Source organism: Eschrichtius robustus, chromosome 4, assembly GCF_028021215.1.
Source record: "Eschrichtius robustus isolate mEscRob2 chromosome 4, mEscRob2.pri, whole genome shotgun sequence".
NCBI classification, from domain to species: Eukaryota; Metazoa; Chordata; class Mammalia; order Artiodactyla; family Eschrichtiidae; genus Eschrichtius; species Eschrichtius robustus.
In genome coordinates this window covers 1,210,412-1,498,769 of record NC_090827.1, presented here as the reverse complement: position 1 = coordinate 1,498,769, position 288,358 = coordinate 1,210,412, and the positions used below count along the sequence as shown (strand labels likewise).

The following is a 288,358-nucleotide window of genomic DNA, read 5'->3' as shown; positions in this document are numbered from 1 at the left end:
TATATTATGTATGTGCATATATACATATAAACTGTACACCTGAAACTACATTGTAAATCAACTACACTTCAATAAAAATATAAATAAATAAATAGATATAGTCTCCCAATATTATAGTCCTTTATCCATGTCTACACTGGATAAAGTTTAAGCCTCCTCCCTCCCCTCCACTCTGTGTGGCTTGTTCTCCGTCCAGGGCATCCCAGGGGACCAGGCAGCCCAGAAGTTCCTCTCAGCAGCCTGGCCACGCCTGCGTCCGCAGGGAACGTGCTGGGCTCTGGCTCTGTCCTTCTGTCCCATTGATCCTCTGCCACATTCCTTAAAACTGAAGCCACCTGTCACAGCTGGAGCTTAATCATGTGATAAAAGAATGCGTACAGTAGAATGTCAAGGAAAACTGCCCCAGGACTTTGCAATAACAAAAAACCCTGCCGTTTGGAAATGATATAATTTGAGATAAAGTGATAAACTTCTAATGGTGAAATTTTAGTGTGTGCAGCAGGCCAGTGGGAACCAATGCAGAGAGTGGGTTCTTATGGTAAATACTCATCCTTTATAATATTCTGCCTTTCAGCGTTGAAAAGTAGTATCAAATATAGCAAGAGGGGAAAGATCTCTGTGAGAGTGACGGAGTGAGAGAAAAGATCTCTGTGAGGGTCTATGAGCTTAGAAGTTGGAAATTTTCTTTTTCACTTTGAACAGTGTTTTCGATAATTCAAACATACAAATGGTAATCTTTGAACCAAGGAAGCTGAGCCAGAGAATAACAAGTTTAATCTCACTTAAAGAAAGACGTGGACCATAGTCTTCATCATAAATTAACGTGATTATTTTTTGTTTGGCCACCACAAAGAATATTGTATTTTTCACCAGTTAAAGATGGAATTTTGGCCTGATTTTACAAAACTTGAGCCAGATTAGCTTATTTTATTTGGATCCTTGGTTTATCTCAAGAGATGGAATTCAGGGCCAGCCCAATTGTGAAACTTTCAAATTATCTTCAGAGCCTGAGCTAATCCCTATACATCTTTACAAGAACTGCTTATCTTAGAATCTTGGCATTTCGTAAAGAAATGAATATTCATCTTCAAGAACAAATATTTGGGACATAATTATATTAAAAGTATCTACCTAAGAAGACTTACAGGAATAATTCTGATATTTGACGTGTTAATAATTCTCACTGTCATTAAACAGTTCACCAGTAATGTAAAAAGTGATGAGATATACAATATATGCGAAGCAAGATTTTCTCAGTTTCAAAGGAGGCCACGGTGAGTGGCTTGGCAACTTTGAGAACTGAATTTTGTTTTACGATTTTAAATGAATATTAAATATCTTCAGGTTGCTATCTGTAATGGTGGATATAGATTAATTATTATCCTTGTCTTTAAAATTGGGTTGACCCCATTACTTTCTACAGTTACAAGTGTGGATAGTTCATTCAACTCCCAGAGAACTGCCTGTGTTAGGTGCTGTCTCCCTCATGTTGACCAAAGTATTTTCATGATTCAAAAGAAGTGTCACATCTTCATGAGCTGCCCTTTGCCTGTGATTTCCGTTTTTTCTGAAGGTCCCAATAAAATAAGCATAATTTCAGAAAGACGTGAGTGTTGGAAAAATTATAGCAAATCATTACCTTGTTTAATTAAAGAAGACATCTTGGAAAATTGTAAACACATCATAATTGTCCTTATTATTAAAATAAATGTATAGGGGCTTAATGGTTGTTCTGGCACTGCATGATAAGAAAGTCTCAGATGGAGTTCTGACCTCTACATCTCAAAAATCAGGCATATTTTAATCTGCTCTCTCTGCAAGGAAGTTCATATTTAAAGGCAGACTCCAAAATGACCTCTTGGGGGCACTGATGTGTCCTCATATGAAACCCCAGGTATCTTGTGAAAAAGTGCAAATTATGATTCAGTAGGTCCAGGGTGGAGCCCAGGAATCCACTTTCCTAATAAACTCCCATGGGAGGCTGACCCTGCTGGTCCATGAATTCACCTTGAATAGAAGATTCTAGAACAGTCATCCCAATAGAACTTTCTGCAAAGAAGAAAAGGGTCTCTATCCCTGCTTTCCAACATGATAGACAGTAGGCATAGTTAGCAAGTAAGCTTTTGAAATATGGCAAGTGGGAGTGAAAGTTTAATTTTAGTACATTTAAGTTAACTCAAGTATTAACTGTCAGGTATGTCTAGTGACTCTTGTTGGAGCTTCCCTAGACCGCCTATGAGCGAATACAGTACCCCTAGCCATTGAACTCAGTGTCTGAAAACAGAGAAGTTAATTCCACAAATACCTGTGATGTCTCAGTATAATCAACTTTTCCTAACAAGAGGTGCCTCTTCTAAACTAGAGAAACAAATTGACCTTTTGAGGTAAACTTTCAGAATGAAGTACATCTTCTAAACTAGAGAAACAAATTGACCTTTTGAGGTAAACTTTCAGAATGAAGTACATTTGCTGGGAGTCACTGTGGTGATCCAAAGGAAAAAGTCTACGAAGGTTTATCTTGATTCACATAATAAAGAGATCACTAAAAAGGAATGAGAAAAAAAAAAAAAAAAAGCAGTATAGAACAGCAAGAGAAAGGTTGAAAAGACTGGGAGTATTGGAGGGGCAGACTCCTGAGGGTCTCTGGAGAGATGGAAAGATGAAGAAGATTTGAATAAACTTGGGAAATTTCCCTAGGTCTCAGGTATTTCTCAGGAAAACTCCTTATTCTTCTGCATGTTATTTACAATTAGATATCGTTTTCTTTGCATGTGTTACCTCCCACTCATGCTTCGAAGGAAAAGCCAAGAAAGGCAGATAGCTCTGGTATGAGCATGTTACCTGTGTCCTCCCTAATTCTCCCTCATTCATATCCCTTGACTCTGGAATTGACTATTTGGATATTTGCAATCTGTGAAAATTTTGGTTTAAATAATTATCACTTAAAAGGATAAGAATGTAGAAAACAAACTGATGGTTACCAGGAGGGAAAGGAAGAGGGATAAACTGGGAGATTGGGATTGACATATACACTCTACTATATATAAAATAGAGAACCAACGAGGACCTACCGTATAGCACAGGGAACTCTACCCAATACTCTATAATGACCTATACAGGAAAAGAATCTAAAAAAGAGTGGATACGCGTATGTATATAACTGATTCACTTTGCTGTACCCCTGAAACTAACACATCATTGTAAATCAACTGTGCGCCAATAAAAATTTTTTTGAAAATAAATAAAGTAAAAGGATAAGAGCTTTATTATACCGAGTTATAAAATAAACTACCTTAAGATAGTTCTATTCTTATGAAACCTGCCTTCTTAACACTTCCTAGATCTTCAAATAGCCAGGTCTCCTGGCCTCCCTCCTTTAATTTCTTTCATAGCAGTGGATACAGAATCAGCTGGGAAGAGCAAGGCTGAGCTGCTGACTGCATCATACTTTACCACACGCGTCAGCTTTTTTACTCTGTCTTTTGACCTAGACATCTCTATATAACTTTTCTGTCCTGATAATCTATTCCAAATTTCCTGCCTACCTGTGAGAGATTTCTGCAACATATTTTACAGACTTTTCCATTCATTTGTTGAGCCCACAAAATCCCTGCTTAAAATATGACATTGGTGAAAGCTATGAAGAAAACAGCTATTGTTCAGACTGGAAATGTCTGTGGCCAAGAATAGCAGTGATTTCTCTGGTGCCATTTCTATCATCAGTATTCTTATTCCTGGCAATTCAACATCAGCATGCAGGGAATTTATTGAACAAAGAAAAATTGAATTAATGAGCCAACAAAAATGATCAACATCAAAGACCTGATGTAGATGGAAAAATTGAGCCAGAGAATTGAGTGTGTTCAAAGATGTTAGCGCATTGCGTGACTATTCTAAAGGATGTCAGCTATCAACCTTTTGAATAAACAAAACACTCGTTAACAGTTGGCACTACAATCGCCTCTTCCGAGGGCAGATTTGGATGAGATCCCAGTGACTATATCACCCAGGGAGAATGGAGGATTTTCCCTAATCTCTAACACTTTAAACCCAAAGCCATTCCATAGAATCTTCAGAGCCTTCCAATACCTATTTAACTAATCCATTTATACCAGTTGTTGAGATTCTGCGTGTAACATACGCAATAGTTCCTACGAGCCCTAGCCGAAAGGAAAAGGTTGAAAATGTGTATTATAAGTGTACATTAGTCTACCTGCTTGGGCTGTAACGCTGGTACTGACTGTGCTCTATGGTGAGGTAAGGAGCCAAAGACATGGGTACTTCTCAAGATTCTGGCAATAAGATAAAGTAGGACTCACCACCAGGGTCCTGGGGATCCTGGGCCAAAACTGTACAGCAACAGACAGACCTGTTAGAAAGTTATGAGTTTATGATACAATAGAATGCAATACAGTATAATGCAATATGATATGATATGATATGATATGATATTAGCTGAGTTGAGACACTCCAAAATGTGGTTCTGGGTGCTAATTCATATCCTGTTGAAATTTTACAGCTGGGCTAGTTGTCATGGTCAAATTAAGTAGAACATTGAAACACTTTGGGGTAATGGCCTGAGATGGTCTGATAAATACTTGCCCCAATTCTGGGCCTCATGGTGGAATAATAGTGACATAATGGGGCTACAGAAAAAAGAAGCTTAAGGAATTTACAGAGCATGGAATTAAACGGGGTAAACAACTAGAATTTTAGAAGCATCGTACTTTAATCCAAATCTTAGGGCTCCTCCTATTTGGAAGCATTTGAAACAATTTGTATTTGCCACGGTTTTCGTCTCTGTTGGATGAGGGAAATGCTGTCATCCTAAACTTAGCAAATGAAATGATGCCTTAAAAAATGTGAAAATTACAATCTGAAATTTTGAAAGTGCGACATAGGATGCAAAGCATTTGCTGGTATTTTTAATGGCTTTGCTTTCATTTTAAGAGTTAAGTTGTCCTTGAGAAGAAATTTACACATTACCCTCAAACTTTCACTAGTGTGCCTTCGAATCACCCGGAGAGTGAATATAAAAACGGGCAAGACCCTGGGCTCCACTCTCTGTAGATTCTGACCCAGCATGTGTGAGTCAGGCCCTCTGGTGGTTCAGGTGTAAACACTGCACCTGACCTGCCCCGTTGCAGAAATCGTGTCACTCGTTTTCCATGTAGCTGCCAGTGTCCCTGATGTCAGGAGTTACTCTGTAATGAGTGGCTGTGTGAATCACACTGGCTATTTAATGAATCTGGTTTAAGATTTGATAAGTATATGAAGCCTTAGGAGAAAAACTGTTGCATACTGGCCTCCCCATTGAAATCATTCTTTTATCCCAGTTACCAAATTCTGATGCTCAGTACAGGGGAACAAATGAGGTAAGTTTGATGAATGGTGAAATATTTTTCATTTATCATGTTTTCCTACCCAGTACATTTTCTCTTATATCTTTTGGAAAATGCTAGAAAAAATTTATAAAGCTAATGTGTTTTAATAAACCAACATCTGGTAATAAGGTGTTTTCCACTCATTGTCAAGTGTGTGCGTTTGAGAGAGAGAGAGAGAGAGAGGAGAAAAAGAAAAAGTATTCTTGGTTGCAGCAGGCGAATACACAGAGAATCATGCCTGAAGACAACGCAGCTGGGACAGTTTCCACATTCTACTATGGGACCGCGTCCCAAAACATTACCAGACTCAGGTCCAGCTGCTTGCTGCTCGAAAATCAGTACCCAAGGGGCAAGTGTTGGTAGAAAGGAAAGTTGCTTTTAATCCGAAAGCCATCAATCCAGGGAGAAGGTGGACTCAGTGTCCCCAAAAGCCACCTCCAAAGATTTTGCTCAGCCATGAAGGTTTTTAAAGGGAAAAAGGGAAGTAATTTCAGTGAATCATTGAGAAGGGAGGTGAGATCGGTCGTCATCCCCCGCTGCGTGCAGGCTTGTCAACTCCTCGTGATCTTTCTTCAGATGCTGTCTTGTTCACACACTTTGTTTGCCAGATTACTGAAGGGAAAGCTGGGGAAGAGATCTGGTCATCTGTTAATTACTTGTTCTTTATTTCTACTTTGATCTACGGAAAGAACCAACAGGTTAGGCAAAGTATTGTGTGCTTGGGCCAGAGGTGAATAGAGCATGGGGGCGCCTGGTTTAAGATTAGTGACAATATAGCTCTGCTAAAGTAACAAGAAAAGGGGCTTCCTGCTGAGGGTGGTTTCCTGCAAAGAGCTGCTTACAAAAATAGAGGAAAATCCGCAGCAGATGCTGGAGGCCATGAGTGCTTACCACACCACACATCTCTACAGGTCAGTAACAGTGGTCAGTCCACCACTGAAAGTCCTCTCATGAGGGACGTTATAATACCCTGATATTATAATACAAAACTGCAAGACCCTGTGCCTGATGATGGTGCCACGGATGTGGAAGAGCGAGATCACGTAGCGGGAGAAGAGCCTGTAATTATGAAACATCCTTGGTCTTCGTATGAGCTTAAACTACTGGCTGGGTGGGACCATTCTATGTTACTTATTATTCAATGTTAGCTACCTGTATGGAGACTCCAGACATTTTTCTGGAAATAAAAAAAAAATAGAAACTGACATTAGACAATGTCCTTGTCAGTGGTCAATCCCTCGATCTTACCTTTAAGAGCAAATATGAATTTTATAAACCTCCTAAGAGGATGTAGCTAAAGAAGGTACAACATTTCCAACATTGAATAATTTGGATATGATACGATTGTCTGAATTAGTTTATGTTGAATTTATGCTGCTTTCCTTTTAGAATCTTAGAAACCAAGGGACATTATGATAGTTTCTTCTAAATCATTGAGTTTACTGCTCTACCAAGTTTGTATCAGGTAGATACAAGAATGCTGACTGCAACGATCACTTAAAAATGCAAATGCGGGGCTTCCCTGGTGGCGCAGTGGTTGAGAATCTGCCTGCCAATGCAGGGGACACGGGTTCGAGCCCTGGTCTGGGAAGATCCCACATGCCGCGGAGCAACTGGGCCCGTGAGCCACAATTACTGAGCCTGCGCGTCTGGAGCCTGTGCTCCGCAACGAGAGAGGCCGCGATAATGAGAGGCCCGCGCACCGTGATGAAGAGTGGCCCCAGGTCACCGCAACTGGAGAAAGCCCTTGCACAGAAACGAAGACCCAACACAACCATAAATAAATAAATAAATAAATAAAAGAACGTGAATTTCTTAAAAAAAAAAAAAAATGCAAATGCGTGGGACACCAGAAGACTGTGCCTCAGGCCTTGCGGAAAACAGCAGAGAATATTCCCGTGTGCTTCTCACCCACCACTGTTCCTCTTCCACTCGCACGTGCACAGAAAACATCTCCTGCAATCTTACGTATAGCCCCCTTCTTTGTGCTTTCTGTCGCCCTTTCTAGTCCTGGTGAGAAAAATCAGTCCTACTATTTTCATGATAATTATAAACGTGTTCATGATAAATGTGATTTACTATTTTTTTTCAAATGAAAACATTTGAGGATTGTAAAGTTGTCAGCTTTACAATCAAATCTTTCAAGGCGCATTTAAATATGACATATTTACTGTTCTTTAGACATGGATATTTTACAAAGTTAGATGTGGTTTGATAATTTGATAGCTTCCAGAGGAAACTATTTTAATTCATTATTTAAGTTACTGGCCAAAATGTCTTATTTTCCCTGACTTACGATGGGGCTAAGTCCTGATAAATCCACTGTAAGTTGAAAATATCATAAGTCAAAAATGCATTGAATACACCTAACCTACCACACATCATAGCTTAGCCTAGCCTAGCTTAAACAGACTCAGAACACTTACATTAGCCTAGGGTTGGGCAAAATCATCTAAAAAACCTATTGTATAATAAAGTGTTGACTCTCTCATGTAATTGATTGGATACTGTACTGAAAGTGAAAAGCAGAATGGTTGTCTGCATGCAGAGGGGTTGCAAGCATATCGGTTTTTTACCCTGGTGATCACGTGGCAGCCCAGCATCACAAGACAGGACTGAACCACAAATCACTTGCCCGGGAAAAGATCAACACCCCAAATTCCAAATGTGCTTTCTACGGAATGCCTGGTGCTTTTGCACTATCCAAAAGTCAAAGAATCATAAGTCAAATCATCACAGTATGATGGTCCCTGACCATCATACTAGGAATTCTCTCTCTCTCTCTCTCTCTCTCTCTCTCTTCTTGTTAAGATAGGAATTTCAGTTAAGATTCTTCTTGGATTTTCAAAGTCTACTTTCACTGAGTGGCTCAAAAGGAATGTTGAGGTCCCTTGGATTCTAACAAATTCAAATATCTTAAATATTTTATAAACAGTTAATTTTCTTGCAAATTGGGAAGACTTTGATCTATATATTATAAATTTAATTCAACTACAAAGTAAATACACGAGTAAAATAAGAGAGAAATACTTAATTTTTCACACAGGTCCACGAAAAAAACAACAACTGGTAAAGCTAGTGTAGTGAAGCCAAGGAATTTTGTAATAAAATTCATGAATATCAGTGGAAGGGATGCTGAAGTCTGTGGTGAAAAGACACACTTTAAGCTTCTAGTCTTATAAACAGTATTTTTAAATTTTTTCCATTATTATAAATTTAAAACACATTTTTTCTATTTTTTCCTATACATGCTCATTTCTAACAGATTTTTCTCTTCTGGATAGACTTCTGAAGACTACTTTGGATTTTAGTGTCTTCAGGCTCTTGTGTGAAACTACACTTAGAACACAGCATCAAACTAAAATAGGTAATTAATACAAAGGGAAGGAATTTCTAAAATGACTCAAGGCTTTAGAAGGCTTAAGATCTTTCCCTTCGTTCTACAGCTGCTTCTGTCATGGAGACAGAGACAGCAGAGAAAAAGCAAGTGCAGTTCAACCTTAGTACTGTTACAAACTTCATGACTCAAGTTTCTTTTGGTTTACAAGAATATCTAGACATAATGCGGACAATTCTGTTTTACATCCCCTGAGTTTTAAACTGATGCAAACTCAGAAGAATAAGCCAATACACTCAAAACCAAGTAAACTTGGGGGAAAATTTTCCTAAATTCTCAATAACATTAATTGTAATGCTTTTCTCAAGAATTCTTAGGAGGGACTTCCCTGGTGGTGCAGTGGTTAAGAATCCGCCTGCCAGTGCAGGGGACACGGGCTCGAGCCCTGGTCCAGGAAATCCCACATGCCTTGGAGCAACTAAGCCCGTGCACCACAGCTACTGAGCCTGCGCTCTAGAGCCTGCAAGCCACAACTACTGAGCCCACGTGCCACAACTACTGAGCCTATGTGTCACAACTACTGAGCCCATGAGCCACAACTACTGAGCCTGCGTGTCACAACTACTGAAGCCCGTGCGCCTAGAGCCCGTGCTCTGCAACAAGAGAAGCCACCGCAATGAGAAGCCCGTGCACCGCAATGAAGAGTAGCCCCCGCTCGGCGCAACTAGAGAAAGCCCGCATGAAGCAACGAAGACCCAACGAAGCAAAAAAAAAAAAAAAAAAAAAGAAAGAATTCTTAGGAGGTCTTTTCTTCTTTACCTCTGGCTGCACTAGAAAAACAAATTAGTTGTAGACCATCTTTACTTTAGGGCATTTTTCCTTAGTACTCATATGTTTGGGTCTTCTTACCCTTTGTCAGAAACAATATTGAATCTAGTCAATATGTATCTTGGCCAAAAAATATATTAATTACTTTTTATATCAATATGAACATTAATGAAAGATAACCCCTGGGGTTTCCAAGCATCTTCTTCACTGTGTCTTAATTAAAAGTTTTTCTTTTACCCACACGCAAAAATTATTTATGTATTTACATTGTATGTTAAATTGGTAAGCCTTTATGTCTGACTTTTTATACAGGACATATGTGTCTCCTTCATTTATTGAAAACAGATTTATTAGCATCTAAAATCTAAGAGCTTGGGAAAGATCATGAATTTATTCAGCAGTTACTACTGAGCATTTACAATGGGCTAAATCCCAGACATAGGCACGAGTACAGGTGTCTGATACGATGAGTCACAGCTGCTGTTTGTATCAGCGTTAATGTATGAGTGAATTTCAGCGCAGGTGTTTTAGTCAATGTGGGTGAGTGGAAATGCGTACTGTAGTGAGGGCAGCATGGCAACTGCAAATGCAATTTCTGTTTCACGTTTCCCTCTGAGAAAATATAATATATTATACATCTGCGATGGTCGCAACCCTGATGCTGTGTCCTGAGTGCTAATCAGCATTTGTGGCTCAAGGGGTTTCTCACTTTTATCTTAGACTCATTAGAAATGAGAAACCATTTCATTTCTGAGTCCTCCAGCTTTCCTTAGACTCTCTGTGTCCCCTCGCAAAGAGTACAGATCTTTTCTGAGCTTATTCTTTCTTGTATTAGCTTTACAGATATATCAAACCACAACCAATTTCAAACCCCAAATCCATTACATTCTCAGCCCCTCAGGTATTTGCATTCAAAAGTTCAGCCAAATATTCCCTTATTACATAACACGGCTTGCCATTTTTTCCAGACTCCTAAAAGTTTTCTTACATTACATCAGCCAGCCCCAAGCCAATGCCAGAGCTTTCTATTTCTTTGTTGTTATTGTAAAAAACGCTTCAATCTTAGATGTTAATATCTCCATTCGTCAGCTTTAAATATGTTATGCTCCATAACAAGAAGAAAAAAATCTCCAAATCTTAAGGGCTCACACTGCAAATACATCTTATTCACATTGCCTGCTGTTGGCTGTGGACGGTGTGGGCTGCAGCTGTGCTTCAGGCTATGAACTGGATTAGGTGTGCATCACAAATTGATGAAAACTTGTCATCTCTTTTAAAGGCTAGAGCTATCAAAATGTCACTTTGGCCACATTCCATTAGCAAAGCAAGTTATATGACCAAACCCAAAATTGATGGGGTGGGTAAGTACGGTGCTCTCAGTGGTAAGAGAGAAGAAGATTGAATATTTATTGACAAAAAATACAATTTACCACAGTTACTATACCTTTATTGGCCTTACTATGATGTGAATCAATTAAAGGAAAGGACAATGTACAAGCATTCACACTTTGTGACTAATGATAGATGCTAAAATATCATCTATGTGTTCGGTATTTACAGAATAGTTTTAATATACTAGCAATTAGTTTGAAATCAAACTGAAACATATTTACCCCTTGCTCTCTCTGTAAGTGGCTTTATTATAGTGTACTAACTTTCCTACTGTACGTACCCTGAAGTCAATGAGCTTGCAGTAATGACATTTAGATCTGGTACTGCACAGCTGTCAGTAACTCATAATTAAAAATCCGTGACAAATGACAGTAATTTCTTTATCTGTAGTGTCAAAACACATAAAAGTGAATTTATCACCCCTTTGGACAACTTTCAATATCATTCACTCACCAGAGCGCTCACTGAAGGACATTTGGCAAATAAATTGGCTTTTAGTGCCATCATGATATGGTCAGTTTGCCTGTCAGCCAGGTTTACCCAGGTTTCCAGTTGAAAGATAAGAAAAATAATTTTTTTCTGTAACAAGACCAGGAATAAAGTAAAATTTCTTCCATTACCCACCCTCCTTCCTCTCCCCCAAACTTCAGTAGTGTGGAGTTTGGAATTCTTTGGAATTATATGAATTGTTAGGCTCTATCCTTCACAATATTTACATACGAGGGTCAGAATTAGAGCAGTCATCCCAAAGCTTACTGCCAAAAGGGAAGTGTGAACCACAGAGAATGTGCGTCTCTGACCAGGAATTTCTCTTATCCACTCTCAGCACCTTTAAAAATCTCACTCAGCACCTGACAGTCACTTCAGAATAACAGATATCTGCAAAAAGCAACTGTATCAGTGTCCTAAGCTTCGTACCTGTGCCCTAATCCGCAGCCATCCTGTGACCATTTGGTTGTCCTTCTGTCACATCTCATAAATGCAGAGATAAAAGAGTCAGTACGTCGAAAGGAATTTTATACCAGCTGCTCTTGTCCATTTCCGACCTGTTTATTTTATAGCAAGCTCAACTTTATAAGGAAGGTGTGCAACTTTATAAAGAAGGTGTGCAACTACATAGTTGCAACTATGCAACTACATTCAGGGCAAAGCATGGGGCCATTAGTTCCAGAGCTGGGACTGGCTCCTCCGATCTTTGGGGATACTGGGTCAATTCATCCATCATCACAGTGATCTGACCTGCTCTCGGACGTGAGCCAGAAAGTACTGGAGTCAGTAAAGGATAAACAAAGTAAACTGCACAGAATTTTAACTCTTAGAAGCATGTTTTTCAGCTGAAGTTCCCACTTGTTCATACATGAAAGTTGAGTCTAAGACCCAAGGTGACCTACGATTTCAATAAATTAAGCCTGGATTCCCAGATGTAAACCTCAGTTCTCTACTGTTTTCTTCCACTTTTCACAGGTAATAAGGAGGACTTTGTCTGAAAACATAGGACAGAATTCAGTACCATGGAATAAAATTTAAGAAGAATCACTACACACTTACTAAAATGACTAAAATCCAAAGCACTGACAACACCAAATGTTGACAAGGATGTAAAGGAGCAGGAACGCTCGTTCATTGCAGGTTGGGATGCAAATGGTGCGGCCGCTTGGGAAGACTGTTTGGCAGTTTCTTACAAGATTAAACATACTCACAAAATCTGATCCAGCAATCTTGCTCCTTGGTATTTACCCAAATTCTCTGATAACTTCTGCTCACACAAAAATCTGCACATGAATTTTTAAAGCAGCTTTACCTATTAGGTACCTAATAGGTACCTAAAGGTACCTATTACCTCCTGCTGAGAATACTCATTCACTTATTTTTTCAACATATATTGAGTGCGTACTATGTGCAGGGCGTTGTCCCAGATGTTTCGGTAGAACAAGAGGTACAGATAAATAGAGCAAGACCTCTGAGCTCAAGGAGCACACGCAATCTAGTGAGACAAAGTGAGTTTAGTTCTGTAATAAACATGTCAAAATCTCAACAGCCTAACACAGCAAAGGTTCATTTCCGGTTTATATCACAGCCTAGTGTGGACGTGTGGCCGGGGCGTGGATGGGGAGTCGAGGGGGGAGGGGCCTCCAAGCCGTGACTCAGAAACTCAGTTTCTTTTTACCTAGCGGCTCCATCAGCTTCAACGTGTGGCCTTAAAAATTGCCGTAAACGGGGAAAAAGGCAGTTAGGACGAGGAAGACCGTGCAAGGGTCATACAGCCAAGCCTCCAAGTTCCGTCCATCACAGGGTTCCATGGAAACCGTGGGGTTTCAGGGTGGAAAATAGCTTCTTTCTATTTGGCCGGAAGAAATGGATTGATATGGAATATAATGTTTTCTCCATCACACAGACATGGAAGAAAGTATTTCTAATACGATGTGGTAGGTGATAGAACAGAGCCGTGTGTAGGCAGTCCCATTTTATTCAAAGGGGGAACTTTCCAAAGACATTAAATTAACACTCACATAATTCAACTAATTTCCCCATAAAAATAAATGTCAGTTAGAGGAGGTGTGTTCTTGGATATTAGAACTACTCTCGAACTATTTTAGCACCTTTTTTGCTTGACCGTCCCCTTTCATTTTCTCAACCTAGGTCCAATATTTTAAAGTTTCCCATTTCAAATGAATTAGCAAGATTTGTCCTGCAGTGTTTGACCTTGGCACTTCCTGTCATCTCTCGTGCATCCCAAAGTTTAGGGACGTATTTTTCAGCAAATTTAGTGCAAATGACCTCCAGATGACACTGTTAAAGGACATAAAAATATTCTACGTAATAATATCATATGATAAAATACATCTCCATATATAGACAGTCTGAGGCCCATAAACAAATCACATAATACCGACTAAATATGGATAGAAGTCATATCCGTTTACCGGTCAAATTGGTGTCACCTCACGGCAATACTGTTTACGTAGTTTACAATTTCCTCTGCCTGATAGCTTTAAAAGTATGTGATCTTTACACTTGAAACTAACACAACATGGTAAACCAACTATACTTCCATTTAAAACAATGGAAAAAAAAAAGATGTGATCTTGATGAATATTTAAAAATTTTTTCAGATTCTCAATATCTCAGAGTGTGACAATCTTAAGGTTTTAGCTGTTCAAAATCACATAATAAACTTTGCATAAAATGTGCCCAAATTTATAAACTGTGTTTTCAGTAGCCTCCTTGGCAACAGGCTGATCTGGGATAGCTTTTCTATCCTTAGAATTCCAATTCCTTCCCCACGTCATCCTCAGAGAACTGTCAACAAGGAGCACAAATCTCATTGTGTCGTTCCCTTAAGTCAAAGCCTTCAATGGTTCTTCACTCCACCGGCTCCACTAGAGGACAAAGGCCAAACTCTAAAGCTTTTAAATACAGTTCCATGCAACAAACTTTTAATGAAAATCTACTAGATGCCAAGTCTTTGGGAGAAACAAAACTTAAAAACTTTGTAATCATTGTAACACTCTTCCATCTGTATTTTCTGCCCGGTCCATCCTTGGCTCTAACCCATCTAGCAGATCCTGATTCCCTGACCACAGACTTTTTTTTTCCCCACATCTCTTGCCTTTGAACATGCCGTGTCAGCCAGAGTGGAGCGTGGTAAACAGATATTTCCAGCAGAAGAGATTTGACACAGGAAATTAAATGCTTACGAAATGATCGAAGGGCTGCAGCAGGAGGAGGGGCGTGGGCAGCTCCTGCACTGATGGTTTCAAGGACACACTGGCCGCTGACAACTAGACCCAGGTGTGTGGACTGCGGCTTCTGCAATGGCTGCCTTTAGACCCACCAGACGCCAGACTATTAAGTCTGGCCGCTACAACCGTCTTTAAACCCTAACATCTCTTTGGGATTATTGGTACTTAAAGTAGCAGTGAAAAAATGGCTCCTACGACATAGCCAGGTTCCAAATTTCACACAAATGCATCCAGTTAGCGTAAGCTAATTTGCATCCAGACCTGTGCTACCAGGAAGCCCAGGAGACATAGTTTTCAGCTCTCTGTCTACCATCATTCAGGAATGCAGATAGCAAGAAGTAGGAGAGTACGCTGAGTCACAGGCAGAACATAGAACGTACCTGATGCCTGGGTTGCATTCCTCTCCTATTCTTTGCCTGCTACCAGCCCCATGCCAGCGCCTAACGCTAGTATTTCCTTCTATGAGATGATGTCCAGGCTATCAGGACCACAACGTTGCTCAGTTCCTGAGGGCACCCTTCTCTCAGGAGGTACTGGAGCCAAAGAATCCATAGACTGTCTTGGGTTCTGAGTGAGTGGTCCCTCCTGAAATGGTTCACCTGAGCAGCCCCCACTGTAAATCTTCCACTTCCACAGTCTGATTGTGCTGTGATGCTCTGCTCTCTGTTCACCCCGGCAGACTGTGTACTTTCCGAACGCAAAACCTGTATCTTACTCTATTTAGGAAGTCATCTTTTCTTTTCCCCATGCCCAGGTGTACAAAACGTACCTTAGATGCTGCACACCTGAAACTAACACAACACTGAAAAGCAACTATACTTCAGTTAAAAAAATAGATTTAAAAACAGAATGTAGATATAAGGAAGAAGTATTTAGGTAGCAGAATCAACAAAACTTGGTGACTGCTTGAAAAAGAAGTAAATAAAAATAAAGGTATGCCACCTAAAAAATAAATAGATAAATAAAAGGCACTTAGGAAAAGTTTGTTAAAGTGAATGAATACATAAAGAAACAAATCTTTCAATCATGGACTTTTATGTCATTTTTGTTTGATGTCATCAGAGCAAGATGAAGCCTTCTGGAAACTTTTTTACGTATATGGAGAAGATGTTTGGTGAAATTTTAAGTACATAGGAGACCCTTTTTAATCACTTATCTTAAACGAGTTTAAGATGATTCTCTGGGAGGATACATGGATACATAATGACTCATTGGAGCATTACCAACTCTGGGTCATGTACATGAGGTTTTTGTGTATGGGTGGTCTTCCATGAACTTCTCAGGTTTTGTTGGTTGGTTGGTTTTGTTTTTGTTTCTTTTTCCTATTAAGGGTTCAGAATTCAGCTGGAAACAAAGGAGGGCACTTTAGTGTGGCTGGTATAACAGATGTTCTCTTTAGAGTTTTGTTGATGTCACATGGGACATGAGCTCACTGGGAATTCACACAAACGGGGCGTAAAGTGAAGCTGGAAACAGCCAAGAACCCAGGCAGCCCCGGGGAGGAGCCCTCCTCTGTCTCTGGAGCCACGTGGCTTCCCTGATCTCTGCTGCTCTGTGTGTGTTTACACTTCTCTCCTCTTCTCGGCCTTCTACTTCATAAAGGAGCTCCCTTGGCTTCCCTGATCTCTCCTGCTCTGTGTGTGTTTACACTTCTCGCCTCTTCTCGGCCTTCTACTTCATAAAGGAGCTCCCTTTCCTCACACTTTTCTTCCTGAGAAGTTTGACTCGCCTGAGATCTCGTGGCTCTGACGACATCCATCCATGGGCACCTCTCTCCGCATCCTTTCAGCTGCAGTACCTGCCGTGTCGGATTCTGTCTCCCACTCAGAATCCTGAGAGAAGACTCTCCTTGGTCCAGCTTGTCTTTTCACGCTAGACCACATCCTGGGAAGTTTTCACATCAGGCCCGTGTTTTCAGCCCTGTGAATCACAGCTGGAAACATTCTCAGTGTCCCGAGAGTACTGGCCCATCCCAAGCCAGCAGGAAGATAAGTTCTTATAATTCCATAGGCAGTCATGAGTCACCTCCCATATAACACTTCGCCCCAGTGAAATGTTCCTGGTTATCCGGGGTGTATATAGAAGTTTCACGCCATATGACAGTATCTAGGTCTGTAAACAGTCTGTAGTAGCCACCAAGAGCTCTGATGAGTTTGGGATTATGCTGTGCTTGCGAGCTGCGTTGGACGGCCACGGTTTCGGCGACGTGCGGAGGCCGCGATGCTCCCGGGGGACGTGCGGAGGCCGCGATGCTCCCGGGTCAGAGAACAGGACAGTTTCTTACCCACACCAACAGCAGTAGCCTGAGCTCCACCCTCTTCTTCTCTCAGCTCCAGGAGGGAGGGCTATGTGACGGGGCCAAGCGACGCCCCCACACACAGTGGCTTGTGTCACAGGAAAGGTCCTCCAGCTGAGGCCACCCACCCCAATCTTGTATCAGTAGAAGACCAGAGCAAACCTGCACATGACCTTTGCTTGGGAAGAAGACATCATCCTTATTATCACAGCGGACCACAGACACACCAGCCCACTGTTCCAGAGGGACACAGTAGCTCTATCTTCCGAGGCCACTTGCTACACAAGCACCTTTGAACAGATAATCCAAACAGAACTATCAATGCTTGTAAGATACTCGGAAACCGGAGAGACCAAGATAGAATTTTCTCACATCGTAGCTCACTGCTTCACTTTACGCCCCGTTGGTGTGAATTCCCAGTGAGCTCACTTTCCGTGTGACATCAACAAAACTCTAAAGAGAATGTGTTATACCAGCCACACTAAAGTGCCCTCCTTTGTTTCCAGCTGAATTCTGAACCCTTAATAGGAAAAAGAAACAAAAACAAAACCAACCAACCAACAAAACCTGAGAAGTTCATGGAAGACCACCCATACACAAAAACCTCATGTACATGACCCAGAGTTGGTAACGCTCCAATGAGTCATTATGTATCCATGTATCCTCCCAGAGAATCATCTTAAACTCATTTAAGATAAGTGATTAAAAAGGGTCTCCTATATACTTGAAAATTTCACAAAGCGTTTTCTCCATATACGTAAAAAAGTTTCCTCATCATTTTGTTCATTAATATAAAATACAAATTTGCATTGAAATCTTTATTTGGACAATGTTACCTTTTGATGAATATGTTAAGAATGTGCTATACGAATTTAAGTTTATATTTTGTTTCTATTCTGGGATTTTGCTAGACTTCTTAAAAGTTTACTAATATAAACAAGACTAATATTTAACGCTGATTTAGATGGTCCATAAAAATAAAGCTGCATTCCTAATGTGTTGGGGTTTTTTCCGCTGCAACAATGTCTATTTTGTGTAAAGTTAATAAATATTTATTGTAATTGATTCATACTAACATTTTGCTCTAAATGTAGCTGCTTAGGTAAGCTTTGCGATGTCATTCTGTTTTCTAAAAAAGGTGTTTGTAGGTGTTTGATCCCTAAAATTATAGACTTCTAACTTCTAATTATAGACTTTAACATTTTTTCATGTTAAAATGCTTATTTAGAGCAATGATACAAAATTTTATAATCTCATCCTTAGAGTGGAATGAATTAATAACAATTAGGAAAGATCTTTATCCTGGGTATTTTTGAGCTAATATTTTTCCACTGGCATGATGACCAGCAAAATGTCATATAGTTATGGTTTTGGTGGAAGAGCACATAAAAGCAGTAGGTCTTGAATTAAGGAGTAGAAAAGAACTGCAAATCAAATATAATTACACTTAAAAGATAAATAAGCTCTTCATATTTCTACAGAAATCAGTTGGCAAAACTTCTACATAAACTTACTCCCAATTCTTACACAAGCTACGTTATTACACAACACTTTCTTCATAACCTCAATATGGAAAATTACTTACCAAGAAAGTATCCAAACTATTAATATTTGGACAGGTTGAGTGTTTAAGAAAATATGAATATTGATATAAACAAACCAGCATACTTAGAGTATCTTAGCTAATTTCCTGGTAAAGAAGGAAAGAAAATGACCATATATTAAACCCTTGTGATATATACACTAGGTGTTGTTATAGACATTATCTTTTTTCTTTTTTTCTTTTTTTAAACATCTTTATTGGAGTATAATAGCTTTACAATGGTGTGTTAGTTTCTGCTGTATAACAAAGTGAACCAGCTATACATATACATATATCCCCATATCCCATCCCTCTTGCATCTCCCTCCCACCCTCCCTATCCCACCCCTCTAGGTGGTCACAAAGCACCGAGCTGATCTCCCTGTGCTGTGCGGCTGCTTCCCACTAGCTATCTATTTTACATTTGGTAGTATATACATGTCCGTGCCACTCTCTCACTTCGTCCCAGCTTACCCTTCCCCCTCCCCGTGTCCTCAAGTCCGTTCTCTACATCTGCATCTTTATTCCTGCCCTGCCCCTAGGTTCTGCAGAACCATTTTTTTTTTTTTTAGATTCCATATATATGTGCATTAGCATACAGTATTTGTTTTTCTCTTTCTGACTTACTTCACTCTGTAGGGCAGAGTCTAGGTCCATCCACCTCACTAAAAATAACTCAATTTCGTTCCTTTATATGGATGGGTAATATTCCATTGTATACATGGGCCACATCTTCTTTGCCCATTCATCTGATAGACATTATCTTATGTAACATAAACACTGCTTGTAAACTACATACTGTTATCAACTGTTTTAAAAATAAGGAAATGCGATCCTACTGTTACAGGGAAGAACCAAATCTGACTACATGTTGGATCTGTTTCCTTTACTTTAACCTTTACTTTCCGCTGCTTTTGTTCACTGAAAGGTTACTGTCTATACAGAATGGCCTGCCTCGGGGAACCCTGCCCTCTGCCTGAATGGTAAACCAAAGTGCCTTTGCTCAGGGAAACCTCCTGACCCTGTCCACCTGCGGCTGGCTGCAAGAAAGAAGACATTAACACATCCCCTCCCCGAGGCTGGCCATTCCTGGGGACATTTGCAAACCTTGTGGCCTTTTCACTTTACTTCCTCATCTCCTCCCCCTCTCTGTGCTATAAAAGAAACTGGCACCCAGACCACAATACGATGGTTTTCTGGAGATATTACTCTGCCGTCTTCTCGGTCTGCCGGCTTTCCAAATAAAGTCGTCTTCCTGGCCTCAACGCCTTTTCTCCGATTCATTGGCCTATCATGAAGCGAGCAGAGTGACCTTGGACTCAGTGACACTACCGCAATTCACATAGCTTCTAAGTAATGTAGCCAAAATTCAAACTCAGGTCTTATCTGCCTCCAAAGCTCATGGGTTCTTTGTACACAGTGCTGGGATTTATACTTAATGGAGGGGAAAACTAATTAGTATAAGGAATAACATAACCTGCCCTGCTTCAATTAACTTGAGACGAAGGTGTGATGAAGAAATGGGATTTGTCCCCTACTGGAGAAGGTTAGAAGAGTAGTGAATTAAGGACATCTGTGGAGGCGTCTATGTACCTCCTTGCCGGTATTGTATAGATAATGCAGGCTCCAGGGTCAGGCTTGATTTCAATCCTGTCCCCACCGTTTAATAATAGCCGTGTGACCCTGAAGAAGTTAGGAAGGCTTTGATCTCAATTCCTCGTCTATAAAATGGTAATGATGAGAGTACCTACCTTCAACAGTTATTGTGGGGATTAAATGAGGTCACACGGGAGAAGACCTTCTAACAGCACCTGCACAAAGTTAGCATGTGATTTTTTTTGTCATTATTTCCACTACAACCTGCACATGTGTGTAAACTGAGTATAATTTAACCAACCAGGGCCACCCCATGATATTAATAAATAAATACATATTAAATTCCGAACATTTTAATAATAATGTGGGTATTACAGAAGGGTTGGTCACACTCACATAGAACAAAACTTCCTAAGAATATTCTTTAGGCTTCTCTCTTCCCAGGTCCTAAGCAGAGGTTCTCCTAATTCTAAGTTTTTCCTCTGTCTGTCTGTCTATCTGTCTCTCTCTCTACCCCTCCACTCTCTTATTCTTTTAGCCTCAAAGCCAAGCTGCGTTTTGAATCTACCATCCCAAAATCTGAATACCCAGGAAGTAGTCAGCTTTTCTTGAAGGAGACAATGGTTTTATGGTGCATACAATCATTCATTATTTTACACGGAAAACTAATTTACATTGAAGCTAATGAAGTTTAATCTTCAAAGCCCTTGGGAAGAACCCTAGCAGGGTTTTCATATGGTCATATAGTTTTATAGAATTTGCAGACGTTAGCTATGTTTGCTGCAATCTCGTAATAACACTATCTCTTTCCATCTGATTATCCCTCCAACACATATTCCCTTTTATTGTGAGCGGTGGGTAGAAAACTGGAGCAGTCACAAACATTTTAGGGATCTAAGATGCATTTAGTTTAGGTTTGGTCTAGTAAAATTTACTGTGGGATTTGGGGTCACTACTGTATATAGATTAAAGTAGTTCTAGCAAAATCCCACAGGTTAATAAGTGGCAGAATCGAGAATCAAACCAAAGTTTGTCTAATGCTAATAATTCTTGAACCTCCCAATCAAAGACGGCCAGATACAGTGGTAGTCAGAAAGCTAGGTTGGTGTTTTGTTGTTGTTGTTGTTTTTTGGTGTTTTTTGTTTTTTATTAGGTTTTTTGTTTTTGTTTTTATTTTGTTGTTGTTCTGTTTTTTTGCTAGTTGCCGGGAATGCAACTCAAAGGAACTATGGCATGTCTCAGAAAAGAGGAATTGGAATGTACTTCTTGAATGAGTTGGGCTTAGGCTGGTTAAGAAACAGGGGCCTCATTGTAGTTTTGATGTGCCCTTCTCTAATAATTAGTGATGCTGAACATCTTTTGGTGTGTTTGCTGGCCACCTGTATGTCTTCTTTGGAGAAATGTCTATTTAGGTCTTCCGCTCATTTTTGGATTGGGTTGTTTGTTTTTTGATATGGAGCTGCATGAGCTGTTTGTATATGTTGGAGATTAATCCTTTGTCCGTTGCTTCGTTTGCAAATATTCTCTCCCATTCTGAGGGTTGTCTTTTTGTCTCGTTTATGGTTTCCTTTGCTGTGCAAAAGCTTTTATGTTTCATTAGGTCCCATTTGTTTATTTTTGTTTTTATTTTCATTACCCTAGGAGGTGGGTTATAAAAGATCTTGTTTCTAGATTGGCTACTGTCACAAAGAGGTGACAGTTGGGTGGTTGCTTATTGTGTCATTCCGGGTCCAATGAGGACGTTGATTGGGAGAAAGACTTAGGAAGGATGGAGGGAGGAGGAAGGGCCAAGAGAGCCCTTGACCCTGGATGCGGGTCTGACATCCGTGAGGAGAGAGAGAAGACAGGAGGCTTGGGGTGGAGGAGCTCAGACTAGAGAGCCACACAGACAAGGCCAGGCTGCCGTGGAGCCAACAGCAAAGGTGTCCAGTCAGGGAGGTCTGTGATGGAAAGTGGGCCCAGCTCCAGCACCACCACAGGCTTGGCTGGAGCTGCCTGGGACAGCCGGCGTGTCCTCGGCGGGAATGCTGCTCTGTGGATCCCAAGGGGGCTGCCCCAGGCCCTCAGCGACCCCCATCCCTCCCAGCAGGGGAATCTGAGAGGTGACCTTCAAGGCTCCCGCTCTCCACTTGTTACACTGCACAGATGCACAGATGCTCAGGGAGAAGCTTCTCCAGGGTCCCAGGGTTCTCACTTCCCACCCAAAGTGGAAACGTGGAGGAGGGAGCTGGTGGGACATAAACAAGCCCCAGTGACTATTCTTGGTCTCTGACTGCAAATGCCATTCATCCTTACTCTCCTCCACTATCCCTTATCCATTCCCCTCCCTCAGCAGCCAGCCCTGCAGAGCCTGGGGGCCCACCTGACAGTGGCAGCCAGCTCTTCCTCTCTGAAGCATACCTTTCTCAGGCCAGGGCTGCTGTCGGGTCTGTTCACCACACGGTTGAAAAGGGGCACCAGGAGATGCCCCGGTGGTCACCTGAGTCCCACACGTGCTCCCCCCTGCCCAGCCGTGTAAGAGCAGCCCTCTCTTCCTGATGACCGGTGACAATCACCTTCCTCTTCTGCCTGCTGGGCTCTGGTCACAAGGACCTACAGCTTGTAGTTCCAGGGATAACTTTTGTGTTTGCTACTGTGAGAGGGACTCCTTCGAGTTCCCACTGCAACCGGAGAGAGCACAGAGTTCCCGGCGGGACGTTGGCAGTGACAGTTAAGTGGGACCACTTTGGTTCTGAGAACTGTGTATTCTTCCCATTGGAGATACAGAGCCACATGGAGAGGTCACCTGACTTTTTTTTCTTTTAATTGAAGTAGAGTTGATTTACAATGTTGTGCTAGTTTCAGGTGCACAGCAAAGTGACTCAGTTATACATACATATATATCTATTCTATTACAGATTCTTTTCCATTATAGGTTATTACAAGATACTGAGTATAGTTCCCTGTGCTATACAGTAGGTCCTTGCTGGTTACTTTATATATGGTAGTGTGTTTATGTTCATCTCAAACTCCTAATTTATCCCCCTCTTTCCCCTTTAGTAACCTTCAATTTGCCTCTATGTCTGTGAGTCTGTTTCTGTTTTGTAAATAAGGTCATTTGTATCATTTTATTTCAGATTCCACATATAAGTGATATCATAGGATATTTGTTTTTCTCTTAGTTGGATAATGTCTAGGTCCATCCATGTTGCTGCAGATGGAATTATTTCATTCTCTTTTGTGGCTGAGTAATATTCCTTTATATATATATATATATATATATATATATATATATATATATATATATATATATATATATATATATACCACATCTTCTCTATCTATTCATCTGTCACTGGACATATAGGTTGCTTCCATGTCTATGCAATTGTAAATAATGTTGCTATGAACATTGGGGTGCACGTTTCTTTTCAAATTATGGTTTTCTTGGGAGGTCTCTTAATTTGCTGCATATACTGTATCCTGGGAGTGACACCGCTTCCTTGCAGACTATAACCTCCAAGATGGCGCTTCAGGGATGCCTTCAAAAAGCCATCCCAGGGCTCTAGCAGGCCGGCCGCCTCTGGTTGGTGTGGTACGTGACACAACCAGGGGATTCTAGGGAAATGAGTCTGCTACCACTTCTGCTTCGGTGTTCAGATGATGCGTCATGTGGGGTTTCCCGCCTGAGGGTCAGGCACCCTGTAAGCCCCCAAAGAGTGATGCTGGCTGAGGCTCTGAGGGCAGGAAAGGCAAACCGGTACACCAAATAGGTACCTGTTCCTGGAAGGATGAATTCTGGGCAATGGGGCCCAGTGTAGCTGAATTGCCACCAGGCTGACGGTTGGCCTCCTTGAGACACCAACATATGGGAGGCTCAGCATTGGTCTCCGTTGCTGGCAAGTGAGATCTTTCGAGGCCACAGCAGCTGTGTCAGCCTCTGCAAGTGGGAATCCGTCTGGCCGGGTGCATGCGTATTCTCCTCTCTGCCGTCTTGATCACCCCCCTGGTGGGCCCACTGTGCCTGTTCTCGGATGGCTAACGACCGGGATGGGCCAAAGCATTTCGTCACCATAGCTGTTCAGTGCCTTTCCCACGACGGACACTTTCTGGTGGGAGGACATGAACATATGATTGTAAAGCTATCTTCACACTCTGCCCACTCCTACATGCATGCCTCTACCTCCCATGTCTTTGTCTCTGATTTTTTAGTACTTTTCCTTCTAGGCCCCTGACCAACTGGCCAGGGCACTGACGACCGCCTACAGGTTTGTGTATGTCCTCTGCCTGGGCTCCATCTTCCTGCATGAACGTGAAGCTCCAGCCACGGGGAAGGTTTTCCTGCACCACTGCTCGTATATGCACGGCTCCCCTACACCTTTCCAGTGTCAGAATCGCCACACTGGCAAGAGCACTCCACTCCAGCAGGAGCCGCCGCTGGACCACCATCAGGCACCCGGGAGCGCCTGTGACCTCAGACCACCGGGCCAGCATCCCCCGGTCCTCTCTGCCACTTAGGGGCTGAGTGATGCCATCCATCGGCAGACCCGACCTTCATCCTGCCTCCGCACAACCAACCGTGTCAGATTATCCTCTGGGAAGCAGACGCCAAGTAGAAAGTACAAGGGCAAGAGATTTATCAGGGGAACATCTCTGGAGAGACAAGGGAGGGGCAGCGGGAAGAAGCAGGGGACCTACGGGCCACCATGTTTCTCTGACATTTGTGAAAGGAGGTTGGATAGGAAATCCTTCTGACTCAGAACTGTGCTGAGAAACACTTGGGGGGGGGGGGCAGTGGGGCAGCCAGCCTCTCCGTTAGAAGAGTCCGCATCAGGCAGAGACGCCCCAGCTCTGGGGTCCCTACCACGGTGTCACTGGCTTGGGAACAGCCCTGGGAGAGGTGACCTCCCGGGAAGCCAAAGAGGGGGTGGCTGGAGGCCATCTCACCCGTTCTTGCAGTGGGAGGGCTGAGCCGAGGACCCTTGTGGAGTCGGGAGGGAGGGGGCATGTTTAGTCCCTTTTATGGCTGCAGAGGGAACTCTTCCTGGCTGACAACGTTTACGTGAAGTGGGAACATTATGGACTGACTGCCAGCAGAGCTGTTTCTCACTTTCTCATCACCCTAACAGTGCAGTCTATATCTTATGCCATTTTGTGTTCTAGTATCAGGCCTTTAATTACCTAACTTTGAGGCAATACACTGTATTCATGATGACTTACCAGCATTGGATGCTTGGTCCTTGCTGAGTCATTTGCATCTGATACTATATCCCACCTTCCCACCTGACTCTGGAACACCTTTCTGACACATCACTTGGTGATTCCTGACCCTACAGGACGTCCTGTTCTAACTGGGCACCTTGCTATTGCCAGTCTATGCCTTCCTTCACTCTTCCCTTGGCCGGAAATGGGCTTGCCTGTATCTTAGCTATTCAGGACCTCACTAATTTCTTGCCAGCTTAATACGCTAACATCAATAAAAATAATATGCAATTCATATTACGCAATTACAGTGAGGGCATTGACCCTACGATGAGTGCCACTGACATTCTGGTTAAGATTAGTCACAGTATAAGGACACTTAAAATGCCCTAAAATCATACAGCTCACATTTGAAATAAACTGTCCACGGATTTTCTTAAATATGACTACACTCCTAGAGATTCACAGCGTAATCCAACAAGTCGAAAATCTGAAACAATCATTTCTAAACCATTAATAAGAAGAAGTAAATCTTGATCTACCAGACTATAGGAAAGAACAGACTATTTCCCTATTCTCGCTGCAGCAGATGATATTATCAAACTTCAATCAAATGAAGAGATGGATTAGACTCTACATCAAAATAAAACAGGAAGAATTTTATGCAGGGATAGATCAAACAGTTAGTAACCTCTAAATGCTATATCCACCAGAGGGAAACATTTTAAAATATTAATATAGAGTGTTATCTGTGTCTTACTATGTCAATATAAGAGTATAGTTCCGGTGGGAATGTAAATTGATATAAACTTACTGCAATGGAACTCAAAATTTTAAGATTATTTCTTAAATTTTTTGAAGGAGGAATTAAGCTTTCTGATACTGAATAGTATCTCTTGGCTTTGAGAACACCTAAGCAATTGTATTTTGGCAGAAATGAGGACATGTTATCTTTTTTGAAATACTAGCATCGTAGTAGAATAGAAAGACATGGGACTGAAAACCAGGATAGCTAGCTGCTAGTTTCGTTTCTACAATAAATTAAACTTTTTTCTTTGGTCAAGTCATTGAATCAGCTTTTCCATCTGAAAAATTAGAGGATTAGCCAAAGTTTCTTGCTATACTAAAATTATAGGACTATTACCATCGATTCACCAGAAAATATAAATATCATGTTTACACGTGTGTTCTGCTTTGTACAGAAACCAAATAAAATTTCAGGTATTGTAACAGCTTGGTCAATGATTAGTATTATCAGTCAGTATCAATGCTTATCACGCTCTTTTCTGGGGGTATTCTAGAAAAGTTTTCCATTACATTCAAGATGACTCCTTTTTAGAAAGTAAATGAAGGAATATTTGCAACTACCAAGACCAATTGTAGTCTATATGAGCTGTAACGTAGACTCAAAAAATAGTGACTTGAGTAAGAGGGACTTTTTATTTTTCCATGTAAAACGAATCCAGGGATAAGCAATCCAGGTTCATGAAGTATTTACAACACAGGCTCCTTCTTAGTTTCTACTCTGCCTTCTCCAGAGCAATATCCATGGTCCAAAAAGGCTGCTAGAGCACCAGCCTTCACGTCTGCATTTCACATAGCAGGATGGAGGGAAAATCCAGGAAGGGAATATCCAGTTCCTTTAAAGTAGATTTTCTAAAAGCAGCACACCAATTTTACCACAGCTCATTGGCCAAACTGTCATCACTTGACTATAACCAGCTGCAAGGAAGGATGGAGAATGTCCTTACTTCTTCCTGGACTGCAGTGTGTTCACTGACCACCAGGGTAGTTATTACTAAGGAAGTAAGGAAGACTAGGTATTGGGATGCCGCTAGCCATCTCTACAACAGCGCGCTTACCTCACCTTCTAAGAAGTTATTGCAATTATGATGCTTTACTTCCAAGAATTTGTTTAGCTCCTGGCCCTCCAGTTTTTTCCTGATTTCTGTTCCATTGCCTTGCTCTGATTTTTTCTGTTTCAGGAGCGAACTTCTGGCCATCTGCCTTCCTGCTATTTTGCCTTCTTTCTAGGTCTGCTGCTCAAAGCACAGCCCCTACCTGAGCCGGCAGTCAAGTGAAGTCCCCACCTTTAAGTCCAGCTCTGTCAGGCCCTACTCAAGCCTGAACCTAGCACTCTGGCTCCCTCCTTTTCCAGGAAGAGAGATTATCCACTAACAGTCTAAGCTTTTCCAGTGCAAACTAGAACCCTAGTTTTTCAAGCCTTTTCTAAATTTTAGAAAGGGATAGGTTTTCATCTTTTAGATCAGTTGCTCCATGACCACATTAATTTATTCACCCATTGCCTTATTACCAAACATCTACTGAGTACCCACCATACGCCAGGCACTGAATTAGCAGAGGATCTTTTCCCTCTACACTGACTCGTTTTTACAAAGCACACACTCCGAATCCAGCAGCAAAAGTGAGTTAAGGATACCCGGACACGGATTCGGTTGGAGAGCTGCCTACAGGGCCAGATGAGTTTGCTGTTCCACATCAGGATCTGAATAACAAGCAAACACAACATCAAAAGCTCCCAGAGGCAGTTACAGTGCTAGACTGGAATCAGAATCAGGCCTTCGTTCTGCCTTCTCGACACAAAAGTAAGACTAATAACATAGGTCTAGATAGATTGTGGAAGATGGCGGAAGAGTAAGACGCGGAGATCACCTTCCTTCCCACAGATACATTAGAAATACATCTACACGTGGAACTTCTCCTACAGAACACCTACTGAACGCTGGCAGAAGACCTCAGACCTCCCAAAAGGCAAGAAACTCCCCCCGTACCCGGGTAGGGCAGAAGAAAAAAGAAATAACAGAGACGAAAGAATAGGGACGGGCCCTGCACCAGTGGGAGGGAGCTGTGAAGGAGGAAAGGTGTCCACACACTAGGAGCCCCTTCGCGGGCGGAGACTGCGGGTGGCGGAGGGGGAAGCTTCGGGGCCACGGAGGAGAGCGCAGCCACAGGGGTGCGGAGGGCAAAGCGGAGAGATTCCCGCACGGAGTCTCGGGGCCGAGCAGCACTCACCAGCCCGAGAGGCTTCTCTGCTCACCCGCCGGGGCGGGCGGGGCTGGGAGCTGAGGCTCGGGCTGCGGTCGGATCGCAGGGAGAGGACTGGGGTTGGCGGCATGAACACAGCCTGAAGGGGCTAGTGCGCCACGACGAGCCGGGAGGGAGTCCGGGGAAAGTCTGCAGCTGCCGAAGAGGCAAGAGACTTTTTCTTACCTCTTTGTTTCCTGGTGCGCGAGGAGAGGGGATTCAGAGCGCCGCCTAAACGAGCTCCAGAGACGGGCGCGAGCCGCGGCCTCAGCGCGGACCCCAGAGACGGGCCTGAGACGATAAGGCTGCTGCTGCCGCCACCAAGAAGCCTGTGTGTGAGCCCAGGTCACTCTCCACACCGGCCCTCCCGGGAGCCTGTGCAGCCCGCCACCGCCAGGGTCCCGTGATCCGGGGACAACTTCCCAGGGAGAACGCACGGCACACCTCGGGCTGCTGCAACGTCACGACGCCTCTGACGCCGCAGGCTCGCCCCGCCTCCTCCGTACCGCTCCCTCCCCCCGCCTGAGTGAGCCGGAGCCCCCGAAGCAGCTGCTCCTTTAACTCCGTCCTGTCTGGGCGGGGAACAGACGCCCTCAGGCGACCTACACGCAGAGGTGGGGCCACATCCAAAGCTGAACCCCGGGAGCTGTGCGAACAAAGAAGAGAAAGGGAAGCTCTCCCTGCAGCCTCAGGAGCAGCGGATTAAAGCTCCACAAACAACTTGATGTGCCTGCATCTGTTGAATACCTGAATAGACAACGAATCATCCCAAATTCAGGAGGTGGACTTTGGGAGCAGGATATATTAATTTTTCCCCTTTTCCTTTTTTTGTGAGTGTATATGTATATGCTTCTGGGTGAGATTTTGTCTGTATAGCTTTGCTTTATAATAGCTTTATTTTACTTCACTATATTATAGCCTCTTTCTTTCTTTCTTTCTATTTTTTCTCCCTTTTACTCTGAGCCGTGTGGATGAAAGGCTCTTGGTGCTCCAGCCAGGCATCAGGGCCGTGCCTCTGAGGTGGGAGAGCCAACTTCAGGACACTGGTCCACAAGAGACCTCCCAGCTCCACATAAAACCAAATGGCGAAAATCTCTCAGAGATCTCCATCTCAACACCAAGACCCACCTTGACTCAACGACCTGCAAGCTACAGTGCTGGACACCCTATGCCAAACAACTAGCAAGACAGGAACACAGCCCCATCCATTAGCAGAGAGGCTGCCTAAAATCATAATAAGGTCATAGACACCCCAAAACACACCACCAGACGTGGACGTGCCCACCAGAAAGACAAGATCCAGCCTCATCCACCAGAACTCAGGCACTATTTCCCTCCACCAGGAAGCCTACACAACCCATTGAACCAAACTTAGCCACTGGGGACAGATACCAAAAACAACGTGAACTACGAACCTGCAGCCTGTGAAAAGGAGACCCCAAACACAGTAAGATAAGCAAAATGAGAAGACAGAAAAACACACAGCAGATGAATGAGCAGGGTCAAAACACACCAGACCTAACAAATGAAGAGGAAATAGGCAGTCTACCTGAAAAAGAATTCAGAATAATGATAGTAAAGATGATCCAAAATCGTGGAAATAGAATAGACAAAATGCAGCAAACATTTAACAGGGACGTAGAAGAACTAAACAGGAACCAAGCAACGATGAAAAACACAATAAATGAAATTAAAAATACTCTAGATGGGATCAATAGCAGAATAACTGAGGCAGAAGAACGGATAAGTGACCTGGAAGATAAAATGGTGGAAATAACTACTGCAGAGCAGAATAAAGAAAAAAGAATGAAAAGAACTGAGGACAGTCTCAGAGACCTCTGGGACAACATTAAACGCACCAACATTCGAATTATAGGGGTCCCAGAAGAAGAAGAGAAAAAGAAAGGGACTGAGAAAATATTTGAAGAGATTATAGTTGAAAACTTCCCTACTATGGGAAAGGAAATAGTTAGTCAAGTCCTGGAAGCACAGAGAGTCCCATACAGGATAAATCCAAGGAGAAACATGCCAAGACACATATTAATCAAACTATCAAAAATTAAATATAAAGAAAACATATTAAAAGCAGCAAGGGAAAAACAACAAATAACACACAAGGGGATCCCCATAAGGTTAACAGCTGATCTTTCAGCAGAAACTCTGCAAGCCAGAAGGGAGTGGCAGGACATATTTAAAGTGATGAAGGAGAAAAACCTACAACCAAGATTACTCTACCCAGCAAGGATCTCATTCAGATTTGATGGAGAAATTAAAACCTTTACAGACAAGCAAAAGCTGAGAGAGTTCAGCACCACCAAACCAGCTTTACAACAAATGCTAAAGGAACTTCTCTAGGCAAGAAACACAACAGAAGGAAAACACCTACAATAACAAACCCAAAATAATTAAGAAAATGGGAATAGGAACATACATATCGATAATTACCTTGAATGTAAATGGATTAAATGCTCCCACCAAAAGACACAGACTGGCTGAATGGATACAGAAACAAGACCCATATATATGCTGTCTACAAGAGACCCACTTCAGACCTAGAGACACAGACAGACTGAAAGTGAGGGGATGGAAAAAGATATTCCATGCAAATGGAAATCAAAAGAAAGCTGGAGTAGCAATTCTCATATCAGACAAAATAGACTTTAAAATAAAGACTATTACAAGAGACAAGGAAGGACACTATATAATGATCAAGGGATCGATCCAAGAAGAAGGTATAACAATTGTAAATATTTATGCACCCAACATAGGAGCACCTCAATACATAAGGCAAATACTAACAGCCATAAAAGGGGAAATCGACAGCAACACAATCATAGTAGGGGATTTTAACACCCCACTTTCACCAATGGACAGATCATCCAAAATGAAAATAAATGAGGAAACACAAGCTTTAAATGATACATTAAACAAGATGGACTTAATTGATATTTATAGGACATTCCACCCAAAAACAACAGAATACACATTTTTCTCAAGTGCTCATGGAACATTCTCCAGGATAGATCATATCTTGGGTCACAAATCAAGCCTTGGTAAATTTAAGAAAATTGAAATCGTATCAAGTATCTTTTCCGACCACAACGCTATGAGGCTAGATATCAATTACAGGAAAAGATCTGTAAAAAATACAAACATATGGAGGCTGCACAATACACTACTTAATAACGAAGTGATCACTGAAGAAATCAAAGGGGAAATCAAAAAATACCTAGAAACAAATGACAATGGAGACACGACAACCCAAAACCTATGGGACACAGCAAAAGCAGTGCTAAGAGGGAAGTTTATAGCAATACAAGCCTACCTCAAGAAACAGGAAACATCTCGAATAAACAACCTAACCTTGCACCTAAAGCAATTAGAGAAAGAAGAACAAAAATACCCCAAAGTTAAAAGAAGGAAAGAAATCATAAAGATCAGACCAGAAATAAATGAAAAAGAAATGAAGGAGACAATAGCGAAGATCAATAAAACTAAAAGCTGGTTCTTTGAGAAGATAAACAAAATTGATAAACCATTAGCCAGACTCATCAAGAGAAAAAGGGAGAAGACTCAAATCAATAGAAATAGAAATGAAAAAGGAGAAGTATACACTGACACTGCAGAAATACAAAAGATCATGAGAGATTACTACAAGCAACTCTATGCCAATAAAATGGACAACCTGGAAGAAATGGACAGATTCTTAGAAATGCACAACCTGCCGAGATTTAACCAGGAAGAAATAGAAAATATGAACAGAACAATCACAAGCACTGAAATTGAAACTGTGATTAAAAATCTTCCAACAAACAAAAGCCCAGGACCAGATGGCTTCACAGGCGAATTCTATCAAACATTTAGAGAAGAGCTAACACCTATCCTTCTCAAACTCTTCCAAAATATTGCAGAGGGAGGAACACTCCCAAACTCATTCTACGAGGCCACCATCACCCTGATACCAAAACCAGACAAAGATATCACAAAGAAAGAAAACTACAGGCCAATATCACTGATGAACATAGATGCAAAAATCCTCAACAAAATACTAGCAAACAGAATCCAACAGCACATTAAAAGGATCATACACCATGATCAAGTGGGGTTTATTCCAGGAACGCAAGGATTCTTCAATATACGCAAATCAATCAACGTGATACATCATATTAACAAACTGAAGGAGAAAAACCATATGATCATCTCAATAGATGCAGAGAAAGCTTTTGACAAACTTCAACACCCATTTATGATAAAAGCCCTGCAGAAAGTAGGCATAGAGGGAACTTTCCTCAACGTAATAAAGGCCATATATGACAAACCCACAGCCAACATTGTCCTCAATGGTGAAAAACTGAAACCATTTCCACTAAGATCAGGAACAAGACAAGGTTGCCCACTCTCACCACTATTATTCAACATAGTTTTGGAAGTGTTAGCCATAGCAATCAGAGAAGAAAAAGAAAGAAGAGGAATCCAAGTCGGAAAAGAAGAAGTAAAGCTGTCACTGTTTGCAGATGACATGATACTATACATAGAGAATACTAAAGATGCTACCAGAAAACTACTAGAGCTAATCAATGATTTTGGGAAAGCAGCAGGATACAAAATTAATGCACAGAAATCTCTTGCATTTCTATGCACTAATGACGAAAAATCTGAAAGTGAAATTAGGAAAACACTCCCGTTTACCATTGCAACAAAAAGAATAAAATATCTAGGAATAAACCTACCTAAGGAGACAAAAGACCTTTATGCAGAAAATTATAAGACACTGATGAAAGAAATTAAAGATGATACAAATAGATGGAGAGATATACCATGTTCTTGGATTGGAAGAATCAACATTGTGAAAATGACTCTACTACCCAAAGCAATCTACAGATTCAATGCAATCCCTATGAAACTACCACTGGCATTTTTCACAGAACTAGAACAAAAAATGTCACAATTTGTATGGAAACACAAAAGACCCCGAATAGCCAAAGCAATCTTGAGAACGAAAAATGGAGCTGGAGGAATCAGGCTCCCTGACTTCAGACTATAGTACAAAGCTACAGTAATCAAGACAGTTTGGTACTGGCACAAAAACAGAAATATAGATCATTGGAATAGGATAGAAAACCCAGAGATAAACCCACGCACATATGGTCACCTTATCTTTGATAAAGGAGGCAAGCATATACAGTGGAGAAAAGACAGCCTCTTCAATAAGTGGTGCTGGGAAAATTGGACAGATACATGTAAAAGTATGAAATTAGAACACTCCCTGACACCATACACAAAAATAAACTCAAAATGGATTAAAGACCTAAGTGTAACGCCAGACATTATCAAACTCTTAGAGGAAAACATAGGCAGAACACTCTACGACATAAATCACAGCAAGATCCTTTTTGACCCAGTTCCTAGAGAAATGGAAATAAAAACACAAATAAACAAATGGGACCTAATGAAACTTAAAAGCTTTTGCACAGCAAAGGAAACCATATACAAGACCAAAAGACAACCCTCAGAATGGGAGAAAATATTTGCAAATGAAGCAACTGACAAAGGATTAATCTCCAAGATTTACAAGCAGCTCATGCAGCTCAATAACAAAAAAACCAACAACCCAATCCAAAAATGGGCAGAAGACCTAAATAGACATTTCTCCAAAGAAGATATACAGATTGCCAACAGACACATGAAAGAATGCTCAACATCATTAATCATTAGAGAAATGCAAATCAAAACTACAATGAGATATCATCTCACACTGGTCAGAATGGCCACCATCAAAAAATCTAGAAACAATAAATGCTGGAGAGGGTGTGGAGAAAAGGGAACCCTCTTGCCCTGTTGGTGGGAATGTAAATTGATACAGCCACTATGGAGAACAGTATGGAGGTTCCTTAAAAAACTAAAAATAGAACTGCCATACGACCCAGCAATCCCACTACTCTGGGCATATACCCTGAGAAAACCATAATTCAAAAAGAGTCATGTACCAAAATGTTCATTGCAGCTCTATTTACAATAGCCAGGACGTGGAAGTAACCTAAGTGTCCATCATTGGATGAATGGATAAAGAAGATGTGGCACATATATACAATGGAATATTACTCAGCCATAAAAAGAAATGAAATGGAGGTATTTGTAGTGAGGTGGATGGAGTTAGAGTCTGTCATACAGAGTGAAGTAAGTCAGAAAGGGAAAAACAAATACAGTATGCTAACACATATATATGGAATCGAAGGGAAAATAAAGGTCATGAAGAACCTAGTGGCAAGACGGGAATAAAGACACAGACCTACTAGAGAATGGACTTGAGGATATGGGGAGGGGGAGGGGTGAGATGTGAGACGGTGAGAGAGTGGCATAGACATATATACACTACCAAATGTAAAATAGATAGCTAGTGGGAAGCAACTGCATAGCACAGGGAGATCAGCTCGGTGCTTTTTGACCACCTAGAGGGGTGGGATATGGAGGGTGGGAGGGAGGGAGATGCAAGAGGGAAGAGATATGGGAACATATGTATATGTATAACTGATTCACTTTGTTATAAAGCAGAAACTAACACACCATTGTAAAGCAATTATACTCCAATAAAGATGTTTAAAAAAAAAAAAGTGACTTAAGGATAGATCACTCTTTTTCCTACTAGAACACGTTGCCACGTAAAACAAGGGATCACTGTGTACTTTCACAGGGCCTCCCAGGCTAATATTTCAATATTTCAAGTCAGTTATAGCACATTTCCTTATTTATCTCCCTGCTCTTTCAGCTCCTAGGTTTCAGGTGTTGGCAGGTAGACTTTGGAACCTTTCCGTGGATATCCTTATACACCTTCCAGCAGGAATAGCTTCAAAGAATCAGCCTATTTACTGTTACTGATTATGCAGCACCTCATCTTGACAACCATAACATGACTTCCTGGAATTATGAGAACACGTTGTACTGAACTGACAACTGATGGAAGAAGTATAAAAATAATTGCCCAAGAAAATAGTGTATGATAAATCAAAAACAATTTAAAGTATTTCTTACATCAAATGTTATCTAAATATATCTCAATAATCCAGAGCATGTAAGTGGCAGACAATATTTTAGGAAAAAATAGAGTGATTTAATATAGGCCCTTAGCTTCAATGAGATCAAATTCCCGGCAATGAGGTCAAATTCTTGGCAAATCACCAAATGTGTGAATTCTGATGTGAGTTTCCAAGCAAACATGGGGATCAGAAGGTGAAAATTGACATTATCTGCTAAGTGAGGTTTAATTTTATGATCTAAACATCAAAAAAGTTAACCTGGGATCTCTTAATGCTGCTCTAGCTTCCAAATTTTATAAAACTCAATGAAATATCAAAAATGTGCATTTGCTTTTAAGACCTTGAAAACTCCCCTTTTTTCCTCCTTTGCCTCATCACCAGATCCTTCAAACAATAATCTCTATGTTTTTGACCCCGTTTGTCATCACTTGTTCATTTTTGTGACTCTTAGAATTCGGTATATAACGTATGATAAGGTTTGCTGCAGGAATAAATTAATTTCAAAGCTGTTATGGACACACACACACACACACACATGTTGTTTGCCTTCAGAAAGTCTGCTGCAAGTCAGTGACTCTGCAGAGCTACTGCTTTCTGATGAGTCAGGGATCTAGAATGTTCCATCTAGTGGCTCTGGAATCTCACTACACACCCACACGAGCACGGGGTGTGGAAAAGGACCAGCTGGAGCCTCATAGCACCGACTTTCACTGTCTCAGCCCAGAAGCGACACACTGACGTTCTTCTCCTCCCCTCGTAGCTCACTGCATCCGTCATAACTAAGCACGTGGCTTTGCCCGTTCGCAAGAGGGCTGGAAGGCAGGGTCACGGTTTCTGCCCAGTGCAGAAGGAGAAGACTGGGCTGTTGGGAAGCTTTAGCAGTGTCTACCATACCAATTTACTGAAGCCACCTCTTTATTTTTAAATATGACCATACTTTCCTAATGCCTTATAGTTATTAATGTCGTTATCATCGTCTTCCCACGTTTGTTATCTCTGTTCCCAAATCTGGATACACTCAGAACCCGTTTTGAACCCTTGACCAAAGCTGCAGGCATCTTTTTAAAAAACCCAAACCCAAACCAAAGCGTTGCCATCACCTTGGCCCCTGTGGTCTGCACCTCAAGAAGTTCATCTAGACTCCTCTTCTGAGCCCTCGCTCTAAGCCTGTGGGCTGTGGCATGGTCTCCCTGGTGGCTGTGAGGCCACCTGCCCTCACATTCAGAAAGGACGCTGAGAACAGGGACCCCAGCTCCCTGCCGACGGTGTCTCCCTCCTAGCCGTCTGCTGGCCGCCTGTCTTGTCTTTACTCTGCTGGAGACTCTTACAGATGTGCTTGCTCATGACGAGAACTTTCTGAAAGCCCCATCCATTTTCCAGTGGATAGCATCACTAGCGCAGGCCCTCAGATTCCCTGACTTCCTCTCCTCACGGGACACCCGCATGTGATCCTTACCCAACCCTAATCAAGTCCCTGCGTGGAAAACTCTGCCTTAAATCAAACTCCCCTGTCAATCGACGCTGCCTTCCCTCCTCCCACTTGGAGACAGTACAAAGGTCCCTGAAGGCGCTGTCTTCCTGACCCCGTAAGCAAGCGCTTGGCTTTGTGTTACCAACACAGCACGGTTTAGGAAGTCCCACAAAATGACACAAATGAACTTACTGACAAAACAGAAAGACTCACAGACACAGAGAACACACTTACGGTTACCAGAGGGGAAATGGGGGGAGGGATATATTAGGAGTTCAGGATTGACATACACACACCACTACGTATAAAGTAGATAAACAGCAAGGACCTGCTGTAGAGCACAGGGAACTCCACTCAATGTTCTGTGATAACCTATATGGGAAAAGAATCTGAAAAGGAATATACATATGCAGAAATATATGACTGAATCACTTTGCTGTGCACCTGAAACTAACACAGCATTGTAAATCCACTCTACTCCAATAAAAAAAAAGTAGTTTTTGCTGCCTAAAAAATGTCTTCTCTTTTCATAATTTTCATTTCGCTGCTGACTTCATCTATTATTATTATTATTAATTATGATAATGATTGTCATCCTTGGCTCTACACTTTGTAACCAGGAGTCAGTCTACTCCAGCTTCTGACTCAAAGGAAGTCCAAAGCTGCCGACAATTAAAACTGTACAGAAATGGTGTGGTCAGCTTTGAGATGCAGAAATGTCCTTGTCTCCAGAGGTATTCAAGCAGAGTTTGGACAAAATCTTATTAGGATTCTTTTACTATTGATTAAACTATCATTTATAGAATTGGACTAGATGCCTCATGGAAGATTTCAACCCAGAGTTACTAATTTTGAAACCGAGCCGGACCCTGTGGGGCTCCTGGGCATGGAAGCCTTTCTATGTCCCCAGTTTCTTATTTGTAGGGAATAGACACCAGCCTCCGTGACCTTCCCTGAGTTCCAAAGGGCAGATTTGAACAGTTACTCATCAGGGAAGGGAGAGGATCAGAGACAAGGGAGGGGCAGCCAAGAAAAAATGGTGCAGCCTTGGGACAGGGTCCCGGTTCCCCCTCCAGGCATGCACAGAACAACATCATTGAGCTGTTTTGCAGATACTGAAACGCCCATTAAATGGAAGACGAAGCATTCTTCATTCTGGAAGACGGGAAGCACAGAAGCTCATCAGGAGACCTTCTGAGGCCAGATGAAAGGAGCACAGGCCCTGGTACACCCTGGTCCTTATCAGCAAGCCCACCCTGAACCATTGCTATAAAACTCCTCACCAACTCCTCCCGGGTTGGGACACACCACAGTTTTTGCAGGGCACAAGCCCACTGTGTCCCCCTTTGCCTGGCAAAGCAATAAACCTATTCTTTTCTACTTCACCCTAAACTCTGTCTCTGAGATTTGATTCAGCAGCGGTGCACAGAGGCCGAGCTTTTGGCATCAATTTCATGATTCAATTCAATCCTGGTTGTGTATGTGGGTTGACTCTCCTGGAACCCTAGTGCCACCCTAAATGCCCTCTTCTAGAGTTGCGGTGAGTTATCTTTGTGTAGCAAGGTGTTAAGGTGAGGCTTTCCTCTTGGGAGCTTCAGCTCAGGCCCCAAAGCCGAGGACAAGGTACGATAAGAACCCCTGACGTGGATGATTTGAAACAGTCAGTTGCCAATGGAGAGCTAGGCAGCTTTCCAGAAACATCTGGAAATACATCTCTGTACCCAGCTGGGTGCTCACGAAGCTGCAGAAACTCAGGCCTCCCAACAGTGGCAATGTCCTTGGAAGTCTGTGATCCCTGGGGCTTGGGGGTGGGTGGTAGGCTGAGACTCCACTCCACGTGGTGACTGATTCTTCCCTGGGAGACTCAAAATCTAGGATTGGAGTTACTTGAAAATCAGAGCAAAGATTGCAGCTGCCAGCGGAGTGGCCCCTAAAGAATTTGGTGGGCAAATACATATAACATTTCCCAAAGCCAGAGGCCATAGCCTGGAAGGCAGCCAGGGTGACTCACCGGGAAAGAATGTGACATCAGCGTTTCTGTTTCTTCTCAGTGAATACCCTCGGGGCTAGGGTTGAGTGGCAAAAGTAAGGAAAATATTAGCCAGAAAATCCACTGCTTGAGTTAGGAAACCATGCAGTGTTGGAGAAGGGGATGGGAAATGGGGAGGGGAGGCCCAAAGCGAATAGGAGAGAAGTATGGCCGGGACATTGGCCACAGCAGAGGCCCACGTACATATGGCAAGAGCACCAGTCCCCGGAGAACCCCACCTTTCCTCTCTCCCTGGCACCCTTTCCTCATCCTCGGATCATTGGCAGCACGGAGAGAGGAGGGCTCTTGGAGAAGCCAGCTGGGGAAAGAGGAAAGAGCGAGGCAACCTGCCAGGGCCCGGTCCCCATGGCAGAGCTCACGGGCTGGGTAGGAGCTGGAACAAGGAAAAAGCTCTGGGGGACTGAAGTTGGGACATTAGGTTGGAGAAACACTTGAATAACTAAAAAATGACCCTGTGCTAATACTTAAAAGGCACCGCAAGGGCGGGGCCTTTGCCCAAGATACTGTTACAGAAGCAGGAGAGAGGGGCCCAGAGGCAGACTGGTAAAGTAGAGGTGGATGGCAAAAAGTCGCTTCAGCTTGCACCTCACCACCTATGCCTAATTTTATGAACCTCTTCCAGTTGTCACGGCGACCTTTCCTGCCCACATGCGAGCCTCTCTTTCCTGGGCACTCTTCACAGTTGTGCGCAGATCTGGCGAGGCAGTGGCCCATGTTACGATGCGAATTGTGTATCGGTTAACAGCTCCCAGACTTCAATTGTTGCAGAAATTCTTCTTTTCACGGACTCGTAAGACACTCAAGCTTTCCCTCTTTCCTGTCTTTGTTTTTTATTTTATTTTATTTTTGAATTTTATTGAAGTATAGTTCATGTACAGTGTTGTGTTAATTTCTGCTGTGCAGCAAAGTGACTCAGTTATAAACATATATATTCTTTTTCATATTCCTTTTTATTATGGTTTATCACAAGGTATTGAATATAGTTCCCTGTGCTCTACAGTAGGACCTTGTTGTTTATCCATCCTATATGTAATAGTTTGCGTCTGCTAAACCGAAACTCCCAATCCTTCCCTCCCTCCCCCTCCCTCCCCCTTGACAACGACAATGTGTTCTCTATGTCTCTGAGTCTGTGTCTGTTTCTATTTCATAGATAAGCTCATTTGTGCCATATTTTAGATTCCACATACAAGAGATGGCAGGGCGGTAAATGGCTGCATTTACTGCAGGACTTACACACTTCTTTATCACTTAACACATGTAAAACTGCACTGCCACTTTTACTACTTCCCTGTCTTTTAAAATTTTGTTCTATTTTTGAATTTTATTGAAGTATAGTTCATTTACAACGTTGTGTTAATTTCTGCTGTGCAGCAAAGTGACTCAGTTGATAAACATATATATGCTTTTTCATATTCTTTTCCATGATGGTTTGTCACAGGATACTGAATAGAGTTCCCTGTGCTCTACAGTAGGACCTTGTTGTTCACCCATCCTATATGTAATAGTTTGCCTCTGTTGATGACCTTGAATTAAAGATGTCATATGTTTTAGGCATTAGTCATTTGAGAACATTAGTTGAACTCTCATGTTGCTGTGTAGCTGAAGAATTTTTTCTCCCCCTCAACCGTGTCCTTCACCAATGACACCCCGCTCTCCACCCGCTGGCAGCCTGGGACAAAAACGGGGCGGGGGGAACAAAGAGTAATATCTGTCCACTTAAAGAAATATGCACAACCTAAAAGTTGAGCACGATGCTTTATTCGGGGGGCAGCCTAGGACTTCAGCCCGGGAGGCAGCATCTCAAGCAACCCTGAAAAAAGGCTCCGAGGAGGCGAGGAGGGGGCCAGGTTATAGGGGAGATTCTGCAACAAAGGGCAGGTAGTCTGAACATTAAAAGATTATTGTTAGCTAAGGAAAAACAGAGATCTCAAGGAATTTAGCACTTTTCTATGTTTGGGAAGATGCAAGAGTCTGGGCTCACTGAAATCATTCCTTTGATGTGCACCTCAGCCATCTGCGGCCAGCATCCTGTGCTTTCTCATCCTGAGTTTCCTTGGGGTGCCCCCTCGGGGTTGGCTGCAGTCTGATGGCTGCTAGATGGCAGGTATTCTTTCCTTCCTGAGTTCCCTCGGGGCTCACCAGCTCACCATTGGCTGGTAGCCGCAATCGCTGATGACTGTGGCATCCTTTGCTTACTGATGTGGCAGGAAATATTCCATTTCTCATATCTTAAAAGGCTATTTAAAGAAAGAAATTGATGGTGAAGGGAGAGACTGACACCGGTTTAACATAACGCGGGAGCCACACGCCGTAGGAGGTGTTCTAACCAGAAGTTAAATTTTACATCTAAGGTCTGATTTTCTTTTAGACGGTCCATCTGGAGTCTAGACGACGTTGAGAAGCCCAGGTCTAACTCCTTCTCCCCCTCCTGCTCCTGGCCGCCCCCCTCTCTGGTCCTCCTCCTCCACCCTGAGAGGACGGGGAGGGAGGGGGGAAGCACAAGAGGACCAGGAGGGCTGCGCAGGCTGTAATTCAGAGGACTTGAGGGATGGGGGGGGTGGGAACTGAAAGGGAGGGTCATGGCAGGACTTGCTGTAAACAGAAGCCCAGGTCTGGAAACAGCACTGGGAGTGATGGGGAAAAACTGAAGCTCTCAAAACCTCTGGCTTTCCTTGGACGGCGCACGGCCCCGAATACCTACCAGCCTTCCTTCCTGAACCACCTCTAATTCTGTCTCCACGCTGCAACAGCAGTATCTTCCTAAACGCCATGGCAATCAACGGATCTCCTTCTCCTCCTCCTTCTCACCCCAGGACGAAGTCTAGAGGAGGCCTTGGAGTTCCCTTCCCCACCCTCAGCGTTGACCCCTCCCCTTCCCTAGGCCTCAGGAGCCAATAACACCCCATGCCTTTGTCCCAGTTCCCTCAACGAGCCACGCTCCCTCTGGCTTCTAGGGCTTCGCACGTGACCCTTCTGTTCTGATGAGAACGTTCTCCCATCCCACATTCACCTGAATATCTCCTATAACAGCTCCGCTCAGAAGCACCTCCCGCTGGGACAGCCTCTCTGCCCCCCAGGCCAGGCTAAGTTTCCTGTGTGTCCTGCAGATGCCTGCTTCTTGGTACCTTGTGCTGAAGTGCCTTGTGTCTGGGCCTGCCCACCCTCGGACTCGGTGACAGCAGAGCTCTGGTCACTGGTTGGTTCTCGGAACCTTGCACATGCCTGGCACCAATGAGATGCTCAGTAAACTGTCAAGGTTTCAGGGAATGGCTGGAAAGTAAAGTTTACTGGAAGACACGACGTTTGACTGTTGAAACTAAAACCAAGAATTGAGGTCCTGGGCTTCCCTGGTGGCGCAGTGGTTAAGAATCTGCCTGCCAGTGCAGGGGACACGGGTTTGAGCCCTGGTCCGGGAAGATCCCACATGCCGCGGAGCAACTAAGCCCGTGCGCCACAACTACTGAGCCTGCGCTCTAGAGCCCGTGAGCCACAACTACTGAGCCTGCGTGCCACAACTGCTGAGGCCTGTGCGCCTAGAGCCTGTGCTCTGCAAGGAGAGAAGCCACCGCAATGAGAAGCCTGCGCACCGCAACGAAGAGTAGCCCCTGCTCGCCGCAACTAGAGAAAACCCACGTGCAATGAAGACCCAACACAGCCAAAAATAAATAAATTAAATAAATAAATTAAAAAAAAAAAAGAATTGAGGTCCTTGTCTTCTGAAACAGAACCGGTGTCGGTTTCCCAACAATTCTAGAGTTTGATCCCAGGAGTCATTTGATCAGCTCCAAGGACCTTTGTCTGTGTTCCTGAGGTTGTGTATGGTTCTCTCTTACAGAACTTCTCTTTTTTATTATAAAAATTTTGAATGAGTGTGTTCCCCCAGCAGGCTCTCCACACATGAGAAAGGACATATTTCCTCCGTTTTGGTGTTGGGTTACCGCACTGCAGGCATTCAGCAGTCTTTGCTAATGTTTGATGGACCCTCTTAGGGAAATTAATCCTCTCAGGAGTGTGATCCCTCTAGTGGCTGACCTGCGTTACTACAGATTTTTACTTGATAAAACCCTTGCTATGAACCAGCTCAGCCAAATACGTAACAACAGGATTACATTTCCGTCTCAGTTTTATTATGTGATGTTAGCAACATCTTGCTTTTATACACCTTTTGATTGAGGAGAAGGAACAGGTGGGGAAAAGAATTCATTAATCACACTTAACAAATATGAATTCACTGCATTCTTGATCTCTTAATACATGCCTAACGAGCAATAATAATTCTTTAATTAACATTTAAGAAGAAAGTGTGTTTGAGTTCTTGTGGGTATATTAGTATATATTTTTAAATAAAATCTTTTTACCATCAAAAACTTAAATAATGTTGTTGTTTTCTGTACATTGCCGTGTGTCTGGTAACAGGGACATGCAGACCAAATGATATACATTTCCTATTTGGAATCTGTTCAATTTTGGATACATTCACAGGGCTCAACCTATTAACATTTGACTTGATGCCATGGACTTCCAAAAAAAACATATTTTTAGTCTTCTCCTGTTCGTGTGAGTGGAGCCTACCAATTGCTGAAAACTTATGGTGATTTGATCAAAACCGTTCTTGGCAGTTTTTGCTTTGGCTACATGGGGATGGCTCCAATTTGCATAATTGTCACATGTGGCATCAAGAAATGCTTTGCTAGCAGCTTCACGATATCACAATAATTTACTTTTTAATTTAAACTTCTGATATAACTATATCCATAATTAATATGGCTAATTTTGTTTTTAACAAACATCTATCCCAAAGTACTTTGTTGTACTCAAAAGAATTTTTAGGGTACTAGTCATGAAAACCAATAGGGTTGGCATTGCTCAAAATACAGTTTTTAAAGCATGTTATATTTTTGTGTTATGCTCAGATGCACAGGCATTTATTTCTTTAGCAAACGTTTAATGAACATCAGCCATGGGCCTGATTTTGTGACACATCTCCTGTCTCAAGAATCTGGGGAGGGGGCCCGTGGTGAACACGTATGAATTAACACTCATAACCCAGTGCAGTCAGTGGAGTCACGGACATGCTCACCCACTCCGGGATCTCAGGGGAGAGTCACGTAACTCAGCACGGAGGTTTCCAGAAGGTTTCCAGAGGGAAATGGTGTCAGAGCTGTGCCCTCACAGGTACATAGACATTAGCCAGGGAGGAAAAAGTGAAGAAAACATTGTAAGCAAAAGTATGAAGGCGAGAAAGAGCCTGATGTGCAGGACGAAATACACCTTGTTTGGTCTTGCGGGGACCAGACGCCGAAGCAGCAGAGTCGAACTTGACGACAGGATCCTGCCGATCAGGCCACGCCATCCATCGGGATGGAGAGCAGCTGAAGACCGTTAAGAACGGGGACGACGGGGCTTCCCTGGTGGCGCAGGGGTTAAGAGTCCGCCTGCCAATGCAGGGGACACGGGTTCGGCCCTGGTCTGGGAAGATCCCACATGCCGTGGAGCAGCTAAGCTCGTGCGCCACAACTACTGAGCCTGCGCTCTAGAGCCCGTGAGCCACAACTACTGAGCCCACGTGCCACAACTACTGAAGCCCGCATGCCTAGAGCCCATGCTCCGCGACAAGAGAAACCACTGCAGTGAGAAGCCCGCACACAGCAACGAAGACCCAGAGCGGCCAAAAATAAATAAATAATAAATAAATCTTAAAAAAGAAAACAGAACAGGGATGACATGACATGGTCACATTTGGAAAGAAGAAGTGTGCATCTGAGAAAGAGGAGACCAGAAACAGCAAGGCCAGTTACAAGGCAGGTAAAATCGCTCAGGCAACAGTCATGAAGGACTTAAGTAGAACAACAGTAGTAGGCCTGGGAGGGCTGGGAGGGGGCCCAGGAATTGAAGACTATTTTAAAGATGAAGCTGGCAGTCTCTGTGCTATGAGAAGGAATCAGGGTGATTTCCTAGACTCGGGTGATAAACCAGCTTCGAGGATTTGTTTCACAAGTGACGGAAACCTCATTTCAAAGTGGCTTAAAAAGAAATGAGACTAAATGGGGAGATTGGGATTGACATATACATACTACTATATATACAGTAGATAACTAATAAGGACCTGCTGTAGAGCACAGGGAACTCTACTCAATACTCTGTAATGACCTATATGGGAAAAGAATCTAAAAAAGAGTGGATCTATGTATCTGTATAACTGAGTCCGTTTGCTGTACACATGAAACTAACACATCATTGTAAATCAACTAGACTTCAATAAAAATTAATTAAAAAAAAAAGAAATGAGACCAAGACTTTCTTGCTTCAGGCATGAAGCTCACACAGACCATCTGAGACTTAGTCCCTCTGTGCCTCCCCTCCCCCCATTTGGAGCCCACCCCTCAAATGCCCTGGGCAACCCCTCTGTTTCTCCGGGAGCCCCCCCGGGCCTCTACAAAACCCAGCAATAAGATTTACCCCTGGGCCAGCAGGAAACATCTATGAATCGGCTCCAGCACCACGGCTGATTTTTAGGGCCGGACAAATTGGTAAATCCTTTGGCCGCTTTGATACCGGACTCATGGCACAGGTTCATTTTATATTAGACACAGGTAACACAGAGTGTTTTGTTATATTAGATCATGGGCCTGATTCATCCGATTTGGTGAGCAGGAATTGGTAAGTTCTCTGGATGCCCCAATAAGACGCATGGGTGCTATCATGTAAAGCTTAAACAGATTCGGGGGCCTGGCACATTGGTGAAGCTTTAGGGGTCCAGTGATCTGAGTCAGGCTATGATGCTCTTTCCATACCGATGGATATATTCTCCGAGCTCACAGCCCCCTAGAAGCAAACCCTGAGACAAGGCTTAAAGCACAATAAGTTTCAAAAGTGATCCCAACGAGCACCGATAGGGAAATAGGAAAGTTAAACCAAATAAGAATATTTTACAAGCAGATTACCATTGTGTAAGCGGAACTTTATCCCTTGGGGATTCTAGCAGCCAACGAGGCTTGAACTCAGCGTTGATCCACTTGAGGGACAAAGGAGCTGGGATATTTATAGACCAACTTCCACTAGCGACTGGTTAAGAACTAACCATGGAGAGTTGATTCCTCAGCACTTCTGGCCTCTGTGCAGTTCTGATCACCAAGAAAACACTCAGTCAAGATTTTTAGAATCATGTATAAGAGAATCCTGCTTTTAAAAATGCTAGTTACCAGAACTTGTGAAATGATATATGGACCAATTGGTTTGCAAGTGTATATTATTTGTAGCCTACTCTATTTGTTCAGCTCCACTGTTAACTACCCACATACCTGGTACCAATGTGCAAGTATTGGACCCCAGTTCAAAAAATGACTTCCAGAAGCTACTAGCTTTTCATGAGTTCAGTTCCAAATTATATGTCTGTTCTACACACCAAATTCTATTTTGTCTCTTATTCCTCATCATAGATTGCTTTTCTTACGATGAAACTGGCTTCCCTACAAATACAAATACAAATACTGATGTTGTATGTGGCCACTGTGCTTATGTCTGCTTTGCACTGTAATGCTGGACGATCCAATAAGTAGCATGCCTATCGGCCATTGTTAGCACAATGACAACATAGCGGTGATTACGATGGGGGCAGGTGTTATGGCAGATCCATTTTTTAGGTTTATAACTTCTTAACTACTATCATTAAGCGAAAACAAAAAAGACTTTATATATAAACAGAAAATAAAAGGAAGCACTCAGTCAAAAGGTGCATGTGCCGGCGGTCAGAAGTCAGCCCTGGGAAGGCTGGGATGAGGATGGGGTACTATCCAGATCCACTTATGGCCCTTGATCAGCTCATCCGTTCCCCTCACTGCTTCTTCAAGGTGGTGTCTGATCACTACTTCCGATGGAAAGATTCTAGTAGGAAGATTTGTGGAACGAGGCATGGTCCCTGCCGCATCTTTTGGGCTCAGTGGTTCAACACATCACTCAAGATACTGCTCGCGCACGGCCATCACCTCTGGTGGTCCAGTTCGCTTTCCCAGTGGAGTAACACAAACCTCCTTGTTGCGAGGTTGGAGCCTCTGGTTATTACGCCTTGTGAAATGGGGCGATTTTCCGCTCACTGCTATGGCAGGCTGTGGAAGTGACGAAGAACACTGAAGTTATCTTCTGAGTTTCAGACTCGATCCTTCGTGCTCCATTAGGACACAGCAATCCTGTCTCCTTATGATGATTAACGCCACTTAATTCCTCCTGTGAATACAGGAAACTCCTTTCCTTTACTCTTGGAATGTGGGCATGGTGAGCCCAAAAGGACCAGGAGGGAGTGATGCTTTCGTAGCATCAATATTGCCTCTGGTAGCTGCTCTCCCCCAAAGCCCAGGATGAAGACCACGAGTTTACTAGAGACTCCCTTCCTTCTACCCTTGATTCTGAAACCATATATTTTCACTACCAGGGACACAGTTCCATAGAATGGCCATAGGTTTAAGGTATATATCACATCCTGAAGGTCAGAGCCTCAACTCTACAGGCTATCATCTTTAAGTTGGCACCTTATTTACTTTTCTCTGAGGCTATTCCAACATTCTGTCAGACCAAGAGCACCCAGGTCAGTCTACATAGGACGAGAGCAGTGGATTCTATTATCATATGCCCATTGTCTCACCTGCTTTACTTTGAAAAAGGTCCCTTGGACTGAGGTGATGTTTTGTAGGATGTTAGTAAATCAGACACAGTGAGCTTTTACTAGAAGAATTAGACAAAAATAAATAAATAAATAAAATAAAGAAAACAGTAAGGATATAGAAGATCTGAATGACACTATCAATCACCTTAACCAATAAGATCAAACATACAGTCTTCTCAAATTTGAACAATTACCCAGTGAAACCTTTTATGAGGTCAGCATTACATTAATACCAACTCTAGAAAAACGCATTCCAAACAAAGAAAACTACAGACCCTAGACACAAAAATCTTCAATAAATCCAGTATTCGTCAACTGAATATAACTAAGGAAACTAAGAAAACTACCAGTGGAAGGCAACTTTCTCAACCTGATAAAAACCCACAGCCAACATCAGCTGTGAGGTGAAAGTCCGGATCCATAATTCTCTGGGATCAGGATGGAGTCAAGGATGCACATTCTCCTCACTTGTAATCCACATCTTACTGGGTATACTAGTGACTGTAACATAGCAGGAAGAAGAAATAAATGACATAGAGGTTCGAAAGAAAGAAACAAAACTCTCTACTTGCAGTTTCCTTGGGCTGCCGTAGCAAATAGCTCAAAGAAGGTGGCTAAACGCAACTAAGTAATTTCTGGGAGCTGGAAGTCTAAAATCAAGGTTTTGGCAGGGCCACGATGCCTCTGAAACTTCTAGAGGGAAGACCTTCCCTGTCGCTTCCCATCGTCTGGTGAGGCTGTCAATCCCTAATATTCCTTGCCTTGTAGCTATTTAACTCCATAACCTGCCCTAGTCTTCACAGGGTGCTCTCTTTGTGCGTCTGTGTCTGCACGCAGCCATCTTCCTATAAAGACATCAATCCTATTGGATTAAGGTCCACCCTAATGACCTCATCTTACGATAATTAAATCTGCGAAGACCTATTTCTAAATAAGGCCACATTCACATGTACTGGGCGTTAGGACTGCAACATGTCATTTGAAGGGAGACTTTCAACCCATAATAAGATGACATGATTGTGTACGTAGAAAATCCACAAAAGATCTATTCGAATTAGTAAGTGAATTTAGGCAGATCAATGAGATCAATATATTAATACAAAAATTGATATTATTTCTATTCACTAGGAACACACAACTGGAAAAAGAAGTAAAAAGACACAATTCCACTTATAATATCGTTTAAAAACAAGAAAAATTTGTTGTGAATTTCACAAAACACGTCCAAAATCTGTCTACTGAAATCTACCAAACATTGCTGAGAGTAACTAAAGACCTAAATAAATGAGGATGTGGGACAGAATATGCTCACAGACTGAGAGACTTGATATTATTAAGAGGTCAATTCGCCCTAAATTTATCTATAGATTTAAAGTAATCTTAATAAAAATTCCAGCAGGATTTTTGGGTAGAATTTGACAAACGGACTCAAATTATCTATAGTCACAGCAATTTACAAAAGAAAAAGAACCAACCCGGAGGACTCACATTGCTTGATTTCAAGGCTTACTATAAAGCTACAATAGTTCAGATGGCACAGAATTGGCAGAAAAAGAGAAATACAGATCTAGGGAACTGAACGAAGTGTTCAGATGTGGACCCACACGTGTGATCAATTGATTATCAACCAAGGTGCCAAGTTAATTCATTGGGAAAAGTAAAATCTTGGCAACAAAGAGTCTTGGAGCAATTAGATACGCATAATGGGGAAAAATGTAATTTTTTTCACTTTCCTTCATACCCAAATGTTAACTTGAAATGGATCATAGACAAAACTGCAAAAATTCCAGAAGAAAACACAGGAGAAAATCGTATAAATTTGAGTAGGTAAAGATTTCTTAGGTAAGATATAAGAAACTTCACAAACCCTGAAATAAACACATGATAACTCAGACTCTATCTAAATTAAAACATTTTCTTTTTGAAAGATACCATTAAGCACCTAAGAAGGCTAACCACGGAGTGGGAGAAAATGTTCTCAATTAATATGAGAAAAGACAAAAGACATATCTGACAAAGACATATCTAGAATATAGAGAGAACTCTCATCGTTTAATAAGAAGACCAGTCGCCCAAGGTGGTGGGGAGCAGACACTTGTTTTTGTTTGCTAGGGCTGCCATAACCCCAGCAAAGCGCCCAAAGTACCATAGCCGGGGTGGCTTAGACAAGAGAGGTTTATGTTCTCACAGTTCTGGAGGTTAGAAGTCCGAGATCAAGGCGGGGGCATTTTTGGCTTCTTCGAGGACCCTCTCCTTGGCTTACACGTGGCCGCCTTCTTGCTGTGTCTTCACATGGTCATCCCATCAGTTCCCTATCATCAGTGTCTACGTGGGGCAAACCTTACCAAAGAGTACACTTAAAATGCACAAATTAATTGTATATAAATGATAATACAATGGATTATTTAAATTAAAAACCAATCTGCAATTAACTCTTCCACTCATCCCATTCTAGCTACTGTCATTGCCTTACCACTCAAACTGCTTTTGTCAAGGTCAGCAATGACCTCCATGGTCCCAAACCCAATGTGCTCTTTATCTAATAGTTCCCACAGACGCTACCCAGTAACCACATTCCTTACCTCTAACAACTGAACACGTACTCTTTCCCCAGCTCTCCTGACAACATGTCTTGTGTTTGTTACACCTCACAGGACTGGCTCTTCTTAGACCCCTTTTCTCAATTGTTCTTCTCGACCCGAAGTCTACATATTAGAGATTCTCAGGGCTTCGTCCTGGCTACTGTCAGTTGTCTCCCAGGACCTAGCACAGTGCCTGATACTCATAGTCAATACTTTTTTGGAAAAAGGTGGAAATAAAATACTGAAAATAAAACTTCAGAATACACCTGTATCAATTACAGTATTATGATGCATGATCTTCAAAAGAGTCTCTGTCTAAGATGCTAATCATGGCACTTTAAATCAGTAAATACTATAAGATATTGTACATTTATTTCTCTGTCCGCTCACCCTAAAAATGATTTTGGTCCGCATACTCAAATCAAATTTATCCATAATGCATTCCAATTCCTCTTTATGGTTCCTTTTATATTACAGAGGGAAATAAACATCCAGTAAGCGACAGAGCTATGATTTGAGCCAGATCACACTGTCTCTAGAGCCTACGTACAGAATAACGTGTCAGCATCTTTAGAGGAAAACAAAAGTTGTACTTTACTCTCCTTAAAAACTCAGCTATTTGTTTGTGTTGTTCTAACTAGCTATATTTTCCTTGAGAAGAAAGATAGGAAGCATACAACTTTAAACAATTTTTAAAATGCGATATCTAATTTCCAACGGCAATTCTAAAAAAGGTGGACAGTACTATTTAAATTTATGCATAATAATGGTTGCTTTTTCTTTCAAAATATGTCCAATAGTCACCATAGTAACAGATACAGAGTCTCCTGTATGTGCCTCCTGGTGTTATCGACGTGAATAACCACACAATATTAGATTCAGAGGAAGGCAAAGAACAAATCCATAGCAGAATGTCAGGAGATAAGTTTTAATAATTGTAGTGTTTTTAATTTACATTGAAGTCTAGAAGATATTAATATTCATTATTATGATATAATGATAAAGGAAATGTTTCCTTTTGTATCTAGACAATATTAATATTAATGCAAACACAATTTGCGTATGTATAGAAGACAGAGCCATCAATCAATATCCTTTCGTATTGCTCCATGGAGTTCAAACATCACAGGCTTGCCACTGCAGAACCACCAGTAGAAGCCAAAGCAGAAACTGGCCACTGTCACTTTGTAACTCATATTCATATGAAAAGATAATGACCAAAAGCAGTATAAAAATCCTAAACTGTTAAACACTTGAAGAATAATTTGGATAATAGTTTTTTCTAAACACATGGAAATTTTGATTATAGGATCCTTATCTTTCTCCCTTGGGAATTTTTTTTCCCCTTTCTTCTTTTTTTAGATTTCACATTCTTCCCCCTGCCCTCCAGTAATTTTTTGTTTGTTTGTTTTTTTGTTGTTTTAAACATTTAAATTTTTTTAGAGTGATCTATATACTGCCTCTGGCCAGAAAAGTCTTTAAGGCCAAGGCAGGCAGGTCTCTAAGAAATCATGACTGCTCTGATGTGACGTCCAGCTAAGTAGCAGCTCTCTGGACACAGGTTGTTTCCCTTTAAAGAAAAAAAAAAAAAAGAAGATCCTTTAAGATGTAATTGTCTCCACACAAGAACGACTATGAGAATAGATATTTTTTCCAGTAAAAAAGAAACAAAGTGTATATTGAATCGGAAAGTGTTGGAAACAGAATCCTGAAATCAACCAGGTAAACTTTCATTTTTGCAGTTGTAGAAACTAAGGACCAGACAAGTTAACTCTTCCCTGGGGTTAAAGTCACAAATCTAATTGTGGTGGAACACAGAACTTCCAATTGTGTGTACTTCTCATCGTAACATGCTGTCCTACAATAAATTAACATCCTGCATCAGCATTTGGTATATTGTAAAACATTTTAAAATCTTTCAAAATTAGATTACTAATGAAAGCTCAATCCTAGTTTCAGAAATATATGCTACCTTTCTCCTGTGAAGTTTTGTGTCTGATCAAGTTCACCAGGGACATTTACATGAGGCAGTGCCTGGAAACTCCATACCTCAGCAGCTGCAAATGCATCATTTCAGCATCTGCGGTGAAAGGAACAAGGAAACTATCATAGACAGCATTTTTATTTATTTTTATTGAACTATAGTTGATTTACAATGCTACATTAGTTTCAGGTGTACAACACAGTGATTCAATTTTTTTACAGACTATACTCCATTTATAAACAGTATTTTTAGGTCACAATAAATAGCATCCATTATCATGAACTTAAAGCGTCATGAGTAATTATATTTTATCTAAGCTCATTAAGGAAGTGTTTTTCATGACTGTGTTACGAATTAATTAATTTATTTCTAAGAATAAAATCTCAGCATATGCTTTTTAAAAATTGTTTTTTATTGAAATATAGTTGATTTACAATGTTGTGTTAATTTCAGGTATACAGCAAAGTGATTCAGTTATACATTCATATATATATATATATACACACACACACACATATATATTCTTTTTCAGATTCTTTTCCTTATAGGTGTTAAAAATATTGAGTATAGTTCCCTATGTGCTGTTTTTAAAGTAATGAATTGGTGTCAGATAAGACAAAAAATCATGAAGTGGCACGTTTGGTTCAGGCCATGTCAGTTTCTTTATTTTGTAAGATATTAACTCAGAGCTGAAGTCTAATACTTCACAGTAAAATTAACTGCCCAAAGCACAGGAGATGCAAAGTGAATTGTCCTTTCATTAAATTACTTTACGTATGAATCTTCATAAACAGCTACCCTTCATATCCCATTGCAGCTCGGTGGCTCTTGAAATTTCTTCTCCCCGGGCAGCAACAGTCAGCAATTATTATTTCAAAACCACATGCTTTCACACACATACATGTTTTAAAATTGTAACTCACAAATTTAAAATCTAAAATTAAAAAAACAAAGGATTTCATTTGACAGCATACTTTCAAAATAGGAAGAAGATACTTTCCTAGAAGTTGTTTTTCAAAATGATGACATCTTGGCTGTAACAGATTGGCTATTAGAGTCTTGTGAACCATCTGTTACATAAGATTTTTCTCTCATAACTCTATTTAAACCATTCAGGCAATACAAATTGGGCTGTTTGCCAGGCTTTAGAAATAACCTTGTAATATTGGAATGAGTATTACCGTAGGACTTCTGCAAAGACAGATTCTGCATTGCTTCCATTTTAGAACGTGCTCACCTGGTCTTCTTTCAGCTCATCAAATAAATAAAATTACATGAATAATTTTCACTTAGGTGTGAGCCTAGAGATTTGTACACTTTGGCTCCTGTTTTCCATAATTCAGCTCTTCCGTTTACAAGCTCCCCAACTCTGACTGACAGCCAAGCAAGAAAATGAACTCCACACGGTCCAGTCTCCGCCACTGTGTCAGGAGGAGCTGCGCCTCATTCATTTCTCTTCCATGAAGATTTATCATGGGTGTAACTGCATTTGGCTACTTCATTTGTTTATTTCACTCACCAGCTATTAAAGGATGTGTTCAACATGGAAGTGCACACATGCAGAGTTAAGCGTTGCGGTGGGCAGGCGGTCCAGGGGTGGTTAGATTTAAAACAAGAAAGAGAGAGAAGGCACGATTTCTGCCATCAAAGCGTTTACAGTCAGTTTCAGGGAGGGTTGCATCAGCAAAACTAGAGGATATTATCATTAATTTGGGGGCAGTGGGGTTAAGGGTTTGTCCTAGAAAGTTTTTGGAAGGATGAGACTTACCCTGGTGATGACTCAGTGATGGTGAGAAAAGGAGAGAAGTTAGGGAAAGACTTCTTTATGTAGCCAAAAAAATTACTTAGTGTTATCTTTATTTTAAGACACCATTAATGATAAAATCCTCCACTGAATTAATAACAGCCTTTTGGAGAGGAAAAAAAAAGATGTTAGCTTGTACCTCTGACTTCAATGCTTAGATGGTGACGGGGCATCTACACGGCCTCCCGTACTGGTTGGACACCTTCTGTTAGAGGCAGAGTGATGGTCGAAAGCAGGGACTCGAGAATTAGACTTAACCAAGTTCAAGACCTGGCTCTGCCACCTACAGCCTGAGTGGTCTTAGGTAAATCGCTTAGCCTCTCTGTTCTTACTCTGCTTCTCTGTAAATCCTATTGAGTACACCCATCTCAGACAGAGAAAGACAAATACCATGTGGTATCACTTATACGTGGAATCTAAAATATGACACAGATGAACTTATATACGAAACAGACTCACGGACATAGAGAACAGACTTGTGGTAGCCAAGGGGGAGGAGGTTGGTGGGGGATGGATTGGGAGTTTGGGGTTAGCAGATGCAAACTATTATATACAGAATGGATAAACAACCAAGTCCTACTGTATAGCACAGGGAACTATATTCAATATCCTGTGATAAACCATCATGGAAAAGAATATGAAAAAGAATGTATATATGTGTATAACTGAGTCACTTTGCTGTACAGCAGAAACTCACAGAACATTGTAAGTCAACTATACTTCAATAAAATAAATTAAACAATAATACACCCATCTTGTATGTTTGCAGTGAGAATGAAGATGTGAGTATACATGAAATCTTTAGAATGGTGCCGGGCACGTGGTAGAGTTAGCGATTATTATTTGATAAGTGCAGTATGTTAAGTACTGGGAAAAAGTAGCTGATAAGAAATGTAAAACAGAATAGAAGAAGTCCCAGATTGAGCTATCTATAACTGTGGAGTGAGCATAAGAAAAGAAGCAAAGACCAGCAAGTGTGAACACGGGAGCTGTGGTGCATCGGAAGTGTGAGACCCGGTGGGTAAGGAAGAGCAGATCACGCCCAAGGAGAATTTTTTTTTCTCCTGCAGGTAAGGGGGAGGCCCAGACTTTTAGAGCAGGGCTCAGGCTGTGATCAGCTTTGTGTTTAAACAGAGGAAGCTGGCAACCTGAGGACAGCTTTCAGGAACATTAAGAGTGGACCGGGCAGAGTGCAGTCTGCAGGGCTTTCTGCAGACTGTAGATAATGCAAGAGGACAGGTCACATCACGGGTGGAAACACACACACATGAAGATGACTGGATGCCCCAAATCAGGGGGAACTCACTGAGGGCAGCAATCATGCCTTTTATTTACCTTGTAGCTTCTTGGGTCCAGCAGCATGCATGCATCGAAGCTCCCGACAGATTGCCGTCTTGGTCAAATCCATGATGATCTCAAAGGTCTGCGGTCACAGAAACTCTGTCTCCTACTTAGAACGTTCACCTTTCCCCAGAAACAAGTTAGTCACCTCACTGCCTTTGCTTTTTCCTACTTCTGTCCTTCAGAAACTGATGTGAATACAAATCATGCTTTTCCTTCATCACAGGTCGTCAGACCCAGGAACACAGAAAAGGCGATTTTATGGCAAAGTCTTCTCGCTAAGAATCAGGGCAACAGACCCTTTTCCCTTTGGATGGTTTCAGGAGATTCATTTCACATTTCTATAGCCACTAAAAAGGGTATTCCATCTAAGACACCGTGATGGTTTCATTGACTGAGTGCCTGGTTCCTGTAGGCTTGGGGCAGTCCTTTTGATGTGAGACCAGAATCAAAATGATGTATGTTTGTCGTTGGCAGTAGAATTTTTAAGTTACATATTTATGACTAAAACGGTGTAGAGTCATAAAATAAACACCAAGTGCTTAATATAAATGTACATTTCATAAGTCTGAGATGTCTTTTTGGAGACACTCGTGGAGGAATGAAAACGTGATGGTTTAAAGTGCCAGCACCGGAACCAAGTACCCGCATTCCAATTCTGGCTTCAATACTGATGCAGAAAACTCCGCCTCTGTGCACCGGTGCTGAATGGAATCTCAGAGACACAGCTGGGTGAAGTAGAAAAGAAGAGCTTTATTACTTTTCCAGGCAAAGGGGGACACAGCAGGCTCCTGCCTTTGAAAACTGTGTGTCCCAACCCGGAGGATTTGGTGAGGAGGTTTATAGCAATGGTTCCAGGGCGGGGTTGCCGATAAGGGTCAGGGTGTGAGCAGGGCCTGTGCTCCTTTCATCTGGCCTCAGGAGGTCTCCTGATGAGCTTCTGTGCTTCCTGTCTTCCGGAATGAAGAATGCTTCGTCTTCCATTTGATGGGGGTTTTAGTTCTGTAAACAACTCAAAGACATTGTTCTGTGCACCCCTGGAGGGGGAACCGGGACCCTGCCCCAAGGCTGCACCATTGTTTCCGGACTGCTCTTCCCTGGCCTCTGCATCCCCTCCCTTCCCTGATTTGCAACTGTTTGAACCTCCATGGGAAGCCCATGGACGCTGGAGCCTGCTGCCTACAAACAAGAAATGGGGGACCGAAAGGCTTCCGAGACCAGGAGCCCCGCAGGGTCCTGCTTGGTTTTGCTACTCACAAACATGTGACTCTGGTCAAGTTACAAAGCCTTCCTGGGGCTCAGTTTCTCATCTTTAAAATGGGGATTGTATTCATAGTTATGCACAGAGTTGTCGTTAATTAATTTAGCCGTCATTTGTAGAAACTCCATTGTAGAGTACTTCATTGTGGACATTTCAATCAAAAAGGTAGTAATGTGATAACAGCTCTGCAGGATGTAAAATGAAAATAGGCTACTATACTTCACAGACTAGGTGACAGTCGATTCGTGTACCAGACCACACAGATTCCGAGGGATGGGACGTTTCTTCCCCCTTCAGGGCTGAGAATGCTGAACGTGGGTGTACACGGTGATGACCGTCTTCAAACAGAAATCTAGGTAGGCAGGAAGGAAGAGGTATTAGGAAGTGCTCTGAATTGTTAAAATAGTGTTTTTTAACAGACGCATAGTATAATCATTTGCCTCAGTAAGTGTGAAAAATAGTGGCTAGAATAATTGGCTGATTCTCACATTTTTGTTTGGTTTTATGTGTGTCTAAAAAGTTATTCAAGAAAGAAAAGAAAGAACGAATTTTTTTCCACACTAACTGTCCAATGGGACAAAAATTGATACCGTGAGTGTCTTTTCCACTCGTATATCCCTTCAGATACAAACGGAATTTATTTCAGGAATTAGAATTTCATTTGAAGACTTTTACTCGCCTGAGGGCTTAACAGGTCGCTGGTTAGTTCTTGTCTTTGGCCTTTGAATAACTCCAGCCTATCTAAAAATACCTTCATAAAATTATCAACGAAGATGCAAATTTGCCTTGCCATAGGGCTTTAAAAAAACACTGGAGACCAGGAATTTTGAATTAGAAACACGTGGAGGGATACACATAGAAATGGTAGGCGTGAAAGAAGCCTAGACTCTGACACCTAGAGTTCATCATAAATTGATTCTTCCAAGGGAACAACTGGGAAAAGAGTGTATTTCCTCCCAGCCCTGATGCTGTAATTCGGTAGCAATCACGAGCAGGAAGAGAGGAATGAGAATTCCTTCCCCTTTGTCCTCAAAGACAAGGAGATAGATTCTTTGACGTAACTGCCCACAGATGGTGCAGACTGAGGCATTCCCTGGATGACTAACTTGGCCAGGATAAACAGGATGCTCCTGCTGGCCCACGCTTTGGGTGGGCTTCGACCCCAGGCCAGCTTTCCGATGCCTTAGTCACCAGCCTACCTCCAGTGACCCAGATTCAGTCTGGCCCAAATCTTTTATTTAGGCTGCTCCAGAAAGATGCTAGCTGTCTCGGCACTGTGCTCTTGAACACGTGGGAAAGTTTGTCTACGTACGCCAAGGTCTACCCCAGATCAAACAGGGGGAGGGCAGTCATCATGAAGAAAACTTTGGGAAACATGCAAAAGCTTCACGTGAAACGCGCTGGAGTCTAAGGGGAGTCGGGAGACAAAGGTGACCTGTACCTGTCACCGGTAGTGTCTCCCCAGGCAAATTCTCTATCTCTCTGCAGTAACATGGGGGAAACTCCGGGTTTCCTCGAAGGATTGGTGGGAAGATGAAATGAGAAAATATACTTCAAGGTATCTAACAGTTCCTGGGACATGACAGGTGCTTCACAAAGTAAATCTGAACCTGAATGATTCTCTCCTCACTTTTACTTTCCCTGGTTGCCTTCTGTTTAACTAGCAATCTGCGGGGAAAGACATGCTTTTTACCCTCCTAATTTCATGAAGGACCAGTAAAAGATAATCCAGACAATGAGCAAGGAGAGACTGTGGTCCGGGAAGATGGGGAAAGCATCAAAGCCAACTGTGCCCATAGAAATAAAATTTGGGAAAATAAAACGATGCCTTAGGATGTCGCAAGGCTGTTTTAGGATAGAAGAGAGCAGGCACTTTTCTGACCATAAAGATGACAGACGGCTGAGAGCAGTAATCACAGTAGAAAAGGGCTATGACAACTCTTTGAACTATCCTGAACTTCAAAAGCAATTGAGGGAACCTTGATGTAAGATGAGTTAAGCTCTCTTTCCCTGCCTGCTAACAAACAGCACTCTTTTCACATTCGTGAAGTTGCATACTGAGGCTCTGGGCCCCTTTTACAAAGGCTGACAGCCAAGGAAAGACTGCCCTTGAAACAATGATCACAAAGTGAGAGGGTCCTTCTCTCATGACCTCTGGAAGAAGGGGCTCACTGTCTGAGAAAGGAAGATCTGTGGCCGTGTCTTGAGTTCTTTACTACGATTTGTCACCATGTGGACAGAAGCCTTCATAGCCTACACATGATTTCGGGGGAGAGAAAAATGACATTTATTGACTACAGGATATGATCAAACACAGTGTTTGGTGGTTGTCCGAATTTTCAGGGGGTGCCCCGATCTCAGGATTGTTCCGGATGCCACCCGTGGGCCTCTGTGGAATAGTAGGAGATCGGATGCCCGTGCTTGGCTAATGACGATAGAATTTCCTTACGATGTACAGCTCACTTATGTACTGTACTGTTTTTCTTTACCTCGGAACCACACTTGGCATCTTCTGATGATACCAAACAGATATTAAACATTAAAAGGCGGCTACCCACGCTTAATTTATTGTTTTCCTGAATTCAATACAATTCCTGGCACTTGCCTTAGTCAGTGATTTCCAAACTCTGTTTTCTCCCCTTCTTTCTGGTTACCCGTAGAATTTCTCTTTCCCAACCAGGGTCAAAACAGGTGAAAGAATTACCATGACTGGACGGACCTGGGGAGAAGCACCTGGCCATCCTCTCTTGCCGGCCGCCAGGCACCCCGGAGCTGAGGCCAGGAAACAGGTCCTAGTCCCGTATCATCACAGAAGCACAATTAAGTTGAAAAAGAACTGACATCACTACCTGTCGTGGCTTAGAGAATGGAAGAATTCTAAAGCAGTAAGAGGATGGAGGCAGACCCCAGTGTAAATTTCTCCTGCAAGGAAAAGGGGCAGAGAGGATTCTAGATCAAGGCTGTGCTGCCTGTTAGCAGTGAAGCCAGCCTCAGTCCGGGGTCTTCCGTCTCCCGGTGAAACAATCTTTCGTTGTGGTGGTTCTGAGTTGGCCAGGGCTCCTCTTTCTCTGGGGCTGTTTCTGGCTACTTACTCACTCTGGGTTCTGAGTCAGATAAGCACTTCTGTGATTTTGACAAAAAACCTTTGCATACTCAACCGTGATTTCCAGAAGGAAACAGCAGCTTGAGTTCAATGGGCAAAGCCACCTCAAGGCCGGTCCTTGTGTCCTGTGTCTCTGGGCCACACACCTTTAGCTTCCCACCTCCGGACTCCCCTCCCTCAAAAGGCCACAGTGAGAAAGTACATCTGCTTCTCTGAGAGTGGGGCCCCGACACAAGCCTCTACTGTTTGCCTCCGCAAGGCTTTCTGACTCCAGCTGTACATGGGCAGGTAAGACGTGACCGATCTAGATAAACAAAATATAAGGAAAAGTGTATTTTCTGTTTTTAGGGTGGAAGAACAGAGTATTAATACATCCTGAGATGTCTGAAGAGAGCGAGGTCATGTGTTTCTCGGGGTAATTGGAGAGAGTGGAGAAAGAAAAGCATGATTCTGAGAGAGATTTTACTTCACTTCTTCTTTCCCCCAGAACAGTCTTTATTCCTGCTGTGATCTGTGGGCATTCACTTTGCTTACTAACGACACCCCCAGCTCCCAGCCTCGTTTAAATGTGTATAGAAGTGTTGCTGGGCTTCCCTGTTGGCACAGTGGTTAAGAATCCACCTGCCAATGCAGGGGACACGGGTTCGAGCCCTGGTCCGGGAAGATCCCACATGCTGCGGAGCAACTAAGCCCACACGCCACAACTACTGAGCCCACGAGCCACAGCTACTGAAGCCCATGCACCTAGAGCCCGTGCTCCACAACAAGAGAAGCCACCGCAATGAGAAGCCCATGTCCAGCAACCAAGACCCGATGCGGCCAAAAATAAATAAGTAAATTTATTTAAAAAAAGAAAAAAGAAGTATTGCTAGTTAGTCATTCTAGAAAGTAGTGGACATTTCAGTTCATAGCGCTCTGAACTTCAGAAACTCCCGCTCAGTCATCTGCCACTAAAATACTGAAAAGTTCTGGGAAAAGTCAAAATCGTTTTGCATGTGTCCCTGTGTGTGTGTGTGTGTGTGTGTGTGTGTGTGTGTGTGTTAGGACTGAATCAGAAGAAGAGCAAGCAAACTTGTAATATTTGATTTTCTGGGCAAAATATACGGCCCCATGGTTCCTGCCCTCCTGAGTATTAAGTGATTAGTTGAATGGATAGTTGGCTTTAAATCTTATTTCATTTCAAAAAAAAGTTAGTAGCGACACCCACCCTCCCTCCCCCCAAAAATGATCATGGCTAATATCCGAGTACCTTCCGGCATGTTCCTCATCAGGAATTTGTAGGTGGCACTCTACATATATTCAGCCGGAGTGGGCACGCCTGCCGAAGGTTTAAGAAAACACGAAAACCACAAAGAATGTTCCCAATTATTTTCTCCTGGTGGGCGGAACAGATGCCTTTCCCCAAGGAAAATGCTTTAGGCCAAAACAAAGCCATATTCATTCAGAACCCATTGTTTAGTAACTGTGCAGACTCTGGGTTATATAAAATTTACTTTCGATGCAAGGACCCCACTTTCCTAGGAAGGGTTTATTAGCAGAATGGAGCAGAGGATGATACAGTGTTAAAACAATCAACCTTGCCAAGGGCAAGAGCAGTTCAAGAGACACTAGTGCAAGGACACGGGAGGGAACCCAGGCAATGGAGATGTGGGCGGATTTGGTCTGGAGTCCTGCAGGGGCACCCGGCGGGCTTTATTTATAAGGCCAGTGCCAAAGCAATCTGTAGACTATGGATGAGGTGAAACGCAGCGGTGGAGGATTATTCTAGATCGTGTGTAACTTTTCAAATACAACCTCCATGCTGAAATTCCAGGGCGAATGTAAGTGACTCCATTCAAGGAACCTGTCAGTCAGTCACGAGTGTTTCGTTATGAGCTCCCTGGGCCAGGCACTCTTCTAGCCAATATGAAACGATACAAAAGAAACGGTAGTCATCACCCTTATCATCTCGTGAGAGCAAATGGATTAAATCTGCACACACACACACACACACACACACACACACACACACTCTATGTGGGTGGTCATCAAACTCAACGATATAGACATAGAACAGCCTCATTTAGAAAAATCCTGATTAGGAAATTAAATATACCGAATTCAAAAATCCGGGGAGCGATTAGTTTTAAGACAAATAGATTAGAGTGTGTTCATAAAGCATGTCTTTTACGTAACGGGTCTCCTTAAGCTGTTAAAACTGGGAACTCTCCCCCGGATCTACAGACCACGCTTAGAACATATTTACTGCGCAAATGTGGATTCACAGTGGCCTTGAGAAGCCGCTCAAGTGAATACACTGCCAAGGCCTGTGTCTGCTAAACCGCAGCACCTTCAGGGTCAGAGACTGGGCCTTCCTTATCGGCCTTAACGTCCTGCCCTCTGAAGACAGACGTGGTGAAGCAGCAAGAATGACCCCACGGGAGAGGTGAGCAAAGGTCTCAAAGGGGAGTTGAGCCTCGGAGAATTATAAGAGGGGAAAAAAAGAGAAAAGAACTAGGATGTTACAAGCAGAGAGGTCAAGTTGCCCGGGCTCGGTGGGCATCCGAGCAGAGGAAGGGGGCTTGCCATGTTCAGCGGGAAGGCTCCGCCCCGAGCTGGGTCCACGGAGGTGGCGTCCCCGCCCGAGCGTCCCTGCACCTTTCCCAGGGCGGCTCCCCTCCGTACTCACCGAGGGCCTAGCAGGCCGGGAAGGGCAGCTGGCTCCTTCGGCAGGAGCCCTGGAAGTCCGCCCGTATCTCAGCTCACCCCCTGGGGCTCCATCCTTCCCCGGCCTTACCTGGTCCTGTCGTTCGCCTCGGCTCTTTGACAGGAGGTGGGCGCTCTTTGTGCTTTCTGCCCTGCCACTTGCTTGACAACTAATTTGAGGCAGGCTTCACGAGGGCAGAGCCTTTCGCCTGGCTTCACGTCTGCAGCCCTAGAACAGTGCCCGACTCAGGAGGCATTCTGTCCCTACAGTGTTTGTTAAAGGAATAAATGGTGTTCTTATCCCGGCCATTTGTCTTTCCTTTTACTTTTTTCCACTCCCTGCTCCAGAGGGCTGGAAGCTGGAGGCAAAGACCTCCCTGCGTTCCGGTATCCCTTCTTCCTCGGGCGCAGAAAGCCTGGCCGAGGGTCCCAGCCCGGCCCTCTGGGGACGGGGATGCCCTCGGGAAGGAACGAGGAGCCGCGGCCCGGGGGGGAGGGCCGGGGGGAGGCGGGGAGGCGCAGGAAGTTCTTCCCTCGTCCCCCGGCTCGGCAGCGCCCGCCGCGCCCAGCCGGCTCGTCGCGTGGCGCCCGGGGAGCCCGGGCCGCATCCCCCCGCCGGGGCCCCGCGGCACCCCGCGCGCGCGCCGGCACCTGCCGGACTGCCCGGGAGCGCGGGACCCCGGCCCCCCCCACCCCCGGCGCCGGGAAGGTGGGGAAGGGGAGGGGACACGCGAGGTCCGCGCCGGCCTGCTCCGCGCCCGGGGCCCGCCCGCCGCTCCGCCCGAGCGCGGGGGAGGGGACGCCCGAGCGGCCCCCGCGCGACCCCGGCCGGACCTCCGGCGCTGCGCGGGGCGGGCGCGCGGGACCGCCTCCAGGTGCTCGATCCGCGCCGCGCGCCGGGCGGGGAGCGCGTCCTGCGGCCTCCGTGCACCGGGCCCGGGGCCGCCTCGGCCGGGACCCCGGCCCCGCTCGGGACCCCCCCGGCCCCGGCGCCGCGCCCGCGCCCGGGCCTCCCCTCCCCCTCGGGCTGGGGGCGGGGCGGCCGCGGCGCCCGGAGAGCGCCCCGACCGGCAGCCCTGCGACCGATCGGGAGGTGCCGGCCGCCCCGCGGGCTGCAGGCCGGCCCCGCGCGACCCCCGACCCGCCGCCGGGCCGTCGGCCGGCTGACAGGTGCTCGGGGCCCTGGCCGGGGACTCGTCGGCGGCGCGCGCGGCCCCCGCGTCCCCCCCTCCCCCTCGCCTTCGCCCCCATCCCCCCCCCCACCCCCCCCCCGCCGCCGCGGCGCGGCGCAGGATCTGTTCAGACCTCGGGGAACTGGTTCAGGTCCAGGTTCTGCTTTGATCCTCGGCGCAAACTGGAGACGCCGAAGAGGGCCCTCGGAGAAAGCCTTGGATGGGAGGATGTGGGAAGGAGCCCGCGGGGCTCGGCGGCGCTGAGCCCGGCCCGCAGCCCCGCCGCCCCGGTGCCCGCCGCCCGCGCGCCCGCCCGCTCAGCCCAATGCTCCTCTTCGGGCTCCTCCTGCTGACATCCGCCCTGGCCGGCCAGAGACCCGGGACCCGGGCTGAGTCCAGCCTGAGCAGCAAGCTCCAGCTCGCCAGCACCAAGGAGCAGAACGGTGAGTGCCCCCCGCTCCGTCCCCCGCCGCGCCGCCCGCGCCGCCCGCGCCGCCCGGCGCGCCCGGGCGGGACGCACCCCGGCCCGCGCGCCGCGTTCGCGGAGCTTCCGCGCAGCCTGCGGCTGGGGCAGCCCGAGTGTCCCCGCCGGCGCCGCCGCTGCGCGGACATGCTGGGAGCCCTGGGGGGCGTCAGGGCCAGCGCGCTCGCAAGACCTCTCGTCGCCGGAGTCCTAAGTTCGAGAACTGCCTCTAGACCCGAGTCCGACAAGAACGCGTCCTGGCATGTTTGACTCTCCTCCGAGCTTTTTGCCCTGGGGAGGGGTGTCCCAGGACGTGTGTCAGCCTCATTAATTGAAGCGCTCGCGGTGGAAAGGCATCAATTAAGCAGTAAGTAGATAGCAAGCCGAGAGGTCGAGGGGCCCCAAGGACGTGTGCAGGGGGGAATTTAAAAAAAAGTATTTCTCTTGTGCTCTTTTTTGTTTTTTGTTTTTTTAATGTGCCTTTGTACTCCTGAAGCCCTTACCTTTCTGGTGGTGTGTTTTTATATGCGATGGTGAGTGACTGCTATTTTGTGTGTGCTGGAAACGACTTAATCCTGCATAGGAAATGAGAATTACTTTCAGCTTTCAAGTGTACCTGAAATGTTTAGAAAACTCTCAGATGCAAGTTCCCTTGGGCTGGGATCGCACAGAGCCGGAGAAAGGCTCCTTTCATAAAGCCAGGGCTGCTTCAGGGTGTGTAATTTGCTTAGCCTCTGAACCCCATATGATTTACATCATTCAATTTCTAAACCCTTTTGCTCTTGATCTAACATTATGAAGTCATTTTTGAGACTACTTTGTAAATAGAAATTTTATACTGCACATGAAACCACAATGTCAATGCAGGCTGTCTAAAATTAGAATATTAAACACCCTGTTTACAAGTGGCGGCTCTTGGTGTTATTTGAAAAGAAATGTACATGTTTTTACGGCTTTGTATGCCATCTGTTCACAATGCAAGAAGGCTGTCACTTCATGAACCAGGCGAAATGAACATGAGCAGCATACCTAGGAGATCAGAATGCCCTGTACTGTGTGTTTAAGTCACAAGCAACTTTTTCTGTATGTTTTGGGGGGTGTTTCAGAGCTTCAAGTCTGAATTGAAACTCTCCAAAGTGTTCACCTTTAAGAAAGCACAGAAAGTTCTAGAGTCCAAAAAGAGAGAAAATAAGGATTCCTGGGACCTTTGTAGCCATTATCTGTACTCGTTGTTTGGGCAGCAAGACGAGGCATCACATTTATCAGCTGATAGTACTGTGGTTGCTTCTTACGACTTGGTGATGTGATGGGACGGGGCACCTGCAGGCTGCTTGAACTGCTGATCAAAGGGATCCATCTCTAATCACGGGGACTGCAGAGGGCCGGGGCCGTGGGGACGGGGCGGGGGGCGAGGGGGGGATCAAAGAAGCCACAGCGCCAGTTGTACCCTGGCAGGAGACGGATCAGACCAACCTCTGTTCTTTATCACGTAAAATAAATGCCCAGTTCAAAATATTGCTTCTTACTGGACCAAGTTTCCCCAAATGACCATGCACCGTATCTCTGGCTCCTGGCTTCTGGTTTTTGATTTTTTCCGTCCCAGGTCCCTTCTCCTGATGCTCTGACTTACGTATCAGGCCTGTCCTGGCGTCTCTCACCTTCCCGAGCCCCTTCGCGACCCGTGCTTGTCATTGTCCTTTCCGTGTCATTCTTTCTTGTGGTCCACGTGCCATCATCGCTTTGTGACGAGGCCCAGAACTTTCACCGGGGTCTTTGGCCCCTTTCCGGGGTCGATTCACCCCCCTCCTGAGAAGTGGGTTCGTGAAGCCAGGCCACACACATTGTGTTGCCGTCAGAGGCTGGGACATTTCCATTCCTAGGATGCATGATGCTAAAAATAGCCGCGTGGTTTCCTAATCTGTGTGCAGAGGACTGGTCTATGTTTAGCCTTTGGGAGGGTTGGCAGCCGGAAGTAAGTGGAGGTGGAGGAGCCGCTCACCTTGCGGTGCTCAGCCTGAGACGCGGGCGGCCAGCGCTAGGGGGCGGTGTAGAGCTATCTTCCCGCGCATGGAAGGTTCCAGGATGCCGGGATAACAGGTGGGTGCTGAGGAAGATCCCCGGGAAAGTGAGCGGCTGTGCTGGAACATTCCCCTCTCTTTGTGGCTTTCAACTTTTCCGCTCCGTCATGTGGGCATTTTTTTTTTTTTTTGCCCTCTTACTGAATTATGAGTGGTTTCTGATTGCCCTGTTGCTCCTCGCAATTCAGGTGAGAGTCTAATTCCCCCAGTACAGACCCACCTGCGGGTGCCACATAGAAAGCGCCATTCGCCCAGTCTGTGCACTGCGTCATATCCAGAAAGGTCTTCGAAGTGCTAAATGTGAGACGTCCAAACAGTCGGAGCTCATTCTGTCCACCGCTGACCACCCCCCCCTCCCCGGTGGAAGGCTACTCTCTTCCCTGGAGGATTCCAGAGCCTCCTGTGGGGCTGACTCCATCAGATCCCCAGGCCTGCTCAGCTTCAGAATCAACTGGGTGTCCTGAGCCCTGTCATACATGGAAATTGATTGCTCTAGCCGATGCTGGGCACCTGGATTTAGACTGGGGCAAGGGAGGCACTTCAACATTAGGTGTGAGGGGTCAGTGTCACTTACCCTGTTATTAGTTACTTGTTTGTCACCTCAAAACTCTGTTGCAGTTCTTGCCACTTTACTGGAAAAATAATTTTATCCTCCAGGACTATGAGGTGCCTTTGTGTCTTTTTTTTTTTTGGCCTCGCTGCACAGCTTGTGGGATCTTAGTTCCCAGACCAAGCATTGAACCTGGGCTCCATGAGTGAAAGCGCGGAGCCCGAGCTAACCACTGGACCACCAGGGAACTCCCGCCTTTGTGTCTTTCATTCTTAATCTGACTGCTGACAATGAAGTCTCACATATCCACCAAGGATCTGCCCCCAGATTTAACGTAGAGAGGGAGATGAAGGGTCAGAACGCTGACGCAGGTGGGGTTTCTGGCCTGGACGCGCTGCACTGCCATGGGGAGATGGCTGTGGTCTGCATGAAACGGGTGAGTTCTGGGATGTTGCTTCCGGGCTGCAGCAGAGGGAATCAGGCGCATCTCAAGCGAAACGGAACACAGCTTACTTTATCGCGTGTGTTTAGCCCCAGTAGACGCCAGTCACAGGGTTGTCGGTGGGATAAGGCCTCACCTACCTTGTGTCACTGGGGAGGGATTTGAATTTACCCATAGCCCTGAAACATGCTTCTGACTGTTCTCCTGTTAACTGTTGTGAGTGTAGATTTGGGATATGTCTCTGTTGATCAGGATTTTCCTTACGAACATTATTTTTAAAAATTTAAGTGCAGTTGATGTATAATATTGTGTAAGTTACAGGTGTACAATATAGTGATTCACGATTATTAAAGGTTATACTCTGTTTATAGTTACTATAAAATACTGGCTACATTCCCTTGTGGTGTAATATATCCTCGTAGCTTATTTTCAACATAATAAGAGCATACCTTCTAATCCCCTACCCCAGGTTGCCCCTCCCCCTTCCCTTTCCCCACTGAACATCATTCATTGTTTGCGCACTTGTCCTCAAGGGCTTCTGTGGCCTGTGCAGCCATTTACTCTGGGGACACATGGTCCCCTGGTAATGCCTTGCTCAGTTCGTGTATCTTGTGTTTACGGCTTTTCAGTGTGTCTCTTTCAGTGCCAGCTTACCCCTCCTCCCATTGCCAGTGTGCCCATATCCACTCCCCTCCCCTCTGCCCTAGGTAGCAGCTTCAAACCTGTATTTGACTGCAAGGCAGATCGTCACAACCTTTAGAATAGTGTCCAAGAGTACATAGCTCTGCCCGAGGACCCAGGGGACTTTCCTGTTAGTCTATAAGTTGTCGTGCATGACCTTTGTGACATTTATTTTTGTTATCTAGAGGTTTGTTTTTTTTTTTTTTTTTTTAACTTCCTCCTGGTTCTCTGCTCTGTTTGGGGTAGTTGAGGAAGTTGGAGAAGCGAAGTACCATTATGTAATGATGAATATTGCTTTTCACCATAGGTGACAAAAAAATCCCCCTTCTATTTTATGGTGACTTTTCCTCTTCTCCCAGCTGTTACCTTCTACCCTTAATCTTATAAACTTGGTGTTTACCTCTGAAAGGTAATTAGAAAGTACAAAGGTCTGTACGAAGCCTCAGGGACTATATATCATTTGTTGAATAGTTGTAAATAGATGCTGGGGGCCGACCCTACACTTTCCTCCTTGGTGCATTTTGTAGTGCCCTGTGTCGGGCACCAACGTCTTAGCTTGGTTTATTCTTAGTTCATCCTTCCTGAAACTAATTCCTTACATATCTTTTTGACATTCTCTTCTACTACATGTTTTTTTCAACATTTTGGTGCAAAAATTGTTTTATCTATAAACTTGCACACTTTTTGTAGAAATAGAAATCTAATGATAATGTGATGTATGTTAAATAAAGAATAATTGAATCAGTTTATTTGTAATGTCCCCCTTCCCCCCAAAATGTTCCCAAGACTGCTAAACATTTCCCCAGACGTTTCTTTTTAAAAATATTTTATTTTATTTTATATTGGAGTATAGTTGATTAACAATGTGTTAGTTTCAGGTGTACAGGAAAGTGATTCAGTCGTACATATACATATATATATATATATATATTCTTTTTCACATTCTTTTCCCATTTAGGTTATTCCAGAACACTGAGCAGAGGGGAAGTTTCTCCTTGTATCAACCAACATAGTAGAAGTCGTAATAGAAGTCCCTTCATTTACTTGGTCTGCTTTTGATGCCTCTGATGGTTTTATCTGCAAGTGTTATCCGTAGCCAGGATATCTCTGTATGACGCTCTATAATATCTGTACGCTCATTGCTTAGTCTCTGTGAATTATTTTTCTCTACCACTGCCTCCACCCGTGATTTTTTCCCCTTGCATCCCCCTTCTCTGTCTCCTGGGGATACGTCTAGTGGTTGATTTTTGGCTGGTAAGCACGGGGTACGACCACACCCATTGTGGAGATACTGAAGCATCCCCAGTGGGTTGAGAAGGAGCCCGGCCACTCCGCCAGGACAGATGGACCACCTTTGAGCAGAGCTGCAGCGTTAATGCCCGGCACAGCTGGGGACATCGGGAACACTGCCCCAACCCCGCTGGCCTCCTTCCTGATGGATCCCTGCACCTGCCACACTGATGCTCAAGCCTTTTGACACTTTCAGCTGTGGACAGTTTAGTTCACAGGGGAGTTAAAACTCCCGTCTCTTCTCCCCATTGCTGGGCACTCGGGCCCGGCCCACCTGCAGCTTGAAGGACCCGGAGAGAAGACAGGGTACAGCCTCCTTCAAGCCTCCTTCCTGCAGCAGCTTTGCTTCGAGCCTGTCAAGGGTGGAGGCCTGGGGGTGAGATGGGGCAGGGGACGTGGCACGCGTGGCTTGGGATTGCAGCCCTCAGGTGCCTGTTCCTGCTTCCCCAGGCAACACCGGGCAGCTGCTTTGGCCTGGGTACCACCTTCCTGCCATCTGGGTTAAAGAGACCACCTTCTCTGCGAGGTCTTTTTTCTAACCACTTTCATTAACCACCCCTGTTTATCACATCAAGGGTAATTCACCGCATAGCACTTACCACTGTGGTATTCTGCTTGTTTATTGGTTTATTTATTGTCTCCCTGCCACCCCTGTAGAATGTAAGGTCCCTGAGAGCGTGGCCCTGTCTGACTTGCCCTTTGTGGGTGCGCCAGCACCTGTAACTAAGGGTGGCATAGAGTAAATGTTTGTTAGATGGTTCTGGATGTAGTGCCTTGCTCAAGCAGGACTCTGCTGTTGCCTGGAACAGCAGCCCGTCTTGGAAGGTGGCTTTTTGATACTGCAACTTTCACCATTGCTTGACTTTTTGCAAAGGAAGATGCACTTGCTTATTGGTTGGGAGGGGAGCCGCCAGTGAGAGTTCTACTTTGTCATCTTGGTAAATGTACCACGTGACCAGGAGCGTGTGTACCAAGCCGGTGGGTAGGTTTCCTAGAAGTGGTGCTTGTTACTGTCTGAAAAGTGCCACGGGGGTGTGCACGTCTGTAGTGCTGCAGCTGGGCCGCATGCACGTGATCTGGACCCAGGACTGCGCAGAATGGTGAGGTTGAATGGCCGACACACTCCAGCATCAGTGTACTTCCCACCTTCTGCTTGCGGCTCACGGAGAACGTGCACAGGCTAGAAATCCCCGGTAAATCTGGCAGGTGGGCCGTCAGGGCCGGAAGGGTCCCAGGAGTCCGTCCACAGCGATGTGTATGGTGAGGCCTTGTGTAGGCCTTGTGTAGACCGCCGAGGTGACTTTGTCAAGGTCGCGCTGGAGGGTAGCCGGGTTCTACTGCTTATGGGCTGATATGTTTTCCTTCCATGGGAACCAGTGAGGCAAATGGCATTCTAGTTTCAAAATTCCAACACTTGGCATAAATGCATTTCTTTACTGTTTTAGGAGGTTTCGTGCTTTGGGGGTTGTAAGGGCAGCTTGGGCTCCCTTGATCCTGAAACATTCTTCACAGGCACGCTAAGGACAACGATCTCGGAATAATCCTATTAATGACGCAGAGCACATACTCTGGCTAAGGTCTACAGTAACACCTCTGTTGGGGTAGAAATCTGACAGTTTGGCAAATGACTTGAAATACTTCCTTTAGAATTGTTCCTGTGACGTGCTGGGATCGAATTTGCAGCGGGTCCGTGGATGAACAGTGTTTATTGGCGTATTTTGCCGTGTTTCTTTTTTTTTTTTTTTTTTAAAGGACATTTAACATTCAGATTCTTTTATTTTTTTTTTTATTTATTTAAATTTATTTATTTATTTATTTTTGGCTGTGTTGGGTCTTCGTTTCTGTGCGAGGGCTTTCTCTAGTTGCGGCGAGCGGGGGTCACTCTTCATCGCGGTGCGCGGGCCTCTCACTGTCGCGGCCTCTCTTGTTGCGGAGCACAGGCTCCAGACGCGCAGGCTCAGTAATTGTGGCTCACGGGCCCAGTTGCTCTGCCGCATGTGGGATCTTCCCAGACCAGGGCTCGAACCCATGTCGCCTGCATTGGCAGGCAGATTCTCAACCACTGCGCCACCAGGGAAGCCCTTGCCGTATTTCTTGATGCTGAGGAGGAAGGCTGACGTGGGAAAGCTTGGTTCCACTGCGGGGTTTCCTTTTCTTTTCTTTTCTTTCTTTCTTTTCTTTTAACAATTTTGAACATTTTATTTAGCAGGATGTCTCAGTGGTGAAGTACCATAGAAGTGAGTAAATAAGCATGGTTTAGTGAGCTCTAGAACACACAGCCTGTTACTCCTTTGCAATGGATGTAATGAGTGACTTGAGCCTTTATTTACACTATATTACACAGGGCATTCTATTCAGAGGTTCAGACTGCTCTTAAAGTCGAGAGCATCGAGGAGATAAATTCGTAGCTGTGGACTCGACCGGCTTGCCTAAAACAGGATTCATTTACCTTTTTAAAAAATCTTGTTTACAGAGTTCAAAATCTGAGAACAAATGAGCCACAGTTATAAAGAGGAGTTGTGTTAATTACATTTCTCCTTCAAGCCAAGTTCGTAAGCGTGATGTTTTCGGTAGCATGAGCTCATTCTGTGGTTTAGGCCAGGAGGATACATTTCAAATGGAGCTCAGCCCCTCTTATCTGCCATCTGCCTTCACGTCGGACTTGCTGCCCCACCTTCAAGTGGTTATTCCCAGTCTCCTGGTGATGGGGCAGCCGCTGCCCCCGGACATCTGCCTTGTTCCAAAGCCAAACCATCTTTGCCAGGCTGGCTTCACTAATTTTGCGTTCGTGGTGTTAGGCTTAATTCCCTTTTATTTTCAAACTGTGATTTTTTTTTTTTTCGGATTTGGCATTTTCCCCATTGAAGAGTAGTTGAACCATCTCTCAGTTAAGGGATGGTGTGTCGGGTTGTTGCAGTGTCTGGGGTGGGGGCAGGCAAAGCGGGGGTCTGGCTCCTTGAGAGAAAACACCATCCCCGGACAGCACGAGGCCCGTCGATGGAAACCAGTGCAAGAACGCGGCTCTGCGTCGCTCCTGGGTACCCCGCGCGCTGATGAGAAACCGGCACACGCTCCCGGGAAGGGCGGTGTTTGGATGCCGCCCTGGGGGGCGATTCAGTGGGACCCAGGGGTCCCTGGTGGGCCTCTGGTTTTGTGATGTTGATGATGACCCCCCGAGAGCCCGCTGGGTGCGGCGCTGGTGCTCGGCGTTTGCAGACGGTCGACAGTTCATCTCTGTGGCCTCCCCGTGCGCTATTGGGAGGAACACCGAGGCTAGGCTGGCCAAGGTCGCACAGCTGGCGAACGTTTGGACCTGGCTCCGACTCCACGCCAGGACTCAGACACGCGCCTCCCCCGTCATGAGTTAATGGCCTAACGTTTTATTAGAACACTGTTTTTAAACAGCAAATATTTATGAGCGTGTGCTCTGTGCTGAGCTCTGCCCGAGGTGCCGGGTACACAGAGGAGGAGGTGCAGCCCTTGCCCTGGCGAAGCGCTGTCCAAGGAGGATGGCGGCTCTGGAGTTTATCTCCAGGTCTGTTAGTTCTGGGCTCCAGGAGCTGTGGGAACGCAGAGGGCTTTACCGTACCCCCCAGATCCTCTGGTGATGGACCAGGTGGTGGATTCCGCCCGGAAAAGAAGTGCATGGAGAAAAGCTCCCACGGGGAGATGACGTACTTTGAAGTGGGCCTGAGAAGGGAGAAGAGGAAAGTGCTCTAGGCCGAGGGGACAGCCTGCAGCCCAGGATAGAAGCAAGTCGGGGGTGTAGGATGAGCAGGGGCAGGGGAGATGCCAGGCCCTGACGCTGTGTGCAGGGCAGCTCTCAAACAGAATCCAGGAGAAGGTTGTCTTCACTCTGCAAACAACAAATCCTGGAGAGGACGTGGAGAAAAGGGAACCCTCCTGCACTGCTGGTGGGAATGTAAATTGATGCAGCCACTATGGAGAACAGTATGGAGGTTCCTTAAAAAACTAAGAATAGGGCTTCCCTGGTGGTGCAGTGGTTAAGAATCTGCCTGCCAATGCAGGGCACACGGGTTCGAGCCCTGGTCTGGGAAGATCCCACATGCCGCGGCACCTGGGCCCGTGAGCCACAGCTACCGAGCCTGCGCGTCTGGAGCCTGCGCTCCGCAACAAGACAGGCCGCGATAGTGAGAGGCCCGTGCACCGCGATGAAGAGTGGGCCCCGCTCGCCGCAACTAGAGAAAGCTCTCGCACAGAAACGAAGACCCAACACAGCCAAAAATAAATAAATAAATAATAAATAAATAAATTTATAAAAACAACAACAACAACAACAACAACTAAGAATAGAACTACCGTTACGACCCAGCAATCCCCCTACTGGGCATATACCCTGAGAAAACCGTAATTCAAAAAGAGTCATGTACCAAAATGTTCATTTCAGCACTATTTACAATAGCCAGGACATGGAAGCAACCTAAACGTCCATCGACAGGTGAATGGATAAAGAAGATGTGGCACATATATACAATGGAATATTACTCAGCCATAAAAGAAATGAAATTGAGTTATTTGTAGTGAGGTGGATGGACCTAGAGTCTGTCACACAGAGTGAAGTAAGTCAGACACAGAAAGACAAATATCATGTGATATCACTTATATGTGGAATCTATTGATTCCGTGTAAAAAATGATAGAGGTGAACTTACTTACAAAACAGACTCAGAGTTACAGACATGGAAAACAAACTTAAGGTTACCAAAGGGGAAGGGATAAATTAGGAGGTTGCGATTAGTGGATACACACGACTGTGTATAAAATAGAGAACCAACAAGGACCTACTGTAGAGCACAGGGAGCTCCACTCAGTATTTTGTAATAAGCTATAAGGGAAAAGAATCTGAAAAATCGTATATATATATGTGTGTGTGTGTGTGTGTGTAACTGAATCACTTTGCTGTACACTTGAAACTAACACAACATTGTAAATCAACTTTAATTTAAAAAAAGGAAAGGTTGTGTTCACGTTTAAGATTGAGTCGAACCTTTTTTTCCAGTTGCTTTCTAGGCAGGCAGGTAGCAGTTCCGCTTTGGTGCGAGAGGCTGAGGGCTCATTGGGGTTTTCTTGGGAAGTTCTGAACCGGTCCGAGCGCAGCCTGCACAGCCTCAGTGACACTCAAATAAGCTAAGCCTGTGTCCACGCCATCTCTGCTGCCTGCTTTATGTAAACAAAGTGCTAATTTCACACTTCATTCACAAAACGGATGGCATGCAGAAGGAGGCTGGGTGTGGGACAGGATGTGCTAAAGGGGCAGCACGCATAGGATCAGTGTAGTGAAGCTATTCCCTTGCAAGGAGCAAGGAAAACGGCCTTTGTACTTTTAAGGGAAAGGATTTTGAATTTCCTGGAAAATTAATTCCTGTGAGGTTAGTTTGCATTGAGTAACCTCTGGGGAGGTTCGTCCTGGTTCCTTGGACCCAATGCTAGAAATATTTTGAGGTATTTAAGGATTTGAAATGAATGCATTTGATGTGATGTGGATACCGTGCTATGTTTTTTGAAGCCAGGCCATTTGCATTCCAGGAAAGCCTTGTTCGTGAGTGGGTACTATTTTAAGCTTCTCAGTGTTTGCGAGATGGGGCTGGGCTTCTGTGCTCGACTGCCCAGCTGGCTCCTGCACCTGCCTTGAGGGTCACTGCAGAGATCAGAAACCATGAACAACAGAAGCTGGGCTTGCGAGGGGCTCACCTTGTGTTGTTTCTGGCAGTTATTTTTGCTGGGTGTTTATATGGACATCTGTCTTTTAAAGAGTCCTATTATTTATCTTTTTTTTTTCCGACTGAGGAATGAATCACAGCTTGTTTCCTGTATTGCCACACACAGTCATAGGCTGAGGTGATTAGAAATGCAAATTGGGAGTCATTAAAGCGTTACAATGTCTTTTTCTGTGGCAACAGGCGATGTTTAAAATCCGTGTATGAAGAAGGAACGTTTGCTTAAAATGTGATTAAGATGGGAACAGATGAGAACAAAAAAGTATTCAGTTCCTTACTGGAAATGTCTTCCTGGGTTCGGAAAAAAGGGGAACCTGCAGGGTTCATTTCTGATGTATCTGACTTTAAACCTGAGGCATGGTGGTAGGGTGCAAATGGTTTAAGAACACAGGAAGAACACAGTAACTTCCAGCATTTTCATGTTTTTCTTTGGAAATAGACTAGACTCCTTCTTACTAGAGTGTGACTTGCCACCTGCTTAGCCATTCAAAGGAGGCTGAACGCCATAAAAACGAGAAACCGAATTGGCTAGTGCACATCGAGGGCCAGAGACGGGGTGTCCTGGAGGCGGGTCTCCCCTGCTGGTAATCGGGTTATGTTGTGGGTAATAAAAGATATTGGGGAGGCTTCCTGTTAGATAAGCAGCAATGTCTCAATGCGTATGTTTCGTGACTCACTTTACTTTTATCTCTAAACTAAACTACACTCTGTTTCTGGAGGTCCACATGACAGTGGATGGCCTCCGTGATACAGGTGACTAGATCTCATAGCGTACTATGTTTTTACAGTTTCAGAGGCAGTTTCCTGTATATTAGAGATGTGTATGGCCTCGGCTGTATCTGTATTTGTGTTAGTCAGAAAACTGTCTAACTGTAGAAAAATCCACAATCAAAAACTAGCAGGTGTTCCTGGTCAAAATCTGGCCAGGATGTTGACTCTAGATATCTCATTGATAAATGGTAACCCTTGAAAAAGTGGTTCTAACCTCTGTTTTCTTGAGAAAATTAACAGGCTTGGTGTGTACAGGCATGATTAAGAATGTAAAATTAAGAATTAAATAATCTGTGTGTTTGTTTTAAGAAAGCACTTGTTTTGTCATGGTAGAAAATTTATCTTTAATCTGTACTGATGACTTTTTATTGGCTGCGTTGGGTCTTCGTTGCTGCGCTGCGCGCGGGCTTTCTCTAGTTGCGGCGAGCGGGGGCTGCTCTTCGTTGCGGTGCGTGGGCTTCTCATCGCGGTGGCTTCTCTTGTTGCGGAGCACGGGCTCTAGGCACGCGGGCTTCAGTAGTTGTGGCGCACGGGCTCAGTAGTTGTGGCGCACGGGCTTAGTTGCTCCACGGCATGTGGGATCTTCCCGGACCAGGGCTCGAACCCGTGTCCCCTGTGTTGGCAGGCGGATTCTTAACCACTGCGCCACCAGGGAAGTCCCGTACTGATAACTTTTGATGGGCACTGCTTGGGCACCCCATTAAGCTAACTGCTTTAGAATGGTTTCCTTTGAGAACTAACATTTACGTTCTCGGAAATCAATTAAGGTGTCTGGATCCCACATTTCCTTACAGTCTTCCTTTGCAGTCATTTCCAAACAGCCAAACTACCCTAGCAAAACACTCAGAGGTGCAAATCTTCTGGAAGAAGTGCAAATGCCACACTTTTTACTTGGAAAAATGGAAAAGGAGGACTTATTTAATATATCTGCTGGACGTTTAAAACTGCATAAAGCACAGGAAGTACTTTGGGAGTGTGGGAGTGTGTGGTGTTTCCAAACTACAAACATTGTTTTGAAAATTTCCCCGGTCCTGGTGAATTATATGAGACCACGTCCATCTAAGGAGAGCTCGTTTAACTGGCTTGTGGTTCGGAGGTTCATTCAAACACTCTTAAACAAAATAAAGGGAAAGGATGTAATGACTTCTTTATGGCAAGGCCGTAAAAAGGTACAGAGCTGTGTAAACAAATTGAGTCATTTACTAGATGTTTCAGTGATAGATTTGCAGTCCAAATTCAGGGTTAGGTATTATGTTTTATAGGCTCTGACCATGTTCCACCTTGAAAATGAAGTTACAAGCTTATTTTTTTGGTTTGTTTGTGTGTTTGTTTTTCTTTGGTGCGTGGAGACCCATTATTGCTATTTTATATGGCAGCTTGCAAAAGTACTTAAAATTCTGAGCGTTTACATTTATGTTGGTTCAACTTCAGAAAACGGTGCGAAACCTTTGTGTGAAAAGTTGAATTGACCTGAGTTTTGGTAGCACTGGGTTCTATTCAAGGAAAATAAGATGACTGAAATTGAAGTTTTCCTTCTGGGCTCAGACATGTCCCATCTAATTGTAAAATAATTCTTCTGGATAGCAAGAGTGGACTCATAGCTATAACTACGTAAAGTGGAAAGCCAACCAAAGTTCTGATTTACAGTTACTGTAACTGCCGCTCATATAGTAAAACCGCTATTATATCAACCTACTGTGACATTCATTCCTCTTACTTGAGGCGTAGGTAGAAAATCCTATCCCAAGTTGTCTTGCTTTAGAGAGTTGCTTTATTGCATTAGAATATTAATTGACCTCCCCTAACATTGGCATGAGGGCTGTGCCAGAATTGTCCAGTAAAGGGGAGGCGGGCAGGGGGATCGTAAGAATGCGTGGTCCTGCACGTTGCTGGTGATTACTAGCGGGAGGAAGCCAGAAATAAATTTGGAAATCGAAGTGAGGAAAGGAAAGTAAATAATTTCTATGTGGATACCATAACATTTATTCATCCTGTAACTTCTCTCCATCAGGGTTGGCTTGCTTGGCCTTAGAGGAAGTGGATTGTGTAAGAAACTGCAGTAAAAATCAATGAGCCTTTCTAAGTTCTGGAAATTGGTGGCATCACACCGTACTGGTAGCTTTCACGTGTTGCTGCTGGAGGTTTGGCAGCGGAAAGAACTGCTCCAGCTCCATGGGCCTGAAAAACAAGGGACAATGCTGGATATTATAGTTTCTGTGTAATGTGTGACTTGCTATTTCCTTTCCCCCGCCCCCACTTTTAATGAGTAACTTAGGGCTAGATGGCCTTACGTCTATGAAAAATCCAGGATCTGCTTTTAAATCGGATCCTTGGCCCGGACATACGTCTGACTCCTCGTGGTGTGTGGCAGATAGGGACAGGGGCGGAGCTGCTGGACACGGAAGACTACAGTGGAAGGAAAAGGCAGTCCCACCTTTGTGGTCCAGAACCAGGAAGACGGGTCCCTGCAGGGAGACAGGGAAGGAAACAAAGGGGGGAGAAGAGGAGAAAAAGAAACAGAGAAAAATGAGAGGGAGGGAGGGAGGCGAGAAAAAGAAAGAGGGAGGAGGGGAGGAAAGAAAGGAGGAGCCGTAAGGCAGGTAGAGGAGGAGGGTGCCAAGGACGGGAGAGAAAAGTCAAGGAAACTGGCCGACGGTACAAACTACAGTAGAGTTTAGGGAAACGAGGACCAGTGAATAAACAGCTTATGATGTTTCAATGTTGACAGAAGACAAAACAAAAGCCAGAACGCTTCAGTGTGATGAGGGGTGCAGAAGTGGAAGGAAGAATGTTTATGGGCTCAAGTGGAGAAGTGAGACATGAAGTCTGTAAGACTTTGGGGAGAGTTTTAGGGATCAAGGGGGGGGCGATCTGAGATTGCTCCCAGAGGGGAAGGAGGACAGAGTATGTTTTGTTTACTTGTTTGGGGGGCTGGAGAGAGCCCCGCAGTGGGGTCTGGGTCCAGCCAAATGTCTCCTAGATAACAGGAGAGAAAAGGTAAGGAGAGTGGGTGTTTTCTCATGGTCCGTCCATCTAGAGGGAGAATGAGATGAAAAGCTTGGGAGGTGGACATGGACGGAAGATGCATGATGGCCGTGGCGGGAGATATGATCATGCGTAGCAATGAAAATACTAATGGGGAGGTCAGGGACATGCAAAATGTGTGCTAAAGAGACACATCTAAACCAGCATTAGCAAAGACTATTAACCTAGAAAAAGCCGCAGAGATTTAAAAAAGAACCATGGAAATTCAAATTCAATGACCATTTTGTTACTTTAATTTTTACTTTATATTGGAGGAGAGTTGATTTACAATATTGTGTCAGTTTCAGGTGTACAGCAAAGTGATTCAGTTATACATATACATGTATCTTTTTTTTTTAAACACCTTTATTGGAGTATAATTGCTTTACAATGGTGTGTTAGCTTCTGCTTTATAACAAAGTGAATCAGCTATACATATACATATATCCCCATATCCCCTCCCTCTTGCGTCTCCCTCCCACCCTCCCTATCCCACCCCTCTAGGTGGTCACAAAGCACCGAGCTGATCTCCCTGTGTTATGCGGCTGCTTCCCACTAGCTAGCTATTTTACATTTGGTAGTGTATATATGTCCATGCCACTCTCTCACTTCTTCCCAGCTTACCCTTCCCCCTCCCCGTATCCTCAAGTCCATTCTCTAGTAAATCTGTGTCTTTATTCCTGTCCTGCCCCTAGGTTCTTCATGACCATTTTCTTTTAGATTCCATATATATGTGTTAGCATACGGTATTTTTCTTTTTTCTTTTTTGAATTTTACATTTTTTTTATACAGCAGGTTCTTATTAGTTCTCCATTTTATACATATTAGTGTATATATGTCAATCCCAATCTCCCAATTCCAGGCACCCACCACTTTCCCCCCCATGGTGTCCATATGTTTGTTCTCTACATCTGTGTCTCTATTTCTGCCCTGCAAACTGGTTCATCTGTACCATTTTTCTAGGTTCCACATATATGCCTTAGTATACGATATTTGTTCTTCTCTTTCTGACTTACTTCACTCTGTATGACAGTCTCTAGGTCCATCCACGTCTCTACAAATGACCCAATTTCCTTTCTTTGTATGGCTGAGTAATATTCCATTGTCTTCTTTATCCAATCGTCTGTCGATGGACATTGAGGTTACTTCCATGTCCTGACTATTGTAAATAGAGCTGCAGTGAACATTGTGATACATGTCTCCTTTTGAATTATGGTTTTCTCAGGGTATATGCCCAGTCGTGGGATTGCTGGGTCATATGGTAATTCTCTTTTTAGTTTTTTAAGGAACCTCCATACTGTTCTCCATAGTGGCTGCATCAGTTTACATTCCCACCAACAGTGCAAGAGGGTTCCCTTTTCTCCACACCCTCTCCTGCATTTGTTGTTTGTAGATTTTCTGATGATGCCCATTCTAACTGGTATGAGGTGATACCTCAGTGTCGTTTTGATTTGCATTTCTCTAATAATTAGTGATGTTGAGCAGCTTTTCATGTGCCTCTTGGCCATCTGTATGTCTTCTTTGGAGAAATGTCTATTTAGGTCTCTACCCATTTGTTGATTGGGTTGTTTGTTTTCTTAATATTGAGCTGCATGAGCTATTTATATATTTTGGAGATTAATCCTTTGTCTGTTGATTCGTTTGCAAAGATCTCCCATTCTGAGGGTTGTCTTTTCGTCTTGTTTATGGTTTCCTTTGCTGTGCAAAACCTTTTAAGTTTCATTAGGTCCCATTTGTTTATTTTCATTTTTATTTCCATTACTCTAGGAGGTGGGTTATAAAAGATCTTCCTGTGATTTATGTCAAAGAGTGTTGTTCCTATGTTTTCTTCTAAGAGTTTTATAGTGTCTGGCCTTATATTTAGGTCTCTAATCCCTTTTGAGTTTATTTTTGTGCATGGTGTTAAGGAGTGTTCTAATTTCATTCCTTTACATATAGCTGTCCAGTTATCCAAGCACCACTTATTGAAGAGGCTGTCTTTTCTCCATTGTATATTCTTGCCTCTTTTGTAATAGATTAGTTGACCATAGGTGCATGGGTTTATCTCTGGGCTCTCTATCCTGTTCCATTGATCTATATTTGTGTTTTTGTGCCAGTACCATATTGTCTGGATTACTGTAGCTTTGTAGTATAGTCTGAAGTCAGGGAGTCTGATTGATTCCTCCAGCTCCATATTTTTCCCTCAAGATTGCTTTGGCTCTTCGGGGTCTTTTGTGTGTCCATACAAATTTTAAGACTTTTTGTTCTAGTTATGTGAAAAATGCCATTTGTAATTTGATAGGGATTGCCTTGAATCTGTAGATTGCTTTGGGTAGTACAGTCATTTTCACAATGTTGATTCTTCCAATCCAAAAACATGGTATATCTCTCCATCTGTTGGTATCATCTTTAATTTCTTTCATCAGTATCTTATAGTTTTCTGCATACAGGTCTTTTATCTCTTTAGGTAGGTTTATTCCTAGGTATTTTATTCTTTTTGTTGCAATAGTGAAAGGGATTGTTTCCTTAATTTTCTGATCTTTCGTTGTTAGTGTATAGGAATACAAGAGATTTCTGTGCATTAATTTTGTATCCTGAAATTTTACCAGATTCATTGATAAGCTCTAGTAGTTTTCTGGTGGCATCTTTAGGATTCTCTATGTAGTGTATCATGTCATCTGCAAACAGTGACAGTTGTACTTCTTCTTTTCCGGTTTGTATTCCTTTTGTTTCTTTTTTTTCGCTGATTGCCATGGCTAGGACTTCCAAGACTGTGTTGAATAATAGTGCCAAGAGTGGACATCCTTGTCTTGTTCCAGCTCTTAGAGGAAATGCTTTCAGTTTTTCACCATTGAGAATGCTGTTTGCTGTGGGTTTGTTGTATATGGTCTGTATCATGTTCAGATAGGCTCCCTCTAGGCCCACTTTCTGGAGAGTTTTTAATCACAAATGGGTGTTGAATTTTGTCAAAAGCTTTTTCTGCATCTGTTGAGATGATCAAATGGTTTTTATCCTACAATTTGTTAATATGGTGTATCACATTGATTGATTTGCGTATATTGAAGAATCCTTGCATCCCTGGGATAAATCCCACTTGATCGTGGTGTATGATCCTTTTAATGTGTTGTTGGATTCTGTTTGCTAGTATTCTGTTGAGGATTTTTGCATCTATATTCATCAGTGATATTGGTCTGTAATTTTCTTTTTTTGTAATATCTTTGTCTGGTTTTGCTATCACTGGGATGGTGGCCTCGTAGAATGAGTTTGGCAGTGTCCCTTCCTCTGCAATTTTTTGGAAGACTTTGAGAAGGATGGGTGTTAGCTCTTCTCTAAATGTCTGATAGAATTCACCTGTGAAGCCAGCTGGTCCTGGACTTTTGTTTGTTGGAAGATTTTTAATCACAGTTTCAATTTCATTACTTGTGATTGGTCTGGTCATATTTTCTATTTCTTCCTGGTTCAATCTTGGAAGGTTATACCTTTCTAAGAATTTGCCCATTTCTTCCAGGTTGTCCATTTTATTGGCCTGGAGTTGCTTGTAGTAGTCTCTTCTGATGCTTTGTATTTCTGCGGTGTCCGTTGTAACTTCTCCTTTTTCATTTTTAATTTTACTGATTTGAGTCTTCCCCCTCTTATTCTTGATGAGTCTGGCTAAAGGTTTATCAATTTTGTTTATCTTCTCAGAGAACCAGCTTTTAGTTTTATTGATCTTTGCTATTTTCCTTGTTTCTATTTCATTTATTTCTCCTCTGATCTTTATGATTTCTTTCCTTCTGCTAACTTTGGGTTTTGTTTGTTCTTCTTTCTCTAGTTCCTTTAGGTGTAAGTTTAGATTGTTTATTTGAGATTTTTCTTGTTTCTCGAGGCAGGCTTGTATAGCTATAAACTTCTCTCTTAGAACTGCTTTTGCTGCATCCCATAGGTTTTGGGTTGTCGTGTTTTTCTTGTCATTTGTCTCTAGGTGTTTTTTGATTTCCTCTTTGATTTCTTCAGTGATCTCTTGGTTATTTAGTAATGTATTGTTTAGCCTCCATGTGTTTGTGTTTTTTACGTTTCTTTCCCTGTAATTGATTTCGAATCTCATAGTGTTGTGGTCAGAAAAAATGCTTGATGTGATTTCAGTTCTCTTAAATTTACTGAGGTTTGATTTGTGACCCAAGATGTGATCTATCCTGCAGAATGTACTGTGTGCACTTGAGCAGAAAGTGTAATTTTCTGTTTTCGGATAGAATGTCCTATAAATATCAATTAAATCTATCTGGTCTATTGTGTCATTTAAAGCTTGGGTTTCCTTATTAATTTTCTGTCTGGATGATGCATCCATTGGTGTAAGTGAGGTGTTAAAGTCCCCCATTATTATTGTGCTGCTGTCGATTTCCTCTTTTATAGCTGTTACCATTTGCCTTATGTATTGAGATGCTCCTATGTTGGGTGCATAAATATTTATAATTGTTATATCTTCTTCTTGCATTAATTCCTTGATCATTATGTAGTGTCCTTGTCTCTTATAAAATTCCTTATCGTAAAGTCTATTTCATCTGAAATGAGTATTGCTACTCCAGCTTTCTTTTGATTTCCATTTGCATGGAATATCTTTTTCCATTCCTTCAGTTTCAGTCTGTATGTGTCCCTAGGTCTGAAGTGGGTCTCTTCTAAACAGCATATTTATGGGTCTTGTTTTTGTAGCCATTCAGCAAGCCTGTGTCTTTTGGTTGGAGCATTTAATCCATTCACATTTAAGGTAATTATCGGTATGTATGTTCCTATTACCATTTTCTTAATTGTTACGGGTTTGTTTTTGTAGGTCCTTTTCTCCTCTTATGTTTCCCACTTAGTGAAGTTCCTTTAGCTTTTGTTGTAGTGCTGGTTTGGTGGTGCTGAATTCTGTTAGCTTTTGCTTGTCTGTAAAGCTTTTGATTTCTCTGTTGAATGTGAATGAGAGCCTTGCTGCGTAGAGTAATCTTGGTTGTAGGTTCTTCCCTTTCATCACTTTAAATATATCATGCCACTCCCTTCTGGCTTGTAGAGTTTCTGCTGAGAGATCAGCTGTTAACGTTATGAGAGTTCCCTTGTATGTTGTTTGTCGTTTTCCCCTTGTTGCTTTTAATAATTTTTCTTTGTCTTTAATTTTTGTCAGTTTGATTACTATGTGTCTCGCCATGTTTCTCCTTGGGTTTATCCTGCCTGGGACTCTCTGTGCTTCCTGGACTTGGGTGGCTATTTCCTTTCCCATGTTATGGACGTTTTCGACCATAAACTCTTCAAATATTTTCTTGGGTCCTTTCTCTCTCTCTTCTCCTTCTGGGACCCCTATAATGCGAATGTTGGTGCATTTAGTGTTGTCCCAGTGGTCACTCAGGCTGTGTTCATTTCTTTTCATTCTTTTTTCTTTATTCTATTCCGTGGCAGTGAATTCCACCATTCTGTCTTCCAGGTTACTTATCCGTTCTTCTGCCTCAGTTATTCTGCTATTGATTCCTTCTTATGTGTTTCTCATTTCAGTTATTGTATGTTCATCTTTTTTTGTTTGTTCTTTAATTATTCTAGGTCTTTGTTAAGCATTTCTTGCATCTTCTCGATCTTTGCCTCGTTTCTTTTTCCGAGGTCCTGGATCATCTTCACTGTCATTATTCTGAATTCTTTTTCTGGAAGGTTGCCTATCTCCACTCCATTTTGTTGTTTTTCTGGGGTTTTATCTTGTTCCTTCATCTGGTACACAGCCCTCTGCCTTTTCATTTTGTCTGTGTTTCTGTGAATGTGGTTTTCGTTCCACAGGCTGCAGGACTGTAGTTCTTCTTGCTTCTGCTCACATGTATCTATTCTCTTCCACATTCTTTTCCCATTTAGGTTATTAGAGAATACTGAGCAGAGTTCCCTGTGCTATACAGTAAGTCCTTGTTGGTTACCTATTTTAAATACAGCAGTGTATACGTGTCAATCCCAAACTCAGTATCTATCCCTCCCCCCCCCACCCTTCCCCAGTGGTAACCATAGTTCGTTCTCTAAGTCTGTGAGTCTGTTTCTGTTTTGTAAATAAGTTCATTTGTACCATGTTTTTTAGAGTCCACATATGAGCCGTATTATATGGTATTTGTCTTTCTCTGTCTTACTTTCTTCACTTAGCATGAAGATCTCTAAGTCAGTGACCTCTTTAATGATCTTTACTTGATTTTTCTGGTTCTGGTGCTCTTAAAAATATGCCCTCAAGTCATAAAAGGTAGGAGAACACCAGGGCAAGGCTTCTGGGTTCTCTGCTGTGGCATCTTTAGCATCTGTTGTAAGCACTACACAGATTTGTTCTGATTTGTTTTTTAACAGTTATTGAAGCCACATAGAAATTTATTGGGTGTGGGTTCAAGTTATGGCAGTTGTTTGCTCAAGAGAAGAATATATCTTGGTATGTGTTTCCCACGCCCTCCAAAGAGGGCTGTTTTCTGTGTACGTCTGAACAGTACATTTTCTGCAGGGATTCTCTGTGCTCCTGTCCTGGGGATCCTTCTTTATGTCCCCGTGGTCATTGGCAACATGCTGTTGGGAATTGGTTTGTTTATGATCATGACTCTTGGGTCTTGATCAAAATACGATGTTATTTGTGTTGCTCCTGACTTTTACTGAGCAGGGAAATCTTCCCCTATCCAAAGATAGATATTTCTGCAAGACGGTGTTTTTATCAGCTCGCTTCTAAGAGGTACAGAGTTCTAGAGTGACTTCAAATGTAAACACCCATACAATTTACCAATGAGATTGCCCAGTCCTTTGGAATAAATAAAACTAAATGTGAGAACTCTGGATCTCTTCACCCCCTACCTAGGCCTGCTTCTGAGTGGGACCCTGTTTGGAAAAGGAAGTGGGACGGAGGAGGATTACACATTTAGGGATGGCTTCTGGCCATTTCCCTTGAAACTCTGCACATGGCGGCATCTGTCTTACTGTCGCTTTGGTATCTGGCACCTGTCTGTCTGCACCTGAGTCCCATTAGAGCATCCAGTTACACACATGATTACAGGATTTCCTATCCCTCCTATTGGGCTTGCTCTTACAACTGCAAGTCTGAGAGTGCAACCTAAAACTAACAGCTTTTGTTCTGTTTAAATATCATTCCTTGGGGCTTGCTGCCTGGTGGCACAATGGTTCAGAATCCGCCTGCCAACGCAGGGGACACGGGTTTTAGCCCTGGTCCAGGAAGATCCCACATGCCTCGGAGCTGCTAAGCCCGTGCGCCACAACTACTGAGCCTGCACTCTAGAGCCCGCGAGCCACCACTGCTGAGCCTGTGTGCCACAACTCCTGAAGCCCGCGCACTTAGAGCCTGTGCTCCGCAGCAAGAGAAGCCACCACGATGAGAAGCCCACACGCCGCAACAAAGAGTAGCCCATGCTCGCTGCAACTAGAGAAAGCCCAGGCGCAGCAACAGAGACCCAATGCAGCCAAAAATAAATGAAAAAAATAAAAATAAATATCATTCCTTCACAAAAATTCAAAATGTGTAATATAGTAGATCAAACAAGCATAGAATTATTGTTTACAATACAGTACATTAATCAAGCACAGAGTTATTTTTAAGCTAATGGGTGAATATTAACATTTCTATTTTTAGGTAAAGCCAGTATGTTTGTAATTTCTGCTTTCTCGCTGTCATCATCCCAGGTCAGGTGCTGGCTACCTCAACGGTGGCAGAAGTATCCTTTCTCTTCCTTCTGCATCCAGGCTTTCCTCATACCCTCCTGCAAGCAACTGATCTTACATGGGAGACTGATAGCAGACAGTCTTCCTGTAGTAGAATTCTGGCTGTTACTCCTGTGTCGCTTGGGTCAGTGCTTCTCACACTCTGGTGTATGTACACGTCACCTGGGAAATGTCAGTAAAACGTACTCTGATGTTGTGGGTTGGATGGGGGTGCAGTGAGTCACTGGGGATGCTGGTGTGAGGACCACACTCTGAGTCCTGAGGGCTCTCCCCATGTTCCAAGGGCTGCTGTGATCTCATCGTATTTTTATTATCTTTCTAATAAAACGGTTGCACAAAGCCCATCTCTGCTCAGCACAGAGAGGACCCTGTACCACTTTTGCAACTCTTTTAACCAAGTAATCCAGGTCCATCCAGTGACCATCGAGCACCTTGTGTTCAAGGTACCACATCACATCCTGAAGACGGATAAACAAAGTGCGGTTCTTAGGGTCCCTGATGTTAGCAGTCATGTGGCTTGTGACACACCAGAGGTGTCCTCAGAACCCACAAGAAACCAAGGAAGCTCCAGTTCCCAGCCATGAAAGACTCCACAGGAGGCTGTCGTACAAGTTGGGTCTTGAAGGATGAAGAGAATTCACTAGAAAAGGAGGAGGGTTCTAAGCAGATGATGTAGACTTGGGAGAGACCACAGTCTCTTTAAAGTCAGCTCTGTTTGGTGGGAAATATGACTGAAAAAGTGATTCATTAAATGTAAAGAGCTCTGTCTGACATGTTTGGACCTATTGGACGATGCAGGGGGAGGCTGTAGTTCCTAATCGTAAAGGCCTGTCTTTCCCTCCGTTTTCATATTCTTACGCTATAACAGATCAGTAACTATTCACTGAATGGTCAGATTTGGTTTTTGTTTGTTTTGTTTTTATTTGGTTTTGTTTTTTGCTTTCAAAAAAATTGTACATCAGGATGACTGTAAAGGACAGAGAAGCTAGAAGCAGAAGCTAGACCCCAGTTTGAAGGCATTGGTAACAGTTCAGATGTCGGATGTCCCCTGCCCGGGACAGAGGCAGGTCCACACCGCTTCTCCGTTACTCTGTGTGTTCACAGTCTGCAGGTATTCAAGGCCCGGCCTTCCTGTTTCTCAGGCTGGCATGTCTACCTTCTCCAAACTCCCAGAATATTGCAGAATCCACCACTTTCTACCTGAGATTGTAATTATACATGTGCCTTATCTCCCATAATTGTCAAGTGTCAGAGTAAGATGTGGAAGAGTCTTGAGCTTGGAGCCCCATTGGATGGCAGATCTTTGAAGTGAAGCGAAAGCAGCCCCCTTGACCCAAGGCAGCCGGTCCTGTCAGCGTGGACCTCTGGTCTCATGGGTCATGGCTGATGGCTCTAAGAAGTCATCTGCCTTATTTCACAACCAAGGATGCAGCTAACGTCTGGCTTCATTTTGAGGAACTAAAAGGGGATGCACTGAGGACATCTTAATCTTTCTGCTTAGACTGAGCAAAACGAATGTGCAAAGAACCTCACTGGCAAAATTATAATGATGACTGCTTAGAATGTGATTTCCTTCACAAGAAGAAGAAACATATCATTTCCAGGAAACTTATTTTTAGACAGGGAACTTTGTGATAACGTTTATTGCAATCAGTTTATTCTAAGAAAAACATGACTATCAAAAATCCGTTTTCAAGAGATTTCACTTGTTTTTGTTCGGGATTATTCCCCCCTTCTGTTTTCTAGTTAACAGAAAATGTGTACTTTCTTATTTTTAGTTTGTTTTTCTTTTTTTCTTTGAGATTGACAACTGTGATTTATTCCCTGGAAGGCAAAAATCTTGAAAAAAATCCTTATTTTAGAAAGTCACTCAAAGAATGTATTTTTTTTCTTGGAAATAAAGTGGAATTTGTCAGCCCTGATCATATGAGATTATGGGCAAGTAGTCTTTCATTCTGGCATGTGGACAAAACAGAAGCAGACCCTGGAGAGGGAAGCTTAGAATCCATGGCAGGGAGCACACGCTCCGTGTGCCAGTGTGTGTGGTGTCACATCCAAATCAAAACCATACCCTCAGAAGTGCAGCCCCCAGACTGGACAAGTTTGTGCCCGTGTTTCTGAGTAAATCTAAGGCAGTACAGATGCTCAGGGCTCTTAGGGACCAGACTCTTTATCTTCACATCCTTTTGATTTTGCTCTGTGAGGCAGAGGGAATTGTCTTCACTTCTGTTCTTTCTGAAGGGCTTGCATTTAGCAGAGGTGAAAACTGGCTTTGTGCTTTCCCATGTGATGCATTCAGGTAGTTACACCCTGGTCCGCTTACGTGCAGGCTGGGGGGAGTTAGATGTACTGCTTACTTATCATGAACATGGACAGCTTCATATTTGTTTTTCTTAAGATTTCGAGTGATTTTTACTTTACTGTTCCAAAAATTTTTTTTGAAATGGCCATGTGTGTTTTTTTTTTTTTTTTTTTTTTGCAAAAACAGGTACAGAGTTTATTATTAGAGACATACACAACAACAGGTGGGAGAGCACACAGAGAAACAGTTTGTTTAGTTAAGACAGAAGCAAGGCAGAGATGCACACGGCCATGTGTTTTTAAATAATTTTTTAAAGCTACTCTATAGTGAGGAAAAAATCATAAAATATAATGAAGATCTCATTTAAAATTGCAACAGAGGTATATAACCATTAGAAATAAATTTAACAAGAAATATATAGAAAAGACTTTAAAACTTTGATGGATATAAAAGAAAGCTTATCTACCTGTATTGACATCCCCTGGTATGGAATAGAACCTCTTTTTACTTTATGTTTTTTTAAATTTACTTCTCTTCTTTTCTTTTTTTCAATTTTTATTTTATATTTGGAGCATAGTTGATTAACAATGTTGTGTTAGTTTCAGGTGTACAGCAAAGTGATTCAGTTATACATATACAAGTATCTGTTCTTTTTCAAATTCTTTTCCTGTTTAGGTGATAAAAGAGTATTGAACAGAGTTCCCTGTGCTGTACAGTAGGTCCTTGTTGGTTGTCTATGGATGGCTTCTTAGATTAGATGGGTAGGTCCCCATCTTTATTGTATAGTGTCTTATTTCTGCTAGTAGAGGACCTGGATTACACCAGTTTGGAAAAAGAAAAATTCCAAGCATATTTTTGGTAAGAAGACATAGTTTCTGTCTTTTTATGGCAACTTTGAAAGCATTACCATCTGGTAAATTTTTAAGAACAGGAAAATGTCAGAAGCCTTGTTGGGATTCCATCTTTTCTATTTTTACAAGACCAAGAAATCTGGTAATTTAAGTTATAATCACACTGCTAGGCACTTGTACAGCATTCGAAGTGACAAAGGTAGTACAAAACTGCAGGGGTATGATTGGAAAGCGGTTTTGTAGAAAACAGGCTATCACCTTTGCTGGTGGATATGACATTTGCGTGTGAATGCATCCCTAATGGTCTTTTTGAAAGTCCTAGGTTCTTGCCAGATTCCTTCGGATTTTAGCGTTAGCTGAGACTCTAGTCTAGAAAAAAATCTGGACAGGAAACAGATTAGTAGACCTCTTTAGAGTTTGGCTCTTTGACTCTTGGGGAGATGGTCCTATAAGTCAGTGTCAAGGGAAAGTTTTTCACAATAGTTGGTGACCACAAGTGGCCATCTATTCTGCAAGGGGGAGGCTTTCTCATTTGTAGGATAAAAGAAGTTTTTAAAGAGTAACTTCCCTGTGAGCAAATGAAGCTTGACTGTGTAAATCCTTCTTTTACGATGGAATAGGATCCAAGATACTTAAGAAGCTATTTTGTTTTTTTTGAGTTCAGTAATTTAAACATTGTGCTTAGGATCTTTTTTGGTAGTGCAGACATTGATCCTTGAAATTTCCCTTGGTGTTTCCTTAAAAAGACAAAATTCAGTATGTTTTCATTGTAAATAATTGTCTTAAAGATAGACAAAACAGAAAACAAACTTTACCATTTTTTTTCAGATGAAATATTCAATTGTTTTATGCCCAAGAATTTTAAAATGATCACAGATTTTTTACTGAACTTTTAAAATCTTATTTTGGTGCTGAATAAAAAAAAAAAAAACCGTACCGATTACTGTGGGTGTTTGAATCCTGTGCAGATTAATAAAAAATACCAAGGAACTTTCCTTGGTTGTACATTAGAAGGTTGAGGAAGATCACTGGCTTTTGAAGTCCTTTAGTACATCAATGTATTGAATGTTTAGTGTTAGGTGTGTCATTTACAGGCAGTGTCGTGGGCCTGGGGATACTTGGCCTGTGCTATTTACATTCTTGTCCAGCTGCTAACATTGATTTTCCCCATTTCGTTTGCAACTTAGGTCTTTGTACTGGAATAGATGGCAGGTTAAAGAATGGTTCATATCTTAAAACATTAATAGATTAAGTTCCGGTGCTGTCAGTGATTTTAGTGGCTAATAAGAACATTCTTTTGTGTGTATATTTAAAATGTAGATTTAGAGAATTGAAGAATTAAAGAATTGAAGATTTCTATTTGATTTTCTACATGGTAATAAGTATTGATATCTACCTCAGTGGTAACTGACAATAAATAAGTATTCCATTTCCTAAGGAACTTGACTGTATCATTGTATGTCTCTGTGTAGTAAAGTAACCCATAATTTAGGTTAACTCCATCATTATTTTGTGACTTGAAATTCTTTGCTTCTGCCTGTTTCTTGAGTCCTTTTAAATTTTATGGAAAATACCTTATTTATTTAAGTGGACAGAGGATGTTGGTAAAATCAGATGTTTAGTAAAAGCTCTAGAAAGAAGTTTTGCTTATTTGAAACACCCAATATATAAAAATCCAGCAGAGTCATCCTTTTGGTTAAGTATATTGTCATAGGTTATAAACAGGACATGTTTCATTTCATTGTACATATAAAAGAGGTTATGCCACAAATAAGATAATGTGACCAACAGTCGTCATTTTTACTGTTTTGGGGGAAGGAAGTCTGAAGCAGAAGAATATTCCTAGAGGAAGGATTTGGTTTCTTTTCTACCAGTTTAGACATTTCACTATCAGTTTCTTTGCCACTGAAATTTATTCTTGAAATGGTTGAGAAATTTTAAATGTGGAACATTTTGGGGGCCTGAGTACATTGTGGGTTTAGGAATGACTAACGTTGTTGACCTTTTGTGCAATTGGTCTGCATTAGAAAACAAGGATTTTCATCTTTCCAGCCACATGGAATGTGGATCTCCAGGCTCAGATTTTGGCTAACTTGAGAAAGATGTTCCTCTGGCTAGATTAGTATGACAAGACTAAGGCTGGCTCTGGCACAGAAGCAGTGGTTGCCTTCTTTTCATTGTCATTTGCCATTTGAATTGTCTTTGATGGGTTGGTATCATGACCTTGAACACAAAGACACTCAGGAGTCCTGGTTAACTTTTGCCCCGTGAGACAGTCTCATAGGAAAAACTGCCCTTTCAACAGATCTTTCAGCAAGAAACCAAAACATAGAGAACCTAATCACAACTCGCTAATCAAAACTTGCAAGGTTAATAGTGATTTCAGAATTGAAGACCAATAGTCTGATGTTGGCGTACTCACAAGCAAACATATAGAAATACAGAAATGTGTATATTGTGCATCCTCTTTAAACTGTTTGCCTACATTGATTGTGGTGGGCACTCAAAAATTGAAAGAATGAATAAGTGAATTTTAAAAACTACAAAAACGTGAACTGCTGATTTTATTTGTTACAAAGACATATCAATTGGCATTTTTATTTTGCTATTTTGGCCAATTTTTATCAATTTATAAATTTTTGCACTTCACAAATTTATAGTCACTTAGCACTTCAACAGTTATAGACATTTTGGAGATCTATGTATTTGTAAGTGTTAGTAGGATTTTTCCAACTCAACACTGCTTTTCAAACTGCCTATTGAATTATAGAAGGTGGGGGACATTTTCTCTACACTCTTAGATTCAGTCCTTGCTGTGTGTAAGTTAAACTGACAAAAGACACATTAACAGGAGAAAGGCATACAAATTTTGTTAATATTTTAAATTTTATGTGCACAGAGTCTTCACAGAGAGGGATGAAAAATCCAAAGAAGCAGTTAGACTCAGGGGGCTTGTATACCATTTTAACAAAGGGCTATAAATAGTGTGAAAGTGACTAGGAAATATATGGAGGAAATTAATGGAAGATAATGGTTATTTTCATTTTAGTGGGGTCTGTTTATTCATATTCATCTCAGTGCTGGCTCTCTGTCTCCAGGGATATGGGTAGCTTTTCTTACCCAGGTACTGGGGTAGGGGGTGAAATTTATGCCACCTTCCCAAAGGGAAATTTATGCTGGTACATGTGTACCTCTGTGTAAAGCTACTGTTATTTTCTGGTACACTCCTTACTTTTCTTGTAAAAGCCGAAAGGTACAAATAATATGGCATCTAGTTCTTAGTTTAGCTTCTGCCAGGACTAGGTCCATATGACCTCAAATATTCTCTGCAACGCGTAGGCAGGAGGGTGAGTGAAGGAGAAGCAATTCTCCAGCCTCATTTGTGCCGTCCTGGATTTCTGTAGAAATTTGGAGGTCGTTCTAGCAACACACAGCTAGGAAATGTGAAGTGTTCTGACTCATTGCGTGTTGGCTTTGCGCAGTATAGAAACTTCCTTGGCCGGGAAGGAATTCCTTTCCAGCTGCCCATCCTCCCGAGCTGTGAGCTGTGTTCTCTTCCCTCTGAATAGGTAGTTTTCTCTTTGCTCAGACATTCTTCTGGGCTTAGCTGCTGTGTAACCTCCTAACCCCTCATTAATAATTTCCTGAGGCTGGTTTGTTATAAAGAAACATTGCAGCACAGACAGTGTGTGTGTGAGTTGCGTGTGTGTGTGTGTGTGTGTGTGTGTGTGTGTGTGTGAGAGATGACTCCTTAATGACCAACTCAAATGATATTAATGCTCTGTAGGAAAAAAACAAGTGAGCATCGGATACTTCCCCCTTTAGTTTGCATGTTAATTTAGGAGATCATAGCCTCAGGCAGAAGGTAATGAATGCTTCTTAACTTCTCTCCATGATTCAAATTAAATGCCTCATTTTCTATATTGTACACACATCTCAATGGCTTGAGTATTTAAAGGAAAAATCGTGAATCTCTCAAAGGCTTTGTAATGTTAGGACACCAGAAAATACATTTGTCTCTTCTGGGTTCTTAAGAAAAAGAGGTTCTTTCTAGCTTCTTTTTCTTGGCAGGGGTTGTTGGAAAGGTTTTATTTGTTTACCTGTTTTTTAATTTTATGGGAATAAAGTTGATTTACAATGTTGTGTTAGTTTCAGGTGCACAGCAAAGTGATTCAGTTATACATATACATGTATCTATTCTTTTTCAGATTCTTTTCCCATGTAGGCCACCCCAGAGCATTGAGTAGAGTTCCCTGTGCTGTACACATCAGGACCTTGTTGGTTAATCTCTCTTATATATCCGTATCTTTGTAGTCTCTTGAAGAGACCCCCCTGGAGCTGCGTGTTTTCCGAGGTGGGCTCCCATCGCATACACGTTCTCACCTTTCTCCGGTTTCAGCTTCACAAAGTGCTGTGAATTATCCAAAGCTGTCATTACTCAGGGAATAAGGGGTGGGGATCAAACTGCTGTCTGACCCTGGGAAAATGCTCACACTATCGTGTTAACAGGAAAGGCAGGGTGAAAGTTGGATTTTAAGATACTTCTACATATGCCCACATACATTTACCATGGTTGCAGAAGAGTAGAATGAAACATCCTCACATGTTCTTAGTATTTTATCAACAAGCGAAGCAGTGGGGATGCTGATATTTTCCTTCCTGCAATACATTTAATAGCTCTAAATTTTCCTGTAATACGCTTGCATTACTATTAGAGTTGAAACCACGCTGTACTAATTGTGGAAACCAAATTTAAATGAAAGGGGGGCGGATTCAAACAATAGCATTTTCTCCTCTTCTGAAGGGAAGCACCTAAAATGCAAGCCTTGTTTTAGACGCCAGGAGGAGGTGGCATCGCGAACGTGGCCCAGCAGGGCTGCGAGCTGAACTTGGCTCTTAGTTTTCCCCCCCCGAGGCTGGACGTGGCTATGGCAGTCGGCAGGGGCAAGCCATCACGACAATGATCTGTGTTGTTTTTGGCCCTTTGCAAGAAATGTTGTTTTCACAAGACCACAGAGTTTTGTCCAGGAAGAGAGGAGAGATCATTTGGTACCATACGGGGATTTCTGCTTTCTCCTTTTTTTTTTTTTTCCCCAAGCTTAGTGCGTAGTCTGTACACCCTACTCTTAAGCCTTAAAGAGGAAAACAGTATGGTGGGGCTTTTTGCACACTTGTTGGAAACATCTGGAACGTGCCACTAGGTTGCATACCATGGGCTTCATTTACAAACAAGTGTGTGAGATAAACCATCATGTAAAAAAAAAGACCTCCTACAGCTGCATCCTACGGCTCACGTGATCCCAGGTCTGTATGGACCGCAGAATCCCGCCCATCCCATTCACCCAGCCTGGTAGACTGAGAAACACATGGGACTTGCCCTTCTAAGCACAGCAGGTCCTTCCGATGGACCAGGCCCTGGTCCCCTACTGGGGTCAGGCACCTTCCGTCAGGGCTGTGCTGCCCCGAGGCCACAGGCTGTCACACTTTAGTTTTGTTTTTTTCATTTTCTAAAAAATTTATTTTATTGAAGTATAGTTGATTTACAATGTTGTGTTAATTTCTGCTGTACAGCAAAGTGATTCAGTTATACATTAATCTACATTCTTTTTCAGATTGTTTTCCATGAAGGTTTATCACAGGATATTGAATACAGTTCCCTGTGCTCTACAGTAGGACCTTGTTGTTTATCCTTTCTCTGTATAATCATTTGCATCTGCTAATCCCAGACTCCCACTCCAGCCCTGCCCCTTGGCAACTGCAAGTCTGCTCTCTGTGTCTGTGAGTCTGCTTCTGTTTCGTAGATTTGTTCATATGTGTTGTATTTTGGGTTCCACATATAAGTGATGTCATATGATACTGAATCTGTGACTGCCTTTTTAGAAATTCAAGACGCAAAATTATTTCAAACTCCAGGTGTAAAGCACAAAGAAAACTCTGCTCTGGGGAATACTTTTTTGGAAGAAACCCTACGGTTTGTACTTAAGACACTGCAGGTTGAGTTTAGGGAATGAGAAAAAAAAAGACTCAGTGATGACTTGTTTTTTTGTGCCCGTGGGTGAAGTTACACCTCAACCGAGGTGCTTACTTTGGGATATCCCCGCTCAGAGGTTCATCTATCAAGTAAGCAGTGACATTGGTAATCAATAAAAGAACGAAAAGAAACAAAAACCCAAGATAACAAAGATATTGCACAAATGATTGGTTTTTTTGGCTCTCACTTTTCCCTGCTGCCCTCATACTTCATGGCCGCGCCTTCATTTTGAGGTTGAATTCTTATGGTTCCGTGATGCCAGTGAAAGAGTCTGTCTGCAGAGGCTGGCGCCCCTCCAAGTGCGCTGAGCTCTGCGACTCGCCCGCTCAGGGGGGGGATCCTCGGTGAAAAGGGGGTTCTGAGTGGGGAAGTAGATTCGGGCTTCTGCATGGGGAAGAAGTGCCTCAGGGACCCTCTGTAAGCAGTGAAGGGTCGGGGCGCCCGGGGTGCGGGGCAGGTGCAGCCGTGTGGACACAGGGTCTGAGCTGCAGGTGGCCAGGCAGGGCCCTGTGTGCACTGCGGCTGTTTTCCCCTTTGGTCTTCCATCCAGTTGACTGCCTCGTGGCGAGAGTCGTAGGACGTCAGAGAGCGATGCGTTTGTCCATCCTGCGGACCTCCTTGCCTTCTGTGGCTGGAGAGTGAGTGGTGACTCATTCCCGCCGAGGGGCTGGGCTGTCTGAGCCACGGTGATGGCCATACTCCCAGCCTTGAAACCCGGAGAGCTCTCTGGGCCTCAGCCTTCTCCACCAGAGTAGCTCAGAATATTATTTCAACATTCTGAAATAGACTTGAGGATGTCTTTTTAATGCTTCTGTTCTGGACATTTCCCGGATGATAGGATCCAGGGACAGGCCCTGGGAGTGGGTGAGATGCTGTCAGGGGCCCCTCCTTGTCTGGGAGGTGAAGTCATGTCCTGAGTCACGGAGGCCTTGACAGAAGGACCGGAGCACAGGCTGACTCTCGCCCTGGCTGGTGGGCCGCACCCTGACCTGCCCTCGGTTCAGGTTGTCCTGGTGATGGAAGGTGACCTCCCGAGAAGAGACAGGGGCTCTGCCTTCCAGTGACCTTGGCACATCTGAGGTCACTGTGGCCTCAGAAAAGGCGCTTTAAAACAATGCCATGCTCATTAAATGAAGAAATGATACCCAGGCCATTTTTCAGAACAGGTCAAAACCTTGCTCTGACATATTTGTTTATGATTTTCATGGATAAATAAATGAAATCCTCTCGCGTGAAATATTGTGTAATATACTTTTAAATGGGTTGGTCTCTTTTTCTGATTTACACATTTTGTGTCTCTGGTTAGGTTGTCACTGTATCCTTTGAAACCAGAGCTGTTATTTCTGCCTTGACCTGGGTACATACTCCGTATTCTAGGTGGCAGATAAGGAGACACTGAAGAATTTCACCTTAAATTCCTTGACTTTTAAGATTACTTTCTTTGTATCTCCTCTGTCTATGTGAATGATATTAATAAGTAGTACTTTCTGCAGGGCTTACTCTTCTCCTCTTTTCATATGCTGTAGGTTGCTTTAATAGGCAGGACACAGCCTACTTTTAATCCATTTTTCGTGAGTAATACACACTCTGTAGTTTACAAGAAGACACAGCAAGGCTGAAGCATCCTGTTGTTGGGGTGATAAATAGGAGCAAACCAAATACGAGACGAGGACAGAATACGAGTTCTAATTCGCTAATTCCTTCCTTCTTAGCGGCTGGTTTGGAGGAGGTGGGGTTACTGTGTGTGGCAGCAGAGGGCCGGCGTCCTCCTGATGACGGGCCAGGTGATGCAGGAGCCACATTGAACCCCTGAGTAGGAATCACTGTAGAGAGATGGCTACAGAGCTGGATACTTTTCAGATTAGAACAGAAACTAAACTGCTGAATCTCGATGGCCATTACAATCCCCAAGGTGCTTTTCGCAAGATTATGAGCTGTTAGCCAGCATCTCGGCCACGTGAGTAATTGCTCTGTCAGTCGGTCCTGCAGTTTCATTCATGCAAGGTCATTGCCTCCACCTCCCAAGCAAAACCATCACATTCAGGGAGAGTGGCCTCTCTAACTGAGAGGGGGCAAGTTCTTTAATTCACAGACTTATACATTTATTGGTTTTTTTTCCCCCCTGCTTTGGGAAATGAGACAGTGGTTGTTTAGCTTCTAAAAATTAGAGCTTATGATGAAGGGAAGTTGATGAGGGAAAGTCTCTCTATATTGAAGAGATAAGGATATTAACCGATTGTTTACAAATAACTTGCAAATATTTTTTTCTACCTTGTCATTTGTCTTTTTTCTATGGTGCTTTTTTGGCATGCAAAAGTTTTTTTTTAATTTTTATGTAATAAAATCGATCAATTTAAAAAAATAGAGTTTAGGTTTTTTCTTTCATTTCTTCTTTTAAATCTTTGGGTTTTGATTTAGATTTTTGTGCAGGAGAAGGCGTATTGCTGTCTTAAGTTTTTGTTACTAAGATTATATATATATTGATATATACATATATTTCTGTCTTGAAATATTAGGAGATCTCTAGACTATTCATGAGTCTAGGGGTGAATGGGATGGGAAAAGGATACCCCCTATTCATTTATTCTTTCGATGCATATTTCCTGAGCGTTCATTACGTAGACAGCAAGATACTAGACGCAGGTGATACAGGGATGAACAGAATGTCCAAATCCTCTTGAGACAGGCTGGGACCTGGGACCCTTTGCTGCAGTGCTGGCACCTGGACAGACGTCTCCTGGAGCAAGAGATACAGAGAAACTATAAGGGACTAAAAATAACAGCAGGCCTGAGCAGGGGGGCAAAGTCTGAACAAGATACAGAAAGGCCACAAGCCAACTGCGCTCCTGAGGTCCCCAGGAGCAAACGCGGGTCCTGCGCAGGAAGCCTGCGCACAGCTCCACCCGGGGGGCGGGCAGACCGCCTCAGCCGCCCCTCCGGCCCTGACCCTCGGGTCTGCCTCCACCCTCATCCCACGTAGGGGACCAGCCTGCCCTTCCCCCGCGGGGAGCGAGCAGGGGCCCCTGTTGCTTGTTTTCACTCGCGCCTGCTGCAGCCGGGGCCCCGGTAAAGCCCGGCGTGGGTCCCTTGTCTGGCCTCTGACCAATTTCTGTTGATTAAAGAGCCCAAGGGGGGGCTTCCCTGGTGGCGCAGTGGTTAAGAATCCGCCTGCCGATGCAGGGGACACGGGTTCGAGCCCTGGTCTGGGAAGATCCCACATGCCGCGGAGCAACTGGGCCCGTGAGCCACAACTACTGAGCCTGCGCGTCTGGAGCCTGTGCTCCGCAACAAGAGAGGCCGCGATAGCGAGAGGCCCGCGCACCGCGATGAAGAGTGGCCCCCGCTCGCCGCAACTGGAGAAAAACCCTCGCACAGAAACGAAGACCCAACACAGCCAAAAATAAAATAAATAAATAGATACATTAAAAAAAAAAAAAAAAGAGCCCAAGGACCCGGGTCGGTAATACTCTGACCCGGGGGACTTTGCAGTCTGGTGCGGAGAGAAGGTGACACGCACACACAGAAGGAAGCCGCTGGCGCCCCGGGGCTGGGTCGGGGCTGGGGCTGGAGGATGGGCCGAGTGGCCGGAGCACGTGCCCGCAGTTGAGAACAGGCCGCGGGGTCTCCGCAGGGTGGCGTTGAGCTTGGATCTGAGGACGTGGCGAGAGGGCCTCGCAGACGGGGCCCTCAGCGGGGACTGTGCCCTGTGCCGGATGCCCGGGGACAGCGGGGCGGGGGTGGGGTGGGGGCTGGCTGCAGCGGGCAGAGCCGACGGGTGGCTCTTTCTGCAGGGCTTGTTACTTCTGCAGGGCAGGGGGGTAGAAAAGGGTGACTTCGACCACAGTGAAGGGGGTCGGGGGTCAGATTTGGCTGTGTTCTGAGATGAGAGCTGTTAGAATTGTCGGGAGCTGGGAGTCAGTTCTCAGGAGGAAGCCTGAAGCTCTGGCCCACGGGCCAGACTGGCATCTAGGTCTGCGGCCCGTGTTTATGTCTTCAAGGCTTCAGGCGACTTGTCAGTTGCTCTTCTGGGTACCCCGGACACATGGCTTGATTCTGACCGTGAAAGGATGTAAAAGATGCAAGTTGGTGATAGGTTTCATTGTTCGTATTTAATAATGATAAGCGATCAACGTGTGTGAGTTTAAGAGCAACAAAAGAGAAGAAAGCAACGTCGTATTGATTTGGAAGAATATTACCAGCTGCTTACTAGGTGGAAGACTGGACCTTTTTATTGTAACCAGAGGCGGGTTGTACTGGAATAAATAACATCTAATAACAAATATACTTAACTGTTACCGAGTGCTTACTATACACCATGCGTTAATGCATGATTTACATACTTTGACTCCTTTAATCTTTGCAAAAACCTCTGGGGGCGATGGCTAGGATTATTCCCAGTTTGAGGAGGGTGTAAGCCACTTGCCCAGGGTCAGGGGCTCCAAGCAAGGCAGCCTGGTCCCAGGGTGCCTGCCCTTAACCACTGCATCACCCGGCCTCTAATCACCACCCTGCTGTGTTGGAACGAGAGCTCAAATTTGGTTAAGAGCTGAGCAGGCTTGCTCACATGTGGTTCCACTTTTTAAAAAAATTTTATTGGAGTGTCGGTGATTTACAATGTTGTGTTAGTTTCAGGTGTACAGCAAAGTGATTCAGTTGTACGTATACATAGATCCACTCTTTTTTAGATTCTTTTGCCATATAGGCCATTGCAGAGTCTCTGTGCTGTATAGTAGGTCCTTACTAGTTATCTGTTTTATACATAGCAGTGTGTGTATGTCAGTGTTCACTGAAGCACTGTTTACAACAGCCAGGACATGGAAGCAACCAAACGCCCATCAGCAGAGGCATGGATAAAGAGGATGTGGCACACGTATACAGTGGAATATTACGCAGCCATAAAAAAGAATGAAATAATAGTGTGGTTCCACTTCTTCAATGTCTAGAAGGCACTGGGGGCCCTGAATACCATGGAGGTTTTTCTCTCCATCATCACATTCTTGTTTTCGGGAAAGCCTGGACATTTGGGGTGAGAAGAGCCCATAGAGGAAGGAAAGGGTGGAAGTGGACTCAGTGGAGCCTGGAACTGAGCTCGAATCCTGCTTTACCCACTTGTTACTTCTTCCGTTCGTTGCCTCACCTTTCTGAGTGCCCAGGTCTCCTGTTTGTAAAATTTTAAAATTAAGAACTACCTCACAGAGTAGAGTAATGAAAAGTAGCAAAATGTCTGGTCTAGTTAACACGTTTGACTTCCTCTGCCCATCTTCCAGGCTAGAGAGGCTGAAAACGAACATAGGGGTTTCCAAAAACAAGTTGGATAGAATGGAGAAAAAGACCCTGATGCAGGAGGCAAGCAGAACAATGCAGTGCAGCCCCGCAGCAGGACAGTAAAGAAATAACGCGTGCATTTGCTCAGCTCAGTGCTCCTCAGACTGGAATGCTCCTTTGAAGCCTCTGGGATCTTGATAAAATACAAATTCTGCTTCACCAGGCTTGGGGTGGGGCCTGAGATTCGGCGTTTCTAACAAGCTGAAGGGATGCTGGTGCTGGCGGTCTGGGGACCGCACTCTGCCTGTTACCAAACCAAACCTGGGTCCCCTTGCTCACCTCGCTGCAAAGCCAAGCTACTGACACCCAGTTGGGGCCAAGGAAAGTACAGCGTTTATTGCAGGCACCGGGCAAGGAGAGTGGGCAGCTCATGCTCAAAAGACCTGAACTCCCCGATGGCTTTCAGGGAAGGGTTTTTAAAGGCAGCATTTGGGGTGAGGGCTGTGGGGTGCATGCCTTTCCTCTGATTGGCTGGTGGTGAGGTCACAGGGTGGTGTTTCCGGAATCTTCATCATCAGCCTTCTGGTTCCAACCAGTCTGGGGTCTAGTGCTTGCTGTCAGCATGTGGTCACCGTCTGCCACCTGGGCAGGGGTCTTAGTTTCTGCAGCACAACTCAAAGATATGTGTCAGATTGTTCTGTATATCCCTTGGGGAGCAACTTGGACTCTGTTTGATCACTCAACTATTGTTTAAGCTAACATTACTTTTCTTGTTTCACTGCTTTTCTTTTGTTTCTGCATGCCCCCCCTTCCCTAATTAGTAACTGCTTGAGTCTGCTCTTTGGAACTCAAGGAAGGTCTAGGAGACTAAAGCCTTTTTCTACAAACAAGAAACAGGGGACGTGGAGGGGGTTTGTACCCAGGAGGGCCCCGCAGGGTCCTGCTCAGTTTCATGACTAGCAAGGACTTATCAAAATAGGTTTATGAAGTACATGGGAAGCGATACTGGTTGATCTTCAGGTCAATATCAGGAAAACATTCTCCCAGAGCATCTCAGAGGCGAGGTGAGCTGTATCCCGGGGGACCTTTCCCCAGTCACTGCTGATGTTCTGGGGATTGAGCCGGACTCACACCTCACCTGAGCCACTGGTACGGGGTAACCTCGCCTAGGAGCGGTGGAGCCTTTACGTGTTGTTGGCGGAGATAGTTTGAGTCTCTCTGGACAGTGAGACCAGCAAGCACAGACGTTTTAGCGGGAATTCACTCACTGCGAAGATGGTCAGATGAGATACTGTTAATACTCACTGTAGCCTTGTGATGGGTCTTTAAATCAGACACTAATTCCAGCTGAAAGCGGTACTCTGAGATCTGTACCCTGTCTCTTTAACACAAGTTACTAAACTGAAATCTCAGAGTTTCCTAAGAGTTTTAAATGGAAACTATTCATAGTCATATCCACATGTTTGCTCTGTGATCACGGTGTTGTAGTCACCCCCCACCCCCCAAGTATCATGTGCCTGCTGTGCCTTTAATTTATTGTTACCAGTATTTTTTGCCAGTTTTACATCATGGTAATGTGTGCACTTAATGTTTCTCAGAAGTTTTCAAACTTTAGCCTTCTAGAAATATAAATGGATAGCCCATTGTGATGGAACAGAAATACCTTCTTTATTCCTCAGTTTTCACACAGCTGTACTGTTACTAGAAAAAAGTGCCTATTTATGGGAAGTGTGTTTTCTCTCCTCCTGCTGAATCTTAAGGGCTTATTTTCAACTATTTCTGGAGCTGTCACCTGTTAAGTGCTAGTGATCTTAGCTTTGTAGATATTTTTCTCAGGAGAGAAGATAAGCTAGAAAAATAAAGTACATAAGACGTTGGGAAAACGTCACAGATTTTTGAATCCTGTTTGCATTGCACCCGGGACCCACCTCTTCTGGCCAGGCTTCAGGAGCACCAGTGAGCACACGGGAATGGCATGTATTTATACTCGTGTAAATAAGATCCTGTATACTCTGCCCTGGGCACATGCAGGCGGCCCTTTTATGGTCAACCAGGGGTTTTCCCTCTGGCCTTCAGGCAGACAATGGGGCTAGGAGCTGGAGTGTATTTCTGATACCGTCTGTAGGAACGGTTTCACAAGCTGGTTCCCTTTTATAAAATCTTAGAAATGGCTTTGTGATGCTTGCCTTTGTTAGCTGATAGGTCATCTTGAACGAATGAAGGGATTTATGCAGAAAGGCAACGTTTTTGTTTTTTGTTTTTTTCAAACTCACCTCTCTTCCTGTTCAATTTTTAGCTTTGTTAATAGGTTCTGCTTACAAAATAGGCAGTGCCACCTTATTATTTTAATCGTAACTTGTTCTGTTCAGAATGGCTAGTGTTCCTTCCAGGAATAGATGGTATTACTTTGTCCCTTAAGTAACGTCCACATTTGTCTTTGAGGAGGAATCTCGTGTATTCTACACCCAAGGAGATTACTAACCGGCCTGAAAGGAGAAAGGTGAGTGATTTTAGGAAACACCATTGCGCAAACACATATTTGATATTTTCTTTGGATTTGACATTATTTTTTAAAGGGAAATAATATTAACATAGATCATAATAACATTATTTAAAAACTGATGCATCCTCGAAAATGAGAGAACCAACCAGAAACCACACTCTTTCCCTCAGCACAGTTGTCCTAGGAAAGATGGTTGCGTGTCCAGCTTTAAATTCAAGATGTTCTCTAGAATTACAGCAGAGAGTCTGTGCAGAGGCAGTAAACATCCATGGCTGTGGCTCCGTCACCCATCCAGTTTCTCATTTGTAAGGGACCACTTCATTTTTAATCATTGTCTACAAGTTGCTCAATGGCTTGGAAAACATTTTAAATAGCACGACTTATAAACTGTGTGCGTTGTTATAGAAAAGTTCTACCCCCTCTTGTCTTGTGCTCACCTCATAGATCTGTGCCACCCTTCGGATCCCAGTTCAGCTATCCCTGTGTCTGCTTGGCCTTCCCTCTTAGTTCACGATTCAGTACTTACTGAGCGCCAACTGTATGCTGAACCATTGGTTCTCTGACTTCTTGGTCTTAAGATCCTTGTATCCATGTGAAAACTATTGGAGTTGCCAAAGAGCTTTTGTTTGAAGGGGTTACATCTATTGATATTGATCATATTTGAAATTAAACTGAGGAAGCTTCAACATACTTATTCATTTAGAAGTAACAGTGATAAATATTAACATGAACATATTTTATGAAAAAAAATCATTGTTTTTCCAAAGCAAACACAATGAGTAGGAAGTGTGTTGTTGTTTTACATTTTTAAAAAATCTGGTGTCTGGCTTGCGGGAAGACAGGTGAATTCTCATATCTGCTTCTGTACTCAATCCGCTGAGATATTGTGCATCAGGAAAATATGACTCAGGAAAAAATGACTGCACGTTTGTAGGAAAATAACTTTGATCTCACAGACCCCTCAAAGGTTCCTAGCGCACACTTTGAGGACCTCTGTGTCAGCCGCAGGTATAGACTGGTACACAAAAAGGGACTCGTCTTGGCTTTTGTGGACCTAAGTACGGTTTATTCTCATAGTAGGTGCAATTTTTCTTTTTAATTATTGTTTTTCATTCTCCCACTACAGTAAAGTCTCCAAAAAGACTTCTTGTTTTTGATTCTCACTTACGGGTTTATTTTATTATTAAACATTTATGGGGTGAATGGATAAAATCAACTGTTTATGGTGTTGAATGTACACTTTCTAACCCCATATTTAGGGCATGTGTTCTACTAGTATAGACATGACTCCAGATCTTAGAGCAGGCTGGCTTAAATCTCCCTGGATGAAGTGCTATACTTTTTTAACTTTTTCAGGATACTTGGAAATAGATAGAGTTAGTTGACCCTTGAACGACACAGGTTTGAACTGCACAGGTCCACTTATACACGGATTTTTTCCATAGTAAACAGACAGTACTACACAATCCAAGGTTGGTTGAATCTGAGGATACGGAATAACCTAGGATATGAAAGAACTGTGGGTTCGGAGGGCTGACTGTAAGTTATCTGTGGATTTTCAACTTCACAGAGCGTTAGGGTCCCTAATCCCCGCTGTGTTCAAGATTCAACTGCACTAAAGTACTTAGGAAGGAAATGCTATTTTCAAGCTTGAAAATAATTGATTTTATGTAATAATAAGATGGTTCCCTTTATAGTTCCTTGACTAAAACTAGTAGTTTGATTCTTTAAATATATATTTCTGGTAGTTCACATTGTTCAGCATTATAAAAACCTTTCATCTGTGAAGAATCTACCTGAATTATTGTTACTTGGTTCGGATATCATGAGGAAATTAGAAACTCAGCTCCTCCTTTTGTCTTGCATGTGATTGTCAGTAAAAAGCTGTACAGTGTTGTGCAGTGACACTGGTACGACTGTTTACCAGTTTCCAAGACTTTCTTTCCAGTAAGTCACTGACAGTTTCATATATTGTAAACCCTCTTGGTATAGTTCCATCTTTATTCTGTGTCCGGTGAACGTGAAACTGGTGTCGGGTTGACAGTTTTCTATCACAAGGGCAATATCTAAGAAGTAGTTTGTAGGGGAAGGATCAAAGTTAGGAATCAAAATTATTATATAAGATGTGCTTAGAAGTAATATGTCTTAGAAGAATATGTTAACTTGATTTCTTCTGATGACACATCAATGTCATAATATGTTTTTTTAATTTAATTTTTATTGGAGTACAGTTGATTTACAATGTTGTGTTAGTTTCATGTGTACAGCAAAGTGATTCAGTTATACATATACAAGTATCTATTCTTTTTCAGATTCTTTTCTCATATAGGTTATTACAGAATATTGAGTAGAGTTCCCTGTGCTATACAGAAGGTCCTTGTTGGTTATCTATTTTATATATAGTAGTGTGTACATGTCAATCCCAATCTCCCAATTTATCCCTCCCCACCCTTTCCCCTTTGGTAACCATAAGTTTGTTTTCTGTGTCTGTCTGTTCCTGTTTTGTAAATGAGTTCATTTCTTTGATTTTTTTTTTTTTTAGATTTCACATATAAGTGATATCATACGATATTTGTTTTTCTCTGTCTGACTTACTACACTTACTGTGATAATCTTTAGTTCCATCCTTGTTGCTGCAAATGGCTTTATTTCGTTGTTTTTTATGCCTGAGTAATACATACACACACACACACACACACACACACACACACACACACACACCACATCTTCTGTATGCATTCATCTGTTGATGGACATTTAGGTTGCTTTCATGTCTTGGCTGTTATAAACAATGCTGCAGTGAACACTGGGGTGCATGTATCCTTTCGGATTATGGTTTTCTCTGGATATGTGGATATATGCCCAGGAGTGGGATTGCTGGATCATATGGAAATTCTATTTTTAGTATTTTAAGGAACCTCCATACTGTGTTCCACAGTGGCTTCACTAGTTTACATTTCCACCAACGGTGTAGGAGGGTTCCCTTTTCTCCACACCCTCTCCAGCATTTATTATTTGTAGGCTTTTTGATGATGGCCATTCTGACTGGTGTGAGGTGATACCTCATTGTAGTTTTGATTTGCGTTTCTCTAATAATTAGCAATGTTGAGCACCTTATGTTTTTGTAAGGTATATTATTTAAACAAGCCACGATTTAACTATGCCACAGTAAGAAATTTTCTTTGTATATTCTCTTTGGCTCATAATACAATTCTGAAGTGAATTCCTCATTCCCATGTAGATGAAAAATGTGTTTTCTTATCTTGGAGATTTATATAGACTCATCTTTTCAAGCCCTCTTTTTATGAGCCAAATTTTATTTTTCAGGTTTATGAGAGAAATTCCAGGAGTGAGAGTAGGCCTTGCCGATGATAGGGTTTTCTTTCATGTAGAGATGAACTTGCTTGTTATTTCTTGTTTCTGCGTCTGACTCACTGAGTTATTTTTCTCCTGAATTCACTTTGTTCATGGTGTCAGCATTACAAGTTTACACACATGTTGTAGAATATAATTTAAGATAATATTTGGACCAGAAAAAGCATAGCTTTCAAGTGCTGATATGGGTTGGACTGTGGTGTGTGTCTGGGCATACCTTTGAGCCTAAAGAATACAGACATGTAAATTAAATATAAAAAGATCTTCAGTTAATTCATAAAGCAGGCCTAGACTTTATTGATCCAGAGGCTGAGAGAGAAGCCAGCGTCTTCTGAGGCTGAGTCGCAGACAAGGTCACAGCATCCTGGGTGAGGGCAGTGACCTCTGACCTGCCCTTCTCCTCCCATTGATATATCTAGTCTATCTGCCTTCTAACACGTCTCCCTTTTGCCTTTTGGAGAAAATCCACATTCCTTAGCCCGGATTTCAAATCTTTCAATCTAGTCTTTTCTCTTTCGCTCCCCACCTGGCATTTACCTGTTGGTCCTACCCACGAATCAAACTGCGGAGAGGGAGCAGTCCTGTCTCCTCCCAAGCTCTGCCCTCTTCCCTGAGATGCTTTCACGATAGCCCGCAGTTCTGCATTGCCTGGTCCAGGAAGCCTCCCCGGAACGTTTTAGCTATGTTACCTGCTTCTCCTTGCTTTCATGAATATTGGCCACCTGGTTACTAAAGTTAATTTTGGTGTGTCACCTTCCATTTTTTTATTGTGCGTATTTACAGATCTGTTTTCACAAAAATGGACTATTAGGATCCATCTGCTTTATAATATGATTTTTCACGAAATAATAAAATACCATGGATATAAAATATTAGTTGGCAGCATTATTTTGTTCACGACATACTGGCCCTTTCAATTCATGTTTTATAATTCCTTGAGCCAGTTTTCTGTTGAAAAATTTTGACCCAATTTTTGGTATCTCTGTAAGCAATGATGGGATGATTATCCTTTTTAGCTCCATCTTCTTTTAAAACACTTAAAAGCAATTTCTCCTTTTGCGTAGCGTAATTTTAGTACTGGTAAAGTTGAACGTTTTTCCCTTTCTTTTTTTTTTTTTTTTTTTAAAGAAATTCACGTTCTTTTATTTATTTATTTATGACTGTGTTGAGTCTTCGTTTCTGTGTGAGGGCTTTCTCTAGTTGCGGCAAGTGGGGACCACTCTTCATCGCGGTGCGCGGGCCTCTCACCATCGCGGCCTCTCTTGTTGTGGAGCACGGGCTCCAGACGCGCAGGCTCAGTAGTTGTGGCTCACGGGCCCAGTTGCTCCGTGGCATGTGGGATCTTCCCAGACCAGGGCTCGAACCCGTGTCCCCTGCATTGGCAGGCAGATTCTCAACCACTGCGCCACCAGGGAAGCCCCCTTTCTTTTAAGTTTAATTTGTGGTCATCTGCATTTCCCTCTTGGTGACTACATCTTCATACCCTGGGTCTATTTTTGTGTTGGTCAATTTCTTTTTCTCATTATGCGTAAGAATATGTTCACAAAAAGAGTTTAATGCATTGACACCTCTTTAGTGAATATGTTCTCCAGCTTACAGTTTGCTTTTCAATGTGTGCGCAGAAGATAAAGAACAGGTAGTTGAAGAGATCTTTTTAACAATGGCGTTTATCTTTTTTTCTGTGGTTGAAATATGAACAAAACACCGGGTTCCTTTTATTCAGGAATCAAAGCTGCTGGTGCTGATTGTACTAAACCCATGTCAGACTCCTTACCCGTGTTTCTTTTCCGCTGAAGACTCTGTTTTTCTCTCTCTTCTTGGGGAGACCATCGGCCACTTGGTCTTTGGGGCTTGTTGCTCCACCAGACTGGCTGCATTGAATGACATGTTGGAATTTAACCCCCCCGATTTTTCTTCCTTTACTGTTCCTGAAGGCAAGTACAGAGGCTTTCTGCGTTTGAAAGGTTTTATTTTTAGTTACAAGCATTTGGTAAGTAAAATGGTTATGACTATATATAAAACTACTATAATTGAGCCGGACTACTTTGTTGAAGGGATAAATGAAGGTCAGGGGGGCCCCTGGCTTCATCGCCTGCTTTGAGACAGCAACTCCCGAAACCTTCTCTCATAAGTGCTTTGGGACCTAAGACATCCTTTCCCCGCGCCCCCTCATCATCCCTGATTGACAGAACTTGCGCCCCAAGAGCGGACAGCCTAGTGGTGACCAAGTAACAGCTTTGGTGAAGGCTGGGCGCCCATCCAATAACTCTGCCAAGTGCAGAGGTTCAGACAAATTATGTTGGAGAACGGGATTTGCACTTGAGACCGAAATAGAGTTTTTGCATCCATCACTGGGTCCTTAAACAGCCTGACCTGTTTTACCTACCAAGTCAGGGAGGTGGGCCTTTGTGGAAGGGGTTTGGAAGGAGATGCCCCTGTGGCTGGAAGGATCCTGGCAGGAAACAGATGGAAACTTTAAATATAACAACAAACCCATTGTATGTTAACCTAAATAACGTAATTTTATGAATCATAAAATTGCATTTTCCAAAGAAAAATTTTATTGATAGTGCTAGAATTCTGTCACGTTTTTGCCGATTTCTTTAACGTCTGGCCTGTTGGAAGACAGCTGGGTGTTCATATCCGTGTCTGCACTCAGTAGGTTGTGGTATCAGGTCCCGTTGCCGTTGGCAAAGTTCATTGCACACGCGTGACAGAGTGAGTGTGAAAAAGGCAGAATGCATGCTAATATGATTATGAAAATAATCTTGAGCTCATGGACCCTTGAAAGGCCCTTGGGGACACAAAGGGGTGCCTGGACCACATGTAGTGAGCCTCTAATTTGAGGGCAGGGGGTTGGCGGATCAGAGAATAAACGCACAGCCAGGACTTGAACTTCAAGGCAGGGACGAGAGGAAGTAAAGGGCTCAGCCTTTTCCTCCTTCTGCCCTCTGAGCTTGGGCCAGTGCCTAGTTGACCGCACCCGGCCAGATGCTGGAGGGCAGGGGCGCCTGGCCTGGTGGCCTATGCAGGTCAGCACCCAAGGGAGGGCACAGGACAGGGGGGGAAGGGTGCATTGTGGGGGGGGGAGAGCCAGTGCGTCCCCTGCCTTTCTTTGCTTGCTGCACCAGACGATAAAATAAGGAGAAAAGAACAAAAGGGCTCAGGGCTGGCCTTCGTAGGTCACAGAGAGAGGCCGCAAGCTGTTTGTTGGTTTTGTTTTAAAGACACAGTAATTTCTTAGGAGGGAAATTCATAGTATTGGTGCCTTCCCCTCCCTTGAAGGGGGAATGAGTCGAAGGGGCGGGTGGGGAAGAGAAAGGCCGATGCCGAATCCGGCCTCTGTACCCGAACTAAATCTCGGAGACAGAGTTTTGGGTGAAGTAGAAAAGAACAGCTTTATTGCTTTGCCGGGCAAAGGGGGCCGCAGTGGGCTCAGGCCCTCAAAACCCTGTGTCAGGACCTGGAGGGGTAATGGGGAGGTTTGTCATCGTGGTTCAAAGAGGGCGTGGTCAGCTCGTGGACGGCCTTCTGATTGGTCGGTGGTGAGGTAAGTGGGAGGAGTCGGCATCATCAACCTTCTGGTTCCCGCTGGTCTGGGGTCTGCGTGCTTGCGGGCAGCATGCTGTGTTACCTGTTAACTTCTCCCACCTGGTGGGCGTTTCAGTATCTGCAAAACAGCTCAAAATATTGTTCTGTGCACCCCTGGAGGGGGAACCGGGACCCTGCCCCCAGGCTGCACTGTTGTTTCTTGGCTGGTCCTCCCAGGGTCTCTGCACCCCCTCCGTTCCCTGATTAGCGACTTTCTGAACCTGCCCGCTGGAACTCAGGGAAGGTCCTGGAGGCTGAATGAAGCCTATTTCCTGTCATCAAGAGAACAGGGGACACGGAGAGGCTTTTGTGCCCAGGAGCCCCATGGGGTCCTGCTGGGTATCAAGACCTGAAGTGGGGTGGAAATCGTCTTCAAAGGGCTCCACTGGCCACATTCTGACTTATTCTTGAGATGCAGTCAAGGCTCAAAGTTGAAATACCCTCAAGGGAAACAGTTCACATCCTGAACAAAACAAAGATACTTTTTGAAACTCAGCCCGTGGAGGTGATGGGCACATGATGGGTTTATCTACTAGACACAGCAGACTGTGATAAGGGGTTGTATAGCAGGCAAAGAGTGTCGCCTGATTCCAGCCAGAGACTGGTAATTTATATTTTAATATTAACCTCCAATGACAGGATGTTTGTGTATTTTCCATAATTTGAAAACGAATGACACAAATTTTGTTTGTATTTTAATGTTTTACGAAGTGTGTACTTGACATTTTAATTTCCTTGAGAGCAAGGGGCTCTGTGCTTTAATTGTGCACTCCTGTTGCTTAACGTGAGGTCTGGTGTATACATACCGTCACTTCTTGTCATCCGTGGTAGTCATGTTGTGTGAAGTCATCGCAAACGAGAATTAGCGAATACCAAACCATTGCTCCTACGGGAAACGTAGGATCCGGTTCCCGTGAGCCCCTGGTCGCATTTCCTTCAGCCCATCACCTCATATACCCGGTTTTATGTGTGTTTCTGTTTAAAGACACCTTCTTTGATTTGTATTGTTGATTCAGGACAACTGAACTCATGGCCAGTGGCATATAACTCGTGTCTGAACAAAGCTTATCTCACACCCACAAAGGGCATCGCAGGGATGCAAGCCAGCGCATCAGTACCAGCTTGGGGCCGTTGAAAACAGTGAACTCTCCCCAGAAACACAAAAACGAGGAACGCGTAGTGCTAAATACGCTGTGGAAAGGAAACTTGTTCGCAGGAAGGGGCTGAAACCAGCCGGAGCGTGTCGCCTGGTTGGACGTCGCAAACGTGGAAGCCACAAGTACTGAGACTCTAGTGTAGGGAGTTTGAACGTGTCTGAAACAGGTGAGCAGCATTTCATTTATGAGAAGCGTGTGCAGCTAAAGTCTACTAATGTCTGCCGTGGCCAGGAGTTCCTTAGCTTTCTTTCCTGCGGGTCTTTAAGCAAACCTGTGCTTTCGCTGACTTTGCTGGTTGAGGTGAGGCAGCTCAGACTCTGAGAAGTTCTGGAACCTGAGGGCTTACGGTCGGATTCTCAACAGGCCTGTCTGCCCCCCCCCCCCCCCCCCACCGCCCGGTGATGCTCATGATTAAATATTAACTCTGTCTCCGCACTTTTTTTTGTTCCCTCTTTGAGCACAAAGGGTGGCATTTCTGGGTTTACTTCCTTTAACCAGAGAGTAAATATTATACCTTCCTGGCTTTCTGAAAGCTGAACCTAAGTGCCTTCATTCTTAAAGGTTTTTGCAGCGTTTCCCTTAGAAATGTCAACTGCAGGAAACCTGAGGAGGAAACGCACACAGACTCCTGATCAAAACAGAGGCTTTGGCGTATTAAAAGTTCCTAATAATAGATGAAATTAACCTTACATTGGTAAGGAAAAAGCCCCCCTCACTCCTTTTATTTATACAAAACTTGGAGCTATTTGAAAGCCAACTCATATGCTATAAATGTCATGACCAGGTATTGTGTGCTTTTTCAACGTTGCCATAATACACTCTTTAGGAAGGATGTATGGAACAATTTTCAAAGGAAAGATTCTAAAATAAAAGTAAAGCAGATGGTACTACCTGAGACTTTTCTGTTCAACAGATGTAGATTAAAAAAAAAAAAAAAAAAAAACCTCCTATAAATGTGATGTTTAAAATCCACACAAAGATAAGTATAAATCATAATTCCAAATAAATATCTCCACTTCAGTTTAAGATGACGGTTAGCATAGTGCATGTCTGGGTGGTCTGGGGTCTGCTGGGACGTGAGTCTTCTGGGGAGTCGGGGCCAGTGCTGACAGCTTGCCTTTGTCCACTGCCCTGGCCTTCCCGTCCCAGCTGTGATCCACACGTGAGGTGCCTCCAGATTACCTTGGGCTGTTTTTCCTGGATAGTAAGGAAAGGCGATGGCTCCTGTCCTTCTTCCCCGAGCAAGCCAAGCCTGCGATCGTCACGTGTCCCTGAGCACATGCACTGACCACGGAGGTGAACGTGATCCCAGGCAGCTCAAGCCTTTGTGGATCTTTGCCTATGATTTCAGTGCTCTTCTCAGTAGAAATATGATACTCCTGTCCCCTAGCTGACGGGCCCTCTTAATGGTCTTCTCATTGTCCCCACGCAGTTATCTGTTCAGAAGCTCTCGTGACCCTTGGGAAGGTAATCCACAAATGCTTTAATAACAGGAAATCTGTGCCGTGTTACCCCTGGTACAAAAGAAAGCATGCAGACTGGGGAGCTGAGTCGTACCTTGGGTTTCCTGTTCTGAAGGTCAGAATTCTGAGGCTGTCACATCCCTTGCTTTCACAGTTCTTGTCAGTTTTGTCTGTTCAGATCGACTTGGCTGCATTCCACACTTGGCAGGCTCTCTCTCTCCCCAGTGGGTAGGTAGCAGGGAAAGAAAGTTAAAATACATTGTGGGATTACAGGGCAGGGAAATTAGCACCGATGACAATTTCCCACCGATGTGAGAAAGGGAAAGAAGCCAGGCTGAATTTTGCGTGTAATAAACACGTAAACCTAGATTCTTCATTGTGGCCTTTATTACAAGTAGTCTCAGCTTTATAATGGGATTTCATTTTTGTTTACAATTACATGACTCTTGTGGTAATGCCTCATTTAAAGAAAGTGTCTTTTCGGATCATGTAAACAAATTGTTCTGTACGTTATTGCCTTTCAAAAATCTAGAGATAGGATTTCCTATTTTACAAATCGTCCATGGATCAAGCTCAAACTCCTTATTGCCCTCAGCCATCCACCTCTGATGTCTTAAGTCTCAGCTTTTCTGCAATCCTGACGATTCCCCACACTGTTTGATTTTTGCACGATTTTGCACACTCTCTTCCCAGTGCCCGAAATTCTTTTTCCATGAGGCTGCCTGGAAAAGTCATATAAGCAATGAGGGTGAACTATAGAGAATTTTTTCCTTTAAATCTGTTGTTGAACAAGATTATTGCTTGCAATTTTAAGAGATACTTGCATACAGTGTATGTAAGTTACCCGTTATTCCCACAAAGGCATGCAGGCGAGGTCACAATGAAAATGTGCTCTTTGGAGGTTAGAAAGGTGAGTCTAATGACAAATTAATCCAGTTAGTAACCCAGCTCATTTAGTTTAGACCCAAACTCAAATGGCAACCCACTTGGTGTTTTCCAGCATCTGGTATATTACCATCTGTGAGCTGACGATTTTTTCAACATTCTACTTGGGTGGGCCTTCTGGGCAGGGCACTGCAAGTTCGGGCCTGTCAACACACATATCTTGAAAGGACCATTTGAAAGTAGGAGAGGTAACTTGATGTGAACCCAAGTATTTAAAAATGTTATCAACTGTGCCTTGTATCCCTCTGAAGGGTAAATAACCAGGGAATATTTTTCATTCTGTAATGTCTGAGTACGAGCTCCCTCTTTTTTCTTTCTTTTTTTTTTCCCTTAAGCTGACCTGAGTTAACCCTTGTTGAACAATAAATCATTCATTGAAGGAGGAGGAGGAGGAAGAAAGATTTTGTCTCTCTGGGTCATTCTGTTGTATTTTGATGCTTTCCGGAAGGCTGGAAGAATAGAAATTACATGTGCACGTGCTGGGGGGCAAAATTAGTTTTGTTTTTTAACTGGAGAGTAGTTGTATATTTTATTGCCCTTTTTTACTATGAAAAATTGACTTTATGAACTATAAAAATTATTTTTATAAGATAGATTTACTTTTTCTCCTCTTTCTTTCCTTGTTTTCCTCTTTCCTCCCCAACTGGTATCTTACCTAGATAGCTCAGGACATAGAATATATTATATTTTCATAATTTTTGTGTCGAGCAGACAATCTTAAATTTTCTTTGAAAGTACACAGGTATTAAAATGTTGGATTAACATGTTATTTACATAGTAGTAGTAGTATTCAGTCATTCTCTATAAGCGTTGACTGATTTGTATGTGGTGTCTTCTTGGTAGTTGTCATTTTGCACATTTTTTTAACTAAGGGTTTCTAAGCTATTGAGTCTTAAGGCCCAGTCCGTGCAGGGGGGGTCACTGCTCCTTTGTCACTTGCTTCCAGCCCATCCACCTGAGGTGCCCCTCACGGATTCACTTATTGCAGTTGTTTCCACTCACCTTTCTTTTGGAAAGAGGTCAGGCATATTCTTTGAGTTTATCCCTTCTTTGCCTGTTGCGTTTTCTAACTTGTAACTTGGTTTCACTTTCCTGTACGTGCAGTCACATATTGTGAGCATGATAGTCTTCTTGAGACCCACCATAGAGATAAACACTTGGTCCTTCAGCGATTATAAACTTTATTCTTACAACAAACAATATGAGAAAATGTGCAATCTCTCATGGGCAGTGTTTTTCAGAAAGTCCTTTATGGCTACGTTTTTGTTTTGGGGTAACTGTGAACTAAGAAGTCTTCAAATGCCACCATAAAAGGATGTTTCTCATGGTCTCCTAAAGAATGGCAAAAAGGAGCTGAACTGGTGGGTCTAAAATGAAGGCTGTCTAGAGACAAGTGCAGGGTGTGGAGCTGGTGACACCCTCTCTGTGGTCCACACATCCGGTCCCCTCCATCGGTCACTGGGGCATGTCCCCTGTACTTCACTGTTCTGTGCCTTTTCCATTTTCTTCTTACCCAGCCCAGGTCTTTTCCTTTCCCTTTTTACTGACCAGTAATTAGGAATCCCACCTTACAGATCCAATTTTAGTGCACAAATTTTCAGTCTTTAAACAGAAAATCAGATAGACAGGTAGATGGGAAACTATCTACAGTGTGGGAACAGTATAACCGAAATGGGCAATGAAAGTGAGAACCGAATTTCTAAGTGCATAATGATTGTTCATAGTAGCGGAGTATAGTGGAAAACAATATTCTATAAAATGGAGGAGAAATGAAATTATGCCTTTTAAAATTTTTTCTTAAACCCGACCAAATATATATTTAACACCGTGGAAAGTGAATTATTTACTTACATGGAATATTTGAGAAATGAATTTAATAACTCTGTATTCTAGAAATATTCACCACCTATATCCCATTCATATATTTTATCATCTTGCAAATTGAGCTACTTAATGAACTCCAGAATTATGCTCCCTCCAATGTCCTGTCTCTGTGATTTTGTTCTTTAAATCTCTAACTCTTGAAATGCATCCACTTTCTAAGTGTTTACAGGGCAGGTTCTACAAATTTGAAAAGGCTTTAAGCCCCAGCTTAAATGCTACTTTCCACTCAAAACCTTTTATGATTTTGCCAGGTGGAAGTAACCTCTTTCTCTTGAGTTTCCATGGTCCTTTTTCTCTATCTCTTGGGACAATTACTGTGGTCAGTCTTTAATCTTGAAGGGTTTGTAGACCTTAGATCTTAAAAATGAGGATGAATATATGATATATTTTTAATTTCCTACAGTTCTCAGCGTAATGCCACGCGTGTCTTTTATATTCAATAAGTATTTTTTATTGAGGTATATAGTTGATTTACAATGTTGTGATAGTTTCAGGGGAATTGTATATTCAATAAATAATGAATGAATGACTCACCTGTGATTACTGAGGTACGTTTTACAGATACAGTAAAAGATTACTGACATGAAACTATTATTTGCAAGATAACAGTCTGTCTTTGGAACCCATTTCTTCTTTAATCTCTTGACTTCAAATGCAGTATGCGTGTAGATGACTCTAATATTGATCTCTAGTTCTGATGTTTCTCTGATTTCAAGCTCGTCTTTTTTCTCCATCTGCAAATACCTCGTAGGCATCTTAACTTTAACTTGACTGAAACAGCCGCTTCATTTCTTTCCTCAAATATACTCCTCCTCTAGTCTTCTTCTTTCTAAGTAAAAGGTCGCACTGACACTACCGGACACAGAATCCCTACAGAAGAACGCACGCAGGGTTTTTGGTCTGGCCTCTCCTGCCTGCCCCCCTGCCATGAGTCCGCCTCTGTAGCAGCGTCCTGACTTTCCTGCTTCCACGCAGGACTCCGCTACTCATTTGCACCAGTCATCTTTTGAAAATTGAAATTATAGAGGAATGGATAAAGAAGATGTGGTACGCGTGCATGTGCGCGTGCGCACACACACACACACACAGAGTGGAATACTACTCAACCAGAAGAAAGAATGAAATAATGCCATTTGCAGCAACATGGATGGACCTTGAGATTATCATACTAAGTGAAGTAAGTCAGACAAAGACAAATACCATATGATATCACTTATATGTGGAATCTAAAATCATGATGCAAATGAACTTATTTACAAAACAAAAAATGGACTCACAGACTTAGAGAACAAACTTATGGTTACCAAAGGGGAAGGCGGGGCGAGGGGGGTAAATTAGGAGTTTGGGATTGACATATACACACTAGTATATATAAAACAGATAAGCAAAAAGGTCCTACTGTATAGCACAGGGAACTCTACTCAATATCTTGTAATAACCTATAACGGAAAAGAATCTGAAAAAGAATATATATATTATGTATATCTATATATATATACACACACACACACACACACACATACAAGTAAAAAAAGAAGAAGAAAATGCACATAAGATCCTGTCGAGCCCGTATTTCCCACTGGTGTCTCCCAGGCACTTTACTCTGGCGTCCAGAGCCCTCTGTGGTCTGATGTGATATTGTCATCCACTTTGCTCCAGACATTCTATCCGGGTGACCTTGGATAAGCACTCCAAGCTTGATCCTGCACTAGCAGTTCCTTCCGTCTGGGAGTCTTTTACCCTGGATCCTTCCCTCCATCTAGACCCCAGCGCACCTGCCGCCTGGTCCAGGAGGCCCCCTGCAGGCGCAGCCCTGCACCCTGCCTGCTACATCCCTGCAGACCTGTGGCATCTACACCTCGCTTGAGCCTCCCTTATGGCCCAGAAGGACAGAAGTGCCAGAGAATTGATACTGTCTCCCCATCGGCTCTCAACCAATGACTGATAGGACTTGGTGTATAAATACCCCAGCTCCCCACCCCTCAGGATTGGGAAACTCGGAAGCATGCGTATGTCCATAGGGTCCCAGGGTTTGCCCAGAAAATTAACACCAGGGATTAAGTGATGCTGCTTATGGCGGTGACTGTCCTGATATAGAAGCTTCTACTGGCTACTCGATCTCCTGGTCTCAGTCCCCCACCCCCACTGATGTTTCTTCCACATTTCGAATAAACGTTTTGCGCCTGAATCCTTGTCCCAAGGTCTACTTCAGGGGATGTCAGAACTAAGACACCTGAGGCCACCAGAGGACCCACCCTGTCTCTGTCACATCACACCATTTCAATTCTCTGTGTAGCGCACATCACTGTCTGATATTTTTGTTGTTATTTTAGACAACATTTATTTTGAAAAGTTTTTATTCCCGCCGGGACTTAAGAGCAGGTATTTTTCTCGTGTCAGTACACCAGCAACTGAAGGATGCTCTGTGTATCCCAAGCACGCTGTAAATGACTGATGGACGAGGTAATGAGTTTACGCAGAAAAAGAGGGCCCGATTTCAAGAATGCAGATTGTAGGGTAAGACCGTTCAGCTGCCCCTGAATAGACACTTGACTGCACGTCATGAAGTTTTAAACTTTTACATGACCCAGCTTTGCAGAGACCAAAACAGGGCTATTCATTTGGCCCACGTTTAGTGAGTGCCTCCTCTGTGCCTTTTCGACCAGGCTGCTTGGCTGGGGCTGCTCATTAAGCAGAGCCTTGAAAGAATAATATTTCCACTGATGTGGTGAGGCAGGGGGTACGGGCAGGGGGGCGACATTTCCTTCTAGGAATAGGCATTGGCAGCTCCACACCGTCCATCTTTCATTTTCCCTGAACCTCACCACACAGCCACCTGTCTTCCCGTTGGCCTCTCTACCCGCACCTCCATCCGTGTTTGCTGCTTTTCTGTGTTGTATGTTCTCCAGACTATGAGCTGCAGAATTGCAGGAACTGATTTTTTTTTAACCTCTTTGTCCCCTATTCCTTGCATGTATTAGTAAATGATGAACAAATATTTGCTGACCGATTAGATGCTGTGTCTGTTGGAAGGTGGGTTTATGTGTCGTATGGCCCCTTTCTGAGAATTTTACAGGTTATTTTAAAAGGCACTACTGGCAATCATCGGTCCTTCTAATGTCATTGAATGGAATTCGAAAAAGGAGTCTTTGCTTTGATAGTTCATTTAAAAAGGTGGCTTGAAGAAAATGGCTTCTGAGTTTTCTTTGAAACTCCTTCTTTGTTTATTTACGAATTGCTTTCTGCAGCATCTCCCTTTAGTGCTAGTAATTTAAGTATTTAAAAATAATTAGTAACCACTTCCAGTCCTGATTTTCCAAGTCTATTCATTGAATAAAATTGAATAGCTTGCTTATTTTCTCTTTATTGTTTTTGAGATAGTTTTCTTAGCTTTTTTTTTAAGACTTACAGAGCATTGAGTTTGATCCATAGATTTGAAATAATCTTCATTTATGTCTAGCTGGTATATAATTATAGTGAACTATTAAAAAACATTTTAATAGTTCACTATAATTGTAGGAGAATGTGAGATGCAGACATCATGAATTAATAATTATACCTGACTATGAATATATGTTCATTTTTCTCATAAATTTAAATTTTATATAAGGAAGAAATTAATTACTCTGGAATTCTTTCAGCCAAAATAATTACTTCAAAGACCAACAGAATAAATGTATTTTGGGATGCTTTAAACACAGGTTTTACAATGTCAAAGCAGGTAACAATGGCCTGGAATTCATGTCTAATGTACAATATTACTACCATCCTTAAGCCACTCTTAGAGGCTTTTATATGTAAAAAGCTAGGAAATTCAAAGCTCAGTTTAACACTCCATTGCTAACAGATGCCACTCTTGTGGAATAACTTTAACTTAAGCCATGATTAAAAAAAATAAAATGGGTAGACCATGCTATGGGCGACATTACTCTTTTTATTATTTTTTTATTTTTATTTCTTTGGCCGTGCCTCACGGCTTGCAGGATCTTAGTTCCCGGACCAGGGATCAAACCTGGGCCCTCGGCAGTGAAAGCTTAGAGTCCTAACCACTGGACAACCAGGGAATTTCCAGTTACTCTTATTATACATTTATTGTGTATGTTATTTGTTGCTTTTGCTGGATGTTATTGGCATGGGGTTAATATGGTATTTCTGTACTTTTTTTTTATTACAAGAGTACTATCTGTATCAATTTGGAGAACAGTATGGAGGTTCCTTAAAAAACTAAAAATAGAACTACCATATGACCCAGCAATCCCACTACTGGGCATATACCCGGAGAAAACCATAATTCAAAAAGAGTCATGTACCACAATGTTCATTGCAGCACTATTTACAATAGCCAGGATGTGGAAGCAACCTAAGTGCCCATCGACAGATGAATGGATAAAGAAGATGTGGCACATATGTACAATGGAATATTATTCAGCCACAAAAAGAAACGAAATGGAGGTATTCGTAGTGAGGTGGATGGACCTAGAGTCTGTCATACAGAGTGAAGTAAGTCAGAAAGAGAAAAACAAATACCATATGCTAACACATATATAGGGACTCTAAAAAAAAATAAAAAAGGTTCTGAAGAACCTAGGGGCAGGACAGGAATAAAGACACAGATGTAGAGAATGGACTTGAGGACACGGGGAGGGGGAAGGGTAAGCTGGGATAAAGTGAGAGAGTGGCATGGACATATATACACCACCAAATGTAAAATAGATAGCTAGTGGGAAGCAGCCGCAGAGCACAGGGAGATCAGCTCGGTGCTTTGTGACCACCTAGAGGGGTGGGGTAGGGAGGGTGGGAGGGAGACACAAGAGGGAGGGGATATGGGGATATACATATGCATATAGCTGATTCACTTTGTTATACAGCAGAAACTAACACAACACTGTGAAGCAATTATACTCCAATAAAGATGTTAAAAAAAAAAGTACTATCTGATTAAGTTAAGAAAATGAAAACTGCTGATGTGTTATAATAATTTATTATATCTGTATTGAATATTTGGTAGGTCCTTGACCCCAAGATGTACATTTTTTACAAATTTCTATTGCTGAAGTTGGAGTAGACCTTGGAATACATTTAACGTTCTCTTTCTTCTTCAGAGCTGTTATGAAATCCATGATGCATGTTCAGGTCGATGGCGTTTTAGGCATATGAATCACCTACAAAGAACAGCTCTTCCGAAGTGTGAAGTACGCTGATTTAAATCGCGTATATTTGATACGGAAAAGCCCTTCAGGTAGCACACGGCTTCCTAGTTCCAGTCATTCATTTTACTCGTAAGGCAGCTGAGGTCCAGAGAAATGATGAGAGTTATTGAGAGTCAAGCAGCTAATACGTTTATGAGTAGAATAAGGGGACTTCAGGAATAGTGTTGATTACCTAACCCTTTAGAAAGAAGAATTTGGGAGTAACATATACACACAACTGTATTTAAAATAGGTAAACAGCGAGGACCTGCTGTAGAGCACAGGGCACTCTACTCAATATCTTGTAATAACCTACATGGGAAAAGAATCTGAAAAAAAAATACATATATGTATTCATTTAATATATATATAACTGAACCACTTTGCTGTACACCTGAAACTAACACATTGTAAATCAACTATGCGTCAATAAAAAATAATTAATTTAACAAAAGACTATACTAATTTAACAAAAGACTATACTTATTTAACTGTCATTCTGGGTTGGGGGAAGTTCTCATTTCAGTGCCGGTGGAAGAGAAGGCAGTGATATCATTTCTCACACATCAGCCTCTATTAACCAGTGTTAGGACCACAGCTGTGGTCTGATGGTGCTGATGAACACGGTAGCCACTAGCCACATGTAACTGTGTACATTTAAGTGAATTAAAGCTAAATAAGCTTAAATTAAAATTTCATTTTCTCAGTTGCTGTAGTCACTTGGAAGTCGGTCACCACGTATGGCTAGTGGTACTGGGCTGTGAAAGCATTCCTATCATCCCAGGAAGTTCCAATGGAAAAGGACAGGGATACCTTCAGGCGATCACCTTGAAAGCCTAAAATCCACCTACAAGAGACGTTTTTATTAAGACATAATGTGAACAAATCTCTATCCACACCCTGGGAAACTTGTCTTTGTGTATTAATTCCAACTTTGGTAGTAAACTCCTTTTTTTTTTAACATCTTTATTGGAGTATAATTGCTTTACAACGGTGTGTTGGTTTTTGCTTTATAACAAAGTGAATCAGCTATACGTATACATATATCCCCATATCTCCTAAACTCTTTTTTGACAGCTAGGGGTCGGGGGGTCATTAGAGTGGATTCTCCATTGGTGGGAGGTTGTTTCAGTTACGAGACATTTTCATTGTCTTGGGGTTTTTTGTTTGTTTTGTTTTCTTTTCTTTTTGTATTTTCATTACACTCGGAGGTGGATCCAGAAAAATCTTGCTATGATTTATGTCAGAGTGTTCTCCCTGTGTTTTCCTCTGAGGGTTTTAGAGTATCCGGCCTTACATTTAGGTCTTTAATCCATTTTGAGTTTATTTCCGTGTAGGGTGTTAGAGAACATTCTCTCCAGTGTCTTATTTATGTACCTGTTTAACTTCAGCTGGTGGTATTTGCCTCCGTGGCAGGGCTGGCGGGGCCTGCAAGCCTCCACCTGCCCTAGAACCTCCTTCCCGCAGGTTTCACGGGCTCCACGTTCCCCTCCTGGAGGGCCTGACATTCCTCACCTCAGGACCCGTCATTACAGTAGAAATCCAAGGGCACTGTTTCCAGAAGGCTGCTTGTAACATTTATTCTCAGAGTGGAAAGTGGAGGTAACCATCTGTAGCAATTTCCAAGGAGAATAAAGTATCAACACAGTGTTCACTGTATCATCAGTTTCCTGCTCGGTACATAGTAGGCGCTCTGTAGATGTCTGAGAATGACCAGGGATTGAAGAATGAGAAGATGGCTTAAGAAGACTCCTTTAATGTTGGTGTTGTATGATCCTGTGACTAAGCCATATCTCTTATAATAACGATGCGTTGATCTCTTAGCCCCTTTAATAGCAATTCAGTGAACTTCCTTTATATGCTGGACCTTCCTAGAAACACTCCTATATTCTTGGTGTAGGAAGGACAAGCAATTTTCAGCTGCTCAGTTGATGATCTGAACATTCTTGGGGCTGATCTCACTGTCCTTGTTTTCACAGTCTCGGTTCCTTGCAGTCAGGGTTTCTTCCTCGTCTCTTGGGACCATCCGTACTGTACTTGCTTCCTCATGGGCTTTAATTTCAATCTGAGGCTATTAAAATTTTTATTCTTTTGTATTTGAATACTCCACTTACCCTTTGAGCTTTCATTCAGTATGTTATGTTGTATTTGTGTTTCACGTTTCAGCTTTTCTAAAAAAAATTCTTATTTTAGGTTGGAGTATAGTTGACTGAAATGTTGTGTTAGTTTCAGGTGTGCAGCAAAGTGATTTAGATATACATATACATATATCCACTCTTTTTCAGATTCTTTTCCCATATAGGTTATTACAGAGTACTGAGTAGAGTTCCCTGTGCTCCACAGTAGGTCCTTGTTGTTCATCTGTTTTATATAGAGTAGTGTGTATACGTTCATCCCAAACTCCTAATCTATCCTCCCGCACCTTTAGGTTTCACCTTATATGCCACTGCTTTAGCACGCTTTTCCATCTGCCTGACCCTTCCCTTTAGGTTGTCCTCCGGTGGGCTTATTCCTGTCTTAGCTCCTATCACTCAATCTTTAATATCTTTAACTCTTAAACAAGTGTCTTTTGAGTGTCTACGATGTGCCAGGCATTGTTCTCGGCCTTTGGGATGGAAAGGTGAGTAACACGGGCAGAATCCCTTCTAGAGGTTCCTTCTGGTGCGAGAGGAAGACAATAAACAAAAATACTGCCTCCACAACACACGCACACAAGGGAGAAAGTAGAAAAAGTACATCTTTAGAGAGTGGCAGCTGCTCTGGATGAAGTAAAGCAAGATGAAGGGAACAGAGAGGGAGGAAGGGGGGTGTGTTTGGACGTGGCGGGCAGGGAGGACGTCCCATTTGGCTGGAGACCGGAGTGATGAAAGGGAAGCAGTACCAAAACCACAGGTGAGCATGCCAGGCAGGGAGCGCGGGAAGCGCTAAGGGCCTGAGTCAGGACCCACCCGGCCTTTAACTGAGGGGCCGCAGGGCAGCCTGTGTGGCTGAAGGGGACCCGGTGAGGGACCAGGAGACCCAGCTGGGAGGTTGCCCAGGGGTCCCGTCGTGGAGGACAGCTTCGCGGGTCAGGATAAGGAGTTTGGATGATCTCCTAAGAGCAGTGAGAAACCACTGGCGGGTTTTCAGGGGAATAAAATGATCTGATTTGTGTTTAAAAGAATCACCCGCTTCCGTGTGGAGAAGAGACAGGGGGTGGGCAGGGCACCTAGGAAGCCGCGGAGTGACCAGCAGGAGAAGGCGTGGACTTGAACGTGGTCAGGGTGGCTGCAGTGGCCTGGGGTCCCCTCAGCACCACAGTGGCCGCAATGCTGCCTCACGAATCCCTCCTGCTTGTCCCCTCTCTTCCCATTGCTCCCCTTTCTCCAGCATCTTCTCCCCAACATCAGTCCACGAGGATGCCCAAGCCCTCTCCCCCTCATCTTCGCCTGGGGATATTCCCTCCACCTTCGCGTGTGACCTGGCTCGGCCCCCACACCTCTGCATGTGAACATGAGCCACGGTCGTCGGTGCCCTACCTTATGGACAGCCTTTCAAGATTCATGCCGTTGCTCACGCCAGCCTCTGCCTTTCCACTTGCTGTCCCAGAGACGCACCTCACACCACGTGTTGTCATTACTACTTTCTAATATTCCTAGTACATTGACATTTCCGGAAGAACAGACCTGGGTGCACTTTCTTCAGTGTTGTAGTCTCAGCGCCTACAGTATTATTTGGATGTGTTAGGTATCGAATGGATAAATGAATGCGTTTTCCAGATTGGAGGTGAAACAGAAGAGTCCTTTTCAAAATTCAGCACCAGTGAACAGTGTTTAACTGAGTACATACTTTACATAAGAACTGAACCAGGAACCAGAAACACACACATGCGTGCCATCCCCCCTTGAAAGGATGAATCCTTGTGACATGGGTACAGCCCTATGGACTCCTAACTGTATATTTTTAAATAGCCCTCATTAAGCTGATTTTCATTTTTTGGTTTCCCACTAGGCTGAAGCCCCTTGAGGGCTGGGTCTGGGCCACGTTCATCGCTATTGTCTGCACACCTGTTATTAGCACACTTAGCAACTTGTTCCGTCGATCGGCAATTGTAATCATCCCTGTGCTGGGACCATGAAGACGTGTGTGTGTGGGGGTGTGTGTGTGAAGAGAGTTGCTCAGGAGGGAAGAATTTTGAGGTGACAACTTACGTATCAGAGAAAAATTAGAAATATTAACAACAGAAACTCAAATCAGTACAAATAGTTATCTGTATTTCTTTTAATAAAAGAGTTTCCTAACAGGCTTATAAGTTATATATATATATATATATATATATATATATATATATATATATATATATACATATGTGTATATATATATGTTATATATATATACTTGTATATATACGTTATATATACTTATATATACACTTATAAGTAGGTTGAGAATGTTTTTCCTAAGTTAAGTTTTTTTATGAAAAGCTTCCAGAAATGAGTCATGAAAAGAGAAACACCTTGGACTAGGGTGCAGGAGAACTGTTGGTGAAAAGCTGTAAGACATTGGCAGGTGTTTACTTCTTTGGAAATCACTCCTCTTTTATAGAATGGAGGGTTGAACTAGATGGGTTCTACTATTGCACAGTCTTTGATCGGAGACGTAAGATTACTCAGTTCAGAAGGTCGATTTAAATTAAAAAATTCAGGCATCACCCCAGAAACCTTTCTGTCCCTCAACTTGGTCACCAAGGGAAAAACCCTCTAGATGAGTTTTTGTCTTTTTCTTTCCTTCATTCCTCCTTTCCTCCCCTGCCCCTGCTTCTTTCTGGAAGTTCCTAGCTACCCACCAAATTCTCCAGACATCTGGCACCACATTCTCCTAACACCCAAACATGCCCCATCCTGTTTATTGTGGGAAGCTCACCACGGTTCTCAGTATTTGGGAGGTTAGGGTTTGAGGTTAGGGTTTGATATTCTCCGACTGTCTGTTGCTCCGAAAACCTGGTCGTGGGTGACTGGATTCCTGGTCGTCACTCCTTCCCTCCAGCCATCTTGTGTAGAGAAATTTAACTTTTAATCTCCAGGCTCTGGGCTCCAACATCCTTGGCACAAAAGACAGGATTCATTGTACTTTCCCCCAAAACAGAAGAACCATCTACCAGGCCATAGGCTTTTTGGACCAGAAAAACGTAGAAAAAGGTTTACAATGACAGTTTTCATTTAAGTTGGGCCAGAGAAAATTCTTAGGCAGACCTTTTCTTCACCCATAGGACGAACTACAGGGCTCTGTGTGTGTGTGTGTGTGTATGTGTGTGTGTGTGTGTGTAAGACTGTGAGTTTTCCCTTCCTTTTAAGGTTTTCAACAGCAGAATGTATATACTCTCAAAATACAAACACTTTCTCAGATCATGTGATATTTCTTTTAACTGGAGAAGTCTGCTGATTTAAGCTAACTTCTAAATTATCTTGGAACTGAAGACATTTTTCTCGAGGTAGGGACAGAAGTTTGGGGAGAGTGTAGAATTAGGAGCCAACTCTTCTGCATTCACAACCTCGTCTACCACTTTCCGTTCTTCAATCTGTGGCCTCAGTGGTTTCCATCTGTAGAGATGATGGCAGTGTCCACCTCACAGAATTGTTACAGGGACTAAACAAGACAAGGCTTAGGCAGTGGCCTGGCTGCCCACGTGAGGAACTTCTTAGCTGTATTAAAAATTCAAGACGGGGAAGTTGACCCCAGGCTTATACGTTAATAAGAATAGTTCTGTTTTTAGAGAGCTAAGATATGTTGAAATTCCAATTAAGTGTCATGCCGGTTGTAGAGACGTGGATGGACCTAGAGACTGTTACACAGAGTGAAATTAGTCAGAAAGAGAAAAGCAACTCTCGTATAGTAACGCATATATGTGGAACATAGAAAAAGGGTACAGATGATCTTATTTGCAGGGCAGGAATAGAGACACAGACATAGACAACAAAAGTATGGACACCAAGGGGGAAACGGGTGGGTGGGAGGAATTGGGAGACTAGGAATGACCCATATACGTTATTGATATTATGCGTAAAATAGACAGCTGATGGGAACACCCTGTATAGCACAGGGAGCTCTACCTAATGCACGGTGGTGATCTAAATGGGAGGGAAGTCCAAAAGGGAGGAGATAAACGTCTGTGTATGGCGGATTCATTTTGTTGTGCAGTGGAGGCTGACACAACTTCGTAAAGCAACCACACTCCAATAAAAATTAACAAAAAAAATGCATAAAAAAAGGTTCATGCCGGTAACTCTGTCCAAATTAATACCGTCCTGTTGTTATTCAAATGACTGTGGAGATCACGGCTGACAGCCGGCCTCGGGTGCCGGTGGCATCTGTGTGCCCGTCACCCGGGGGCTGGGACGCATCCCGGGGGCCTTCTCCCTGGTCCTCAGCCTCGTCTCCATCCTCTTTGCTTCCACCAGAGGACAGAGCCCAGGTGGGCAGCTGCCTGAGGATCATGCATGGTCTGATCCGTGGAACCTGAAGGTCCGGCAGGTGCAGAGGAAGAGACCAGGATGCTGTGAGGACATGGGCCCAGGCCGTCCTCTGGGCTGAATGGTTTCCTTCTCTGGAATCGCTCCGTTTTCAGTCGGGAGTTTCAGACAATTTTCCATAAGTTCTTTGGTCTGCTCCACTTTCTATCCCAGTAAATTTTCCACTCAGATGGAGATTATGAAATTTGGGGGCCATTTAGGAAGGTTAGGGATTACCTGCATGTAGAAAAAGGTACATGTACTTTTCAGTAATGAATTTTTAGTTTTCCTTTTTTAGTTTGTAAGGAGATTAGTGAGAAAATATGATTTGTGAAGCCAGCCTGCCTTAAAAGATAATGCTTTGCTTAACTTTTCTCAGATGTCCTGATACGAACAAGTTTTGAATGGTGTACTTTATATTTCTGCATTTGCATACTCGTATAAATCAGATTGAAAGCACATTTGGAAACAAGTGAATGTCTTTCTAGGCCTGAAAAGAGGGTACTTAGTAAATAGCACTGGAAATATGTCCATATTTAGTAAGTCATATTGTAGAATCACTTTCCTTCTTTGGCAGAATCTTTATTATCCTACAACCTAATACAATACTAGAAACCATTACAAGCTATACATTCAAAGAAAGTTCTTTTAGGAAATTTGGTAATATCTTTTTTGATAACTTCATGAATTTCACTTCTTAAGGATGTTCGGTATAACAATTAGTAAAAATACTCCGTACCTATCTAAGGGACGTGGTCTTATAGATACAACCTTTTCAATGCCTGTTTTTTCTCCTTTATTATTCCTAAATGGAGTATATACTCTGTTTAACTCCATATACGTAGCTTATCTTCAGTATTCAAATCATTATGATTTCTTAGAGTAAATTCCCCAAGAATACTTATTTCTAAGGAGAAACAATAGTTTAAGAATAAGCAAATTTTAAAAGTGCCCGTTTAAAAAAAAAAAAAAACAAAGAAAAAAATGCCCGTAAGACAAAAAAACAATGAAATGTCTTCAATTATGAGTTAAAGATGATGTGGTAGAAGTGATTTACTGTGCAATGTCAAGTTTGTAAAGAGATCACTATCGAAAACTAAATGCACTTAAGCATACATTTAAAACTTAAAAAGCGTTTTTTCTCACTAATGGAATTTAATTAGATTTGAAACAAAACTCTTTTGAACATTGGAAGAGAGGAGTGGTTTTAAGTATGGATCTACTTGAGAAAGGAACGAAAACAAAATAAAGCATTATTTACCATTCATGCAGAATTATTTTTTAACATTCTGAAAGCTTGAAAACTAAAAACCCCACATAGGCAAAATATTCCATTGAATATAACTCATGTAAATCAGATAAGTTACAGCTGGATTAACTTAATTTGTTAAAGATTTTGCAAAATAAGCATTTTAGAGCTTCTATTTTACAACCCCATTCAGGAAATTCTCTTTTTTTTAATATCTACTATTTTAATATGTAAGTGAAAATCAGACTCAAGGCTTAAGTAGAACTTTTTACCTTACGTTTCTTTTTAAATGTTTAAAAATTTTTTCATTTTTAATTTTTAAAAATTTTTGTCAGAGTATAGTTGCTTACATTGACATTTTAGCATAGTTGGTATACAAGTGTGACAGCACTAAAGTGATTGAAAAGTGCTCTTCAAATTATGTTTCCAGGAACCTTTACTACAGTGCTTGTGTTTTACCGTTGAATTACACACTTCGTATGGGTGAATTATGTGGTTGTGAATTATATCTCAGTAAAGTAAACTATTGACCCACGGGATCTAGGTGGCCTGGTTCTTAGCTGAAGGATGGAAATGTTTGCATGTAAGGCTATGTGCCAGTGATGCCCAGGGTGTGTAAGAAATCTTCCAGGATCTCTACTCTTTGAAGAGAATGGCGACACAGGGAACTGGCTGTTGAAAGGCAGACTTTTTTTAACCTGAACTTTGCATTTGGGTCTTTCTGTTAATGGGTCGTGGGCATCAACTTCCCAGCTGGAAGCCTCTGTCCAGAACGTGAGGATGGGTGTGGACTGTGTCTCAAAAGACTGTAATTGGAGAAACGAAGGGGAAAACACCTGTTAAAATTTTAAATCCCTCCAGCTTTTTGAGCAGCATTCTTTTTATTTTATAGCCTGTAATTAAAAATATATATATATGTGTGGGACTTCCCTGGTGACGCAGTGGTTAAGAATCCGCCTGCCAGTGCAGGGGACACGGGTTCGAGCCCTGGTCTAGGAAGATCCCACATGCCGCGGAGCAACTAAGCCCATGCGCCACAACTACTGAGTCTGCGTGCCACAACTACTGAGTCCGCGTGCCACAACTACTGAGCCCACGAGCCACAACTACTGAGCCCGCGAGCCTAGAGCCCGTGCTCCACAATTACTGAGCCTGCACTCTAGAGCCCGTGAGCAACAACTACTGAGCCCACGTGCCACAACTACTGAATCCCGCATGCCTAGAGCCCATGCTCTGCAACAAGAGAAGCCACCGCAATGAGAAGCCCGTACACCGCAACGAAGGGCAGCCCCCGCTCACCGCAACTAGAGAAAGCCCGTGTGCAGCAACGAAGACCCAATGTGACCAAAAAATAAAGTAATTAAAAAAAAAAATTAAAAAAAATATATATGTGTGGACTATGTGACATCCTACTGACTACCTCCAAAGTAGACAAAAATGTAAATATGTATATAATATTGACAGTGTACTTACATACTTCTTGAGTTTGCCTCTTTTTCTCTCCTTAAGATTATGATCAATTCATTTCGTTAAAATTGTGAAATCTCATTAAAGTTGACAAATGAGGCCAATGCTGTTGATGATCAGAATTTAGGGATAGATTTTGGCTTTGCCTTCCGTATCCTCACCTGCCAGAAAGAAGGAAGGAGGGAAGGAGGGAGAGAGAAAGGGGCAGAGGGAGGGAGAGAGAGGAATTTTCTAAGGACATTTGCCTTGAGTGCAGTAAGGACTTCTGAATCATTAGAGGCCATGATCAACAGACATGTGAGCTTTGAATATCTACCATGGCACAGGGACTGAGTTCTTTTTTAAAAAATTTATTTTATTGAAGCATAGTTGATTTAGAATGTTGTATTAATTTCTGCTCTCCAGCAAAGTGATTCAGTTATACATATGCATATATATTCTTTTTCATACTCTTTTCCATGATGGTTTATCACAGGACATTGAATGTAGTTCCCTGTGCTCTACAGTAGGACCTTGTTGTTTATCCATTCTCTATATAATAGTTGGCATCTGCTAATCCCAAACTCCCACTCCATCCCTCCCCCACCCCACCTTGGAGACCACAAGTCTGTTCTCTATGTCTGTGAGTCTGTTTCTGTTTCGTAGATAAGTTCATTTGTGTCATATTTTAGATTCCACATATAAGTGATATCATGGTATTTGTCTTTCTCTTTCTGACTGACTTTGCTTAGTATGGTGACATCTAGGTCCATCCACGTAGCTGCAGATGGCTTTAATACATTCTTTTTATGGCTGAGTAATATGCCATTGTATCTAGCCACCACATCTTCTTTATCCATTCGTCTGTCAATGGACATTTAGGTTGCTTCCATGTCTTGGCTGTTTGTGCAGCTATGAACATTGGGGTGCATGTATCGTTTCAAGTTAGAGTGTTCTCTAGATATATGCTCAGAAATGCGATTGCTGGAGCATATGGTAGCTCTATTTTTAGTTTTTAAGGACCCTCCATACTGTTCTCCATAGTGGCTGCCCCAATTTACATTCTCACCAACAGTGTAGGAGGGTTCCCTTTTCTCCACACCACGGAACTGAGTTCTTACATGTAGCACACTCAGTGTCTACAAACCCGGAATGCCTGGCCTCAAGGAGTTTGCCAGCTCATTCCTCAGGTGGCGACCTCAGCCAAACGGCATATGTGCAGAGTCCAGCTCTTTTAATGTTGATGAATACTTAAGGCTTCCCTTGTTCAATGCCCGTTTTTCATTCCAGCTTGCTGAGAATTAGATACCCCGTTCTTGTCCTAGAATCCCTTTTCCTAACCGCCAGAAAAAAATCAGTTTCTAAGTTTAAACTAAATTCACTCTCTGCCTCCTTCTTTGTTTTTGTTTTTGTTTTTGTCTAAACCCTAACAAAACTCTACTTATTCCCTCAAATCCAGACTCTGGCCCCTCTTTTTTCATATCGAAATCTTGATCCAAAACTAATTTCTGCCAAAGAATATAGATATTTGTTGTCCAGCTATAATTAATTCTCCAGTCATCATACTATTGTATATAAATCATAAACACATCTACCCATAGGAAATATAGCTTTTCCTTACCAGTAATTATGTGGACTTATTTTCGAATACGTCCTCTATCTTAACACCCCCTGTTATTCAACTCTCTGTTGGGATAATTATACGTGTGTTGTGCTTAAGGGATTAATTCTGACATCAGACAGAATTGGATTCATTTCTTATCTCTACCGCTTTCTGGCTGTTAGAGACTGAATGTTTGTGTCCCCAGAATTCATATGTTGAAGTCCTAACCCCCAGTGTGATGGTATTAGGAGGTGGTATAATGCTGGTGGGAAAGTAAAATGCTACAGTCACTCAGGGAAATAGTTTGGCAGTTTCTTATAAAAATAAACGTGGTCTTACTGAATGATCTAGAATTGCACTCTTGGCCATTTATTCCAGATTATGAAAGCTATGTTCTCACACACACAAACTCTATATATGAATTTTCATAGCAGCTTTGTTTGCAAGAGCCACAAACTGGAAACAACCTTAAGTGTCTTTCGACCAGTGAACGGTTAAAAAAAATTGGTGCATCTGTGCCGTGGAATATTGCTCAGCAATAAAAAGTTGTGTAGATATACCACGTTGGGTTTAACCACTCAGCAGTTGATGGACAATTGGATTATTTCCAACTTTTAGTTATTATGAATAAAGCTGCCATACTTGTCTGATTATTACTTAAGGCTGTTGGAACTATAATTTCAAGCATAGGTCCAATTAAATGGATGGTAGGTTTAGGTAGCCAGAAATTGACACAAAGTTACTAGATGGAAAGAACTTTTCCTGAAACAGAATTAGGATATCATTACAGTACTACTAAATTTTGTTATTTTGTTTACTGTTCTTGTGCTGACAATTTCCCAGTGCCAATTAAGTTTTGTGCTTTTTATTACTTAAAATAAGAAAAAATGTCATACCTCTTGTGCTTCTAAATAAAGGTTTTTCTCTTGTGCTGGTTAGGAGCCGGCATCATTTATTTAGATATTTTAATTCTAAATTGGCATTTCTAGGTTGAAATAATTATTTTTAAATGAATGAAGAGTATTAAGAGAGTTAGATTGTTTAGTAAATTGCCTTTAATGAAATGTTATATATTTCACCAACTGTTCTAGGTAATTAGAATAGTGTTGTCATGACAAGGCACTATAAATCTCTTAATTTTTTATTATTGATCAGTCAATATTTTCTTATTCCCTTAAAGCTAAGCTTTATTTTGTGAAAAGAGATACAAGAAATGAAGTCTTCAGACACTGAGATTAATTAAAAGATGCAAAGGAAGAAGAAGAAAGACTTCATTTCATCCGTTGTAGAGTACCAGATCTCTAGACTTTTATGTTCCATTTCTTGGTGCGAATTCCAGAAGTCATCGTTAGGCATGCTTGGATTTTCTTTTGTTTGCGTTTTTGGCTTACATTTTATATTACATAACTTCACTCAGATACAAGCAAATGTATAGTTTATGATTAGAATTAGGTATTAGGTTAAGAAAATCTGGTGAAAAAATCAGGATGTGTACAAAGATAGAATAGTTTTATTTTTCACATTACCAAAATATTAAAGACAGGTGTTAACTTAAATCAGGCATTTCTTAGTCTCTTAAAAAGTCTCTTTAAAAATTATTGTTAATCTCTTTTTGACCCATTTTTATTTTTAAGTCTTTGTGGTAAATTCTCGATGTAGGATGGATCCTGGGCTCCAAATACGCATGTGCTCTGAGCAACGTAAATGCAAGTAATAAACAACATGACTGTCGTTACAAAAGTGCATTTTTCATGACAGTAAAGATGTAATTTCTATCATGAAACATATTTGGCTACATCTGCATCATTTTATTGACTCACGTGTAGCGGATGGGACAGAATTGATACCCAGCCCTCTTAGTCTGCTCAGGCTGCCACAACAAAGTTCCGCAGACTGGGGGAGCTTAAACAACACAACAGGAGTTTGTTTCTCGTAGTTCTGGAGGCTGGATGTCCAAGATCAAGGTGCCTGTAGATTTAATCCTGGGTGAGAGCTCTCTACCTGGCTTGCAGACACCTGCCTTCTCACTGTGTCCTCACGTGGCCAAGAAAGCGCTGAGAACACCAATCCCGTCATGGGGTCATATAAGCCTCATCACCTCCTGAACGCCCCACCTCCAGTTACCATTGCATTAGGGTCAAGGCTTCAACACAAGAATCTTGGAGGGGGCACAATTCAGTCCATAGCACCAGCTCAAACCAGGCTTCCTGTTTCCAGACGGGTCTCTTTGGAAGTGATTATAAAATTAAAGCATGTTAGAAATTATCCTAGAAATTAAGGGAAAAGCATGATTAACTTTTAAAAGTCCTATTTTGCATACAACTCTTTTGTAATATGACTGCTACCCAAAATAAACATTATCAAATTGCAATGATATATAAATTCAGGAATATCTTTGATATCTTTTGTAACATGAAGAAAACATCAATAATTAAATGCCTTGTAGTAAGATCATCGCTGTACAGTTTTTAAGGAAATCCAGGTGAGTTTGATTGTGTTTCTTTGTCAAAGCATTTACTTTCTTTCCCCTCACTGGTTTACCTAAAAATCCTATCTGCCTCAAATAAAATATAGTTTCTAATACGGTATATTTTGGCCAACCTGGTGAGATTATTGGCAGAGATGCCAGAAGCAAACTAGACATATGGGAAACTTACTATATAACCCAGGGCCTCAGTCAGTTATACTTGGTTGAAGAAAAAATGCTTCTTCACATATTGCCCCACAAATTTGAGACAGTTTATGATAAATGGCAGAGACAATGACTGCTTTGAACGTTTGGAGAATGTCAGGAGCCATTTGTAAGGTCCACACGCGTCATGGCATAGCTGTGATGATGGATTTGGGGATGCACTACCCCTCTGTATTTTCAAGGGAGGGAATAAATACAGGCAACAAAGTGCGAAAGTGTTCATCTGAAGTCTACAGCCTGGTACATTTTTACATGTATGTACCCAGTCAGTCAGAACTTATCCCTGCTGTAACCACTCTTTTGACTTTTATCATCATTGCTTTTTTTTCCCTTGAACTTCATTACAAATGGAAACATTTTATTAATACACTATTTAAGTGTCAGTAAAGTACCCTTTAGTACTTCAACTTTTAAATTATTGAGTTACACTGAATTGCCGATATCTCCAAAAACTTACCTTAAGTTATATGCACGAATTATGTGTATACACAGAAGTAATCATGGAAGAGTTATATAAGTATGCCTTAATAAATTTTGCTTTATGTTAGCAAAATTTCAGGAAGTTGGAGAGGTTTTTATGCCTCTAATCATTAGCATCTTAAATATTTCCCCTTTTTTGAGTATTATATTTGATGAGATCTTTAAATTTATAGGTTTCCTATGTTCTTATGGAAATGTATTTGTATCCGTTTTTATATTTGATTTTTGTTTGGTAGATACCATCATCACTAATTAAAGTAAAAGTCATTGATGCTAGAATTTTGAATTAATTTTTATGTAGTTGTTTATATTATTAATATTCTCTTCATGGAATAGCTTAGGATGGAATTTATTTAAATTACATGAGATTCATCATTTTTTTAAAAGTTTTTAATGCAAGTTGTTTCTTCTTTTAGAATGAAGCTTTCTACCAGGTTTTTGGGTATAGGTTAAATAGTGGACAATATTGAAGGTTTTGGTATTCACTGTTTTTGTTTTTTTTTTTAATTAAAAAGCATAGTCTCCAATAGATTAGAATTGCCTGAAGTAGAAATGACTTTAAAAAATAACCTAATGTTTTAACTAATATCCACATGTGTATACTGATGTAAATAAATTATTGAATAAATAAATGAGGAGTATAGACAAATTTTCCCATGCAGATGAAACCAAAAAACTTACGTAGCTACTTTGCCCTCAAAGAGGTAGAACATAACTCCCCACCGCTTAAGTGTGAGCTCTGCATTATGATTTCCTTCCAAAGAATACAGTAAAACGGGGGAAAGAGTAGTTTTATAGTGGAGGAACTTGACAGATACTATGTCAGCCAGGTGATCAAGGTTAATTTCAGCAGCCATACGTCATGTTGATAGTATACACCTTTGATAGGATGTGCTAGGGATGACTGTTTCCTCTGTGGTCTCACTCCTAATAATCCATAACCTCAGTCTAATCATGAGGAAAACATCAGTCAAATCTCAGTTAAGGGCCATTCAACGAAATGCCTGACTGGTATGCCTCAAAGCTGTTTAAGGTCAGCAAAAAAAAAGGAATGTCTGAGAAGTTGTCACAGTAAAGGGAACCCTAAGGTAATTCAATAACTACATGTAAATGTGATGTCCTGGAAGAGAAAAGGGACTGTAGGCAAAAACTAAGGAAGCGTGAATAAATTTTTGACCTTTGTCAATGACAATGTATCAATATTGGTTGTTTAATTAGGACAAATGTACCATAGGAACGTTAAAATATTAATGATGGGGAACAAGGTTTAGGGTTAATGGGTACTCTGTACTATCTTCACAATTTTTCTGTAAATCCCAAGCTTTTCTAAAATAAAAAGTTTATTTAAAAACTACATGTCATTACATGTAATTGAGGGAAAAAAGTCCCAGTTGCCAAGTGCCACAGAGCTACAAATAAAGTCCATTGTGTACACCCCTTTCCTCACCTTGAGACGCCCTGAGACAACGCAGAGGGGTAGCCAGAAACCGAGTCTGCAAAGAGGAAATTATAAGAGCTTTATGAATCCCAAGTCTGTTTCCACTTTAATTATATCCCCAAACTTCAAAGAGAAACCTTTGTCCATGCTCAGAATTTCTTCAAAGTACATCATAAATCTTTTTTTTTTTTTTTGGAAACTGTCCCCCTAAGCTACCTTCCAAGAATTCCTAATTACACCACAGGGAAGAAGCAGGAAGTCAGCTCCCATTACACATCTGTCTACTCTCAAGAATATAGTTTTACATTCCACTGTATCACATGTTTTACAGGTGATGATAAATATATAGTAAATCCAAGTGAGAAAGTGATTATTCCTACAAAAGAGGAGGCCAAGCCACCTCTCACCAGGAACCATAAACGTTCTAGAATTTAAGCAAGGAAATAGAAGTTGAAGAGATAAACAACAAGGTCCGACTGTAGAGCACAGGGAACTATATTCAATATCCTGTAATAAACTATAATGGAAAATAATATGAAAAATAATATGTATATATAACTGAATCACTATGCTGTATACCTGAAAGTAACACGACATTGTAAATAACTATACCTCAAAAAAAATCGTGAAAAAAAAAAACAAAAAAAGAAATTGAATTTCATTTGCTATCTTTAACCATGGATACAATTTTAATGAAAAGGAAGAGCAGAAAAAGCTTAAAATTTCCATTTTCACAAGTTAGGATATTACTATGCTAATAAACTCAGTCTTTACCTGCCCCCCCCCAAAAAAAAAAAAAGTTAGGATATTAAGAAATCTAAGTCAGCAATATTTTTAAGTGGTTTGGGTGCAATGATCATATGAAATCCTCTCTTGAATCTTTTAAAAATTTCCGACCTTGTAACTCCAGAAGAGCCAGCGTGTAAAATGTATTTCATATATATATTACATGTGTACATACAAACAGAAACATTAAATGCATATGTGTCGATTATAAATGTATGTCTCTCTATATACTTACACACACACATATACACACACCACAACACGAGCTGACAAAGCCAGGGAGCATCTTTTTCCCGATAATACTGGGTGGCATATTTTACTTCTGGTCCCTGACACATTTGCATAAGGGACATGTAAGCAGAGCTCATATGTATGCTTGAGATATTGTATCTGCAGTACATTAAATGTGAGACAGTATAGGACAATTATGTTCCTTTATTCCATTTCGGAGATAGAATGCGTGCTTTGAGTGCCCCGTGGGTAATACAGAAAGGCTTTCCTAATGGAATTAAAAGAAAGCTGAGCTCTTTAAACTCTAAATAGATTTACTTTGGTATCTGGGGAAATAGTCTTTCTTTGGGAATGAATCAGAGATTGGATGCCAGGATTTCTAAATGGTTGACTGAGAGGGGAGAAGTAGATACATATTTTCTATTCCAAGTTGAACCACTTGACAGTTTAGAAGATCTGTTTTATAAAAATTTGGAGTGATCATGTAGTACTTTAGACAGAATAAGAAGCTTTGAAGTCTTAGGCTGGAGTGTGAATCCTGGTCCTGGTACCTAAATCTCTGTGTTATTTGGGTAGATTTTACTAATCTCTTTGAGTCACATTTCAGTTTACACATCTGCACATTATGGGCAACTGTCTTCTCTTTGAGAAACAAAGTGAACATAAACGATTGTGTGAAATACCTTTGCAACGTGTCTGGCATGTAGTCAGAATTCAAGAATGACAACGACGCCATGCAGGGCTTCAGTGAGGATTCAATGACATCATAAACGTAACATATCTACAACAATGCCTGGCTTTTGGTAGACGGGTCCCCATTCTGCAGCAGTGCTCTCACATCGCTGTATTCTTATTCTCTCAGAAATGCTGATGAATTCATTCAGTGGAGTTTGGGGGTTACTTTTGGGGTCAGTGTCTACTTCTGGGTCTAGGCCTGTCCCTAGATATTACCAGCGGCAGAATCGCCATTCTTTTTTTTTTTTTTTCTTTTGTCTTTTTAAAAATTTTTATTGGAGGAGAGTTGATTTACAATGTTGTGTTAGTTTCCGGTGTCCAGCAAAGTGACTCAGTTATACACATACATGTATTTATTCTTTTTCAGATTCTTTTTCCATATACGTCATTACAGGGCACTGAGTAGAGTTCCCTGTGCTATACAGTAGGTCCTTGTTGATTGTCTGTTTTATATACAGTAGTGTGTATATGTCCATCCCAATCTCCCACTGTATCCCTCCCTCCCCCTCTTTCCCCTTTGGTAACCATAAGTTTGTTCTCTATGTCTGCGACTCTATTTCTGATTTGTAAACAAGTCCATTTGTGTCATATTTCAGATTCCACATGTAAGTGGTGTCATATGACATTTGTCTTTGTCTGATACTCACTTCGCTTCTGTGTAAGGGATGCGCAGAGCCCAGATCTGCCTGCAGTGCCCAGATACTCCTGCTGCTAAGATACACGCATTAAAGCCAGGGTGATTTTCCTCTTCCGACGTTCAATCTGCTCTGAAGGTGGTTTTCTTTTTAACTCAGGTTTTTATTCATCAAATACTTATTGGGCACCTATTATGCCAGCAGTTATGCAGTAAAAATACAGAGGAAGTGTCTCTTCCCATGGAGATTTCATACCAGTGAGGATCGACAACCAGTAAACTTATAAGATATGTCAGGTGGTGAGGAGTGCTAAGAAGGAAAACGAAACAGGAGACTAGTCTAGGGGACCAGAGAGACAGGTGTGCCTGTTGGCAGGTGCTATTTTAGTAACCAGGGAAGACCCCACAGAGGAGGCGCTTTTGAGCTTCAGGGTAGAGTAGATGGTTGGAATAACTGTAGAACACATGTGCACACGAGTGAAAGTTTCTTAAAGCTTGCTTATATCTCCTGAAGCTTATGTCACACAAACATCTTAAGAGATAATTAGTTCTTCTTTGGATCTTATAAAGGATGGAACTAGTGTTTCGAGAGGTGGATAAAGGGTGGTCTTTTTACTAAGGAAATGCTGAGTTTTTATCGGTAAGGGAACTGATAAATGCAGGACACTTTCTGTGTGTTATTTTACTTAATGTTCACAATGGTTAAAGAAGGTATAATTAGCCCTGTTTTAGAGGTGATAGAGGCTCAATAAAATTAAGTAATTTGCCTAAAGTCACACACTATTAATGGCTGATGGAAAAAGGATTTCAGTCATGATCTCTTTCCGTTATGTGAGCTTTCATCCATTACTTCACGTGATAAATTAGGAGCCGTGAAAGACTGAAAATCTAAGTCAGGTGATGAGGTTCTCAGTTCTCTGTTGAGATAAAGACTCATGATCCTCCCTCAGCTCCATCGTTCCATTTTAATCCCAATTTAATCTAATTTTGCCTGTAACTGGTATGTTGCGATTTCATTGCAACAGTGTGACAGGTAAATTCATTTTCTTTTTTTTTTTTTTTAATTTTTAAAATTTTATTTGTTTATTTTTGGCTGCTTTGGGTCTTCGTTGCTGTGCGTAGGCTTTCTCTAGTTGTGGCGAGTGGGGGCTACTCTTCGTTGCGGTGTGCGGGCTTCTCACTGCGGTGGCTTCTCTTGTTGCGGAGCACGAGCTCTAGGCACACGGGCTCAGTAGTTGCGGCGCACAGGCTCAGTAGTTGCGGCTTGTGGGCTCAGTAGTTGTGGCGCATGGGCTTAGCTGCTCCGCGGCATGTGGGATCTTCCCGGACCAGGGCTCGAACCCGTCTCCTCTGCATTGGCAGGCGGATTCTTAACCACTGCACCACCAGGGAAGCCCCTAAATTCATTTTCATTGACAAAGTCGATTATTACATTTCGTGTAGATATTTGAAGTTTATAGTTAACCTGGTTTTGGATTTCTAATGAGGTATGATTTACCAGCTTAAAGGCAGGTGTCACTCTGAACGTTAGATCAGACTAGTGAGGTTAAAATTGGTTGTTAAGAGAAAAACCTTTCAGGGTTTTTCACCTTTCAAAACCGTCTTTGAGTTCAGAGTCTCCCTTTCCTTCCTCTTCCTGTCAAATCTGTGTATTTGTTTATTTATCTACGTATATTTTGCTATATTATAAACTTAATCTTGAAATTATGCCGAGATCCTACTGAATTGTTTGTCCTACAAAAATGGATTGTGTGGTCCGTGTGCTGGTGTTTGGTAAGTCACGCTATTTGCACATATGGATTTATCTCTATTTCTGATAACTTGACAAGGGTGTTGTCTTGAATTGCCATGTCTTTCCATTCAGTCTTATCAGTCAACATTCAGTCTTTCATTTTGGAGTCACTTTTATTTTTAATATCTGTTTCTGGAACTTCCCTGGTGGCACAGTGGTTAAGAGTCCACCTACCAATGCAGGAGACACGGGTTCGAGCCCTGGTCCGGGAAGATCCCACATGCCGCGGAGCAGCTAAGCCTGCGCGCCACAACTACTGAGCCTGCGCACCACAACTACTGAGCCTGCGTGCCACAACTACTGAAGCCCGCGTGCCTAGAGCCCGTGCTCTGCAACAAGAGAAGCCACCGCATTAAGCCTGTGCACTGCAACGACAAAGAGTAGCCCCCGCTCACCAGAAATAGAGAAAGCCTGTGTTCAGCAACAAAGACCCAATACCGCCAAAAATAAAATATAAAATAAATAAATAAATTTATAAAGCAAAAATATCGGTTTCTGAACTTGCTGTGTGTTATTTTTTAGTTTTATATTTTGGATGTAGTTTTCACTGTTCATAGGTGAAAACTGTCATGTCTGTTGCTAGTGCATAAAAATAAGTATACATGTAGAAGTGGTACTTAACTTTACCGTCTGGGAACACTATAAATTCTTCTGATAGGCTCTTTTATCACCTTTGCTTACTTTGGTGTGGTCTCCTAATTGTTGTTTTCATTGAGTCTGTGTTCCCCTATGAAGACTTAAATGGACACATACACATAAATGATATAGCTCATCAGGGCATCATTTTATCATAGAAAGTTGCTGTTTAATTTGTTCCATAAATCATTTTATTTCATAAACATATCCCCCTTACTGGTTTGTAGCTTGAAGATTTCATCTCATTAGAAAATTAAGATTTCTTTAAGTAACTGCCCTCTCACTGTATTACACACACACACACACACACAAACACTTCTTGTCATTGTTGCTTTGTTGTTGCTTTCTTTCTTCACCATCAGAGCCAGGAGAGTAGGAAGTATTTGAAACCACTGTATGTTATTCTAACAAGTGAAACATAGTAGGAGCTCTGTAAATAAATCTTCAGCAACTAGATACTTGATTCATCCAGTAAACAATTACTGAGTGCCTGTTTTTTGCTCTGTATAGTTGAAGACTGAGAAGTTTGAAGGAAGCCAGAAAGGAAAAAAATACTGTTTGCTAATATACTGATTCTGGGAAGGATATTTCAGGTGGATATGAAACGAACCAAGGCCAGATGTTCAGGACCACAGGTTGTTGTTTGCCTGGGGTATAGACTGCAGATATAGTGTTAACTACCTACAAGCCCATCAAGATGTAATTTCATGAATAAACTATGGTGAATTTATACAACATACTCTACAGTGATTAAATAGTTTAGAGCCTATTTTACCTGAATGCATTCAGAGATGTAGCATTGACTTAAGAAAAGTAAATTATAGATGGTCCTTATAGTTTGATAGAACTTATGTAAAGTGTGGAAACATGCAAAGCAATCGGATATACACATATTAGGGAGAGTATAAAAACATACAAGAAATAATTAAAACCAAATTTAGCACAAAAGTTTTCTCCAGGGAGGCAAGGAGGAAAATGGGATTATGAAAGGGAGCACGGAGTCTTCAACTGTGTCCTCAATAATGAACTTCTTTTGAAAATTCTGAAGCAATTTTGGCAGAATATTAAGACTTGTTAAAGTTGGGGAGTAGATACTAAGTTTTCATTATAAGATTTTCTGAACTTTTTTGAAATATTTTATGACAAAAATCACAAACATATTTTGTAACAAGATACGGTAGTAGACAGCAGTTAAAGAATAAGAAGATTGGGGCTTCCCTGGTGGCGCAGTGGTTGAGAATCTGCCTGCTAATGCAGGGGACACGGGTTCGAGCCCTGGTCTGGGAAGATCCCACATGCCGCGGAGCAACTAGGCCCGTGAGTCACAACTACTGAGCCTGCGCGTCTGGAGCCTGTGCTCCGCAACAAGAGAGGCTGCGATAGTGAGACCCGCGCACCGCGATGAAGAGTGGCCCCCGCTTGCCACAACTAGAGAAAGCCCTCGCACAGAAACGAAGACCCAACACAGCCAAAAATAAATAAATAAATAAATGTAAAAAAAAAAAAAAAAAGAATAAGAAGATTGAAGGAGTAGCCAGGAGTTAGACTGGAAGGTGTTTGATGTGTCATGCTAAATTTTGGATTTGCCGTGAATGTATCCACTATTACGGTTTTTGTTACTCATCTTTTGGTTGATGAGTCTGAAATCCTTGAGCTCAACCCAACCCAGCCTCCTCCTCCTCTGCATGTCGGATTTCTGTGTCCCACCGCCCTTGTCCTGGTAGCACTGTGGATATAACATGCCCCGGACTAGACATCTTCTCCTTTATTCTAGATACCTCGCCATTATTCTCATCTCTCACTCACCACCATGATATAATGGTTCACCTGCTTCTACCTGTCTCATCTGCCATGGATTTGTCTTATGATTCTCTTTCTTCTCTTCCATCATCAACTGAGTCTGGCCCCCTGGTCCCTCTGTCCTGGTTTGCTGCGGTGTCCTTGCTGGTGGCACTTTGGGCTCACTCTGCATACCAATCCTTCACCTACTTTCTAGAGAGACCCACTCAAAGCCAGTCTGACCCTTCCCTGTGCTTGCTGAGAACCCTTTCAGGACCCTACAGGCTCTCTAAGGTCATTTGTGTGATCCATGGAGGCCCTGGAATCAAAGCCACCTGTGGTCCTTGTTAAAAAGGCAAGTTCCCTGGCACAGACTCTGACCTGATGACTAAGAGTCTCTAGGGGTGGGTCTCCGATGAGTATTTATAAGAAACAGCCCAGATGTTTTATGTGCATCATACAATCTGGGAATCATCACTCTATTAGATAAAAGACCAGCTCTGGAGCTGGGTGTGGAAAGCTCCTTCCTCACTCACCGGCACCATCTGTTTCCTCTGGGCTTCTGCACTCACTTCCCTGCCCTGTCCTTTAGTTCGTTCACTCTTGCCCATCCTTTAAGACTCAATATGCTATAGCATCTCATCTCAAAGTCTTACCTGTTTCCCTCCCCCGACTCCACAAGTTTATCTCTCTCAAGCCACTTATCCTAGTTTCTCAAACCTTCCCTTCCTTTAAGTGGGAATGGTCCTGAGGCTGGGGGAGTCTTGTTTATATAACACGCAGCAAGGGATCTGGCGTAAGAGGGGCCTTCTAAAAAGATTGTTAAATCAATAGCACTGCTTTAAAGGTGACAGGGAATCAACTATGCCTTTTGAGCCTGCATTTTCGGTAGATCACTCAAGAGATTTATGAAAAAGAGAACAAAACTGGCCATGTTGAATTCTAGCAGGAATTTATAGAATTAGATTATAGAGGTGATCAAGATTGGAGATTTGCATTTGATGAAGGTAGAGATGACTAACATCTCAGGGCTGTAGCCAGGTGGGTGGAAAGGATAAGGCTTTCTGTTTTGCACATATTTGGTTCAAGTTTTCTGTTTATTTAGTTAATAAAGACGACTGGTATTTATTTACGGGTACAGACTCATGATCTTAAGTCTAGAAATGAACTATTTGGAAGACATCAGCCAAGCTGGGGTAGTTGAAGTGAAGTGATTAGATTATCACTTAGAGGAAGGAATAGAAAGCATAGGATATAAATGATAGAGAATACCAATACTAAAGAGAAACTGAGCATCAGGGCTTCAGAGAAGGAGTGACCACATAGTAGGGCTAGCAGCAGAGTGGAGAGTTTATGGAGAGCAGCAGTGGTCAGCCATGACAAATGCGGCTGAAAGGTCCAGTGAATTGAGGGGATTGAAAGTTATCTTTTGGATTTTGCAATTAGGACATCAATAGGCACCATAAGAAAAGCCATTTTAATGGGGGCGGTGGGAGTGGAAGCCCTTGGGTTAGTAAGTGAATGGCCAGTGGAGATGTATTGATGATGAGAATCGACTCTGTGTTCAAGAAGCTTTAGACAAGAGCAGTAGGGCAGCAAGGCAATCATGCATTTGACTGGTTTTGTTTTGTTGGTTTTAGTTACAGTGGGTGTAACTTGAGCATGTGGAATTGCCCAAGAGATAGAATTCCTAGAAAAAGGAAAGTGCCTTAGAATCAAGAAGGATTGGATACTGTTGATATCAAGAGTGTGGGTTATTCTGAGCGGAAGTAGAGGAACTCTTAACTTGAGTAGGGGGACACACGCCTCTTCCTTGGGCGCGAAAAGGAAAGAGGAAATGCAGGCTCCGTTTGGAGACATGCTTATGCGGAGGTGAGAGAGAGATCTGGAAGGTTTGTGCACACCAAACTCATCTGATCCTCCACGGTGGGTGTCGATAGCTTTTACTAGTGCACGTAGCTTGTTAGTTAAGACTCCATAGGGCTTCATCTCATCCATCTCAAGCAGAGTAACATTTCTGTGGTGTGAAGCTCACAGTTTTGTTTTATTGTAAAGCCAACACTTATTACTTGAAGCCTCAATCGCGATGAAGGGTTAAAGCAAATCTCTTCGGAAAGTGAGTTTCACGAGTCTTATGCATGAGCCAGTCTCTTCTGCTTGGTGATTGAGCTCGCTCATAGACAGCTCGAAAAGTGGAAATAACCTCAGTTGTAAGTAACGTGTGTCTACCCAGACATGAATGTTCATGAATGTGAATATTGATAGTGAGCTTTCTGGAAATCGATGTAGATCATGGAGCTGTAATTGTCTCATATTTTTTCTCATATTTTCAATTCATATTTAATGTAGAAAAAGAAATGATTCTGCATCCTGGCTAGGCTCTCTCCTGATAGGTCAGGTAGAGCTCATTCAGTCCTTTTCCTGTGGGCAAAGAGTCGCGTAATTTGGGGGCCAGAAAATGTGTGTATGTGCAGGGAGCAGAATAAAAAGTATAAGAAGGCTGACCTAACGTGTGTTGAGTTTGAAAGAATGATTTTGGCTGTAATACTGTTACTTCGAACAATTTCAATTTCCTGTGTGCAATTATCAAAGAAAATGTAGCTTTCAGATAACTAAAAAAAGTGAGATCTCCTCCCTTTATTTTTGAGTTCAGTGCCTTCCTGTTTACCTCAGTAAAACCTTACCAATTAATCTCACTGCTTTAAATCCCCCGATAAGCTTCTGTTGTCTTTCCTATTATGCGTGGAGGCCTGCACATCTAAAGATTTCTTTATTGCTGCAGAGGGGCATTGAGTGGGCTTCTTCGTTGTATGTATTAAATTATACTCCTCATAAAGTGAGTGAGATCTTTCCTGCCCAGAGTGATGCCATTGTTTTAGCAGATGGTCCAGAGACAGAGTCAGTCGCTTCCTGGGTCAATTTCAAATCTTAATAGAAGATTTCCTTCTTCAAAAAAAAAAAATCTATTTCCAGATATGGTACTTGGTGGTCCTTAAAGCTTACAGTTTTCCATAAAGCATCTTTCAGTGGCTTGTTTCCGAGCTTCCTGTACCTGGATGGTTGAGTAACCTTCTACCTTCTGACTACTTGGGTTGCTATAGTAGCTTGCTGTTCAGATTGCACAGTGGGATCTGCATAGTTTTCTCTGTATTTTCACCTCTTAGTGCACATTTAATGTGTTACATGCATGACTTTTCCAAATATATAACTAAAATTTTGATTTGTTGATATTCTATGTGATATCAATCTGTTAATTAATATGCACCAGTTTAAAATCGTGATGAAAGCTGGAAAGCAGTAGCTAGGATTCAGCGCTGGTGGAATCCACGTCAGATGGCATTTCTTAGACAGTCCAACCTATAGACCTGTGTGTCTAGGGGCGTGTAAACTACTTGCTCTTCACATTTCTAACCTGTAGAATGAGGATGTCACTTACCTCTCAGGGTCGTTGTGGGGAGTGAATGAGAGTATGAGAGCAGCTCGCACTTTCCCAGTCATCGATCAGATACTCATAGACATTGGTGGACAGTTGTTGAACCTCAGAAACTTCTTCAAGACTACAAGGATTTTTATAGCTAATCTTTACACACTGTAAGGTTATGAGGTAGTTTTGAATTATGCTAAGAAAGATTAAATTAAGCCTTCTATATTTCTTTTATTTAAAATTATTATTCCCATTTTCTTTAAATTAAAAAGATTTATTGAAGTATAGTTGATTTACAATGTTGTGTTAGTTTCAGGTGTACAGCAAAGTGATTCAGTTACACACATACATATGTGTGTGTGTGTGTGTGTGTGTGTGTGTGTGTTCTTTTTCAGATTCTTTTCCCTTATAGGTTATTACAAGATATTGAGTAGAGTTCCCTGTGCTATACAGTAGGTCCTTGTTGGTTATCTATTTTATATATAGTAGTGTGTATATGTTAATCCCAATCTTCTAATTTATCCCTCCCCCTGCTTTTCCCCTCTGGTTACCTTTAGTGTGTTTTCTATGTCTTTGAGTCTGTTTCTGTTCTGTAAATAAGTTCATTTGTATCATTTTTTTAGATTCCACATATAAGTGATATCGTATGATATTTGTCTTTCTCTGTCTGGCTGACTTCACTTAGTATGATCATGTCTAGGTGCATCTGTGTTGCTGAAAATTATGCCCTGTATATTTCTGAATTGTGTATTAGGTAAAAAGGTTCATCATGTTTGGTACATTAATTGCTTTAATATGTAATTAATCAGATTTCCTTAATCCTGATATCAGGTCTCCATTATTATTCATTTTCTTTGTAATCTGTAGTTGAAATGCTATAATCATTTCTAATCTTACTTAATTTTTATCGAGATTTGACTAAGTTGTCTTCTTTTGATTCACTCAGTGGAAGTGGATTAATTATTATTGTAGCAATGCTAACGTTTAATGTATTAGTCATGTTTGTTTTCCTAGTAAATCAACCTTTTCAGCTCTTCTGTTACTTTGCTAACTTTTCTGTCTCCATTTCATCCTTCCCTGTTTACTTACTGTCTTCTGCCTTTCTGTGCCATTAACTTTAGCCTCATGCTTTTGTTTAAAACCACTGAAGTAGGCTTCCCTGGTGGTGCAGTGGTTAAGAATCTGCCTGCCAATTCAGGGGACATGGGTTTGAGCCCTGGTCCGGGAAGATCCCACGTGCTGTGGAGAAACTAAGCCCGTGTGCCGCAACTACTGAGCCCACGTGCCACAACTACTGAGCCTGCGTGCCACAACTACTGAAGCCCACGTGCCACAACTACTGAAGCCCATGTGCCTAGAGCCTGTGCTCCGCAACAAGAGAAGCCACCACAATGAGAAGCCCATGCACTGCAACGAAGAGTAGCCCCCGCTCGCCGCAACTAGAGAAAGCCCGCGCGCAGCAACGAAAACCCAATGCAGCCAAAAATAAATAACTAAATAGCTAAATAAATTAAAACAAAACAAAACAAAACAAAAACCCACTTAAGTGTTTTGCATATATAGTGTACTATAAATACACAGACATATAGATCTATCCATAGAGTTTATGTCTCTTTGAGGAAATAAGGTAGAATTTATCACTTTTATGAAACCTGTGTTTTTTTATAGATTGTTAACCCCAAATTAAGTATCAAAGCATTTAAATTTTTGTATAATTTACAGCACTTTTGTGTTAACACTGTTTTGTAGAAATAGAAGATTTAGAGAACTAGGTGGACCCTCATGCTGGTTGGGTCTGTGGTCTCATCAAGACTAGGGCCCCCGTTCACTAAGAAGAGTTCTCTGTTGGACAGTCATTCTGTGGTCCTCCTGTGGAGTGGTCCCTACATGGCACTCTTAGTGGCAGGGCCTGTGAGGGGACAAAGAAATATAACATGTCCTCTGAATTCACAGGACTCCACCTGCAGAGGCAAGAGGAGCACATGAAAAGTGGACGTGACGTAATTGGATGTGATTGCACACTACGTTGCACGCAGCACTGCTGAGTTGCCTGTCCAGTGGCTGTGAAGGTCCCCAAGGGTGGTCATAGCAAGAGACGGTCGACTGAAGAGTACAGGGATGGGTCAAAGTCTAGAAAAGGGACTAAATGAGCGAAGAACCTGTGGCTTGGTTTTTGTTCATTTTTCTGTTAACGTCTCAGACAGGATAATCTATCTTCTGGCTTATTACCACTGAGGCCTTTCATTTCCTATTTGGTGGAATCCCAACTATTCTATACCATTTTTTCAAGGTATAATTAACTGGTTTTTTTAAATTTTTTATTTTATATTGGAGTATAGTCGATTTACAATGTTGTGTTAGTTTCAGGTGTACAGCAAAGTGATTCAGTTATACATATACATTTCCCTCTTCTTTTTCAAATTCTTTTCCCTTATAGGTTGTTATAGAATGTGGAGCAGAGTTCCCTGTGCTGTAGAGTAGGTCCTTGTTGATGCTATAATTTATCTCCTGTGTAACATATTTCCTGTTTACAACCTGCCTCTGAACGAGAGAATGAATTCGTTTTGAATACAAGATTTTGGAGGTTGAATTATTGCCATGTATTTGCTCGTATTAATTGATTAGCGGCTGAATTTTTTTAATATATGTTTAAATACCTATTGTGTTCATCACAGTGGTGATGAGACCAGCCCTGCTGGAGCAGATTGTCCGTAAAAAGCAGAAGCAGAACATACATTTAGAAGGATCTATAACTCCTCTATGGAGAGACTTAAATCCTTGGCTTTAGCATGAATTTGGGGGAGAACTGGATAACTAAGTTGCCCAGCTAGGAACTTAGAGTGATAATGTAAGTTATGAAATTTTACAGTATATGTTTAGACTATAATTAGGCTTCTTATTTCTCCAAAGACTTTAAAACAGCCTCTAATAAAAAAGTCAAGTTTAGTAAAGTAAACTATAGTTCATCAAATTGTAAAAAGGGAGTTAACACAGCAGAATTTTTGCTAATATATTTGTGGTGATAAAGTAATAAATTGGGGCGTGAATGTTCTTTTAACCATGGAATAAAAGATGCGAATACATAATTAATTAAACAATTGTTTTTGAGCGCCTATTGTGTATCTGGCACCTTGGAAGATGTTAGGAATAAAAGGTGAATGATACCTTAGCTGTGTATTACCTTCAGGAAACACATGATCTAAAGGGAGGCCTCAAGGTCTAGTCTGTGAGAGAAAAAAATTACGAAAGAGAAAAAAATTAACCTCTGGCGTGATTTTCATGGAAGACTTTGAAATATAATATTTATATATATTTTCCACCTTAAGACGTTAAAACATTCTGAGTTTCTAAATTATATTTGTTTTGCTTCCCCTTGAACGAGTTAGTGTACCTCACTGCTGGTTAACCAAGCATGGAAACCAGCAGACCAATGCGTGTAATAATTGTCCCCACTGTTACTTCATCATGAAGTTTTTTTTAATGGTGATGAATGAGTTCATAAATAGATCCAGCAGAGCTCTTTTTACCTGTTGTGTCCCTGGGTGCCTTCTCACCATAAATGACAGGACTGAAGTTGAAATCGTGTATTGTTGTATAGAATGAACAGAATATATACACTACCAAATGTAAAATAGACAGCTAGTGGGAAGCAGCCGCAATGCACAGGGAGATCAGCTCGGTGGTTTGTGACCACCTAGAGGAGTGGGAGGGAGGGAGACGCAAGAGGGAAGAGATATGGGAACATATGTATATGTATAACTGATTCACTTTGTTATAAAGCAGAAACTAACACACCATTGTAAAGCAATTATACTCCAATCAAGATGTTATAAAATAAATAAATAAATAAATAAAAGTAATTTCGTGGGGGAAAAAAAAAAGAAAACTAGGCTCTCAGACAAATATGATTATCACTCATATGTGGAATCTAAAAAAGTGATACACCTGAACCTATTTAAAAAACAAAAATAGACTCACAGACATAGAAAACAAACTTCTGGTTACCAAAGGGGAAAGGGGGGGAAGGGATAAATTAGGAGTTAGGGATTACCATATACACACTACTAAATATAAAATAGATAAACAACAAGGACCTACTGTATAGCACAGGGACCTCTACTCAATATCTTATAATAACCTATAATGGAAAAGAATCTGAAAAAGAATTGATATATATATATATATATATATATATATAACTGAATCACTTTGCTGTACACTTGAAACTAACACAACATTGTAAATCAACTAAAATCAACTATACTTCAATAAAAATGCATAAAAAAGAAAACTAGACTCTCATCGTAACCTTTTTTTTTCCACTACAGTTCTTTTGTTGACTTGCAACATATTTTTAAAGGATTGTGACAAATGCTGTTATCCTGTTTCCAAATGAACAGTATTGCAATACAAAATATTGAGAAAGGACGTTATAGGTGTTTGTAAGATTCACCTGATGTCACTTTACTTACACCTGAAACTAGCACAACACTGTTATGCAACTATGCTCCAATATAACATAAAAATTAAAAAAATAAATCTGTGTGGTGTAGGGGTGGTGAGGGCTTAGCCCAGCATGTGCCAGGGATCTGCATAGTTGACTCCAGAGCACTTAGTAGGAAGTCAGGTCCTCCAAACACAACAGCAGGTACACCGCTGTGTGAGCCCAGGGCCCGCCCTGCCTTGAGGCAGCGGTCCCCAACCTTTTTGGCACCAGGGACCGCTCTCGGGGAAGACAGTTTTTCCATGGATGGGGGAGGGGGAGGGGATGGTTTGGGGATGATTCAAGCGCATTACATTTATTGTGCACTTTATTTCTATTATTATTGCACTGTAATAAATAATGACATATTTATACAACTCACCGTAATGCTGACGGGAGGTGGAGCTTAGGCGGTAATGCAAGCAATGGGGAGCGGCTGTAAATACAGATGAAGCTTCACGCGCCCGCCCGCCGCTCACCTCCCGCTATGTGGCCCGGCTCCTAACAGGCCACAGACCGGGGACCCCTGCCTTAGGGGACTGACTCAGTCAGTAAATAGCTGAGGTGATAAACAGTGTGTGTGCCAACACTTAGCAAACAATATCGTGGTCCAGTGTGATTGTGCAGGTCATTTTCCGTCATCAGTGTCATTTGCAGAGAAATTATAAATTCAGCTGAAATCCTTCGGCTGCATAGTTTATGTAACAAAAGCACATTTAAAGGCCCATCCATATTATAATGGATTATATATTTATACTTTTCTCCAACTTTCTCCATAATAATCTCTCAGGACTTGTAAATCCTTTTTTTGGATTCCCAGTTGACCATTCATCAAAGATTAGGACAGCATTCTGTTATGATTACATTTCATTTTTGTTTGAGACTTGTGGTAAGAAAAATGATGGTGCCATCAGAAAACTAAAAAGTAATAAAAGAAATCACAACAACAAAAATAAAATAAAATAAGTATACCGTGTCTAAGAACTGATTCTGGGGAGGAGAGCATTCATTCTGCTTTAAATGTGTTGCATTTTAGTAGCTCCTAGGACCTCAAAGCTGAGTTGAGAAACATGTCACTTTTGTTAATTATGCCTCCCGTAGGGTGTAATCTACATAAAGAGAGTCACTATATTCATTATTGTACAGCATCTGCTGCTACTGATGTCTCAGTGGTTTCTGGCATTTCTGGCGCCTTACCTATTTTGTTTTGTCATCTGTCTTACTAGGTAGATGTTCTTTTGCCCTATTTTATAGATAAGGACCTCCAAGGTCAGGGATTTTAATTGTTCCAGGTTACATAGCTGGTGAAGCCAGGACCAGGACGGAGCCAATCTTGACTGTGCTGAGAGCTTGTGCGAGACTAAACACCACAGGGCTCAGAAATTGCCGTCTGGGTGACAGGCAGCAAGGACTCCACATCTAGGTAAAATAGAACACCCTATGCATCACAATGTCATTTAGAGTTACAGGACTAGTTTGTGCTTGTGTTCAAGTTTTTCAGTTATAAAAATCTTTTCTGTGCATTGATGCTGATAGGAACTTCATTTCTCGTGGGAAATGATCAGACTTTTAGTGGAAGCTCTCCCTTTGGTAGAAATGATCGGTGAGTTATTCAGCCGTAAAGCCAGTGCCTGTACTCACCACGGTGTCTTAGCACACGTGGTAAGGAAGGGGGAAAGGTTTATATTGTTTGCTCGAGTCTGCACTTAACTTATTTAACTGAACACTCGAGAAGTTTGCAGAAAGGTTAATCTGAGGTCATTTCAGTTTGTCTTTGGCCACTGCCCAGGTGGAGATCACTATTCCTCTCTGAGGCTTGATGTCATAAGACTATGTCTTCCGTGAAAATGTAATATATATGCATATGTGTTACCAACTTGATGTATGTCACGGGGAACAGAAAAATTTAAACATTGAAATGATACATTTAGGGAGTATTCGGTTTGTAAAGGGTATTGTTTCCATTTATATTTGCCACTGTATTGCCATAGCAAGATTTACATGAAACATTGTACAGTTTATTAAGGTTTTGTTTTGTTTTGTTTCCTTAGCCTTTTATTTAACACATTCATAGAGTGTCTGTTTTACTCTGTTTTTTAAACCGAGTAAAGAGAGGCCAGAGATCTTTGCTCCTGCTTCAGGGGGAATCTCAGTTTAGTGACAAAGACAAGTAAACAAGAGGGGTGCATGTGCTTTGGTAGCATGGGGAAGAGGGAACCCTATCTTTCAGCAGCTCGACACCAAAAAATACCCAGACACCTAATTAAAAAGGGGCAGAGACCTGAACAGACATCTTCCCAAAGAAGACATGCACATGGCCGACAGGTACATGAAAAGATGCTCAACATCACTAATCATTAGAGAAATGCAAATCAAACCACAGTGAGGTATCACCTCACACTGGTCAGAATGGCCATCATCACAAAGTCTACAAACAACAAATGCTGGAGAGGGTGTGGAGAAAAGGGAACCCTCCTGGACTGCTGGTGGGAATGTAAATTGATACAGTCACTATGGAGAACAGTATAGAGGTTCCTGAAAAAAAGTAAAAATAGAACTGCTGTATGATCCAGCAATCCCACTTATATCTGGAAAAAATTAAAAAAAATTAAAACACTAATTCCTTACACTAATGTGTAAAGATACACGTACCCCGAAGTTCATATGGCACTATTTACAATCGCCAAGATATGGAAGCAACTTAAATACCCATCAACGGATGAATGGATAAAGAAGATGTGGTGTATATATACGTCGGAATACTCCTCAGCCATAAAAAAGAACAAAATAATGCCATTTGCAGCAACATGGATGGACCTAGAGATTGTCATACAGAGTGAAGCAAGTCAGACAAAGAAAGACAAATATCATATGATAACTTAATCTAAAAACTAAAACTAGGGCTTCCCTGGTGGTGCAGTGGTTAAGAATCCGCCTGCCAATGCAGGGCACACGGGTTCGTGCCCCGGTCCGGGAAGATCCCACATGCCGCGGAGCAACTGGGCCCGTGAGCCACAACTACTGAGCCTGCGCGTCTGGAGCCTCTGCTCCGCAACGGGAGAGGCCGCGACAGCGAGAGGCCCGCGCACCACGATGAAGAGTGGCCCCTGCTCGCCGCAACTAGAGAAAGCCCTCGCACAGAAACGAAGACCCAACACAAACAAAAATAAATAAATAAATAAATAAAAAAGAATCCTCCCCTCTGGCCAGTTTAAAAAAAAAAACAAAAAAAAAAAACTAAAACTAATGAATGAAGCAGACTCACAGATATAGAGAACAAGCTAGTTGGTACCAGAGGGGAGAGTTATTACATGATCTTGTAATAACTTTTGATGGAGTATAATCTGTAAAGGTACTGAATCACTGTACTGTACACCTGAAGATGACATAATGTTGTAATTCAACTCTGCTTCAATTAAAGAAACAAAAAAAAAGAATGCAGGCAGTGCTGGGTCAGGGGCACTGTGCAGCGGAGTCTTCTGAGAGGCTGAGAATTTTCCTGGGTCTGGAGACTGAGGAGGGAGGACTTGGGTGGAGGAAGGCGTCCCAGCCAGAGCAGCAGCTGTGCCAGATGCTGAAGCAGGGAAGCCAGGGATGCAAGCTCAGCTGGAATTCAGGGGGCGGGGGCCACGTCCCTCTCAGACTAGCAGAACCCCAGCCTCCAGGGGGAACGTCTGGTTCTTGCAGTGGTCACCTCGCTTTCCTGGTCCCCCCGGTCTCTGGATGGACGCTCCGGTGCTTCCTTTTCCTCTGCAGTCTGGTCCGAGAGTCACTGCTTCTAACCGACACCCTTCCTGTGTGTTTTCGTCCCCTCACTGGACACATGTCACTTTCAGCCAGTGCCCACCCTCCTTGTAAACCCAGGAGCTAACAAAACGCAGACCGTCAGCATGTATGAACTCAGAATACCTGCTTAGGTAAAGTTAAACGCATACACAAAAATAAGGAACGAACTGATTAAATAAGCAAGAAAACCCCCATCCCTCCTTCTAGGTACCATATACCTTTTCCCCAGATAAACCGACGCTTGGACCATTCAACATTGAAAAAACAGCTGCATGTACACAGTTTGCTAAACCTTTATGCGTGAAGCTTGCAAAGCTGCTGTTTAGACATTCACGTGAACTACATTCTATTCACAGAGAAACCCAGTTGGCTGCTGTGGAGAATTGGGCAAACGCCGAGATCAGAGGAAAGCAAGACAATTTCTGTGAGCTCCAGGTCTCCTTTTGGTTTGGAGGTCTGCCGTATTAAGCTGGTCCGTGTACGCCCTGTGGGGTTGTGTGGAGGGAGTTCTGTGGGCCTACGAGCTCCTGTCAGTGAAGAAAAGGCTCAGGTGTTACATGTGAACTCCACGTTACAGAATCGGCGTTGTAGACACCTCGACAGGTGTGCGGCAGTTAAGAGCTTTGGCCTTGAAAGTTGTGCACGTTGAAATCCCAGTTCTAACACTTGGGCAGGTGACTGAAATCTATTAGGGCTGAGTATCCTCGCAGGGACTGTGGCATAGTGTCTGTTCCTTCTCCATAACAGGGACGCTCTGTGGATCAGATGACATCTTAAATATAGTCAGGCCTCCACACCCACGGACTCAACCAACCGTAGATCAGAAATATTCAGAGAGAGCTTCCCTGGTGGCGCAGTGGTTAGGAATCCGCCTGCCAATGCAGGGGACACGGGTTCGAGCCCTGGTCCGGGAAGATCCCACATGCTGCAGAGCAACTAAGCCCCTGCGCCACAACTACTGAGCCTGTGCTCTAGAGCCCGCGAGCCACAACTACTGAGCCCACGTGCCACAACTGCTGAAGCCCACGCTCCTAGAGCCCGTGCTCCGCAACAAGAGAAGCCACCACAATGAGAAGCCCGTGCACCGCAACGAAGAGTAGACCCCGCTTGCCGCAACTAGAGAAAGCCCACATGCAGCAACGAAGACCCAACGCAGCCAAAAATAAAAAATAAATTAAAAAAAAAAATTCAGAGAAAAAAATTCCAGAACTTTCCCAAAAGCAAAACTTGAATTAGCTGCACACCTCGATGATTTACATGGCATTTACATTGTATTGCGGATTGTAAGTTATCTAAAGATGACTTAAAGTATATAGGAGGATGTGTGTATGTTGTATGCAAATACTGTATTATTTTATATAAGGGGCTTGAGCATCTGTAGATTTTGGAGGGTCCTGGAACCAGTGGCCCATGGACACCAAGGGCCAACTGTGTGTATGTGTCTGGGAAAGTATGAAATGCGATGCACGGTAGGCCGGATGTTTAATAGGAAGGTGTGATGTTTAGAGAAACTACCAGATCCGTATGTGAGACTTTGCAGACGCAACTGGGTGTTTGAGTACATGAGAACAGGAGGAAAAGAGTAATAACGGTGAGTAGAGTTAAGAGATCATGGCTGAGGGGAGGATAGGCCTGTGTCTGGGCATGAAAACTAGATTTCTGAAGATAATAACTTTGAGTGAAAAATGGGAGGTTTGTAATCACACAGAATAGTGAGTGTCTGGATTCTTCATCCCAGTGGTAGACACACAATGTGTTCGTTCTCTCGGAGTTCTGAGGGCAGTTCACAAAGGAGTCATTACAAGCCCTGCAATGCAATAGTACATTAGCCCTAAAGAGTAACTCAAGGCATTTAACAGATTGACTTTGAAAAAACAGGTTTTTTCTCAAGCCTGTAGGTCGTGGATAAACGGTTCCCGCCTCTAATTGTGTGAGAGCTGTATGTGCCCTTTTCTTCAGCGTCTTGTGAATACTTCCTGCAGGCAGCTGCTGAGCCTTCAACACCGTTTGGTAAAGGATGCAAAACTGACAAACGATAAATATACGCTATCGTTGGAGGTAAAAGGGGTGAAACACAAAGAATGATGTGAATTGCAAATAAACAAAAGATGGAGCAAGCCTGAGTCACGTGAGAAGAAACCAAAGCAACAGGCAAAATACATCAAAAAAGTTAGGCAGACTATGCAGGAAAGGGCCTTCTGAGGACGGATTTCTGGGTGATGAACCAGGAAGAAGCAGCAGCATGTGACCCAAGTGGAGGTGCTCTTTGGAGAATATTTTCATCTCACACCTAATTTTATACCTGAAATTATGGTCCGTAAAGGTCTTGTCTCTTTAAGGGATTTCTTGAACTAAATCAGGTTATAAATATGTGGATGGTATAAATGTGCACAAAGTTGAATTTTTTTTTTTTTTTAATTTTATTTATTTATTTATTTATTTATGGCTGTGTTGGGTCTTCGTTTCTGTGCGAGGGCTTTCTCTAGTTGTGGCAAGCGGGGGCCACTCTTCATCGCGGTGCGCGGGCCTCTCACTATTGCGGCCTCTCTTGTGGCGGAGCACAGGCTCCAGACGCGCAGGCTCAGTAGTTGTGGCTCACGGGCCTAGTTGCTCCGCGGCATGTGGGATCTTCCCAGACCAGGGCTCGAACCCGTGTCCCCTGCATTGGCAGGCAGATTCTCAACCACTGCGCCACCAGGGAAGCCCACAAAGTTGAATTTTAAGACGATGTTTGTGAGGTGACCAGGTAACTAACTGCAACCTTAAATGACGTGTCGCAGTGGTAAGGTTTTCTCCTCTTTACGTTATTCAGATACCAGAATGAGTAACCTCTTAGGGCTGCTTGACCTGGAGACTGCTTACACACTCGCATGGTCAACATGCTTTAATTTTCTGTGGATACTTATCAAGAGGAGAGTAAAAGAAGTCTATTATTTTAAGGGAGATTCCTAATAGAAAACTCTTTGAACTCTTACGGGACTAGGGCATCAGTTTCTGCTTTTCCTATGCTGGCAGTAATCTTGAACATGGACTTTTCCGGTCTCCTTGCCCTGAGACCAACATGGACTCCCAGATTTTCTTTAAAAATTGATTGCCTTTTTTTTTTTTTTTTTTTAAGAAGTTATTCCTTCTGTGACGTTGTCAGTTAACCCATTAATAAGAAAGAGTTCAGGTAAACTATGTGACCTCAGGCACAATTCTGATGCTCCTATTTGACGATAACGCACGTAGTCTGTCCTTATTCCTGAAAGAGAAATGAGAGGATCAGGAGTGGAGAATGGACAGTTGCCCTGAAATGAGTTCTTTGTGTTCCGTGTTTAGTCACATGACTAAACAGATGACCTAGAGGGAGTCTTTCTAACAAATCGACATCAGACTTTTAAATAAGCGATTGGTATAAATGCATTCCTAAATCAGATTTTCACACCTACGCTAAACTGGGATGCTGTGAAACGTTCATGGTGATCTCTTCTCCCTCACGTTCTAATGAGTATATGATCTAAGGTGTGTGAATGCAGAAATACGTTTCGTAATAGTAGGTCGTATGGCTCTATTTTTGGATGCATATTATGTGTATATACACACATGCTTTCTAATATAGGGTCATCACGTAGCATGCTAATAACTGCCTGTAACAGAACACTCAACTCATAGCTTACACGTTATGTTTATTGTCTCTTATAACAAGACATCTGGAGTTCGGGCAGGCTCAGGCTTACTTAGTTCCAGGGCTCAGTGTCATTGCCACCGGGCTCATTAAACTTGTTTCTCCACCATCCTCAGCCTGTAGACGTCAGACCTGAGGCTCTTCCCAGTATCACCTCCTCACGGAGCTGTGTCCAGACGCAGAAAAGGAAGCTTCAACACAGCTACCTCGTTTTGAACTGCAACTTTTCCTTCATTGGCCAGAACTGGGTCTCAGGCCTCTGTCTAGAAGTCACTGGTCACAGGGCAAGGAGACCGCAGTTCATCGTATTAGGTCATTTCTGAGTCCCTGCTTGGCTGGGGAGGTGATCCGCTTCCCGTGAAGGACCTGACCCCTTGGAGAAGGGAGAAAAAAAAAAATCAAGATTCTGTTAACAGAGTATAGTGAGTGTGGGATGACAATTGGAGCATTCACAAAACTGTGTCTACCAAATACTAATTCACAATATAAAACTACTTTAATTTTATTTTTAGTACAGAGTTTTAAAAAAGTGCCAACTAGAGCTGCAAGTCTTGTGGGAACGATCATCAAGGATGAAGGAGCAATTAACCTCTTGGTCATCTATGGATTGTTTGTAATACGTTGGCATTTTATTGACACATAAGTGACGTCTCTAAAAGATGTCCCCCCAAATATACTTACATCAATAGTTAGGATTTTATGTAAGAGACTTGGCTATGAGTTACTCTTGTTTTGTTTATAACCTCCCCCAATTCGTATCCCCATCTGAGTCGTGATTTCATTTCCACCCACCCCCAAGTCTTGTTTCCTGCTAAATTGGCTTTGCAGTGGAACATTTTAATAATTGAACAAGAATTCTAGGTGATAATGATCAACCCAGGAGACAAAATGTAGTGTACTCTTAAATATTCCTCTAAGTGTGCTAGAATACTAAAAGAATTGCCAAAATTATTTTGTTATATTGGAAGCTGAAAAATAAAGAATGTAGATGCCTACATCTTATGACACAAAATGAAGTGGCAGCAATTTGACAGTTAATGAGTGCTTACTTCAAATTATCAGTTGACATTTCCATTTTTATATGACATTCATATTTAAACTGTTAGAAATGTAGAGTCTTAAAGCCACACAGGGCTTTGAAAGGGTTCACAGGTACTCTAAGACTTATTAAATGCATTTTAATTACAGCCTAGAAAATTTTGAAACTTACATTTTCACTGATCTCTTTATTGAATGTAATGCCCATCACTTGTATTAGGACGTATATGTAACGCAAGATTTCACTGGTTGCTATTAACATGGAAGAAGTAAGATAAAATAAGCCCACATAAACCTTCTGTTTGTGGAATAGAACTGTTGGTAAAATATTTAGATATTAAATGTTTATGTAAGGGTGGGTATATGTGTGTGTTTCTGTGTGTCCACACACACACAGACACATACATATGCACACGTGTAGGCCTGAGTCCTTTTTTTTCTCATATTCTGTTTCTGGTTAGGTTAGGACATTCGTTCTGAAACGTCTAACAGAAGAAATATCATTATTATGGCCTCTCCAAATATGCAGTACCTGAAGCAACAGTGCCAATAATAATATGAAAATGTCTTTCATCTAAAGGTTTATAATTCACATGTAGGGGCTGGAAAGATTCTTTTTGGGAGAGGTTAGCCTAAGCCAACCTGAACTCCCAGCAACTTGAAGCCTACAGATCGCGTCGTTCTTTTCTAAGAAAACATTGATAAGATTCTTCTTTTGTAGAATTCATTAGGGGATTTAGTGTGGCTCGTGACAGCAAGGTGATCCTTTTGTACATGCGTAAAATCACTTTCACGTAAGATATTTGCTGCGGAGAATCTGAGGTCCCTGTCTGCTAAGCCTCGGCTTCTCTGCATTTGAGGTTTGGGTCAGATAAGAGTCTCTTCACCTGCTAACAGCTACTTGAACGTACTTGTTAACTCAGCATGATTGTTCAGCGTCAGTGGGTGCTGTCTCTCATTTTCTAAGAAAACTGGAACTTTTAAATTGATCTGAAATAGACATTGTGTAGCTTACAGAGCTTGTACAAAACAGAACAAAGCCATCTTCAATCGTCATTCTCTCAATACAAACACAGACTCTCTGTAGATGACAGATCTCTGATATTAACAATTATAGCCATAAAGATATATGTATATATTTAAATCAGCTCCAGAAACCAATGCTTAAGCCCAATAAAAATATAGCCTAGTGTATTTATATTTTCCTAAAAGTATATGCATTTTAAATAATTATGACAGTCTGTGGTTTCATGACCTATTTCTATTACAAGGAAAAGGGAGAAAGTAAGGATGAGCAATCTTTCAAGCCTCACGAATGTTAAATATACATTATGTCAGCTGATTTTATCTAACTAATATAAAGCATTACTATGGCATCGTGTAAATGTGACGTTGTTGTGGAATCTAAATATATTTGAATGTAAAAACTAGTTGCCGGGTTTGCTTTCCCATGGGTTTCCTCCTGATCTCGCTTCGTTTTTTTTTTTTTCTTGGAGGCAATCTCCAAGCAGGACATGACTTAAAAGAGGGGAAGGGGTGCTTAGGGATCCACAGTAGAATACACGCCTTTAATTCTTCTGCTGAAAGTCAGGGTGGATTAATTCTAAGTGGTCTGTAAGAGGTGGACATCCTTAGCTTCCCCTCAAAACTGGTGCATGAGTGGTGTTTGCCAAAAGACCCAAGGTTTCTTGCGGGTGTGCTTGGATTTAGGTAGATACTCAGTAAAAGTGAAAGCCTAAATAAAGGGCCCCTATCAGCTCTGATGATATTGTTAATTAAGTTTTCAGTGAATAGAAATAACAATTTAGAAAATAGCAACTTAGATAAGCAGCTACTTGAGTTTTCTTTAAGATACTGAGAGGGAGAAAAGAAAGTCCCAGATCATTACAGATGCCCTTATCCTCATCAAGAAGAAAGTTCAGAATACACATAAGACCGCTATAATTGAGGGTCATTGGAATTATTCTAGCTAATTTGTTTTCTTCTGCATAAGGTAAATGGGCAGTGTAATCAATCAAGGCAATTATATTTGAAAGTTTGCATTTTTTTCTTTTAATTTATTTTTTGGCTGTATTGGGTCTTCGTTGCTGCTCACGGTCTTTCTCTAGTTGCGGCGAGCAGGGGCTACTCTTCCTTGTGGTGCGCGGGCTTCTCATTGCGGTGGCTTCTCTTGTTGTGGAGCACGGGCTCTAGGTGCGCGGGCTTCAGTAGTTGCAGTGTGTGGGCTCAGTAGTTGTGGCTCGTGGGCTCAGTAGTTGTGGCTCGAGGTCTCTAAGTGCAGGCTCAGTAGTTGTGGTGCACGGGCTTAGTTGCTCCGCGGCATGTGGGATCTTCCCGGACTAGGGCTCGAACCCATGTCCCCTGCATTGGCAGGCGGATTCTTAACCACTGCGCCACAAGGGAAGTCCCTGAAAATTTGCATTTTGAAAGCATTTCACAAAAAGAGTTAACATAGCCCCTGCCCCCTGAAATTGATCGTTCTTGGGGTAGGCTAATTGGAAGCCTGTGAAAGAGAGGGTAATGCGGCAGGCTAGGATGAGACGAAGACCAAGGGTCTGAAGATCACCTGGGTGTGTTTTCAGCTGCAGCCTCTGAAAAACCCAAATGGCTTTGATCCTGTCATATCATGGTGCTTAGTCACATAGCCCTCATCTGTAAATTAAAGAGTTGGACCTGAGGACCTCTCAGGTCTTTTCCAACTGTGCAATATTCTGAAATAATAGGGAAACACAGCAGTATCCAGAAGCATGCAATCTTGTTTGATGTAGACACAGACAAGAAAAGTGCCTAGGAATATTAGAACAACGAAGACGTCAAGCCGGAGTTACTGAGTGACGTTTCCTGTGTTATATTGTGGTCCTGAAGGCTGCAGTTATCTTAACAATGCAGTAGCAGCTCATTTAAATTTGTGCTTAAAATGGCTTTAGGGAAATCTATTTCAAAATCTACTGCTGATTACTTTTAGTGAAAAGATCTCCACTGAGTCAAATTTTAGCTTTCTAAGAAGAGAGAAGAATAATCTTTATCAACACACAACTTTCTATAATTGTAAACATTATGTGTGGCATCTTTTAGCCTTCTGAACCCTGTGTATTTATATATTTAAGATGGTAGTTTTAAATATCTTACAATATGGTTCTGGAGTCTTTTTAGGTTGTCTTATATTTGGGGCATTAAATGCTCATTTAAGGATAACTGCCTTAATAGTTCTTCACGTTAAGTGAATTATACAGTGTTATATTTTTGTATTATTATGACTTCTTGGAAATAGGTTTTTGAGTCTTGATGCAGTTTGCATTCCATGAAATATTTTTGTCAGAAAATTCCTTGATTACAATTTACAAAGGGATTAAAAGACAGACAGTGAATGGCAAAGATTGAAGACTCAATTGTCAAAGTAAATGAAAACTAGATTTTTCAGTTGTGGAATAATGAAACAGTTGGATACATAAGACTTGGAAGACTTATTACTATTTGAGATATAAATATCTAGTTTGGAAAGTCTGCCTGGTAATATAGGGTCATAAAACTAATTGATAATTTTACTTTGGAGATTACTGGAGGCTTTGAAAGAACTGTACTTCAGGAGAGGAAAATAGTGTGTTATTGTTTAAAATCAAAACAATGAAAATCTGCATGTTCTACTCAGTAGCTAAAAAAATGTCCATAAATCATGGTTAAGAATACTGGAATTTGGAGTAAATGCCCCATGTTTGTATAAAGGCTTAAATACTGATCAACAGCTTTGTTCTTTATTATTAATGTACTGTATTTTTAGTTACACTGAGTAGTTTGGTTTTCTTGTGCCTTTGGAGAATTCATTTTTTTGTTTTCTATGTCACTGTTAGGCTTTTTTCTAAGGGGAGGGCTTTAAGAAAGTAAGCAACTTAAAAGAGGAAACAAGGAATTAAAATCTAAAATGCTTTACTTTCTCCCCTCGCCTCTGCCTTTGCTAGATGGGATTAGATGGTTGATGCCATATTTTGGTAGATTTTTGTTATCTGTAAGTGTGAAAGTGAGTCTTTCAGATATCTTGTGAAGACAATAAAAATTAGTTACTCTCATCAACTAGCAGGGACAAAGCTTTCCTTATTGTGACATCTGAAGAGAGAGTGATTTAAGGGTTAAATGTTGTGGTGTTTTTCAAACTAAACTTCTAAGGCTTATCAAGTCTTTTCAGTAAAGAGCAGTAAGGAAACCTCCAGAAGGAAGAAGAATGGGAAAGGAGGGAACTCATTTTTGAACGTATATTATGTAGAAAACACTCTATAAGGCAACTAATGTTAACTACATTTACAGACAAATTATCTGGGGCACAGAGATGTTATATGAAGTAGTCATGATCACATAGTTCAGCCAATGTTTGAGGCGGTTCAAAATCAGACACATTTCAAGTGTTCAGGACCTATAAGATGTCAAGCACTATGTTAGTCTTTGGAAATACAAAGAGAAAGGAAACATAGAAATGCTTTGCAGGAATTCCTTCTGGTGGTGAGTCATTATTCTTTAATTCTGAAGTTCCTGCTCTATTCATTTATTGTAGAATAGTATTGGAGGTGGAACTTATAGGCTGTGCAAAGATTCTACCCCAGTTAGAGGGAATGGAAGTCAGAAAGCTTTTGAATACTGGACCAGTGATTTTGTACTGCTTTAGTCTGCACTGGGAAGCCACAAATACTTTTGAGCCATAGAATGATATTATTGATTGGAATATTACTCAGCCATAAAAAAGAATGAAATAATGCCATTTGCAGCAACATGGATGGACCTAGACATGATCATTCTAAGTGAAGTCAGTCAGACAGAGAAGGACAAATACCATATGATAGCACTTATATGTGGAATCTAGAATAGGGCACAAATGAATTTATCTAGGAAACAGAAACAGACTCACAGACATAGAGAACAGACTTGTGGTTGCCAAGGTGGAGGGGTTGGGGAGGGAAGGATTGGGAGTTTGGGGTTAGCAGATGCAAACTATTACATATAGGATGGATAAACCACAAGGTCCTACTGTACAGCACAGGGAACTGTATTCAATACCCTGTAATAAACCACCATGGAAAAGAATATGAAAAAGAATGTATATATGTATAACTAAGTCACTTTGCTGTACAGCAGAAATTAACACAACACTGTAAATCAACTCTACTTCAGTTTTTAAAAGATGATATTATTTAAACAGATTTGTGAACTATAATTTTAAATCATTTTTGTGGTGAATTTCACCTCTGGTAGAATCCATTCTGCCGTATTTTGGTTGCATCCTACTTTTCCCAGCCAATCCGTGATGACTGGATCAGAGTACCCACTCCCCCATCCCACCCTCTCCAACCAAAGGCCGTTTCATCTCCTCTCCTTTCCCCGATCAGAATCCCAGGTAACTGTCTATCCATCCCACCCCTTTGCTCGTTGCACAAATATTTAAGTGCTTTCCCCACACGGGGCGCAGGAGTACATCTTGGAGTGAGCTGTGGTAGGGCCAGTGCCGTCTGTGCCAGAGGAACGTACCTCCCGGTTGGGTTGGCGGGCAGCATAGAGCTGATGAGTCCAGGTGCACTTCCCGTGTGTGTTGTGAAAGAAAGACACGCTCAGTATCGCGTGCTCCGCGAGGGGTCCTGCCCCACCCTGGAGAACCAGGGACAGTCTCCGTGGGCAGAGGAGAGCTGAAGGGTGAATAGAATTAACTAAGCAAGAAGATCTGGATGTGGATGGAGGGTAGGGTGGCTTGAGGATCCCAAGGGGATGGTGTCAGGGGAGGAAACAGTATAGTCCACTTATCCTGCTTTTGCTCCTTCTGAATTTCTTGGCACTCAGGGTTTGTAACCAGCGTTAGGTTGCACTGAATACAAGCGTGAAGTAGGGTATTCTGCTTTGCCACCCTTCCTGACTGTGCACCCGTACAGCACCGGGATTTCTATTTTTACCCCCCAACAAGGCTTGCCTTATAGTATTTGCTCAGCGGACACTTGATTACAATATACAGTTTCGGCAAGATGTGGAATGCAGTCCAGAAGGAAGAAAGAACTTTTATAAAAATAACCTACACCATGCATCACTAACCCTATTATAACTTTATCATTTACTTAGAATGATTAAGTTATGGTCATTTGAATGTGCCATGTAAAATTTGTCATAAGTAATTTTTGAAAAAGATTTATTTTATTTATTTACTTATATTTATTTGGTTGCGCCAGCTCCTTAGCTGTGGCTCACGGGCTCCTCAGCTGCGGCTCATGGGCTCCTCAGCTGCGGCTCAAGGGCTCCTTAGCTGCGGCTCACCGGCTCCTCAGTTGCGGCTCACTGGCTCCTTAGTTGCGGCATGTGAACTGTTAGTTGCAGCATGCATGTGGGATCTAGTTCCCTGACCAGGGATCAAACCCGGGCCCCCTGGATTGGGAATGTGGAGTCTTAACCACTGTGCCACCAGGGAAGTCCCTGTCATAAGTAATTTTTAGATTAAAAGAGAGCGATATTAAAAAATGAAACTATTTCTTTCATACCTAGAAGGGTATGTAGACGCTATATCATTGTTAGGTGATATTGAAATGATTAACTTGAGACATTTAGATAAGTGGGCCACTCTTTTTCATATTAGGTATTGTTTTTGACTGTTGAAAAGCATAAAAGAGATATATTTGATCTGTGATTTGAAGATATATGTCTTAACTTATACTCTTATAAGAGGACAGGTTATAGTACTTAGGTATTATACTGGCATTTTTTGCTTTGATGGTTTTTCAGCAAATGAAGATATGCTGTTAATGATGAGAAAAATTCAAAGTTTTATAATTTTAATAAAGCTACTCTTATCCTAGCATAATATGATAAATAACATATATTTATATTTTTAGCATATTCCAAAGTTCTCACCAGAAATTCTATATTATGAAGAAGGGATCATAATCTCAGTTATGGTCTCATACTTAAAAGAGTTATGCAGTGAAATCAGGAGAAATCATGGCAGCCAAGACCCTCAGCAGTGTGAACCGTGACTCCCGTTTTGGAGGCCACCTCAGTTTTTCTTCTCTTAGTGCCATCCGTAAACCCTGCCGGGGTCATGTGTAATTCTCTGTGATTCAGTTTGCTCAGCTATTAAATGGGAGACTATACAGTCGTTATTTCAAAGGTGTGTTGGGAAGAGTAGACAGAATAAGTAATCTGAAGTTTAGGATTTTTCCCTATATTTTTATAATTTAAACTATTGTGGGGAAATGATTAGGAATAGATCGTCTTTCATTAAGTTTGTAAAGGGCACGCACGGGGAGACTTGTTATCTGCTTATTCATGTCATTGCTTTGTTTTCTTTTCCTCTGCACAGCCAAGCATTCATGTTCGATTCTGTTTCTGTTCCAACTTCATGTTTTCTTCCGCAGGAGCATCTATCATTCTTAGGTTGACTCTCCATCCTTTGTGTTCTGTGTCCACTAACTTCTCCCACAGCTCAGGGGTCATGGTTCCTCAGGATTCCATTTTTCATTTTACAATCATGTAAAACAGTTTTAAAATTATTTCGTCACGTTTCTCTGCTCCGTCACTTTTGAGATGCCTTTTCCTCTGATCTGTCGGGCTAATATTACCTTTTGCCTGGGCTGCAGTGATTTTATGATAGTCTCCATAGATTTATTTTACCACTTAGCTTGACTGCGTGAAGGGACATCTGGTAGACCTGGGTTTTGCTGGAGGTCAGGGGGTGTGGACTTTTAAGGGCTCAGCGTCCACTTGAATCATGGTCACATTCCCTCTTCAACTCTGTAAGTAGAAGGAAGGTTAATAAGCATTAGATCCAGCCCAATTCCCAGTGAGCTGGGCTACCCTTAATCATTATTGCCTTCGATTCTGTTATTCTGACCAGAAGGGGGACATTACTGACATTTGTAAGTTCCACTGTGTGCACTTACCAGACTTGTTCCTGGATGCACTCTGCTCGGAACAGTATAACATTCTGAAAAGACACGTGCACCCCAGTGACCACAGCAGCACTGTTTATAATAGCCAGGACATGGAAGCAACCTGAGTGTCCACCAACAGAGGAATGGATAAAGAAGATGTGGCACATATACACAATGGAATATTACTCGGCCATGAAAAGGAATGGAATAATGCCATCTGCAGCAACATGGATGGACCTAGAGAGTCTCATACTAAGTGGAGTAAGTCAGACAGAGAAAGACAAATATCATATGATATCACTACCATGTGAAATCTAAAAAAGAAAAGATACAAATGAACTTCTGGACGGCAGTTTTAACCCCTGACCTTGGTCTTAGTTCTGCTCTCACTCATCATTTAGTTTTGCTTTGTTTTCTGATAATTGCAATATCTACATGGTCATGCACATAAAAGGCAGTACATACACCTAAAATGATGCTGGCCATTTCAAAAATAAGTTATCAAATAGAGAAATGTTTATTTTGTCTGGCACATATCCAATGTTTTTGACCAAGAGGCAGCTGGAGGGAAGATGCAGTATCTTCCTTCTTTTTTTTTTCAGGTGTGTAGGCTTTTTAAATTTCTTGAGCTGAATCATAGGTAAACTACTGATTTATTTTTTATGTCAGCTGCCTTGACTATATCATACATGTAAATTCTCCCCAGATTGTGTGAGATCTGTTTCGCTAGTCATAGTTTTTGTTGTATTTGAGTCTCCATTGTTCTCCAGCATCTGTCTTAGAAACCACCTTAAACTAAAGTTGTTCTTATGTTTCAGTCTTCAAACTGGATGTTTAATAAATGTTTTAAATATTTTTAAAAAACTGATATACGGTCTATGATCTATAATTTTACTTTTTTGATTCTTTGAAAATGGTCATCTTTATGGTATATATTAAATTTTCTTTCCATATTTATGACAGTTAAGACAATTTATTAACTATATAATACACAGCTGTACATGTTTACAATTATACAACTGGGCAGTTACACAATTATTACAACATTTTTTGAACATCTTGTAATTTAATGTCTCATATTAGAGCTAATGCCCAAAGGGCCGTTAGGCTGTTGATTTTGATTTTAATACAGAAGATACGTCGTGTCTGGAATTTGGTCATGCCACACCCTCTTCAGTCTTAAAAATCTCCTGATCACTACTTCTGCAAGTGACAATATATGCATATATAGCAGTAAACACCTAATCTCTTATATCGTTGTAATCCATGCACGAGCCTGGGCTTTTCATGTTTCTGACCAGGAATGACTTGTGATAGTTTCAAACAATTTAGTAAAAGTAAGAAAAGATCTTTGCAGCTCTGGGACTTTAGTATTCATTGAATTACTTTGCATATTTAATTTTGCTGTCTTTTGCTCAAACTTGACATTTTTCTTTTTTTACCAAGCGACAAGACCTACCTATGCATTATATGCTTTCCACAAATGTTTATTAAGAGCATAATAAGTCCAAAGAATGTGCTAGACCTTTCATATAAAACAATGAACACATCAGCTTTGGTTCCACCCTCATGACCTTACAGCCTTTATTCCAGACTTGACACTGCATTACACCTGTTCACAGTTTTGACCAAGGTTTTACTCACCTGTTACTCACTAAATTATTCACTCAAATATTCCCTAAATATTTTTTCTTACATTGAGCAACTTTTCTCTTTTTTTTTTTTTTTAAGATTTTTTGATGTGGACCATTTTTAAAGTCTTTATTGAATTTGCTACAATATTGCTTCTGTTTTATGTTTTGGGTTTTTGGCCCTGAGGCATGTGGGATCTTAGCTCCCCGACCAGGGATCGAACCTTCACTCCCTGCATTGGAAGGCAAAATCTTAACCACTGGACGGCCAGGGAAGTCCCATGAGCACCTTTTCTCTTAATTGAATAGATCTTTAAAAGAAGCAGTAGGGGGGCTTCCCTGGTAGCGCAGTGGTTGAGAATCTGCCTGCCAATGCAGGGGACACGGGTTCGAGCCCTGGTCTGGGAAGATCCCACATGCTGTGGAGCAACTGGGCCCGTGAGCCACAACTACTGAGCCTGTGCGTCTGGAGCCTGTGCTCCGCAACAAGAGGGGCAGTGATAATGAGAGGCCCACACACCGCGATGAAGAGTGGCCCCCGCTTGCCACAACTAGAGAAAGCCCTCGCACAGAAACAAAGACCCAACACGCCATAAATAAATAAATAAATAAATAAATAAATAAAAATTTAAAAGAAGCAGTAGGAAATATCCATGGAAACAAAATATAATTTATGTATAGTTAATACCTATTAAAGTGAATTATCAACTGTTAAATAAAGAACATGCCTTTTTAAGGTACTAACGAAAATCGTACTGAGAGCTACTAGTGGTACAGTTACCACGCTTTCAGAAACAGTGGTCCAGAGCAAGGGTTCCGAACTGGATCGCCAGGAACGAAGCTGATGGTCATGCTCATTCTGGGAGTTGGGGGTGAGAGCTGTGGTCAAACTTATTTTTCCTGAATCCATGCCTAGTGAGCCGCTGATATTGATGGGTGAGAAGTAGTTGCATAAACCTAGTCTTGGCAGGAGGCAGTTATAATAAATAGTAAATGTTTTGTGTGTTTTGTCAATATCATGGTGCATTTAGCGTTATATATACTTTCTTTCAGTGCAAGAGGGTTTTTTTAACAAAAGGCTAACAGTCCAAATGAATGTTGTCATTCACAGCCATCCTGAAATGCATACGTTTAATTGCTTACTGTGTGCAGAACAATCCTTGTCAAAGATGGAATCATCTGAAATTCTATATTCAGTCGCATTAACTTGGAATGTTGAAAAGGAAAACACACTAAGGTATATTTTGTGGCCTGAAGTAATCACCAGTCTAGTTAAGGAGATAAAACTTCCACATATCCTCCAAGTAAAGAACAGTGAAGGCCTCCAAGCTTCAACTGCAGAATGTGTGAGTCTGTCTGCTGTGCCCCGGGCGCTCAGAGGGAATGAGGTCATTGTGGGTGACGGGTCCAGGGCTGTGTGCTGGTCCGCCTCTGCCGCTGGCCCTTTGAAGCTCTGAGTCAACAGCGTGTTCCAGTTGGAACGCATCAAAACGGTGCCACCAGAAATGTCTGCTAATGTGTGTGCTACAAAAACCAAATCCTTAATCAGGTTTCGGGATTTGAAGACCTAGCCTTGTTTGCACTTTTTTCAGGCCACGGACTCATTGCTCTGCTTTCCCAGAAATCCACACCTGTGGCACGTTGTTTACACTTGGGTTTAGCGACGTGGGTGCGTGTGTGTGTACGTATTGTATACGTACAGATAAATTTCAGTATATTATCATATTTATGACAAACATGGTAAAGGACAGCAGCTGTGACTATTGTGTTAAAGGGGTCCCCAGGTGTAACCAGAGTGGGCAAAACTATTATTTTTAATCTAAGTGGTAAATAGAGGTTTAGGGATCTTATGTGTGGTTTTTTAAAGAGGTTTATTTTTATAATCTTGTTAGTTTTTTTGTTGTTATTTATTCTTTAATTAGTTTTATTCCTTTAAAATATGCCATTTGATTACTGAGAACCAAAAAAGTGTAGATTTATCAGAAAAACTATTTGAGAACTAGACCCCAGCGTTGTAGGACAGGCACAGGTGCGTAAGTTAAAAGCCTACAATTGATACATCTTTGGTGACACCTTCATCTTTCTGTGGACCCACATGATCAGGATTCTGATGTTCATTTACAATAATACTGAAGTGTTATTGCCTAGCCTATAACTTTTTAAAAAGTAGCTTTTATTTAAGCTTGTGGCTAAAGTACTTAAGCAGTATATTCTCTTTAATAAATTTTCCTACAGTGTGTCTTAACTCATTGTCACTTGAATTAAATATTTAAACGCACTTTATATTAATCCATAAACAAACACCTAAATATATAGGTATTGAGCAAAAATGATTGAAAGTTTTAAAAAAGAAGACAGTTGTAACAGATGAGTTCTCTTATGCATGGCCCATTAAAAGAGTCAATTTCTTCATTCACTTTTTAAAAATTATTATACCTGCACCATTTCTTACCTTCAACCAAAAGTGTAAAACAAAAACTCAGAATGACACAGTAACTTCTTGTTTAGCCTTACTGGGTCCTTGTGATTGCTTGTTTGTTTTCATGATTTACAGTCTTTACCAGGAAAATAGTTTTAAATCTAATCCTTTTTAGGCCTTTTCCTCTATAAATTGCCTAGATTTGTTTCAGTTCCTTCCGTTTGTCTCTTTTCTTCATGCTCCTATTTGCAAGGAATTTCTTACACATCCCATCTTCAGCTGATTAAAACTCTCGCGTTGGCATCTCCCTAAGAGAATTTGCAGCTGCTACTACGGACTGAGCGGTTTATTGGAAGGAATACTGAGCATTATGGCCTTTCCGCCCCACGTTGGTTTTCTTTGCACCGTACCCTCGACACAAAAAAGCTTCTGCCTGTGAACCGTTATTCTGTTGACCTACAGGATTTTCCTCCACGTTGACTTTTAGTATTTTGAATCACTCAGCATTCAGTGTTTTCTATGATCTTTTCCCCTTTACTGTTTCCTTTGTCCAGTTTCTTCAAAGAAACTTTGCAACCGTTTTATAAAGCATAGCTTTTGTTGTCATAGAACTATAGCAAGATAGAATATACAAATAAATGGCATTAAAATTGCGCTAGACTTTGGAATACTGTGTGAACATGGACGGGTGAGAAAGTCATTTAGTTCCCCATAGGAAGTGGCTCTGTATTAAGGATTTCTTCATCTTCATGGTGTTTACGTATCAGCGGCATAGGGACTGAGCATTCTTTTGAAGCACTCATTCCATATTTCTCTTTTAAAAAAATAAGTTTGTAATAAGCCTTGTGGAAACAACTTTGTAATATCAATTTATCTGTAGGTGAAGAGAATAAAAGCCATTTAAATACAGCAGGGGTAACATCTTCTTCAAGAAGATTATGGAGAAGAGTGAGTTTCACAGAGACAGCGTGCTGGAGAGGAAAGTTCTTAGAAGCAGAAGATAATGCTGTGTTGTGTTCATCTTTTCATTCCATATTTAAGACAAAAACATTGCTTTAAGTTCACTTCAGCCTTGGGGCTTTATAACACTATGAAATTTGTGTGAAACACTCTAAACTTTTGTCCTAATGAAATTCCTTTGGGTGAGATAAATGGGGAGAGGAAAAAGAAAATCCTATTAAGGTAAAATGAGAGAGAGAAAAAAAAGACTCTTTAAAGTGTAATAAATGGGTAGAAAAAAGTGAAGGGAAGAAGTAGGAGGAGGTCTGAACCGGGGAAGTAAGTCAATCATTTTTGTTCAGTAGACTCTCCTGGTTTGGCTATGACTCCAGTCCTTTTGGTATCCTCTTCATGGATAACAGGATCACAAAACTATAAAACTGTTAAGACAAACAGTCTGACTATTGTATAGTTACATTTAAGGCATACTGTTAGATGAATATGAATTTATTAATTCAACAGATACATATTGTGCACTTCCTATGGACAATGTATTACTCTAGTTGCTGGGAAGGTAGCAATAAACAGTCCAGGCAGGATGCCAGCTTTCAAGGGACCCACCTTCTGGAAGGGAGAGAAGGGCAGTGAAGCAAATGCCTGTTAACATAAGATGATTTCAGATAAGTACTGAGGAAAACACTGAAAGCAACGGATGAAGAAGCCATTGTAAATAGCGTGAAAAACTCCTATTCGTGACAACTTCACAACTGCTGCCTTTCAGTTCATCTGAAAGAAGGTGTGTGAGACCTTTGTGAAGATAATTGAAATTGTATTGAAATAGTAGCTGGAGAACTGTTAAAGCTGTGCAGGCGGCGTAAGGGAGACAGTGTCTCTTCTGGAGATGGGAGCGAGCCAAGATTTAGAACACTTTGGCAGCTGACGGTTTTGAGGGCCGTAAGCAGCGGTTACTTTCTCCACTGTGCATCTGTTTTGATTCCCTACCCTTGGATTTGGCTTTGGGATGTTGTCACAAATCTGACGCTGGCATTTCCTAGCTGACGGGAGAACACTTACCAGCAGTTTTATGCTTGTTCCTTACCTTTTCAGTAGCTGTCTTTGGAGTTGTTCAAATAGTCTTCAACAGAAAGGAATACATAAGCTGTAAATAAATGAAGAGAGAAATACCAGGCTTACTGGTGGGCGAATTTAACATTACAGTTACGTAAAGTATCCTCCCATCATTTTATAAATTCAGCATAATGTCAGTGAAATTCTTGTAGAATTTCATGGAACTTGATTAGCTAATCTGAAAACTGATGTAAAGATGTAAAGGGCCATGAATAAGTAGCCAAGGCAGTAAAGCGTATTATAAAGACGTAATAACCATATGGTGTTTTTGTACAAGAATAGGCACATAGTACAATGAAAAAGAACAAAAAGACCAGAAATTGATTTATATACATACAGCAATTTGATTTGTGAGACAGAGAATAGAGAAATGTTTAGAATATTGGCCATCCATATGGGAAAATTAATGAAATTAGACATGATTCATACCATACACAAAAACCTTTTTTAAGAAACATTCAGGGGTGAAATATAAAAGAATATCCTTTTGACCTTATAAGATACAGTTTCTTAAATAAGACGTGAAAGACTCAAAATTTGACTACTAATATTAAACTTTTGTGTATGTGTGTGTGAAAAAACCATACCAACGTTTTAAAAAGATCAGAAACAGCTTCCCTCTTAATTGTGTTCACTTAAAAATTCACTCTGATAAAACCAGACATGAAGAGGCATATTTGGTGAAATATGTTTACTTCCTGAGTTTATTCCTTAAGGAGGTATGGGATTATCAGTATTGATGTTACTATAGAAGATTTGTTTCACTTATAGGTATGTCCAAGTAGTACACAAATATGCTGTTAGTCGCAGGGGGCAAAACTCTGGTCGCAGAGCAGGAAGAGGAAGACTGCTGTCTGATCAAGCTGAGTAATCCATACTGAAGACAGTTGCAGACACGATAGTAACCAGTATGTATTGAGCACTAACCACGTCCTAGGCCACGTTTTATTTTTAAATCGTCTCAATCATATTAAATTGGCCATGTAGTGTCATACACAAAAGTTAAAGTAAAAAATAAGGAGATTTAGAGGCTAACTGGCTGGTGAAATGGTGATTCCGTTTATAAAAATTAGAAAAAAAAAGTAGAAGAGGATCTAGACCTTATACGTAAGTTTGGAGTAGGATATATTATTGATTTACAGGACTAGACAGACACTTGGGAGTGTGATTTTGCGGCTTGGGAGAGAGTTCAGAGCTACTGCTCTAGACTCAAAGAGCGTATGCTTGTGGAAGATACTGACTTCAGTCCAAGAAGTAAGGTCGCCAAGGATTTGAGAACATAGAAAGAATACTGAGGACAAATTCTTGGAGAAGAAGGAACTCTAGGTAGAAGAGGATGCAGTTCTGTAGCATCTGAGATATCTAAAGTAGGAAAGGAAGTAGAAAGTGGTGCCAGATAGCACAATGAAACGAAGCAGTTAAAAGAGCAATCGGTAACTGTCATATCGTCCCATTGGTGGTCGGTAGCAAACTATTATAAAATCAGTCTCTGAAAATGTATGAAAAAATAGTATGCTTCTAATTTTGGAGAGTTATTTTTACATATCCATTTTTTCCTTGGGTGTTTTTTGTTCATTATAAAACATTATTAAATTGATTCTTTAACAGATGCACTTACATTTTCAAAGCTGGTGACAGATAATCCTTAAATAGCAGTGTTTCCACAGGAATCACTTTGAGAAAAATTTGTTTTTGTAGTGATAAAATTTTATTTGACTTTAAAATGACCTATGAAAGAATTAAGTTCCCAGCTCAAGAATTAGTTTTACGTTAGCTAAAAATACTCCGTTTGAACTTTCAGAATGCTCCTTTTTCTTTTTAATGACAGGTCTGGCTGGGAGTTGCATGACATTCATAGTATTTAATATCCTGCCTTTATTGCCCCAAAATATTTATTCATGCAGTTTCTTCACGTGACATTACTTTGTCAGCGAACCCCATGATTTGGTCTTTTGGGCTTGAATTTAACTTTCACATTTTACTTTGACACTTCCGTAGATTCTTAGCACTGCATCAGTCCTTTCATATTGGGGGTTTATGGTTTTAATTTTAAGAACTCTGTTTAAAATATTAAAACTAGCTATAATCACATGCTTGTGAACAGCAAGAGAGACATATCACTTAAAACAGGAACCCCCTGAGGTTATAGTGAGCATTTGTCAATTCTCTAAGCCTTCTCTAGATGATTTGCTGCTTTTCTTCAGGTCAGAGCCGGCTGTGGGACGCTTGGTGGCTAGGTTCGCTTGAACTGATAGGCACGTACACTTGGCTTTGGCCGTGACGTCCACATAGCGCTTCTGCCAACTTCCACCTGGACCATCACCAGCCACCACTGTCTCCTGAAGCAAACGGAGACCTTAAGTGACTATGGAGACTTAGGCTATGCCTTTCAAAGTCACTTAGTTCAAGAGGTAGAAGGGTCACCTGGCATTGTTGCTTAGCGCGTTGTACTTCAAGTAAGTGACACCCGAGTGTGGAGCCGTGAGCCCGGGCCCACCAGGCTGCAGCAGCCGGGCTCCTGTCTTAACGCCCTGAACTCAGTGGACGGTCAATGAATATTTGTTGACTGCAACATTTAGGCATAGCTCTGAAGTCTAATTCTACTTAGAATATGTTCTGTCCATGATTTACTAAACATGTCAGCTTCATATGCATGCTAAGGTATTTTATTCTTGACTAAAACATGAAATTTGGGGGTGAAGACATTTTTTAAATTATAATTTATCTGCTTTTTAGGACTTTTATTATATTGGACTGTTTATACTCTACTGCATGCTATACTTTTTATGGAGCAGGAGAATATGAAAGATACGAAGGAGATCACAGTTTCTGAAGTCTCTTCTCCACCTCACTTACACTCGACAGAGACAAGTAGAGAATGATGATGATTCCAGAGCCTTACATGGGCCTGAATCCAATGCTGATTTAATTTGTACTCACCGTGCACTGTTTTCCCATACATTTTCTGTTCCATGCTCACTAAAGAAAGAACCTACCTACTGTACATTTGTCAAGAAAAAAACTGTTTTAGTTAATATGATTGAGTAAAATATTCAACTACCTACAGAGAACTTAAATATATACAGTACTGTTGTGTTTTTAAACTTTCTCTAATCTCCCTTATGAAATAGAAAGTCTGGTGAAAGATTTTAATTACATTATAACACTTCTTGAAGAAGCAAAAAATAACAGCGTATGCAATCTTTGTGTTACTGCTTTTCAGCCTGACTGAACGGGCTTTTGGGTTGTTAAAACCAAAGGTAGATGAAACTTTCTAATGCTGTCTTAAGTATCTTCTGAAAATGAATCACTATCAATTCGGTCACCAAAGATCTAGGATTGAAGTAGATCTGTTTCATGCTATCTGACCCCCTGCATGGCTCAGGAGAACCACAGCCCATTTCAAAATACGTGAACTCCTGTTACTACCCACCCTAAGGGACAGTTACAGCTGCCCCAGAAGAACGCAGCTTTGTTATCAACCCACGCCCAGGTGGCAGCATTTTCCCTGGGGGCAGGGGGGGCACATTCATAAATACCATTTTTTTATTCTCTGTGCTCATGATGTGTTGTTAGAAGTTAGAAGTGTTCTCCTTGGTGGAGCAGTGATACCAGAGTCTCCCTAACAGTATGTCTTCCTGGTTCAGTCTAGGAAGGTTGTATCTTTCTGAGGATTTGTCCCTTTCTTCCAGGTTGTCCATTTTGGCGTATAGTTGCTTGTAGTAGTCTCTTAGGATGCTTTGTATTTCTGTGGTGTCAGTTGTAACTTCTCCTTTTTCATTTCTAATTTGATTGATTTGAGTCCTCTCCTTTTTTTCTTGATGAGTCTGGCTAAAGGTTTCTCAATATTGTTTATCTTCTCAGAGAACCAGCTTTGGGTTTCATTGATCTTCGCTATTGTTTTCTTTGTCTCTATGTCATTTATTTCTGCTCTGATCTTTATGATTTCTTTCCTTCTACTAACTCCCTGACAGTATTGCTGTAGGACAGTTCACGTGAGTGCCTGAGAGTTACCTGTCCACAATTAGCGCTCAAACATTGGTAACTGCTCTGTCCTTTGCACTTATAAACTATTATACTAAACAATCCTTCTTGTTAAAATACTATCTTATATTCTTTTATGTATACATTTCTTTTACATATATGTGTTCTTTTTCCAATTCTTTTCCATTATAAGTTATTACAAGATACTGAATATAGTTCCCTGTACTATGTAATGGGACCTTGTTTATCTGTTTTATACATAGTAGTGTGTGTGTGTTCATCCCAAACTCCTAATTATCTTCCCCACTCCTTCACTATCCCCTCTGGTAACCGTAATGTGTTTTCTATGTCTGGGAGTCTATTTCTGTTTTTGTATACATTTCTTGATAACAAATCTTTAAAATTTCTCCAGAAAAGAGAATATTTGAAGAATATCACTGAAAAGTGAATTTAAAGAATGCTTAGATTGTTCTAAATTACACATTTTAGATACATTTTTCCAGGAAATATTTTAAACACTTTTTTACAGTTGCACTGGCAGTCCGAAATATTGTAATTATTTTTATGTAAAAAACATGCTGCACCTACTATATGTGTATGTGTGTGTGTATATATGTATATATGTGTGTGTATGTATGTATATACATATGTATATATTTTATTTACTCCAAAACTCAAGTTAGTCTTTCAGAATAATTTTCTTTTTTAATCCCTGATTGCTAAATTGTTTACTTTTTTGCACTGATGCTGTTTTACCAAAATGGTTCTGTGTTTGTTTTGCTTTATAATGGACAAGTTATTTTTGAGCAAAGGCTTCTTAGCCTTGATTTCATAGATAAAAGGTGCATGGATAGTTTCTAGGGGCTGGATGGATACTCTGAAATTATATGCTATTTTGTGAAAATTATGAGAGTCTGTATTTAGATATATAATTTTCTGGCTTGAACATTCATATCTTTCATCAGATTCTCAAGACTTTCTCAAGCCACGGTTTAAAAGGATCAAAAAATAGCTCTTGTTATACTTGTTTCATCAGTTCAACATTCTTGAGGAATCCTGGTTTTATAATTGGAGCAATTGTAAAGGAACAGAGGATTATAGGCATTATTTAGCAAATTATATCAAGGTTTGTTTTCTGTCTCAACAACTTCCTACATTATTATATTCTGTATAGACCAGCCTATATCATGCTCTTCACCATAATGGTGCTATTGTATTATCCCACCAGCCCATAATGCTCACAATCAGTTCTTAACATTACCTTTTATACCTCTCATCTGGCACAGAAAAATTAAAGCATAAAGCTAACTAAAACACGTTTTGATCTTGGAATCGTGTAAGAAAGGGAATTGTGAAGTGAAAATCTCAACTTTGTCCGTGTTTCGTATATATGTGTTTCTAAAGTCTGACCAAGAGAATGGGGATTTTATTTTTTAAAATAGGTACTTGACTTTTGATTTCAGAAAGGGAAAAAGAGTTTCCTCCCTGAATATGATGCTCTGTGAATGAAATCTTACAGTTGCTTGAAGGTTTCTTTTAGAGATCTCAGAGATACGGTGAAGTAATTCCAAATATGAATTTAGTATAACTCAATTCCATAGAAACAGCTTTGATGGCATGGCAGTAGATTGCTGGCGTCTTTGCATATAATGTGAGGGATTTTGGTTGATTCTTCTAAAGGCCAGAGATCTTCAGAAAGCAGCAGTATGCCAGGAGTCTACCCACATGCCATCCTTTTTATCTACTGAACTTTCTTTGTAAATGTGTTTGCAGCTGAAACATGGGCCTTTACCCCGGACAGCTCAGCCAGTCAACAAATATTTATTAAGTGTCTGTTTTGGGGGAGGTGCTATGTTATTTTGCGGGGGGGGGGGGGGATACCTTAGGGAAAAAAAACAAACAATGAAAACAAAGCAAAACAAAAACCTAAGCAACATCCATGATCTTCTGGAGTTTGTTAATGAAATTACACACAGATACTTTAAAAATTGAATAATCAAGTAAGCAAATGAATATATACGTGAGACAGCACTCACTGTGAAAGGTAAGCAGTTTTTACTTTTAGTATAGCTTCATTTTTCTATACTTTTTAACCCTAATGCTAAAGTACCTTTTTTTTTTTTTTGGATTTATTTTTTTTGACTTAAATTTCATTTTATTTTTGGGTCCATAGTAAACTACACTGTCCATTTCCCTGAGTTAAAAATTCAGAGAATTAAGAGCTAAACTGTTAAAACCAGTTCAAGCACTATCTTTTTTTTTTTTTTAACATCTTTATTGGAGTATAATTGCTTTACAATGGTGTGTTAGTTTCTGCTTTATAACAAAGTGAATCAGTTATACATATACATATGTTCCCATATCTCTTCCCTCTTGCGTCTCCCTCCCACCCTCCATATCCCACCCCTCTAGCTGGTCACAAAGCACCAAGCTGATCTCCCTGTGCTATGCGGCTGCTTCCCACTAGCTGTCTATTTTACATTTGGTAGTGTATATATGTCCATGCCACTCTCTCACTTCGTCCCAGTTTACCCTTCCCCCTCCCCATGTCCTCAAGTCCATTCTCTAGTAGGTCTGCATCTTTATTCCCGTCTTGCCCCTAGGTTCTTCATGACCATTTTTTTTTTTTTTTTTAGATTCCATATATATGTGTTAGCATACGGTATTTGTTTTTCTCTTTCTGACTTACTTTACTCTGTATGACAGACTCTAGGTCCATCCACCTCACTACAAATAACTCAACATCATTTCTTTTTATGGCTGAGCAATATTCCATTGTATATATGTGCCACGTCTTCTTTATCCATTCATCGGTCGATGGACTAAAGTACCTTTTAAATGATCTTTTATCTTCTCCCAATTAATAAGGAATTTATCATTTGTTAAGGAGTACCAAATTCTGGAAGCTGTTTATAGTTAGAGGTAGAATTAATGTCAAACTTATTGGTCCAAGCACTGGAATGGAGCCAAAATCCAGCAAATCAGCAATAATAGGTAAAAATGTCTCCCGATTCCTTGGTAGTATTAGAAAGAGCTCACAAATAACCCATTAAAAAGTGGTTAAACAGAGGAAGTTATTAGGATTGTGATTTTTGCTGTTTTGTCGTTTTAACTTACCTTGAAATAAAGTACTGTGAAAGTAATAGGTATTACCAAGTTTATGAAAACAAAAAGTTCTCCTCGGTGTGCTGAGTTGACTAAAGATGATAAGAGGAAAACATACACTTAAGAATTCATCACACAGATGTTCAGGGGGAAAGATTTCCTGATTTAGACACAAAAGACCTGGACTGACGGTTAATGCTGTCATTTGTCATTAGGGTAACCATGTGCCCAGGTTGTCTGGGGACCGTCCTGGTTTATATCTGCGGTCCTGACACAGTTAATAATACTGCCCTCTTTCAGGCTTAAAAATGTGTTGGTTTGGGCAAGAAATTATATGGCCAACTTACTGTGACGACCAACTCTATTTTTACAATAATAAAGTTTGCGTAATACATTTGGTCTTTCAGGCTGTTGAGGTAGCCGGAAGAAACCTGTGTATAAGAAAACATTTTGTAATCTGAGCATCATTTATAAGAACTAGAAAGAGGTATATAAATATTAGTGTGTTCATTTGGGCAGAGAGACTACAGTGACTTGTATACAGAGGGTGGTTTTATTTTAGTCATTCATTCTCGGACAAATTTGGTATTACTCTTGTTTAAGTGGTTGTATAATGCCCTAGTTTCCCAGAATATGTTATGTTGAAATCGAGGCACAACAGGACAACGAAGAATATTGAAACCTAGATTTTACTTGTGAAGAGGATAAGGGGTAGATTCAAGGTCCCTTTATCAGTAGGAAGGAGAAACTTAATTCTGCCTAAATCTGAGAAGCCATTAACTAAGCGTCGTGTGGACCACCGAGCCTTGGCAAGCAAGAGTCAGCTCACCATTTGGAACTTTTAAAAATACAGTTTCTGGGACAAGATATTAGGGGGATAGTTATTACTACTTCACAGGTTTGTTAAAAAAAATATTCAAGAGATAATGTATACGGAAACATCGGGTCTGTAACCTGCAATTTTGAGTAGCTGCTTAATAAATACTAGTTGAGTAAATGCACAAGATCTGGGAAGAATGAAGCGTTAAGGGAATATATCCTACAAAATAATGCTCTTTCTTTAATTTTTTTCTATGCCAGCCAAGACCTCTCCCTTATAGCTTGTTACGAATGACCATGAATACAAGTTCATTTGACTGACTCAGATAACACTTATTACAAGCTTTGTGTGTCTTCTCAATCATTCAAACTATTTTTACTTCCAAAATCTGAAACTGAAGATTCTGAACCCCCTAGCTTAGGACTTGAGGTCACCAAAAGACTCAATTTTACTATCTCCATCTACTGGCAGGGAGGAACTATCCCCAAGCATCTGGACTGGCATAGAAAAGAGACGAAAAAACATTTAAAAGGTAAGCGGAACATATATTTTATTTACTCTCCACTTTAAACTTTCCTTATACACGCTTGACATAATCTCACGTGATTAAGGTTTATACAATGAACCCTATTAAAGCAGAGAATTTCTTTAGATGGGATCACATTCTTACCTGATTCTTCGACACGAGCAAGTGTAGACTTGACTGTTTTCCTTTCATAGCGGGAGTCCTCTCACATCCTTGTACTTCTAAATGTCTGTCCACTTGTGCCACTGCTTCAGGGCTGTTTTCATATTCCTAATAATCTGCAAACTGCAGCATGCTTACTGAAACGTCTCTGTTCTCAGTTGTGTATTCTCTGACGTGTTCAAGGGAACGTCCCCTGGCTATTATTTTGGCTGTTATGGTGTAGAGAGAGTAGCAGGGTGTTTCTCAAAGTGTAATTGATTATTCTGGTGTTTCTTAGAGTTTTTTTCCATCCTTCATTGATACTTACTTTCTTTGGCACAACTTACCGAATAAAAGGTTCTTGTTAATTCCTGCGTAAAAGTCTTAATGCATTTTTTTTATATCAGGGGCTTTTGCTCGGTATGTTGCTTCCCCATCATAAATCTTTTGTTCCGGTTGACTTTTAACAGGATTACAACATTGCAATCAAATTTGAAAGTATGATGACTGCTATAAAATAAATATTTTGACGGTTTGTGTGGCTGTGTAGGAATAGATCTCTGTAAATTTAAATCATGCGTTTTAAGTGATTAGTGTAGTTGTTCTTCAGGCTTCTGTTATGAATATCTTTCTTTAAAAAGCCTGATCTCTACTGGAAAATAAGAGTGAGAGATAGCCACATGTCAAGATAATTAGTATTACTACAGTTGCTGTAATTAAATTAAGTACAATTTGTACTTTTTCTCCTGTTAGTTTTCTCCTGCTTCCCCTCACTCCCTGGGCATGTGTTTCCATAACTTTGTTCCATTTCTTTGGACAACGTTCGATTTCTTTCAGAAGAGGAATGGATGGATTTATAGGAAACATGGGTGGAGAGCTTTCAGCATCAAAATCAGATTTCATGGGCAAGAATTTTCAAGGAAATGCTCTGTTGAGACAGGTCTGTTCCCTTGCTGGGAGGTCACGAATGCAGCTGGTCCATTTGCTGGCTGGGGATTACACTCACGTAAACAGTGCAAATACCATGCAGAAGGATTCTTAATCTTCTTGTGGCATCTGACACCGTCCAATCTGACAGACGTATCCTGAGTCTTCCCTGAGATCAGAAGCTAGGGGAGTAGGTATTTTTGAGTAATGTTGAAGGAACCGGTGATAAAGAGTGTCAGAGAATCATCCCTTCTCACAAATGAAACTTCCAGTGGACTCTGTAACGTTCAGTTCAGTTCCTGCTTTGAAACTGTATTCAAAATTCAAAATATGTACCTTCTTGACTCTGTCCCATTCTGTGTTTCAGCTCCTCTTTTTAGACTGCTCGACTCTGGATCTTTGGTTTGATTTTAAAACTATTGTCATACAACTAGCTGTTGCTGAAGAGTTCTGCTAACGGTTATATTCAGGCCAATTATTCGACATCTTCATGTTTGTGCTTATTTACTCCCTTATAATAGCCCAACTAGATGATAAAATAATATAAGCTGAGATGAAATAGCTTGGGCATGATTTGGTATCTCCTGGTCATTATTAAAAAATGCCCTTGCTTTGAGAAATAAAATTTAAGTAATTTATTTCCCCACCAAAATTATGTGTTTTATTGGTATTATTAATTTGCGACTTCCACTTCTTTTAAAAGTCTCCCAGTTGTGTTTTATACACATTCTAACATCACTTTACGATTGAGGACAGTTGCTGGCTGTGGAGGGTGGGGTAGGGAGGTGATGTTTTCCAGCAGGGCAGAATGGTTGGAATATTCATGAGCATAAGTCTGCTTAAACGTGGCCTGTGAAGGGCAATCACGTCCAGTGTAACTGCTTTTCACTTATTCCTGCTGTCTTGATGTGGAATGACTACTGAAACCAAAGGTCCTGCTGCAGATGTAACTTGTAAATCTCAAATGTTGCTTATGGAAAGAGCTGCAAACCCAAACGCTCTCCATTATTGAGAGTGTTTAATTAATAACATTTAAAACATAAGATGGGAGGACACGGTTTGTGTAGAAGTGACCAAATTTATTATTTTTCCTGTCTTTGGATGTTATTCATAAGAAACTCATAGGCTCATTACCTGTAAATTATATGCATTCATCTTTAATGATAAATATAATTAGGAAGCAGCAAAGTCTCATTTTTCAACACTGATGATGGGCTGAAATAGGGTCCTATTTTATTGTTTCTTAGAAATCATTTATTTTGCCTAATTCAGAGTTTAACATAAGAGAGAATTTTAAACGTACTTTAAAAATTCACTTAAGTCATATACGAATGGCCTTATTTAACGAGTAAGTCTGTACTGATTACTGTGTCATTATTATTTTCCTTGATGCATTTTAAACATCTTCCCGTCAAAGTGTCACTACTGTATCTAGACGTTGTGTGTTCACAAAGAAATAGGTCACTGCTTTCCACATTTGAAATTGCTGGTAAATTCCATCTGAATGTTGTAAATTATACGTCCAGTGCAGATACAATATACTGACAGATCCTGAGTCTCCAAATGGATTAGGTTATTTATTGGACATATCTTTTCTTAAATAAGCATACTTGTTTGTTTAGGGGTTAAGTAATATGAATTTGCGCTTAATCGTGTGTCATAATATTTCACGTAAATACATTTCGCTGCTTAAAATATTTCAGAGCTCCTGGTATTTAATGTAAACTTTCTACACTGAATAATAGTTTTAATTCAACAGGAGAGTCAATTAAATATTGAAAAAATGAAATCAATAGTGAATCTTTAAAGTGAATGTTTCTTTTATTCCTCATTTGTCTCTGTTCTACATTCTGGTTTTAGCCGCCTTGTGGTATGTAAAATAATGCACAATTTAATGCAGAATAAAAACTAATAGCATTGCCTAAACATGTTTCTGTGTAATGGTGTGTGTAACGTGTGTGTATAGAATTATATTCGTTACTAACTGGTGTGCAGTAAAGGCTTTAAGGAGATTCTGTGTTTATGTACTTGGCGATTTATCCTGCAGCGTAAGAGGTAAGAAGATTATTGCCAGTGTGTCTCCCATAATTGAGCCTTCACTGAAAATGTTATGTCATACCCCATTGTATAAAACCCAAATAGGTTATTTTTACCACTACCTTAAGGCTAAAATACCATGCTGTCAAATCATTACCATTTCTACATCTCGTGCCTCAACAGCAGAAGAACTTTATAGATCTTACTTGCCGTGTCCTTTGTAACATTAATCCAGATATTTTCAAGCATGAACAGGGAACACCAGTAATAATCACGCCAGGATAATGGGCCTGAACCACGGCCCATTTTGATTTTGGTCGCATGCGTAAAAATCTTAACTCTAACTTAAATGATAGTAAAGAGTGATTTGTTTAGTCATGTACCTGAGAAGCCCAGAGATGGGCTGAATTTGCTGTGTGGTTTGAGCTGGGATCTGGCTCCACTTTGCTGTACTGCTGTGTGTCTGTCTACTTCTGTGCATTGACTTTTCCATCAGACTGGATTCTAATATGACAGCTTATTGGCTACAGCAGCCCTGGACCTTACTTCTGCGCCCAACATGGTCTAAGCCCCAACTGTTGAGGGAAGGAAAAAAAAAAAGCCATTGGATTCACTCTGATTGGCCCCTTAGAGCCATCCATGCATTGAGGGAAATGGACTCGTGTTGATTTTCCAGGCATATTTCTGGGTAGGGTCAACCAGGGCGGCCTCACGGTGCTGGTGGGCAGGGGGAGGGATGCTGGGTAGATGCTCATGGGGTAAACTTTCCCTCGTTGCACTTGGAAGTTTTGCTCTGAACTTCTCAACGTGGGCCCTCGTTTCTTACCATTGCTCATAGGTAGGTAGGAGGCTTATGGCTGAATTCTTTTGCTTCTTTTTAGATACAAAAGAATTCAAACCTCTTTTTTAGAGCTAGGGCCAAGTCAACGAAATGGCATAATTTCTACAAAGTTGTCCTCTTTCCTCCTCTTCAGTCAACCTGTAGAAGGGATCAGAAATTTGCATCACTGCTGAAAAATTACTGCTTCTTGCTTCATCAGTTTGATCTTTGTGAAACTGGATTCCTTATACATCTTGACCCATTTTGCATTATCTTCCATAGCAATCTTCCATTTGCTAACATCACAAAAACTGGATACCTGACAATAAACTTTCTTTCTCACTGTGTTTGAATTAGGCCGAATATGATGGACAAAGTTTCTCCTTCACGTACATACTGATTTGTAATTATCAAGGTGGTTAGTTTATACGAGCATCGTTTCATATGAGCTTTAAAACAGTCTCTGATTATCTCTAGTTTATAAAAAAATAAACCCTGGTATCAAGTGTCTTGCCTAAAATAACAGATTTTTTTTAAAATTAATTAATTACTTTATTTATTTTTGGCTGCATTGGGTCTTCAGTGTGGCTCGCGGGCTCTAGAGCTCAGACTCAGTAGTTGCGGCGCACAGGCTTAGTTGCTCCGCGGCATATGGGATCTTCCCGGACCAGGGCTCAAACCCGTGTCCCCTGCATTGGCAGGTGGATTCTTAACCACTGCGCTACCAGGGAAGTCCCAAAATAACAGATTTTTATTATCAACTGATTCATAGTTCAGAGTTAAGATAAAGTAATGGCAATAATTGTGGCATTCTCAGTGTGGTAAAATTATAAAACACGTTTTATTTTAAAATGAGTTAGTGTGTTCAGAAAATGGCAAATCTCAGTAATGAGTAATCTGTCACCTTCAGCTGAAATATATATGTAGGTTATAATAGATGAACTTGGAGTAAAATATGAATTAAGGGACTTTAATTGGGGAGGAATGTACATTGTAAAAGCCTCTTATTCTCATATGTATAGTCTCTGGAAACTTATGAATGAAGGATGGAATGTTGAAACTGTTTTATTGCCAAGTTCCAAGATATCAAGTTTCTTTATACTAACAATATGTATTATGTGGTGCCATGTGCCAGGCACAGAGCTAGACACTGGTTACAGACTTCACAATCAGTTTTGTCTAGAAGATTTTCTACCTCACTAGAAGTTCACAGTGTGGCAGAAAAGAAAGAAACGTCAGCCCACACGTGGTGATTAAAATATGCCGTCCTACACAGAGAACAGACTTGTGGTTGCCAAGGGAGAGGGGGTGGGAGAGGGGTGGATTGGGAGTTTGGGATTAGCAGATGAAAACTCTTATATAGGAAGGATAAACCACAAGGTCCTACTGTATAGCATAGGGAACTATATCCAGCCGCCTGGGGTTAAACCATAATGGAAAAGAATATAAAAAAGAATGTATATATAGGTATAACTGAATCACTTTGCTGCACAGCAGAAATTAACACAACGTTGTAAATCAACTATACTTCAATAAAATAAATTTTAAAAAACGCAGCCCTAAAGGAATGTACAAAGGGAATTAAGGATTACATTCCATCAAACGTGACATCTGAAGTGGGTTTTGATAATTGAATATGTATTTACTAGAATACCTAGTCTAGGAATGATACTAAATTACAGTCCTAGAGGTTGTCACATTAAGAGGACAAGGCTTTGTCTTGCTCTGATGTCCCAAGCCCTTGGTACAGCACATGAAACATAATAGGTTCTCAATATATGATTTTTTTTTTCTTTTTTTTTAAAACTTTTGGGGTTTTATTTATTTATTTATTATTTATTTATGGCTGTGTTGGGTCTTCGTTTCTGTGCGAGGGCTTTCTCCAGTTGCGGCGAGCGGGGACCACTCTTCATCGCGGTGCGCGGGCCTCTCACTGTCGCGGCCTCTCTTGTTGCGGAGCACAGACTCCAGACGCGCAGGCTCAGTAGTTGTGGCTCACGGGCCCAGTTGCTCCGCGGCATGTGGGATCTTCCCAGACCGGGGCTCGAACCCGTGTCCCCTGCATCGGCAGGCAGATTCTCAACCACTGCGCCGCCAGGGAAGCCCTATGATTTTTGACTATTCATTCCCTTGAGGAATAAAATGATTATCTTCTGGAATAAATTCAAGAATTTCAAATGGGCATATTTTAAATAATTGCATTTCTTTTTATGGCTTACTTAATATAGCAATCTCTTCTTTTATTTTTCCTTAGTGAACATTTATTTTTGTAATTTGTAAACAGTTTGAGGTAGACAACACTAACTTTTTTTGATTGTCTTTATTTTATTTTGCTATTGTTTTAAAGTATGGGAAACTAGACGGAGCCAATAAGAAAACAAAAACTTGAGTCTCCGTTTTTTTGTATTATTGTATTAAGTATTATTGTACTTTTGTGTTTAGTCAGAATTTAAAATATTAAGCATGAAAACAAGGTACTTCTATATAGTTTGGAATTTATGGAGAGAGATTTGTTTGCGCTGTGGAGTTCAAGTATACGTTCTCTCTACAGAATCAAGTAAGATTAGGTGAGATTACCCTGGATTTTCTAGGTAAAAAGTGCCAATTTATGGAGCCAGTGAAACTAGCAACAAATACATATACATATGTATGTGTGCATGTATATATATGTTAAATGATTTTAACTAACTTTTGTTAAAAGTGAAATTGGTTAATTAAGAGTTAGTGAGATTGAAAATGGAAATAGCCGTATAAAAAACTAGCAAGATTAAGATAAAGAAGGATTATCACAGGCAAAAAAAAAAAAAAAGAAAAAATAGTGAACAGACCAAAGCACAAATAAGACCAGGAAGGATTTGGAAATAGGTGCACCTGACTATTACAGAAATACCTTTTCTAACGCAATTTGAAGATAACATATATTTGGAAGTAAACGCATCAGAAATCTCATAAGACACCTGTGAAATCTACCAGTTTATGGGGACACATCCCTACGCCCTCCCTATGTGAACAGGAACCGGAATTCTTCAGAGCTTAAAGCTAAACCAAAACTGGAGGCCTTTCTTTTTACCTCATTCTTAATCCTCCAGGTCGTTTCTGCTATAGCCAACTTAAAGCATTAGCATGGAGAAGGACATGGATGGTTTCTCTTTCTTTAGGAATTATATCTTGTCCACAGACTTTTTTTTTTTTAATGTTTATTTATGTGTTTATCTTGGCTGCTCCGGGTCTTAGTTGCGGCGTGCATGTGGGATCTAGTTCCCTGACCAGGGATGGAACCTGGGCCCCCTGCATTGGGAGCGTGGAGTCTTACCCATTGGTCCACCAGGGAAGTCCCTACAAAACTTCTTTTTTGATGTTATCTTTTTACACAATACAGCTTTTCAAGCATTAAATTTTTTTATTGCTTTTCGTGATTCTCTTACTCCTTCCCTCTTTCGTTCTTAATAAATATACTTTTAAAGGGGCTAACAGTCTGAAATGCATGGCAAATATTATGAAATTGCTTTGGTTTTACTGTTAACTTATTGAATACATACAGATGTGTAATGATTCTTCATAACTGAATTGTATGTGAACATATATAGTCAACAATTTTACAGTATTCATATTATTAATCTCCCTTCTTTTCCTCTTCTATTGTTATTTCATGTTAGTTTTCAATACTCTGACCTCAAGGAGGGTTGGGAAGGATAATATGAAATGGTGTTAATTTTAATTTTTAAAATTTAGTGTTTATATATATATTTTCACTTTTCATGCTGTCTTATCTGGATGAACAAGACTTATTCTTGTTGAGGATGCATTGCAAGGAGCATGTTGTAGATACGTTAATGATTGCTGACAAACATTTGTTTCATTTCTTTGGTACTTTCTTTGAGTGTACTGTCCATTGTTTAGGAAAAGCAAACGTTCAACAAAGTAGTCATAAAATAGGTACTTGTCTCATCCCTAAAATCCTAGTAAAGTTCTGGGTTTGGAAAGATGATTTTTTAAGCAACTGAACTACGAATGCAAAGTCTTATTTTGGTAGATACTACTCTTTGTTGCTTCTTTTTTTTTTTTTTTCTCTTCGATTATAGGCCTAGTTGTTTGAGATTTACATGTAACGTTGACAGTCGTGTGCAAATCATATGTATTTGGTGGCAAACCTCACTGCGTTCTGAGATGATTTTGGGGGAGCAGCAATTTAACTTAAAAGGAAATTTACAATTCTTTTACCACAAATAAGGCCTAGATTTTCAGCCTTTAAATTATGCTTAATTATAGTTTAATGGAATTGTGAACTATAAAGGAAACAATAAAGATGTAAACACAATCTAAGTATATACGTTTTAGCCATGAGCTTTTTTGACTGAAGATATAAAAATAGAATTCAGATCTTTTAGTAGCCATGTAGTTTACGCATATGAAAGTGTAAACACTGTTATATTTGTAAACAGTGCTGTGGATGATATAAGGCACTCTTTTTTTTTTTTTCTTTTTTGAGACAGAATGGGGCAAATAATAAATTTTAATAAATCTGATTGGAAAAAATTAATTCATTAAAAAAAATATTAGTTGCCAAAATGAGAAGGACTCTTGATATAAGCTACTGCTCTAAAATACCTCTGAAATATGTAGGCTATTGTATTAAAATTTAGATAGTGGGGAAATATCTCATTTTTGAAAGAAATCTTTGAAAACAGACAATATATTAATTTAATTTTAATAGTAGATTATAATCATTTTCTTTAAAACCTTGTCAGTATAGAGGAGAATTCATCTAACTTGGTAGATCCTTCTGTGTCCTTATGAGATATACTGGTGCTAAATTATGTGCACAGGAGAGGTATTGATTATTTGGTATATGTTAATATAACCAATGGCCATATCAAACATTAGCCCCCAATAAGAGGGAACATGCTTTTGCACAGGTTATAATTATAATTATAAATAATAATTATTTAATTTAAACATCCTATGGCACTTAAGGCATATTTACTAATATGATGATATTCCCCGTTATATGCACTGTATATATTCAAAGGAAATTATGTTTGTCTTTATTTTGTCTTAGACAATATAAAATCATACTTAACAGACTCACTGTTGAAACAGCTGAGTTTAAGAGAATGAAAAAGCTGCTTTAAGAACCGTAACTACACCTTGTTAAAATTATTTGGGGTGTTTTAACAATAAAACAGGTATTCTTTAAACCTAATCGTATTCTCACTACTAAATAACCCTTGACATTGTCTTTTGAATTCAAGAAGTTTCTTAGAGCATATTCTTAAGTTGCATTTTATCAGTGTGAAATGTGTATTTTGAGTCACATAAATAGTAAATGAAAAGTTGCTACAATTACTCTAAGTGCCGTTGAAGAACTAAGGGGAAAAAGACATACTTGCAAATCAAATAGCTTTGTGCACAACAGAAGGTGTATGAATTGTCTGCTGTTAGGTAAGAAATCACCACAAACCCGCAGTTTTAAACACCCTGTTTGCTCTCAGCTCTGGAGCTCAGAAGTCCAGGCCTGGGAGACTGGGCTTTTGCTCCAAGTTTTTACAAGACTAAAATCAAGGTATCAGCGAGATTCGATTCCTTTCTGGAGGCTGGTGAAGAGTCTGCCTCCGATTCATCGAGGTCTCTTGAGGTTTCAGGATAAAGCCCCCTCTTTCTCGGTACCTCTCAGCCGCCCACATCCTGGGCACACAACCTGCTCGCTTTCCAAGGCCACCACACAGAATTCCCCCCCCGTTGAGTCTCTTTCACACCTGGAATTTCTAAGATCAAGAAGGGCCGGCTTCTGTTAAGGGCTCACCCTATTAGGTTAGGCTCTTCCTATAACCTAACTTCTGGTTAACTCAGAGTTAACTGTGATCATGGGGGTAATACCCCATCCTTGTCACAGCTTCCACCCACTCAAGGCAGGGGCTCCTGACGCGTGACGGACATTGGGGGTCGCCTTAGAGTCTGCCTTCCAGAGCGGGAAGCAAGGTCATCGGTGTAAAATCATGGGGAGAACACGTGGAGTTGAAATACTGAGCAGGCAAGCTTGGCACTAAGGAGTCCGTTGGTTAAAAAGGAATTAGGATTCACAGATCCACACTACTGTCTATAAAACAGAGAACCAACAAGGACCCACTGTAGAGCACAGGGAACTGTACTCAGTGTCTTGTAATGACCTGTAATGGAAAAGAATCTGAAAAAAGTGGATACATATGTCTGTATAACTGAATCACTTTGCTGTACACCTGAAACTAACACAATACTGTAAATCAATTATATTTCAATTAAAAGGGAAGTAGGGTATGGAAGTGAAAGAATTGAAGAGGAAAAGGCAGAAAACCATAATAGAAAAAAAAAAAAGAGAAGAAAAATGAAGTTTAGTATAAAATGTCAATGATTTAATAGGCCTTAGACAACTCTGTATTGCACAGTTTGATGGGATGTACCTAAAAGGAGTCAATAAAATGAGAATTTTTTCATATTTCTGCAAGTAACTATGCATATATTGAGATTGGATGTTGGGAAATGGGCAAATAAAGGAAAAATGGTGCCTATAAAGTAATGATAGTCTTCTCTCTGTGTAATACTGCAAATACAAAGTTCAGTCTTATGAAGCATATCTCTAAATCATGAAAACTAATGAGGTATTGGTATAGTATAATATTGTTGTCCTGATGTTATGAGTATATCAAAGTTGAACAAAAAAACGTGTCAGGTGTTGTGCCATGCACATTACTTCATGTGTTCAAGGTGCAGTTTAGGACTTTTAAATTGTTTTAGAAATTGAATAAAAGAGTCTTTAAAAGGTTTTGTTTTTGTTTGTTTGTTTGTTTGTTTTTTTACTGGGATTTAGCAAACTTAATGGATTGGATTTTCATGGCCTGAAAAAGTGTAACTGTCTTACTTAGATTTTCTTTGTGTAGGTAAACAGCTGCTCATTTTCCAAATACCAATTATGTGTTTCCTCTCATTATGAACTCTCAGTTGGGTGGATATAAGAACACTTTTGTCTCTATGCTACTGTGTGTAAAATAGATAAACAACTGGGGCCTACTGTATAGAACAGGAAACTATATTCTATATCTTGTAATGATCTATAATGGAAAAGAATCTGAAAAAAAATCTATATATAAATGAATCATGTTGCTGTACCCCTGAAACACTGCAAGTCAACTATGCTTCAATAAAAAAAAGAACACTTTTGTCTCAACAAATTGTCTCAATTTGACCGTCCCTTCATCTCTCCCCCAACAATCTAAGCAAAAGAAAAAGATATTAATAACAATGTATTTTGGCGTTTCACCGTGTAAAAGGTTACCATGCCTAATAAACTTGGAAGCTATTTTATACTTCTCCTCTTAGAAATTTAAAATTCATGTTAGCCTTTTAAAGTCACTGAGAAGTCCTGCAACATTTCTTATACTTTCATATCTTTATAGACTGCTGTTAGTTCCCTTACAACAAGAAATTGACACCATTGCTTTGACCTCATTTCTTTTTTCTTTTTTCGAGTTCATTTAAGGGTTGAAATCATTCAGTAATTACAGTTCATGGGAAACTTTGGGCTTGTATTTGTTACCTTTTTTCAGAAGTTATTTTGAAACCTATAATTTTTGAAATGTCCGTTCTAAGTGTGTGTCTATGCTTATGTTTTTAATTTCAGGAGTACAAGATCCCCAGCATGAGAGAATTATTACTGTGTCTACTAATGGAAGTATTCACAGCCCACGGTTTCCTCATACTTATCCAAGAAATATGGTCTTGGTATGGAGATTAGTAGCAGTAGAGGAAAATGTATGGATACAGCTCACATTTGATGAGAGATTTGGGCTTGAAGACCCAGAAGATGACATATGCAAGTAAGTGATCATACTTGAAATTCCAACAGTGTAACAACTGTTACAGTCTTTCAAGTTGCTTCATTTTGAGGCTGTGATTTAAAATGGCATCTTTTGTTCTCTTATGTTTTTCTGATGATCCAAGAAATTTACAACCTTATTTAAGCTCTATCTACATCTGAAAGTAATTTGAGGTAATATATGGTAAAAAAAATTACATATAGAGTAAAACAATTTATAAAATAAGGAATAGAGAATAAAAAGCCAAGTAAAGGAATGTAGGTTGTGCCAGAGTTACCACTAGTGCCAAAACTTTTACATTTGAGCTTCCTTAGAGCCAAATCAATAAGATAAATAGTAAGGTATAAAAAGAAAGAGAAGTGTCCATGTATACATATTATGCATGGTGTCCGGTATCCATAGGTACACAAATAGATACATACATACACCCAGAACTAAGAGGTTTGAATATTTCATTCTAAGGAAGAAGTACAGCTCTGAAAGTAGAATTAGACATTTAGGCTAACATTATACTTGGCCAGGTAGAAATTTATCCTAATTCTCCTGGAAGCTTTCATGAACCAAAGTCAGCTGGAGTATTTCACCCACGCAAAAGACCACCTACCGTATGTCATACAAATATTACTCTTTAAATCCTATGTGAATATACTTGTCAAGGTTGGGTGGTCTCATGGAAGATTTTTCACTTCAGTGGCATTTGTATATCATGAAAATATTTTACTTGAGCTTCTTTGTGGGGTTCTTTATTTTCCCTTTGATATACAAGTTAAAAGAGAATTTTCTCTTTATGGTATATTACAGATAAATATTTCAATACAGATAAGATAAACTTTATACTTGCTGTCATCACAATTTGTATCTTTAACATTTATATATATTACATTGTTTTTTTCAAGTTCTTCTTTCTGTGGCTATGTGTTTCAGGTTATTTTTTCCCTTACATCTCTAATTTTAGGCTTTGAGAAGGATAAGTTATTCTAGCTGTTTTTGGAGATGGTGTTATTCAACCCTTCATTTTATAGATAAGCAAACAAGCCAGAGAAGTAAAGTAGCTGCCCTAGATCTCATTCATGTTTTATAACTCAACACGTACTAAAATCCATTTTTCTAACCCTCGTAGAGAGATGGTTTTTCAGCATGCTGTTCTACACCTCTTGCCTTCTTTTCATATGGACGATTACATAATGTTGTAAAAACTGCAGAGGGTTTAAGGTTTGGCCCTCCTTGCAAAGTAGCAGCTTAACCTACCACAGTTTCGTGGACGCTGATTGCGGACAGGGGGCTCCCGGGTCCGAGACAAAGGACCGGTGACAGCGGTGGCTGTGACAGGAGTTCTGTTCCCACAGGTCAGTGCCAGGAGGGCCATGTGACCCCTGCACGCCTGGCTGGACGTGTGACGGGACAGGCAGCGTCCTGTGTGCGTGCGTGTGTGCACGCGTGCGTGTGTGCACGCGTGTGTGTGATGCATGTGAACAGTTAGATCACAGAAGATAAACTATCGTCCAGAATGCCTAGCGTCGCCTGTGGCTCAACTTCACTCACCATGAGACTCGAGAAAAGTGACTCTTCCAGTAGTTCTGAAATCCCTTCTTTTTGTGCTTCCTTGATTTACCTTCCTATTATTCCTGCACATATAATCATTGTCTTAAGTTTTTCTGTTTTTCCTCGACCTCCCGATTTTCTCTGCAATTTTACCACATGTACACATCTCCCTGTGAACTAGCCTGTAAAAATTATGTTTTGCCTCTTTTGAAGTATATATCAGTGGGATAATACAACGTGCTTACTCCTGTGACTTGATGCAGTGCGATGTTTTTCGAGTTCACGTGGATGCAAAGAGCTTGGATCCTTTGCTGTCTGTGACGGACCGAACTCCCTTGTATAAATAGGCAACCTTTCTTATCTTTTCCGCTTTGATGAATGTCTGGCGTATTTCGAGCTCTCCTTGTCCAAAAGTGCAAGAAAACTTTCTTCGAATCTATAGCTAAGATTGGTATTGCTGTCTTAAGAAATTAATATTTTCAACTTCACGAGGTAGAGTTAAATTATTCTTAAAAGTGACCAATTTACAGTTCTACCAACAATATACAAAATTTTGTTTTTCTGCATTCTCCCCAACCTTTTGATTTGGCATTCTTTTAATTCTGGGTATTAGGGTAAGTGTAGAATTGTACCTTAATGTTAATTCCTATTTGTTTCTTCTAATTACCAGTGAGCTTGAAAATTTTCATATTGTTATTGGCTACTCAGATATCCTTTGCTGTGAAATGCCTGCTCATGTCTTTTGCCCAGTTTTTACTGGGATCTTTGGCTATTTAAACTTTGGTTTCCACATTTAAGTCCTCGATTCATCTGTAATTTATCTTATCGATGTGAGGTTTTTCACTAGGGTATCCCATGGAGTCCTGATGTCATTTATTGAATAGTCACACTTTCTTCCAATGATGTGCAAAGCCAGCTAACTTACAGGTCAGATTTTTGTATCTGATCTGGCCTGTTTCTCGGTTCTCTGTTCTGTTCCTTGGGTTTACTGTGCCCCACTGTGTACCAAACTGCCCCTGTCTCAATTACTGTAGCGTTACAGAAGCTGTGTGGTGGGGAAGTCGCCTCGTGTTCCTCTCCTTTTCAAGCGTTCTCACCATTTTACTTTTCAATATATGTTTTTACAAATAGGTTACCAAGTTCCTTGAAAACTCCTGTTGTGATTTTTATTGAAATAGCATTGCATGTATAGATCATTCTGGAAAGAATTGCCATCCTTATTGTAATGACCTTCCTGTCCTTGAGAACCTTATGCTTCTCCGATTATTTGGGTCTTCTTTATTGTCTGTACAGTTTTAAACTATTCGTTATAAAGATGTGATGCATCATTATTTAGATTTCTTTCTGTGGTCTCTTACTAAAATCCCTTTTTGAAAATTACATTTCTAATTGTATGTTGCTGGTATATAGAAAGGCAATCAATTTTTTAGTATCGATCTTATATCTAGCAAACTCGCTAAGCTCTTTATTTTAATAATTGTTCTGGCAATTATTTTGGGTTTGTGCAAAAAAAGATATGGTTCATGAAAAAGATTTCTTTCTTCCAGTCAGTTCTTTTTAGTCTTTTCTATTTCTTATTAAGTTGTTGATTGCATGAGGTGGTGTCTCTGACTTCCTGATTTTAGAGTTTGCTTCTTTAAAAAAAAATAAAGTTTAAACTTCGGAATAACTTTAGTTTTACATAATGTTGCCAAGATGGTACAGTTTCCATATTCCCAGGTTCCTCCCGTGTTACGTCTTCCGTCACCACCACATATTTGTGTAACTAAGACGCCAGCATTCATACAATGCCACTCACTGAACTACACGCTTCACTCAGATGTCAGCAGTGCGGTCACTCCGTGTGCTTTTTCTGGTTTAGGATCCTTTCCAGGATGAGCCTTGCATTTAGCCCTCAAGCCTCCTTAGTCGTCTCTGATCTGTGAGTTTTGCTTTTTGGTCTTTCATGGCCTTGACAGTTTTGAAGAGAAGTGGTCAGGCAATTTGTAGGAGAGGCCTCAGTTTAGGTTCTTCAGATGTGTCCTCGTGATTACACTGCGGTTATTGGTTTGGGGGCAGGGTTCCAAATAGGTAAGCTGCTCTTCCCCTCATATGGTGGCAGAGGGTACGTACTACCAACCGCACTCATCAGATGCTGTTAGCAATAATCACTCAGGTCAGGTGGGCTTCTCCTCGGGTGAGGGAGTACATTTCCCTTCCATATGCTATCATTTGGAGGGACGTGACTAAGTCCAGTCCACGTTCTAGGAGACAGTGATTAAGTTACACCTCCTAGAGGGGGGGATATATACATATACTACTGGGAATTCTTCAGTAAAGAAAATTTGTGCCGTTTCCTTTTCTTCCTTCCTTCCCTCCTTCCTTCCTTCCTTCCCTCCTTCCCTCCTTCCTTCCTTCCTTCCCTCCTTCCTTCCCTCCTTCCTCCCTTCCTTCCTTCCTTCCCTCCTTCCCTCCTTCCTTCCTTCCCTCCTTCCCTCCTTCCTTCCTTCCTTCCCTCCTTCCTTCCTTCCTTCCTTCCTTCGTTCCTTCCCTCCTTCCTTCGTTCCTTCCCTCTTTCCTTCCTTCCTTCCCTCTTTCCTTCCTTCCTTTCTTCCCTCCTTCCTTCCTTCCTTCCCTCCTTCCCTCCTTGCCTCCTTCCTTCGTTCCTTCCTTCCTTTATTTCTTCAATCATTTGTATCAGTATAGACTCACGGAGATTTATTTTATGCCCTGTGTTATAACGCAGTGCTATTGTTATTTACTTTGTTGTTGAAATCGTTTCATCCTTGGCCACTGGAAGTAAAAGATTTGCTGTTAACACATCGATATTGAATATGATGATTGATGAAGATTTTCTTATATTATTTGAAGTACTTTGTTTTTGTTTTGTTTTTTTTTTACTTTTCTAAGTGGCCTTTTTCCCCTTTGGGAGACATTTTTTTATTCATTTAATTTGGCTTTTAAAAATAAGTTACAGACATAATGACACTTTATACCTCACCATGTATCACCTGAGAACTAGGATATTTCCTTTGTGTTTTGAAAATCAGTATCACCTGCAAGAAATGTAACATTAACGTGAAACTATTACCTGATATATAGTTGATTTTCCAATGTTTCTCATGATCCCAATATGTTATCACTTCATTATTTGCTTTTTTCCTTATTATGTTTTGATTTGGGAATCAATCATTGATTGAAGTTGGTTATTGTAACTCTTTTCTTGCCTTTTCTTCGCTTTCATGACACTGATATTTGTGAACTATCCAGCCCGTTTGTTCTGTGGAATGTCTCTCAATTTCATTTCTGAGTGTGTCTTCATAATTAAGTCCTGCTGAAAGATTCTGGCCAGAATGTTCTCCAGGCGATGGGCACCTCGGACTGCTCATGCTGCTCTTTTTTTAATTTATTTGAAGATCAATTTATTTATTTATTTATTAATAAAATTTATTTATTTATTTATTTACTTATGGCTGCATTGGGCCTTCGCCGCTGCACGTAGGTGCTCCCCAGCCGCAGTGAGTGGGGGGCTGCTCCCCACCTCAGTGCGAGGGCCCCTCACCGCACTGGCCTCTCCAGCCACAGGCCCAGCAGCTGTGGCCCACGGGCTCTAGAGCACAGGCTCAGCAGTTGTGGCACGTGGGCTCAGTAGTTGTGGTGCGTGGGCTCTAGAGCGCAGGCTCAGCAGTTGTGGCGAACGGGCTTAGTTGCTCCGTGGCATGTGGGCTCTTCCCGGACCAGGGCTCGAACCCGTGTCCCCTGCATCAGCAGGCGGATTCTTAACCACTGCACCACCAGGGAAGTCCCTTGCTCACTTATTACATTTCCACGACACGAATTTGCTTTCTCAATCCAGTGTTCAATGCATCTTGCCAATTTTGATAATGTGGTATTTTTATTTTTGTCCATTTGAGGATTTTTATAACATCGATTGTTTTCTTCTTTTAAGCCACATGGGTCATATAGAAGCATATTGTTCATTTTCTACGTTAAATGCAATTTTTGTTACAGATTTCTAAATTAATTGTATTTTGGATAAAGAATATGGCCCGTTTGTCTGTGATTGTTCAAAATTTAATACTTGGCTTCACTTGCTTCAAGTTTTTCAAGTTTCCAAATGTGCTCTCGTTCCGTTACGGGTGCGGCACTGCACGTATGAACATCATGGCAAGTTTTGTAGCTGTGCTGGTCACAGCATCTGGGTCTTCCCTGATTTTGTTTTCTTCCTGGTGTAACAATTCCTGAGAGATAGGTGTCAAATACTCCTAATAGAGAATACATGTATTTATCAGTTTCACCTTGTAGGACTGTCCACTTTTGTGTTTATATGTTTTTAAATTGTGCTGGTTGGTGCAGGCAGGCTCAGAGACCTGCTCTTGTTTAATCTTTATTAATGTTTTGTTTTGACTTCAAAGTATATTGTGCCTAATATTGATATAGATGTGCCAGGTAATTGGGCTGGTTATTTGCCTGGCATTCTTTCCATTTTTTACTTTGAGCTTTCCTGTGTCCTTAGGGGTGTGTGTGTGTGTGTGTGTGTTTGTGTGTGTGTTGTCCCTTGTGAGAGGAACATGAGTAACATTAAAAAGAAAAATTCAGTTAAAAATCTTCATGTTACACTTAGGAACTTAATTTAGCACATTGGTTCTGATTATGCCTTCTTTAGATTCAGTGCTACTATTTAATTCTTCTTTTTTTTTAATTAATTAATTTATTTTCAGCTGCATTGGGTCTTTGTTGCTGTGCACAGGTTTTCTCTAGTTGCGGCGAGCGGGGACTACTCTTCGTTGCTGTGTGCGGGCTTTTCATTGCCGTGGCTTCTCTTGTTGCAGAGCACGGGCTCTAGGCACACGGGCTTCAGTAGTTGTGGCACGTAGGCTCAGTAGTTGTGGCACATGGGATCTAGAGCACAGACTCAGTAGTTGTGGCTCACGGGCCTAGTTGCTCTGCAGCATGTGGGATCTTCCCGGACCAGGGCTCGAACCCGTGTCCCCTGCATTGGCAGGCGGATTCTTAACCTCTGCGCCACCAGGGAAGCCTGCTACTATTTCTTTTGTGCATTGCATTTCTACTCATTTTTCTGTTTCTTCCTTTCCTTTTTTGCATTCATTGTTTGTCTTCTCATCCTATTTTTCTTTTCTACGAATTTAGAAATTGTACATCAGGTTCTGTGTTTCAATGGCTACCTTAGAAATGCATACGGGACTCCATATAGAAAGCTCGTTCATGTTTACCCGCCTTCCCCAAATAGAAGATTACCTGAGAACCTTTGAACTGCCCTGGAATGCTGAATCCCAGCTCTCAGCTCACTGAGCTGGTAAGACAGAGCTGAGTTTATTGCTCACCGTGGTGACAGGGACGACCACCTTGACAGCTCGAGCAGCGTCTGGGTAGGAAAGGCAAAACCAGACTTTGCTGAGGGTTTGAAGTTTGGTTTAAAGTGGATCTTCAGTCTGAGACTGGACTAAGGGTTGGGCAAGAATTAGGACAGAATAGTTTAGAACTGGAGGGAACAAGGCAGGGATTTTCAGGCGTGGGTTCCGCAGCGCTGGACAGTGAACTGCTGATGCTTTGTTAAAGGAGTTGATGGTTCTTTGCAGGAAGTTCCTGTAATTAACAGTAAAGGTGTCGGCCTGGGAAAATAACGAAGACAGTCAAGTAGTCATGTTCTGTTACTATAACCACATAACTGGCTGGTTTCGTCCTTCTCGCCCAAGCTGGCTTGGTTCTCACCACAGTTACTCCCATTCCTCATATATGTGAGTTTCTGAGGATTTTAGTTTTGTATTCTTTACCTTCACAAGTAAAACATGTGTCGTTACTGTTTTGTATGATCGATGTTTCTTTAGCCATCCCTACGGGCTTACTTTTGATGCTAACGATTTCTTCTTGCACTTCAGAATTTTGGGGGTAGGATCATTTTACTTCTTTCAGTATAGTCTTTAAAAGTCTCTTAAGTGAAAGCCTGTGGATAGTAAATACTCAGGTCTTATTTATTTGAACATTTCTCTAGTTCACCTTCCTTCTTGGAAGTTGTTCAGACGGGATATAGGATTTTCAGTTGTGTGTTTATGTTTTTCTCAACTATGTGAAGATGCCGTCCACTGTCTATGGCTGTTGAGAAGTTAGTCATCAGGTTAATTGCTGACATATCCCTGTAGTCTCCCATCGAGGGGTACATTTTACAGAGTGACATGTGTGGGCCGCAGGGTAGAGAGGGAAGGATGGAGCTAGGATGCAGCCCCACGCAGCTCCTGGACCACCTTGTGGCCCACTAACTGCCCATCCCCACCCCGCCCTCGCACCCACTGGAGGCTCCGCAGGTGCCCGCCGGGCCCAGAGCATAGTCACCTCACTGAAATATTGGTTCCTTTTCTTGTCTGTCCTCCAGAGAATTCTCTTATTTTCCTGACGGTTCAGTACTGCATGAAACACAAAGGTTTTCTTGTACTCATTTGTTCAGCAATTTTTGTTGTAACGTACCAAGAGGAGTTTCTCTGCCTAACTTTGTCCACCATGTGGCTGGAAGCTACACTGTTTCAAGCAAAACCAAGTTCCTCCTGACAAGACTTAGTGTTCTCAAGTTCAAGTTTAAAGTTGATTTTAAAAAATGGCCAGATGGACTCCTTTCCATGACAAGGCTGGAGAACTTAAATACAGATGTGTCCCCGATAAAATGCATCTTCGGAATTCAAGCTGCCCCAGTGTCAATATTTTCTCAAGTCTGAAACACGGAAGAGTCTAGAAAATGTGATTCACTGTTTTAGCGGCATCTTCAAAAGAGGGCAGACTCGAGTGAGATGTTTGACTTTTAGCCCCGTGGCCTTGCTGGCTTCTCAAATCATCTTTTATAAAGAAACAGACAGAGGGAGTTGTGTTTTTATGCTGTGAGGTTGACGTTATTACGAAGAGCAAAACAAGTCAGAGGCAAGTTTGGTTTTGTTGCTTTTCCGGCCTGAGAAGATGTGCAGGCAACGTGGTGGAGGGTATTGGTGTGGGACAGGAATGGAAGAATGGGGTGTGTTTGTGTGTGTGTGTGTGTGTGTGTACACACATTGGTGTAAAAAGCACCGAAATATGTCTTGTTTTTCAGTGTTCTCTGTGCACGTGTGGCTCTTATGTGTGTGACATATGATGTGCTTAAGAGGGCACTTTTTAGTGGAAAAGTCTTAATTTTTTTTTGTTTGCTCCTCTCTGACATAAATAAATTTACTTATTACATGTTATATTTTACAAAGAGAAAGACCGTAAATGACAGTGTGTGGAAAAGAATGGACTGTTCAGTAGTGCTTCTGTATAACTGAATCACTTTGCTGTACAGCGGAAATTAACACAACATTGTAAATCAACTCTACCTCAGTTTAAAAAAATAAAATAGTGCCTCTGTTTCACCAAAACAGCTGAGTTTCTTTTGGAGGAAATGCTGTCTTGTTTCCTGCCTGGAAAATGTTGAATGATAGAAATGCTAAATCTGCTAGGCGAAAGAAACACATTTTCTAATACTTGGAATTGAAGATGATCAAAACTGTTAGTTTTTCTTCCAAATGAAGAAAATCTTTTGGACATGGTCCTCCCTTCCTGCTGTTTATCGTGGAATTAATGTGGCCTTGGTTTTTGCTCGTGTATTTACTGTAAGTCCAGTGGGCACTTGCTGAGCCCCATGGGGGTGCGGGGAGACAGTGGTGAAGAGCAGTGGTCTCTGCCCTCGAGTAACTCAGAGTCTGGTCAGAAGCAGACAAGTAAACAGACAATTAAAATAGAAAGGCCACAGGTCCCAGAAGACGGTAAGTAGAGAGTACAGTTATGACTGTAACTGATTGTGTTTAGGTTGCTTTGTTGACCATTTTCTAATTCAGACTGTAACTGCATATCTTACCAGCAACGGCCTATAAATAATTGTTATTAATTTATTGTGGAGAAATGGGGGGCACAAATTAACCCTCCCACGCACCCTCCCACACAGACCTCAGAAACTCAAATACTCATTTTCTGTGTTTCCCTCTAGTAGATGTAACTTTCAAGTCTAGGATAGATTTCTTACATCAATTTTACAATGACAGTGCAAGCTCTAGGAGATTAAATTTTAAGGAAAAAGTTATTTTGTGGAAAGGAATAAAGATATTTCTTAGTTCTATTGCCATACAACTGAAAAAAAGACAGTATTATTGAGCTGCTAATGACCTTGGAGACCCATAAGTTCATCCTAAGAATTTATTTTTCAAGCAAAATGTTTTCGTGAGCCCCTTAAAATAGTGAAGGGAAGGATAAGACGGCGTTAGACACTATTTGGCATAAATGATCTTAACTTTTATCCCTGGAATGTCCAAAGGCATCCCGTGAAGCCCCAGCCTGAGTCTGCAGAACTGGGGCTCAGAACATGTAGCTGGGTGTGGGCCTCTCACTCAGCATTCCAGTTCTGTTCAGGACGGCAAGAAAAGCTTAGGTGAGACAGAAAGCTCAGTGCGTCTTGAAGGTGCCCTGTGGGAGCCTTGCTGTGAGACCAGAGGACTTGTGCCTGGTGTGACAGGTGGCAGCATGGCTACTTGCTTGGCGTCCACCTCAACCACTGGCAAGGGGTAGGGGGCCCAGGTGGGCTTGGGGCATTTATTATCCGTCCCCGAGACCTTCCTGAAGGGCCTGTCTGTGCCAGGCATATGCAGGCTGGTTGCCGACACAGGTCACTGGTGTTTTAGGGCAGAAGGGGAGGGAGCACAGGAGGAGGCCGTGAGGGCAAAGGTTAGGGTCTCCTCCAGCGCCTGTCGCAACTAGGAAACGATGAGTCATGATCCAGAAGGATGGAGACACAATGCGTGTTCCGCCTCGAAGAATAGGTGAGACGTCAGTACCGACCAGCACCTATCAGGTAGTCAGTAAGAGCCAGCTAACGTAAAAGGATAGATGGGTCAGAGGGGAAGAAGGTGTGAACGATGATTTCCCCTGGAGCGCGTGACGCCGTCGAGGTGGGGCTGTCCCGGTGGGCAGGGTCCAACCGTGAGCCCCCAGGCACGGATTTGCTCTCCCTTCTTCTGCTCTCAGAAGCTGAGGGTCTTCTTGCAGAAGAGAACATGGACCAGTGTATAGTTTACCAAGAAAATACCGCCAGAAGCCATGCAAAATGGATTGGAGAAGAATTCAAAGGCACTTAGTTGAAGGAATTGTGTTATTTGCAGACACAAAACTCTTCCATGAGAGATTTCCTCAGACCTACCCTTGGCCAATTATTTTCTGCCTGATCTAATAACAGATCTGCCTCTCTTCCGTTCTCCTCCTTCCTTGTTAAAGCTCCGTGTGAGTGGAGGGGCCGCTGAGGGGCGGTGTGCCCATGCACGTGAGCGCAAAGAAGGACAGATACCATATGATGTCACTTATGTGCAGAATTGAACACAAATGGTGCAGATGACCTTATCTACGAAACAGAAACAGACTCACAGACACAGAGAACAGACGTATAGTTGCCGGGGAGGTGGGGGAGGGATAAACTGGGAGATGGGGATTGACAGATACACACTGCTATATATAAAACAGATAACTAGTGAGCGCAGGGAAGTCTACTCAATACTCTGCAAGAACCTATATGGGAAGAGAATCTAAAAAAGAGTAGATATATGTATATGTATAATTGATTCACTTCGCTGTACATCTGAAACTAACACGACATTGTAAATCAATTGGACTCCAATAAAATTTTTTTTAAAAAAGAAAGAACCTCTACAGTGGGATCAATGCTTTGTATTTCAAAGCTACGTTCCCCTTTGCCCCAGGGCATAAGTTTGGGGAGGAACAAAACGACCAATTGCAACACTGCTGACAATAGAAATATTTATATTAAAGACAAACTAGGGAATTGCTTAGAATGTTAAATGGCCCCTCTGTTATAGAGAAGCGACGGCCTTCCTCACTTCTCCGTGGGTTAAGCCAGGCCTCCGTGGGCCCAGAGAACAGCCACAATACAAACCAGTATTGCGTAGAGTCTGGGGATACTACTGCAATTCTGCTACAGGTGTGCCAGGACAGAAGACATGTCCCTAATAGGTAATGGCTTCGATTGAAAGATAGTGGGATTCATGCAAGAAAGAGTAACTTTAAGATCCTTTGAGCTTCAAGTAACCAACTGAAAAAGGACATGTTTGGATCTGTCCCTGAACACTTGAGGGATGGGCTTCATCCAGGTTTTGAATGATGCCACCAACTCTGTCTCCTTCTCTGCTTCCTTAGACTTGCTTCCTTGTGGTGGACTTCACTCTCAATTTGTCTTCATAAAATCGCAGAGGAAACCAGACAGGTGCCAAGATTTTAGCACTTGCAATCTTCGAAGGAGACAGGAACTCTTCCTGCAAACATTTTTGGAAGAGTTTCTTTTTGTTTTGTAATTTCACTGAAGTATAGTTGGTTTACGCAGGGTATTGAATGTAGTTCCCTGTGCTCTACAGCAGGGCCTTGTTGTTTATCCATCCTCTATGTATAATGGTTCGCATCTGCTAACCCCAAACTCCCAATCCATCCCTCCGCCTTGGCAACCACACGTCTGCTTGGAAGAGTTTTGACTGGCCTGCTTTGAGCCAAGTATCCATCACTGGACCAGTTACTATAGGGGGAGCTGGGAGCAGGTGTTACCATGCTTGGCAAGATTTGGGTTCCTTGCCCATCCTGAAGTTAAGTGATGGTTTGTATTGCTGGAGAAATGGTTCCTGAAAGCCAAACTTTCCCTTTCCATCAGAAAGAGGAAGAAGTGCCGATGGTGCAGAAATAACCGTCTCCACTCTTGGTGTCAAGACCCAAAAGGAGTTACGTGCAGCTTTCAGACGTACACTCATTGCTTTCCCCTCCTCCACTTCTGGCCAGAATAAAATTCTATTTAGAGTGAAGGTTTTACCAGAGCCCTTTCCAGCTGCACTTGAGTATAGTGAGCTTGATGGCATAATTTATAGTTTTGTTATCCTTTGACCTCTGTAGCAATTACTTTTGTAACTTAAAAAAAAAAAAAATCACTCCCAAGAGGGCTTAAAATGAAGGGTAGGGACCTGACCAAGTCTGAGATCAAGGGACTGTGCCCTTGGCTAATGAGATGTTTTGATTTTATGTTTTGAAATGTTCAAAATCAACATTCCAGCAGAGAAGGAATGAATCCCGTAACTCCCGGAACCCGTGCCGGTCTCCCCGTGCTTATCTGTCTCCAGGCCTGTCTGTACCTTTGTCCCCGTCGTATCCCCCCTTTTACCCCCGGCACCTCCCTCTCTTCTTGGCTTTCCTTCCCCCCATCTTCCCCGTGTATTGCCCAGTTATTACTTTCCTGCGGTTATTCAGGAAGATTCTGACCGTTTGCACTCCGTGAGGATTCGGGGCATATCTCAGTGCCCTTCTCTGTGCCAAGCCTTTACTTTCAGTTCCTGCCATGTCCTCCCTTGGGTTGATGATGCCATCTCCTGTTTGTCCAACTGGCACAGCGACTTACACATGGATAACTTCTGCGGCCAACGAAACGCCCGTATTCCCAGCTAGCTAGCTAGTTATCCATCTATATAATTTTACCCCCAAAGAAAAACCAAGCAAGAGCAATACAGCACCAATCATTAAGAATCAAAGACTTCTACCTATGCAAGTCTTAAATATACTGCACAGGCCTTTCTTTTCTCAGCTTATTCAATATTTTATGCAGTTGTATCTCCAGTATTAAAGTATTAGTATCTTTTTGCTGTTTGAGCTTTCAAATGGCACACTTTCCTCAATTCCCCTGGCCATGACTCTTGGGGAGCTAGGCTGTGCTCAGCTCTCTTTAGGGTACAGGCTACTTTCTAAAGAAGCAGTCTTTAAATAGGCCACCTCCTTTGGCTTTCATAAGACAGGGAGATGCTGACTGAGGTTTTATTTCTAATTCATTCATGGAATTATTTCTAAGTATTATTTGATTTCCCCTCTAAGGTTTTTGCCAGAATGAAAGGATTATTGTTTTGCTATGCAGTTAACAGAGGTTAAATTACGGTATTTCACAAAACCCTCTGAAGTTAAGCTTAAAAGATTTCATTGTACCTAATTCACATGTGAAGGTAGAAGGTAGAAGTTAAGGACCCCCTTCCCAGCTTCCTTGGCCATGTTGGTTGTGCTTACACCTCTGTTTTCAGCAGAAGGAATGATGTGAATATTATCTCCTGGACCATGAACATAATAATGAATAGTACATGGACATGAACATTATGATGATATGAATAGTATTGGATTGGCCAAAAAGTTCTTTCGGGTTTTTGAAAAACCTGAACGAACTTTTTGGCCAACCCAATATATGGATATGAATATCAGAATGATATGAATATTGTATGTATATGAATTTTATAATGATACAAATAGTATAGGTATATGAATATTATGATATGCATAGTGTATGTATATGAATAGTATAATGATATGAATACTGTGTGTTTATGAATAGTATAATGATGTGAATAGTGTATGTGTATGAATATTATAATGATGCGAATAGTATATGGGTATTGTAATGATATGAATAGTGTATGAATATTATAATGATATGAAGAGTGTATGTATATGGATAGTATAATGATGTGAATAGTATATGTATACGAATAGTATAATGATACGAACAGTATATGGGTATTATAATGATATGAATAGTATATGAATATTATAATGATACGAATAGTATATGCATATGAATATAAGGGTACGAATAGTATATGTATATTATAAGGATACGAATAGTATATGTATATGAATATTATAAGGATACGAATAGTATATGGGTGTTATAAGGATACGAATAGTATATGGGTATTATAATGATATGAATAGTATATGAATAGCATAATGATATGAATAGTATATGGGTATTATATGAATAGTATATGCGTATTATAATATGAATATTATAAGGATACGAATAGTATATGTGTATGAATATTATCACCATGCAGGTGAGGCAGACTCGCTGTGAGCCCAGTGGACTGATTCCGTGCAGGCAGACCCAACTTTGATCATTCACTGAAACTTACAAAAAGAACGGGGGAAAAGGGATTTTCTCTTGGTGTATAGAGGATATCATAAAATCAAGGAGAAAGTTCTTCTACTGGATTACAGTATTTAAAGGAAAATGCTGTGGAGTGGACCTCACCTTAACATTTCATTGAATGAAATCAAGGGAGCCTCACCCTCTAGAGGTAGGGTTTGTGGTAGCTGTGACTTGCCTTCAGATGAGATGCAATTGAATATTGGCGACAATGCATGTTGTATAAGCTGCCACCTGGCTTAAGAACAACTGGGGAGACCTGTGTGTTCATAGATGCCCACTCAGAGGAGGGCCGTGTGCAAGGAGTCCTGCCCCAGGGAGTAGACTCTGGGGACTCTGGCTCAGAGCGCGCGCAGTGTTAGTAATCTTAGGGAGGTGCTTCTTCTTATGTAGCTATAGAAAGATGCTCTTGCCCACAGTAATGTACGCCTTCTTTAATTTCTGTCCATACAAACAGTCAGGTTCCTGGTGCACAAAGCTGTATGTTCCTATCCTCTTTTTAAAATCCCACAGGAGACCGTGAGGAGAGCAGATTCTTCCGCATGCATCCAGGTGAAATTCTGAATGCCTTTTTCAGTACACACAGTATTAGGGCTACTAGTTTGGGAAATGGAGAAATTCCATTTGTACTTTGCTCCAGGTACCATACTAATGACTTAGATTTTTTAGTAGGATGAACTGGCCACTTATGTACATGAGAGAATTATGATGAGGGTACTGTTATGTACATGGAAGAAACATGGCTTGGAATGCCGGACGTGTTTCAGATTCAGCTCTGTCCTTTACTATTAGCTACATGGTTTTGGTTAAAATCCTGAGCCAGTTTTATCATTATATTCTTTAAATAAAATAAAGTAAGGGGATTGGGTCCCAGACGAAGGTTCAAGTCTCTTCCACCACTGAAAGATCTGTGTTTCCTTGGACTATCCACACACATAGGGTCACACTAACATTTGTTTTGCGTTTATAAAGTAACGTTTTATAAAAGTTCTTTGAAAATATTAAAGTATAGGATAATATTATAACTTTTCTGTTCCTATGGGAACAAAATCCCTTCATATTTCTTTTTTTTAATAAATTTATTTATTCATTTTATTTTTGGCTGCGTTGGGTCTCCGTTGCAGTGCACGGGCTTCTCACTGCGGTGGCTTCTCTTGTTGCGGAGCACGGGCTCTAGAGCGTGCAGGCTTCAGTCGTTGTGGCACACGGGCTTCAGTAGTTGTGACTCACGGGCTTAGTTGCTCTGCGGCATGTGGGATCTTCCCGGACCAGGGCTCGAACCCGTGTCCCCTGCATTGGCAGGTGGATTCTTAACCACTGCGCCACCAGGGAAGTCCCACTTCATAGTTCTTAAACTGTAGTTTTATATATGAACCTTTGCAGTAATATTGATTCTTTTTTTAAATATACTTGATTTATAATGTTGTATTAGTTTCTGGTGTACAGCACAGTGATTCAGTTTTATATATAGATATATGTATATACAAATATATATTCTTTTATAAATATATATAAAATATATACATTCTTTTTCATATTCTTTTCCATTATGGTGTATCACAAGGTATTGAATATAGTTCCCTGTGCTATACAGTAGGACCTTGTTGTTTATCCATCCTATATATAATAGTTTGCATCCGCTAATCCCAAACTCCTAATTTGTCCCTCTCCCACCCTCCCCTTTGGTAACCGTAAATCTGTTCTCTATGTGTGTGAATCTGTTTCTGTTTCGTAAATAAGTTCATTTGTATCATATTTTAGATTCCTTTACATTTAATTTAATGGGACAGAAATTTCACCGCCCAGAAATCTCTCAGGGGCTTAGTTGTTGCTGTTGTCATTTTCAAACTCTTAACCATATGACCCAAGCCCATGACAAATCCCTAAATGTAATGGAACCAACAACTCTGGTGAACGCACTGCTGACAGTCGGGTGGTAGTAAAGGACTTATCCATCACGTACAGTACATGTTGAAACCTCATTGCTCAAAGATTTCTCCCCTAAAGTGATTCCTCAATAGCTGTTTCCAGCACTCGGACACATGTCTGAATATACAGTCAACAGTCAAGCAGACCGTGCTCCCTGTCTACCGAGAGACCCAGATCGTTTCCCCATATGGCAGCTGCCTTAACCCCCGACTCCTTCTCAGCAGAAACCCCGTGCACTGACTTCAATCACCCACTTCTCCACATTCCTATCTGTGGCTCTCCCTCTCTGCCCGTCCGTCTGAATAAGCGAGCCAGTTCATGGTATCAAAATATTTGTGTAAGTGGAACCAGTCCTAATTCATTGCTTCTAAAATTATTTCATGGGATTGTGGTAGGCACTGTTTTTGCTGGGGCATCAGGGTTAATCTCGGCAGAAATGAGGCCTGCACTGTATGTTATCCGAGAGCATTTTGCCCCCCGAAACTCTCTAATCGTAGTTTCCCTACTATTTATCTAGGTTAAGGATGTCCAAAAGCGTGACGGTAATAGTTCAACATCATTCTCCAAAGTGTGACACTGCTCTTTTATGCTTAGCAAAATTCAGATTCTTGTTTATATCTCTGAAGAACTTGAATATGAGGAATTTCTTAGGAGACAAAAAGGAACGTTTAAAAAAACAATTCAAAGTTTTCCACGCAGCCTGCAAAGAAAGGAAAGAAAGAAAAAGGGAAGGGAAGAAAAAAAGAAGAGAGGGAGGGAGAGAGGAAGATAGTTTGCTGCCGGCTATTTGCAGACTACACTCCTTTTCTGATGCTGTCAGGTCTCTGAGGGCCTGGGCAGAGAACCCTAGCAGGTGGGAGCTACGTGACAAATAGCACCAGTTACGGAGCGCCTACTGTTTGCAAAGCAAACTAGGTTTGCAAAACAAACTAGGTTAGTTACTCACGCGAGCTCTAATCTTTCAGCAATCCTTCACAGGAGGGATTATCCTTATTTTACTAAAGAGGATACAGGTGAAAAAGGATGTAAAAACTGTCCAAATAGACAGAGCTGGAAAACGGTAAAGATTGTATTCATACCTTTGCTCCAAGTTGAAGCATTATCTAAGAGTAGAATTATCCCTGTCTGTACTAACTGTTGTATCATTTGCTAGGCAAGAAAAACATCATTATGTATCTTTCTCGTTCATCATAAAACTAAATACAAATAACACCTGGTAGCTTAAATCATTAAGTAATAGTCACGATCACATCGACAATGTACTTCCTATCCGAAGATTTTGATAATTAAGTAGTCACAACTACTTTACAACTCATAATTCCATCCCCGGACTGTTTGCTAATAATAGGAATTTATGTTCATCAAATGTTTACAATCGGTGCAAAGTTCAAGTTCGCTGATGCTCTGGTTTACTCTGCTGCAGTAAGGTGATGTGACCTTTCCCTCCTGGGACCAGAGATTGATTATGTGCTTAGTGAAGGCCCACTAAGTGTAAGGGACATAGTAGGAGCATTAGCATAATCCCTGCCCTCAGGGAGCATCCAAACTAGCCAGAGACACCAGTGCTCGAAAGACACAAGGTAATGTGAAATTGAATGCTAAATTGTGAAGAATAGAATAAGATTCTCAAAGTGGAGAAGTCTGAACAGAAATGAACAGCCTGAGAAGGTCACAAGCAGGGTGGTTGCCAGGAGATGTCAGAAGCTGGTATTTACCGTCATGAACTCACCACCGGAAGGTGGCCTTTACCTGAGATGATCAAAATTTGGCTTGAATAGCACATTGAACCAGCTTCTGAAGGCCAGGCTTAGGTGAAGCAAACTCTCAAAATATCAACCTGTAAACCAGAATTAAATGTATTCAGTTTAAATGAAAACTATAATGTCCAAGGCTCTGACTTGGCAGAGAAGCAGATAAGTCACCACTCGTGGTTTTGTATGTGGTGCTTGTGGCGTGTGCTGCAGTGTGTGTTGTAGGGAAGAGGCCAGTCCTGAAGGTGGGTAAGCTTCACAGCGTGTAGAGGGAGGGGAAGAGAGTATGGATTAGGGTCGGCTACTAGAATCATCTGGATTATGGTAAGCAGGGCCTGAAATCATGGGATTTCAGTACAGAGAGAGGAAATAGGCAACAATATTTTGAAATGAACAAAAATATTTGCACTAACAATTCATGGGCTGGGTTGTGTGTGATAAGGAAGCATTAGTCATAAAGCACTTCATAATTCATTAATCTCCTGTTTAACAGAGCAGGTGGGGAGAGCTAGAAAAACTTAGCTACGGTCCCGCTTGTTACTTCCTTGAAAGAGGTAAAATGTTTAGTCAAAGAGAATGATTGAAATATGCACACTATTATATACAAAATAGATAACCAACAGGGACCTACCGTATAGCACAGGGAACTACACGCAGTTATCTTATAATAACCTATAATGGGAGAGAATGTAAAAAAAAGAATATATACGTATACATGTATATATAACTGAATCACTTTGCTGTCAACCTGAAACGAACAACATTTTCTTTAACTCGACTATATTTCAATAAAAATTTTAGAAAGGGAGTGATTGACGGTAACAAGAAGCCTTGAGGTTTGAGAATATGTAATTAATTCTGCTTTTACAGGCCTTTATTCAGTATAGAAACACTGGGGAGGTTGAGATGGATAAGCATGGGTCCCTACTTGGAGACGATTTGAAAAAGGAACAGCCGGATACCTAGACCATAGAATTCAAAGACAGCAAGTTGCATAACCAGTATTCAGCTAGTGTGCCAAGGTGTACACAGCAAATCAGAGAGCTCACCGTGGTAATGATTAGCATGTGAGGAAATGAAGGAGGAATAACTTTATAATGAATTTCTAAAAAAATAGTGTCTAATTTGGGACTTCCCTGGCAGTCCAGTGGTTAGGACTTTGCGCTCTCACTGCTGAGGGCACGGGTTCAATCCCTGGTCGGGGAGCTAAGATCCCACAAGCCGCGGCATGGCCAAAAAAAAAAAAAAAAAAAAAAAAAGGTGTTAATTTATTACTCTGAATAAAGTCTAGAGTCCTCATGTTTTAAAAGCCACTTGCAATTATTTTTGAGAAAGTTATGCTTGTATTTAACGTGAATAGGCAGAATTAGAGAAAGAAGAATAAAATGTTCAAGAGTATAAATGTTAGTTATATAGGAATGTTTCAAGACCGCATGTGTAATCATGTCTATTTGGTTGCCTACTCTACTTATATTTGTATATAAATATGTATGTTAACATATATTCATGTGTAAACTCATCCATCTGTCCGTCCGTCCGTCCATCCATCCATCCATCCATCCCTCCATCCCACTCACCAGTCATTTAGTCCTTGCTATGTATGGACCAAAGACCATGCTAAACATTGGGAATAAAAAGATTATTAGATGGGCCCCTGGCCTCTAGAAAGCATTGAATAGTAAGAAAATAGTAATGTGTGTAGTGTGGACTTTGCTGGGGAAGGCTGCAACATCTTTGCCTGTGGGATTCACAGGAGACGTCTCTGAGAAGATGACATTCAGCTGCAATGTGAAGGGTACACGTAACTGTGCCGAGTGAAACCGTAGAGCTAATACTATTAGTCGTGCAGGACTTAATCGGTCAACTTTTAAAGTGTCGAGTGTGGGATCCATTGTTCTAAAGGATTCCATGCTCAGTATTTTAAAAGTTGCCATTAGGCAGCTTCTAAGTAGATCCAGTGAAGTGTCCTGCCGTGTGTGCTTGGAACCCATGAGTCATAATTGGTGATATAGTGCATTCTTGACCAATGACAGGAATATTATCACTGGAGTTGCTGTATTGAAAACTGGGATCATGTTCACCATCTGGTGAGCTTTGCTGTCTCGCCCAGGTTGAGGTTCAAGATGACTAAAGCCCTGAGTAGCCCACAATTGCTCAGTTGCCCAAAAGCCCACAAGTAGACGGGAAAGTTGTCTGTGTCTCGTCAGATCCCTGAACTGAAGTTTGCGGAGGGCGGGGGCAGGGAAAGGATGCATGTTGCCTTATCTTTCACTTTCCTTTGTGGTTTGAAGCACTTCGGTTCGCGTGTCAGCCAAATGGAATGAATGGGTCAGTGTTTGTGCCTTGGTGTCAGATAGTAGTTAGAGGCTGGGGACGTGGAGATTAAAAAAAAAAGAAAAGAAAAGAAATGCAGCCCCTGCCTAATAAGAGCTTATATTCTAAGCTTATATCCTGCGCTCATACAGTGTTAGAAAGACATTTACACGTGTATTTTTTTTCCATGTGTTAAACTCTAGTTTAAATGAAAATATGAACAGCTTTGTAATTGAAACCAGAGTACATAAGTTGCTGCGAGTGGCTCCTGTTAGACTTCAGTTTTGCCTATATGGCACGTGATTTGGTACTCTTCTACTTTATTTATATTATTTTCTTGTTTACCTATAAGATTAATAAAATTAAGAAGTGACATTCATGATTGATTCCTGTCATTTTCAGAGAGGACATTGAGGCTGTAGAATAAGTAGGTAGATAAAAATTTCTGAATATATGAGTAGAAGTCAGAAGATAATTAAAAAAAAAAAAAAAAAAGCTATTCTACCCCTCTGTCAAGGGGTGAAGAACCTAAGAAAACTGTTAAAAAAAAGCTGAATTTTCTGGTAGCCCAGGAACCTATTAAAGGCTATGGTTAGAGTCCTGGATATCAAAGCCCCTTGAAGGGGTAATTTTAACAGGATGAGGAAGGAAATACGGAGCAAGAGGAAAGTTTTTAAAGTGAGAAGAGGAAAATAAAACAATCCTAGGGCCAAAACAAACCCAGCCCAGGGATATTGCCCAGGAAGGTGGGTTGAGCCAGGTGCACACGAAGCCTAGCATTTCTTATTTCCCTTTTCATGCCACAAAATATGAAGCAATTGCCTTAGCTGGACTTACCAGAGTGGTCAAATCACCTAGCAGAATGCAGTGTTTTCTTTAATATGAAGATTTTTGTTTTGTTTAGTTTCTCGAGAAATGACAGTCCTTTTTCCTTTTTTTTTTTTTTTTTTTTTTCTTCTGCCTCATTCAGTAGTCAGGTTCCAAGGAAAATATAATCCCGTATATCCCATAAATCTTTTGGCATTAGAAATAAAAGTGATGATCTTAGAAAAACTCAAAGTGAAGATTGATTCTTTTCAAAATTGCTAAGTAAACTTTAAAAAAAAATTATTCCAGCTTTACCTAATTCAGCTTCTGGATTTCATATATGTATGAAATATATATATGAATAGCTTGATAATGAACATGCTTAAAGTAAATACATACGTACTTAGGGGGTGATATAAAAATCAAAGTGATATGAGTAGAATTTTACCTATTCTACTTATACTCTACGTATTTATACCCTAAAGACACACATGCATATATGTGTGTATATGTGTATATGTGTGGGTATATTTACATATGCATGGGGGTATATACACACACAAATATATACCTGTATTCTGTAGAGTGATCACTGAAGACAAAGTAGAAAAAGCAAACAAAATAGCAGTAAAATTCCATTTTTAAGACTTGGACAGCACAGGTGAATGAGAAACGAGAGGGTCTAGGAAACTAATAGAATTTTCATTCTGTAATAAAAACTTCCATTAATTAAGCATCTTCTCTATGCTGGATCCCATCCTGTGGGTACTTCTTGGAATCACTCCTTGGTGTATCTGAGGAGGGATGAGGGATCATTTCTTTTCAGAAGAGTCAGATGGAGACTATGTCACATGAATTCCAAAATCTGCTTTTGTGTTCCAAAGGATGACCTTTCTTTTTTTTTTTTTAATTTTTATTGGCGTATAGTTGATTTACAATGTTGTGTTAGTTTCTACTGTACGGCAAAGTGAATCAGTTATACGTATACATATATCCACTCTTTTTTAGATCCTTTCCCCATAAGGATGACCTTTTAAGGTGTGATTTGTGCTGCACGGCATGTAAGAAAAAGGATTTTGTGCTGCTAGACAGCTCTGCAGTCTTGGAGCCCTAGGTTTCCAGGTGGACCAGTTTGCACTTGGAAGAGTTTTGTGGAAGTGCCTTGGTTCGGAGGAGGGGAGGGACCTTCACTCCTGGGGGGCTTGGAGCCCCGAACCCCGGGCTGCCTGGTTAGGGAGTGGGCCGTGCACAGCACGGGGCTCCTTGTTGGCACGTTTGCTCAGTGCCTCAGCACCTCCACGACTGTATGTTTTTCTCTGGCTTCATAATACACTGATATTTACAAGTTGGTTTCCATGGATATTGTCTGTAGAAAATGATGATATCCGGTGATTGCAGTGCCACATAGGCCTTGGGAAATAATAAAATAGTCCAGAAAAATGTAGTAGTGGGTGTTTTCTAGTCATATGCTCTGTGTTTAAGCTGCTTTTTTTTTTTTGGACACGACTATACACATTGAAGGAAATGTGATTTGGATCCTAAACCAGAAAAAAAAAAAAAAAAAGCAAGCTAAGATTTTTAAAAATGCCTTCTGGACTGTCTAGTTTGGTGCTTCATTTTGCCAAGAGGGACATGATGTCTAGAGCCGGTTAATACTGGGCAGCTATTTCCTTAAAATAAGGAGTTCATGACTCAAGACTGAAGTGCTCTGCACATCTGTTCGTGTTTGTTAAAGTAGTAGGCTATGGGTCTGTTCTTAGTGATTTTAAAACTTTGAATAATGAGTTATGGTGGATGGCCTGAAATTTTTTTTAAACTCTGAGAGTATTTTTTTCAGAGGATTTTGTCTCAGAAGTCATTCCATCATGAAGTAAATTTTAATAAATATAAATGCTCAAAATAAGTACCTCGAGTTTAAAAAAAAAACACTCATATTCAGGACTATGCCAGAAATTCTCTAGTATCCCAAGAGGAAGAATATTTTTATTTCACTTTGGTGTATTTTAAAACAAACTTATTTTGCCATTTGCACAGACTTTATCACCAAAAGGTAAATTTGTGTATCTCAACAGATGAGCCTTTTAAAATCCCTTATGCTGCTAATCAGCCATTTAAATATTTTCTTTTAAAGTCAGGCCTGAAGTCATGATAATGCTTTGATAAGCATTGCATGAATCTGGTCCAAATTTTATTATCACACTACTTAAATATTTCTCTCAGCTTTAGATAAACCCGTATCTAGTGCACCTTGGTCTGTCTGTGCAAGTGTAGGGACAATACAGCATAGGTAAAAAATGAACCAACCTAACCAACAGCAATCCTTTGCAAATGTCTTGATTAATGATGTTATGGCCTTTTGTGAATACGTTTAGGCAATGGAATTCAGCTATTCAAAGAATCTGTTTGGTTGGTAGGTAAACAGCATACAGAAGGGGTAGTCCGTAGCGTGCCTTTGGGTGATGGTTAATTGTGGGTTTCCTATGCCTGGATTGGTCTTGACATTGGGTGGACAAGAGTATATCCGTAGGCCTTCGTTCTTCTCTTAAATTTTGAGGCCCTTTAAGTAAGCCTTGACATGGGCATTCCCATTTCAATATTCCTAGTATCCTAAACTCAAGAGTTGGAATGCATTACAGGAAGTCCTTTTTTCCTATATCCACCTACTTCTACAGGCAAATTCTCCTTTATCCTTACCCTATGTATTGAAAGTAGAAGGGAAAACAAACGAGATGATAATCCATGAGAGAAAAACTTTGCTTAAGTCTAAGGAGAATGTTAATTTCATTTCTTCAATTTAGTCCCTCCAGTTTCTTTCTGTACTACAGTGGTTTAGTAGTTGGCACGTGTAGCGAAGGGATATTGTCTATCATTTATATAATTGTTACTTAACTATGACCAGCTTAATAGTGACTCAGTCAATATATGGTCAATAGACAGTCACACGCCACAAAGCGTCACACTAGGCAGCCCTAAGTGTTAGTGAGGTTTTATTGTAAGAATAATTACCTGATAGTAATGATGATTAAGAGTGGTCCTCAGAGCAGAGCGGAACCTTGTCTCGCGAGGGAGCTCTGAGTTGACCTGGTAACGAGAGCTGCCTGAATCTCGGCATAGTTTCAGGAATTGCACAATGGTACAAGGTGATGTTTCTGTAACAGTGCATCCATCACCCACGTAGTAGTTGGCTGAGGGGAGGGGTAATACGTTTCAAGGGCTGGTGAGTCTTGGAAAGGATGCTGAGTGGGTAGGTGGGTGCTTTTTTTACATTAACGCATTTCATTCCCACAATGGCCATCCAGTTGATCCTGTTCCTGTGCCTGTTTTGTAGGATGTAAAGTACGGACACAAAATTTAAGAATTCGGTATTTTCCCACTGCATTCATGAATGTGTCTTCTACTACAGTGAAAGGAGCAACCGGTAATAATAATTAATAGGAAGGCATGTGTGCTTGTGTTGTTCTAGGCGGGTAGGCTTCGGGAAGAAGGGCCAGGGAGGCTGGTTCTGAGGTCCGCCTCGAGCCAGAAGTAGTGATTCCTGCAGCTTGTGGCCCGATGAGGAGCTCGGGGGTCCGCTCTTTCTCAGAGCGGAGTATTGCATGTGGGATTGTGATGATAGCAGCTACTAAAAAAAAAAAAAATACCACTTATTGAGCAGTTTACTCCTTAGGCATCGTTCTAATTACTTCATATACGTACATTCTCTCATTGACCCTTCACGACAGCCTTGAGAGTTAATGAATATTATCCTCATTGGAAAGAAGACAATCTAGGGAGGCTCCATTGTGTCCTGTTTCGCTAGAGACAGTATCATGTAACGGCTAAGAGTATGGGCTCTGAAGCCCAGAGCAAGGACCTGCCTCCCTATTACTCTTTGCTGCATGACTTGCTTTGTTACCTCTTTATACCTGTTTCCCATCTCTAATATGGGTTTAATAATAGGAGCTACAGATAAGATTGTGTTTGAAGATTGAATCACTTAATATTTATAAAGTATCTGCATACAGTATGTACTCCATATTGTTTGCTTTATTATTGTGGTTATTATTTTGCACAGATATTCTAGAAGACTTGGGATTTTGGTAAAAGTTATCGTAAACGCATACCTTCTTGTCGTTCAATAATATTCTTTGCCTTTCTTCATAGAGTGTTTATATTTTATTTGTTACGCTTATTACTACACATTTTTATAGTTCGCTGAAAGACATTTTTCCCTATTCGGTTTCTAACTTGTTTTTTTTTTTTTTTTTTTTTTTACTGTCATAAAGAAAAACTATTGATGCTTGTATACTGATCTCACAGTTAGTCACTTTACTAAATTCTATTTTAGTTCCAGGTGGTTTTTAAAAGCCAAAAACTTTGAAATCGTCTTTGATACCTGTTTTTCTCTCACACCCAGACCATCTCCTATCAGATCTTCAGACTATTCACAGCCTGGAGCCCATTCTTTACCCCTACCTCCCCCCATGCTCAAGCCACCCACCTGGATGATGGCAAAGCTTTTCCAGTTTCTGTGCTTATCCGACTACTGTCTGTTCTTAAGGGATCTGTTATCAACTAAGGATCGTTTTTCTCCTGCTTCTATTACATTTATTTGCTTTCCTCTCTTATTAAATTAGCTTGAGCTTCCCCCCAAAATGCTGAAAATAGTAGTGAGAATGGCCAATCCTGTCTTTTGTTCTAACGTTAATGAGAATGACTTTGATTTTATTTAATGTAACACTTGCAGCTAATTTCTGTTGTGTAATTTTACCATGATTTGTAAGTTTCCTGCTCTTCAGTTAGTTGACTCCGTTTTTATCTAAGTATAATTGCCTTTATTATGTTTTTTCAGCGTTTATTAATATGAACATATAGTCTTTCTCCTTTGAATATTCTAAAAGGTCATCATTACATTAATCCTCAAGTTCATGATGCAAATCCATATTCTGTCAAGAAGTACGCTTTTAACCCACTAATGAACGATATTTGATTAAATTTTATTTAGAATTTTTGCATTTCCCTCCATTTATGAGTGAACTTGGTCTTCATTTTACATGTTTGATATTGCCATTTCAAAAAACTTGGACACAGTACTTTTTTTCAGTTATTAGAAATTTTTATTTTTTCCAGCTTTATTGAGATATAATTGACATGTAACATTGTGTAAGTTTAAGATGTGCAACCTGTTGATTTGAAACACTTATATATTGCAGTATGATTAGCACTGTGGCATTAGCTAACAGCCCCTTCATACCACGTCATTCTACTTCTTTTTTGTGGTGAGAACATTTAAGATCCATTCTCTTAGCAACTTTCAAGTATATGATACAGTATTGTTAACTGTATTTGTAAGATTTAGGCTAGCTTTTATTATTATTAATTGAGTGAATATCTGGCCATGTTCCATTTTTTTTTTTACAATTGCTTACATAACATTGAAATTATACATTCCTTTAATATCAAACAGAACTCTTCTATAAATCCCATGCCATTGCATCTTTCTTTATTGATAAATGTTTGACAGTCTTTTCAGTTTCTTCTGGAGTTATTAGTCTGTTCACTTTTTCCACTTTTTTAGTCAACCTTTGTAACTTACGTTTTCCTAGTTAGGCATCCATGTCATTTAGCTTTTCAGATTTAATTGGCAATAGTGTTTCCTAAAACATACTTACAGATGTGAAATCCATTTTTATCCATTTTTAAGATTACTTCTTCCTTACTCCTATGCATGGAAATTCTTGACCCCCTCTCTCTCTCCCCCAACTCCTTTCTGAGAACCAGCTCTTGGTTTTAATTCTGAATCCTAATTTGGTATTTGACTATATCTTTTAGAGTTTTAGTCTTCACTTTTTTTCACTTTATACTCTCTTGGTTTTCTTTTTTTTAAAAATTTTTCTAGCTTTGTAGATTGAGTTCATGGCTTATATATTTGCAGTATTTTTATTTAGTAATAAGATAATTTAAAACTCTTCACTTCCTAACACGTACAGTAAACATCCCCATTTTTTACACGTAGAAATCTCATATTTTCCTGAGAATTACTCCGTCGTATGTTGTCCTCCCTCTGAAGCGTGCTCTTTGGTTTGACTTACGCATTTCCTATGTAGGTTTAAAGTTCTCCATAACGAATTTTGAGTGCCTAAAAGTAAACAGTCCTGAGCCAATTAAAATAAATACCTGTAAATGTATATGCCCAAATTATCAAGTTGACTGATCAATTTATTTGAATGACTGTTAATGGTTCTCCAGCCACTGAACAAGTTCATTTGGCCAATCTGAACAAAGACACATAAATTCTATACTGTTGAGCCTCAGAATAGAGGAAATATAATTAAGTAGGCATATTTTAAATATAATAGGCAGTACGGCTTCGCTCTTGAGAGCATGGGCTTTGGAGTTCAGCTCCCAAAACTGAAGCCTTCGCTCTACACTTAGTTGCTATGTGACCTTGGCTGGGTACTTAGCTTTTCCATATTTTATAATCTGTAAAATGGGCAAAATATCAGTATTAACCTTTTATGATTTTTGTGAGGATCTAAGGAATGTATAAAGAGCGATGACTATGTGTAACGTGTATAATTTTTTAAAAATTGTTATTGGAGTAGAGTTGCTTTACAGTGTTGTGTTAGCCTCTGCTGTACAGCAAAGTGAGTCAGCTATACGTATACATACATCCCCTTTTTTGGATTTTCTTCCCATTTAGGTCACCACAGAGCACTGAGTAGAGTTCCCTTTGCTATACAGTAGGTTCTCCGTAGTGGTCTATTCTATTTATAGTATCAATAGTGTATATATGTCCATCCCAATCTCCCAATTCATTCCACCACCACCCCGCTTCCCCCCTTGGTATCCATACGTTTGTTCTCTACATCTGCGTCTCTGTTTCTGCTTTGCCAATAAGTTAATCTGTACCATTTTTCTATATTCCACATATAAATGATATCATATGATATTTGTTTTTTTCTTTCTGACTTACTTCACTCTGTGTGACAGTCTCTAGGTCCATCCACGTCTATGCAAATGGCATTATTTTGTTCCTTTTTATGGCTGAATAATATTCCATTGAATGTATGTATCACATCTTCTTTATCCATTCCTCTGTCGATGGACACTTAGGTTGCTTCTGTGTCCTGGCTATTGTAAATAGTGCTGCAATGAACATTGGGGTGCATGCATCCTTTCGAATTACAGTTTTCTCTGGATAGAAGCCCAGGAGTGGGATTGCTGGGTCATATGGTAGCTCTATTTTTAGTTTTTTAAGGAGCCTCCATACTGTTCTCCATAGTGGCTGTATCAATTTGCATTCCCACCAACACGCATAATTATTAAAATTTATTTTCATTATAAGGTAAAGTATGGATGACCATTCTGGTGCCCAAATAGGGATTTAAAACTTTTGCTCTGTGTCTGGGTTGTCTTCTGTTAAACCGAAGTGTAAGCCAGCGAGCACTGCTGGATAACTGTCATCTTGTTAAGTTTATTACCTTCCCCAGCAAGCCCAGGCTCCCGTCGACACTTGCAGAATGAGGCCTTCTGAAGATGCATGTCTATTTGTTGGTAGAGTTTCACACCACCCTCGGGTTCGATCATTCTCGCGGTAGATTTGATTGACAGGGTTTTAGTTAGTGTGAACAAGAAACAGCCTGTTTTGCAGGGTTGGTTTATTTTCGTGGAAGGAAGCTGGGTGTCGGACAGTTGTGTTTACAAGTGAATTTATTTCTTTGGTTTAGTCCTCAGCAGCTCTCCTATCTTCAGTTTTTAAATTCCCATGTGAGAACGAAAATTTTGTCTACAGTACCAGACCTGTTTGTTAAACATAAAAGAACATAAATCCTCCGTGGGTCCCCAGGGGTATGACAGAGAAAGGGAGTGCTCATTATAAACCACTTAGGGCCGTGTGTACTGTATCATGTTTCCGTGAGAAAGTGATGTTTGATTGGCCCCTAAAATAGGTTTAGTAAATCCCTTAAATACTGATGTGAGCAATTGTGCACGTGGGAAATTAATACCTGAGAGTGTGTTACATAGGATTACCGTGTCTCCAGAAAAGTCACCTGGGCATGTGTAGGTTTCTGAATCTGAGGATGATTCTGTTTTGTAATTTCACTTTTATGGGTCAAACGTTGCTTGGTTTTATTTTCTCCCGTTCATTTGGCTGAGGCCCGCAGATAATCTTTTATCATTGTTTTCTCTCTTCCTTTTCTTCTTGATGTTTTGAGCTGTGTTGTAGTGTGTCAGCCAACCAACTTACGCAATGAGTCCCATATTCTCTACATGGCATTCTATGAGAGAAAAGAAAAATTTCAAAGTATTGGGGAAAATAATTGGATTGAATGCTTTAGTCTTTTTCCAACCACACTCTATAAACAAGTTGGAGGAAAATATGGAATCAAGTGGCAGTGGTTTTTGTTTTGTTTTGTTTCTATTTTGAAGGTTAGGAAGCAGCCATGAGGCATGGTAGTATGTCCCAGGTAGATTGTCACTGGGTCTGTTTTAGACGACTTGAATATGATTTAAATATAAGAATGCTATTTTTAGCAAGAGGATTTACTGTTTGGGTTCACAAAATTAATGTGGAATAATTGGATGAAACTTAGCATTATATTATCATAATGACACTGCTTTTGAAAAAAAATCCTAAAATGCCAAATTTACTATGAAACAATTAGTAGTATAACTTAAGTTCTACTTCTGAAAGGCAAAGAACAGAGCACTTTTTAGATGTTCATTTCATTTAACTTCATGGAATGAAAAACTATGTAGGTCTTTAAAACACGATGATAAATTTGTGTATGCAGCAGACTTGTATGAGCTTGTGAGAATTAATTACCAGCTATCTAACTGCAAATCCAAAAATTGTTATAAAGATTAGGGTTATGCGGTTTGTTTATTTTTTTTTGGCGTCAAATTCAGTAGCAAATCTTCATGAAACAAGTAATAATGTACTTGCCACTCTTCTCTTATCTGCCGGACAGTGATTTTTGTCTCAGGATACAAGTTAGATATGGCAAAGTATAAGACTTATTTATTCCTTAATACATTAACACTGATAATCTAGATATTTCTGAGTGTGATTTAAAACTCCTTTTGTTTTTATTAATTTTTTTTTTCTAAATTGTGTGCTGTCGTGAGTTGCTGAATTAAGGCCAGTAAGATCTTTCTTTTTATTTTTATATTTTAATTTTTTAAAAATATTTTTGGCTGCGTTGGGTCTTCATTGCAGTGCACGGGCTTCTCATTGTGGTGGCTTTTCTTGTTGCGGAGCACAGGCTCTAAGCGCACGGGCTTCAGTAGTTGTGGCTCGCGGGCTCTAGAGCACAGGCTCAGTAGTTGTGGCGCACGGGCTTAGTTGCTCCGTGGCATGTGGGATCTTCCCGGACCAGGGCTCAAACCCATGTCCCCTGCATTGGCAGGCAGATTCCTCACCACTGCGCCACCAGGGAAGCCCCTAAGAACACCTTTTAAATACTTATAAAGAGCTTACACATCGGTTTAACACATACGGTGTTTCTTTTTTTTTTTTTTTTCGGCCACGCCGGCGGCATGCGGGATCTTAGTTCCCAGACCAGGGATTGAACCTGTGCCCCCCTGTAGTGGAAGCGTGGAGTCTTAACCACTGGACAGCCAGGGAAGTCCCTGGTGTTTCTTTTTTTAACAGAAATCAAAAGGAAATTATGTATAATAAAATAGTTATGTGAGTTGTTAGTTTTAGGTTCCTTGCAAATGGTGTTCTTTTCTCTTGAGACGTTTCTATTAGAAAGATTATAATAGTTATTTTGAAAATGGTCTGGAGGAGGGAATAAGTTAGGAGTTTGGGATTAACATATGCACACTACTGTATATAAAAGAGATAACCAACAAGGGCCTGCTGTACAGCACAGGGAACTCTACTCAATATCTTGTAATAACCTATAAGGGAAAAGAATCTGAAAAAGAACATATATATGTTTAACTGGGTCACTTTGCTGTATACCTGAAACTAACGCAACATTGTAAATCAAATTGACTTCAATTTTTAAAAATTAGAAAATAAAATTTTTTTTAAATGATCTGAAGAAAGTTTTTGACACTCTGTGTTCACCCAACCAGTTGATTGAAAATGACTTCATAACTGCCAGGCCCACGGGATGCTTCTTGGCTTTCATCTTCTTTGGTCTTTCTCTGGCAGTGACGGCGGCCCACTTCTGCTTGGGTGGACACTGTCCCTCCCTCTTTCCTTCGTTCTGCGCCATCCTGCTTCCCTGAGGGCTCCTCTTCAGGATGTTTTTGTTAAAAGGGCTTTCTTTCTGCCCGCACTTGAGATGCTATTTTTTCCTGGCATCCTCACATGTGTTGTGATGCTGGGTCTAGGCTGCTGCCTCACTGAAGCCTCCTGTCGGAGCCCCACGGTCTGCGAAGGAAGCAAACCCAGATGCCCACGTGGGCAAGTGATGGAAATAAATGAAGATCTGGTTATTAAGGAAAAAAAATAAAGCAGCATAGGAAACAGACAAGGATTTTTAAAAACTAGAAGGAGGATGTCTCATCTAAAGCCCTTTCCACCTGGCCCAGCCTCAGTTTCCGTGAAGGAGTGAAGGCCGTACTGACCTCGTGCAGTAAACACTCTCTGTGCCTGGCACCCAGCTGCTCGGGTGAGGCCATGAGGAGGACGAAGACCCCTCCTCTCCCGCGGCTGACGCCAGTCTGCAGGTCTGAGTAACGCAGGGAGTAACACCAGGGCTAATAACATTCAGTACGACCAGATGTTCACATGTGTCTTAAAAGGGCCTGAAATCCAGATTTTTCGGTGCAATTTGACTTTTTAAAATGTTGATTTACAGACAGGGAAAGACAAATATCATATGATATCACTTATATGTGGAATCTGAAAAAAATAATATAAATGAACATATTTACAAAACAGAAATAGACTCACAGACATAACAAACTTACGGTTACCAAAGGGGAAAGGGGGGGGAGGGGGGATGGTGGGAGGTAAATGAAGAGTTTGGAATTAACAGATACACGGTACTACATAAAAAATACATAGACAGTAAGGACCTACTGTACAGCACAGGGAACTCTATTCAGTATCTTGTAATGACCTATAACGGAAAAGAATCTGAAAAAATATATATATGTGTATATGTATAACTGAATCACTTTGCTATACACTTGAAACTAATACAACATTATAAATTAACTATAGTTCAATAAAAAATAATAAAATACAGGTAGCACCTAAAAACTTAATTGATTAATTAAATGCCGACAAATTTTTTTTTAATTAATTAATTTATTTATTTTTGCTGTGTTGGGTCTTCGTTTCTGTGCGAGGGCTTTCTCTAGTTGCGGCGAGCGGGGCCACTCTTCATCGCGGTGCGCGGGCCTCTCACTATCGCGGCCTCTGTTGTTGCGGAGCACAGGCTCCAGACGCGCAGGCTCAGTAGTTGTGGCTCACGGGCCCAGTTGCTCCGCGGCATGTGGGATCTTCCCAGACCAGGGCTCGAACCCGTGTCCCCTGCATTGGCAGGCAGATTCTCAACCACTGTGCCACCAGGGAAGCCCTCGACAAATATTTTAAAGAAGGGTAGAACCTCTTCAAACTGGGCTTACCTATTTGGAACGTTGGTCTCCAAACTACTTTTCTAACATCCGACTCTGAAATTTCAAGGCCTTCGTACCTACACCTGTTCTTCCAGCTTGAGCTCCATCCTCTGTTCACAAGGGACCACCCCAGGCCCCTGGTTTCCTCTGTTACATCCTCGGGATTCTGCTTCTCGCTAGAATGCATTTCCACTCTCCCCGTCCCCCCTGGTCAGTCAGGACTCACTGGCAGCCCACATGCTCCTTTGTAAGCGGACCCTCATCTCTCTGTGTCGGGTTTCCCTCACCTTGCCAGTGTTCCGCACTGCCCCTTTTTCCTAAGCACTCGCATTAGAGCACTCAGCAGTGTTTAATGAACCCTGAGCCCATAGAAGCTATGGTTTCATCTCTGTATCCTGAGAATCTAGCCCAGCACTTTGTGCCAAGACAGTGCTTCACAGATGCTCGTGGAATGACTGACCAGGCCTGAAATCAGCTGTCTGCAAACTGGTCCTGATGGTAACCCGTATCAGATAGCTTCACCTCCCAAACACAGAACAAGCATACTCTGCGAAAAGCAACTTCGTTCCACCTGTGAACAATCTCGATATAAAAATTTCTCTTTGATTTAAAATGCTAGTTGTGGGCTTCCCTGGTGGCGCAGTGGTTGAGAATCTGCCTGCCAATGCAGGGGACACGGGTTCGAGCCCTGGTCTGGGAAGATCCCACATGCCGCAGAGCAACTGGGCCCGTGAGCCACAATTACTGAGCCTGGGCGTCTGGAGCCTGTGCTCTGCAACAAGAGAGGCCGCGATAGTGAGAGGCCCGCGCACCGCGATGAAGAGTGGCCCCCGCTTGCCGCAACTAGAGAAAGCCCTCGCACAGAAACGAAGACCCAACACAGCCATAAATAAATAAATAAAATGCTAGTTGTCAACTTTTATACCGCGTAATGTCTGAAATACCCACTCAGTCTGTTTTACCCAAATCCTCCTCCCCCCGGCCCCCTTCCTGGTCCCCCTTCACAGCAAGACTCCTGGGAAGGTTGCACCGGCTGCCTTGTGCATTTATAACTTATCACCCAGGCTAGTCGCGTGATCGAGCAGAAATATGCTCTCCTCTGGTATCTGAGTTTTCTTATTTGTTGCTTTCACACGCGCAGGGTCACATTAAAGTAGGTGCCGGGTGGGAGCGAAGGGGTGCTGGGTAGAGAGGAAGGGCAAACTGTTGAGTGGGAGCTCTGTGCCAGGACGTCTAGGCGCCGCGCGTGTGCTGCCCGCCTTCCCTCTCTTAAAACATCCCGGTGAGTCAGGTAGCATTCTCATTTTAAGGACAAGAAAAAGGAGGCTGGAACAGATTAAGTTACACACCGTAGGAGAGTTCTGGCTACAGCTTGAGGACAAAGATGCATAAGTACAATTGGTTCCTTATGCACTTTGTCCTTTTTCATCAGTTTTTTTCTTCTGTAAGTTGTATACTGTACAAAGTATATTAATTTTAGTTGTCTGGTATCTACTGAATTTAGACTTTTTAAAAAATCAACCGGTTATTTTCATCCATGTCAGACCTCCCTTAAGAAAAGTTTGGCAATGTCCTCTTTACTACTGTGAAACACAATTCATAACAGCGATCATCTATTTATATGTGCAGTTGTCTAAAAAATAAATATAATGACCTACATGCTCTGTAAAGCCGAAATACTAACAGTAATTTATATTAAAATACACATGCACCATTACAAGAAATGGAAAATGAAGTAGTCAGATGTTTGTATCTTTTAAGCAGCAGACTCAGACTAAATGGGTATGTTTTCTGGTTTTCACTGTGATGCAAAGAGTGTAAGCAATGTTCCTATTAGTGATTTGATTTTCCAAAGTAGTAGCTGTTGTTCCAAAGTATAGAAACTTCCTTCGACTTAACGTGATAGTTCTATTTCTAGAAAATTTGGCTTAAACTAAATCTGCAAAACATGTTTGTGTTTCTGTGTGACAGTATTATGTTCTAGACTCAGATGGACGATAGCAGAAATGTTGCCTACGTGAGTGTCCAGCGAACTGTTTGAAAGGCCTGGAGGGCGTGGAGCAAACACCCATTTTTGGGACTGTCCCTTGTTGGGTGTCCACGGCCCTTGCCCTCCTCACCACCCCCCTCACTGAGACGGTGTAAAATGCCTCTACACGTTTCTCACAGTTCTCTTGAGGGGCAGCCCTACTCTCCATGAGTGCCACTGATTGAAACTTTCAAACCCAAGTCAACATTGGTTAGAAAAGTATTAATCACTCATTCCATGGGTTTAAGATACTGTGTGTAGCACAGTGTAAACCAGAAGTATGTAAGAATTGATTCCTTTCTTCAAGGGTTTAACAGCCTAGCTAACACGATGGATCACTTGCGTAGACGTAGTTAAAAGTATGTGTTTATCAGGAAGAGAAAGATGGCGGTGAGCTGAGAACAGCCAGAAAGGTCTCACAGAGGCAGCGCAGTACAGAGTGGGATTTGGAGGACGTGTCTATAGAAAAAGTGGCTCTAGAAAAGCTTGGAACACAGATGAGGAAAGGGAGCCAAGGAGCCTGGCGGGGGTGAAGGAGTGACCGCCGGAAAGTGATGGGCAGTGATCATGGAAATTAAGATTGGAGCAAAACTGTCATATCCAAATGGAGATTAAATTGAATAATTCATGAATGTCAGATATGGTCGCTGTGTACAAAATAGTGAAGTTTTGACATGGCTCTTTAAATGAATTTGGAGTTCGTTACCAGTAAAACTGGACGGCTTAGAATAGAAGACTTGTATTTCTTTAATTGGGAATGCATTTTCAGTTGTGTCTCTTCTTTGGAAGACTTTATTCTATTCATGCAGTTAAATTTGGGATGAACTCACAGCTGTGGTCCGCAGGGACTCATTGTCTCCATGCACATGGACTTTGAATTCCTAAAATAACAGACCATGCTTTGATGTCTCTTTTGTGTTGGTCTCTTGCAGGTATGATTTTGTAGAGGTTGAGGAACCCAGCGATGGAGCCGTATTAGGGCGCTGGTGTGGGTCTGGCACTGTGCCGGGAAAGCAGATTTCTAAAGGCAATCAGATCAGGATACGGTTTGTGTCTGATGAATATTTTCCTTCGGAACCCGGGTTCTGCATCCACTATAACATTGTCATGCCAGTAAGTACCACTTAGAGATGCCCTTATTTATCTGGATCAGTTGTTTGGTCACTTGTTTTTCTCCTTTTAAACAAGAGACTTAGGAAAACCAAGAACCAAAAACCTTTCCTTAGCTTGATTCTTTTTTTTTCGTAAATGTCACTATGGTTATTACTATAACTATAATTTATTCACTGTAGATTATTAGTGTCTCTATCGCCTTAAAAGTCCACGCTTTTATGTGATGTTTTAATTTTTCCCCCATTAAGGTGTCATCTTTCCTTTCTGTACCCACCAAAAGTTGATTTTTTAGATGTGTCATTTTATGTTTTTTGGGGGGAAAGGTAAACTTATTAACTATTCTTTTCAAATCAGTGTTTAAGTAAAATATATTTTAAAAAGTAGTTATCTCAGTTTTCCTACTTATCTTAATATTTGTCCTGATTAAATAATGTTATGGCCTTTGTACCCCAAAGAGGAAGTTTCGAAATTCTCACAGGGATTTAGGAAATCCATTTTTATTTGTATTGCAATTGTTTATTCCCTTTATTTTATGTATTATTTCAAACATTTGTATCTATTTGTTGCGCTGCAACGAAAATATTGAAAACCTTCTGGCTGTTTATCACATTCTGCTTATAATGGTAATTCAGAACTATTTATACAAATATGGTGTCACCTAGTATACTTTTTAAATATGATCAGTATCACCATTTAAAAGAATATAAAACTGATATCATTAATGATTTTGACAGATTTAGCAAACCAGTATGCACACTGGGAACATGAAATGGTGTGGGCTACATGCATTAATTAACATGTATATTCTAACCAGGTATAAAAATAATGCATCCAGCACACTAACAATTCATGAGGCCAATTAGAAAATATGGGATCAATATTTGACTTTATATATTATTATAATTATAATTACAATTAGAATATATATAATTATAATAATTGCATATATAAATATTATAAATAATTATATATTAACATATAAATATCATGAATAATTATACATTATTCATATATTATATATTATTATAATATTATATTTTATTATATAATACTTTTAAAATATTGTGAATAATTATATATTATTCATATTGTAACGTTAAGCAGGAATTTCCCTTTTTTGATTGCCCAAACTCAATTCCGTGGAATAGTATTTAAGCAACTGACTAAATTATGAAATTTAAGTATTGTTTGAGATACAGCTGAAAAGAAACAACAGAATGTAAACTGAAGTTGGAAAAATGATAATTTATTTATTTATTAACAGAATCATTTACTGTGTACAATTGAAGTTAAGGGAGGTATCTCTAAAATATGCTGTGAATTTACATTGTGAGTCTTGATCAATTTCCTGTTATAGATTATTTGAGATATCTGTATCTCTATTCCATTATGAAATACTTTGCCCAGTATAGATTCTCTACCATGTCCTTTGTTAATTTCCAAAATTTGTCTTAATTTAACTGTTTAACATTTTTTATTTAAATTTAATCAATTTTAATAATTTCACCTAGAAAAGTGTTAATATTAGACAAGGATGAACTTATTTAAAAACCTTTTGATACTGTGACTATTTGTTTGAATGAAGCCACTAAGAATCTGTTTATCGCCCTTTCACAGTACCCTGCTTCACAGAATTTACGAGTTTAATATTTAAGTGTAAAATGCCCTAGTGAGCTATGGCTACACTTTCACAAAGTTATACAGTCCATATTTTCCAGTTTGGATTTAGCACATCTAATGTTCATAAATATTTAAATATGAAACAATCAAATTTTACTGAAAAACATAATGGTAGGTCTTGTATCATAGCGAAGGTTTGATTTACCCCAAACCTGTGACAAAAATAAACTTGACACTGAGAAGCTATTTGTACAGTATTTTAAATGAACTAGTGTCTTCACATTATATTAATAGCAATCTATTATCATCCCACAGAATAAGACATGAAAGCAAAAACATATATATGCTGACACCAAGTGTTGCCTTCCTCTGATTTTATGATCTCATAGGTTGTCTGGTTGTGTAACCCACAGAGTGGTGTGGAAGAAATAAAATATGTAAAGACAAAAACACAGGACATGTACAGTGCCTCTAGTTCTGACCCCATTATAGTTTTTCAATAAGTAGTTGAATACTGAGTTGACCATACAACTCAGTCACCCCAGCTTAACTAACAGCGGATTCACTGACACTTGTGTTTCCATATGTATGTGTGTGTCAGATTCCTGAGCCTGGAGATGAGATAAAGACCCATAAGGATCTGCTGTAAGTACCACCCATCCTCTGGACTGGGAAAGACCCTGCCCCCTGGGTTTGACCTGTTACCAGGGATTCACTGTGACCAAGACCAGAAACTGTATCTGGGAGACTTTGGGTGAAGAGGGTATTTCTGTTTGCGTCATCAAAATTAAGTTCAGTACATTTTTAGATCGTTACTGAAATAGTTGGATAAATTGTCAATATGGACTTTGGATTGACACTCTCCTGGGCTCTGTTGAACGTGTCTTTCTTGGTAACTAACTTCTTGGTAACTAGTTGCCCTGTGATGGCTGCCTGGGGAAACAGTTTGCATTATGCTTAGGAAACCATCAGGCTGGGGCCAGAAGAAGCAAGAGAAGAGGACAGTAGGTTCCTGCCTTGCTTAACACGTGTGACCTGGTGATGTTAATCTTGCCAGATGGCTTTCTGGAGTGATCATTGATACATGAATTGTACTGTCTCACGAGCTTTGACTCTTCAGGGTGTGAGTTTACTTTGACAGCTTACCTGCCATTTCCTCACTTACCCTTTGCCCTGATCCCATGTAGCCGTGGCTCCCTCCATGCAGCCCACACTCATTCCGCTCTCAACAACTGCCCCGAGTCGGTGAGTGAAAATCAGTGAGAGATTTTGCTCTCTAGCCTCCTGGAGTGTTCTGAGTTATCAGTGTACCTTGCTCAAGGGCACCCCCCCTGCCTGACCCTCTCCCCCAGCATCCCTGCCAGCAGGGCGTCATCCGTCAGTCTTATCTGTGCACCAGCGAAGGAAAGCCTAAGGGAAGAAAGTTTTTGCCTTTTGGAGAGGAGGCTTTAAAGTTCTGCGACACTTGCTCGGGAGCAAGTGCCCCTCCAAGCCCCTGGATCCTCGCTCACACTTTTTTTTTTTTTCTTTTTTCCCAGAGATGAACTTCATAATTAACACACCCAGCTCCCCAGAGGCCATGGTCTCCCTGACTGCAAACCCCCTGCTGCACAGTAGGACTGAGGGGCCACTGGCCCGATGGCTTCTTAATTTTGTAATGATAAGATTCTACTCAGTCCAGGCCCTGAGTAGGCTATGAACTTCCTGCCTTGAGGTCTGTCGCTGTGCAGCTGTTCAGTGTTTCCTCACCTGCCATCGCCCCTGGCGGGGGGGGGTGTGTGTGTGTGTGTGTGAGCCCCCCATGGAGCTATCTCACTTACTGTATGTGACAGAGTAGTGATGATTCACAAACCAGAAAACTGAAGAATCGCAGTAATGACCCGACATACCCTCCTGGTCCTGGTGTATTAGGCTGTATTGCCAAGGATACATTCTTGTCCTCCTTAAAGAAAGAATGGAGCTGGAATCCTTTCTTTTCTTTCTTTTTTTTTTCTTTTTGTTGTTGTTGTTGGGGACTGGAACAGCCCCCCCCCCCCCGCAGGGTAAAGAAATTAGTCCCTACTTATGGCGTCATACGCATTGATGGGTCTAATCATCCTTACCTGCTTTTTTATAATGATCGGAATGAATATTTTGCATCTATCGATACATAGAAAAAAAATGTTGAGTTTAATCACATTTTTTTCTGGGACAATTATAGAGAAAGTTTATTTTAATATCCTTTATATTTAACAAATAAGAGAGTGAACTCCGCAGCCCTCTTTGGGAGCTTGAATGAATATTTGATTCCAGTCAACCTTTAAGACTCTGTGGTTCTGATTACCATACATCTTAGCAGGAGAGTTTTAATGCATTAGTTAAAATTCTCAGAAATAGTTTTTGTTACACGTGTTGCCATTAAAAATTGGGTTCGCCTTTGAAAGATGATTTACCCACTCTTTTTCCCTCTACCAGTGAATGAGAGAGCGTATAGTTAAACAAGGGATCCCTTACTATTTCGAACAAAGTGATGCTGATCTAATATAGTTCATATGTGTTTTATATAGAGATATGCTTTCCTTTGTAATATTATGTTTTCAGTACCATTTTCTTGATTCCCAGGTACCTTAGACTAAGACATGAATAACATTTATCTTTCCATTTTGCTCTTTTAAGTTGATATTTTAGACTGTTAGTTTAGAAAAAAAACGTAGCATAGGATGTTTACCTGAAATTAGAGCTAGTTCTTCATAGCTTTTAAAAAAATAGTACCAGATTGACTACATTAATTAAAACTTAAAGAATTTTCATGCTGTTTTCAAGAATTATTTATGGAAATGTATATTCCCCAATCATGCTCCATTAATACATAATGGAAAAGAAATCCAGGCAAATGGATGCCAAACGATATATATCCAGCTTTCTGATGGGGCATAAGGAGTTAATAATGTCTTTGATTTTTGTTTCCTTTATGCTAGAAGAGGAAAAAAAGGCCTGGTAGATTAGCAGTGAGAGATTGTTTGGGAAGAAATGAAGCAAAACTGAAATAAAACAGTGCAAGCCTGTTTCTGTTTGGCGACCACACACAGTGAGCGCCAGCGCACATTTCAGATCTCTTAGAAAGAAAAGAAAATTTCTTGTTTAATTTTGGAGTCATTTATAATAGAGTATGTGTGTTTCACTCTGGGTACCGTAGCATAAGCACCATCATTTTAAAACGTTAAGAAACCTACAAAGGCTGAAAAATAACATCTTTTCTCATATCAAAAAACGTTGTTAAAAGTGTTTTATTTTTTAAAAAATCTCAGCCTTAATGTAAAATATACTGCGTATTTTTGTCAGGCAGTTAGTTCACAAAACCATACCTATTTTTGAAATAAACTGCACAAATCCAGATCTGATATTTTTAGTGGTTTTATTCTTTATATAGAGAACTCTCCTTCTTGAGTATAATATTACTTGTAATCCGTACTTTTTTAAATGGTTATAAGATTTGAGGATTTTCTTTTTCTCCAAACTGGTTAACATTTTGAAGGGTGATTAAACTACTGCCGCTTTCTTTCAGGATGGTTTTATTGAATATTATATTTTTAAAGAGCTTTAATCTAAGCTTTCTGATCAGAAGTAGTAATAATATTTTCAACAATTTATTTGCTCTCATTTTCAGTTTAACGACTGGATCAGTTTAGATGAAAAGAAATAGATGTTAGCGCTACCGTACCACTTGACTCAGTGTATTTCGATCTTCTTTACTTTATTGCCTGAAAAGGGGAGAGTGCGGGGTTGAACGAACTGAAGGCTCCCTTAATACCCAACAATCCCATGCAGCTCATCTTAAGTTACCTCCACATTTGTTCTATTATTTGTATGATCTTAATCTTTCTTTTTTTAAAAATCCAAAATTATTTTTTTAATCTTTTTACATTTTTGATTGACATACAGTTGATTTACAATGTTGTGTTAATTACTGCTCTACAGCAAAGTGATTCAGTTACACACACACACACACACACACACACACACACATACATATATTTTTAATATACTCTTTTCCATTATGGTTTATCACGGGATATTGAATCTAGTTCCCTGTGTTGCTTTTTCAATATGTATAATCGCTGGCACCTGTTGGATAGCACATATTTTTTTTTATTCTTATTAGTAAAATCATCCCCGGAGAGGAAAGAATGAGAGAGAGGGTAAGTATGGCGGCCACTTTGTGACCCCACCGTGTGTTCTCCTGAGCGGCCTTCTGGTGAAGGACGCGTGGGGAGTGAAGGGGCGGCCGTGCAGGAGCCGGGGCTTCCATGGGGCAGGCTCAGAGGACACTGGAAGCCCGAGGTGCCACTGAGGAATGCATGACTGATCGCCAAAGAGTTATTAATTATGCAGGATGCAGAGAACAAAGCAACTCAGTGAACATTGGCTCCGGGGCAGAAAGGAACGGGGTGGGGGGGGGGGGTTTCCTTCCCTTCTGGATGTGCCAGTAGGTTTATCACTGTTACTATCTTGTCAAGGAATGTCTTACCAGAAGGCCAGATTTGCTTTTATGTTCAGGTTAGGAAAAATTCCAGCTAACTCTCAAACAAGGCATCAAATTCATTGGTTCCCTTTCTTTGGGAAAAGAGCAGCGGGGCTGGAATAAAAATACCCAGAACAATATCCTAACACAGATGCCTTAGGAAAGAAAGTGTCAGAATGTATTCAGGATTTTTAAAAATCGCAAATCTTCGTAACAAACTGCATTGCATTCCTATGTTATTGTATTAAACCGATTTGAACAGGGAAAAAATTAGGTTTAAACCTTTCAGAATAAAATTCTATTTACCTTAAGAGAGAATTAAGAGAAAAATGTGTTCTTAGAATCGTTTCTGTAGCAGAGAATAGAAGTATTTCAAGTATTGTATGTCTATACTGGAGTCTGAAACACGTTGGAATGATTTGATTTTTATTAAAATATACAATGTACTTGTATATTTATGCAGGGAGTCTTGAGGTGACAGTACTTTCTTGCATCAAAGAAATTATACAATTGCTGCAGAGACTAAACTCTTACTTGCCTAAGAGCTGTTAAATATATTTTTCTACCCACCCTCTACTCCATGGACACAGAGCTCCCTTTCACGTGAAGGGCATGGGCTGTCTTCCATTTCTGCTGATTCTTTTGGTTCCAGTTAATTCCTAGCTATCTAAGAAGGAATTTCACAGATAGAATGATTTGTAGTTGGAAAGAAAAAGGCAGTTGTTACAACTGCGGGAATGGTAAAAGGCAGGCAGATCATTTTAAGTTGATGTGCAAGTGGGCTGTAAATTAGAATTTAGGTGAATTAAAAGTTTGAAGTTTGATTCATATTTTACATCGAAAGCCGCAAAGTTTTGGAAGTTTAGGGTTAATACAACAACCTAAACCCAATGGAGAGAACTGCTCTCTACAAATAAGTTTGTTACAATTTAAAACGATAAAAGAAATAGTTTTTCTTCAATATCCCCGTCCATGTTCCTGTTAATTCTTTCAACATTTGTTGAAGAATATGTGATGAGGTATTTTGTTATGGGAGAATTCAGAGGTGTATATGGCGTTGCCCTGTGTTTCCGAGAACCTTGCTTGTTCTGGAGAAGAGATACATACTGTATACCTATACAAATACAGTGTGTCAGTATGTCCTATCATCAGTGGTTTGGAAAGATTTTGAGAAGGCAGAGAGGCGATTGTTGAGAGCAGAGGATGTCGTAACTCTTAGATGAAAGAGAAAAAAACTAAACAAGCAAACAAAAACCCTGGGAGTTACCTAGTATAAATTCGATAACAACTGTATGATAAATACCTCTCAAGAGCTTATTAAAATGTATGTTTTCAGATGTCAGAGATTATGATTCTCTGGTTCTGGAGTGGTTCCCAGTTATCTGTATTTTCATCAAATGTGCTTATATATTATGCTCCAAGACGTTCTCGCATTGAATTAGGGGGAAGAAATTTCTCTAAACTATAAACTGAGCAGGATACAGAGAGTTTTACTAAAGATGTTGGGGAAATATTTTTTATATTCAAACTAGCATGAATATTTTATGGAACAGATTGGAGACTCTGCTTTTGTATTTTATAGCTAACATGCCCATGCGTTCTCTATTTTTCAGGACTGCAGAAAAGAGTGGGACTTCCTTTTAGATGGATAGATTTCAGATTTTTTTTCAAATTATTCCAATGAGAATTTTATTTTACTTTTTTATGATTTCAGTTTGTAGTACTTGCATTTATTGTACCGACTTTTCTAAGCTGTAGATCAAAGCCTATCAATTCTGTCAATTGTCAGTGTTTGTTCCCCGTGGAACTAGGATACATGACCACCCGCCATCTTTTCTGGGTCAACACTAGCTTGTCTGGTAATTCACGGGTGGCCAAGGGCCAACAGGGAGGCACCATTCCGGACAACGTATTCTTTTGTTGTTGGTTGTGATGGGTGTCATGAGACAATGTCAGTAAAACAAGACAGTTCCAGCCATCAAGAAGTGTTCTTTCATTCTCCTCACTCTGTTTTTTTAACATGTAATTTTAATTTTTGTCAGAGTTACACTTGCACATAGCTTTGAAAGGCGACTCTTTTTCTTAAGCTAGTTACAGACATAGCAGTTGCCCCCTGCTGCCCCCTTCCCCTGCCCCGACTGTTGTCCTTTGGCGGCAGGTACTTCTGGTTCTTTTAACTGATGCTCTTAGAATTGACCTTCAGACCTTCAGGTCAAAGGCTTTTGTCGCTCCTGCTGGCTTCTTTGGTTTTAAGAATCGTCTGTGGACGTCATTGATGTCACGCTCTGGGAGGTGAGACCTTCACTCTTTTTCACCCTCCTGCCTTCACAGGCCCCTTCCCATCCATCCCCCCGTCCTCCGTTAGATCCTAATTATATCAAGATCCAAATGCACCCCGTGCATCCTGGTGGCCACGCAGCCATTTCTCACAGCTGAGCCATGAAGTATGCTGTGACTACATTTCCTTTCCTGCCCTCTGTTTTGTTTTATTCTCCCTGGAGCTGTGTCATTTTGCAGTGTGCTGAGCTTTCTGTATATTTATCACTGATTCATCCCCCAATCATTCCTCAGATTGTGTGAATCTCCTCTCAGTGCACTCAGATGCATTAGGGTTCCTAATCATTTCATCTTTGGGAAGAAATCCCTGCAGACACAGTCGGTCTGCTTCCCTCTGGGCTGGTTGCCCTTTACCTGCTGCACAGCCATCATCCTTGGGGTCCCCCTCCATCCCCGCCCTGAGCATCCCCTTTGCGGTTGTCTAGAATTACATCCCTTGTTTGTACCATCGTTTGTCTTCCTCTCTCTTAGTTTACTTCCTTATTTGGGAAGGCAGTAAAACCCCCATGATGTTACTGAGAAAAAGGAGTGTCACAGAGAAAGATTTTGTGACCTCGCATAACTGAAGATGCCTTGATCTAACCCTCAAACTTGAATTCTTAGCGCAGTCTAGAATGTGAGTTGGCCCCTTCGAAGCTGACTGGACATTCTGTGCATGTGATGGGCTTGCTGATTAGGGTGTTTACTGCCATGTGAGTAAAGGCGGGTCAGTCCCCTGAAAAGCCCCCGATTCTCCTCGCCCCTCAGCTGAGGGTGTGATCCTGGCTCCCAGCTCTGCGGACTCAGAGCTGAGAGTCAACAGCGTTAAGTATAAAGGTTTTTATTCCGCCTCCTCCTCACCCCACGTTCAGAATAACATCGCTGCTCCCTTCCATGCTTGGCTTCCCCAGGCCATAAATGCTCAGTTTTATCCTGTTCAGGGTGCAAGTCCGAGCAGGGACTATGTCCCTCTCTGCCCCAGCGGGGAAGTGGTTCTGGGGTGTCTGACGGCTTTACGATCTCCAGTCCGTCCCCCTATGTGCCACCTCCCCGTCGTGACCACGTCCACAGGTACCTGACGCCCCCCATGCCAGAGCCTTTGCGTGGTTCTGCTGTGTCAGGTTGCTTCTTGGCTTTGTCTCCTGCAGGTCCCCCGATGCAAGGACGACACATCCACCTGCGTGTTGCTTTCAGAATGTTACCGCAGTCGGCTCCTTTCCAGTTTTCTTTGGCCTTAACCATTATGCATTTAAAAAATACCTTTGGAACAGAGCTAAAATCACCATCTTTTCATTTTTTTCTTTTATTTATATAGCAATGTCCTTATTAAAGACTAAGGTGTTATTTGCTTAAGAAAATATTCAGAAACTCTGCACGCTATGGAGGACACACTGTGTGCCAGGTGCCATGCTCTGTAACTGGTTTTCAGGAATTGTTACCAAACACAAGTGTTTGGGCCCAATGCACAGTGAGACAAAACAAACCAAAACATTGGTGTTTGGAGCAGAGAAAAGTTTATCGCAGGGCCATGCGAGGAGACGGGTGGCTGGTGCCCAAAAGTCCCCGAACTCCCGCAAGGGCTTCAGCAAAGCATTTTAAAGGCCAGGTCAGGGAGGGGCGTGGTTGGTTGTTGGGGACTTATTGGTGGCGGCATCCTTTGTCCTTGCAGCTGTGCAGGTAGGTCAGGTCATGGTGTTTCTATAAACCTCCAACAAGATGAATGCTATTCTCTGTTCTGCAACTTTTTGTCTCAGATGAATGAAAAGTGTTATGCCCTTGAAGGTCAGGGCCTTGAGAATGGGCTGTCCCGTATATTTCAGGCTGTAGGCAACATTCTTAACTTGTAGCAAAAGCAACAAAACACAAAGATTAAAGTAAAAGAAACAGATCCAATATGGAGTCAGATATCTTCTTCCCTTTTACAGAATGACTCTCGGTTATCCCCCCAGGCCAGATAAAATAAGCCCACATAGAAGTCGCTTTGCATGATTATGCTAATATTATGTTTACCTTTTTAAAGTTGGACAGGCAGAGAGGACTTGTTCAGCTATTTACCTTTTCCTGAACTGTGTTTCAGTATTAGTGTCCTGTCTAATAGTAACCACTAGGACACCAACCATGATTCATTCTTTTTTCTTTTTTTAATTGGAATATAGTTGCTTTACAACGTTGTGTTAGTTTCTGCTGTACAATGAAGTGAATCAGCTATACGTATACATATATCCCCTCCCTCTTGGACCTCCGTCCCCCCACCATCCCACCCATCTAGTTCACCACAGAGCACCGAGCTAATCTCCCTGTGCTATACAGCAGGTTCCCACTAGCTGTCGATTTTACACATGGTAGTGTATATATGTCAATCCTAATTGCCCAATTCGTCCTAAATAGACATTTCTCCAAAGAACACATACAGATGGCCAAGAGGCACATGAAAAGGTACTCCACATCACTAATCATTAGAGAAATGCAAATCAAATCTACAATGAGATATCACCTCACACCGGTCAGAATGGCCGTCATCAAAAAATCTACAAACAATAAATGCTGGAGAGGGTGTGGAGAAAAGGGAACCCTCTTGCACTGTTGGTGGGAATGTAAACTGATACAGCCATTATGGAGAACAGTATGGACGTTCCTTAAAAAACTAAAAATAGAACTCCCATACGACCCAGCAATCCCACTACTGGGCATATACCCTGAGAAAACCGTAATTCAAAAGGACACATTCATTGCAGCACTATTTACAATAGCCAGGATATGGAAGCAACCTAAGTGTCCAACGAGAGATGAATGGATAAAGAAGATGTGATTCATTCTTTATACGTGTCAGTTTTAACCAAACAGCTCATAGGACCCATACATTTGAGGAAATGCTATCCTTAAGAAGAGTCTTCAAATATTCACTTATTTGAGTTATGCTGTTAAAGTATTTGAATGCTTCAAACATTAAACCCAGAACTTTAAAGTTCTTACCTATTCCTTTAACTAAGATGACATACTTGTATTGTTATTTATTTAAGATTACTTTAAAACCACATGAACCTGATTTTATATATCATATAACCTTCAATTTTTACATCCTCTGACAGTCTTAGAACAAAACTAAAGGGTCAGTGTGATTAGTGTTATGTACTTCTGAAGAGGTCGATTTTTTTTTTTTAATTTAAGTATAGTTGATTTACAATGTCGTCCTAGTTTCAGGTGTACAGCGCAGTGATTCAGTTATACGTGTGTGTGTGTGTGTGTGTGTGTGTGTGTGTGTGTATTCTTTTTCGGATTCTTTTCCCTTATTCTTATAAAATATCAAGTGTAGTTCCCTGTGCAGAGGTTAATTTTTGAAAGTCAAGTATATTTTAAACATATTTTGGAAAGGAGGTTCTCAAGGATGTCATCTTGGAGGAAGCTGAATCAGGCAGAAGAGAATGAACACATGTTGACGGCTGGCGCTTTTATGTCATTGAATCCCCATACTGTGGTATTACCACCATTTTACAGATTATGACTCAGAGAAGTGAGGATGTTAAGTAGGGTTTTCCTCACTCTAGTTAAAGCCAGGCTGCTTCTGCGCTGGTTTGGGAAATATATTAGGAAGATCACTGAGGAGGGAAGAGCAAATGTTTTCCTGTTTAAACACCTAAGTTTTATTCCTGCTGATTACGATGTCATGGCTTGTTTAGAAACTTTGAGAAGCTGGTGACCTAAATTAGAATTTGCCAATGTTGTAAAAATGATAGTGGTAATCAATATTGAGGGTTATTGTACTTTCTCCACACAGATACCTTTAAAACGCAAGCAAGACATATAAGCTCCTTTAAAAGTCACTTTCAAAGCAAAGGCAATGTTACAAAAAAAAAAAAAAAAGGTGAAAATGCCTATGGAGTTAATAATTTCACTTATCCATCAAATTCAATTGCTATTGAAAAATTAAAGTTGCCTGTAAGTACCCTAGCAATCTTTTCAGCTCCAAAGAATTTTTCAGAATTTCATCATGAAGGAAACTTTGAAGGCTAAAATTGATACAAAGAAATAGGAAAATGAAGTTGGAAAACAACCATAACAAGGTGAACAAGACTCCACTGAAAGTCTCCTATGAAGCACCTACTCAGTGAATCCCACTGAAATAAAAAAGACCCAGAGCATTTTTAGTTTGAAATTTTGCAATCTGTGCACAGTGTCTGAAATATAGCAGACATTTGATAAGATTTAAAATGAATGGAAGAGGAAACGCTCATGTAAGCACTAATATGCATAGGGAATGCCATTTCGCAGCTGTTTGCGGGGTGGTTACTTGAAGGCCACCAAAGGCCCAGTGAACAGAGAGGAAATTCAGGGACCTAAATGTCTTGGTGTCTTGGCCCCAGAACAGAGGTCCTGCATCTGGCTAGGTGCTTCCACTTTAGAGAAGTGAGTCCGTTTTTAAATGATAATGGAAAAGAATATGAAGAAGAATGAATATATGTGCATAACTGAATCACTTTGCTGTACAACAGGAATTAACACAACATTGTAAATCAGCTATACTTCAATAAGATAAATTGAAGTACACACTGTACACACTGCTATATTCAAAATGGGACCTACTGTATAGCACGGGGAGCTCTGCTCAATATTCTGTAATCACCTAGATGAGAAAATAATTTGAAAAAGAATAGATACATATATATGTATGACTGAATCACTTTGCTGTACACCTGAAACTAACACAACATTGTTAATCAACTAGACTCCAATATAACATAAAAAGTTTTTTAGAAAGTAAGTCAGCTTTTGTTTTAGTGTGAGTAAAACTAACACTATTTACTTTACTTTAGTGGAAGTAAAACTTCCTCTATTATGGAAATACCTGCCTCGTACCTTTCCCTGTGTTTCTCCACTGCAGGTAGTTATTCAGAAGCTGGATTAAGGCTGTCATCTGCCTTAAAATACTATGTGAATTATTTTAAGTACTCCCAAAGCAGGTTTGCTTAAGAAAGCTAAGATGTCTATTAAAAACTTTTCTTTTTTTCCTCTGGAAGAATAATAGAAAAGGCATTGAAGTGGCAATTATCTTAAGACTCTAAAATAAAATCTGAGATAGGAATAGGAAGTAAGCTTGGATAGCTCCAGGTCAGCCTGTGCAAGTGTCTTAATACCGTCTCTGAAATTGTGCTTTTAAATTTCACAGGGTCGCTAAAGAGGAAATGCCTTTTTCCAGAAGAATAACATTCTGATACAGCTTGAAAAAAAAGGCATTTTCCCGCCGGGTATAAGTTAATGAAATAGCATTAAGTATAATTAGTCGTTTTAGGAGAAGACATGTGAAATACACAGAATTGTTCCAGAAACAGAAAGACACTGCATGCCAAAACTTGACTTGCAGTGCTCGAGTGAGGCAATGTGAAAATATATGACACGTCTTTTGGATGAGATTCTTTAGAAGTCATCTCAAGCATTCTGACAGAAATATTTTCCTTTCTTTTTGGAAGATGATGAGTGATGCTTTGTGGTATTCTAATCCCATTACTGGTAAAAGTAATAAAAAGAACTCCCGAATCCACCCAGGCCTGCAGTGTTTTGTTTTAAAGTCGGGGGATCCCTTTCAGACTTGGTCTTCTGCAGGGAGCTGACTTTGCCCTGAATTTAATGTTTGCATGCCGCTCAGTCACCTCGTGGAACTCCAAAAAAGTTTCGTATTTTGTGACTCGATGTCAAGAAGGGTACGTTTGACTAAGTCTATAATGGTGATGATACTGATTGAGAATTGCGCGTTCCTACTGTGTATTTAAATTGGTCTCCCCAAATCTTGAGATCATGCTTTTCGTTTATCCTCAGGTGACGTTTTCTCTTCCGATAGAATTCCTTGTTACATAAAAAGCCTTCACTGTTGCCCCCGGCTTGCCATAAATGGCATAAATGGTGTGGTATCATTCCACGCTGGAGCAGTTTAAGGAAATGTAACTCTTTGAAAGCACCGTCTTGGACCTTCCGTTGGGGCCCTCATGCGTCTGGTTTTCACTTCTTTATATTGTGAGGTGCGGCAATTTAGCTTAAGTAAAAGGGTTCAGTCATTTGACTTGAAGGTAAATGGAATTTTGTATTTTAACTGTAATTTTGTATCAAGCTGATTTAAAAAACTCCAGTCTACCGACGTGAATAATCGTAGTACGAACCATTTCTGTAACATCTGCTACTGTATTGGATTCTTGATATATGTCACCACGTTTCTTTTTTTTGGCTGCGCACCATAGCTTGAGGGATCTTAGTTCCCCAACCAGGGAAGGAAGCCAGGCCCCGGCAGTGAAAGCACGGAGTCCTAACCACTGGACCACCAGGGAATTCCCTCACTTATTCTTTATAATAACTATGGGAAATGATTCCCACTTCAACTGCGAGGAAGCATGCCCAGAAAGAATGCAGCTTGCCTAAGGTTCAGAGCAAATAAACAGGAAAAAATGATAGTCAAACCATGAATTTCAACCATAGTACGTGATATCCCCTAATCAACTTTTGCTCAATAAGAACTTTTTTAACATTTTATTTTGAGATAATTGTAAATTGACATTCATCTGTAAGCAAGGTCCTGTACACCCTTCACCTGGTTTTCCCCAAGGGTAGCTTCATGCATGACGGTACATGGAACAATATCACAACTTAGCAAGTGACACTGTTACAGCCCACCGACCTCAAGAAGGAATTTTTGACTGAAAATACACAACACCGTGGTAGGTGTTACGTGAAAGTGCTGTATGAAAAGACTTTTAGAAATAAAAGCTAAAAGGGCATTTGATTAATAGACAGTTTTTAAAATGGCTCAATCAAGAAAGAGCACATATTTTTGTATCACGAAATGGCTTCAGAACGTCAGCTTCGGTCATGAGAAGAATTTCTGTTCTGAACTAGGTGATCTTATGATCTTCATCTGAAACTCTGTAGTGTGGTGCAGAACCGTTTTTGCAGCATTGTAGAGTGGAACATCTATCATAGATTAAAGCTGATAAAATCAAAAGTAATACCACAAATCACCCCTCTGGATGTGGCATTCAGAGTGAATGTATGAAACGTAAATAGTCACTATAAATAAATCCATGAATAAGGGTCTGCTGCCTCTGAGACAGAGATTAATGAAGCTTTAGGATGCTGAGAGCTCAAGATATAATCTATAGCTTTAAACTGATGTCAAGATTCAGAACTGATTGCTTTAAAAGCCCTTCATCTCTCCGGAAGAGATTGATGACTTCAGTGCTACTAGGTCTCTTCTCATGCGAAATCTGTATAATGCGGTTCCAACAGGTATGGTATGTGGGAGTATTTACATAGTAAACGTAACTGTACAATATGTAAAAGTTAAACTATTACGAAAGCAAAATATAGTAACATGTGATATTTTCCAGGTATTTTTAAATTTTAGAACTCTGTGGAATGCAGCTCCTGAATGCGTTGGGGGCTGATAGCTTGTCCATTAGTTGAGCTCAGAAGGAGAGTCCTAACAATGATACACATATTCTGTAAGCATTTAATTTTCTAAATTTTTAAATTTTTAAAAATTTATTTTATTGAAGTATAGTTGATTTACAATGTTCTGTTAGTTTCTGGTGTACAGCAAAGTAATTCAGTTATACATATAGATATGTAGATATAGATATATAACTTCTTCATATTCTTTTTCCTATTCTTTTCCATGACGGTTTATCACAGGACATTGAATATAGTTCCCTGTGCTGTACAGTAGGACCTTGCTGTTTATCCTGTAAGCATTTAATTTTAACTTCACTACTTTTTATTTAAGCCAAGACCTTTTATTTAAGTAAGGATATGCTACTTGGAAACTTGTTGTATTTCTTTCAAAAATCATAGCTGTAATGCCTTAATATTGACTTTCAGTTTGTATGTCTTTAAGTAAAAAATGAGAAGTCAAAGGTAGCTTTCAATGCAATCTAAGTGCAGATTTCCACTAAGCTGTTGTGAGGTTTTTCCCTCCTAAATGTTCATTTTCTCTCTCATACCTACTTGAATAGCAACTTTGTGTAGTAACTCATTTTGGATGGAATCCTTCCCAATTACCTAAGTTTGCAAAGAGACAACTGCTCTGTTTGATTGGGTTACATAATATTTAAATAAGGAGCATTACAGTAACAGGTACTACTGATAGAAGTAGTTTGGGGAACAATACAGCTGTCTCTTGGTAGGTGTAGAATCCAACTGGAAAGAGCAGAAAGGATGCCAGGAGCGTTCATTTAGTTGTGGGCATTATTGGTCGGCGTGCTTTGCGTGACAGGAAAGCTACCTAAACCAGGAGGCCAGTTGAGTGAAGGTCAGTTACGATAAGGACTCTCATCCTTTGTTCAGTTTTGATATTGACACTGCCTGATAGCGTGTCATTGGGAAATTGTAAATTAAATGGGTGTGGCCAGTAGAAATGTAGGTGGTAACTGTGTCTTCGTATGGCTGTCAGAGTGGGAACAACACGCCTGGCACAAATTAGACATTTAACGCATTTTTATTCTCTTCCGTAATTTTTCCTGTGATTTAGCTTTGCTGTTTTTCAAGCTGCAGAGAAGAGCATGGCATCTGGAAGTTACTTAGTTTGAAGGAGTGAGTTTCCGACTAGTGAGAAATCCTTTATAGAGAACTCCCAACGAAGATTTAGGAAGAGATGTTTTTATCTTACTGAAAACGTAAAATAGCTTATGAAAAATATTAGATATTTACCAAAGTAATGGGGGAATCAGGCTTTCCTTTTCCTCCCTCCCTCCTTCCTTCCTTTTTCTTTCTTTCTTCCTTTCTTCCTGTCTTTTTTTCTTTCTTTCTTTCTTTCTTTCTTTTTCTTTCTTTCTTTCTTTCTTTCTTTCCTTGTTTCTTTCCTTCCTTCTTTCTTTCTTTTCTTTCTTTCTTTCTTTCTTTTTCTTTCTTTCTTTCTTTCTTTCTTTCTTTCTTTTCTTTCTTTCTTTCTTTCTTTCTTTCTTTCTTTCTTTCTTTCTTTCTTTCTTTCTCTCTTTCTCTCTTTCTTTCTCTCTTTCTCTCTTTCTTTCCTCTTCCTAAATGCTCCTTATCCTAAACAACTGCTTGACTTTTGTTATTTTCAAAGTTAGTATTTCAGAATTTTGTCTATACTTTCTCACCCTTTCCTCACTTGGGAAAATGCCATTTTGTTGTTGTTGTTGTTGTTTCGTTTTGTTTTGCAACTCTTCTGTAAGTTAACCCGACTTTTTGGCCTTCCGTTTCTTTTTTTTAAAGAATGCTAGTTAAATGTACTAAATCAGTTTCACAACCCACTAAACACGTCACATCTTGAGTTGGAGAAATCTGGCCTCGATTGTAAAAGATGCATCATTTGTAGATGGAAGAGTAGGGCTTTGGACCATTTTACTCACCTTCCTGGGAAAGTACCATATTATGCTAAAATATGTAAGAATTCATTCTTAAAATCCCCAAAATTGATGTTAAAGAACGCTTTCCATGATCCCCTGAAAAACGTACCATGGATTTTGGGAAACGGAGACTCAAGGTCTTTCATCAGTGTTGACCCGTTGAAAAGTTACTCCTTTGGGAGATTGTGCTTGATGGTGACTTCTCAGAATTGTACTGACACCTGAGTGACGATAGGAACTATGGATTGAATGCCTGCCTGTAGTCTACGGTATTTAAATGCACAGCTTGTTTGCAACGATGCACTATTGGTTTAGTTTGCTTCCGCGCTTGGCTTTTGAAGAGCTCATCCATCTTCAAGTGCAGGAATTTAGGGTTCACTTAGCAGTTTCTGAATCAGCAGTCCGGGGCCCACCTGCCCCCCGTGACTGTTTGGTGCCGACGGCCATCAGCACGGGGGAAGGACATGGCTTCTTGCACACGCTGCAGTTCTCTGTGAGTTTTCAGTGACACCAGAGCAGAGGCTGGAGCTGGGATGGGAAGCTGTCTCAGGGCCGACTCATGAAGATGGGGCTTGAATTAGTTCTCTGTGCCGTCCACGGTCCAACTGGAAACGCAGATGAAAGGTTTTGGAAAGCACCGTTTTTCATGGTTTAGACAGGTCTCTGGGCTTCCTGAGCTGTGCACATGACATGAAATGGGGCCTTTCATGGTATTTACTCTCTGTGTATTAATGACACTTCTGCTTGAAGATAAAGCACTTTCGGTAAAAATAACTTGTCACTCAGCTGAGACATTTTGCTTGGAAGATGCTTTAGTTTCAAAATATTTCTCTGCTCATGTGTGCTCTTCTGTTTCCCTGCTCATCTGAGTTTTTCTAATTTTGATGTGCTGGTTTTTGTTTTTAAATCTTCTGCTCTGTGGTTTTTACCTTTGTCTTGCATCTGTGTAAGGTGACTGCTACTAACATCTTTTATTACTTTTAGAACAATGTCCTATGTAATGCTAAATAATTAAAGCAAAATATTTTGCATGGAGTATGACTTTTAGGTCTTAATTCAATTCCAAATTGTCTCAAACATCCCGCAACATTGCCATTTTATTCTTACTCTGAGTACGTTGTTTTCATAACAATGGTATTTTTCTTTATGTATTTGGATTATAGCTCCAATGAAATCTGTATTTTTTCAATCTCTTATCCATATCTAAATCATACAGATATTAATACTTACTGAATCATTTTCCTATCAATGCTCTACTTTTGAGAACATTAAGAAATTCAGTCTCTTGTCACATTAGTTTTAAGTATGGGCAAAGATGCTAGACTTTTTTTCTTGACCCTTGGGATTGAGAGGAAATATTTACAGATGTTAACCATGGTGAAACTGCTTTTCACATACCCCTTTTGATCTCTATGAATAATAAACGGGAGGGTTTCATTAGGCGTATCAAAGTTTCCAGACCTTCCTAGAATAGATTTGAAAGTTGATGGCCAAATGGAGATTAGGCTTTCAGGCCCAAGACAGGCAGGGTATTACATTGTTGCTACTGTAGCTATATGTGCCACATAGTGAATGCACGTTTTTAATATGTTTTAAGACTTGCCTTTGTATTGCATCTGTGTAAAGTTACTGCTACTAACATATTTTACTACTTTTAGAACAATTCTGTTGGGCATTACCTAATAGTTAATAATTAAAGCTAAATAATTAATACGTAAACCTTTGTTTTTAAGATTTATTTAACTGCTATAAAATCTTTGTTGGCACTGCTTTGTATTTAGCGGATTTTCCCCCAGTCAACATGTGAGTCAATTCTTTAGAACTCAAGCCTTATTTTAACTAACCCTTACTTATTAGGTCATTTTGTTTCATTTTTGACATTATTTCCTGTTTTGCTTTTTGCTTTCCTAAAGCTGTTGTTACTATACTCTTGATAAAAAAGAAAATTCATTTTCGAGGCCTCTTGGCTTGGATGTTTTAAAGGCACGTCAAACTCAATGTGGTCATTTTTAAATTTCAAAGTTCCTTATAAATGTTTTGTTGATCTAAAACAAATAGACTCTTTCTTCCTGTGGGGCTAGGCTAGTTGTAGGGCATGAGACTTCCTTAGTTCTGCAGCAAAAATGGATGTATTTGGGATGACCAAAGAATTGCAACTGGGGTTCTGCAACCTTGGCAAGGCACACGCAGATCCCTGCACAGCAAGGAGAGTAGACCTCTTTTAAAGAGGGGACAGGAAGCTGGGAGGGCTGTAGTAAGCCCAGAGACCATTGGACGAGCCGAGAGTTCCAAAGTGTCTTGGCTTTTCATTGGCTGAGCTCTTGCCAGGCGAGCCGGGGAGTCCTCTTCTTTTTGCTGGGCTAGGCTAGTTATAGGGCATGAGACTTCCTTCTTCCGGCCTTGTGATGCTATTTTAATTGAGATTTCTGTTTATTAATTTTTACGGTATCACAAATTGAATGTAAACCATAATAATTATACTTTTTTTTTTTTGCAGGGATCACTACAGTTCATCTAAACGCCTTGCCCTGCACAACTGTCTTAGTCGCTATTGTAGTCTCACTTCCTAGCAGGGTACCTGGCTCATAGAAAGCACTCCAAAATTTTAAGCAGATGAATGAGTGATAAATATCATCTTTCATGGGTGTTCTGGTGGCAGGCAGGTGTTCCCATGATAGCCAGTAGCACCGTCGTGAGTAGCACTGGCTGGAAAGATGCCAGCCTCTGTATTCTGTTGCAAATAAAGCAAGTCCTGGAGCATGAAGCCAGGGAGGCATAGCCCTGGGCGCATTCAGAATGCTGATCCTGGGAAAAACCTTGGTGGCTTGCCCAAGAAATCACTGTCACTTTCAAGGTGTGAGACTGATGCTTACGTAGGAACTTAAGTTTAAAAGCGAGACAGGAAAAAAGATTCAGGCTATATGAAGTAATACAAAAATGTCCAAGTTCCTACCCTGTTAATTAACTGGATTGCTCATTTCTTAGTAAAGCACCATGGTATCTATACGGAAGTTAATATCATGTAAGTTTCCAGTCACACAATACTTTTACATGCATTAACATGTTTATTTTAACACAGGTAACTGTGATTTTTAAAATCTCAATGAATAATTGGTGCAAATTCCTGTGCTTACTTCTTGAACTTAGTATTTTTATTTAGAAAGTTTGGGGTGGGTAGGATTTGCAGGACACAAAGCAATGGCTCCTGGTGGCCGACTTAGGGCAAAGATTCTTTGTATTATTAATATTTGAATATTTTTAGTCTAACCAAGTTCATAGAGTTTCAAACTTGGAAGACCCCTATATATTAATTTTGCATAACTTCCATCTGGTTCAAAATTTTTTTGTTTCCCAAACAAAATGACTTTGTGACTTTGACGCAAAACTTATGAATTCATTGTCTTTTAAGCTGTTGAGGCCACTCTGCTTTTAAACAGTATTGTTTTTAGAAATTTCTTTTTTATATTAAGCAAAAATCTTTGTTCTCTTAACTCCCTCTTACTGGTCCTAATCTTTCCTTTGAAACTGCATGCAATAATTTTTTGACTTTCTCCATCACTAGTAATGCATAATCACCTGTTAGCTTATGAAATATACTTATGCACCTTATCTGATTTGCGCTTCAAAACAACCCAGTAAATTAGGTAGCTGATGTATTATTATTATCCCTGGCACATAGACAAATACTCTAAAACACAGAGAAAATAAATAATTTGCTAATGATCACACCCACAAATAATACAGGGTGGATCCAGGTCCATGCCTAGATTTTTGGATTCAAAATTCCATGTTCTTTCCATGATGCTGTGTTGCCTCAAAATATCTTTTCCAGTCTTAAGTGATGTCTCCTATATTCACTGCTCCAGATGCTATAAAGCCTCAGCTTCTTCAGTTTCTCTGTTTTGTTAGTCATGCCTCAAGTGACCTAATTTTCAGTGAGAAAAACGTCAGTGGTTCTAGATGGTGTGTGTGTGTGTGTACTTATGTCCATGAAGAGCCTGCAAAAAGCCCACAGCCTTCTGGTGATTGTAATGTATTTTGTACTCATAACCAACCTTTGTACCCCCATCCCATGTAGATACTTTTGGTTTCTCTGAGTCTCTTGTCTTACGTAAAATTTTATATAAATATTTTTAAACGCCAATGTGTACATCATTGTGAAGAAGTATGGGCCTTACCCTTATTTTGTACATTACTCTTTAGTGAAATCAGAAAAACTTCTTTTCTGGACTGCTGTTTAAGATTCCTACATTTTTCTGTCTGCACTCTGTGTTGGGTTAGAGGGAAAACCTCACATCTGACCGACTTCATCCAGCTTGGCTAGCACAGGAAATCAGTGCTTTCAGGTGGCAGTAGTGCACTCAGTAAAACCCAAGTATTTCCAAAGTTCTCTGAGAAACTGCTTCACTCAGTTTCTGGATAGAGGATTATGCCATGCTCTGAATATCAAAGAAAGAGGTTAGCCCAGCGTCAACAAATATGTAATTCTATACTTTCAACCCCAGAACAAAACTAACCACTTCCTAGGCTGTGAGTTGCAGTAGCACAAGCTGAAACGACAGCTGATCAGCGCATCTAAACCACAGGTTTGCTGGGACCACTGTATAATTATTTCCATATATATTCTGCATAAAATCATGAGAAGCAGGAAAGCATTTCCACATCAGTGACTAGGAAAGACATTTAGAAAGATAAATCGTTTTAAAGTAACCATTTGTGAAACACAGGAAAAAAAAAAGTGGCATCGTGTTCACTGCATGAATATTCATGTGATCAGACTTAAGTGAAAGTCTTTAAAGCTGATTTATCTCAAATTATACTGCTTATGTTCAAAGTTTCAAGCTCGCCATGAAGTTAATACTTTTAACCAGATACCCTTCTTTGAAGTGAATTGGTTAGAAAATGATTAAAATTAGAAATTGAATTTCAGCATTTTTTCACATTGAATAAGAGGTAACGTTGAATTCACAGTGATGACTAAATTAGCCAGATGCTTAATTCAATTAAGGAGTCTGGGCCTGGCTGAGTTTCTGATACTGAAATGTATGTTCTCATAAAAACTTCTTGTATCAGTTTGTCTTTAAAAATCTCTAAAATAGATAAGCTTCGACTCTTGTTGAAACTTAGTCAAGTTCTTAAAGGGCCTCAGCGACAGCATTCTGAAGCTCAGGGCACCTGGGAGGGTGCAGTGATTCTGGACCCCCGACGTTCTTCCCTGTGTTAACCGTTTCTTTGTGTCCTCTCTGCTCAGTGTTTGCTCTGGGCTGGTCTCCACCCGTATCAGCCCAGTGTGTGCCTACTTTGACCCCTTACTGGTGACTTTTGGCAAATGCACCTGATGTAAGAAAGCTCTGGAAACACCCAACCACAAGATCATGCCCCACGCCCTTCATGGGGTCCAGGAAGGAAACCCTGTTGTCATTCTGACTGATGGTGCTTTTATTTTATTTTATTTTAATATTCTATTGAAGTATGGTTGATTCACAATGTTTTGTTAATTTCTGCTGTACAGCAAAGTGCTTCAGCTATACGTGTATATATTTTTTTCATATTCTTTTCTATTATGGTTTATCACAGGATACTGAATGTAGTTCCCTGTGCTCTACAGTAGGACCTTGGTGGTCATCCATCCTATATATACTAGTCTGCATCTGCGAATTCCCAACTCCCACTCCATCCCTCCCCCATCCTCCTCCCCCTTGGCAACCACAAGTCTGTTCTCTGTGTCTGTGAGTCTGTTTCTGTTTCGCAGATAAGTTCATTTGTGTCATATTTTAGGTTCCACATATGAGTGATGTCATGTGGTAGTTGTCTTTCTCTTTCTGAGTGACTTCACTCAGTACGATAATCTCTGCATTTAGGTTAGATTCACACATTTCTCTTGTGTTGCTGGGCAATCGTTCTACACCTTCTTTGTCCGTCCTGCGTCCCACTCTCCACGACTCCACTGGACAGTATCTTCTTTTAAAACCTTGAGCATCTTTTCCTCTGTCTTCGCCCTCAGAAGATGCTTTTGCTTCCTGTTTCACACGGAGAATACCAGCGATCACAAGCTCTCATCGTGCTCTTCACCCACCTGGCCCTCCTTCCTGCAGCCTGGGGGGAACCTTGGGGAGCCCGTGCCTGCCTGACCCCTCCCTCTCGTCTGCGTCTTCTCGGGGGGCTCCGGCACCCCCCTCTCTCTCTTGCACCATCTTAATATTTTTGACCTTTTATTGGCCCACTTCCCTCAGCACACAAGTAGGCTGTTATTTCTCCTATATTAGAAAGAAGTCCTTCTCCCGATCCCACGTCCCCCTCCCACTCCCAATCCTGTCGTCTGCGCTCCGGTCAGCAGCTCCTCTCAACTGTCCTTTGTGTTTGCCGTCTCTGTGTTTATTCTCTGCTAAACCCACCCTCCTCAAGCTTTTCACCCCTGCCCTCTACCAAAATCACACCTGAAACGTCTCCAAAGAATGCACTCAGTCGTCCCTCAGGGTCCAGGGCGATTTCTTCCAGGACCCCCTCGGGGACCAAAATCTGAGGGTGCTGGAGTGCCCCATACAGAATGCTGTCGTACAGGCATTGCTAAATCGAGTGTCCGATGCTCTGATCAGACCTGTCATCAGTGTTGGACACAGCTGATCCTTTATCTTTTCCCGCTGAACACTTCTTCTCCTGCTTTCTAGCTCGTTAACACCCGTTCCAGTTTCCTCCTAACTCAGTTCCCTGTACTGCTTCCTCCTTCCTCCTTGGACATGGAATTATGGGAGTATCCCTAGGGTCATGCCCTTTCTTTAATCAGGACCTCTCTATCCAGGCTTGGAGGCTATGATACTTACCTCTTCCTCATCAAAACTCACTCATTCGGCAAGCTCAGCCCATCGCATGGCTTTTCATACAATCCAGAAGCCATTGGCTCCGAAATGTAAACATCCAGCCCCTGTGTCTCAGCTAAAACCCTTTTTTGTACATCCACGTGCCTCCTTAACGTTTCCATTTGGATTTCACTGGCATTACCTGCTAAGTGCCTTCCTGAAGTCTGCTTTCAGCACAGCAGTGGGTATGACTCTTTTCAAACATATTCAAATAATAACATGCCATTGCTTGAAACTCTCCAACTAGGGCTGCCCAAATTAGCGAATAAAAATAATTGAATGAGTATATGTATTATCTTAATTGCATAATTAAGATGCTATTAATTGTGGATGCATCTAATTTTTATAGAGTAAAAGTGTTTGCTTTTACTAACACTTTTACATATTTTAGTCCCACAGTCCTCTCTCTGAAGTCAGCTGAAACAATGAGGATTTTTAGGCAGCAAGGTAGGGGTGAAGGGTGTAAAGATGGTTCCAGAGCACAGGATGCTTATAGCAAAGGACGGCAGAGCAGAGGGGCAGGGTAAGGACAAGACAAAGAAAACAATGTGGGAGGATATCTATACATTTACCTTGAACTTTAATAAACTCAACTGTGACTTGGCCTCTCCTGAGTAGTCTAGAAATTCTAGTGCAGAAATCTACTGGTTGTTTTAGTAACCCCGTTAGTTGACTCTGGTTGGAAGAGTTTTACCTTCTGTATCCGTGTGATTGTTGCACTTTTTATGTTTTTTTTTGTTGTTGTTGTTGTTATAGCTACTCTATTTATTTATTTATTTATTTATTTATTTATTTATTTATTTATTTATTTTTGGCCGTGTTGGGTCTTCATTTCGTGCGAGGGCTTTCTCTAGTTGTGGCAAGCGGGGGCCACTCTTCATCGCGGTGCGCGGGCCTCTCACTGTCGCGGCCTCTCTTGTTGCGGAGCACAGGCTCCAGACGCGCAGGCTCAGTAGTTGTGGCTCACGGGCCTAGTTGCTCCGCGGCATGTGGGATCTTCGCAGACCAGGGCTCAAACCCGTGTCCCCTGCATTGGCAGGCAGATTCTCAACCACTGCGCCACCAGGGAAGCCCTGTTGCACTTTTTAGAATCACACTCTCAGCCATTCTCACTTACAGACAAAGCTGTCCAGTAACCTCCTTCCTTTCCCTTCCTGCTCCCGTTCAGGAAGATAAACATCCAGGAGGTGCCCTGCTTATCAGGGTGACGACCGGAGAGTCTACTTTTTTTTAAGGATTCTTTTTATTTCTTTCTTTCTTTACTTGGCTGTGTCGGATCTTAGTTGCGGCATGTGGGATCTTTCATTGCGGCGTGCGGGCTCCAGAATGTGCGAGTTCAGTAGTTGCAGCGCACGGGCTTAGTTGCCCCGCAGCATGTGGGATCTTAGTTCCCTGATCAGGGATCGAACCCGCACCCCCTGCATTGGAAGGCGGATTCTTAACCACTGGGTCACTAGGGAAGTCTCCAGAGAGTCTACTTTTAGATGTTTATTAATCTTAAATTAGGGAACAACGAAGGAGATCTCAGGCTGCCTGTTCTCTCTCAGCCTATGTGTGATGTCAATTGTTGTTTGCCTTATAGTTTAGCTCATAGGGGCAATCTTATCCCTAGGCTGTTAGAGCTCATTTCTACATTGTTCTATGTACACTGAAAAGTACTGGCAGTATGACGGACCGTTGGTCATACATACAGTATAATCCCATTTTTAACAGTCTTCCTTTGATGAACATTGAAGTTTTTATTTCATTTTGATTTTACTCTTCTCTAATCATATTGCTACAAAAAAAATCCTTGGATTGTACCTCTGATTATTTCCTTAGGATAAATTTCTGAATATAAACTTACAAGATCTTAGAAAATACCATCAAATTGTCCTTCAGAGATGCTGTGACATTTTACTCTGTTTCCCTGTGGTTTATGGGAAGGATATTCTTGCCCTCTCTCTACCTGCAGTGGATATGAATTCTTCTGTCTTCAAGTTGCTCTTCCTCATTAGGCCTCTTGTATTCTGATTGGAAATACCCACAGACTTCTCCCCTTATTCTATTAAGCCCTCTTCTAATCAACCTTCCCATAAATCCACTATTCTTTCTTCTTCTTTTTTCTCACTGTCCAACTGAATCCAGTTCTCTTCACTTCCTGCATCGATGCTCCTTTCCCTGGAAGGCCCTCTCTCTTCCTTACCTACTTCAGTGAAAGGTCAGTAAATCCAAGGACACAGAAGGCCACCTATTTAGTGACTACAGTGGCCTCTTAACGCCCCTCTCCTTGGCCTTCCATCACTTTAATGTTGCCCATCTCACTTGTCAAATCTCTCTTCCCTCGCTGCAGAACCACTGGCGCCTCAGGGCCCCTTCAGCCCCTGTGACTCCTGTATCCTGGGAACCAGTGCCAGCTCCCCCGCCTCAGCATCACAGCTCAGTGCTGGGAAATCCCGATGTCCTCCCCTTGATCGTCTTCTCATTTTTCTTGCACTCTTAGTCCATGGCTGTAACCAACATATACCTGTGAATAACTGTCAGTTTCCATCGATGTCCAGTCCTGCATATGTGATGTCGGGGGGGGCGGGGGGGGCCGTGTCCACACCCCACCACTCCTCACCGTCAAATGCCCCAACCTGAATGCTTTCTTTCTTCCATCCTTACCTGTTTTGTGTACCCTGGATAGGTATGTCATGGGCAGCCCACTCTCTGAAGCTGGAAGTACTTGAGGTCATGCAGGACCCTTTCCCCCCTTTCCCTCTTCTCCATCAGCTACCCGATCTCGGTCTGTCTCTCCACCCTCCACCACCTGCTCTCCCACCCGATGGCAACGCCTCTGCTGCCCTTCCTCTTCCTTTTAACCCAACACCTTTCTGTTTCCCAGTTCAGGTTCTTTGTAAATATCCGAAGTGCCCCTCCTTCTCATCTAAGTGCTTTCTTGTTCTCTAAGCTCTAGGTTAACTTTCATCTCTTCTTTGTAGTCTCCCCTGATTTGTTCAGGCAGAGTCAATTGCTCTCTCGGCACTTAGTTTTTAAACGCTGCTGCAGTCCTTACCCGCGGACGTAGGTTTGCCCATCAGAAGCTCAGTGGCTGTTCGTCTCCATCACTTCCTGTGAGCACCTAAGTCGTCCAGTTTGCAGAACGATGTTACTTTCATCTGCCCCTGTTTTCAAAGCCATGTCTTGCTTATATCAACAGAAGAAAAAGACATCTCAGGTGTATTTGGGGATGATGGTAACAACTTTTCACAAAATTCTTTTTTTTCGCCTTGTGTGATTTTTTTTTTGACCTGCCCAGAATGCTGACCATGTGACACAATTTCATTTTAGTGCAGTGACCAGCGCTAAAGAACATGATGAAAGAACATATAACTGCTTATACTTTTATTTTTTGGAGATGTTGGGATGTGTGGACAGTCATTGAAGACTTTGTAGCATAATAGGAATGTCATGGAGCGATTAAAATTGCGAAAGACAATGACTTCACACTCGATAAAATAATTGTTCTTCATGTTCCTCCATGGCTGACATGAACACTGCATGCTGACTAGTTACTTTATAGAAGTTTGTTTTAATACAATGCCATACACTGTAGGTAAGATACAGTTACACAGTGGGCCTGCCTAGTGAAATCCTGCGCTTTTGGTGAGGTTTCTATTTGTCTCATTTCCTTTAAAGAATTTTTAGGCAAGGACTATGAATTCAGAAAACTGAAAACTAGAGATGTTAGTTACGAACATTATTATTATTATTTTTTTTTTAAGTTTCTCAGCATAGAGTTTTTCATGGCCATGAACATACCTAGACTTGCATTTACTGAACTTGTTGTTCTAAAATGCCCATTTCACTCCCCAGAACAGCTACTGAATACAAATCTGTTTTAGGAGAGAAAAAAGTTTGAACAAGGGGTTTCAAACCTTCACCACGGTTTCCCTGTGGTGCAGGGCAAGCCGTGTCAGTGTTATAAGAATGTTGGGTGGGGTATCAATGAGCATGGACTAAATAGCAAATGTCACTCCATACAGCACAAAAGAACATAAATCAGGAACTAAATTTTATAATTATTGATTTATTGATTGATTGATTGATTTTTGGCTGCATTGGGTCTTTGTTGCTGCATGCAGGCTTTCTCTAGTTGTGGCGAGCGGGGGCTACTCTTCCTTGCGGTGTGCGGACTTCTCACTGTGGTGGCTTCTCTTGTTGTGGAGCACAGGCTCTAGGCGCGTGGGCTTGAGTAGTTGTGGCACGTGGGCTTCAGTAGTTGTGGCTCGCAGGCTCAGTAGTTGTGGCTCGTGGGCTCTAGAGCACAGGCTCAGTAGTTGTGGCGCACGGGCTTAGTTGCTCCGCGGCATGTGAGATCTTCCTGGACCAGGGCTTGAACCCGTGTCCCCTGCGTTGGCAGGTGGATTCTTAACCACTGAGCCACCAGGGAAGTCCCCAGGAACTAAACTTTTAAAGATAATTGTTTATCTTGGGTAAAACTGACATAGTGGGGATGATGAAATGTACAGTTAAAAATGTGTATGATAATTCCTAAGTCCGTACAAGGCTTAATTGTTCATTAAAATTTTTAGTGATACTGTTTTGCTTAATTCTTAAACAATTTTCTGAGGTAGGTAGTATCATCCCTGCCTGAAACATTGATCCCTACAGAGAAACACATAAATGAAGTGTTCATTGTGTAATTTACGCAAATGCTCCATTTTCTTCGGCCGGTGGGTATGGCTCCCCTACTTTGAAGAAGAGACCATCTTTTCCATCATCTGCTCTCTGCAGGAGGGCTGGGGAGTGCCTTCCACCCGATGGAAGGAAGGATGCCAGGGGAGGGGAGGGGAGGGGCAGATTTCAGGGGGCGTAAGGAGTGTACAGAGGTTCATGGAATCTGTACAGACCTCTCCCATTGGGCTCCACTGTGAGTAATCTATAGCATCTTTCAAACAAGGCTGTTTTGTAAAAGTATAATGTTTAAAAGCAGATATATATTTCTGGAAAAATAAAACTTAAAAATTAGTATTTTTACTATACCCTACGGACCATCTGGCGTAGAATTGTGTAAATTCAGTCAACAAAGGGAAAGACAAAAGAAAACAGAGAGGCCAGCTAGAAGGCTATTGCAGGTGGTGGCTTGGATGATAGGATGGTAGCAGTGGAAGTGGTGAAAAGCGCTCAGATCCTCTTCGGGGTGTCCCGAGACCAAGTTCAGTGTTGGCAGCAATGTCCCAACACCAGCTGGGGGAACCACCTTCCACTCAACTCAGACCCCTCAGGGTAACAGAGCTCAGTCCTACAAGACTGCTTCCCTCCCGGCCTCAGAGACCAGGCACAAGCCCCGGCTGTTACCTGGGCTTCTGACCCACCAGCTACAAATGGGAGGTTCCAACAGTCCCCTCCGATTCCGGCTGACAGTCATGAATCCAGGTTGTTGCCTGTGCTCTGACCCATGGCCCCCTCCTCAGATTCCATTAATTTGCTGGAATGGCTCAGAGAACTCAGAGAAGTATTTTACTTACCAGATTATCAGCTTATTATAAAAGGATATCACTCAGAACAGGCAGATGGATGTACAGGGTGGGATATGGGGAAAGGGCTCCAGGCTTCTGTGCCCCATCCAGTCACGACTCTCCCCAAATCTCCACGTGTTCACCAACCCAGAAGCTCTCTGAACCCCGTCCTTTTGGGTTTTCATGGAGGCTTCATTACATAGGCTTGATTGGTCAAATCATTGGCCATTGGCATTAGATTCACCCACCTGCTCCTCTTGCCTCCTTGAAGGGGCATGGGGGGGGGGGATACGGGGGCAGAAGGGGTGACCAGAGACTTGAAAGTTCAAACCCCTCTCACCTGGTTGGTTCTCCTGGCAACCAGCCCCCATCCTTAGGTGCGGCCAAGAGTCATCTCATTAACACCACAAAAGACACCCTTATTGCTCTCATCACTTCGGCAATTCCAAGGATTTTAGGAACTCTGAAGAAACAGGATGAAGACCAAATCCATATTTCTTACTGTAAATCAGATGATCACAGATTCTAACCCTAGTCTGGTGGTAGAGCTGAGATAAGGTGGGATGCAGGGTGAAGGCACAGGAGAGGAGCGAAGAACAACTCCACACGATGGGTCCATCTACTGAGGAAGCACAGGGTACAGGTTACAGAGAGGAGGAGGATGGTAGTGTGTAAGTTGGAGGGAGTGCCTCGAAACTCTGAGGTCACTAAAGGAAGGAACGCAGACAGATAGATGAGGTCCAAGCATGGACAGACTGGAGGTGGGGTGGACCCAGCAAGCACAGCTAAGGAGAAGCATCTCTCCAAGTGGGAAGCAAGTCTGCAGAGCCTGGTGTCAGCTTGGAGGCAGAAAATGGACTCTTAGATTCAGCCTTGAGGGGTGGGGTGTCACCGGGGACCTTCATACTTTACGTACACACTGATTATTTCCATTAGATTATCTCATTTTTCCCCTCAAAGTAACTTTCTGAGGGATTTTTTATTACTACGCCCAGTTTCAGCTACTAGCTCACACTCGTTATATTGGCAGGCCATTTTAAAACAAATAACTTGGGGCTTCCCTGGTGGCACAGTGGTTGAGAATCCGCCTGCCAATGCAGTGGACACGGGTTCGAGCCCTGGTCTGGGAAGATCCCACATGCCGCGGAGCAACTGGGCCCGTGAGCCACAACTACTGAGCCTGCGCGTCTGGAGCCTGTGCTCCGCAACAAGAGAGGCCGCGATAGTGAGAGGCCCGTGCACCACGATGAAGAGTGGCCCCCACTTGCCGCAACTAGAGAAAGCCCTCGCACAGAAACGAAGACCCAACACAGCCAAAAGTAAATAAATAAATTTATAAAAATTAAAATAAATAACTTATACTATTGTTTCTTGCCCAAAATAAAGTCTTCCACCCATATAAAATCTGAATGAGGTTGAGGGTCTTACCTGACTATTAAGCTTATTGAACAGATAATTGAAAATATCAACCAATACAGGCGCCATTTCTCAGCTAGATCCCCACAAAGCATTCCGAAAATTTCCCTTAATGGCTGTTAAATGATGCATTGAATAAATATGGAGCTGCAAGAGAAATTTCTGTAAGAAAGAGCCTTAAGGATTACGGTTTGAGGTGCACGTTAATTCTAGTGTTTCGGGGAAGGCGTGTTTTTCTTCTAACAGTTCTTAGCTCACCTTCTCTTTCCTGTGAAGTGCCTTCCTGTGGGTCCTTTCTTGAGCACTGAAACCAAGCAAATCCGCAAGCATTCAACATAACAAGATTAGGGGAAAAGTCGCGTGGTGCTTTGTCGTCAAACGCTAGTGGCTGTAGATGTTGTCTCAGCTTTTTAGGGCCTGTCACATTTTTTGATTCAGAGGAATCCTTTTAAAAATCTCAGTAGGAAAGAACCCTTCATTTTGGCTTCGCCCGCAGATGCCATTGTGGAAAAAGTCCTCGGTGCCGTGTTATTTAGTTGCCCCATGGAATCCTAGCTTTCAGGCTGGATCATTACTGATAATTCACAGTTTTACCTAGGAAGTGGAAAACTCTGTGTGTTGACTCTGATTCACCAGCCCGCAGTCAGCTGTCTCGGGAAAGCGCTGGTTTCCAGGAGACCTCCCACCCTTTAACTGGGGTGACCTCAGACCAGGAACTTTAGGTGGGGAGGAGTTGGGGTAATGGTGCTGTAATTTGTAAGTCTAGTCAGATGGCAGCGGTTCTCAAGTTTCGCACCGATAGGAACACTGGGCCGGTAAGAGTCTCATCCACTAATCTAGTAAGAAACTGTGCTTATAACATAACCATTCGGCTTTTTTTTTTTTTTTTTTTTTTTTTTTGAAATTTTAACAAAGCTAGCCATCTCTTTTCCCATATTTGGGCCCAGACAGAACACAGCTGCTACTCAGGGTTTGCCTGAAACCCTGAAACTCCGGGAAGGTCAGCTTCAGTTTTGAGCCTTGACGTGACAGCTTTTAAGTGCTGGAGGGTAAACATGGTTCCCTTTTCAGCCTGGACGGTCGGTCGCTGGGATCAGCTGTGTAGACAAATCAAGGTTTATTCCATTGCCTTGCCATGCTCTCTGAGTAAGCGCCGCTCAGTGTTGAGACACGACATGAATACACTTGGCCACTTTCCCTAGGATTTCTCACTTAAATATATAATCTGCCTCACCCACACAGTATTAAAACATCTGTTCTGGAGTAGGAATGCAAGCATCTGATTTTCTTTGCTGGCTTTAAAATCATTTAAAAACATAACCCAGATAACTTTTGGGACAGATTCAGATAAGAGCAGGGGGAAAGGAGGAAGAAGGGTGTTTAAATGAATTGTTCCAGAGCATTCTCGTGTCTTTGCGGCACTGCCCGTCAGACGTTCCTGGCAGAAATTTTTGTCTGCAGGCCCCGTCTGCTTCTTAAGCTCTTTAAAAGGCAGCCCTATATTCAATATATCAGCTTGACATGGTGTAACGGAGACTGGAGACACCTTTCAAAGTGATGTAAAGCAAGGCTGCAAGGCTGAACTTCTCTTTTTTCTTCTCTTCCCACACCTGGATGATTACTTTGTTGTTCTTTTGTTTTTAATGACTACAACGGTAAAACCTAATCCGCATTCCTAACCCTTCTGTTAGGTATGAATGAAGTGAAGCCCCCTTATCAGTTTGAAATGTCCTGTATGCCTTGGCTAGGAAAGCTGCAGCATAAATCTCCGTAGGCCCTAAACATTTTGCAGCAGTTGCTATGCTACTCAAGGTAAACATTGGTGTGTGTGTATTTGTCCAGGGAAGGTTCATTGTCAATGTTATATTTCTAAATTTGCACTCACCACAGAAATACTAATAGAAAGGCAAGCTGCGGTTTTCTCAAGCTGGGTATTTATTGTGGAATTATAAGCAGTTCGGATAGTACTATTCCAAATAGGAAGTCAGCTTTTCTTTTTCTAAAAAAGAAGATGATAATTAATGCAGAAGGTATCTAAGTAGCCATAAGAAAATACAAAGCCACTAAGATGTTGATTTTTTAAATGAACCTGGAGAAGTCAACAGAGAAACTTACTTGCTGTCTTGAGCTTGTAACACCGATTCACCGTGGCCCTTACTTTGTCCAAACACATGGGCTGCCCATTATGTTTCAATAATAAAAGTAGAAATATGTTTGTTTTTCAGTTATTCTTTCATATTAAGTTCCCTTTTTAGGGTCCACACTCACCAGGATTTGTTTGATCCTTGCTGAGTTGCTTATGTGATTCGTAATAGCAAATTCTCAGTTTGGCTTTGTTTTGGCAAAGGGAAAAAGTCTCTCCTGTGAAACAAAATACTTGGTTTGTAAAGGTTAAGCTTCCCAAGGGCAAGAATTTTGGTCGGTTTTTCTCACAGCACCCACATGATGGGCTTTTTAATAAACGTTTGTTAAATGACTTAATGGACACGGTATAATATTAACCTTCGTTTGCCGCTCTGGTCGATATGAAGTTGGGAATTCCATGACAGCATGTTTTAGTTTGCCGGGGCTGCTGCTACAAAGTACCACAGGCTGGGTGGCTTGAACAACAAAATTCATTTTCTCACGGTTCTGGAGGCTGCAAGTTGGAGATCAAGGTGTCAGCAGGATTGACTTCTTCTGAGGCCTCTCTCCTTGGCTTGTAGAGGAACACCTTCTCCCTGTGTCTTCATGTGGTCTTTCCTCTGTGCGTATCTGTGTCCAAATTTCCTCTTTTTTCAAGGACCTCCTCTTACAAATTTCTTCTTCTTACAAGCCCAGAACTGGGATTGCTGGATCAGATGGTAGCTCTATTTTTCATTTTTTGCTGACCTTCCATACTGTTTTCCATAGTGGCTAGACAAAGTTACCTTCCCACTAACGGTTCATAAGGATTTTTTGGAAACGACACCAAAAGCACAGCAACCAAAGCAAAAATCAAACAAGTAGGACTTGATCAAACTAAAAAAGCTTCTGCACATCAAAAGAAGCACTCAACAGAATGAAAAGGCAACCTGTGAAATGGGACAAAATGTTTGCAAACCAAGTACTGGACAAGGGTTGATATCCAAAATGTATAAAGAACTCATACAACTCAATAACCAACCAAACCAAACAAAAATCCAATTATAAAATGGGCAGAGGAACTTAACAGACATTTTTCCAAAGAAGGTGTACAAATGGCCAACAGTACATGAAAAGATGCCCAACATCACTCGTCGTCAGGGAAATGCAGGTCAAAACCACAGTGAGGTATCTCCTCACACCTGTTAGGATGGCCGTCATCAAGAAGACAAGAGATAGCAGGTGCTGGCGAGGGTGTGGAGAAAACGGGCCCTCTTGTATCCCACAATTCCATGGAATTCTTAAATGTAAAAGCTGGAAAGAATCTTAAAGGTCACTGGGTTTGAGCAGCCATGCTTCACAGAGGGGAAGACTGAGGCTCACATGGGTTACAGTATTTGCTGAAATTCCCTCTCCTGATGTAGTAGCGTCAGGGGTAAGTGCAGGCTTCCCGACTCCTGGTCAGGGCTCTTTGCTCGTGTCATGCTGCCACTCAGAACGACCCTCACCAAGGAATTAAAAAGACCTCATCTTGTATAGGATCATTACACATGGTCCTGACATTCTAGAAATGGTTTGACAGGACAACTCATTGCATAGAGATTTCAGAGCTCTTTTCTCCTTTCAGGATCTGTCCTTACAAAGTCATATAGCCAAAAGAGTCTAGACTAGGATTAGGTTATCCACCCAGGTTATTGCTGCTACACCGAAGAGAATAGCAGAAAAACTTTTCTCTGGCTCACTGAAGTAGGGGTATTGATTTAGTTAGCTATGTACATTACAGAAGCCAAGAAGCTCTGCTTTTTGTTTCTGAGCTTCGGCACCCACTAAATAGCCAGCACAACCCGTAGCTTAGTGATAAGCATCTATTTTCGTGGCGACTGAGAGAGCTGGGGAGCGGGGGATAGGCAAATCCAATTCAATTCGAGGCACTTAGCCCAGTCGTAATTACTTTTACACAGCAAAGATATTGGTAGAATTTTCTAGACACTAAATACGAGAGCAAAGCCTCTAGGCTTGTACCAGAAAGAGGAGTTCTTAGTTAGAGGAGAAATTAAAGCTTCAAAAAAGTAGAAGATATTTTTCCCTCTAGCTTTTTTTTTTCCACTGCCCCCCTTTTCTCTGAAAAATCCCTTTAGACAACTTAGAAAAGCAGAACTTCAAAAGTGAACAATTTGATTGTTCCTTGAACCAGTGGGTGGGTGACAGTCATGAGGAAGCCCTTAAAAAAGAAAAGCACTGCTTCCTCTGTTCTGTCCCGGGATTGAATCTTTGAATCCAGAGGAAGTGAGTTAATTCTCGCCTCCTGTTTCTTTTGGGTGGGAACTGCTGTGTGTGCGCCTGTGTGTATGAGGTTATCTTTTTTAAGCATTGTCTTATTTTAATTTAAATATTTAGAAGTGTGGAGATTTATAACATCAACCAATTATCTGCATGCAGTAACATTTGCCAAGTTGTTTTTTTCCCTTTGTCATTCGAGGGGATTGATATTCTGATACTTCATTGAACCCAAGATGGGCATATTCTGTTTGTCCAACATTACAGACTTATTTTGTTTTTCTTTTTCTGTGTAACTACTTTAAACTTTATCTCAGGGGTCCTCATTTCAGTTGGAACTTTTCATTGTTCTTGAAGGAATGCTCTATACATTTCCAACAGACTTGGAAGCAAAATAAGCCAACCCCAGAGCATAAATAACAATTTTATATCATGCCTACACTATACATCTACACTCTGACACTTTAATGAATACTGTATACTTTTTGTATAGGCTTTCTCTACTCTTACCCTCTGTGTGCAGATTGACACGTTTGATTTGTTTTGTATCATCACAGTCATAACTCAGTTATCCTTTGAGTAATACTGACTCTTTTCACTTTACATAAACATACACATTTTGGCTTATAGTTTAAAAATATGCAAAACCGTTGCATCAAGTTTTTCACATTATAAATTTAATCAATATTCACCAAATTGGTTAAATTAGTAATGAACACTTTTATTAGAGAATTGCTTATTTATATCCATACTGTACTTATCAGTCACAATAGTACTCTCTATCAAAGCAATATTGCATTTCTTGGACAATTAAAAACATCCTGGTAGTAAAGAGGAATATATTAAATGTGCTTTCTACTCTTAAAAGTTGGATAGAACAATGGAAAAACATCTTAGTGCTAATATTTTAGCCAGAATCTTGACATTATTGAAAGTAGATCTTTAAGAATGAAATCAGTGTTGACCAAAGCTGCCACATTCATTTCTGCTGATTATCCTCTATAAACCCCGCCACCACCGTGGGCAAGAGGGGCTCGGGACCCACAAAGCCATGAGTCCCAGCAGGGGCTGGGTCTGCCCCAGAGAATGGACGCCCTTTTTTTCTGATTTGGCAGAGTATCCTCTGCTTTTCAAGCCATGTGTCCACAGGATAGCCTGGAGAGGGTCTTTTCCAAATTGACCCAATTGAGGTGTTTGGGGAAGCGGTGGCCCTGTTACTCGGGAAGGTTTCATGGATGGATTGGGTTTCAAGAGAGGCTGTTAAAAATGGTGAAGATTTATTATGTGGATCACAAGACGGAGAGTTTTGCCCATGGGAGCGGGGCAGCAACATTAGCATGGGGAGGAGTGCAAGGTCAAGGTCAGAGGAATATGGCATGTGCAGCAGCCAGTGAGGAGACTAGATTGATTGGCACAGAATGTGCCTGTCTTTGATGAGTGGAAGATTAGATGCGAAAGGTGAGCGAAGGTCAGGTGGTGAGGATCCTGAGTGCAGGGTAAGGAATTTGGATTTTATCTTCCAGATGAGAAATCACTCTCGGCATTTGTCCAAATTCATCCCGTGATCAGCGATAACTTATTTTAGGTAGATTAACCCAGGGTTATGCAGCATAGAATAAAAGGAACAAGAAAGAGTAAAGGCAGGGAGACAAAGTTAGAGACTGCTAAATGTAGCCCATCGTTTTCAGGGTCTGCCCTGTATCTGAGTAATGAGGATGAAAAGGAAGAGCTGATAGGATAGTTTTTTTTAATTATAGCAAATGTTAGCATTTTTACCTGATCGCTGGAAAGAATCCATACTTACTATAGAAAATGCTGAAAATATGGATAGGTATAAGGAAGAAAATGAAAATCACCCATTCTCATGAAAACTATAGACGAACACTCCACATTTTAGGCGCTTTTGATTTTTCTTTGTTTTGTTTCAATGTATGTATGTATGTTGAAATCATGGTATAATAATGCTGTGTTTACATAGCTTGGATTTCTTGTCATTTACTACATATTAGGCATTTCTTTTTTAATAAAAAAATCCTAGAAGACCTCATTTTTTTTATTGCAGTATAGTTGATTTACAGTGTTGTGTTAATTTCTGCTGCACAGCAAAGTGATTCAGTAATACATATATATACATCTTCTTTTTTCAGATTATTTTCCATTATAGCTTAATACAGGGTATTGAATAGAGTTCCCTGTGCTATACAGTAGGTCCTTGTTGGTTAATCTATTTTATATCTAATATCCTGTATCTGTTAATCCCAAACTCCTCATTTATCCTCCCCCCCTGCCCCGCTTTCCACTTTGGTAATCATAAGTTTGTTCTCTATGTCTGTGAGTCTGTTTCTCTTTTGTAAGTAAGTTCATTTGTGTCATATTTTAGATTCCACATATAAGTGATGTCATATGGTATTCGTCTATCTCTGTCTGACTTACTTCACTCACTATGACAATCTCTAGGTCCGTCCATGTTGCCGCAAATGGCATTATTTCCTTCTTGTTTATGGCTGAGTAGTATTCCACCGTATACATGTACCATGTCTTCTTTATTCATTCATCTGTCGATGGACATTTAGGTTGCTCCACATCTTGCTAGAGGGCCTCGTTTTTAATGCCTGTCCCACTATTTCAGTTTATGACTGCAGGGTCATTAACTATTCCACTATTGTAAATTTAGATTGTGACCAACTTTTTGTTATTATAAACATTACTATAATAAACATCAGTCAACATAAATGTTTTATTCCATACTATTCCTTTTTCTTCTTCTTCTGCAGATAAACAAATAGATAAATGAAAAATATTAAGTGGAGCATTTGTTCCTGTATTATTTTGCCTGTTTTGATTTCAGTTCTAATCTACCACTCCCCACTTTTAGTCCACTTTAAAAATTGGGGAGGGGAGGAGGGTGCTTCTTAATGAACTTTTCCTGAAATTATTACCTCCTTCTGGTGCTTGCCTTTTAAAATGGTGTATTTTAATCCATTGCTCTATACATGAGCATTTAGGTGGTTTGCAGTTTTTCTCCCTTTCAACACTGTGATGAATTGATATTCATGTGCACATATTTCCATGTGCACAAATAAAAGGATATAACCTCAAAAGTGAATTACAGGAACGTGGGACATATCCATCTTCAACTTTAGCATCCTGTGTACATCAGTTACATTAACTACAGTGATACCAATATATACTCACTTCTGCAGGCAGACCAGAAAAATTCCAATTTACCTACATCCTTGGCAATCCTTTCCTTTCAATGCTCGCCCATCTCCTGTAAGTGAAATAGTATCTCTTTTTTTGTACGTGAAATATCTCACTTTCTTTTGCATTTCTCTGATAACTAATGAATTTTAGCATGTTTTCATATGTCTAGTGGCCATTCAAGCTTCTTGTCTGGAATTTGTCCATTTTCTATTGAGTTTGTTTTTTTCCATATGCTCTGTCCTGTGACAGGTATATGGTTTGCCAAGGTGTTCTCCCAGTGTCTGTATTTTAACTCTGTTTATTACAAAAAATTGAGGCAAATTTATCAAAGTTCTCTTTTATGGTTTGGGTGTTTTCTATCTTGATTAACAAGTTCTTCTCCAACGTCAAAGGCTTTAGCTTTTCACTTATATGTTGTTTTCTTATTCTTTATGGGTTAATTACTTTACATTAACGTTTTAATTCCTCTGACACACATTTGTATAACTCCCAGGTGATTTTCCAGAATGAGGAGGATGAAAAGTTGAAAACAAAAGAAAAATTTGGTAAACTCGGTTACGGCTTCCGTTGTTAAGTCCATAACTGAACTACGGAGACATCTTCTGTTTCGTGTAAACAACAGATACCCACACCTACCATGGTTTGTGGTAACGAAAGTGAATGTCTTGCCCATTGGAAATCTTTTCCCACAGAAACTCCGTCCAAGTTCATCTGCATGAAGTCTTTGCAAAGTAGTTTACTGCTCACTGGGGTTGAATACAATTTCACTTCCAGGTGTTTTCGGCCTTAGTCTGCCTACCTAACCTCGTGCGTGAGTCCAGAAGGAGCACGTCGTTTTTAAAACGGTTGCCGTCTGACACTGGATTCGTTTTACTTTCAGCAGTTCACAGAAACTGTGAGTCCTTCCGTGCTACCCGCTGCAGCTTTGCCTCTGGACCTGCTTAACAATGCTGTCACTGCCTTTAGCACCTTGGAAGATCTGATTCGGTATCTTGAACCAGATAGATGGCAGCTGGACTTAGAAGATCTATACAGGCCCACCTGGCAACTGCTGGGCAAGGCTTTTGTGTTTGGAAGAAAATCCAGAGGTAAGCTCTCTCTTCAGGTTAGAACCTCATTTAAGTTTCTTAGCAGCTGATGTTTCCGACTCTTCTGCCATACCTTCTAATGAGGAGGGTTTAAAATTCTTCCCCGATAAGTTTAAATAATCCACCTTCTTAACATTTGAGCATATTTACATATTAAATAAGAATACATATAAAAGGAGGGTTTGGAAGATTAAAAGAGATGCTTTTGCTGAAAATTCCTGTTATTTCTTTAATTCAAAAATATCATTTTGATGAAGTCCCGTGCTACATTTCACAAGAAACATTGCTTATTCAAACTTAATATTTGGGGTATATTGATTCAGAGATTCAAGGGAGATTATCGTAGCTGCTAAGCCAGGTTTAGGGCTAGAAAAGGGGAAAGCTCTGTTAAAATCTGTATCCACCATGCCCCCATGAGTCAGGATTATATCAATTTCCATTTCCTAAGCCTAGAAACTTTTCTAAATAATATGAAAAATAACAGTGGCTCCCCAGAACACAGAACTGTAGTTTCCAAGATAGAAGTCACTGTAAGAAAATAATGCTCTAAAGGAGCTCACACCATGATAATTTTTTCTATGTAAAGATGCTTCTGAAATGATCACTTTTGATCCTATGAGCACATCTCCCTTCAAGAGTGAAAGTGTTGATAATTAAACTTAATTCCACATGGTCAAGAGATTGGAAATAATGTTAGCTGAATCTGTTCTCAGGTCAGGTAACTTTCCTAGTCACCCTAAACTTGGAAAGCATCCCTCTCAAATGCAAATGAAAACGTAACTGGGTAGTTATAAAGCCCTCAGACAACCTGTTTCAGTCTGTCAGAAACTTTGAAATCTACCCAGGGTTCCTTTAGAGAATGGAGGGCAGAAAGTCTGTAGAAAGCAGAGTGTTTAGTTAATTTGAGCGACTCACAGGGGCAGATTGCATCAGACTGGTCAGAAAGAAACCAGATTCCTGCCCTCTCTTGCAGCCCTTCTGATCAGGACTTACATCTCAGAGGATCATGTTCGGACTTGCCCAGCACGGTATTCTGCTGGACCAGCAGCCCTGGTTTCCTCTCAGCGATACTGGAAATCGCTGTTCACGTCCAGAGGCAGCTGAATCTTGTCCAGATGCTGAAAACGGTTACATATTTATAGGACGTGATCGTGATAAATAACTCACCAACAACAACACTTCCCTTCCCTCCCACTTAGGAAGGGGAAGATGAAGATTTGCAAGGCTGGCTGAAACGCCCCTGAATAGAGCCTTTGTTAGCAAATTTGAGGTAGATTATCCTGTGGATCTGTAAGAAGCAGAGGGAGTCAACCGGGTTGAGCTCAGATCTAGTTTTTTGACAGCCGATCTTGGGATACGAGCCTGAAAATCTCCCCTCTATCCCTGCCTTTATGCCTGTACCTCTCACACGGTGCTCAGTGAAGATTTGGCCGGAGGCTAGGGTGTAATTTAAAAGGCCCAGCGCTGAACCAGATCTTTCAAATATTCATTTAACACTTTCCAAATTGAAGCCCTTTGCAGTTTGCCAAAACTATTAACTTTTTAAGCATACAGTAAGTGTGAGCAAAGCAGTGTATATTTTTGGAACTCTACATAAACTAAAATGCAGGTGTGGGATAACATCTCTATAGACAAAACCAACTCCCCTCCCAAGAGTCTTTCTACAAAGGAAGGAGGAGTAAAACATTTAAAAGCTTCTAATTAGAGATTGAGATAGATTTTCCACAGAATAAACATATCACAGCGTTACCACATTCATCTTAGAAAGACCACCCTCAGATTGCATTACGTTAATAGAATATCCTTGGGCTGAGTGTCTGAAAAGAATGAACGCTGACAAAGTAAAACGTGATCATAATTTTTTTTCAATCAGTGTTATTCTTTTTAGGAAAACTTGCAATATTTATGAATCCGAACAAGAAAATAGGCATTAGAAAAACAATTTTTATTGACGACAGGCTTCAAATCGTCATTCTTTAGGAAGACAAGCTAATGCATGTACTGTCTTAGGAGCTTGTTACGAAAAGGAAATAAAGCATCTGAAGGCTAAGTTTACTTTACAAATATTTTGCAGAGGGAAACGTCCACAGTATTACAGTTAAGTTATTAAAACATATGTGTCGGTGCATGATCTCTCTCTCTCTCTTTGTTTTTTGACTAAGATGTTCTACCCAATGTTTGGAGAATTTGTGACACCAATCATGGTCACATGACTTATTCTAATGATGCTTAGATGATTTGAAGCCCTAGAAGCAGGAAGCATAAATTTCAAATAACATGTGCTAAATGTAAAGTCCTTACTTGTATTTTTAGCCCAGAGGGGACTGTATTAATGTCTTTCCTTTTCTTTATTTTCCCTTTCTTCCTCTGGTTCAGCGTGTTCATTCATACCTTACTACTACAGAAAAGAAAAACCCGTATTTTTTAAGTCAGGCTTAACTAGTACTTAAAAAGGGCTTTTGACTTTTGTGTCAAACATGATGGATGAGTGGAAGCTAAGTTGAAAGTCTGTTTAAATTTTCACATTGTAGCAGGTATCATAACTTGGTTCACTTGGGAAATCCATCTAACCTTTTATTGTGGTTAAGTAAACATTTTAAAGCAAACATATACAGACTCATTTTCTAGTTTCATGAAATAGTATGTTTAAAACTCTTTAAGGTAGATGAATATCCTTTGAAAGCTAAGAGCTTCATTCACATTCTAAAGAAGTATAAATCTTAAATAAGCATTAAAAACTTTGGCAACTGGCCTTTGTATGTGTGTGCCTGGTTTAGGTTTTCTCTCTCCTTGCCTAGATGTTAACTTCTAGCGACAAGATTCAAAGAAGCTCATATACAGCTTTGACAGTGAAAGAGCTGTATGTACGTATATAGACATAGGTTAGGGTTCGGCAAAATGAAATGAGGTAAAATACGTGACATCATTTAACCTAATTATCTCATTAATTTTATTAGAGATAAGCTTCTCTTTAATGGCTCTCGAAAGAATGAACTCTTTTCCTCTTAAATATTTAAAAGCTTTACTGTCACAGGGTCATTTTTCAGATGAAAGGGAAATCTTTAGATACTCAAATAAAACAGTGATTTTCTCTTGAGTTGGAAAAATAATTTCTAGCTGAATAAGATGTTGAAATGAACTTATTGAATTAGCATTTCCTCCGTGTTTCCCTTACTTGACCAAGGTTTTAGTCAACCATATGGTTTACGTGTGCTTATAATTGACAATTGCATTTGCATAAGCTGTAATATATTTCTTGAAAATACTTACATTGGCTTCCTTTGACATTTTAGAAAAACTTGGCCACATACCCAAGAATAACCGAGCTAAGAAAACAAGCATTTGATTCCTAATTACCTTGTCACTTTAAAAGTATTTTAAAATGTCTTAATTTTTAAGACTGGGTTATGTAGTGATTATTATTATCTGAAGCTATCTTTAACCAGAAAATATTATTTATAATGTTGCCAATATTACTGAAAAGGTATTTAACCAGATTTAGTATATTTTAGATAGTATTCCTAAATTTTAATAAAAACTTTGTGTTTGAAGGAAAAAAGCTCTGATGAATTATATGTTATTCAAAACTTCACTTTTACTGGAATTGCTTTTATTTGAATATTTCTAGGGGAAAAAAGGCAAAGCTATAAAGCAGAAATTAAAATCCTATTAGAATTGCTTATCCTAATAATTATCAGCTACTTCATATGTTATATATAAGCTCATGTTAAACATGATGTGTTATTTTGATATAATTTAACTGAGGCGGTGTCGTTTTGTAGTTAAAAACAATGGTTCTTTAGAATGTACTGCAACAATCTAATGAAAGGCTATTTGGTTTAGTCTTCACATGTAGGTACTCTCTTAAAGAATAAAACACAGCATAGTTTACTAAGTTATTAAAAGAATAGAGACAGTGGTTATAAATTAGACATTTCTTCTGCTCTTCAGGAGAGCAGAAATCTGAAAAGGAGTCTAGTTAAGCTCAATTTCCAAGTCCAAAAATTTCTCAACGGGCCAGAAGCAGTGCTTTCCAACAACTTCTGCGCCTTTAAAACGTGTCCTTTTCCCAATCCTGGTCCACTCAGCCGTCCTCAGAAATTCATTTACTTCATTTCCTTTTCACACTCTGTGATTCTTGTTGCCAGGAAGATTATAGAAGGTTCTGTCGACAAGTGTCTGTACGTTGTTCTTCATTCATTGCGGGAGCTTGTCATCCTTCTAAAAATCGCATCTGTTTTTTCATCAAAGCTTTCTCTTACATTCTATTCTTCCCTCCCACGCCCCCCTTGTTTACTTTTTTCCAAAGGTTAAAAGGTGTAGCCCCCTTTTTCTCTAGAAAGTTTCCTGTTTATAGCTGGTAACTCTTCTGTAGGCTCCATCCTCAACACTGCGCAATGCCATCCCTTCATCCGTCCCTGGGTCACAAGGAAGCTCTGTTTGCCATAGAACGGAAAGTCCAGCCTGCGAGCTGCGTCGCCCTAAGACCTAGTTAAATAATCAGGGTTCCTGTTGGGGCGATTGTTCGTGAGATGGGCTGGATTTCTGTGTGCGAGAGCGAGCGCGAGGGCGCTTGGTGAGATCGCAAGGCTCAGAGCGTGACCCCCTCTTCCTCTGCTCCCTTGTGTGCCGTGCAGTGCTGGGCCTGAACCTGCTCAAGGAAGAGGTGCGGCTCTATAGCTGCACGCCTCGCAACTTCTCCGTGTCCATCCGGGAGGAGCTCAAGAGGACCGACACCGTCTTCTGGCCGGGCTGCCTCCTGGTGAAGCGCTGCGGCGGGAACTGCGCCTGCTGCCTGCACACCTGCAGCGAGTGTCAGTGTGTCCCCAGCAAAGTCACCAAGAAGTATCACGAGGTACGGACAGCCTTTCCCTTCCCGAAAGGTGACAGGCCAGCCTCTCTGAAGTGGATTTTGGCTTAGAAAGGCGATGTCGTCTTCACGAAAACCAGACCAGACAAAACCAAGGTTTTCCAAAGAGCTCAAGTTTTCATTTATTATTATTATTATTATTTTAAATTTATTTATTTTCTTTATTTATTTTTGGCTGCATAGGGTCTTCGTTGCTGCACGCGGGCTTTCTCTAGTTGCGGCGAGCGGGGGCTGCTCTTCATTGCGGTGCGCGGGCTTCTCATTGCAGTGGCTTCTCTTGTCGCGGAGCACGGACTCTAGGCACGCGGGCTTCAGTAGTTGTGGCGCGCGGGCTCAGTAGTTGTGGCTCGCGGGCTCTAGAGCGCAGGCTCAGTAGTTGTGGCGCACGGGCTTCGTTGCTCCGTGGCATGTGGAATCTTCCCGGACCAGGGCTCGAACCCGTGTTCCCTGCATTGGCAGGCGGATTCTTAACCACTGCGCCACCAGGGAAGTCCCTGTTTTTTAATTAGGACCTTGAACTCAGGAAACCAGTCATCAAGGATTTAGAAAGCTTGTCCTCTGATAGCACATCATGGGTACTCAGTGGAGGTTTTCTGTCTCATACAAAAAAGGAACTGTGTTTTTCCAGGGGGGAAAATGGGTGAAACTTTTCACCTCTTCAAAATATGAAGGGAAAATATTTTAAAGACAAACTTGGAGGTAAATTATGGTCTATTTTGGAGAAAATAAAGATCTTTAATATTTATTTTTCCATTTGGTGCAATTCGGGCACATAAATTCCAAGGGACATATTCATAATTATACTTCCTGTTATTTCATCATTTATAGTTTCCTCTTATTCATGGTGCCCCAAATAGTATGTTAAGCTTTTTATGGATTCTTCATCCTTCCCTTTATTCCATGGAATTAAGGAAAATACAATATTAAATGTTAGTAATTATTGTTTTTCAGAGCCTTGGGGACCTTAGAGCTTATACATTTCAAATTTTCATTATCCCCGGTGATACCCACCCCCCTCCAGTCCTCCCCAGAAACACCTAGCTTTCATACATCTGGAAGCAATCCCTTCTTGATGGCTCACCTTCAATTTTTACAAAATGTCTTTTACCAACTTTAATTTTCACAAAACCAAACCAAAATCTACCTCCTGACTTCATTTGGATATGGTTTCATTCATTTTCATTTTTTTCTGCTAAATAAAAGAATAACACAAACTAAATACCCACTTAATAAATGAAATGATTTTTCCTGTGAGTGAAGACGTCGGTGAAACCCTCATCTGTGGGGTAATCTGAGCAGGTAGTGTCATAAGCTGCACTCACGTGACCTGGTTGCCCGGCTCTTCCCCGATATTTTGTTGGCAGTTGATTAAGTTGGAGAAAAGCAGTGGATTCCAGACAAGGTCCCTGTTTCCATCCTAGATTGACCATTAACTTGCAACCATCCACAGGACACTTAACCTTTGTAAAATATCTGCAAACTATGATAATCTCTCGGGTTTTTCCTAAAGGTGTTATTCTCTGACAATTTTTAGATGGCAACTTTTAGAAGATGACATCCAAACTGGCAGTCTGGGGTAAAAGTAGGACTGTTGGCTGCCATTCTCAGGCTCCACTTTCGTTTCTACACCACATGCGTCTAAAGATCCTTGTGCTGGGAACGGCCTGCACTCCTGTTCAGGAGGAGGTCCTCGCGAGCTTGTGGGAGCCCCAGCTCCGCTCTGCCCAGAGGACGGCTTGTTGCTACTCTGAGAACTGGGAGTCTAGTCAAGGAAAAACCCTTAACATGGTAGTTTTGTTACCGAACCAGACACGGGTCTGCTTGCCGGGGCAGTAAAGCTGCTGAGCCAGGTCGTGGTGAAGGAAAGTGCAGTATTCATTGCAGGTGCCAAACAAGGAGTCCAGGCAGCTAGTGCTTAAAAGACCCGAACTCCTCAAAGGCTTTCAGGGACAGGTTTTTAAAGACAGAGTGAGGTGTGTGATCAGCTTGTGGACACTCTTCTGATTGGTTGGTGATGAGGTCATCGGGAGTCCACATCATCAACCTCCTGGTTCCAACCGTTCTGGGGTCTACGTGCTTGTGGGCAGCATGCAGGTAACTTCTTCCACCTGGTGGAGGTTTCGGTATCTGCAAAACAGCTCAAGGGACCTGACTCAGAATATCATCTGTAGCCCGTGAGGAGGAACTAAAGGTCTTTGACTTTGCCTAATGGCTAAACTGTTATTATTTTGTCTTGCCATACTGTTTTCCTTTCTTTCTGCATTTTCTCATTTCTCTGATTAAATGACAAGAGTTTTTCTACAGACAAAAGACAGGCAGAGGACATGCGGCCGGGCGGGCCAGGAGGTCTGCTCTGGGAGGGCCTCACAGGGTCCTGCTCAGTGACAGCTCTAAAGTGCGTTAAAGTTAAAATGCCTTAAAGGATTGGCAGATCTTAGAGTTGGTTGGCATAATGTAAAAGAATAGGGTGAGAGTAGGAGTTAAGCTGGGGTGATCTTTCCCCACCTAAAATCATTTCATTTTGAACTTTCTAAAGCGGGGACTTACTAAGCAAAGTGTATTTGGGGACCTGATTTAGCCAACAAGTCTTGGGTTTATGACTCACCTTGCTATGACCTGTAAAACCCAGAGCTTTTCTAAACAAGCTTATCAGATGCTGAGTTGGTATCATGCTTCTGGGGCAGCTGGATCAGTCCTCAGATCAAGTGTATCCTCCCCCATCCTATACTTGTAAATTTCTTTTCAAATACCATTAGTTTTAGGGTTCTCCAGAAAGTTGCCCCAGAATGTGCAGTCTCTGTTTTAAAGTCTGAGATAAAGTTCTTGTGCAGGGAAAGGCCATGGTCAGTGCTTGGACACTCACTGACCTTCTTCCAGAATGGTATTGATTTAGCCTCTCCAGTCTTCAGGTGGGGTTGATTATATGTATTATCTGCATGTCCACACTTAACAACTTTGGATGCTTATCTAATTGTATGACCATGTAGTGCAAGTTTCCCACAAATATCTCTAATGTGTGTGTGCAGAAATATGTATGGTTACCTATTCCACATTTCTCATAGATATCTCCAATCCAATCATCTCAGTTCTCTTCTATGGGAATTATAAATTTTTCTGTGCTAGTTATTTTGTTAACCATCAAATTACCCTATGAAAAAAGGATTACTTGTTTGGTGTAATTCATGATTTCTGAGGCCTAGATTTTTCTCAGTCTTATATTTTGGAAGTAAGTTCTGAGTCTAGTACTACTCCTAAATAAGTGAAATTTTTTGAAAACATAATTCAAAATAGTTCTTAAGTCATCAAAAACCATTAATCTGGATCTAGAGATTTAACTCATTCAAAGTTAAGCCCATCTTGGGCTTTAATTCTTTTTGATGAACATTGCTCCAATTTTCAGTTTAAAGATTATCCCACGTCATGGAGAAGGCAGAAGCAAAGATAGAGCTTAGGAGTTTTCATTTTTCTCTCTTCCATCCAGCTCTATTATACCAGCTTCCCTGCACATTAAGCTGATGTGTATCCATTTGTACCACTACAAATATAACTGAGTTATTCCCTCTTTTGCTTTCCTTTAGCATTTTCCTTGAGTTTTGTTCAACCATTGTATCAAAAATAAGTTCACAGACTTTAAAAGTCTCATAAAATATAACATAATGATATTACTGTAGTAGTGTTTTGGTATAATATTATAACATAATAATATCATTAAGATTGATTCTTTGTATCAGTCACCAGATACTCTTTATTGGAAGCCATTTTAGCCAAAAACAAAAAATGTTTTTTCTTAATTTCCCCATCTCCCAAATAGGAATTCTCAGAAAAGCAAGACAGGAGCTTTACATACGTATAAACTTAGATGTTACCTCTTCCTTGAAACACTTTTGAGTTTCCTGCCAATCCCAGCATAACTCGTTCCTCCTCTGTGCATGTGTAGGACTTTAAAGATCGCTCTATAACTTTTATTATTTCATAATTATTATTTATTTGTATTTGTTTCTCCCACATTGAGAACGAAGAGTAAAGATCCCATGACAGTGTAGCACTCAAGAGCAGGGACTCCCAGGCCGGGCATCCAGGGTTTGAATCTGACGTTTGTTAGCTGTGTGACCTGGGCCTCGATCTCTCCATCTGTGAAGTGGGCTGTCGCCCCTCGTGCCTAATTATGAATAAGGCTTAGAACGAGGTCTGGCACATTTCAAGCCCTCAGCATATGCTAGCGATTGTCTGACTCATCTTTACTTCCTCCCTGTGGCTAGCCTCATTAAAGTGTGGCAAATGATCGATAAAGATTTAATGAATTTGCCGAGAGGTAGGAAGGTATTCTCTTTCTGGCAAAAAGATCTATAGGAGACTCTGACAAAAGAAACATATTTGCTTCTTTTTTCCATTCTTAATCAGCATGATGAGTTTCACCTTGTTTATATCCTGGTATATTTAGTTTCACTTCTTTCCTTAACACTTAGTGTTTTCTTGCTTAGATCTGTTTGTTTGGGAGAAATAAATATACCACTCAATTGCCGTATTATAGTAGTGAGCCCCATCACTCAAGGTTCTATGCCGCCCAGAATATTGGGCATCGTCCCTTGATGGGTCTTTCTATGCCTGATCTGTTCTGTCTGCAGTCTCTGGTTTTAGCTTTTCCCTGGATTATTTTTTCATGAACTCGTAATTTTAGTTTGAACCTCTTCCTCAACATTTTTGTGAGATGTGCTTCTACCTTGTTTCTTTTCTGTGTCATAAGCCATGTCCTAAAAGCCAAATTCTCTTCTTTAACATTTTCTAGGACCTGCTGGTCATCTTCCAAGTCTCTCTTTGTCTCCCAAAGTCCAAACTTTCAAAGGGAATTAAGAGGGAAAACACTAATTATCACCCACCCCTCCACACCACGTACGGGACCTTAACATCACTGGAACATTATGAGATTCTTCTGCTATTTGTAAATATCCACAGGTATCAGTGGATGAAGACGGGGCATGGGGAGGGGACGTTTGTTTGGTGAACGCATGTTGCATAAGCACTGCAGAGGAAGGAAAGACTGTAGGATTGCAGCCTGGCGTCATTGACTGTCAGGACTGTATATGGCGGCCTCTGTAACCATTACCTTTCATAGTTATTTTTCCCCTGCCAACTGGGAAAATGTATACAAGTGGACATAGGAATTAAAGACATTGTCTATGCCAGTATCGTAATGTATCTCCACCCAACCTCATTCCAGAAGCCATTTGTAGCGAGAGTGTGCTAATAAGGTATAGCGCCAGCATCTTAAGAGAAGTTGGTTTTGACACCGCCTTATGTTGGTCAAAAACAGGAGATCAGTACCAGCACATGATCTATATTCAGTACTCATTGGGTTCAGTTTCACATTAATATAATAGTCTTAGGAATTTTTATTCTGGAATTGTAAATGTAATAGAAAATCTTTAAAAGTTTACTGTTTCTCATCGTTATCATAAGATTCTGCAGTTTATCTCTCTAGGAAGAAAGTTACTAAATAAATAGAGTGTATGACTAGTAATATTCTGAGTCTTGATGAAATTAGTATCCATTACTGCAACTTGAATCATTTCTGTTTGGCAGAAGTACAGATACTGGCGGTGTCACTCATTCTCTCTAAGCTTCTGTTCACTCACATGTAAAATAGGGGTAATAATTGTAAATTACTTCATAGAATTCTTGTGAGTTAAAGTATGTAAAAACATTATTAGGGCGCCTGGCACCCCGTAAGCATTCAAAAAATGTTAGCTAATTAACCTTCGATATGACCACATACTCCAAATGAGGGACCATTCTCTGTTTTTCTTTTTGAAATCTTCAAGTAAGACAGTCATAAAACCTGACCTTTGCCTTTTTGGATTAATGAATATTTCCAGCAACGGTATCTTTTAGAAGTTGCTCTATGAAGTTATCCGTGTCAGACCCAGAGAGCAGAGAAACTGGACAACTTCATATTATTCTGTGCTCTGGGCTTTGTTCATAAGCCAAAGCCACATAATTTCTAAAACTTTACCACTTCTGTCATAAGACCTAAAATGTAATAATACCCATTGAGTAGTTTGTTCTTATCAGATACGTCAGATAGTCTCTTATAGAACACATAGCCGTGTCCTTCCGTCACAGTGTGAAAAGGCTGTGTTTAGTATCAGTGTCTGTTGTGCTGTATTTCTGGCTAAGAATCTCAACCATCCAAACTGCAAATAACTTCACTTAATAGAGACATTCTTGTTATTATTGCCAAACCGTCTACAGTGCACTAGGACCCAGCTGCAGAAAGTTAGCTGTGACCGAGGCTGATGTCTATGAAGTACATGTAATCCATCTCATCAAGTTGATGGAGGACTTGACCTTTAGCCAAGGGCATTAATGAGCGGCATAATTGACTCAGACTCAGCTGCAGACCATGTTTCTCTTCACGGCATCGCAGTCCTTGCCTGCCTTGCTTCAAGGATAAATATTTGCTAAGTGTGTGAATAAATGAATGAGTGAAAGAAACCAACAAACAGAAAAATGAATTGCGCGTTAGTGGTCCCAAGACACCTAAGCAAGGTGAAATTCTGTCTAATACAGTGAGGTGCGTAAAGGAAAGAGGGCATGGCATGGTGGGTCTTTCCATTTAAGGACAGTTCTCTTCTTTTTTTAATTTATTTTATTGAAGTATAGTTGATTTACAACATTGTGTTAATTTCTGCTGTACAGCAAAGTGATTCAGTTATACACATATATACGTTCTTTTTCGTATTCTTTTCCGTGATGGTTTATCCCGGGATACTGAATATAGTTCCCTGTGCTCTGCAGTAGGACCTTGGTGTTTATGCGTTCTATATGTGATAGTTGGCCTCTGCTGACCCTGAGCTCCCACGCCACCCCTTCCCCACCCCCTCCCCCTGGGCAACCGCAAGTCCGTTCTCTGTGTAAGGATTGTTCTCTATTCTCAGCAGCCTCCTTCCAAATTGTTGGTATTAAAAGGTCCTTCCTTTCATACAATGATGACGATCATTTGTGATTTCTTTGAGGGCTGGGGGAATATGTTCATCCTGCCTTCAGTGGTTAAAAATCAAAATGTGTAGGTCGCTGTTGGGCCCCGAGATGCTGGTCTGAAATTGACCTTGTCCGTGAAATCAGAAGTTGCAGATGTGGCCTGATTTTAAAGGTGGTTTCCATCGTTCCCTTTCAGGTCCTTCAGTTGAGACCCAAGACGGGCGTCCGGGGGCTGCATAAGTCGCTCACGGACGTGGCCCTGGAGCACCACGAGGAGTGTGACTGCGTGTGCAGGGGGAGCCCCGGGGGATAACGCCTCGCGGTGGCTCGGGGCTGCCACTGCGACAGAACTCGTGCCTTATCTCCATCCGCAATCCCGGCTGGCTGTTGGTTCCAGGGCCCTTTCATCTTCAGGATTTACAGCGTGTTCTGAGAGAGGAGACACCATGCAGAATTAGGGGTTGTGCAACGGCCCTTTGGAGGAGAGGCCCCACGACAGGAGAAAAGTCCTTGCCGGGGAAAGGAATGAACCTTGTAGATTCCTAGTTGGTGGCAAAGTCCCCACGTGCGCCCTTGGCTGCATCTGTGTCTCTTGTCTGGATGTGGCCTAGGTTCATGTCAGCACAGGAGACACTGCCCCTAAGCCCCTGGTTCTGTCGCCTTGCTTAACTCTAAAGCCCCCTGCTCTGGGCCTACAGTCACAGAAATCTGGGATTGTTTCTCATATTCACATGCATAAGCCAGAGTGTTCTAAGTTCTACCAACGTGGGTTTTAAAAAAGAACTGTGTTGCCATGAATTAAACTTGTGTCACGCTGATAGGAAAGACTGGATTTTCCCTATTTCTTACTCAGATTTCTACCATTTAGAAGAACAGACCTCCATCCACGGTTTGGAACAGACAAACCTGAGAAGAAGAGTGGCCTTATCTTCACTTTATAAGTTGGTTTATTTGTGTTATTGTGTACATTTTTATAGTCTCCTTTTGACATTATAACTGTTTGCTTTTCTAATCTTGTTAAATATATCTATTTTTACCAAAGGTATTTAATATTCTTTTTTATGACAACCTAGATCAACTATTTTTAGCTTGGTAAATTTTTCTAAACAGAATGGTTATAGCCAGAGGGACAAAGATGATATAAAATATTGTTGCTCTGACAAAAATACATGTATTTCCTTCTTGTATGGTGCTAGAGCTTAGATCAGTCTGCATTTTAAAATATTGACATGGGAAATGGATAGAATTTGATAAGTTGCAAAGAGTCTTGGAAAATAAATAAATATGTCATCTTCCACTCCTCTTATTGGAGACGCCAGCGAGAAGCAGCATGTTCCCGTAGGCATCCAGAGCCAGGAATTACTAACCCCTAACCCTTATTTTGGGAAGTGTGAGCCTAGCTCAGTAGAACATAAAGCACCTTGAAAAAAGAGACTTGACAGCCTCCTGACAAAGCATGCTTGGCTGTCCTGTAGGACCACATCCTATTTATTGTGATGTTCTGGTTAGATTGTCTTTAAACTCTGTTCCATACACTTGTATAAATACATGAATATTTTTATGTACAGAAGTATATCCTTTAACCGATTCACTTATTATACTCTTTGGCAATTAAAAAGAAAATCAGTCAGATCCTTTGCTTGTAAAATGCTTAATATTGTGCCTAGGTTAAGTGGTGACTATTTGAATTAAAAATGTATTGAATCACCAAATAAAAGAATGCAGCTGTTTCGGGGAGAAACTGAGTGTGTGTTTGCAAGATTTGTCTCTTAAATGCCAAGAAAACAAAAGCGACAGACTTGTGTGTTACCATGATTTTTATTATGCAAAAGCTGGTATCAATTCAAAAGACAGGCAGAAAAGTGACCATTTCTGGTGAGACTTTCCTGCCCCTGGACTCCAGTGCTTTTGAGCAGTAGTTTTCTTTTTCCCAGTCATCTTGAAAGTAATTGCTGGTAAATTAAATTGCAGATGGCTTGGAGTTGCGTGTGGTTAATGAAATGCCTGATGATAGCTTATATGGTAGTATGAAACTGACAGTGGGCGGGGATCCTGTAACTTTCCACTCTTGTCTTCATTTCTAACGGCTGATACTAGAGGGACTGAGCCCAGGTCCATGTGGCATGTGGATCCACAGTTTACACGGCACTCCTCCAGGTGGCGGCCTCAGTTTCAGAGGTAGATCTCTATGCAGGCTGGTATCTTCAACACCTGATCCCTGCCTTTGAACTTGCCAGGGAGCCATCTAGGTCCCAGACTCTTCTTCCAAGGTAGTACCCTTTCCGGCACTTTTCCACCTGGCAGTCCTACCCTGCGCCCAACCATGTGGAAGACAAATAAAAAGTGAAAATACGTGCTCTGTCTTATTGACGTATTTTCATAGTTTTGTTGCAGCCCCCCGGAGGCTGATTAGATACAGCCCAACTGCTCCCCTGGAAGGTCTACACTGCCTCTCCCTCTGGGCAGTTGGCAACTCTCATTAGCATAGTTAAGAGGCTCTGAAATCTAAGAGCAATGATCGGTGGAACTGTGTTCAATCCAGCATTTCCAACTGTTTATTTTTAATTTATTTTATTGAAGTATAGTTGATTTACAATGGTGTGTTGGTTTCTGCTGTACTGCAGAGTGATTCAGTTTACGTACATGTATCAATACATTCTTTTTCGTATTCTTTTCCATTATGGTTTAGCCAGGATATTGAACATAGTTCCCTGTGCTCTACGGTAGGACCTTGTTGTTTATCCATCTTATATATAGTAGTTTGCATCTGCTAACCCCAAACTTCCCGATCCATCCCTCCCCCACCCCCCTCCCCCTTGGCAACCGCAAGTCTGTTCTCTATGTCTGTGAGTCTTTCTGTTTCTTGTGCTAGCACTCTCTACGGAACAATGGTTCTGCACTCATCTATTTCAATAATTTCCTCCTATGTGTATTAAAATGTTCATTATACACTTTTGCACTCTGCTTCAGAAAACATTTGAACAGCCAAATCCAATTTCTTTAGTAACTCCTAAGGCATTATAGTAATTTTTATTCAGTTTAAATCTATATAAAATTTTAGGAAGAAATTTAGTATTTTGGTAGGAAATACAGCTTTTAAGATTAATAACTTCATTATTTTAAAAGATTATAAATGCAATCCCAGCTAGCTTTTTTTTTTTTTTTAACAAATAGGAAAGCTGATACTAAAATGCATATGAAAATGCAAGGGACCCAAAATAGCTAAGAAATCTTGAAAAAGAACTACAAATTTAGAGGATTCACACTTCCCAACTTTGAACCTTACTACAAAGCTATAGAAATAGTGTAAGTCTAATAAATTTAGACATGCAGAAAATTGAGAGTCCAGAAATAAACCCTTACATTTATGGTCAATTGATTTTGGCCAGGCTGCCAAGACAATACAATGGTGAAAGGGTATTCTTTTTTCAACAAATGGTGCTAGGACCACTGGGTATCCACATGCAAAAGAATAAATTTGGACCCTTACCTCACACCATATACAGAAATTAACTCAAAATGAATCAAAGACCTAAATGTAAGAGTTGAAATGTGACACTCTTAAGAAAGACATATAGGAGGAAATTCTCAGGGCCTTAGATTAGGTGATCATGTCTCAGATATGATGCCAAAAGCACATGTGACAAAAAAATAAACTGGGCATTATTAAATTAAAAACTTGTGTGCTTCAAAGGACATCGTAAAGAATATGAAAAGAAAAACCACATAATGTGAAAAAATGTTTGCAATTTATATATCTGATTAGGGTCTTACATTTAAAATGTATAAAGAACTCTCACAACAATAAAAAGATAATTAATTCAATAGAAAAATGAGCAAAGGGATTGAATACACATTTCTCAGAAAATATATATATATACACAAATGGCCAAGAAGCACATAGAAAGATAGCTAACTTTATTTGTCATTAGGGACATGCACATTAAAATCGTGAGATAACCACTTTACACCCCCTGGAAAGGCAAGAATCAAAAAGACAGACAGTAATAGGTGTTGGTGAGGACGTGGAGAAATTGGAGCTTTGTATATTGCTGGTCAAATTGTAAAATTGTGTGGCCACTTCGGAAAACAGTGACACAATTCTTCAAAACCTTAAACCCAAACCTAATCTATGACTCAGTAACTCCACTCCTGGGTATATACTCAAGAAAATTGAAAGTCTTGCACAAGACAGTTCATAACAACATCTTTCATAATAGTCAAAAAATAGAAACCACCCAAATGTCCATCCACTAATAAACGGATAAACAAAATGTTGTGTATCCATACAATGGAATATTATTAGGCAATAAAAAGCAAAGAAGTACTGATACAAGCTACAGCTTGGATGAACCCTGAAAACATTATGCTAGGGAGAAGAAGCCATTCACAAAAGGCCATAGAATGTATAATTCCATCTATATGCAATGTTCAGGATTGACAGATCTGTACAGAAAGAAAGGAGACTAGTGTCTTGCCAGTGGCTGGTGGAAGGGGGTGAAAGGGCAGTTACTATTGGTGAGTACAGGTTTTCTCTTTGGAGTGATGAAAATATTCTGAAATTTGATAGTGGTGATAGTTATTTGAATATACTAAAAACCACTGAGTTATACACTTCAAAAGGGTGAAATTTTTTTGTTCAAATTATATCTCAATGAAGTTATTTTTTTAATTACAAGTGCAGTATTTTTTTAATTATGTACTGCAGCATTTAAGAAATAAAGCCCCCCTTCAAAAAAAAAAAAAACAAACAAGGAATAAAGTAAAAAAAAAAAAATCTAAAATTCTATCACCCTAGCCCACACCATTTCTATCTATGCCTGTCAGTGTATAGATAAATGAATGGGTGGTATGATAGGATTACTGGACTCAGTTGTGTCCCCAGTAGTAGTGGCTGATGTCTATACCTTTGCCGTGGCTATATGTTCCCATTTGAATTTGGTCTTTGCCATGTCTTGCTCTAACCTACAGGAGGAAAGTACCTGTGACAGGTGCCATGTGCTGGCGCAGATGGTTTGCTGTCTTTGCTGCCATCACCAGGAGAAGAGTGTTCTCCGGAGAGCACCCTGGACCAGAACTCCTGCTGCTTTTCTGAACCCAGTCCCTGCCATGGGGTCAAGTCCTGCTGAGCCCAGGCAACCCACATGCACTTGGGTGAGAAACGAACAATTCTTGCTGTAAGCTGCTGGGGTCTTGAGGCTGTTTGTTACGCAACGTCATTTGGCGAGAGTGACTAATAGGTATTTCATTTAAAAGGAGGTCATATCATACTTGCTGTTTTTTAGTGAAACTTTCCTGTATAACTTCACTTGAAGCTTACAGACAGAAAATTGAAATGGGACAGAAAAATATGTACTTTGGAAAATGTTTCATTAACACAAGATATAATCTGCTTGAACGATCCCACTAAAGTTGTGAAAAAAATGTTACTGAAAACGTTAAAAACATAGAATCACTTGCAAAGCACTTGCTTCTAGTTCAGTCAGCATCTATCATTTTGCTATTAAGAAGAGGAAATAAGCTCTCGGACAATGTGGTCCACCTCTTCAGTAGCCATTCTCACTGTAGTTTATTATTTATGTTATGTTTTAATAAACATTTAACTAATACAAAACATTGAAACATTTAATACTAATGTTTATATCTTTAAGAAGCTCTTTTATAACTTAAAGCATCTTGGGAAATTTTCTTCTGTTCTTTAGGTTATTTTTCTTTCCAAACTTTCTCTCGCTCTCACTCTCCATCCTTCCTTCCTTCCTTCCTCTTTCTTTATAAAACATTAGGTTATTTATATAATCTCCATGCCTTTAATTCTTTTCTGATTATTTACATATGTATAGTTTACGTCCAGAATACTGTTTACTCTGTGTGGGAAGGGTAAATTCTTGACTCCTTTTTTACTTTTCTACAACTTGTTTGCCAACCAGAACTACAGTTTGAGGATTAGATATTATATTCTATTTAATGTTCTGTTTCTTGTGGAGGAAGGAGGTCGAGAGCATTTGCAGAAATGTGCAGATTTTTTTTTTTGTAAGTATAGTTGCTTTACAGTGTGTTAATTTCTGCTGTACAGCAAAGTGATTCAGTTATACACAGATATACATTCTTTTCCATATTCTTTTCCATGATGGTTTATCACAGGATATTGAACATAGTTCCCTGTGCTCTACAGTAGGACCTTGATGTTTATCCATCCTGTATATAATAGTTTGCAGCTGCTAATCCCAAACTCCCAGTCCATCCCTCCCCTACCCCCTTCCCCCTTGGTGACCACATGTCTGTTCTCTATATGTGTGAGTCTTGTTTTTGTTTCATAGATATGTTGATTTGTATCATATTTTCGATTCCACATATAAGTGACATCATATGTTATTTGTATTTCTCTTTCTGACTTACTTCGCTTAGTATGATAACCTCTAGGTCCATCCATGTTGCTGCAAATGGCACTATTTCATTCTTTTTGATGGCATCAGAAAGGGAATGTAAATAATCAATCCCTTTTAAGATCACATCACAATATAAAATAAAATACTTAGGAATAAAGCTCACCAAGGAGGTGAAAGATGTGTATGCTGAGAACTACATAACATTAAAAAAGGAAATTAAAGACGATTCAAATAAATGGAAAGATATCCTACGCTCTTCGATTGGAAGAATTAATGTTGTTAAAACGGCCATGCTACCCAAAGCAATCTACAGATTTAATGAAATCCCTATCAAATTACCCATGACATTTTTCACAGAACTAGCATAAATGATCCCAAAATTTATATGGAACCATAAAAGATCCAGAAGTGCCAAAGCAATCCTGAGGAAAAAGAACAAAGCAGGAGGCATAACCCTCCCAGACTTCAGACAAT

The 288,358-nt window shown here is 41.2% G+C and overlaps 1 protein-coding gene and 1 long non-coding RNA gene across 4 annotated transcripts; one reads left to right on the top strand and one right to left on the bottom strand.

The window, feature by feature from the left end:
* Positions 1–51,244: 51,244 nt before the first annotated feature.
* On the bottom strand, positions 51,245–62,934 carry LOC137763933 (uncharacterized). Of its 2 annotated transcripts, XR_011073866.1 has the most exons (4): positions 62,449–62,934; positions 55,303–56,921; positions 52,152–52,259; positions 51,245–51,749 (listed from the first exon to the last, which is right to left on the bottom strand). It is a non-coding gene; the product is annotated as an uncharacterized lncRNA (long non-coding RNA). The 2 variants fall into 2 exon arrangements; XR_011073867.1 differs by lacking the exons at positions 51,245–51,749; positions 52,152–52,259 and adding an exon at positions 52,635–53,685 and having other exon boundaries at positions 62,449–62,933.
* Positions 62,935–63,614: 680 nt separating this feature from the next.
* Positions 63,615–283,239, top strand: PDGFC (platelet derived growth factor C). Of its 2 annotated transcripts, none has more exons than XM_068542379.1 (6): positions 63,615–63,972; positions 193,197–193,392; positions 229,258–229,438; positions 269,446–269,650; positions 274,288–274,505; positions 281,695–283,239. In XM_068542379.1, the coding sequence occupies exons 1-6, from the start codon at positions 63,750–63,752 to the stop codon at positions 281,809–281,811; spliced, it is 1,140 nt and encodes a 379-aa protein (XP_068398480.1). In that variant the 5' UTR covers positions 63,615–63,749; the 3' UTR covers positions 281,812–283,239. The 2 variants fall into 2 exon arrangements, with proteins under 2 accessions (XP_068398480.1, XP_068398479.1); XM_068542378.1 differs by having other exon boundaries at positions 63,619–63,972; positions 269,443–269,650.
* The last annotated feature ends 5,119 nt before the right edge of the window (positions 283,240–288,358 follow it).

Bases quoted from the DNA above. Each gene is read 5' to 3' on its own strand.
- PDGFC (XM_068542378.1), top strand. From the start codon at position 63,750: ATGGGAGGATGTGGGAAGGAGCCCGCGGGGCTCGGCGGCGCTGAGCCC. The intron at 193,393-229,257 runs GTAAGTGATCAT...GGTCTCTTGCAG, and splicing joins CCAGAAGATGACATATGCAA to GTATGATTTTGTAGAGGTTG. The intron at 274,506-281,694 runs GTACGGACAGCC...GTTCCCTTTCAG, and splicing joins TCACCAAGAAGTATCACGAG to GTCCTTCAGTTGAGACCCAA.